This window comes from Bos indicus x Bos taurus, chromosome 23 (genome assembly GCF_003369695.1).
Source record: "Bos indicus x Bos taurus breed Angus x Brahman F1 hybrid chromosome 23, Bos_hybrid_MaternalHap_v2.0, whole genome shotgun sequence".
Lineage (NCBI taxonomy): Eukaryota > Metazoa > Chordata > Mammalia > Artiodactyla > Bovidae > Bos > Bos indicus x Bos taurus.
The window spans coordinates 18021602-18301805 of record NC_040098.1 but is presented as its reverse complement, the minus strand read 5'-3'; the positions used below and the strand labels follow the sequence as shown (position 1 = coordinate 18301805).

The 280204-nt window shown below is 48.4% G+C and overlaps 12 protein-coding genes across 37 annotated transcripts; 6 read left to right on the top strand and 6 right to left on the bottom strand.

Annotated features, from left to right (window-relative positions):
- The first annotated feature begins 53610 nt into the window (after nt 1-53610).
- On the top strand, nt 53611-72407 carry MRPS18A (mitochondrial ribosomal protein S18A). 3 transcript variants are annotated; one of them, XM_027523968.1, is made up of 6 exons: nt 53611-54106; nt 61815-61846; nt 64254-64361; nt 66719-66842; nt 67059-67128; nt 69893-72407. In XM_027523968.1, exons 1-6 carry the CDS (start codon nt 53995-53997, stop codon nt 70035-70037), a joined length of 591 nt encoding a protein of 196 aa, XP_027379769.1. In that variant the 5' UTR covers nt 53611-53994; the 3' UTR covers nt 70038-72407. The 3 variants fall into 3 exon arrangements, with proteins under 3 accessions (XP_027379769.1, XP_027379771.1, XP_027379770.1); XM_027523969.1 differs by lacking the exon at nt 53611-54106 and adding an exon at nt 57266-60369; XM_027523970.1 differs by lacking the exon at nt 67059-67128.
- RSPH9 (radial spoke head 9 homolog) lies at nt 70698-83851 on the bottom strand. The gene is made up of 5 exons (XM_027523967.1): nt 83575-83851; nt 80128-80293; nt 77987-78116; nt 77426-77572; nt 70698-70919 (listed from the first exon to the last, which is right to left on the bottom strand). The coding sequence occupies exons 1-5, from the start codon at nt 83799-83801 to the stop codon at nt 70759-70761; spliced, it is 831 nt and encodes a 276-aa protein (XP_027379768.1). The 5' UTR covers nt 83802-83851; the 3' UTR covers nt 70698-70758.
- A 1403-nt stretch (nt 83852-85254) lies between these two features.
- Nucleotides 85255-91342, bottom strand: MAD2L1BP (MAD2L1 binding protein). Of its 2 annotated transcripts, XR_003508146.1 has the most exons (4): nt 90389-91341; nt 89503-89768; nt 86710-87311; nt 85255-85520 (listed from the first exon to the last, which is right to left on the bottom strand). XR_003508146.1 is itself a non-coding variant. In XM_027524830.1 (3 exons), exons 1-3 carry the CDS (start codon nt 90456-90458, stop codon nt 86799-86801), a joined length of 849 nt encoding a protein of 282 aa, XP_027380631.1. In that variant the 5' UTR covers nt 90459-91342; the 3' UTR covers nt 85255-86798. The 2 variants fall into 2 exon arrangements, 1 of the variants encoding a protein (XP_027380631.1); XM_027524830.1 differs by having other exon boundaries at nt 85255-87311; nt 90389-91342.
- A 2096-nt stretch (nt 91343-93438) lies between these two features.
- Nucleotides 93439-104772, top strand: GTPBP2 (GTP binding protein 2). 3 transcript variants are annotated; one of them, XM_027525329.1, is made up of 12 exons: nt 93439-93863; nt 97194-97220; nt 97708-97892; nt 98187-98295; nt 98752-98949; nt 99251-99425; nt 99559-99778; nt 100200-100335; nt 100455-100513; nt 101055-101226; nt 101674-101838; nt 102068-104049. In XM_027525329.1, exons 1-12 carry the CDS (start codon nt 93822-93824, stop codon nt 102242-102244), a joined length of 1665 nt encoding a protein of 554 aa, XP_027381130.1. In that variant the 5' UTR covers nt 93439-93821; the 3' UTR covers nt 102245-104049. The 3 variants fall into 3 exon arrangements, with proteins under 3 accessions (XP_027381130.1, XP_027381128.1, XP_027381129.1); XM_027525327.1 differs by lacking the exon at nt 93439-93863 and adding an exon at nt 95165-95390; XM_027525328.1 differs by lacking the exons at nt 93439-93863; nt 102068-104049 and adding exons at nt 95179-95390; nt 104262-104772.
- Nucleotides 104773-105016: 244 nt separating this feature from the next.
- Nucleotides 105017-134222, bottom strand: POLH (DNA polymerase eta). 2 transcript variants are annotated; one of them, XM_027525325.1, is made up of 11 exons: nt 133916-134222; nt 129322-129462; nt 128701-128835; nt 127330-127547; nt 117326-117495; nt 115447-115550; nt 114164-114283; nt 113458-113581; nt 112643-112708; nt 108724-108893; nt 105017-107001 (listed from the first exon to the last, which is right to left on the bottom strand). In XM_027525325.1, the coding sequence occupies exons 2-11, from the start codon at nt 129456-129458 to the stop codon at nt 106110-106112; spliced, it is 2136 nt and encodes a 711-aa protein (XP_027381126.1). In that variant the 5' UTR covers nt 129459-129462; nt 133916-134222; the 3' UTR covers nt 105017-106109. The 2 variants fall into 2 exon arrangements, with proteins under 2 accessions (XP_027381126.1, XP_027381127.1); XM_027525326.1 differs by lacking the exons at nt 127330-127547; nt 133916-134222 and having other exon boundaries at nt 105019-107001; nt 129322-129412.
- A 96-nt stretch (nt 134223-134318) lies between these two features.
- Nucleotides 134319-179352, top strand: XPO5 (exportin 5). The gene is made up of 32 exons (XM_027525324.1): nt 134319-134606; nt 136003-136124; nt 137139-137211; nt 138264-138401; nt 138601-138783; nt 140984-141010; nt 141512-141697; nt 142330-142406; nt 146825-146924; nt 147996-148079; nt 148694-148819; nt 149813-149903; nt 151427-151555; nt 152939-153057; nt 154230-154385; nt 155733-155774; nt 156102-156191; nt 159246-159445; nt 160075-160174; nt 161298-161479; nt 169114-169214; nt 170945-171041; nt 171680-171816; nt 172317-172414; nt 173222-173268; nt 174013-174110; nt 174729-174791; nt 175656-175738; nt 176168-176275; nt 176408-176545; nt 176728-176892; nt 177037-179352. Exons 1-32 carry the CDS (start codon nt 134502-134504, stop codon nt 177169-177171), a joined length of 3600 nt encoding a protein of 1199 aa, XP_027381125.1. The 5' UTR covers nt 134319-134501; the 3' UTR covers nt 177172-179352.
- On the bottom strand, nt 179234-186204 carry POLR1C (RNA polymerase I and III subunit C). Its single transcript, XM_027525333.1, has 9 exons — nt 185981-186204; nt 185790-185861; nt 181218-181325; nt 180874-181006; nt 180470-180589; nt 180232-180384; nt 179936-180085; nt 179703-179819; nt 179234-179589 (listed from the first exon to the last, which is right to left on the bottom strand). Exons 1-9 carry the CDS (start codon nt 186047-186049, stop codon nt 179471-179473), a joined length of 1041 nt encoding a protein of 346 aa, XP_027381134.1. The 5' UTR covers nt 186050-186204; the 3' UTR covers nt 179234-179470.
- On the top strand, nt 186161-190535 carry YIPF3 (Yip1 domain family member 3). 3 transcript variants are annotated; one of them, XM_027525330.1, is made up of 9 exons: nt 186161-186442; nt 187071-187268; nt 187456-187562; nt 188807-188852; nt 188993-189085; nt 189240-189371; nt 189558-189671; nt 189837-189960; nt 190059-190535. In XM_027525330.1, exons 1-9 carry the CDS (start codon nt 186362-186364, stop codon nt 190205-190207), a joined length of 1044 nt encoding a protein of 347 aa, XP_027381131.1. In that variant the 5' UTR covers nt 186161-186361; the 3' UTR covers nt 190208-190535. The 3 variants fall into 3 exon arrangements, with proteins under 3 accessions (XP_027381131.1, XP_027381132.1, XP_027381133.1); XM_027525331.1 differs by having other exon boundaries at nt 186198-186442; nt 189808-189960; nt 190059-190530; XM_027525332.1 differs by lacking the exon at nt 189837-189960 and having other exon boundaries at nt 186198-186442; nt 190059-190530.
- Nucleotides 190536-192848: 2313 nt separating this feature from the next.
- Nucleotides 192849-195767, top strand: LRRC73 (leucine rich repeat containing 73). 2 transcript variants are annotated; one of them, XM_027524233.1, is made up of 7 exons: nt 192849-193204; nt 193825-193985; nt 194116-194181; nt 194337-194459; nt 194846-194946; nt 195094-195316; nt 195444-195767. In XM_027524233.1, the coding sequence occupies exons 1-7, from the start codon at nt 192933-192935 to the stop codon at nt 195512-195514; spliced, it is 1017 nt and encodes a 338-aa protein (XP_027380034.1). In that variant the 5' UTR covers nt 192849-192932; the 3' UTR covers nt 195515-195767. The 2 variants fall into 2 exon arrangements, with proteins under 2 accessions (XP_027380034.1, XP_027380035.1); XM_027524234.1 differs by lacking the exon at nt 194116-194181 and having other exon boundaries at nt 192851-193204.
- Nucleotides 195768-196214: 447 nt separating this feature from the next.
- On the bottom strand, nt 196215-220229 carry TJAP1 (tight junction associated protein 1). 15 transcript variants are annotated; one of them, XM_027524222.1, is made up of 14 exons: nt 220125-220229; nt 219541-219636; nt 210562-210674; nt 210343-210472; nt 209323-209393; nt 203355-203452; nt 202551-202676; nt 201007-201035; nt 200199-200360; nt 199923-199989; nt 199666-199695; nt 198795-198902; nt 198618-198701; nt 196219-197982 (listed from the first exon to the last, which is right to left on the bottom strand). In XM_027524222.1, exons 7-14 carry the CDS (start codon nt 202647-202649, stop codon nt 196885-196887), a joined length of 1677 nt encoding a protein of 558 aa, XP_027380023.1. In that variant the 5' UTR covers nt 202650-202676; nt 203355-203452; nt 209323-209393; nt 210343-210472; nt 210562-210674; nt 219541-219636; nt 220125-220229; the 3' UTR covers nt 196219-196884. The 15 variants fall into 15 exon arrangements, with proteins under 15 accessions (XP_027380030.1, XP_027380031.1, XP_027380032.1 ...); XM_027524219.1 differs by lacking the exon at nt 210562-210674 and adding an exon at nt 208291-208389; XM_027524218.1 differs by lacking the exon at nt 210562-210674.
- A 14187-nt stretch (nt 220230-234416) lies between these two features.
- Nucleotides 234417-239720, top strand: DLK2 (delta like non-canonical Notch ligand 2). The gene is made up of 6 exons (XM_027524378.1): nt 234417-234635; nt 235474-235604; nt 235888-235951; nt 237243-237373; nt 237975-238119; nt 238798-239720. Exons 2-6 carry the CDS (start codon nt 235529-235531, stop codon nt 239531-239533), a joined length of 1152 nt encoding a protein of 383 aa, XP_027380179.1. The 5' UTR covers nt 234417-234635; nt 235474-235528; the 3' UTR covers nt 239534-239720.
- ABCC10 (ATP binding cassette subfamily C member 10) lies at nt 239647-260110 on the bottom strand. Of its 3 annotated transcripts, XM_027524376.1 has the most exons (22): nt 259882-260110; nt 259465-259636; nt 255714-256932; nt 254238-254465; nt 253442-253598; nt 253105-253214; nt 251270-251349; nt 250354-250525; nt 248932-249030; nt 248322-248511; nt 247549-247626; nt 247187-247381; nt 246595-246748; nt 246226-246415; nt 243614-243957; nt 243128-243297; nt 242456-242616; nt 241953-242206; nt 240953-241098; nt 240761-240858; nt 240408-240520; nt 239647-240083 (listed from the first exon to the last, which is right to left on the bottom strand). In XM_027524376.1, the coding sequence occupies exons 2-22, from the start codon at nt 259623-259625 to the stop codon at nt 239930-239932; spliced, it is 4473 nt and encodes a 1490-aa protein (XP_027380177.1). In that variant the 5' UTR covers nt 259626-259636; nt 259882-260110; the 3' UTR covers nt 239647-239929. The 3 variants fall into 3 exon arrangements, 2 of the variants coding, with proteins under 2 accessions (XP_027380177.1, XP_027380178.1); XR_003508009.1 differs by lacking the exon at nt 259882-260110 and having other exon boundaries at nt 240761-240874; nt 259465-259828; XM_027524377.1 differs by lacking the exons at nt 239647-240083; nt 259882-260110 and adding an exon at nt 240090-240275 and having other exon boundaries at nt 259465-259824.
- Between the last annotated feature and the right edge of the window lie 20094 nt (nt 260111-280204).

The following is a 280204-nucleotide window of genomic DNA, read 5'->3' as shown; positions in this document are numbered from 1 at the left end:
GACCCAAATGTGACCGCTGCCTCAGCCACATGTGCAAAGGGAGACAGTGAAAGGGGAGCAAGTGGGATTCAGGGCAGACACTGAACACCTGGGTACCAAGACTGAAGCCCGGGGAACTGGGGCTGGGATCCCTGGGACCTGAATGCATCAAGACCCCATTTCTCAGGGACAGATTGCCCCACGCTCCAGGAATGGAGAAGGCAAGGCCCACTTACAGGGACTGGGCTCCCGGGAAAGAATCTCAAAGGCTCTTAGGGATGGGAGGAGCTTGGAGACCAATAAGATCAGCTTTTCTTACAGCCTGGGAGCCTCAGAACCAGAAAGAGCCAAAGGCTAGTCAACCTGGTGCCCAGTGCTCACACCCACCAGCCTAGTGCAACCAACCCACAGTAATACTGAGACCTAAAAAGGTATTAAATCACCTAATCCCTCTTATGAAGAAACTGAGACTCAGAGAAGCCAAATAAGTTGCTGAAAGTCACACCAGGAGCCTGTCTTTAGGTCACTGAATGGTTAACAAGGAACATCTCAGGGGATGCGGGGATGCAGGAACTGAGGTCTGACCCAAAAGGTGGGGGATCTCTACTTGGCTGGGGCATAGAGCTGGTCCCTGCCCTGTCCACAGAGGAGGACGCCAGGCAGGAAAGGAGACCAGGCAACCCCATGCCACCTGCTCACTGTCTAGTGGCAGCTCAGCCCTGCCCTCCCAGCACACGGTGGGGAGAGCTGCCCCTCTGTGGTCAGCTGAGCCTGGGCTCTGCTGGACTCCCACCCCTCACCCAATTCCAGCCCACCCTACAGTGATGCTGGGAGACACTGAGTAGCAAAAAGAAGGGGGGACTCTGCGAACATGAATATTAACCTAAGCACAGTGCCAGGTGCTATACGGGGCACATCTTTCACCAGAAATATCTCCAACCCCCTAGCATAGTGCTGGCTTTTGAAAATACTCAGTAACTGCTGTATGAAAGGCTGAGAAATTCAGAGATCAGAGAGGCATGGACCTGCCCTCCAAGAGGTGACAACCTGATGGAGGAATCAGTTATGCAGACTACTAATTATAACATGAGGCAAACAAAATACTGTAGAAACTCAATGGAGGGAGAGGTTAATTCCAACTGCAGGACTAGGGAAGACTTCATGGAGGAGGTGGCATTTGAGCTACATAATAAGAACAATAATAGTAATGATGATGATGGCTTAGATTTATTGGATTTGTTCAGCACTCTTGTTAGTGCTTGTTACACATTACTATATTTATTCTTCACACTACCATCAGATATAGATACTATTAATATACCCATTTCACAGATGATGAAACCGAGGCTCAGACAAAGTAACATGCCTTTAAGTCACACAGTTCTAATAAATGAGCAGAACCACAGTCTGAGCCCAATTCTGACTCAAAAGGATGTTTGGGTTTCTCTTTTCGATCATTTGACATTCATTCAACAATTATTTATTGAACTACTGCTCTGTACCAGACAGTCAGGCTAACTGACCACAAAACTGACTTCTACAGGTGATTCAGCAGGACTATAAATAAACAACATAAAACAGGAAGTGATTTGGTTCATAAAAGACGTAGAGAGGATGGAGAAAGTGCAAGGCAAGGGTAACAGAAGCTTCATGGGGGAGGGGGCCTGTGAGCTGGACTCTGAGGGATGGATAGAATTTGGACACCCAGAGATGGCAGGAGGCATTTTAGGCCAGAAGAATAGCTTAAGCAAAGGTGCTAAGGCAGGGGTGGGAGGGACTCATACGAACGGCAAACGGTGCAATTCGACCAAATAGATTGCAAACCGGCACCTGTGGGCCACAGCCGAGCCTCAGACATGTTCTGTCTGGCCCACCTGCACTGGCCTCCACGGCATCCTTGAAAAAGGTGCAGTCCATCGCCAGAGCCAGAAGGTAAACAATGAAATTGGGGGTGGAGGAAGGCGGGCTCTGTAGTCTTAAATTCCAGAAATGCAACAACCATTGAGAAGCTGAGTAGCGCACCTCCCCCCGAGTCCAGTCCACTTCCCTTGTCCCCAGTTACCTGTCTGGCCCCTGTAGGCACTTGAGTTTGAGGACCTGGATGAGAGCCCGGGGCACCGAAGAGAGCAGCAGTGGATAACCATGGAAAGATACCTTGAGGTCTAGACACAAAGGGCCTTGAACACCGGGCTGAAGAATATGGGCTTTATTTCGGCAATAGCTATGTAGTTACAGCCCCTCCGCCACCAGCAGTTGGGTGAGAAGAGCATGCACGCGCATGCACACACACACACACACACACACACACACACACACTGGGGGGCTGGGGACAGTCTAAACTGATGCTCACTGTACTTGGGAAGCCCCAAGAGAAATCTTTACACACATTGTCCTGGCCTCAGTCTTCGTTTTCACAGCCCTCCTGTCCCCATGCCCAGCTCCAAAGTTGTCCCAGCTGTGCCCTCAGCAAGCTTCTCTCTTCTTTATGCAGAAGGGAGTCCCAGAGGTGTCTCCTGACCCCAGAAGCTCCCCAACCCCCAGTGCGCAGTTGGCTGGCCAGAGTGAGAATTCCGGACAGGATTTAGAACTGGAATTTCCCTCTGGGTAGGCGGGGCTGATCAGGTGAGCTGTGTTACAGGGCTAGGGGCTGAGTGGAAAAATTTGGCCTGTCCCGGCCCCTTCCCCCAGTGACTCAGGCCCTGGGTGGTGGTGAGTCTGGGGAGGGGACGAGACAGGAACCCACAGAAAAAATTTCTCTTGTCTCTGGCTCTGCCATGGCTCAGTTCCCCTCCTCCATTCCACACACACACCCAGCCTTGCTGCTCACCACAGTCGCTGTCTGTACCTGTGGCCACAGACACAGAGCCAGCACGTCCCAGGGCTTCCCAGCCTGGCTGGGAGCAGGGTGACCAGTCCACCGGAACTTGAGCCAAGCCCACTTCCGGGCAGCCTGGGGGAGATGGGTGTCCCCATGGTGGTTGTGGGGGTAGGCTCGCAGGTTTAGCAAATAGAAAGACAGGATATTCACTGTCCCATGCAATATACTAAAAAATTATTTGTTATTTATTCTGTCTTCTTTATGCCAAAGGGAATCCTGGACCCAAGCACTCTGAAATTCAAATTTAACCGGGAATCCTGAATTTTACCTGGTGAAAGGCAGGGGTGAGGACAGAGAATACCCACAGCACCCCCACCACTCAGGCCCAAGATCTTCTCTGCCCCACCCCCCTCACCACGTGCCCCTGCTGAGACCCCTTAGTCCCCCCCTATAACTCGCTGCACACCTTTCAGCCACAAGTCCTCTCTCAGATCTTCTAAGTCCCCAGGCATCGGGCCTTTTTTTTTTCCCAGAGAGTCCCGGGACCTCAACCCTCATGCCAGACAGGGAGCTGGCAAGGATGTAGGGGGTAGTTTTCCAGCATGACTATGTCTGAGGACACTTCACCTCTGCAGCATTCAGCTTCAAGCTAGGAGGACTATGGGGAAAGGGGGTCAGCTACTCCAGGGGGCCTCTGTCTCCTCTGAGTATCTCCCCCACACTCAGGGTCTGGTTGAAACAGTGTTGCTCGTTCCCTCTCTTCTTCTGGACCCCACATGCCTCCCAAAACACACTTGCCCATGACCTTGTTATAGTCCCCACACTGCAGTATTCAGGCCCAGGCCAGGGGGCTTTGTCCAGGGAACAGAGCAATGGGGGAGGTGGGGTGGGGGGATAAGGGGGGTTGGATTTCACCAGACTCCCCGCCTGCCTGGAATAAGCACCTCCTATGTGCAGACACTGCGCTGGGCCTCAGGACAGCGGTGGCCAAGGGCCTCGAGCTGCTCCCAGCTTGTTGGCAGACAAAGGACATTCACCAGGTAGTGAGGGAGGGACAGAGAGAGAGGAGAGGACAGAGGATGCGGCTGCCTTTGGGGACATCAGGAAGGACTTATAGGTTACATAAGGCAGACAAGCCTGATCAGCCACTGCTTCTAGATTGTGGCTGTGAAGGGTCCTCCTCAGGTTTAAACTGGGCTCCTGTCTGCCCCGGCCTGTTCGGGCTGACTGGCTCTGACAGTAAGCTCCCCGAGGGCAGGGCCCCCAAGTTGTGTCAGATGTACTCTGTATGGAGTGTTTTGACTCAGGATGAGTTGACAATACAATTGCTCTCTCTCTTTTTTTTTTTTTTTGGCTGCAGCTGCCTCAGGCCATGGGGTGAGGGATAGGTAGCTGCTGAAGGACCATTTTGTCCCAAAGACACACCATCTTTTTCCTGGAGACTCCCACACCCACCTGCAGTAGAGAGAGGGCAGGGCCGGGACCCTTTGTCCACATGGAGAGGCCAAGTCCCAGTGACTCACCTAAAGTCATGCAGCCCACAGAAGACGGGTGGAGCCGGGAAAAGAGCCCGGGGGGTCCCAGAGCACACTGCAGGGCACCCACTACCTCCCTGCCTCCATCCACCCACAACTTCGCCTGGTGATGCTGGCCAAAAGGGAAGACAATGGCTGTCCTCCTAGTGAAGACCTCTCACTTGTTCAAGCAGAGCAAGCAGAAGTCAGAGGGAGAAGAGAAGCATTTCTCTGACCTGTGGGACCCCTGCACAGTCCAGCCAAGGTCCTGACCCTCAGAAGACCTGGATCCTCAGATGCCAGGTTCTGAACTGGCTCAGTCAGTCTTCCCCTCCCACCTCCTCTGGGATCCTGACTCCCAAACCCCAAGGGTCCTGCCCAGGTTGTTACCTCCATATTCATGCACACCCTCCCCACCTCTGGGGCCTGCCTTGGACAATCACATCTTGGGGGTGATCAGCCATCAGGCCTCTGTCAGTCCCCAGACTAGACAGAGCAATGGGCAGAACACAGAGCCATGAACCCAGCAGAACCAATCTGGCCACCTCCCAAACCAGACACTCCCCACACAATAGCCTCTGGTCTCATAGTCGGTAGAGAGGGTTTTGTCGAAAACAGAGGCTGAATCTTCAGGAAGGGCCCCCTTCCCTCATTCCACCCCAGCCACCTTCATCAGCAAACCTGGGGACCCTCAATAGGGAGAAACAAGGAGAGGAAGAGGAAAGACCCTGAGAGGCCCACAGTGTCTGAGTCAGGAGACCTCCAGGTGGTCCCTCGATACACAGAGAGGGAAACTGAGGCTGCAGGATAAGGGAGAGAAAAATGGGCTTCCAAAGCTCTGTGTTCTAAAGGACTACCCTGGCGGTCCTGTGGTTAACACTGTGCTTATACTGCAGGGGACATGGGTTCCATCCCTGGTCAGGGAACTAAGAGCCCACATGCCCTGCAGTGGGGCCAAAAAATTTTTTTTAAAGAAAAAACAAAACTCTGGGTTCCAGTACTGGCTTAGCCACTGTGTGACTCTGGGCTAGTGCCTTCCCCACTCTGTGCTCTGGGGTTCCCTCCACCTTTGCCGTTCCAGGGTTCTAGTTAAAGCATCTTGCCCAAGGAGTTCAGGTCTGACCACAGTCAGCCTCCTGAGGACGCCTCTCCTGTCTAGCCCTCTGGCCCCCTACCCCAGCTGGGTCCTGGAGACTTAGGGCAGATGGGGTGGAGGGAGGGGAGGAGGGGGGTATCACCCCAGGGAGGGGCAGTAGGGAAGGGAAACTGAGTATGTCCCTGGCTTGCCCCAGCCTGTCCCCCACATCCGGAGGAGGGTAAGAGTGACTGTCAGCTGGGGAAGGAGGGGGCGAGAGGGGCAGGCTGGGGAGGGACAGGGAACCCCCGTCCAGACTTGTTGGGGCGGCTGGGTGCCACTGTTTCCGGCTGATGAAAGGGCCCTGATTGATATGGCAGCAGTGACTGACTCTAACCCCCAAACCTGAGCCCTTCCCGTCCTCAACCTGGGCACACCCAGGGCCCCGCTTTAAGGATAGGCAAAAGCCAGGGATAAGGGCCGCCACCAGGGACAGTACTCCAAGGAACGTGAGAGGGAAGCTTGTCTAATCTTCCTGCCCCAGCCCAGGAGGACAGGCAAGGGAAGAGGGGCAAGGGGGTTCTCCCTCCTCTCCACATCCTGGGGTGAATACACGCACGTTTGATCATTCAAATATATACACACAGGAATAGATTTTATCTCTGTAGCCTGCAGGGATGGCAGGGAGGAGAGCAGAGATTGTTGCTGAACACTCGTTTTACAAACTATCTAGCCATCTTCCTTTTGCCAGGCCCACATAATAAGAGCTAATGTTTATTGAGCATGTCCTCCTGTGTGCAGGGCATCTTTTTAAGACCTTAAGGGCCGTGAGCTTGTTGACCTCCCCACCACAGCCCTATGAGGCAGATGCTATCATCACCCTTATAGATAAGGACTAGAACCCAGAGCGGTTAAGAACTAGCCAGTGGTCACACATTGGTCAGAGGCAGACTTATGTGAACTCAGTCTCCAGGGACTGAGGTCCTAAACACTGTGCTACTGCCTGCAGGGAATTCACGGTGGAGACCCTGCCAAACTGTAACCAATTTGTAAATAAATAATGACCTTATAAGTGGCATATAAAGGTGTACAAGGTACAATGAAGGGCACTGTGGGTGGGGGTAGAGGGGGAAGGGAGAACCATACAATAAACATATTAATTGAAATTTAAAGGGTTTTTCTACTTTAGGTTTTTTTTGGGGGGGGGGGTTAGTTGTTTCTTTTTTTGCCTTTTAGGTTTTTTTATTATGGTAAAATACACATAATATGAAATTTACCATTTTAACCATCTGAAGTGTACAGTTTTTTTTCCAGTGGAAATTTTTCACTTTGATGAAGTTCAATTTATCTCTTCTTTTAAAGAAATCATTGCCAAATTCAAAGTCTTGAAGATTTCTGCCTGTTTTCTTCTAAGAGTTTTAAGGTTTCGGCTCTTAAATTTAGATCACTAATCCATTTCGTGGTAACTTTTATATGTAGTGCAAGGTAGGGTAACATTATGAAATCTGCAAACAGATAGTTTTAGTTCTTCCATTCTCGTTGGATGACTTTTATTTCTTTTTCTTGCCTACTTGCTCTAGCTAGGATTTCCGTTACTGTGTGGAATCTTGTTTCTGATTGTAGGGGGAAAGCTGTCTTTCACCATTAAATATGATGTTGCTGCTGCTGCTGCTAAGTCGCTTCAGTGGTGTCCGACTCTATGCAACCCCATAGACAGCAGCCCACCAGGCTCCCCCGTCCCTGGGATTCTCCAGGCAAGAACACTGGAGTGGGTTGCCATTTCCTTCTCCAATGCATGAAAGTGAAAAGCTAAAGTGAAGTCATTCAGTCGTGTCCGACTCTTAGCGACTGCATGGACTGCAGCCTACCAGGATCCTCCATCCATGGGATTTTCCAGGCAAGAGTACTGGAGTGGGGTGCCATTGCCTTCTCCGAAATATGATGTTAGCTGTGTATTTTTCATATAGGACTTTGTCATGTTGAAGAAGGTCCCCTCTATGCCTAGCTTGAGAGTTTTTAATATGAAAGTTTTTGTATTTTGTCAAATGCTTTTTCCACACCAATTGGGATGTTATATGTCTTTTTTTCCTTTACTCTTTTAATGTGGTATATTACATTGACTAATTTTCATATATTGAACCATTCTCGCATTCAGAGGTAGGTCCCAGTTGGATCATGGTGTATAATTCTTTTTAAATACTGTTTTATTTGGTTTGCTAGTATTTTGTCAAGGATTTTGTGCACTTAGGCATTTAAGGGATATTAGCCTGTAATTTTCTTTTCTTGTAGTGTTTTTGTGTGGTTTTGATATCAGGGTAATGCTGGAGTCATAGAATGAGTTGGAAATGTTCCCTCCTTTTCAGTGTTCGGAAGGTTTTGAGGACTAGTATTAATTCTTTACATATCTGGTAGAATTCATCAGTGAAGCCATCAATCCCTGACTTTTCTGTCATGTTGAGAAAATTCCCTTCTGTAGGAGTTTCATTACTGATTCAACCTTTTCCATTGTTATAGATCTATTCAGATTTCCTATTTCTATTTAAGTCAGTTTTAGAATTTTGCATGTTTTTAAGAATTGATTCATTTTATGTAAGCCATCCAATTTGTTGGTATATTATTTGTTGTAGTATTCACATATAATCTTTTTTATTTCTGTAAGATTGGTAGTAATGTACCCTCTTTCATTTCGGATTTTAGTAACTTTACCTTTTTTAGTAGCTTTTTTTAAAATCTGATTTTAGTAGTTTTATCTTTTTTTTTCTTCAGTCAATCTAGCTAAAGATTGTCAATTTTGTGGATCTTCACAAAGAATTTTGGGTTTTGTTTATTTCCTTTATTGCTTCTCTATTCTCTACTTCATTTATCTATACTCATATTAATTAGCCTTGCCTTCTTCTGTTAGTGTTGAGGTTACTTTGCCCTTCTTTTTCTAGTTCTTTAAGGTATACACTTAGGTTATTGATTTGATAGCTCTCCTTTTTAATGTAGGAATTTACAGCTACAAATTTCTCTCTGAGCACTATTTTCTCTTCACCCCACAGGTTTTGGCATGTTGGGTTTTCATTTTCATTCATCTCAATGTATTTTTTAATTTTTCTCATGACTTCTTTGATTCAATTGTTAAGAGTATACTGTTTGATTTCTACATTTTGTGAATTTTTCCGTTTTCCTTATGTTATTGATTTCGAGTTTCATCTCACTGTGACCAGAGAAGACCCTTTGCATGATGTCAGTATTTTTTAATTTATTAAGACATTTTGTGGCTAAGATACAGTCTGTCCTAGAGAAAGGTCCCTGTGCACTTAAGAAGAAAGTGTAGCCTGCTATTATTAGATGGTGTGTTTTGTATATATCTGTTATGTCTAATCGGTTCACAGTGTTGTTCAGTCAGTCAGTTCAGTCGCTCATTTGTGTCCACCTCTTTGCGACCCCATGGACTGCAGCATGACAGGCCTCCTTGTCCATCACCAACTCCTGGAGCTTGCTCAAACTCATGTCCGTCTATCGGTGATGCCATTGTTCAGGTACCCTATTTATTTATTGATCTTTTGTCTCATTGTTTTATACATTTTTGAGGGTGGTTTTCTCCAATTGTTGGAACTATGGGAAGAGTAAACATTTTATTTTTTTTTTCTAGTGCATTCTATATTGTTTTAATTATTTATAGTGAGAATGCATCATTTTTATAACCAGGAAAAGCAATGATGCCTTTTTTGTTTTGAAGGGTAAAAAGAATAAGTAGGCATTCACTGTGGAGACAAAGTGGGGAAGGACTTTGGTCCTAGCAAGGCAGAGGAACAGCAAAGGAAAAGCAACCAGTCGTCACACCATCCTCTATTCCAGGAATTGCCAGCCATAAGGCATAGCTGTAGGGCATTGTAGGTGGCTGGAAAATGTGACCACCTTATCAAGGGCCTCTCACATCATTAAAAAAAGAATACAGCGTCAGTTCTTGCCTCGGGGGCAGGAGATAACAGGTTTTGACTTTACACGTTAAGCAAATTAGTTAATGCGGATGGTGAAGAGCCCAGAGGCTGGAAGGCCACTGGGGAAGGTGTTGCAGTAATTAAGGAAAAAGAAGGTGGGACTGAAAGTGAGTCATGGCTTGGAGGGTAGAGAATAAAAATGGAAATACAAGATAAGTGGAGGCCAAATCAGACAAGAATTACCCATGAATGGGAAGTGGATTTGTCTGTTTCACCAGGGTCTCCAGTGCTGTAGCCTAGCCTGGCATATTAATTAACGGCAAGAGGCCAGGTCCAGGGGTGATCATGATCACAGTCATAATCATTAACATAATCATAATGAAAATAATGCTGATTCACAAGGAGGAGGAGGAAAATTCCCATTAAGGGAGCGCTGTAGCCCCTTTACAGCTGGGAAAATCCGCTGACTTCCATCTCCTAACACATCGCAATGTTATTCCCATTCTACAGATGAATAAACTGAGGCCTGGAGACGTAATGCAACCAGATCAAGACCCACACTCCTTGGTGCTAACATTTATTCATTCATTCATTTATAGCCACATAGAGGGACACTCTGCTATCCCCCAGCAGAGCCTGAGCAATGACTGTGCTTTCACTTTCTACTTATACAAATTTTATATTTACTAGGCCTCAGTCTCCTGCTCTATAGAATGGGGGAAATAGTACACTTCCTCATATGGTTGCTGAAAGAACTCAATTACTTAAAGAACCTACAGCCTGGCACATAGTAAGTGCTCAGTAAATAGGTGCTCTGATTACTTTTTCTAATTATCACTAGTATCTACATAGTATCCCAGGCAGATCACCTAAAAAGAATGAAAGGAGGGGGAGAGGGAGTGGAGCCAGACTCCTAGCATCCACCAGGCCCTTTCCTTACTTCACAAACCCTGACTCCCATGAAAAAGACCCAGAGGTTGGAATCTGCCTCTGCGGTCTCTTTCACTAGGGCTCTGGGCCTCTTTGCAGCACCCACCATTTCTGTTCCTTTCCATGCTTCTTGGTGCTAACATTTATTTATTCATTCAACAAACATGCACCAAACTCTGGGCCCATACTGAGGGCTAGGGCTGCAAAGAAAATCACAGCCTGGGCCTGCCTTCTAGAAGTTCACCATGTAGTCGATTCAACTTACCCACTCCCTCACTCACCCACTGCCTCATTTATTCATCACATACTAGGAGCATCCTCTGGGCCACACACATACACTCTGTTTATATCTCCTCCTGTCTCTGGACACAAAGCAATTATTCCAGGAGTCTTTTCCCAGGGGTTGTTTGGTTTCCAGTCTTTTTCTCATACTTTTCTTCTGTGTACCCAGATTGTGCCCACACACAAAATCACAGAAAGAAACCAAAACAGAGATTCAGGAAGAATACACTCTTCTCCCATATTTCCTGTGGCTGAAGAGCTTCCACTAGTTCTTGGAGTCTGGAGTGGAGAGAAGCAACAACTGAATCCTTTGGACTTTCTTCCTTTCGTTCATTCGTCCATTCATTCATTTATTTATTTAGCAAACTGCTTACTGAGTACCATGTCTGAACCAGGCCCTATACTGGTCAGTACAGAAAACCAAAATGAATAACCAAAGAGTACACCCTCAAAGCATCTCCACTGCGTCGCTCAGAGGCTCCTTCTTTCCAGGAATATTTACTGAACATCTTCCATGCATCAAGCACCAGTTAAGACTTTGGGACTGTGGACCAGAAAGATGAAGTCCCTGCCCTCCTGGAACTTACCAACTAGACAGAGAGACAAACAATGGGCAACCAACACATAGATAGGCAATGACCCATGATCAAAGTTTAAAGAAAGTAGGACAGATTGATATGGTGGTGACTGAGGGTGAACAGCACAAGCTATTTGAATCTCAGCAGGGCACTTGCCTTCTCTGCAATTACACCTGCCTCTGCTGTCAGACACAACTGAGCGACTGAACTGAACTGAACTGCTGTGAGGAAAAAATGAATTAACATATGTGAGGCCCAGCACACAATAAGCACTGTAAGTTATCTATTTTAAACAAACAGATGCATAAATGGGTTATCAAAACACTGGCAGCCGGTGTAGGAGAGTGATATAGAGGTAAGGCATTCTGAGAGCACTGGGGAGGAGCCCCAGGGGGCCAGGTGTGACCCAGCCCGGGACAGAGGTGACACACTGAACCCAGAAGCTCTTCTTCCTCCTCCCCCACCCCCACCTGAGTCCTGCAGCCCTTGGGCCACCCCTAAAGATGCTGCTTCTCTAAGAGCTAGAGTGGGTGGGGTAGGACGGAAGAATCGCACATGCCTCCCCTCCCCCTCGGCCTAGAGAGGAGGCAGGGCTCACAGTTGTCCACTGAGACACAGGGCAGGGGGCATAGTGCCTGCTTTCAAGGACAGAGCCCTTCCAAGGCCCTTGGCTCTCCAAAGTGCCCATTGCTTCATCTGCTGATGGAGACGCAGGGGGCGAGGGTACCCGGATGCTCAATCCACGCAAGAGTGAATGAAAGGTCAATCTTCATCCCTGGAGTCCCTCCCTAGATCCTAGGCTCCCTTCCAGCATCCCATCTTTCAGATGAGCACACAAGGGCGGAGGGAGAATACAGATCATTCTTGGTCACTCAGTTCAGAAATGGCAGTGGCAGTTAAAACCTGGCCTGCCCAGCAAGCGGCTATTCTTTTTATCTTCCTCCATTCTGCTTCTCTTCAAACGGAGCGAGGAGCCTTTAGAAAAGACTATGAGGGGCAGGGGGTGGCCAGTAGAGCTGGGAGACTCAGGAGGGCCTAGGGAGTGAGACACGAACTGATCTGAGGGCTCCAGGATTGGCGGGGGGGGGGGGGGGGGGGGGGGGCGCGTAATTACAACCAGGAAGGGATGGAACCACAGGAGAAAGCCCCACCTGCCCCACCCCCACCACAATAGGCATCCTGGCAAACAGGATGAGGATGGAGCAAGGCCCTCCTCTCCGCACCACCCCCCACCCCCAACACCCATAGCATCAGCTGACCCGGCAGCCCCATTTCAAGCCTTGTGCCCACAGGGACCAGGATGTGGGCACCCCAGGGACGGACAAGCCCTGACGTAGACAAGTCTGCGACCCCCCATGCCCGGCCTCCGCAGCCGCAAGCCAAATACTCCTTGTGGTTTGGGCCGGGAGCCAAGCGCCCACACCCCGGCTCACGGGACCGCAACTTCCCTGTTGCATCAGGTTACCGAGCGCGCGCACAGCCCAGAGCCTGTTACACAACCGTGGTGCGCGCCCCCGGCACCCACACACCCCGGGTGGCCCGACAGCCCCGCAGAGGAAACCGCAGCCGTGCAGGGAGGAAGGGCACAGGCCCCTCTACAAGCTCTGGCGTGGAGAGCAGTTGGGGGAGCGGTGGGGAGGACACCCGGCCGGGAGCCAGGGCTCTGCGGGCGCCGCCACCGGCTCACGGCGAAACCCCTGTAAGCCACGTCCCCTCAGAGCCTGTCTCCCCACCTAGAAAAGAAGATCTCCTTCCACCCTCATGATCTTGAGACTCCCTCCCCTCGATGCCACTCAGCACCCTCTGAAACCCCACCACGAGTCTCCTTCCCCTCAGGAACGTCTCTGAGAAAGGGAGGCATGAATTATGCAGGGTGGAGACAGAGGGTTGGATGCGAGGACCGCTAAAAGGGCCCTTCTCCGCATAGGGCTTCCCCTCAATAGAAGTGGGTGTGCCCTGAGGGGAACCCCACGGTCACCTCCTCCCTGGGAAGAGGGAGGGCAGTGACCAGAGGTTTTTGAAGTGACTCTAAGGATCAGGAGATGAGGGAGGTAATTTTCTTCCTTCCACTTTTATTTTTCTTCCTTTCTCTATAACAAACATACGGTTGCATATTATTAATACTTTGCGATAGAACGGGGGATGGGCTTAACCTTCCCTGGGGCGTTTACCCTCGCCCAGGATGGTGCCTGAAACCAGTGTTTCCCTAAGCGTGCCATGCGGTGAAAGGGCTGGAGTCAGCATCGGAAACCTGGGCTGAACAAAATCTGACACGTTTTCCTGCCTGCAGGACCTCTCTGAGCCTCTAACGTGCTAGTATGGGTCGACACCTTCTGGGAGGAGGAGAGAGATGAGGAAACGCGTTTGGATGCAGAGCTCTCTATAGGGAAGCATCTCCAGAGCCACTTTCTAGGTACTGTGGGAACTCAGGGTCCAGCAGAGGCAGAAAGCCAGGCACACACCCAACCGTGAAGGGCTGCCATGGGAGGAGAGATGGCAGGCCCTGGAGGGCACGAGGGTGGACGCAACTACGTGAGTCAAACCCCAACCCCGCTGCCCAGAGCTGGCCACAGCACCGCATCCCGGCGATGATGGTTGTGAAGGCAGGTGTGAGAGGGCCCTTGGGTGGCCCGGCCACCTCCCTGAGGTTACTTAGATCTACAGTGACCCCTGCTGGTTCTGCCCAAAATCACCCCTCCCCTTATCCCTTGCCTTCCTGGTCCACCTCACCCTCCTCACCCACCTTCTCCTGCCCAGTCTCTGACCCTCCAGCATCTCCCCCAGTGCCTCCACCCAGCCCTGTCGGGGTGTACTCTGACTACAGCCTGCCACCAGGACTCCACTCGTCTCCCCATCCCTGGGGCTGGGATCTGGCTGGGTTGTGATAGAGTGCGTGAGTGAATTCCGAGCCCTGAACTGGGGAGACTCTGATGGCACAAGGAAGGGGGCTTCCAAGACTGCCTGCCTCCCTCTCGAGGGCATAGGACACCCCAAAGAACACTGTAATAATGGCAGACATTCACTGAGCACTCACCATCTTCCAGGAACACAGCTAAACCTTTATGTAGATTATTCCCTTCGAGTCGCATAAGAATCCTAAGAAATAGGCACTATTTCTACCTCTGACATTAACCCAGTTTCCAGAAATGAAACTGACAAGTAAAAAGGTAGCAAGCTGCAGAGCCTGGATTCAAATCCAAGTCTCTGACTTCACTTATCCATTAAGCTATTTTATTATTCTCACGTCTCCCCACCACCAGGACCATCTTCATGTTCCAGGTCTGCCCAGTACCCACTGCTTTAGGGAAATATGCCTCCAGGGGCCTTGGTCCCTGACCTCCAGGGATGGCCCAGGGAACCCAAATCTAACCAGTTCTTATACCGTTCCTCCTGGTAAATTGGGCTACAGATTTTGATTTCCCTGCCCAGGATCCACTCCTTCTTCTGATCATCGTGTCTAGATTTCTTCTGAGCCCTCGATAGAAATGACTTAGATGGAGATGACTCACCTCCGCCCCCATCTCCAGGGGGAGACATGTGATTTAGGCCTGGCCACTCAAGTGCCAACACGTCCTAATTGGTTCAGGAAGTCACATATGAACCAAACCAGGCCAATAGAGCCAATGCTGGGATTTTACTGAAGCCCCTGGGAAGGAGAATATTAATAGTTGTCTGCTCTGGAGTTGCTAACTGGATGCGCATCTGTCAGAAGCTGCCTGAGAAGGAAGCCGATGCAGGGGAGCAGAGACCAGTCCTGATGACATTATTTCTGCTGTGCCAAAGACAGGTCCAATAAGCCAATAAGTAACTTCTTTGTTGTTCTTGTCTTGAGCAAGTATGAGTTAGGTTCCTTCCTTTAAAACAGAGATCTATCTGAGCCTCCCACCTATGGTTAATCATTGTTAACAGCTGTGTCTCCTTCTTGCCTGCTCCTCCTATGCTTATTTAAACACACTGGACATTTTTTTAAATAAAAATTGACACCACTGGCTACTCCTTCCTTCAAGATATATATACTCTTTTGCTTATTTTTTATGAAACTCCACTCCCCTAGTTTTCCTCTGGCCTCTCTGAAGTCCCGTCCAGCTCATTTTCCTTTGCTGGCTCCTCTTTATTTGTGAGTAACAGAAACCAGCTCTGGCATTTATACGGTTCCCCGCCCCTCCTCCACCACCAATAGCATTTGTTAGCAAAAGATTGAGGAAGTAGCTCAGGGGTTGGACTGGAAGACTGGAAATGAGACATAAATTACTTGGCTGGATTCCAAAGGCCTCTTCCATGCTAGTGTTAGGACACTCAAGATACCCAGTCCCAAGGTAGAGTCTGGTCAGCTGAGCCCAGCTCACAAGGCCACGGCTAGGCTGTCCCACGCAGGTGCGAGGGAGGGTCTGACAGGACAGGCCTCTAGGAATCCTTCTAAAACTAGAATGAGAGGAGATTATCTGATATATCACCCTGCAAGATGGTAGAGAGACTATCCCCAAAGGGAAATAAGGACCAGGAGGCCACAAAATGAGGGTTCTCAGGGTTGTGCCTTCTTTGTTTTCTCTTCTCACTTTTAACTGCTCCCTGGGCCTTCTCATTCCCTCCCGTGATGACTGCAGTTGCCACTAACATGCCTGTGTGTGTGTGTGTGTGTGTGTGCTCACTCATGTCTGACTCTTTTTGCAGCCCCATGGACTGTGGCCCACCAGGTTCCTCTGTCTGTGGAATTTTCCAGACAAGAATATGGAATAGGTTGCCATTTCCTACTCTAGGGGATTTTCCCAACCCAGGGATCGAACCCATGTCTCTTGTGTCTCCTGCATCGTCGGACAGGTTCTTTACCACTAGTGCCACCTGGAAGCCCCCAGCTGACAAGCCTACAATTTCCAATATAGACCTCCAACCCAGGCCCGTCTCCTGAGGCCAGATCCATATCTCCAGGAGCCTTACTACGTAGATGGTTCATAGGCCCTTCAACTCAACTGGTCCAATACTGAACTTGTGCTGATCCCCACACCTGCTCCTTCGGACTTCCCTCAAGGTCCAGTGGTTAACAATCTGCCTTCCAGTGCAGGGGATGTGGGTTCTATCCCTGGTCAAGGAACTAAAATCCCACATGCCATGGGGTAGCTGGGCCCATGCGTCACAACTACTGAGCTCTGCAACAAGAGAAGCCACGGCAACGAGAAGCCTGCACGCTACAGCTAGAGAGTAGCCCTCTCTCCACAACTAGAAAAAGCCTGTGAGCAGCAGCCAAGACCCAGTGCAGCCATAAATAAATAAATGTTTTAAGGTAAATGTTTGGAAGGGAAAAAAAAACACCTGCTCCTTCTACTGGGTTCCTCAGCTCAGCAAATGCAGCCATCAGTCACGCAGCTGATCAGACCAGATGCTGGGAGTCATTGAGTCATTCTCAATTCCCTGTCCGCCTCAGGGCCTCCACACATGCCAGTCCCTCTCTCCAACACTCTTTTCAGTCTTCATTGCCCCCGTCTCTCACCCAGCTAAGACCTTGTGTCATAGACTTCTATCCATCTCTTCTTCTTTAGTATTAATAGTAGAACTGCTGATCTGTTGCTAAGGCCATGGCCATCTAGCATAAAGACAAGATTCCTCAGCCTCGCTAAGTTAGCCTCAATGGGTCTCAGAATTCCAGCTCAACACACAGGCTCATATATAGCTGAGAGTCTTCTCCAGCAAGGAGGAAGATGGCACTCACCAGCATCTTCCCATCAGGTATCAGCCCCAGGTAGCCATGAGAAAAAATGGGTCCACAGGCCAGGTGTGCCCCTCCAGGGTCTACTGTCTCCAGTTCTTAGTGCTTGCTCCAGTGCTCCAGATGTTCTCTGACCTCCAGACTCCAGAGAATCCCCCTCTCCACCTCTGTTCTCCACCTTCGTTGATCTCCCAAAGACATGAGGATGTGTCCAGGAGGTGAAGTGTGGAGGGTGAGGGATGGGGGACTGGTTTGGGATTAAACCCCACTAGGCTGTGACCTCCTTAGGGCAAGGATCAAGTTTTATCTGTCCCTTTCCTCCTACACCTGGAAGGGTATCTGGCAGGTGTAGAGTGACAGCTAAGGGTCTGCCCAGTCCCCACCACTGCCTTTGACGGGGAAGGGGACACAGTCAGGGGAGGCCAGGGGGAATCCAGGGTTGGTGGGAACTGGATCCCAGCAGACCCTCCTCACCCAGACACCCAGACAGGGTCTGTGAGTGAACAGGCACATTCGGCTATTTTCTCTGATCTGTGATGGCCCTGCTCCTCTTGCCAGAGCACAGTCAAAGGGGCACTGCCACAAGGCCACATAAGAGCCACACAGGGACCTTCCAGGCCAATGTCTTCTCTCCACCCCCAGCCACTGCCAGGGACCAGGCTGATCCGAGGGAGGCCCCCAGAAACAGGAAACGTTCCAAACAGGTAGCTTGACTCCAAATGTCACCTGGAAAAACCTTCGGGGAGCAGCAGGTTGAGTCGGATGCCTGCAGAGAGCAGATGAGGAAACTGAGGCCAGAGAGCAAAGGTTTGCCCTCAGTCACAGAGGATGCTATCTGTAAGATACAGATATAGCAGTGATTGTACTCATCTTACAGTGATGTGGGGGAACTCAATAAGGACACATATCAGGTGCTTGGAAAGGGCCTGATACGTAGCAGGCACTCAGTGAACATTGGCTATCGCTACTGAATCATCATCAAAAGGTCTCCTTGTCTTGCCAGAGTCTTTCCCAACCCAGCAAAAAGCCTTCTCCTGAGGAGTGATTTGCAGGAGCAAGCCAGGGTGTGGGGAGAGCCTGGGCCTTTCCCGAGGCTCTCACCCACCCCGCCCTCCACTCTTCGGTCTCTGGGATTCAGTGGCCCCTCAGCCTCTCCAGTCGCCAGCCTGTCTGCCCGGCTCTCACGCCTGATGCAGAGATAAACACATCCCGCGATAGTATTGTTTCCCACTTCCAGAAGCTCTCAAGTGTGATCCTAGACGGTGGGATTAGCCAGGCATTTGGGCAGTTTAGGGGCTTGGAAGGATTGAGAGGCTGTTCCCAGAACTGGCCAGCCCTGTCCTTAAAGGCAGTTGAGTTTGGCTGGGCACACAGACAAGAGGTGAGGGGAGCAGCAGTGACCTGAACTTCTGGAACATTCTGCCGTCCTCCCTGACTACCATACACATTTGGCCTAAGATGGCAGGCAGGGCTGCCCAGCTGAGTGGGCAGAAATGAGATAACTCTCTCCAATAGTCAGTTCTCTCTCTGCCCCCAGAACAGAGCCTTCTGGTCCCTCTATTTCCCCAGGTGACTGAACCACGTGACTAGCCAGGTGTCTCCTGGGGAAGAGAAACTCCGAGCCCATGGCGGAGAACACCCACAGCACCCAGAGCCACTAAGGGGCAGGCAGAGGGGAGGGGAGTCTGGAGGAATGAAGTGTCAAGACTGCGTACATCAGACTCCCCTGGTGGTCCAGGGGATAAAAGTCCACCTGCCAGTGCGGGGGACACAGGTTCAATCCTTGGTCTGGGAAGACTCCACATGCTGTGAGGCAACTAAGCCCATATGCCACAATACTGAGCCCGAGCTCTAGAGTCCATGAGCTGCAACCACTGAAGCCCTCGTGCCTAGAGCCTGGGCTCCACAAGTGAAGCCACCGTAATGAGAAGCCCACGCACTTCAGCTAGAGAGTAGTCCTCAGTCGCCACAACTAGAGAAAGCCGACCTGCAACACCGAAGAAACAGCACAGCCAGAAATCAAACAATAATTTAAAATAATTTTTTTTAATTTAAAAACTTTTTTAAATCTATGAGTAAAAAATTAGAAAAAGGGCTTACCTCATCATTTCTGGTAGGGTCAGCCTGAGGAGAGAGGCCTTTCTCTCCCAGCCAGGGCGGGCCCTCCTTCCCACCCCACCCCCCAGGACTCTGGGTACCGCCACTCTCATGACCTCACTATCACGGCCAGGCCAGGCAGGTGGCCGGGAGCCAGGGACCCGCCAAAATCCGCATCCCCTCGAGATGAGCACGAGCCAGGCAGGGCTGGGACGTGTCACTCAAATAACCTCCACCCGTTTGAACCCACGCCCATGGAGACAGCCTGTCCCACTCCGGATTTACAGCTGCCAGGCAGGCTCACCTCCCCTCCCTACAAGGTTGAATTTTGGGTGCCCTCCACTACCGATGCCATCTGTCAGCCAGATACATACCAAGTATACCCAAGTCCCCCCTGCTAGGTTCGGCTGAGCTGTCCCGGCACAGGAAGTCTCCCCTGAGTCCCCTTCCTGCCCCTGACCTCTCCGCTATGTTACATAGTGACAGTCATCGTGGTGACGATGGTGGAAGGGGTAGAGGGGAGGTGATGGAGGTGAGAACGTGGCCGTGGCTGTTGTGGTCATCCTAGCAGTCCCAGCGGTGGTGGTGGTGGCGGTGGAGCTGGTCTTGATGCTGGTCATGGTGACGGTGCTCGCGGAGATAGAGGTGATGGTGGTGGTGACGAGAGCTGGCGGTGACAGCAGAAGTGATGGCGTTGCTGGGCGGTGACGACAGCGGAGGTAGCAGTGGTGGCTGAAGCAGCGGGCAAGAGGTGAATAGGGGTGTCCCCCTACCCTTCCTAAAGCTAGGGATGCAACCAGACCCTCAGACGTGTCCCCGAGGACTCCAGGGACAGTGGTGAGTAAAGAGTATCCAGGACATTTAGTCACAGAGGGCCCCAGAGCAATGAGGTCATGACCCCTCGCCCAGTTCCCCGGTGAGGCATGGCGTGTTCCCCTCCCGGGCCCTGGGAGAACTTCCCTCTGACTTAAAGCATGTATCCTCTGGCCCAGAAACTGCTGCGCTTCCCTTGAGAGAAGGTGGGAAGAGGCCAGGCTTCGGAGAAGGAGGATCCGATACTGGAATCCCAACTTCATGGAACAAACTTAGGTCTGAATCTCTCTACAGAATGGGAATCAGTTCTTCCCGGCAGGGTCCTTGTGAGGAATGAGATAAGTATCTTTAAACGTGCCTGGCACAGGAGAGTAGTATGATGAATAACAGATCTTTTTCATTTTTCATTCCGCTTTACACGGCTTTCTTATCAACCCCTGGCCCCACCAACCCCTTTACCATATGCCTCCTTTTATATGTTTTCTAGAACTGCCATCACAAATTACTACAAACTTGGTGGCTTAACACAACAGATATGCATTACATCGCCATTCTGGAGGCCAGAAGTCTGGAGGCAAGGTGTCAGCAGGGTCAGGCTCCCTCCGAAGGCTCTAGCAAGGAGTCCTCCCTTGTCTCATCCCGGTTCCAGTGGCTTAAGGCGTTCCCTGGCTCCGGGCTCGCATCTCTGCTTCCCGCTTCACGTGCAGCCTCTCATGGCCTTCTTCTCCCTTCTCTCTCACATCTTCACGTACAAACCTCCCAGGGGTTTCTGTATGTTCATTTCTGCTTCTAAGAACACTCTTGTTGGATTTAGGTCCCAGCCTAATCCAGCATGATCTCATCTCAATCTTTACCTTAATGACATATGCAAAGACCGTATTTCCAAATAAGATCACACAGTGAGGTCTCAGGTAGATATAGATTTGGGGTGGGTGGGGGATATTAGACCACTGCACCCCCTCCCCAACCTCTGCCAAACCTAACTCCCCAACCCCACTCCCACTTGGCGGGATCATGGCCCCGGTCCCCCTCTACCTCCCAGGCCAGCACCCAGACACCCTGCCCCGCCCCCATCCCGTAGCCTGCCAGGCCCTCAGTCCCCGGCCGGCTCCCTGGTGCCATGCATGCATGCCTGTGTGCATGTGCACAGACTCTCCTTTTCACTTGGCGGTGAGAAAGGGGGATTCTAGGTTTGAGTTGAAGCCCACAGGGGCCTCTCTGCTCGGAAATGCTTCTTCCTCTCCCCCTGGCAGCTGTTTGGCTTGGCGGGGGCCCAGCTGGCAGGCTCAGCAGCCAAGGAGCCCTGGGGGGCAGGGGGAGGGAATAGCGAGGGGCAGGCAGCTCCCTCTTCGGGCCCAGGACCTGGGAGCCGGGCCAGTGGCGGGCCTCCTTGCCGGCCGGCTCCAGCCCCCTCGCTCTTGGTCCTCCTCCTCCTGTCCCCTCCATCCCACAAAGGGGAATTCTGGAGACCCTCCACCACCCCGCCCCGGCCGAAGAGAAGACGTGCAGAAGCGGAGCAGCCCTGGCAAAGCAAGAAACACACACACCAGGAGAAAGAGCGGCCAGCAGGCCCAGGGGCTTTGCTCAGGGGGCTGGGGGCACTCTGAGGGCACCTCGGGGCAACCTGGACTCCTTCCAACCTCTGGATCCCCTGCCCCAGCCTCCCAGCCCCCTCCCCACACTGCTCCTCCCACGTCCCTGAAATCTCCTGTTCTTAGTGCCCCTCTAGGGCCCTTGGCTTCTCCTCCCAGGGCCCCTCTGAACCCCCGAGCCGTTGCCCATTTTTCTGACACGGTCCTCTCTTTAGGTGAGCCGGATTGAAAATGATGCACCCCAGCCCCTAACAGGTCTTGGAACCTTTCACTACTAATTGAAAAATAGTAACAACAGTAACAAAAACCAGGGAGGGGCCCAGTATAATGAGCCTGGATTTTAGGGTCTAATAGATCTGGGTTCACGTTGACCCATGTGACCCTGGACAAGTCATTCAGCCTCAATTTCTGCTCATAAAAATGGGGGTACTCATAGTTAATTTCCAGGTTGCAAGGGTAAAATGTCACAGCTTCTGAAACAAGGTAGGTGTTTTCTGAATGGTAAAAATGTACTACATGCCAGGCACCACGTTAAGTGTTTTGCATAGATTAACTTATTCAACTCTAATAATAGCTTCACGAAACAGAAACCATTGCATGGCCAAGAGAGCCAAGCAGTGTGCCTTGGGCTCTCTAGCTGGTAAGTGGCTGAATTGGGATTCAATTCCAAGTGCTTGGAATTCAGCCCCTGATCTCTGCCTCCACCACTCGCAGTATAGCCAAGGTCGATAGCATCAGGATTAATATTATTAGAGAAAAAGTGTGCTTATGTAAATTTTGAAAGGGAAAGTGTATTAAGAGTATAGTTTTAATCTTATTTGGGCTTCATTTTAAAACTTTTTTTCAAGCCTCAGTTGTTTTATGAATTTGTTAGCTTTAGGGAAGAGATGCAAATTTGGGACCAGCCCTAGAGGCTCCATGTTTGCGTGACTGGCATTGGTCATCATCTCCAGAGTCTTGCTGGAGATGAACCATAGCTCTAGAGCCCCTGCTTCATCGTCAGTCTTGACCCAAAGATGTCACCATTCCTAGTACCTGTCACCACATAACCAGCATTGATTGGAAACTTTTCCCGAAATAGGATAGAACCGCTCATTTGTCTCTTCCAAGTCATTTAAGCTTAGTGATATAAATAAAGTAATAATCAGGGATTTCCCTGGTGGCTCAGTGGTTAAGACTCCAAGCTCACAGTGCAGGAGCCATGGGTTCGATCCCTGATCAGAGAACTAAGATCCTGCATGCCGCATGGTGCAGCCTAAAAACAAAATAAAGTAACAGTTGGATGTTAATTTAAAAAAATTTTTAAAGGCATAGGAAGCAGCTGGGCCACAGGGGTTTTCCCTGCAGGTGCAGCACAGAAGTCTTTCTTGCCCTGCTCACATGGATTTGCATGAAGCTCTTGAGTAGGGATCTGCCCAGCTGCCTTGGCAGTCCTGAAGTCTGGGACACAGAGGCCAGCTCTTCCCAGCCTCCCAGCCACGGCAGGAGACCACTGGGCCGGAGGCTCCTTCGGCTCTCTCGTGCCCTGGCACATCTGGAAGCTGTTAGCCTCCATCCCTTCTCCCACCTCCCTCTCCCTGCTCCAGCTGTTCTTGGTGGCTAATTCTGGGAAAGACCCCCTCAGCCATGGATGCCTGCAGAGGGGGCGGTGGGGGAGGGGGGCCTCCCCACCGTGTGGGTGGTGTGGGAGGGAGGTGGGCAGGCTGCAAAGGGTGCGTGTGCGTCACCCAGAAGAGCTGGTCTCCTCCTCCCTCAACCGTGCAGACAGTCTGCCTGCCCTCGGGGTTACTAGGGGTTGAGTAATGAGGAGGAAAGAGAGAGGGAGGAGGCAGGGGAGAGTGTGGAGGCAGACTGGGGACAGAGACGGAGAGAATGTTTCTGCTGGAAGAAATCTGCAAAAAGTCATCTGATATTGTCTATCCCCCTATTGCCTGGAGGTCATGATAGCAACCGCATCGTGTAGCGGACAGAGGGCAGCCTTTGTGGTTGAGCAGAGCTGGGTCACAATCCTGGCTCCATCACTGTTGGTCCGTGTGACTTTTGAGCAAGGTCCTTACCCTCACCAGTTCTAAGCAGTCCCAGCTGTGCAATGGGAGGATGGCACCGCCCTCGCCAGAGGGTTCCCTGGTTTGGTTTACACCCAAGATCTCTGCCTGCCCCCTCTCTAAGAACTGCAGGAAACCGCACAGGATGCCTTCCCCTCACTCCACACCCTGCCCCACTTTCTGGGGTCTCACTCACTAGTGCCTCCATCCAGTTCACCCACTCCCCCACCTTGCCTGGACCCAATATAAAAGCCATGCCCTGCCCAGATGGAGCCTGACCCTCCCTCCACTCTGCCCAGTTCTGCCCTCCTCACTTTCTAAACTTGCTGAAGACCTCCTGCCAAGGGAGACTGCCCACCAAATCTCCCTCTATCCCATAGTAAATGTGACCATGGGGAGGTTATTGAACATCTCTGAGACTCAGTTGTCCTAGGGGTTAAATATCACCACCGCTGCAAAGATAGGACATGTCATCATCACAGAAATTCTGGAAACTATGGTTTCTTCACCACCATTCTATAGATATGGAGAGAAGGACACATGCTGACATTCATTAAACCCTTGCCACACAAGCCATGTACTGTGCCTGGAAGAAAAGCCGAGGAAATTCTGGATTCTTCTCTTAAAAGATGTGGGCTTGAAAAAGCCAAGGACTGGTTAATATCTCTGTGGGTGCTACTGCATAAGGACAGTGTCCCTAGGCCACCGCACAGCCTGCCCTGCCTGTCGTCATCCTGGCTGGGACACTCAGAGCTGCTCAGTCCCAAGCCAAGAAACTGATCCGAGCACCTGCAGTTGGATGGCCCTACACCCACCCTTTCCTGCTGGTCGACAAGCTCCAGTCCCTCTGGAACAATGAAATCACATCCCCCCACCCCCACCCTGGGCTCTGACCTCATTCTTAGCCTTTCCTCTTCCCACCCCTTATTCCACACCCCCTTAACCCGTTTGAAGACTGGTCCCCAGAAGCCAGGGCTTTCTTGGTGGCTCAGATGGTAAACAGTCTGCCTGCAATGCAGGAGACCCAGGGTTTGATCCCTGGGTCCGGAAAATCTCCTGGAGAAGGGAATGGCTACCCGCTCCACTGTTTTTGCCTGGAGAATTCCATGGACAAAGGAGGCTGGTGGGCTACAGTCCATAGGGTCCCACTGAGTCAGAGGCGACTGAACAGCTAATGCTTTCACTTTTCTTTCCACAGGAGCCAATCCAGGCTGGCTCCTTGTTATTTTTTCACAACCATTCCAGTGCTTCTTTTGTGCCAGGCACTGTGTTAAGTGCTCCACGTCGGCTATCTCATTTGACCTCCCACAGCAACCCCCCAAACATGTATTATTTATACCAGTCTTGCAAATGAGGAAACTAAGCCTCAGAAACAAAGCCACCCCACACGCTGTGCAGACCTGGTCTATGGGACCAGCACCCTCTGTAGCTGGCAGCAGCCTTGCACAGGTAGTAAAGAACAGACTCCAGTCCAGCCAGAGCACAGGATTCTAGACCTGAGTAATCAACTGCCTATGCATCAGCGCCCCCTAGGTGCCCGCTAGGGGCTCAAACTCAACATGTCTGAACCAAACCCCTGATCTTTCCCTCCAAAGGCACTTCACTCATAACTTCCCCACCACAGCTAATAGCAACTCCTTCCTTCCAGCGAATGGCTCAGTGCCACCATCGACCCTTCCCTTCATCTCACCTTCAGTCATCAGGAAGTGCTGTTGGCTCTACCCTCAAAATATATCCAAGCCCTGTGACTCCCAGACACCAAGCTGCCTTCCCCTCTCTCCTGGTTTACTTCAGGGGCCTCTCACAGATCTCCCTCCTTCTGCTCTTGGACCCTACAGTCTACTCTCTACACAGTCACCAGAGCTAGAGTTGACCCTTTTCAAGCCAACCTCATCCATCCTCTGTTCAACACACACCAGTGCTACTTCCCACTTGGAGTAAAAGCCAGGGGCTCACAGTGGCTTCCAGCAGTCTGCTCCCTCCCTCCCCTCCTATCACCCTCCGCTTCCCTCTGCTCCAGCCACACTGGCCTCAAACACTCTTCTGCCTCAGGGCCTTTGCTTCTGCTGTTTTCTTTGCCTTGAATTCTTTGCCCCCAAATATCCTTACCTCCTTCACGTTTTGATCCTAAATCTCACCACTCAGTTAGCCTACTCTGACCCAACAATATACTTCTGTAACCAATCTTCTATCAACACTCTCAATCCTTTCCCCTTATGCTATTCAACTCTTAATTTCCAAAGTCCTTATCAGTCTCTAATATACCCTAAATTTTACTAATTTTTGTATTTTCTTCTTTGTCATCTCTCTCAACCACTAGAGTGCCAGTTCCATGTGGGCAGGTAAACATATCTGTTTGTTCACTGTCAAATCCCAAGTGCCTAGAACTGTGCTGGGCACACAGTAGGTGCTTAATTAGTATTTCTTGAATGAGGTGGCGGAGCTGGTACATATCCCAAAGACACCTATGGAACACATTGTGAGGGATTCAGGTGAGCAACAGGTAAATCTACTTTTTTGCTAAGCAGTTTTGGAGGTCTGCCATGTATCAAACCCTGTGCTGAGTCCAGGAAAGTGATCAGAGACAGACATGGTCCCTGCTTGGAAGACTTCTTACCCAGAGGAGGGCACAAGTACCATCTCCAGGAATGGGGTCAGGGCAGAGGTCACTGAAATTAATACAAACAGTTACCATTGAGCACATAGCGTATGTGAGGACTCTTGCTAGGATACCAGTTTTATTTTGCCCTTTAATGTAGATTTCACGATTGAAAACACCTTTCCATGCATATCTCCTGGGTTACCTACTGTCACTACCATGGTATCAACTCCCAAAGCCTCCCTCTTCCCTCCCTTCCTCTATCCCTCCCTCCCTTTATCCTCTCCTCCTTTCCTTTCTTCTAAAACCCTTACTGAGCACCTGTTCCATCATAATACGGCAAGGTGGGACTTCCTTGGTGGTCCAGTGGTTAAGACTCCGCACTTTCACTATAGGAGGTGTCGGTTCAATCCCTGGTTGGAGAAGGAAACTCCCTCATGCCATGTGGTACGTGAATGTGGTATGGTAAAAAAAAACAAATAAAAATTACTTTTTTAAAGTGCCAGCTGATCTTGTACCTGATGAGGTACTTTAAAATGATAATAATAATAATACAGCAAAGTGTGGGTTGCAGTATACCAATGTGGTTTCAGAGTCCCAGGAAATTTAAAACTACACTCACAACCATTTCAATAAGAACACCAAGCTGTTAGATAACAAACAAAGCAAGTCATAGCCCTCAAAAGCAGGTTCTTGTTGTTCAGTCACTCAGTCGTGTCTGACTCTGCAACCCCATGGACCACAGCATGCCAGGTTTCCCTGTCTGTCACTATCTTCTGGAGTTTGCTCAAACTCATGTCCATTGAGCTGGTGATGCCATCCAACCATCTCATCCTCTGTCAACCCCTTCTCCGAGGCTCAACCAAAAATATAGGGTGTTCCCAAGGAGAGAGTAGAGCTGAGCCAGATCTAAGAAGGGAAAAAGAAAAAAAAAAAGGATTATCAGATTTTCCAAGATAGAAAATAAGAAGGAAAAGGATGCCAGGTGGAAGGAAGAGCTTGAACTAAGGCTGGAAGAAGAGACAGTACTGGTCATCAATCTGATTGGTGCAGCAAGGTCATCAGAGGGGTGCTGGGAGGTACAGACACCCAGACCACATGATGACTAGGAAGGTCAGCAGTTGGACTGTGCAGCTGGCCTTGATGGCAGGCAGTAGAGCAGAGCACCCACTCTGGATTCACACGAACCTGGAACCAGATCCTGGCCAAACCCCTGGGGCAAGTCACTTTCCTTGTATTTCTCATGTCTAAAATAGAGATGATAATTCCCAGCTCACAAAATGTTTATGAGGATTAAATGAGATGATGTATATGAAAACTTCTGGCATAGTACCTCACAGATGCTTTTTAAAAAATGTTTATTGAATCTGAGAAAATGAAGGCAGTGGGTGTGAACCGCTCATTCAAGAAGCTTAGTCACGGAAAGAGGGAAACATATTGCACAATGGCCAGAGAGTGCAGAGCAGGGTCAAGGGAGGCTTTTTTTCTTTTAAGTTGAGGAAAACTGTGGGTGTTTGAAAGCTAAGGAAGATGGGTGCAGCCAAAAGATGGGTGGGCTAGTGATGGAAATGTTCTAAAACTGCTTGTGGGGATGGTTACACAACTCTGCGACTAGACTAAACCATCGAATTTTCACTTTAAGTGGGTGAATTGTGTGGTATGTGAATTACACCTCAAGAAGTGGCTTAAAAAAAAAAAAAAAAGCAGGCTGGATAGAAGGAAGGGGATACTCTGCTAGGGCCAGACTTAGAGAAGCTAGGCAGATACGGAGTTCCTCAAAACAGACTGGCAGGCTGGTGAACTCACTTCTTGGTGCCATGGGCTTTAATGAGTGGCTTCCCAGGTGGTTTGAGTGGTAAAGAACCTACCTGCCAATGCAGGAGATGTGGGTTCAATTCCTGGGGTTGGGAAGATCTCCTGGAGGAGGGCATGGCAACCCTTTACAGTAATCTTGTCTGGAAAATTCCATGGACAGGGAAACCTGGTGGCTACAGTCCATGGGGTCACAAAGAGTCGGACAATACTGAAGTGATTTAGCACTCACATAGCACACAGCTAGCGCCAGGCTCTATGTCAGAGGCTGGGAGGCTGAGATGCTCTCAAGGTGCTCACAGGGCCTGGGAGAGGCCAACAGGAGCGGAGCCATGGCAGGGCATGGTGGGGGCAGGGAAGACACTGCCCTGCCCGCAGTCTTCAGCTGGAGGGGAGTTGATCTCTCTCTCTGAGACAGACTCACCAGTGGGCGCAACACTGTAGCAGAGAGATGCCGGGGCTGTGACTGAGGGAGGGGAGAGGGGGTTCGAGGAACAGCAAGGTGGGGCACTCCCTAGCCTAAGTGGGACAGTTGTTGAAAGTGCCCCATTCTGAAAGAGGTCAGAGAGTCTTGATGCCATCACCCTTGATCCCCAAATCACTTTCATCAGACCTGGACAGGGAACCACCGAGAGCATTTATGGAGTCCTCACCATATACAGTTCTCACCTGCTTGCGGTTCCTTTGTTTCCTTGAGTAACTGCCCCCCACCAGACTTCCCTGGTGGTGCAGTGGGTAAGAATCTGCCTGCCAATGCAAGGGACAGGGTTCGATCCCTGGTCCGGGAGGATTTCACATGCTGCGGAGCAACTAAGCCTGCGTGCCACAACTAACGCACCCCTGTGCTGCCACTACTGAAAGCCCTCGCACCTAGATCCTGCGCTCTGCAACAAGAAAAGCCACCACAATGAGAGGCCTGTGCGCTGCAGCTAGAGAGTAGCCCTCGCTCTCCACAAGCAGAGAAAGCCCGGGTGCAGCAACGAAGAGTCAGCATGGCTGAAAATAAATAAATAATAGATAAATATAGCAGTGTGCACATGTCAAAATAAATTTTTTTAAATGTCCCCCACCCCCAAAATACGATGAATCCTGCTTATGTGGTAAAATGATGCTACTGATGACAGCTGGGGAGAAAAAGAGAGTTACCTGGTGGGCTTGAGGACAGGGCAAGGCGTTAGTCTGGGTCACAAAAAAGCCACCAAGTGGACAAACCACAGTTGAAAGGGCACTAAGAGTCATATATATCTCTTGAGTCCACAGCAGGGGTCTCTGGGGCACGGCCCAGGTCAGCCTGTAACGGCAGGTTGTTTAGCCCGTCTCCAGGCACCAGGCTGTCCCTACCACCACTGCCCAGAACAAACCGCCATCTCAGAACCACACGCCTGCTGACCCTTCCCCCACACCACCCCGCCCCACTTTGCGCTCCTCAGGCAAACTGAGGCAACGTGCTAGCGGAAGGGTCCTCAGTGCGGTCCTGGCTTCTAGCCCCCTAGGTTCTGCCATCAACCTGCAGTATGACTGCCTCTCTGGGCTCTGCCCCCTCACCTGTGAAGCCGGGGAACACGGGGAGGTTCAGAGCATAGACTTCAGATCAGAAGCTCCAGACTCCTAGGTTTTGATTCCCAGCTCATCCCCCGGCAGTTACGTGAGCCTGGTGGTAAGCTTAGTGGAGGAGGGCAGGGCCAAAGGCTCACTCTTCATCATTTATACCTTCATACACTTAAAATTTTGAAATATGCAAATATATTACCTACCAAGGAAAAATAAATTTTTTAAATCCAGATGACAGTTCATTGGAAGTTCCCTGGTAGGCTGGTGGTTAGGATTCTGTACTTTCACTTCTATGGCCCAGGTTTAATCCCCTGGTCGGGGAACTGAGATCCTGCAAGCTGCATGCCACAGCCAAAATTTAAAAAATAAAATAAAAAAGATGAGATTTCATTCGACCTAGAGATGTCTTTGCTGGTCCTCACCCACTGAACCTCTGCTGGGTTGCCTCTGCGAAGCCACTTTCCTCAACATCTGATAATATGCAAAACTTTCCCTCTTGACCTCATCTTCACCTATTCAAGGGCAGGCCTGTCTCACCCAAAGGTCCCATTGCTGTATTTTCCCCACAAAAGAACCACTTCCTCAAGATGAAACATAGTACATTCCTAGAAAGCAGAAAAAGTGGCTGTAGCTTCTATGTTCAATGGCCCTTTCATTTTTCAGCCAGGTCTGTTTCCACACCAGCCTCCCATCTGGACTGTGAGTTTCTTGGGGGCAGAAACCTGTCTTATTCATCCTCTGTCTCCAGCCTCATGTGTCCAGGGGATTCACAGCATCCTAAGGGCAGGAACTCCAACTTAACACATCTGTTCCTCTGTCAATGCCTGGCACAGGACGGCTCAGACCTCACACAGAGAGCACAGCAAGGAAATGTCTGTCAGATTGAATTGGTCTGGTGAGGTAAGTGTGTGGATGTGAACGACAAACAGGGAGGGTGCAATACGGGCCAGATCTGGAACAGGAAAGTGTTATTATTATTACACAGCGGCTGTGTAATAAGCACAGCTCATGGGAATTGAGCATTTTACTACACGCCAGGTGCTCCTCTAAAAGCTTTTCATGCATTAACTCACTTAAGCTCTACCACAACCTTACCAACTACCAACAACCCTGTGTTATCCCCATTGTACAGATAAGGAAACTGAGGCACAGAGCCATGAAGAAAGGTGCCCAACATCACAGCTAACAAGTGGCACAGTTGGGATTTGACCACCGTCTGAACCCAGAGCTGTTGCTGTTGCTGCTAAGTCACTTCAGTCGTGTCCGACTCTGTGCAACCCCATAGACAGCAGCCCACCAGGCTCCCCCATCCCTGGGATTCTCCAGGCAAGAACACTGGAGTGGGTTGCCATTTCCTTCTCCAATGCATGAAAGTGAAAAGTGAAAGTGAAGTCACTCAGTCGTATCCTAATCTTAGTGACCCCATGGACTGCAGCCCACCAGGCTCCTCTGTCCATGGGATTTTCCAGGCAAGAGTACTGGAGGGGGTTGCCATTGCCTTCTCCGGAACCCAGAGCATATGTCCCCAACTATTTAAATTGTCTCGAGGCTTCCCTCGTGGTCCAGTGGTTACAAATCTACGCTTCCACTACAGGAGACATGGGTTCAATCTCTGGTCAAGGAACAAAGATCCCAAATGCCTCACCGTGCAGCCAAACAACAACAAAAGCCAGAAAATCTGTGTATTCAGCACCTTATAAATATTCAATAAAAATTCGCTATAGTAGAAACGTGATAAGGGCTTTCCAGGTGGCTCAGCAGTAAAGAACCCGCCTACAACGCAGGAGACACAGGTTCGATCCCTGGGTCAAGAAGATCCCCTGAAGGAGGACATGACAATCCACTCTGGTATTCTTGCCTGGGAAATCCCATGGACAGAGGAGCCTGGCGGGCTGCAGTCCATGGGGTTGCAAAAGAGTCAGACGTGACTGAAGCAACTGAGCACATACACAGAGACATGATAAATGGTTATTAATGAATACAATTTTAAAAATCATCAGGATAAATAAATAACCACAGTTTTTATGCTCTCCAGAGAGAGGCTGGCCTGACCACCACACAAATGAGATGGAAAGGCTCAGCCCAGGAAGAGCGTGGAGTTGAGAGATGGAGAAAAGGCCTTATAGAATCTCCCTCTGCAGAAGTTTTTCCAGTGAAGGGAGGACCACTCTCAGTGTAGGCCTGCATGGAGGCCAGGGGCTGGATAATATCACCTTCCAAGGTGTTCAGCCTCTTCTGATCCACACCTGAGCTGAGAGCCCTAAGGGCAGAAGTCTGTGTCTGGAGGTCACTCAGTGGCTACTGCTTGGAGCAGCCACCCATGCCAGAGGTTAAAAGTGAGAGCGTCACAGCTCCTTCATACAAGGAGAGAGACAAATATCCATCTGACCCCAAATCCCTGCCTGGCAGACAGAGGCCCCGACAAGGCTTCCAGGAAGCGGGCAGCAGACAAGAAGCCTGGGCCTTCCAGCTCCCAGACTGCCAACCCCAGCCCAGAGTGGCCTGAGCCTTCCCGCCAACTACCCATGCTCCCAAATGCGTCCCAACCCATCAGCAGGGCCCACACCCTCCCGTGGTACAGCCGCTCTCAGCTTTGATGTGTACCAGTAATTACACACCCCAAGAAATCTGTTCATTCTCCTCCCACAAGTTTTCCCTGGACTTGCCACGCTGAAAGTCCCAAGTTAGGCACCAGGGATACTGGCCCGCAAAGAAGTCGTCCATCCAGGGACTTCCCAGGCAAGCCGGTGGTTAAGACTCCACCCTTCCACTGCAGGGGACGTGGGTTCCATCCCTGGTCGGGGAACTAAGATCCCACATGCTGCGTGGCCAAAATAAAATAAAGAACTTCTTCTTCAAAAAAAAGAAAAAGAAAAAGTTACCCATCTAGTGGGGGAAACCGGTGGCATTTATGTGCCTTGTTCAAAGGAAGCACACACCCTCATCAGTTAGACGCTGAGAAGGAAATACGTGAAGGATGCAGGAGTCAGTCAAGGCTACTTAAAGGAGTTAATGTTTGAGCTGAACCTTGAAAGAAAATAATAAATGAGGTCGGGGGAGCAGGGGAGGGGATGGGCTTTCCAGGCAGTGCTGAGGCCATCTCATTTGTGTGGCGGCCAGGCCAGACTCTCTCTGGAGAGCATATGCTTTATACTGTGGGAGCCTGCGGGCCAGCTGGGGAGGGTAGGTCGTCTGGGGTGACCGGCTTGTGGAGCCCAAGACTAACAGCTAGAGACAAGATAGAGAGGCGGGGGGAGCAGAGGGCTGGGAGCTACTTGGGCCCCTGCCGCGTCCTGGGCTTATGCTGCCAGAGACGGAGAACCGTGGAGGGACTATAAGCGAGGGCGTGACAGGGTCTTCTTTCTGGCTTAGAAAGATCATTCTGTCAGGGAAAGAAGAAAGGGATCCGAAGGGGGAACCCTTGATTGTCAACCTCATGATCTGCGGGCCCCTCCTGCCCTTCACACCAAGCAAGACTCCGTTGATGTGTGTTCGAACCACATTTTGCAGGCATGTGAAGGGTAGAGAAAGAAGACAGCCCCACACATGGCTGGTCTGGATGCTGTCCTCGGCCCCAAAGGTGGCAAATGCCAGGCCCAGCTGGTCCCCATTGCTATCAACCACATCTCCAGCAGCAGCTCAGAGGAGAGCAAAGAGAGCCTTTCATGGGGCAGGAGAGACTGGAAAATAAGGTGAGAGATTGAAGATGACAGCAAACACTTACTGAGTGCTTAGCATATACTGGGGACTGTCTCAAGGTTTTATATATGTCAGTCCTAGGAAGTAGGTTCTACGACTGTCATCATTTTACAGAATGAAGCAAGTCCCACAGTATCTACCAAGGGCATTCAAATGCAGAGTCAGGCTCCCTTTATTTATACTATAAATACGTACTGAGCACCTACTATGTGGATGGCACTGTCTGGACACTTAGTATGCAATGGCAGATAAATAACAAATTTACAAATAGTCCATGTAGTCAACAAGTACTCTGGGCTACCTCCCTGGGGTGGGATGAACAGAAGCGAAGGTCAGTCCTCCTGCCTGGAGAGGATGCTCAGTGCGCCCCAGGCATCATTGGCCCAGTTGCCAAGGAGAAAGAGCAGCCCCTCTGCCAAGAAGCTGGTGGCATCTGAGGCTCATGATCCCTTCTCTGATAGCCAGGCTACAGAACAGAGGACCCAGGGCTCAGGCCCTGCGGCACCCTCACCACTGGGCAGAGTGCCCCTCCCGTGGTCTCTCTGCTCTGTACCCAATCTCTTGGAAGCCACTGGGGAGGGCAAGAGGGTGAGAAGGGTGAAGGGCAGTCTGCCAGACAGACTTTACAGGAGAAACAGAGAGAGAATTTCTCCTTACCCAAGCCTGTTCCTGACCTTACAGTGCCAAGGGTATCTCTAAGGGTGGAAGTGAAGTGAAGTCACTCAGTCATGTCTGACTCTTTGCAACCCCATGGACTATAGCCTACCAGGCTCCTCCATCCATGGGATTTTCCAGCCAAGAGTACTGGAGTGGGTTGCCATTGCCTTCTCCAGCTGATCTTCCCAACCCAGGGATCTAACCTGGGTCTCCCGAATTGCAGGCAGACGCTTTACCATCTGAGCCACCAGGGAAGCCCCTAAGGCTGGAAGACCAGAGCCTATATAGGCTGGAGGAAATGGCAGAACCCTGGGGCAACTGGGCTGCTCTCCTGCCTGGGTGGTCAGTGGCTACCTCTGTGATAGTGACTCAGCAGCAGCCTCTAAAGCCAAGACAAGGGCTTTGGTGTTGCAATCTTGCACCAGCTGCTCCAGGCAGGCGGCTAAGGGCCAGTGATCTGGCCTCAAGGGTGTGGACTAGGGTAGTGGTGAGTATTGGAGGGATCTTTGGGGACTTTCTCAAATTTATAAGCCAAGGGCAAGACAGACATTGTCTGAGCTTATATTCCTGCTGCAGGCTCTATAGAGCTCCAGCCATGCCCTTCTTCCAACCTGTTCCTTTCTTCCTCCCCTCTCTCCAAGAAGCTCCCTGAAATGCTGCCTCCTCCAGGTAGCCTTCCTGAACTGTCAGGAGTTAATGCTTCTCCTCGCCTGCATAGATTGACTCAAGGTTTCTCCAGTGTTTTCCTCTAACTGTCATTCAAGTCAGGGAGTATGGCAGGCCAATGCCTCCTGACTTTGACAACTAATCTTTTAGCTCCAAACATATGTGAGCTTTGCATTCTACTCCAGGATATAGCTATACATATCTGTTAGTATATATGTTTAAATGTCTTAAGTTACTCACAAGGTGGATCATAATTTTTCTCCTAATATCTTCTAGGAAATTGATGCACCAAGAAGATATCCCATGTGTAACCTGTAACTTTGTAAACTGCCGGGGACTTCAGCACAAAAACATGAATTTCCTCCATTGCAGGGCCAATGAGGCAATAAACTTCAGCTGGAAAGACACAAGCACTTCTTGCTGACACAGAGGTCTGGAGTCATGCAGTCCTTAGGGACAGCCAGGCAGGTGGGCAGCTGGAGTCCCCTCTGGTCCAAGTGGTCACAAAGAGTCAGAAACACGACTGAACGATTAATACTTCACTTCACTCTATGGATATCATGATGGGACCATGGTCAGGAAGAAGTTATCTGGAACAGTGGTTCTCAAACTTGAGTGTAAATTAGAATCTTCCAAGAACCTTGTAAGAGGAGGCTGGTGGGCTACAGTCCACGGGGTCGCAAAGAGTCGGACACGACTGGAGGACTTCCTCCACGCGGTTGCAAAGAGTCAGATACGACTGAGCGACTAACACTGACTGGTGAAAGTGAAAGTGAAGCCTTTCAGTCGTGTCCGACTCTTTGCGACCCCGTGGACTGTAGCCCATCAGGCTCCTCCATCCATGGGATTCTCCAGGCAAGAATACTGGAGTGGGTTGCCATTTCCTTCTCCAAACACTGACTAAGGACCTTATAAAAGTCCCAGTGCTCAGGCCACAGCCCATACCAATTAGATCAGCAGCATCTCTGAGGATGAAATCCAGTTAAGGGTAGTTTTTAAGGCTCTCCCAAAGGATTCCAACCCGGAGTGCGTTTGAGAAGCAGGGATCTGGGCCAGCCCCTTTATAATGCAGATAGAGATGCTGAGATGTGACCGCCCAAGGTTATGAAGCTCAGCAGTGGCCAGACCCAGGTCTTTCAGTGCCCAAGGCGGATGTCCTTCTGCTGTGCCCCTGCCCCCATCTTCCACGTTGCTGTGGAAACCAAGCCAGCCAACTGCTACTCCCAGAGGGACCTTGGAGTTCTTGGCTCAAGGCTGGCTCAGAAGAAGAGATCCAGAACAGGCTGAAAGAGTCTGCTCACCGCAGTGTGCCCCCACCAAGCAGCCCCTGAGGCTGGACACCTTAGGGCAGAGCCCCACCCAGAAATCCTCTGGGCCAGACACCACCCTGGATTTAACAGGCGCTCAGGGAGATGGGGCAGTGGGTGGGGCTTGCATCAAGGAGTTGTGCTACAGCCTGGGGGTAGAGAAGATGATGTCCCTGGACCTGCCCTATGGGGCCCCAGTACACCCCACTCCCTCCACTCCCCACCCTGCTGCTGATGAACTGACCCCTGCCCTCCACTTCACTGTCTTCACCCCCAGGGAGGTGACAAACATGCCGCAGCCTGTGGACTGTCAGCAGCTGTTTTTATTCTGGAGTCTGGCTGGGCTTGATGGGTCCATCCCGGCCCCCGCAGGGCCTGTATCCAGGCCATCCTTTGCGGGAGGGACACTCGCTACACAGAACTTCTAGAGGCAGGGGAGGAGGCAGCCCCAGGTTCTGAGCCACTGGACTTGGGGCTTTTGTGGCCCTTGGCAGGGGGTGGGGACACTGGGGAAGACCGAGGGGCTGAAGTGGGTGGGAGTGTCTATCCTTCTTCCTCTCTCCTAACCCAGTGCTTCTCAACCCTGAGGGCACCGAGAAGCACTTGGGGAGGTTATTTCAAAGACTGATGCCTGGGTGTTTGAAAGTTGCTAAGACAGCAGATCTTAAAAGTCTTCATTAGAGGAAAAAAATGATCACTTTCTGTGGAGATGGATGTTAACTAGACATATTGTGGCTATCATTTCGCAATATATACAAATATCAAATCATCATGTTGTACACTCAAAACGAATATAGTGTTACATGTCAATTATACCTCAAAAAATATTAAAATTTTGAAAAGAGGACTGATGCATGGGGACTTCCCTGGCCATCCAGTGCTTAGGACTCTGCGCTTTCACTGCCATGGGCCCAGGTTCAATCCCTGGTCAGGGCACTAAGATCCTGCTAAGACACTGCAGGGACGGCCAGTAAAAAAAAAAAAAAAAAAAATACTGATGCCTAGGGGCCCATCTGCTTTAAATCCCCACAGCGGATGCTAAGGCGCAGCCCAGAGGGAGAAACGGGCCTGGCTGAATCCTGTGAACTGGAGGATGGATTCTCAAACTGGGCAGAGACTCAGGGAAAGCACCAGTCCTTTCTGGACGTGCAGGGTGAGTAACATACCCTGAGCCTCCTTCTTCAAGTCCATCATCAACACAGTGCAGTGAGGGGTCGTGGCTGGAGCACACACAGATGGTGGTCCTCACTCTCCCCTTTCCTCGCCTCGGGTAAAGTTACTTGGCTTTCCAGAGCCTTGTGGAGAGAATTGTTGCCACCTGGGAGGTACCTGTGACAATTAAGTCATTATGTCTATGTGGTCCCAAGCACACAGTAAGCAATCAATAATAGGTTCAGTTCAGTTCAGTCACTCAGTCGTGTCCAACTCTTTGCGACCCCATGAATCGCAGCACACCAGGCCTCCCTGTCCATCACCAACTCCCGGAGTTCACTCAGACTCACGTCCATCGAGTCAGTGATGCCATCCAGCCATCTCATCCTCTGTCGTGCCCTTCTCCTCCTGCCTCCAATCCCTCCCAGCATCAGAGTCTTTTCCAATGAGTCAACCCTTTGCATGAGGTGGCCAAAGTACTGGAGTTTCAGCTTTAGCATCATTCCTTCCAAAGAAATCCCAGGGTTGATCTCCTTCAGAATGGACTGGTTGGATCTCCTTGCAGTCCAAGGGACTCTCAAGAGTCTTCTCCAGCACCACAGTTCAAAAGCATCAATTCTTCGGTGCTCAGCCTTCTTCACAGTCCAACTCTCACATCCATACATGACCACAGGAAAAACCATAGCCTTGACTAGACGGACCTTTGTTGGCAAAGTAATGTCTCTGCTTTTCAATATGCTATCTAGGTTGGTCATAACTTTCCTTCCAAAGAGTAAGCGTCTTTTAATTTCATGGCTGCAGTCACCATCTGCAGTGATTTTGGAGCCCAGAAAAATAAAGTCTGACACTGCTTCCACTGTTTCCCCATCTATTTGCCATGAAGTGATGGGACCAGATGCCATGATCTTCGTTTTCTGAATGCTGAGTTTTAAGCCAACTTTTTCACTCTCCTCTTTCACTTTTATCAAGAGGCTTTTTAGTTCCTCTTCACTTTCTGCCATAAGGGTGGTGTCATCTGCATATCTGAGGTTATTGATATTTCTCCCGGCAATCTTGATTCCAGCTTGTGCTTCCTCCAGCCCAGCATTTCTCATGATGTACTCTGCATATAAGTTAAATAAGCAGGGTGACAATATACAGCCTTGACGTACTCCTTTTCCTATTTGGAACCAGCCTGTTATTATTTTTTTAAAAAGCTTATTTGTACACCCATGTTCAAAGCAGTCTTATTCACAACAGCTCAGACATGGAAGCAACCCAAGTGTCTGTCGAGAGAAGAATGGCTAAGCAAAATGTGGTGTATACATACAAAAGAATATCATTCAGCCTTAACAAGGAAGAAAATTCTGCAATATGCCACAAGGTGGACACACCTTGAGGATGTTACGCTAAGCGAAATAAGCCAGTCACGGAAAGACAAATGGTGTATGATGCTACTTATGTGAGATACTTGGAATAGTCAAATTCAGGGAGACAGAAAGAATTGGCTTGGCCAAAAAGTTGGTTCAAGTTAATGAATACATTGTTCAATACAGTTCTAAGTGAAAATGGAAAAGGTGTCTTTTATTTGTACTTAAAGTTGAATGAACTTTTTGGCCAACCCAACAGAATGATGGTTGCCAGGGGCTGGGGAGAGAGAGGAACAGGCAATCAGTGCTTCATGGGTACAGAATTTCATCCACAGATGAAGAGAGTTCTGGAGATGGACAGTGGCGACAGTGGTACATTACAAATGTTCGGTACACACCTGAGCTGTACACTTAAAAAAAACGGTTAGGATGATAAATTTTATATTATGCGTATTTGACCACAATTTTTAAATGTGGAAAAAGTAAAAGCGCATTTTTAAAGAATCAGTGATATGCCTGACCACAGGCCTGAGCAAGGCTGTTCCCAGGGAAGGGTGGACACACGGCCCTGCCTTCGGGCCTTTTCTTCTGAGACGGTTCAGGGAGACAGATGCACAATGAATGAACTCAGGATTTACACTGCTAATAAACAGGAAATAATAGATGGGTTTAAATATTTACACGGTATGCAGGCTTCAGGGTGAGGACCTTACTGGGGCAGGCCAAGAGGAAGAAGGGGAGGAGGGGCAGGAGACACCGGAGAATGTAAACCCTGGTAGAAAATGGAGGGGGGGTGAAGCCGCTCAACTACGTGTTTCAGGCGCACCCAGGAGGAGAGGGAACCCCTCTTCAGGCCCTGGGGAGTGTGCCAGAGCCTGGGCAGCGTGTCCCTTCCTTCCACGGGAGATTCTTGTTTACCCTGCGAGGCTGGAAGAGAACATAATCAAATTATGGCTCGTTATTCTAAATCACCGCCTCCAGCGGGGCAGGCAGGGAGCCTGGAAAGGGGAAACAAGTTGTTTTCCAGGACACAGTTTGTTTGCTCATTCTCCAGCTCCCTCTGTCCCCAAGCCCTTTCCTCCCTTTCGGCCTCCCCCTTCTGGCCTCTCGCTCCTTCCTTTCTGGATTCTGCTCTCTCCCCCTTACCAGCTCCTTGGGCAGATTGGAGGGGGTAGGGTGCACAGTAGGCACGTCTTAGCAGTAGGCACCGTGGGGAGGACCACAAGGAATATTCTACCACCCAGGACTACCTGGCCAGCCTAAAAGATTTTTTTCCAGCCCCTCCCACATCCCAACCAGAAAAAGCAAATACAACACCTCTTTTTCTAGATGTCAGGTCACTTGATTGACTCGGACTTTAGGACAAGTCACTAGACTGCTCTGGAACTGGGAGGTCCTTCCAGAAAGAGGAACTCCCTCTGCTTGCCCTTTCCTGCCTCCCAGGACTGCTGCCACCAGTCAGAGACCCTTGGCTCTGGGAGCCTGCAGGCCTGAGGCGGGGGGCAAGCACAGGTCTTCAGGGGCAAGGGCTTGTGGTATGGTCTCCATGGAGATCCCAGGACCAACTTGGCCTGGAAGGGCCCCTCTAAGAGCATCCCATGGGTTGCCCGGTCTCCACTCAAGCCCACGTGAAGCTTCTCAGAGAGGAAGGTCGCGGGGACATAGGTCAATGTGAAAAGTCAGATGGGCTAGAAAGGAGAAAGAGAAGACACCCGCCCCCACTCTGTGCCCGGGGTGCCTTCCAACACCCCCAGGACTGAGCAGAGAGCCTGGCTTCACTGCCTCCCCTGCGTTCTCACGTTCCAAGGCCTGGTGGCTTGTGGTGCTAAACAGAACCAAAAGTCTTCTCAGGGGTCAAAAGGAAATGGAGCCAAAGGAAAAGGTGGCCTTTTCCAAAGTTGACAGACATCTCCACCCTCCCAGCACGCACATACACAAGAGCACACAGCACGTGGTCACGAGCTCTGTGTCACTGATAAAATCTAGTTTACATTTTTTTATTAGTAATACCCTTGACTTTAATCAATTCACCCAGAAACTGTTGGACTCAAAGTTCATCCGGAGGCTGCCACCAGCCAGGAAGGACAGTGCAGAGGGGCTGTTGTGGCTGCCTGTTCCTGGCCCTGCAGTTTTCTCACTGCCTACAGCAGCTTCCAACCTCCACCCCACCCAGCTTCTACACAAGGGCAGGCTTCCTGAGGGGCCAGCAGTGGCTTCTGTAGGGACAGCAGGGCCAGCGTGAAGGGAAAGAGAAAGCTTAGCTCTCTGGCTCCCAGCCTCTCTCCCATCATAGCCCCAGGATGGAGGTGCAAACGATGCACTTCAGCTCATCAAGTCGGAGATGACCTCAGAGGCTCACACCCCACCTCTCGGTTTCCAATGAGGTCACTAGGGGGCTTCTCTGGTGGCTGAGTGGTAAAGAATCCACCTGCAGTGCGGGAGACACAGAGACATGAGTTCAATCCCCGGGTTAGGAAGATCCCCTGGAGGAGGGCATGGCAATTCACTCCAGTATTCTTGCCTGGAGAACTCTATGGACAGAGCAGCCTGCTGGGGCACAGTCCATGGGGGTCACAAAAAGTCGGACTGTAGAGACTGAACACACACACACGAGGTCCCTGGAGTCCAGAGCAGCCCAGAGACATGCCCCAGGTGCCACGGCCAGTGGTGGACCCAGTCCTGAGAGCCAGGTGACTTGCCTATAAGCCGTGAATCCCTGGATTTCTCAGTCATCTCCCTCCCCACCTCCCACTCCCACTATCCTACTCAGCATGGGCTGCTGTGACAAACCACCACAGACTGAACAGCTTCAAAACCAGACATTTCATTCTCATGGCTCTGAAGGCTGGGCAGGCCAAGATCCAGGTGCCAACCAACAGCTATAATTTTTGGTGAGGGTTCGCTTCCTGGTATGCAGACGGCCCTGTTCTCACAGTAGCCCCACAAGGCAGAGAGAAAGCTCGGATGTCTCCTCTTCTTATGAGGCCGCTAATCCCATCACTGGGGATTCACGTTCAGGATTCATCTAAGTCTAATCAACTCCTAAAGACTCCCTTCTCATACAGTCACATTGGGGGTTAAGGTTCCAACCTATAAATTTGGGGTGGAGGAACATGCAAACGTTCAGTCTCTGACAACCACTTTGTAGCTTTTGCCTACCTCCCATCAGACCATTCCACACGGTAGAGCTCCCCAGGAGCTCCTGCCAGTTGGTCCCTAAAGTTGCCCTCTTCTGACCTAGATGCCCATCCCTGGCCTAGGACCCAAGTGATCATGCCCTCTGATAATGTCCACAGCAACAAAGATAAGATCGGGGGTTTATGGGAGGACCTGGGGAGGGCCTCTGGATTCAAATCAAGCCTTTGAATAGAGCTACTCCTGTATCCAATCACTCTCCACCCACCTCACCTGGTGATTCCCCAGACATCAGTTTTTACAAGAGGAGAAACTGAGGCTCAGACAGATGAATGGACTGGCCCCAAACGACCCGCCTGATCAGTGGCAACTCTAAGCCCGAAGGCCTCCCACTCAGTGACGGACTCCATGAGGCGTTGTCCAGTCCCTACTTCAGGAATAAAGGGTGGATTTTTTCAGCTGCTGAGAGTGCTGCAGACAGAAATACCTGAGCTGCCAACCTCTGCGGAGATTACCCACCTCCAATGGTTGATTATCATGAGGATATAAAGATCAGGCCCTCCTGTCCCAGCTGGAGTTACCCTGAAGGATCACCCCAGCATTGGAACTCTTTGTGAGAGGCAGGGGCAGCTCACTGAGCCCCACCGCAGCCTGACCCCTCTCTCTGTCCAACCTCCCTTCCTTCCCTTTAGCAGAACGACCAAGTACTCCTAGAACACCCACTGCATACTAACCTCTGCCTCTGAGTCCACTGCTCAGGAACCCAATCTGTGAGGGTGTGGGTTTCCATTGCTCTGAGAGATCTTGCATTTTATCTAAGAAAATACACTTACCCAAAGGGAGACAAAAAAGACTGCTCCATGGGGGACATGGAGGGTGGAGAGGGCACAGCTTCTGACCTGGCAGAAGTCGGGGGGGAAAGCAGATCCACCAACTGACAGTTAAGATATTACATGAAGGCTTTGCAAGAGCAAGATGGCATAGATGCTTGGGAAGCCCCTCCTGCTTTGGGGTAAGTCTGCAGAGGAGCAGATTATGGAGTGAGGTGTCACACCAGGATGAGCATGAGGTTAGAGGACAACAAGCCCCTTGGGCCAGGCACATTCTGTCTCAATCTGGGGACCTTAACAGATGTAGGGTGTTGAAATGGGGGTACCAAGAGCTCAGTTATATCTTGTAACTGGTCACACAACATCTGGGACACTGGGTCCAGCTTAGAGCATCTCATTTTAAGGAGGTTACTGACAGCCCCAGCTGCACACCAGAACGCTGAGGTCTGGAACTTAGGGGAGAAAAATGGAACTTAAGGATGATCAGACCAAACAGACTTGGGTGCCAGGATTGTCTTTCAACCATTTAAATGCCATAGTGTAGAAAAGGGCACCCCATTAGTGGGAAATGCCCCCTCAAAGTCCCTGGTGGATTAGGGTCACAGCACATCCACTGTCCTCTGACATCCATTCTCTCCTTCCCTTTGTGTTTAACAGCACTCCTGACTCTTAGTTGTGCACATGGCTGCTCAGAATTAAGACATTTCCCAGAAGCCCATTCAGCTATAGCCATAGAACTTATTTCTGGCAATATAAGAGATGTAAGCTAAAGCATGTACAACTTCCAGAAGGCGATTTTCAAGGATGTCAGGAAGTTGGACTATCTTTTTTTAAAAAATATTTACTTATTTTTGGCCATACTGCACAGCTCATGGGATCTTAGTCCCCCCACCAGGGATTGAACCTAGGCTCTCAGCAGTAAGCTTGGAGTCTTAACCACTGGACCATCAAGGAATTCCCAAATCATTCTTTGTTTCTTTCTCCTTTCTGTTCCCTAGATCATACAGGCAGAAAGGCTGGAGCTCAAGCCATCATCCAGGACTGAGAGGTGGCAGAGCAACCAGCTGGAAGGAGCTTGGTTTCAGAGTCCTTGGCTATCTTATCATCTAATAGTCATTGCTGCTTGGGGTTTTCTGCCGTGTGTAGCTGACCTGACTTCTAACTAACACAGTGGTGACCATGTGTTGGTCTTTCTCTATAGTACTTTCCCTTTCTCTTTCCCTTCTTTGGGGAAACTCCTTTTTGCCTCTCCTGCAGTTTCTCCATACAGTTCCACTGGGGCCTGCCAATCTTAGTGACTCAATCCCCGCCTCAAGGCTGGGAACCACTGGCAGCCTCTCAAGGAGAGAACGATGAGAGAATTAAGGCAAAGTACAGAGAGAAACAGAGACAAGAGCAGGAGGGGAAGAGCCTGGTGGTGGCTGAGTCTCTGGCTCCAGGTGTCCCGAGGCCCCACTGAATCTTCTCCACCCAGGGTTGGTTCTAAGAGGTAGCAAATGGGGAATTCCCTAGTGGTCCAGTGGTTAGGACTCCAGGCTCCCACTGCTGAGGACCTCCATCCCTGGTCGGGGAGCTAAAATCCCACAAGCTGTGCAGCCAAAAAAAAATCTAAAAAGATAAAGATAAAAGGTAGGAAATGTCCTTCTTCAAACTGGATGACTGTCACTTACATTTCAGAGAGTCCTGTCTAATGTGGAATAGCATGTACCTAAGGAGTCAGAAGTCAGAGAAGGCAACAGCACCCCACTCCAGTACTCTTGCCTGGAAAATCCCATGGACGGAGGAGCCTGGTAGGCTGCAGTCCATGGGGTCACGAAGAGTTGGACACGACTGAGCAACTTCACTTTCACTTTTCACTTTCATGCATTGGAGAAGGAAATGGCAACCCACTCCAGTGTTCTTGCCTGGAGAATCCCAGGGACGGGGGAGCCTGGTGGGCTGCCATCTATGGGGTCGCACAGAGTCAGAAACGACTGAAGCGACTTAGCAGCAGCAGCAGCAAGGAGTCAGAGGTAGAAGTCAGACAAACACTGGAGCAGCAGGAAGGAAAGGGTGAGAGAGATGCAGAAAGATCAAATGGAGGAAGTCCTGACAAAGCAGGTGAGGGGTAGGCCAGGCTTTGAAGGAGGTGGGGATTCTGACTAGAAGGTGAGGGAGGGTATCCCCAAAGAGAAACATGATGGGGTGGACAAGGGAAGGAAATGAGCAGGGGTGGGTTTTTTAAAAAATATTAATTATTTAGTTGGCTGCACTGGATCTTAGTTGTGACATGAGGGATCTTTGGCCGGCTTCTGTCTGATTGTGGCCTAGGGCTTAGTTGCCCCACAGCAAATGGGATCCTAGCTCCCCAACCAGGGATGGAACCTGAGTCCCCTGCATTGGAAGGCAGATTTCCAACCTGGGACCACGGATGTCCCAGGATCTCTTCTTTAGTGTCAGCATGTGGGATCTAGTTCCCCAACCAGGGATTAAACGCCATGCCCCTTGCAGTGGACGTAAGGAGTCTAAGCCACTGGACCACCAGGGAAGCCCTGAGCAGAGGTAAGTTTTTCGAGTCTGTGTGGGAGGAGAGGGAGGAAGAGTGGGCAGAGGAGGGGAGGCATATCACAGAAGGCCCCTCATGTCGAGCCTCAGAGCTGGGATTCTATTTCCTTGCTATGCTAAGTCACTTCAGTTGTGTCCAACTCTGTGCGACCCCATAGACGGCAGCCCACCAGGCTCCCCCGTCCCTGGGATTCTCCAGGCAAGAATACTGGAGTGGGCTGCCATTTCCTTCTCCAATGCATGAAAGTGAAAAGTGAAAGTGAAGTCGCTCAGTTGTGTCCGACTCTTAGCAACCCCATGGATTGCAGCCTAACAGGCTCCTCCGTCCATGGGATTTTCCAGGCAAGAGTACTGGAGTGGGGTGCCATTGCCTTCTATTTCCTTGGTCAGCAGTTTTCAGACTTTCATCTTCCTTAAAAATGCAAATTCAGGTAGCAGCTGTGGGCGATGAAATACCATCAAGTAGGAAACTGATCGGGGTGTTTAGGAAAATCAGACAGAAATAGCAGAGTAGACAGGAGATGGGGAAACGGATGGGCAAATTGAGGTATTAGAAGATGGTGGAAATTTAAATGTTAAGGAAGAGGAGGAAATCATGAGACAACTTTGAAATTCATGAAAATTATGAAAACTTTGGAAATTGGATGAAGGCAGTCAATGGTGACTATCTGAGCCACAGGGAGACCAACAGCCCTGATGGCATTTATGAGAAAGGCTGTGATGGCCTTGGGCTTCCCAGGTGGCTCAAAGGTGAAGAATCTGCCTACCAATGCAGGAGATGCAGGAGATGCAGGTTCAACCCCTGAGTCAAGAAGATCCCTTGGAGAAGGAAATGGCAACCCACTCCAGTATTCTTGCCTAGAAAATCCCATAGACAGAGGAGCCTGGCAGGCTACAGTCCACAGGGTCACAAAGAGTCATACATGACTTAGCGACTGAGCATGACGTGGCCTTGCTTAGAGAGGGTGCCTATTTAAGCTCCTTCAGAAGAACTAAATAGAAATTTCTGCAGGCAGTTGGAGACAGAGGTTGGAGCTCAAAGGTGGGTTGCTGTGGTTAAGATTCCTCCCTTCTAATGCAGAGGACAACGGTTCAATCCCTGACATGGCCCAAAAGATTTTTAAAAAAGCATTGTTGTGGATTTTGGACTTATCAGCCTCAAGGTGAAAGCTGAGGGTGAAAGTGGCTGAGACTCTAAAAGAGCAGAGAGAGGGGTGAGGACTGAAGACTGAACTCTACCACTCTGGGTTACAAAGATAGAAGTGTTCACAGAACTAGAATCCTAGAACCAGACAAGACTCCTCACAGACGGAGAAGCTGAGGTCCAGAGAGCACGAGTACCGACTCGTGGTTGCCCGTTGGTTAGAGGAGAGCCTGTTTTTCAGCCTGAAGCTCCTTCCTTTTGCTTTTGTAGCCGTTCCCAGTGCACACAGGGGACAGCATCTCCTTAGGTGTTATTTTATACCCATCATCAAAAATGTGCCAATAATTCCAAAGTGTTCTAAACGGTTAAAAGCCTTCCCCTTATACAAGAACTGAATTGAAGCACCAGGAGAAAGAAATTTGATGAGTTTCTCAGCCAGACAGGGACATGAAGTCCTTTTCTGATAGAGCATCCAGCCCACTGCAGAAATGCCCAGTCACAGCCAGGGCTTGCTTGGTTTGGGTGGCAACTGAGTGGAGCGGGTCTCACTGGCCCCCACCACTGGCTAAAGATGGAGTGAGGTGAATGCCAGCCAAGCGCTGGGGATCCAGACTAGGATACACTCACTTGGCATGTCTCCTGGCCTCGGCCTGAAGACTGGACATAAAGGCCGCTGCAGGCCCACTCTCCCTCCTCTGGCAGTTCTATTTTGGGGTTGCCTTCCTCTGGTCTCACTTTCCGGAAAGGTTCTAGGGTGCTTAAAGCTGCTTCCCATCAATCCCACTTCTCTTGGATTTCTCCCCCTATCCATATCAGGGTGGCAGCATGCCCAAGTGATCTAGCATAGAAATAAACCAGTTTTGCTTTACAATTAATCTATTATACGGCGCAGTCAAGTTTTATGTACATTTTCTGAATGTGTGTTTTATTTTTATTTTTTTAAGAATTTTTGCAGGGAAGATGGGGGAAGGAAGAGAAAGCAAACAAGCCCAGGTCAACCATCCAGTTTATGACAACATATTTATCAGACAAGAACTTTTATCCTTGAAAAGTGTTCCCCTGAGGCATGTAATCATTTGTTCACAAAAGGTACATAGTAGTTGCTCAGCTGAGACTTGCTGGCAAAGCGAATCCAAGAAGGAATAAGGGGATAAGATGAATAACTTGGACACAGTAAAGTCCCAATGAGGAAATGAAACAACACTGGAAAATACTGAATGAGTGGGGACACACCCCGATAGTTCCCAGGGCCATTGCGTCAATCAGGGCACACCTGTAGGTAGAGAGGCCATCAGTGAGCAAGAGGTTCTTTGTCCAAGGTCTCCCCATCCACCCCCACCCATACCTGTTTGGAAGCAGCAGCCCAAACAAGCAGAGAAGTGCCCTTTTTTAAAGGTCATAGGAAACCGGGGTGAGCAGCCAGGTGAGCTGAAAGCCAGCAGTCCCTGGGTGTCACCCCCAGCCCCAACTAGGGTGCTGTCCCTTCCCTCATCTGCACAAAGCCAGTTGGGGAGGAGGGGCAGCGGCCACAGAGGAAACCAGACCCTCATGGGGAGGCCAGCAGCCTCAGCTCCTGGCCCGGGCAGGCCACGTGTTGTTATGGTTTGAGTTGACCAGCTGGAATCAGCGGGGGGATTTGTAAGGAAACCACATTAATTAGGGAAAAGCAAACAGGACCGTCCCTTGTCCCTCGCTCTGCCAGCCCTTTCTCCCAGTTGCTCAAGCGGCCCCCTCCCACCGTTGTCTCTACCCTATCAGCTCTCTCCACTTTCCTGAGCCTTTTTGCAGCTGCTGCCTCTTCACAGCGAACATCTGTGTGGCTCTTGGCTCTGACCCCCTCTTCCTGGGCGAGGTGGGAGGAAGGCTGAAAGAGCAAGCACACTCATCTACAGCTGGGACCAGGACTTCCTCAGCCCCGAAGCCATAGACAGGCTGACCCACCCAGGGCTTCCTAACGCTTGCTTTTGCTCTGACCTGAGCCGGCTGTCCCATTGGCCAGCAGCAAGTCACTGAGACCAAACAGATCATCTCTGCTGCAAGTTTTTCTTGGCAAAATGAACATTTTCCTGGGCTCGTCTGTTATGAATGTTTCCCTGAACGTCTTCATTAGGACAGTTTACTTGGGACTTGAGTTCTCTCCAGGTTTAAGATCTAGGGTCCAAGAAGAACCCCAGAGGAAAGAAGGAGGATTTCCTTGGAAAATGGGGTGAAAGCAAGGGGGCTGGGTTCCTGGGAAGAGGAGGTGGACAGAAGATTGTGTCAGGATAAGGAGTTGTTCATCGGCCTCCTTTCTCTCATACATGTGCACACAGTGAGGCGTCTTGGCGGCCTGTTCCAGGGTTGCTATTGCAGCTGGAAAGAGTTCCTTCCCGTGCATGAGAGTGAATCTGCCAACAGCCCTCTGACTCTTGAAAGGACCTCCCCATTGGGTGGCAGCTACCATTTTGCAGCCCCCCAGAGAAGGGCCCTCACTCCATTATATCCCACAGTACAGTTGTACTTGAAAAAACAATAATGACAAAAGCCACAACCTACTCAACTGGGAACAACTGGGAACTCAACTCACTAATGAAAAAAAAGATGCTATTTTTGGAGTAGGGGGATAGGTCTTCAAAAATATGTCTGAATTAAATACAACCTAGTGGTTCAGTGGTTAAGACTCCTCGCTCCCAATGCAGGGGGCCTGGGTTCCATCTCTGGCCAGGGAACTAGACCCGCTATGTTGCAACTGAGAGCCAGCTTGCAGCAACAAAGTCCTGTGTGCCACAACTAGGACCCAGCACCAGGCAGGGAAAAAAGCAACTTAAATGCCTAGTAATTGGGGACTGACTAAGCAAGTAATGGCACTTCCAGACAATGAAAACCAGAAAAAGAGACAAACAGAGATTCCAGAAACAGATCTATATCAGATAAAATGCAGTGGGGGAAATTATAATATATTTAATAAATGATGCTAGGTCAGGGAAATATCGCCAAGGGGAAAAAAATGAATCTTAATCCCAATCTTAGACCACATAATAAAAGAATTCCAGATGAGTTTAAGACCCAATGTAAAAGTGGAAGACAACATAGAAAAACATCTTCATGACCTTGATGAGGAAAAAATGTGAATAAAAACCAAACAAGCCAACAACAAAGGAAAGAAACCTGATAAATTATATGATGTTAAAATTAAAAACACTGCTTATCAAAAAATATACAGTTGGTATATATATATATATATATATATATATATATATATATACACACACACTCACACACACAGTTGGGACTTCCCTGGTGGCTCAGTGGTAAAGAAGCCACCTGCCAATGCAGGAGACACGGGTTCAATCCCTGGTCCAGGAAGATCCCATATATGGAGCAACTAAGCCCATGCACCACAACTATTAAGCCTGGGTTCTAGAGCCTGGGAGCCACAGCTATTGAGCCATGTGCCGCAGGTACTGAAGCCTGCATGCCCTTGAGGTCATGCTCCACGGCAAGAAAAGCCACTACAATGAGAAGCCTGAGCATGGCAACTGGGCTTCCTTGATAGCTCAGTTGGTAAAGAATCTGCCTGGAATGCAGGAGACCCCAGTTCGATTCCTGGGTCAGGAAGATCCCCTGGAGAAGGGATAGGCTACCCACTCCAGTATTCTTGGGCTTCCCTTGTGGCTCAGCTGGTAAAGAATCCACCTGCAATTAGAGAGTAGCCTGCACTGGCTTCAACTGGAGAGTCGACACAGAGTATCAAAGACCCAGCACAGCCATAAATAAATATAATTATTATTTTTTAAATATAGTTGACCCTTAACAACATGGGTTTGAATTGCATAGGTCCATTCACTTGCAGATTTTTTTCAATAATAAATACTATAGTACCACTCAATCCTTGGTTGGTTGGTTCCATGGATATGGAACAGTGATTATGAACAAACCTCCTATAGAAGGAAGCCTGTATACAGAGGTCCAACTACAAGTTATACTCGGATTTTAAACTGCATGGAGATTGGTGCCTAACCCGTACATTGTTCAAGGGTCAACTGCAATGTAAAAGAATGAAAAGGCAACCAAAGAGAGGGAGATGACATTTGCTATACATACATCCAACAAAGGACAAGTATCCAGAGTATATAAAGAACTTCTGCAAATCAATAAGAAAGACAACTCAATATAAAATAGGCCAAAGACTTGAACAGACACTTTACAAAAGAGGACGTCTAGATGGCTTGTAAATATATGAAAAGTGACTCATCCTCATTTAGGCATCAGAGAAATGTAAATTAAATACACAATGAGAACCGACTCTGTACTCACCAGAATGGCCAAGATGAAAAGTACAAAAAAAAAAATCAAATCTTGATAAGGATGTGGAAAAACCATAATCAGTAAAACTACTATGGAAAACTGTGTGGACTTCCCTGGTGATGCAGTGGATAAGAATCCGCCTGTCAGTGCAGGAGACATGGGTTTAATCCCTGGCCAGGGAAGATTCCACATGCCACAGAAAAACAGCCCATGGGCCACAACTATTGAGCCCTTGAGCCTCAGCTACTGAGTCTATGTGCCACAACTACTGAAGCCCATGTGCCTAGAGCCTGTGCTCTGCAACAAGAGGAGCCACCCCAATGAAAAGCCTGCGCACCTCAACAAAGAGTTCCCCTGCTCGCCACCAACTAGAGAAACCCCTTGCAAAGCAACAAAGAACCAACACAGCCAAAAACTTAAAAATTTAATTTAATTTAAAAAACTGAATCTTTTTGACAGAATCTACTTAAGCTGAGTATACACATATCCTATAAGCCAACAGTTCCACTCCTAGATATATTCCGAAGAGAAGTTTGCCCTTGTATTCACCAAAACTCATATAGAAGAATGTGTATCACATCACTATTTGTAACAGTCCCAACTGGAAATTATCTAAACCTTATCAACAAAAGAAAGGATAAGTAAATTGTAGCATAATCACAATGGAACATTATATGCAATAAGAATGGATGATGATGACAATATATAATAAAAATGTGGGTGAATCTCACAAACCTGACATTGGTGAGCAGATTAAAGTAGATGCAAAAGAGTACATGCTACATGAGATTCAATTTCTATAAAGTTCAAATGCAGGGGGAAAAATATTTATGGTGTTAAAAGTCAGGATAATGATTACCTTGGTGAGGGGTAGGGAGTAGCGTCTGTAAGGGGACACTAGGAGAATGCTAGTAATGTTCTACTTGTTGGTGTGAGTAATGTGTTCCCTGTGTGGAAATTCATCAATTGTAGATAACTTGTATACTTTCTTCAATAACAACTTTTTTTAGGTAAAGCCTAGTCTCTTAGCAAAATCTGGTCTCACAAAATTCTTTTTTCACATAGAGACTAATTACAAATGGATTCACAAAAAATAAGGGACTTCCCTGGTGGTTCAGTACTTAAGACTTTGTGCTCCCAATGCAGGAGGCCCGGGTTCAATCCCTGGTCAGGGAACTAGAGTCCACATACTGCAACTAAGACCCAGCACAGTGAAATAAATAAATATGGACTTCCATGGTAGTGCAGTGGATAACAATCTGCCTGCCAATGTAGGGGACCCAGATTTGATTTCTACTCTGGGAAGATTCCATATGCCAAGGAGCAATTAAGTCCATGTGCCAAACTGCTGAGCTTGTGTGCTTAGAGCCTGTGCTTTGCAACAAGAGAAGCACCACAAAGAGAAGCCCTCATAACACAATAAAGATTAGACCCCACTCACTGAAACTAGATAACAGCCCCCTCAAAAAGAAACAGAGACCCAGCGCAGCCAGAGATTAATCAAAAAAAGAAGACATTACAAGACAAAGGAAACACACAGTATTATTTCATTTTGCTAAATGCAAATAATGCTTATGTCTGGATTATGGCTATTTATTTTCTCTTCATTGTTTCATTTTTTACAATGACCACATGCTACTTATTGTAGAAAATACAAGTTTATTTTTTTAATAAACTTTGATTAAATTAGGATATGATAACAAAGAGAGGGTTAATATTCAAATCTTTTGAATCACTGTGTCCAAAACAAACCCTGGATGGGGCTCTGTTACTGCCTTGGTCCCAGTTGATCCCCAGAAGTTGGGGACTCGTAAAGAAACACGGGGTGTGGTACAAGCAGGAATGGTTCAAGGTCATCTGTACAGAAGGAAAGTAGAAGCTACCAGGACAGCTGAGGACTTCCTGCCCTGGCTAGAACACCTAGACATATACACCACCAAACTCTGTCAGTTCAGTTCAGTCGCTCAGTCGTGTCCAACTCTTTGCGACCCCATGAATCACAGCACGCCAGGCCTCCCTGTCTATCACCAACTCCCGGAGTTCACTCAGACTCATGTCCATCGAGTCAGTGATGCCATCCAGCCATCTCATCCTCTGTCGTGCCCTTCTCTTCCTGCCCCCAATCCCTCCCAGCATCAGAGTCTTTTCCAATGAGTCAACTCTTTGCATGAGGTGGCCAAAATACTGGAGTTTCAGCTTTAGCATCATTCCTTCCAAAGAACACCCAGGGCTGATCTCCTTTAGAATGGACTGGTTGGATCTCCTTGCAGTCCAAGGGACTCTCAAGAGTCTTCTCCAACACCACAGTTCAAAAGCATCAACTCTTTAGCACTCAGTTTTCTTCACAGTCCAACTCTCACATCCATACATGACCACTGGAAAAACCATAGCCTTGACTAGACAGACCTTTGTTGGCAAAGTAATGTCTCTGCTTTTCAATATGCTATCTAGATTGGTCATAACTTTCCTTCCAAGGAGTAAGCGTCTCTTAATTTCATGGCTGCAGTCACCATCTGCAGTGATTTTGGAGCCCAGAAAAATAAAGTCAGCCACTGTTTCCACTGTTTCCCCATCTATTTGCCATGAAGTGATGGGACCGGATGCCATGATTTTAGTTTTCTGAATGTTGAGCTTTAGGCCAACTTTTTCACTCTCCTCTTTCACTTTCATCAAGAGGCTCTCTAGTTCTTCTTCACTTTCTGCCCTAAGGGTGGTGTCATCTGCATATCTGAGGTTATTGATATTTCTCCCGGCAATCTTGATTCCAGCTTGTGCTTCTTCCAGCCCAGCATTTCTCATGATGTACTCTGCATATAAGTTAAATAAGCAGGGTGACAATATACAGCCTTGACGTACTCCTTTTCCTATTTGGAACCAGTCTGTTGTTCCATGTCCAGTTTGAACTGTTGCTTCCTGACCTGTGTACAGGTTTCTCAAGAGGCAGGTCAGGTGGTCTGGTATTCCCATCTCCTTCAGAATTTTCCAGTTTATTGTGATCCACACAGTTAAAGGCTTTGGCATAGTCAATAAAGCAGAAATAGATGTTTTTCTGGAACTCTCTTGCTTTTTTGATGATCCAGTGGGTGTTGGCAATTTGATCTCTGGTTCCTCTGCCTTTTCTAAAACCAGCTTGAACATCTGGAAGTTCATGGTTCACGTACTGCTGAAGCGTGGCTTGGAGAATTTCAAGCATTACGTTACTTGCGTGTGAGATGACTGCAATTGTGCGGTAGTTTGAGCATTCTTTGGCATTGCCTTTCTTTGGGATTGGAATGAAAACTTACCTTTTCCAGTCCTGTGGCCACTGCTGAGTTTTCCAAATTTGCTGGCATATTGAGTGCAGCACTTTCACAGCATCATCTTTCAGGATTTGGGGCAAAAGGTCAGCGTCAAGTTACCAGAATGAAAGACCTCTTGGTGAGGGGAGCGCAGCTTGGGGACCCTGGGGCGGGGGTAGGGTGCGGTTGGGGCGCGAGTATTCTATCCTAGATCTGTGGGATACCTGATGTTCCAGAATCATTGTCCTAACCATTTCAACTTCTATGGTACAGACTTAGGCGCAGCCTCAAGAAGCTGAAAATCCACATCTCACTTGTAAAGAAAAAGTTTTAAAGAAATAAAGATAGTGCATGTAATTTTACAGAAGTCCGCCAGGGAACGAAAGCGACCCTGGAGACTTCGAGGACTGGCAGACAGGAGCTAAAAACCTCCCCAGCCTCTCAAAATGAAGCACAGGCTTCACACATTAACTCTGCTTTGCTCAGAGCTGGAGAGGTGAGGAAATCGAAGTAACTGACAAGAGTGACGGAGCTAGACGCTCACAAGACTGACTCTTCCTGCCCACTACTGCGGCTGCGCGCGCGCCCCATTCCGGAAGCGGAAGTGCACAAGAGGTCAGCGATAGTTTTCAAGATGGCGGCCCTCAATGTGCTGGTGTCCGGCTGTGGACGGTTTCTCAGAGGGCTGTTGACAGGCCCGACCGTGACCAGCTGGGCTAGGCCACCAGCCCGCGGGTTCAGGGAAGGTGAGTGCTGGGTCCTGGTGACCTCCTAGGGTTGAAGAGAAGAAACGAAGGCTGCTTCTTTCTGCCCCCATGCGTCCCTCCCTCCCTTTCCTTAGCGCGATTCTGAAACGTCGGAGATGTTTGAGCTCCGGGAATGCTAGCAGTTTTCTTCGGAACCCTGATGCTATTTCCTTGATCTCTCACCCATCGTGAGTGTCCTCATGGGTGGTGGCGGGGAGTGGGGCGAGGGGGGTGAAGATCGGAGAGAAAGCCTTGCTTATTTAGAAGCAGAATAGAAACTTGTTCTAGGGTTCAGAAAAGTTTTTTGTTAAGGGCCTGGCAATGCAAGAGACATAAGAGACATGGGTTCGATCCCTGCATCGGGAAGATCCCCTGGAAGCAGGTATGACAATTCAGTACTCTTGCCTGGAGAATCCTATGGCCAGAGGAGCCTGGCAGGCTACAGTCCATAGGGTCACAAAGAGTCGGACACGACTGAAGCGACTTAGCGCCTACGCACACAGGCACTGGATGTTAATTCTCTATTCCATATTCTTCGAACCGCCGCCTCCTTCACTAAAGAATTATTGCGCTATCAAGGAAGGTCAGCTGGATACCCTCCTCTGGGCCTCCTTTTCCAGTTTCTCATCTGAAATGCTGTAATCTGATGGCAGCTTTCACTGCCCTAACCCTTAGTCTAAGAGGTGGAAGGCAATGTAGAAAAGCCATTGAACAGCTGAAACAGGCATATCCTGGATGGTGGTTTTGCTTTTCATTTAGTCTGGAAAGGCAGCCTGACATTGAACTGAGAGCTTACTGAAGGCGAAGTGCTATACTTCAAACTGTCAAGGGGTTCCTGAGAAGTTAGGTTCTAATGAGATGATTCAATACTCTCCAATGAATACAATTTAGGTATTAGGTATTTGGGGCTTCCTCGATGGCTCAGCGGGTAAAGAATCCTGAAATGCAGGAGACACGGGTTTGATCCCCGGGTCTGGGAAGATTCCCTGGAGAAGGAAATAGCAACCCGCTCCAGTATTCTTGCTTGGAAAATCCTATGCACAGAGGAGCCTGGTGGGTACAGTCCACGGGATCCTAAAAGAGATGGACATGACTTAGCGACTAAGCATATGTTCAGAGAGATTTGGTTACTGGAAACAGCAAACTGAATTGGAAGTTTTCCTGAAGGGGGTGTGTCTTTAATAGGCTCATAAAAGGACGGAATCTGGCGGAAAATGGAAAGTTCTTTTCAGTACATAACCTTCCTTTGTGCACTGCTGGAAGCAGGAAAGGATAAGTGATGTGCAAAGAAGTGGTTTTGTGTGTGTGTGTGTGTGTGTGTGTGTGTGTGTGTGTGTGTTTAAGATCTGGAGTAGCATATCCTTTAACTAAAGCTGAGATATATCCAGGGAAAAATGGTGATTATTTTACCAGGGGAAGAATAAAAGTCCAAAAAAAAAAAAAAGCCTAAGAAGGGGAGCATTGGATTTGTCTCAGAAAAAGTCTTTTGTAAGTTTTCAGTAGAATGGCAGATAAGGAACCCAGTTTGGGAAAATTAAAGAGATAATTAATGAAGAAATAGAAATAGGTGTTTGAAGAATTTAGCTATGAAGGGAAGATGGAACATTTGCTAGAAAGAAAAACAAAATCCAGGTACTGCCTCCTTATCGTTAGATGAACTAATGCATTGATAAAGAAAGACGCCAAAGAGATCACGCTGACGGTAAAAAGGACTTGGAAAGTTGTTTCATGTGTTCCTATGCTGTAAAATAGGCATATGCACATAGCTTTTTTTTTTTTTTTTTGGCCACTCCACTTGGCTTGTGGGATCTTAGTTCCCCAACCAGGGATCAAACTTGGATTCTTTGCAGTGAAAGCACAGAGGCCTAAACACTGGGCCACCAGGGAATTCCATGCCTGTAACATTTTTGATGACATCTACCAAGTGTCAAACATTAACAACTACAATGCACATATCCATTTCTAAATTAAAAGTTGAAAACAGTTCTTTGCCATGTTCCCAGAGGATAAGCAAAAGGAATAGTTTTGTCTTTTTAACAAAGGAATATTTGAGATTTGAATTTTTCAGTTGGAGAGATGGCTATATGATGAGATGAATATTTCAAGTCTTCCTCACCATGAATACCTGGTAGCTTCTCTGTGTTACTGTCAGACCTAAAAGCCAAATAATTGAATTGATGTGATCTTACTTGAAGGCATTAGCTTAGCTTATACTTTTCTTGAGAACCACCTATCTCCAAAGCCTTTAAATTAAAAACAACACCAACAACTTTCTCTTGATATTCTATCCATTATGTGTAAAGCTAAAAGAATTACACATATAGCTAATTTTGACTGGTCCTGGCTGGTATATTTTAGGAATAATATTGTATACATTTGGAAAAGACCCTGATGCTGGGAGGGATTGGGGGCAGGAGGAGAAGGGGACGACAGAGGATGAGATGGCTGGATGGCATCACCAACTCGATGGACATGAGTTTGGGTAAACTCCGGGAGTTGGTGATGGGCAGGGAGGCCTGGAGTGCTGCAATTCATGGGGTCGCAAAGAGTTGGACACTACTGAGCGACTGAACTGAACTGATTGTATACATAGAATTTAAAGTCACAGAGAGGGAGCTGGCGTCTTGCTGAAGACATTCAAGCATTTCTACTTTTCTGATACGATAGTACTCTAATTTTAGTCAGAGTTCTTGGGCACTCAGCACTACTGCTCCTGCCTGTAGAAGCTCTCTGCATGAAGCAGTGATTCTCAGTCAAGGGCAGTTTGTTCTCTCAGGAACACTTGGCAATGTCCAGAGACATTTTTGGTCGTCACAGCTGGTGCTCCTGATGTGTGGTGGTAGAAGCCAGGGGTGCTGCTAAGCATCTTCCTGTGCACAGGACAGCCCCCCACAACAAAGAACCGCCTGGCCTGAAATACCAGTCCTGCTGCTGTTGAGAAAGCCTGGTCTGATCTTTGACCAGAAGGACATACAGAACCAAAAAAGATGATTATGGAAGAAGCAAGACTTAAGGGAAGGCAAAAAATGGAAATAGTGGTTTACTAAGTGCTTGCTGCAAGCACTCTGCTAGGTTTTCCACATACACTTTTCAGTCTTCTCAACAACCTTTAAAGCTGGATATTTCTGGCATTTTTACAAATGAAGAAATCTGGTCCAGAGGTGTTCAGTAGCTGTGCCCAGCATCACACAGCTAGTAAGTGCTGGAGTCAGAGTAGGGCCAGCAATCTTCCCTCTCCACCAGTGACACCACCTTGGGACTCCACGGCAGGGCTTCCCGGCGGCTCCCTCCTTCCCTAAAAGTTATCAGTTAACTTGCTGGAGTTGATTTCATGATTGACACCGTGAGACCTAGCAGAGATAAGACCTTGTTCCTGCCTTGTCACTCTTAGAGCCCTTGTGAAGGAAAGCGTTTAAAACAAGAGTAATAAACACATATGACTTTCTAAATGAACAATAATGATCTGGCAGATCCTCAGAGCAGAGTGTGTTGAAAGAAGTAAAAGCTGAAGGGAATGTTTTTCTTCTTTTCCAGTTAGCTAAGGGAGCTTTCTGGAGGACCTAGCATTTCAGAAAAGGATGTGCCTTGCAGGATGGACAGCCCTGTAACTAAAAGCTTTGAGATAGAAGTGAGCAAGTTGGGGGCTTTAAAGAATTCAAAAGACGTGGTCCAGAGTAACCTGCTAGTGGAAAGAGATTTTTGTGTAGCAGTGAGACTCCTCGTTTGAAGGATAGTGCAGAGGGAAGTTCCCTCAGGTCCAAGGGAAAAGGAAAGGGTAGGTGGTGAGAGAATCAGAAAACTTTTGTGGGGAGTTAGAGATGAGCAGAAGGGAGCAGTACTTGAGGGAGGAAGGGGTTTGAGAAAAGCAGTGAATGGCCACACTTGCCAAGCATGCTATGTAAGATTGTTGGTGCTGCCCTGTAGCCACCTTGCCATTCAGTTACTCCATCCCTTTGTGCTCTGCTTGGGACTCGCTTTCCATGGAGCCTTTCCAAGAAGGACGTCGGTCCTCTGGGCACTTCCTGCAGCAGTTCCCTCCAGCCCTTGTCATTCATCTCCCCTCATTTCCTTCTTTACTAAACAGGTGGGCCTTTATCCCGCCACAGTTCTCTCTGTCTGTCTGTGTGGCCATCAAGGTCTTTTTGCCTCACTGCAATCTCACCGTGATGCTGTTTGCTCTAGACTTACAATTCAGTTATCTTGGACTCCATCCTAGGCGAGTATTTACTAAAGTACTCAAAGGACCTCTTTATGAGGCATGGACTTTATTAGAGTGAAGTTCCCATGCTTGGTTTAGTTCTCTTTTCTCCTCTAGGGCAAAGCCTGTGTCTCCTCTTAGGGGGGAGCTCTCCACAGTGGGTGGAGCCCAGTCGTACACTCCACGGTTGCTCAGCAAATGCCTTGCCTCCTGTGGCACAGATTATTTGATGTGTAAGATCTTGGCCCTTAATCTTGGTTTAGAAAACTGCTTCTTTAGTTTACTTAATCCAGCCAGATCTCAGAACACAAGGGCAATTCCATCTTTTTCTAAACAAGTTTTCAGTCAGTGACTAATGGTCTCCTGTTAGTCCAGCTTTTCTTAACCACCCCCACTTCTCTTGAATGGAGAGGAGGCCAGGGACAAAATGGATCTCAGGTTTTGTTTGGTTTTGACATGTTTTTGTATGCATGCTGAAAAGCAATACTGTTTTGATTCCTATCTCTGTTTTGAGAAGCCTGAAATCTACTAGGGCTTCAGGCTCCAGTGGGCCCTCAGCCCCTGCACTGAGATACTGCCCTGATCAGTCTCAGTTCCATATGAGTTCTCAAGTCATTCCTCCTTGTTTGACAAATCGTCTCTATGAGATAAGCATCTGCCTATTGTTTTACCCGCTAACTTATAGTGAGATGATTCACTGGCTCAGAGTTGCTGTGTGGGGAGCTTATGAATAGTGGAGCTTGCCATGGACTTTGATCTCTCTTCCAGGGGCCAGTGGGATGACTTCAGGGTTTGGTTCTTTGCCAGGAGTGATGTGTGTTTTGCTCGACTTGTTTACCTCATGGTTAGGACCCAAGTGCCTCCACGGAGAGGGGAAGCACATGTTGGTCCGCTTCACTTCAGGGCACTGATGTCACGCCGACTCAAGTGATTCCGGAGTAGGTCTCCTTTTGTTTCCTATTGGGATTCATAAAAACCTGTGCTGCCCCCCTCACCTGCCGTTGCTCAGACTGGGTCACCCTCCGTCCCTCTTCCAGCTTGGTTTTTGCAGATTTGCAAAGTTTCCTGGGTGCCCAGCTGGGCTAGGGCTCGGCCCTCCTGCCCCGATGCTCTTGTAAGCTGACGCAGCGCAGTGACCATCCCCCTGCAGACATGCTGGCCTCCAGACTGAGTACCAGGTTGAGTCTCACCCACATCCCGTTTAGGCTGGCTTCTTGAGAACAAGTAGATCCGTGCATGGGGTGACGCATTTTCTCTTAGGGAGAGCTTAGTTTGTCTTTGAGTTGATTAGTAACTGTAGTGTTCTCTGGAGAAAGCCTCGGGGCCTTTCTGGCCAGTTGTCACTCCCTTGTGTGTGTGGAGTCGCAGTTGAAGGGCTCTCAGGTTGGTTGTTTGGAGTAATGGGTCTTTATGAATGGCCATGCCCAGAAAACGAATGGGGGATAGTTCCAGGCAGTCTGGGTCCAATTTGGTGTCAGTCACAGAGCTCAGTGATCACAGATGCTGCCGTGGGCCTCCGGGTGGGTTCGAATTGCCTCACTTTTTTTCCCTTAGCCTCTCTGTTTTTACTGCATATTTTTTATTGCAAAAGAAGTACATGTTTATTTTAGAAACTTTAGAAAATCACCTCCTGCCACCACTGAGGGAAAACCAGTCTTACCATTTAGGTACATAGCTGCAGGGGTCTGCGAGCTTCCTGTAATCCATGTCTAATTGTGTATACACCGAGGGACGTGTTTCTAGGGCGAGGTCCGTAACTTTCATTAGATTCACAAAGTTAACCTTAGGTTCTTTCTAATCTGTACTGCTTCTTTCCTTGACCAGAGCTGAGTAGAACTAATTGTGGTAGCCAAGCTGCTGTTAAAATATGGTTTTAGCATTTGGGGAGACAATTTTCAGCCTAGCTATAGCTGTGTGCACTCACATTTTCTATTACAGTAATTAGCAGTTAGAAGGGCATCACGACCAGCATTTTGCTCCCTAGCATTTATGGAGCATCTGCAGTGTGCCAGTTCCTGTGCTGAAAGCCACGGCTTCTCTGTTTCTGAAGAAGCTGGGCGACCATGTGAGAATCTCCAAGAACCTTCTGTTTGATTTTATTTGCCAAATGTGGGTTATGAGCTTGGTTCTCCCTTAGGATATTGTTGAAGTTGTCTTTCTGCATCCTGGTTAAATAAGAGGACATAAGTACAGCCTGACATGCATGCAATGAAATTGTTTTGCCCTTGAGTTCTTTTCTGACTGCCTCACTCCTAAATAGGCGAAGAGCTGAGGGAGTCCTTCTCAGGATCACTCTGCAGTCCTCTTTTTGAAATTCTGCCCTGACCCCAACCCCGTACCTGCAGGCCCATCGTTCCTGTCACTCTTCCCTCTCCAGTGTGGATAACAAAATGCATCCCTGCAGGGAGGAGAGATAGCTGCCTTTGTACAGGTTTTTAACACAAGGCTCTCAAGATGTTCTCAGAGTGAATTGATCTCATTATTACCCATTGTGGGGCCCCTGGGTGCTGCATCTTAGATTCAGACTGGTCAAGGTCAGGAACCACATTTGTCTGGTTTCTCTTCATGAGAGAACACATACAATGGGTACTTTTGAAGGTCTTTTTATGGCCTCTGTCCACCCCCAACCCCTCAGCTCTTAAGCCATGATTGCTAGCCACAGTAGGGCAAGATCTTGCCAAGTACCTTGGATGGAACCAAGATAAATCTTGGCTTAGAAAGGCAGAAACAGTGGGAAGACCCTTAATCTCAGAGAGGTGATATGATATGGGTATCTGGATTTGCCCCTCACCCAGCCTGCAGGAGAAGTGAGAGTGCAAGTCACTCAGTCGTGTCTGACTCTTTGTGACCCCGTGGACTATACAGTCCATAGAATTCTCCAGGTCAGAATGCTAGAGTGGGTAGGTAGCCTTTCCCTTCTCCAGGGGGATCTTCCCAACCCAGGGATCGAACCCAGGTCTCCCACATTGCAGGCGGATTCTTTACCAGCTGAGCCACCAGGGAAGCCCAAGAATACTGGAGTGGGTAGCCTATCCCTTCTCCAGCAGATCTTCCCAACCCAGGAATCAAATTGGGGTCTCCTGCTTTGCAGAAGCCCCTACGTTATGGGCTTCCCCAGTGGCTCAGCAGTAAAGAATCTGCGTGCAGTGCAGGAGCCACAGGAGACATGGGTTCAGTCCCTGCTTTGGGAAGGTCCCCTGGAGGAGAAATGGCAACCCACTCCAGTATTCTTGCTTGGAGAATCCCCATGGACAGAGGAGCCTGGTGGGCAACAGTCCATGGGGCTGCAAAGAGTCGGACATGACTGAAGCGACTTAGCACTGCTGTGCACAGCCTGCAGGGCACAGAGCCTGGCCCTGGGCAGCAAATCCTGCACACTTCCGAGTGGGGGCCGTGGCAGGTGCAGACAGAGCGCTTCATCTTCTTTCGTGTGTAAGGTTTGAGCTATTATTTAAAACTCCCTGCTCCTTATTAAATGGCTGACCTAATTTTTCCCCTTTATCTCTGTAGTGGTGGAGATCCAAGAAGGGAAGACGACTATAGTAAGTATTGTCGAGCTGGCCACTTCTAATCTCTGTACCACTTGGAGCTGCCTGGCTGCTCCTCTGAGAGAGGGTAGGAGCCCCAACTGGACTGACCTCAGGATCTGCTCCCTCTGTGACCATAAATCCCACATCCCCTATTTTTAACCCGTGTGCGGGAGTGTGGTTAATCAGGAACAGTCGCTGTGTTGGACTGAAGCGTCTGTTACTTGATTAGAGTGGCCTTTTGTATGACACGGGCTCAGAAGTATTTGCTGCTGTGTTTTTTGGTGGCGATGAGTCAGTTTTCCAGAGGGGAAACTAAGGCAATGGCAAGGCTAGAGAGAGTAAGTTGACCCGGGGCCAGGAGCCTGGATCTGTCTCTTTCCTTTCTGCCTAGAATGACTAAGCTACGCCTTCAGTGAGGCAGGGCGAAGGGGACACTTTCTGGGCCCTGGGCTCATAACTGGCGCCCCAGCTCATCTGGTGGTGAGAAAGCTAGACGGCTTTTCACTCCCTCTACTCCTCCCCCAACCCCCACCCACACTGGGCCCATCTCACCTCCCTTCCTCAGGGAGTCATGGGGCCTAGATTATCCTATAATCCCTAAAAGACAACGTTGTTTTCACATGGCCTTCTGTGCCTCCCAAGAAATCCTCAACCACTCCACAGAGTTCCCAGAAGCCTCTGTGGCTTCCATGTCAACCAGGGATTTAACCCTCTGGCAGCTAGCCACGCACGGCCCTCCCCAAGGCCTTCTTATCCCCAGGACAAGCCCTTAGGGTTCCCTCTTTGGGTCTTCCCCAGAAGGCTCCCCCTCAATCTTTGTACTTGAGGTTAAGACCTCAAGGCAGTTCTTTCAAGGGACTCCCATCCCTTTAAGAATAGTTCGCTTATCCCAGACTGAAACAAGTGTTCACCCTGTAAACTCCATGCTGGTGGAGAGAAACTCATTGGATTTCTGTGTGTGCAGAGTGTTTTTCCTGCGGGGCATGAATTTGCTATTTGTGGAACGAACTCAGAGGCATGTCGTCCCATGAGAGCCCTTGGGGAGGGAGCCTAGCCATGCCTGAAGAGGCAGTGCCATGGCTGACTTTGGGTATTACTCATTGTCCAGAGTCTCACTTCTTCATCAGTAAAATAAGATCATGAATCTGCCCTCACTAGGCTGTGGAGTTAGATGATCCATGTGGACCATTACCAGCATAGAGCCAGGCCTGTAGTGGGGAGTGTGTAAATGTTAGCTCTCCCTGCCCAGGCCCACTTTGACCCCCTCCCAAGACCTTCCATACATCTGCCCATTTTCCCGAGCTCTTGGCTCCATTTCTGGCATCGCTGGGGTGGCATTGCCGGAAAGGCAGTAGTAACAGCACCCTGCGCAGCCAGCTCCTTTGCCTTTTGCCACTTCTCCCCTGGGAGAGTTGCTTCCCTCCCAAAGCCTCTCAGACCTGGCCCAGCCTCACTCTCATAATCCGTGGCCTCAATCAGCAAGGCTGTCTAACCTCCCCCTCCTGCAATTGGAGCTGACGCCCAGGTCACTGGTTTATTGCGCTTAGTCTCTCCAAGGCTGTGTCACAGGACACAGCAGCCATGGCGGAGGTCACTTCACACGTGGCCCAAGTGGGGTGTGAAAGGTGGCATCCAGAGTGCTGAGAGGAGGCAGCCAGGGGACTGTGTCCCCTGCTCTGTGTTTTTAGAGGGAGGAGGGGCATGCACACAGTTGTCTGCTCGTGTAGGCCTAGACCAGGTTTTTTAGCCCAGCACTGCTGGTGTTTTAGCCGGGCTGGTTCTCTGCTGTGGGGGCCTGTCCTGTCTGTCATAGGATGCTTATTAGCAGCTTCCCTGCTAGGGGCTAGGGACCCATCCCCACCCCACCCCACCCCACCCCACCCCCGTGGCGACCATCAGAATTGTTTCCTTGTCTGGTGTCCCCTGGGAGGCCAAATCGTGCCTGGTTGAGAACCACTGGTGTAGACTTACCTCTGTTAGAGCTGGAAACTGCAGTTTCTGCTAAGAACGATATGCGGGATAAGGGGTGAGACTTCCTCTGGACTCCACATCCCTGTGCAGTTTGAAACTTTTTACCATGTGCATGGATTACTTTTTCCCAAAGCAGGGAGAAGGAAGCATAAAGTTCTGGAGCTTTTGTCTTTTTGAGGATGGAAAGCTAGCATTCAGCAGATACAACACACCTCTTCTCTTGCCACCAGCATTAAGTTCAGTTTCTGTTACCCTCACAGGTCACCAAGCCCAGCTCTGTGGCCACCTGAGACCCAGTGTCCAGCAGCTGTGTTCAGGCAGAGAGGCCCATTAGCTGCTCCCCTGAGACCCCTAGAGAGGAAGCTTCACCAGCTTTTGGGGGTTCCTCAAGGATCAGGGTCTCCACACAACTCTCCCCCCTCATCAGCTCTCTTTCTCTGCCTCCTAGATTGAAGGCCGAATCACAGGGACTCCCAAGGAAAGTCCAAATCCCCCCAACCCCTCCGGCCAGTGCCCCATCTGCCGCTGGAACCTGAAGCATAAGTATAGCTATGAGGTGAGTCTGCGCATCTCAGAGCTTCTGTTCCCCGTGGGCTTAACAGGCATCTCATGGAGCCACCAAGACAGAAGCATTGTGTCCAGCGGCTCTCAATGCTGGCCATACATGAGTCCCAGGGGAGCTTTAAAAATGCTCAGACCCCACGCCTAGATGATTCTGCTGGCCTGGGATGGAGCCCAGCCATCATTATTTTTTAAAGCTCCCCAGGTGATTCTAATGTGCTGCCAGGGTGGAGAGTCCCTGACTCAGTTCCTGGTCTGGTTGCAGGCAGCTCAGACCACCAGGGCCCTAGAGCCCAGTCTTGTAGGGCTGTGTTCCCAAGGGATAGAATCAGAGTCTGGGTTTGGTTTTCCTCCTTGTGTAATGAGGGCGTGTCTTGAGAGTCCTCGCTGTGATCTGGGGACACTTCACTCTCTTCCCACACTGGAGCTACAGGAACCCCTGTTTGCTGTAGCTCTTCTAGAGCTGTCGTTTCACGGAGAGATGATGAGGGCAAACAACAGTAGGGGCATAATTCACTTTGTTTCCACAATATCCCGGTGAAGTAGGTACTGCTTTCATCCTTGTTTTACAGAGGAGGCAATTTGAGGCATGGCAAAGTTAATGCACCTGCCTCAGATCACACAGCTAGAAAGTAGCAGAGCTGGGATGCACTCTGGGGTATGAAACCCAGGCAGAGCCGCCAGTCCCAGCTGCTGTTCTGCATCATGTCTGGAGATGGGGCAGGCCTGGGGGATGGACACAGCCCTGGAGAAATACATATTTGTCCTTCAGAGTTCTGGTGACATTAAGCACCCTATTTTTAGGTTTCAGGTGATGCAGGCTTTGGGCCAGTTTGACCTGCACGTTGTCCCTGTACCCCTCTGTGGAATGGGATGACTAAGGGCAGAGATCCCGGTCAGGTGGTGAGAGCAGGAAAGGCCACATGCCCATGGGATCTGAACAGAACAACTCAACTAATCTCCTGGGCTGGGAGCCTTGGCCTCACGCCACCCCAGGGTCGGGGGTGGAGGTGTTCTTTCACTCTGTCCCCGCCCTTTTGCTGATGGCCACTTGGAGTAACAGGGAACTTGCAGGCCACAGGCAGTGCTCTCAGCTTCTTTGACATGGAAGTTTGTAGGGTCCTGGCCATACCTAGAATCCCAGCTGTGGATGGGGAGGGGAACCCACACCTGCGTGACCACTGCGGGGTACTCTTCCTACCAGCCGTTTCCAGGAAATGGACTTGGCTCTGTTTATGAAGCAGAAGAAATCCAATCCCCTCCAAGGTAAAGGCCGGAGAAGTTGTTTTCCTTTTCACCCCTTTCTGCTCAGGACAGCGCCACTCTAAGCTGCAGAGAGCTGTCAGCCTCCTTGGCAGCCTGCAGTGGGGGCAGTGCTGGGGCTGTGAGCCCCGTGTATTATCCCCAGATAATCCAGTCCAAGTTCTTTTCATCAGATTCTGAGGATTACAGGGGTGGGAATTGGGGGCCTGGGTCCCCCAGGAGCTGACCAGTGATTAAAGCAAATCTACAGTTATACAGCGAGGCGCCTGCCAGGGCAGCGAATCCGTGTGAGGACCAGGACTGTGGAGACAGGCATATCAGGCCCCTGGGGGTGGTGTGGGAGACTTTTTCTTTAACCCCTGCCATCCTGTGAGAGTTGGGAGTGGACTTGGTCTTTCTGGATGCTGGCTTTGTTTATCATTATTTCCTTGACTCATCCAAAGCAGTCTGATGGTTCAAAGGAAGCCCAGGAATCCATTCACATCTGGGGACAGGGGGCGTAGAAGATGTGGGATTTAACTTTACAACTTGACCTCATCCTCCTCAGCTTATTGCTGCCTGGCGCTTCGTTCAGAGGGCATGGCAGAAGGTGGAGGGGCTCTCTGCATGTCTTCTGGGCTGTGGTGTGTAGCCTGTTATATGTAGACTTTGGGGGCGGAAATGGTACAGGTCTTCCCTCCTGTGTGTAAATATATAACATACCCCCTACGTCACCCAAAGAGGATAACACACTTTCATCACCAGGAGAGATACTGTGGGTGCATGATAGCTTGTTAACCTTCTTGAAAAGTTCCCCTTCTCTCACCAGGTCTGTCGGAAGACTGTCTCATAGAGGAGCTGAGAACTCTTGGGGTTGGTAACGGGGCCAGGAAATCTTGCTAAGTTGGGATTGAACTTGTTGCAGTGGAGGCAGCGAGCCTGAGTGCAGAGCTCTGTGTGGAGGGAATGGTCTCAGGTCGCTTCTCAGGGTGGTGTCAGCCCCTTACAATGCCAGCCACAACAGCCTACCCTGCAGGCCACTTGGCCCTGGCTCCCTGGCAGCCGGCACCCATCCACACGATCCTCCTCTCCTGTTTCCGTTTCCACTAGGATGTTCTGTTGCTCAGTCAGTTCATCCGGCCACATGGGGGCATGCTGCCCCGGAGCATCACTGGGCTGTGCCAGGAAGAGCACCGCAAGATAGAGGAGTGTGTGAAGATGGCCCACCGAGCAGGTAAAGGGCCCTCGGGCAGAGGGGGCAGGGGGCTGTGGGCACCATTACACCTTCCACACCTCCAAGCCCCTCCTAAAAGGGCAGTGTGTGTCCAGAGACTGCATTATACTCACCCCCCAGTGCCAGCCTCCTACCCCCTTGGGCTTTCTGTTCAGTCCCCAGAGCTGCAGAGGGAGTGCAGAGACCATCCTCTTAAATGCTTTTCCCTCCATTCAGGTCTGCTCCCAAATCACAGGCCCAAGCTTCCTGAAGGATTTGTTCCAAAGACCAAACCCCGACTCAACAGGTACACAGACCTGGGCTAGGGAGGCCAGCTCCTGGAGCTCATCCTGCAGCTCAGGAAAGCTGGAGCGCTCCGTCCCTTCCAGCCTGAACGCCACCCCACCACCCCATCAGTCCCACCGCTGTGCACGCCTCTGTTACTCTCCCTCTGCCAGCCTCAGCGTCCTTCCTTGTCCCTCCCCAGCAGGGCACTTAGCCCATGGGTAACAAGGGTAAGAAGATCTGCTGGTTGGGCATTAGAATGTGCTAATCCTCTGTTTATGACATCATACTGGGTTGCTATGGGAATGTCAGAGCAGTTCTACAAACTTTCAGTAATAGCACTGGGGTTATTAAAGGGCAAAATGAGACTTTAGAAATAGAAATGGGAGGGCTCTCTGGGGTAGGGCCACCGTATAGAGCTATCAGATCATATACTGTAAAACTTGAAGGCAGCATCCATGTAGACTAGATTGTGAATGTTCTCCCTAGAGTTGTACAGTTAACAACCTGCTCAGCTGCGTATGGCATCCCATGAGATCCTGAGGTTTTATGGAACAGGAGAGAAAGGCCTTTAGATCCTAGAATCAATCAATCTGCCTTTCAGCCTGAGCAGGGTGGCCCCCTCTGGTGTAGGAACAGGTTCCTGTCTAACACTCAAACAGCCGTCTCTGACATTACCACACTACATACTCATAGATCTACAGTACTCTCTTATTGAGAGTAGATCCAGGTCTGTAAAATTGATGTTGGTGTTCCTTGTTCTCTCCCATCAATGGCCCCTCCTTCAGCCTGTCCTAATGTCACTAGAACTGCACTCTTTGGGTAGAGCAAAGCAAGATCCCCCACCCCCAGCAAACCTCCTAGGCTGATCCCCAACAGAACCCAGGAATGGAGGATGGAAGGCCAGGCAGATACCAGCTCTAGATTGCTGGGCCGGGGGTGCAGGGCCAGAGCTGGGTCTTCACTGACTCCTTGCCAGCACCCTGGCCCCTTGCCCATCTCCACCTGCACCTCCTGCGCTGCCAGCTGGGCCATCTGCCAGCAGTCCTGGGGGAACAGGACATATTAACTTCCTCTTGTCTTTCTATGCTGTGGACCGTTTGGGAGTTGAGCACACCCCCACTCCAGCGTGTTAAGAAACAGCAGCAGGCCTGAGGACACAATCCATCCTGCCCTCAGCCTCTGAAGCAAAGCCAGGCTCCCTCCTGTATATGCGGTGTCCATCAGTGTGATGCAGGATTGATGGCGTGTGGGGGCTCGTGGGGTTGCAAAAGGCCCTCCTGGGGAGGAGAGGGAGTCCTGGCTACAACTAGGGACTTGACGATCGTCAAGCCGTGCCATCTCCTTCCCTGCCCCTTCCAGAGAGGTAGGCGGAAGGAGCTCGATTAGCAGGGAGCCTTGGTTCCCAGAGCTGGAGTGGTCCCAGAGAGCTGACCGGAGGCCCCAGCCCCTCCACAGCAGCTGCCTGCTCCTTGTGGCACAGGCATCAGGCCCAGGGCCAGCCGAAGCCCAGCTTCCCAGGGTCTCTCCAGGGTGGGAGGGACAGGGTGGGCGGAGGAGTGCAATAGGGCAGCAACTCTGGAGAGCCTGGTGTGCCTCAGGATCTTCAATCCCAAGGAGCCTGCTTCCACATCCCACCTCTTCACTCACCCCCTCTGAAGCCAGGGAGACACCAGCACAGGGCCCTGCTAGGTCCCAGCACCACCAGCCACACAGAGGTGGCTCCGGGGCCAGTTCACTGCACAGAGACCTCCCTGCTGGGGGCTGACAGCCACCCAGTGGTCGTCGGAAGCCCTTGCCTGCCCACCTCGCACGTGGCGTGCAGCCCTACAGCTTTCCTTTCCTCAGAACTCAGGAGATAGAGGTCCAGGGGAGCTCAGTTGAAATGTATACATTAGCAGTCACTTTTTCACTCTTTTTTTTTTTTTTTTTAACTTTTTCACTCTTATCTAAAAATTTTCAGCCATCGTTATTCATTTTTTTAATTAAAACTTCTCAGAGGAGGGTCTCTAGAGGCACAGGGTTGAGCCCTAACCTAGTGTGGAAGCAGGGGAGGATCCTGGTCCTTGCGGAGGCTGAGCTTTCAGGACGAAGGGTGGGCCTCTGGATAGGATCCAAATTTCATTCTGAACAGAGTAAACCCCAGTCTTAGCCGGCATGAGCCACTCTTCCTGGAACTGTCAGGGCCCTGCCATCCCCAAAGGAGGCCAAAGGACTATGGGCGGCAGCCATCTTTCCCCATCCCCGCTTGTATTACATGAACCTTCCTGGGCTACGTCTGCACCCATGGGCCCTCACCCTTGGCTCCCATCATGGCCTGCTTGAGGGTCAGGGGTCAGGGGTCCTCCGCCAGTTGTGGCTGCCCAGGCTTGTTCCCGGAGGGTTGGGGTGGCGGAGTGAGCCAAGTGGGGGAGAGGGAGGGATTCCTCCAAGTCCTTACATCAGCCTCTCCTTTCCCGACTGGGCCAGAGAGGGCCGATCTGCTCTCTGAGGAGCCTCTTTCTCTGCCTCCTCCCCCAGCAGATATACACGCACACACACTGGCAACTCATAAAGACAAGCGAGCACGTGGCCACACACACAGGCGGCCGCCAGAGCCCAGCCCATCTGTGTACAGCACACTGGGCAGTTGCTCCCAGGAAGAGCCCCTTCTCCTCAAGAAAGGAAAGCTGGTGAAAGTGTTTGGTTGACCAAGTGCAGCTTCAGCCCAAGGGGCCCGTGCCCGTGGTCTCTGCCGCATCCTGGGCTGCCAGCCCTCATGGCTGCCTCCCATCCTCCCCCCACAGGTACCTGACCCGCTGGTCTCCCCGCTCCGTCAAGCCCATCTACAACAAAGGCCACCGCTGGAACAAGGTTCGCATGGCTGTGGGGTCCCCCCTCCTGAAGGACAACGTCTCCTACACGGGCAGGCCTTTGGTGCTGTATCACTGACTGAGAGCAGAGCCTCCTGAGAGCCTGAGCTCGTCCTGCACTCCCACCCCATCCCACCAGGGCGGCCCGGCTCCTCCAGTGCAGATGGCACAGGGGGTGGCAGGTCTCCTCCAGTGCCCGGGACCTGCACCACCACGGTGCTGGGAGCTGGGGGCAGATGGGGCAGGCGACCCTGCGCAGCTGCAGTGGTCTCACGACTGGCCTGGGCTCAGGGCTGGGGCACTGGCCCTTTGTCCAGAGGAATATTATAAACCAGGCTTGTGCTCCCCCGCTGGGTGTGTGCTCACTGCTTGGGGAGCGCGGGGGGCTCAGCCCGTTTCTGGCCAGTCACTGCGCATTGAGTCACTGGGCTCTGGTGGTGGGCCACGTGGGCGCACCGAGCGGAGCTCACGGCCACACAGGTTCCCTTCCTCCTTGTTGACAGCCGTTGGCTTTTCGTTAGGCTGCCCGGCCTACGTGCAGCTCTCTTCTGAGTCCAAAAAGCTGCCCTCCTCAGAGGCCTCCTGGCTGTCACCTCCCCCATGCCGTTTCCTCCCACCATTCTCTCTTGTTAGCACATTCCAGCCCTCTGCCACTTGCTCTATTTAGAGCTGGGCCTCTCCTCAGCCTGGACACCAGATGGAGGTGGAGGTGGGAGGGAAGCAGCACAGAACAGACCGACCAGATTCACCGCCTTTATGAAAATACTGCTTAGACTCTGCACACCCCACGGGCGGCCCGCCTACAGCATGAAGGGCAGGTCTAGGTTCTTCTCGCCGGTGCCCACGTAGATGTAGCCATAGTTTTTGGTGCGAGGAGCGTGGTAGAAGGTGAGGCCGGGCCAGAGCAGGCTGCGCAGCACCACCAGGGCGTTGCCCCTCTCCATCTGGACACTCCAAGACCCTGGGGGGTGGGGAAGAGGCAGCAGAGGACAAGGCCTGGGCATCGTCGGGGCAGAGCCCCACCGGGGGTGCGGAAACCCCAGCTCCAGGCAGCTAGGCCTGAGCGTGAAGGTTCCACTGGGAAAGGGGAAGACAATTTAATTATCCCGGCGCTTTACTCCTCCTGATTGCCTTTGAGCCATTTCACTGCTCATTAAAGCCACTTCCAGAGGGAGGGCGAAGGAAATGAAAAGAGGTGGAACTCAAAGCAGTCCGTTTTGTTCCTGTCAGCAAGTCCAGTGACAGGTTGCATGGGGGAGGAAGCTGGGTCACCCATGCACAGGCGGAGTGGGGTTGGGGCTAGGCCGGGGAGACGCCAGGCTCCTCTCTTTCCTGCACTCGGGCTCGCTGGTGGCCTGCTGTCCTGGTGTGCTTCACCTCTCTTGCAAAATTTTGCTCCAGGCCCAGCAGCTTAACTCTGAGATGGATGAGACTTGCCCAGGCTCACATAAAAGTGTGGCCTTTTCAGGCCTCCAGCTCAATAGCCCTTTTCTGGCAGCTGGTAGACTGAGAGCCGTCCTTAGTGGGAGGGGACTTGGGCCGCAGCTAATAAGCCTTTGTCTGTCCCGGGTTCTGCCCTGGTTTTTGCTCCCCAGACGGGAGCAGCCCAGCCTGGGGCTGAGTCGTGCAGCCACGAGGACTTGGCGGGAAGGGCCTGATACAGCTCCAGAACCAAGGGAGGGAGCCGCTGTGTGGGAGGAAGGAGCCTGGGAAAATCGCCCCTGGATGCAGATCTGGAGCTTCTATTCCCCTGCGCCGAGGCCTCTCCCAGCCCAGCCGCAGCTCTGCCCCAGCCCCTGCCAGAAAGGCAAATGCTTTGAAGGTTTTGGTGCTGGACCAGCCAGTGATGCACTGAGAACTGCGCCGAGGCCTTCATCAGCTGCCAGCCCAGCCCGGCTGCCTGGCTCCCGCTGCGCCGCTGCCCCCAGGCCGCCTCCAACCGTGGCCTACCCCGGTCACTCCACACCCAGCAGCCTTGGAGCTCAGGCCCCACCCACCAGAGGCCACCCTGATTACAGGAGACCTGACCACCAGGCACCCTTTGCCCTGATGGCAGCTTAGCCCGTCTCAGGGCTCCAGCACCTGCCTAGGTCAAAGCTAGAGCTTTTGGGGTATATGTAGTCTGGTGGCCTTAACCTGCTTGGGGGGTGCCCACGCAGGGGCCACCTCGGCACTCTGCGGTGGCCTGCACCAAGCACCACCAGCCAAGGGTGAGGTGATGACGCAGAAGCCACAGTGTAGGCTTGACCCCACCCCCCAGGCCCCCTCAGTGCCAGCCAGATAGCATTGAGAAAGAAGAGTGTCCCTGGGTTCCCAGAGCTCTGACTGGGCACTGCCTGGGAGGGTGGGGGTGGTCAGAGAAGTGGGGAGTATCTCCCTCAGCTCCTGCAGCATGCCTCTCTGGATCCCTGAGATGGTCCACCTCATAGACCTGCCTGCAGTTTCTGGAGCCTTAGCCTGTTGCTCTGCTAGTCATTCATTCCAAAAAACAGATGGCCTAGGGGTAACAGGAGAAGGGGTGTGACAGGACAAAGTGTTCCCAGTACACCGTATGCAGCTTCTGTCCAGAACACAGACCCCCGGAAGGTAAGCCCTGTCGGCTCCCTGTGCCAGTCCCCGCAGCAGCATCTGGGGAGTCCCTTTCTGCTCCAGGAGTCCACAGCCACAGCCCCCTGGAACTGAAAAAGGTCAGGCTCTGACCACCCGAAGAAGGCAGCTTACAGCCCCGCCGCCCCCTCACCCTGGGCCAAATGCTGCCCTGGAGAAAGAACTGGAGTCCCCCATCCAGACACACTCAGCAGTTCCCTGTCACCAGTGCTTTGGCATACCCTGAGCAAGGATGGTCCTGGCTTTCCCGGTACCAGCCTGCCCACCTAGGGCTTGGCCACCTCTTGCTTCTAGTGGGTGGGGGAGGGGCCAGGCCCATCAGGGGCTCCCCCTACACTGGCCAAGCAAGAGCAAGGAGAAACAGGGTTCCCCCACCAGGGTTGGGGATCTGTGCCATGCAGGCCCAGGGCGCTGGCAGAGTACAGAAGTGGTGTGTGCAGGGCTGGCCAGCCAGTGACACTACTTCCTCCCTCCCTTGCATTCCTGTCACACTTCTGTCCTTTGCTTGTCCCTGGCTCAGCTTGTCGCCCAGGAAACATACTCTCAACGTGCCAGGAGTCACGTAGCATCTACCTGGGAAGCCAGGCTCTTGCTTCACCTTCACCCACTTTTATTACTGCAGCTGCTGGCGAGGCTGGGCCCAGCCAGCCGCCACCACTGGGACTCTAGGGGAAGCAGCCCATGCTGTCTCCTGTCTCCCCAGACCTTCCCTCCAGCCCCCTGGCAGCCAGTCTTCTCCACAAGCTCTCTTTTCTGAGGATGTGGTGGGATACAAGCTGGTAAACCAGGAATGGGGCCTCCTGCATGAGCAGGAATCTTCCTGGGCCTTGGGGTCTCACTCACCTTGCCAGTGTGGGAAGCTCAGGCTGGGAGATGCTCATCATAGTTACATTCCCCTGCCCTCCAGAAAGAAAGGCAGCCAAGTTCTGAGATTAAGTTGGAGGAGGAGACTGGACCAGGCTGGAGTTCAGGGCTGTCCAGGGGCGGTAAATGGCTTAAATCCACTCAGACCAGCACCGCACAACTTGTCTCACACACACAAAAATGGCCCCAGGCCCCTTCTCAGAGCAACCACTCCCCGACACCAGGGCCACAGCACATGGGAGGGGGTGGGGGCGGGGACACGCCAAAGAGTTCCCAGTCTTACTGATAGGCAAGGCCAAGCCCCTTGGTGCAGAAGGCCGAGCACCTGTCACCTGAACCTCCACTGGGCTGGAAGGGAGGTGCCACCTGCATACCCCTCTGAGAGGGCTGATCCCAGACCCCGCGTTGCCCACCCTCTCCAGTGCTGTCTCCCCTGTCCCCCACCTCTTCCCAGCCATCACTTACTAAAAGCTGCTTTCCAGGCAGTCAGGCCCCTTGCTGCCCTCTGCTGCCTACTCTGGGCACTGTGCTGGAGCCCTCGCTGCTTTGTAGCTGGCAGTCCCTGAGATCTCTGCTACAGCCCAGAGAGAGGCGCTCTGCCCTCCACCCACGTGCTCTGCTTCCCAGGACACCTATGCGGCACCTGCTGTTCTACCTTGCCACTTCCCATCCTCTGTTTCGTTTGATTTTCCCAAACGCCTGTGAGGCACAGATGGTGCCTTGTTCTCGGCAGCATCCCCTGTCCCTGGGACGTACTAGCTGCTCAGTGACTATTTGCTGACAGCGTAGACAGTTAAGGAGCGTTGAACAGCAGAGTACTGCCCAGAAATCTGGCATCCTGACTTAGTGTTCCGTGTCTCACCTACCAGCAGCCCAAGCTCAGTGAACTCTTGGCTTTTGCCCTGTGTCTGCCAGAAGGATGCTTCTGCTGCCAAAGCCCTACTCCCACAGAACTCCACAGACCCCATGGCACAGTGGGACAGCTCGGGAGGTCACAAGTGGCTCCAGGCAACATTCTTACATCCTCTCTCCAGCCGAGGGTGGTCCAGGGACCAGCTGCTGAGTGCCTGGCCAATCCATGTGGCCACAGAGAGCAGGAGTCCCAGGGACTGCCTGACCCATTCCTGCTCACAGGTGATATAGGGTTCCCCTCAACAGTTGCCTCAGACCCAGAAAGGAAGCTGATCCTATCTGGGCAAATCCCATCCTTCCCGCCAGTACTGGTGCCCCAGGGAACTCATCGTTAGGACTTTGCTTCACTTAGCAACCCAGCCATTCTGGCTACTGTCTGCCTGGTGGGGCAGCCTCCCAGCAGCTCCTTCTGCTCTTTCAGGGGCAGATATTGCAAGGAGTCTGGGAGCAGAGTCAGAGTGTCTGCTCTCCCCAGCCAGCCATATTTCCATCGCCATACCATGGGCCCCACCAAACCATCCTAAGTAAAACCCGGCCAGACTTCCTGCAGGCTTTCTGGTGGTGGCTGTGGGAGGAGAGGAGCTGGAGGCCCAGAACTGTGGAGTTTCCCAAAGTCAGGCCAGGAGCATCTCTCCCCTCCAGCCCTCCGACACAGGAGACTCTGGGAGTCCCTCACTCCTAAGGCTCCAGCACTAAGGACAGGCAGCGTTCGGGGAGGAACTGGCGTGTCAAATCATCAGTTGATCTCTCAGCCCTGAGGCCCACTGTACGTACAAGAAGTCTAGGTTCTGGGGGGGGGGGGTAGGGAGGAGGCCCCCTTGTTCCACCCCTCACCCTCCACAGTCACCCAGCACTCTGAAGGGAGAGCCTCATCCACTGGCCCTGGGCTCCCTGCTGCCGTGGCTGAGAAGTCCGCACTGGGCAGAGCTTTCCAGCCATGCTCCGAATCGGGGAGGGACTGCTGCCCCCAGATTAGGGGTGCTAAGAGGACTTTTCTCAGTCAGCCGCGCAGGCCCTGGCACTGGGTCCCACCACCACAGTGTTCCTAACTCCCTTTACCAGCCAAGGATGTGCAGTCCCCTCCAGCCCCTAGTCAGGTGGGGAGCACAGAGTTGGAGGAGGTACTGGGAATCTGGAAAGTGTGATGGTTAAGAAATTCTCACCCTCTATAACCATCTCCCTGCCAGGTCTGGGACCCCAGTCTATGTTCAGGGAGGCTTGACTCTGGTGCCCCCGTGTGGTGGAGGCCAGCGTAGCCACTCTTTGCTGGCAGCCCTTAGCCACCTGTGACCCATGGCCCGGCCCCCCGGGGCACTGCAGTAGCCCCAAAACAGCCTCCAGAGCCCTGGCTTGCCCCTCTGCATCTGCTCATCGCCACTGCCTTGTTATCGAAGATCTGCAGCTCCTCCTGCCTTGGTCTACTCCTAGGGCTTCCCAGGTGGCTCAGTGGTAAAGAATCTCCCTGCAATGCAGGAGTTGTGAGTTTGATCCCTGGGTCAGGAAGATCCCCTGGAGCAGGAAATGGTGACCCACTCCAGTATCCTTGCCTGGGAAATCCCATGGACAGAGGAGCCTGGTGGGCCACAGTCCATAGGGTCACAAAGAGTCGGACACAGCTGAGCAACTAAACCATCCTACCCTTTGGCCCTCTGGACCCTCCCTAGCCTGCCCAACTCCCCTCTAAGGCTTTTTGCTACTGAAAACAGTATCAGTAATACTTATTGATTTTTACTTGAGTCCTTAATGTCTTAAGCACTATCATAAATGTTTTGTATATGTGTTGTTATTTCATTTAATTTCCATAACAACCCAATGAGGTAGAAAATATCAATTTTTCCCTTTTAAAAATTGAGGCACAAGGAAATTGAGGGAGTTGTCTGAGGTGACCAGGTAGTACACAGCAGATTCAGGGTTCCAACACAGGCTTTCTGGTTCCAGAGCCCTTGTGTTTAACGACTACTGCGGTCCCACCTCTACCCTGAGTTCCAGCCCAATTGGGTTGCTCATTGCTCCTCAGAAATGTTTCCCCCTAGTGATGGGGGTGACTACTGTCCTGCGATTCCCATCATCCACTGAAAACACCATCTGCTTGACACCACAGTTAAGGCCAGAGCCTTGGAGTCTAATGCTTTAACACATACTGTGTCCTTGGATTTAACTCTGAGCCTCCGTTTTTTTCATCTGTAAAATGGGGATAATGATATAATAGTATCTAACTCACAGATCAGCTGTGAAGATTAAAATGAACTAAGAAAAAAAAATGAGGCATGGGAAAGACTGGGTACAGTGCCTGCCATGCAGTAAGCAGTGTCGTTGCCTTTATGAGTAGTTCCTAGTATCATTGTCTTTGCCATCATCAACAACAGATCCCTCCAGCTCTCAGAACACCAAGCATGGGGAGGGAAAAAAGCAGGGGTACTGAGACAGTGCCTAAGGTGTGGCCCCTGAATGCCCAGAGCCTGGCACCTGTCCTGGGATGCAGAGCCCAGCAAGAGCATCTTCCAAGGATGTGCTCATCTCTACTGGTGGAGCCCAGGGAGGAACCGGGGTCTCTGACCCCCACCAGCTGCCGGCTGTGTGCCTGGGCCAGGTGGGCCCTGAAGCACGAGAAGGCCTCTGAAGTTGTATGTTTTATGATTTAAAAGCACACTTAGCAGGAGCAGACGTACAGAACTCATTTCCTTAGCAGGTGGTCCTCTGCAGGCCAGTTGGCACCTACTCCCCGAGCACCAGCTATGTGCCAAGCACTGGATCTAACCCCAAAACCAACCGTGAAGATGTATATACGGCTAGTGTTTTCAGGGATGTTTTGATGGGGGGAAATTCCCAACTTGCCTTCATTCAAGATTGATATAAAAATCAAGAGAGACTTCCTGTCTGTGGAAGCACCTGGAAGACAATCCTTTTGTCTGCAAACATTTGGAGCTGAGCCCTGTATTGGGCCCTGGAGGAGCCTCCTACTCAAGGCCCCATATTGAACTCCCAGTTCCCACCCAGGCCGTGGGTCCCACTCTTAAGAGGGAATGGCAGGTGGTATGGCCTGGGGGTATATCCAATGTCCTCCAAGTAACCAAAGGCTGTTACCTTTGGGGATGTCGTGCTCCAAAGAGTCCATGAAGTCTAGGGACGGGTCGAGCTCAGCCTTCTCCAGCAAGGTCTTGTTCTTCAGCTCAACAGGCTCCCTGAAGTGGAAGTAAGAACTCAGCTTCTTGGCTTCAGACAAGGACAGTCCTACAAAGGGGCAGCAGGTAGGAAGGGATGGTCATCCCCAAGCTCCACAGTCCCTTCCCTCTCTGACTGGAGACCACAAGGAGGGGCTTGCACAGGGTTCAGTCAGCTACTGATGGGGAACTGAAGGGCGGAAAGGGACCAGCATTCTCTCAGCCAGAACTCGGCTCGGCCCCTGCGATGAGAACAGACTACGGGGGAGGAGCGTGGGGAAATGTGGGTAGCCCAGCCCCGCACACACTCCCAAACCCAGGTGGCCAGACACTCAACTCAGGCATAAAAGAGTCAGGGTCCAGTAACAACATTCGGCAGTTCCTCCCAAGTGATGTGGCAACAGTTATTCCTTCTCTGAGAAAACAGGTAGGTTCCCCTGGACTCCCAGACATGTGTCTGACTGTGCTCAGGAAGAGAACTTACCTTCAAAGGTCCGATTGACATTGATAGGTCCAAAAGGGGTCTTAAAGAGGGCACCTCGGGGGATGACAGCCACAGCCTTGTCGATCTGGTCAATAACGGACACCAAGCGCGTCTCTTCCTTGATCTGGACCTGAGGAGACAGGAGACAAGTTATCCCGCTGGGGTGCTGTGCCCAGTCAGTCACGCCTCGTGCAAGGGCCCTCTGCATGTCCATCTGACCTGGGTCATCACACAGAGATGCCAGGTGCATGGAAATTCACCATGAGTGAAGCCCTTGCCTGCCTTCCCTCCCTCCCGTCCTTTCTTAAATTGGTAATACGTACTGCTGGTGAGTACGATATTTAAAACTTTTTTTAAAAAATAATAAAAAGCAGTGTCTCATCTCATTCCTGGTCCCCCAGTTGCTCTCACTGGGAGCAGACACCATTAACAGTGTTTTATATACCGGTCCAGAAACAAACCATTCTGTCATCATGTTGCCTATTTTGCCTTTTTAAAATATAAAAGCTATCATGCTGACTGTAGAACATCTGGGTGATATAGAAGTATTTTATAATATACCTAAGAAAATTAAAGCCATTCCTAATCCCACCTGCTGAAGGTAATCGCTGATAACACATTGGTATAATCCCTTCTATTCTTTTTTCCTATGCCTATATTCAAAGGAAAGTTAGAATTACAGTTTATATAGTTTCTTGTCCTGCTCTTTGACTTAACATCATTTCTCAAACATCACCCCATACTGTAACATGTTTACACAGATGAAATTTGGTTAGAATCAGTATCAAGGGCAACCCCAACCCAAACAAAAGGACTTCATAGAGATGTTTGGGAGAAAATAGCACTTGACAGGGAAAAGGTCACTGGGAGACCCCAGAGTCATTCAGCCACGTATTTCCCCTGGGCTGCTGATTGGAATTGTTTACAAAGGAGGAGATGGGAACTAATAAGTGTCTAGGCTGGGTGCTTTAAATACATCACCTTGGGAATTCCCTGGCAGTCTAGTGGTTAAGAGTCTGTGCTTCCAATGCAGAGGACGTGGGTTCAATCCCTGGTTAGGGAACTAAGATCCCGCAACCCTCATGGCAAGGCCAAAAAAAAAAAAATGGCACCTCATTTAACCTGTACAAGTCTCAATTCTACAGAAGAGAAAACAGAGGCTGTAGAGTTTGTCCAGCAGGCAGGGTGTTGCAGCTGAAGCATCACAGACCTAGACCCAGGCATCTGGCCTCACCCACGTTCAAGGGCAAAGGTTGGATTTTGAATCACAGGTTTGTCACTTTTAGAAATTGGGTTATTTTCCAACCATGCAATCCCATATTTTAATGTTGCTTATTTTGCTGTTTTAAAATATAAAACCTGTCATGCTTACTGTATAATATCTGGGTAATATGGAGATATTTTATAATATACCTAAGAAAATTAAAACCACTCATAATCCTATCTCCTAAAAGTAATCGCTAACAGTTTCAAGTGAATGTATTATCTTCATGTGTGTGTGTGTGTGTGTGCTAAGTCTCTTCAGTCGTGTCGACTCTTTGCAACCCTATCAACTGTAGCCCGCCAGGCTCCTCTGTCCATGGGGTTTCCAAGGCAGGAATTGTGGAGTGGGTTACCATGCCCTTCTCCAGAGGATCTTCCCAACCCAGGGATTGGACCTGCATCTCTTATGTCTCCTGCATTGGCAGGCATGTTCTTTACCACTAGTGCCACCTGGGCAGCTTGAATGTGTTATCTAGTAAAATACAAATCTATACAAAAATATAAGCACCTGTGCACATCCCCTGATCCCAGAGCAATGCACAGCCCGCTTCTTCCTAGCCCCGGCCCCATAACCCAGCTGTCCCGAGACTTGGCTGCCCATCCCCTTGCCACCTTGTCATCATTCAGGAGTGATGTGACCCTGGGCAGGTGACTTAACAGAGGTTTCCTCCTCTCCACCCCCAGGAGGCAATGCACCAGCGTCCCAGGGCCACAAGGATGGAGCGAGGGGGCCGGCACGGAGGCCCAGGGCCGAGCACACCCAGCGCCCCAGGCCCGGTGGCCCCAGTGGCTGTGGTGATGACCGTGCTTGCCGCCACCACAGTGTCCACCAGCCCAGCCCCTTGTGTTCAGGCCCTCCTCCTCTCATCTTCACTCACCACTACTTCTTCTTCAAAGACCTTCTCCCCCTCGTTCACCTTCTGCAGCTCAGTGTGTTCGTACTCATGGGAGGGGTCCCCCATGAAGCGACCCTTCACCACAGACGTCTGTGTCTCCATCTCCTTTGTGGCGGGAGGCAGGAGGCTCCACTCCATGCAGTTCAGGCTGCCAACAACATCCACATGACCCCAATTCTAACTCCTCTCCTTCCAGCATCCTGCCCCTGCCCCTTCTCCCGAAGGGCTGAGGCCCAAGAAAGGCTGTTGGGAGTCACATCTTTCCCCCTTAGAAGCTGCAAGAGCCTGTGGTGTACCCCACGCCATATGTGATGACATACAACTTAATTTCTTAAAAGCTTCAGTCTGCCAAGATTCCAAGAGCATCTTCCTACATAGCTGGATTGTGAGACCACAGATGAGTTTCTGGAAGCTGAATTGCCTTAATTTCAGATCCCTCTGCTCCAGAGGGCCCACAGCCATGCTCAGCCTACCTGCTGAGCTGACACACAGCCATCTCCCCCACGCTTCTCCCGGCCCAGGCTCTGGGAGCTCTCCTCCTCTGAGAGCTTCAGGGGCATCGCCAGCCCCGTCACTTCTTTCTCACACCCTCCCTCATCCACCCAGTGCCTACATCCCCATCCTGCTCTGTTTCCCCGCTTCACTCTCCACTGGCTCCTTCACAACATGAAGATGCCCCAGCTTTATAAAATTAACAGTCCTCAAATCCATGCCCCTCTGGGAAATGCCCCTTTCCTGCCCCTCCCTCCTCTTCCCCAACTCTGGACCATAATCAAGAACATTTTGCCCTGCCAGAGCCCTTCCTCCCCACCCCGCTTTCACTCTGACCACTGCACCAGGATTCCACCCCTGGCACCCCAAGAAACTGCTCTGAAGGCCAGCCATGGGACCTACAAGCCAACACGTGCATTTCCATGTCTGCTTCCTTTGACACCTCCCCTTCCTCCTCTCCAGTGCCTTAAGTGTTTCCAAGGATCTATTCTTACCCCTCTTTTGTCTCCACAGTCTCACCTACCTGACTCCCAGAACCCCAGCTACTCCCTAGTGGACACCCCGAATCCAGTCACCTCTCACCACCTCCACTGCTTCCACCCTCATCCAAGCCACCACCTACTCTCGCCCAGTATCACAGCAGCTTCCTAACTGGTCTCCCCATATTCGTACCTGCTCCCGCTTTGGTCTGGTCCCCACCCAACTGGGAAAACCTAAGCCAGACCGTGACTCTGTGCAGACTCTCCCAGTGACTTCCCACTGAGCCAAGCACTCACAGGGCCCTGCACGACTATCTCGGCCTCTCTGACCTCATGCTGTGCAGTGGTCCCCCTCACTCACTCCTCTCTAGACACACTAGCCTCTACAGAATCCCACAAGTACACTAAGCACACACCTGCCTCCGGACCTTTGCACTTGCCTGGAATGCTTTTCCCTCAGATAAACACATAGCTCACTCAGTTGCCTCAGGTCTCCTCTCAAATGTTACCTCCTGAGAGAGGCCATCCCAGATCTCCCTTTTTATAATAGTGCCCCACCCTGTATTCCGTGTCTCCCTTAGCACTTAGCACCAATGCTGAGCGTATGCAGTATATGTGTGTGTGTTTATTGTCTGCCTTCCCTCCCCTCTGCACACACACTAAAATGTAAACTCCATGAAGACAAGGACTTTAGCACTGCATTCCCCATGTGTCTAGATCAATGCCTAGCACATACTAGGTGCTGGAGAAATAAAAACTTATTGGAATACAGTGAGGTTCAAATCTCTGTCTTCAGTCCAAATTTTTCTTTTGGACTCCAGCTCTGTACTTTAACATGCTTCCTTACCACTCTGCCCCACGGCACCTGACACCAAACTCGCTGGGCCTCCCCTAGTACCTCCTGAATTCTTCCCAGTGCATGGCATCAGCCCTCACCCAGCTGCCTGAGATGGAAGGAAAGGTCAACCTTGATCTCCTCTTCACCTTTCCCCATGTATTCGCAAGTCCTGCCACTTCTACCACTGAAATCTTTCCAACCCCACCCCTCCATTCCTTCCTCCTTTCAGTCTGCAACAGACATCCAAATGCTCGCCCACTTCCAGACCCTTCTGCCCACTCAGGTCCGAGCAGGCTCTTCTTGATTGAAGGCCCTCAGTGGCTCTGCATAGCCTATGGACAACCAACACCCTAGGCTGCCACTGTCCTGGTTGCCTACCCTCTGTTCTCCCAAACACCCCAAGTGAGCTCCAGCCAGCAAGTTTGCAGTTTTTCCCTCTGACTGGCATGCCTTTCCCCAGCTCCTTCCTGGAGAACTCCAGGTCAGATCTCAGATCTCAGTAATCTTATTTAAAATTGCTCTCCGAATAGCATTGAAACATGCATACTACCATATGTGAAACAGATCGCCAGTCCAGGTTCGATGCCTGAGGGTGCTCAGGGCTGGTGCACTGGGACAACCCAGAGGGATGGAATGGGGAGGGAGGTGGGAGGGGGGGTTCAGGATGGGAGATACATGTACACCCATGGCTGATTCATGTGAATGTATGGCAAAAAACACTACAACATTGTAAAGTAATAAGCCTCCAATTAAAATAATTTACCAAAAAATGCAAAAGGAATAAATAAGATCTTAAAGCTGAGATCTTGAAGGCAAAAAAAAAAAAAGATGCTCTCCAGGAGAATGTCACACCCTGCCTCCCCTTCGTGTACACCTCTGTCTTAGTTTTCAGATGCTTTGCTGTAATTGCTGGGTGTGAATAAATTGGAGATAGGGAGAGTCTTAGCCATCTTTTTAACCCCAGGTCTAGCACGGAAAAATTCAGTCAATGTTGGATTGCTGCATGGATAGATAAATGAAGTCTCCAACTTTCTTCAGCCTGAACAGAACGCTTGTAAGATGGGGAGCTCCCCATCAACGGGGTAGTCAAAAGGAGGGTGGATGGTCCTAAATGGGGTGTCCAGGAAAATCTCCTCAGTTCTAAATCCCTTCCCTTCCATTCCACATTTATTCACTACTTCCTGGAGTGCCTCCTATGAGCCAACACCTCCACCCGAAATGCTTCAGGACCCATTTCCAAAGAGCTCCCCGCTACCCCTCAAGGCTTCTGACCCTTCTCCAAACTAAAGCCAAACTTTAGTTTGGACCCTTCTCCAAATTTTCTCTTCGGAAACCTAGGTCCACCACAGGGCTTCTACTCTGGGTTTTCATTCTCCGGAAGCTTTCATCTTGCCCCTCCTCCGTTCTTGCCCTGCTTCCATTATTAAGCCATCATCAGCCTCTAAGTTTCTCTGGCGCCTCTCCCCAGGTGTCCTCCCGGGGCTGCTCTCTCAGATCTCACCCGCTCCCTTTCTGGAACCCGTCCCTTTAGGTCCTACCTCCCACTCGCCCCTTCCCGGCCCGGTAGCCCTCCCCTCAGTATCCCCCTGCGGCCTTGGCCAGTCGGGGCGCCCTCTCCACCTGTACAGGGTCTTGCGCGGTGCGAGCTGGTCCTCGCTCACCCCCTGAGCGATGTAGTAATCGGCGACGAGGCCGAGGATGCGGCCCCAGAAGAGGACCCTATCGAAGCGGTAGTCACGTTTAACCAGCATGAGAGAAGTGAGTAGCGAGGCCCGACGGTCCGGGCTAAGGCCCTGCCCACTGCCAGACGCCAACTCCAGGGCCAGCAAGAGGCTTTCTGCGTCCATCGCGCCGGCAGCTCTGCTCAACGCCCGCCAGGTTGCTAGGAGAAGCCGTGTCCATGGAGACCCAAAGCTCCGCCCCCCCCCCACCCTACCGGAAGCAGGATTTCACCCACCTGACCTTCGGCAGGCTAGCCTTCTGGGGCCGCCCACCGGCCAGCCCTTCTTGCCACGGAGCGCTTCCGAAAAGCCTGGGCGTACACTCACTCCCTCCTGCTTCCTTTCCCCACTGGGTGATGGGAGGTGTTCAGTTGTCATGGCAACGGCATGGTTTTACCCCAGAATAAGCAGGATACAGTGGTAGGTTGGAGGTCCCAATTTAGCCCAATTCCAGGGCTATTTTGTTTCCTCTAAAACCCCTCCACACAGTCGACATTTATTGAGTCCTCATTGTATAACATACGCAATGGGGGCTTGGGAAGAAAAACAACAGTCTAAGACTAGCTATATTATTTCACTCCATTCGTGTCCTTTCTTGGCCTCAGAATTCCCTAAGAAAAGAATTTAAGATCTTCCTGGCTCTAAATTCCCAAGACAATCAATCCCCCCAGAACCAGGTCTTACAGAATGGGATCCATCTATTCCACTGTCTTCAGTCTTCACAGATGGCTCTTGATTTTTCCCTTTCATAGGATTGTTTCAGCTAAGTGGCAAAGACCTAGAAGGGGGAGTGGGGATTCCCCAGAGGTCCAATGGTTAGGACTCCAGTGTGTGGGGGTAGGGAGGGGCTGGCTAGGCAATGGGGGACCATATAGGGCCACACCCTGGGAAAGGAGGGTGCAAAAAAGGTTACAAAATGTGAGTTTATGGACTACACTTCCCGATCAACATTTTCATATACAACATCAACAGCTACACGTTCCCTACCACCTACAATTACCTACCTCAGGTCCCACGCCTATTGCTTTTAGGTTCAAATGGTAGCAACAGATGAAAGGCCTGACCCACTGAAGCTGGGGCTCTTCACTCCCTGGGCTAGACAGGATTTCTTCACATGCATCTCTGGAGTGCCCAGCCAAGGTTAAAAGAGATAAACAGGTGCCTCAGGAGGCTTGTTGTCAGGGAAGATGATATTTGTTGACAAACTGATCTTTTAATTTCTGGATTCCTTTGGAGCAGATTAATGAAATCAGAATGACCTGTGCCCCAATGCCAAGCCAAGAAGTGTCTAAATTACCTGGATAATTAACTTTGACTGTCTAGACATTGTTTGTGAAGGTTTTTTAAAGTAGGACTTGAGGGATCAGACTTGCCTTAATGTCTTCCACCTCAAAAGTTTATAACTCCCTTCTTTAAAATTCTCCCTCCCTTTAAGTCGACCCCTCAGCCTGTCCCTTTCCGAGTGGGAGACATGGCCCTGTTCCTCTTCTGTAAGGTACTATCAGACACAAAAACAGTGGCGAGTCCAAGCTGGCGGAGTATGCTTCAAGTGGACACAGCACAGAAAAGAACTCAAACCTTTTGTTTGCATTGATTCTGTATTTACTTAGCACCAGTAAGTGGCAGGTTCCACATCAGGAAACACAATCTGAAGCCAGAGATGAAGTCCCACAGCTTTCCAATGCTTCCAAATTCAGCAGGGCAAACCCTGTTTAATCATCTCAGAGTAAAATCACACAGAATGCACAGCACAGTGTAAAGCACTCAGCCTCTGGAGTCAGCTGGACTGGGTCTGAATCCAGGTTTCAACACTTATGCAAGTTATTCAGTCTCCCCAAGCCTCATCTATAAGACACAGACAATATTATGAAATCTGTAAGGTTATTAGATTAGATTATGTAAAGTGCTTAAAACCTACTATAAAATATAAACTATTTCCCATGTTTTCTTAAAGTATAAAAAATAGTATATATTGTACACACACACACACACACATACACCACACACCTATCCCCACCACCAGCAGGGTGAGGATTCTGCCTTCAACTTGCTTCCAAAAAATAAGTAGATGTTCTCAGGGACAAAGACCATCAGTGCTCAGTGGTCAGGACAGCACCAAGCTGGAGAGGATAACAGTAAGGATCAGGATGGCCAAGCCACAGATGCAGCTGAGGAGGAATGGCCACAGGCAGGAGGGCAGGGATGGCACAAGGACAATACTGCCAACAGTCACTGCCAGCAGCCACCATGCAACTGCAGTGGAGAGAGCAGGGCGAATTCCAGAAGGGATATTTGGCCTCACGGAAGCAACTCTACAGGGCAGACCCGGTGTCTTAGCCTATGGTTCAATCACGCTTTACAAAGACTCTCTTGGTTTTCTTTTCTCAGGTCCCTCCCGCTGTGTGACCTCTGCTTTGGGTACACATACTCTTAAGGGTCACAGAACCCAACATGGGGCAAGCAAAGAACATCGGGCTAGGAGTTAGCTGATGAGGATTCTTGGTCCCAACTCTGCTATCAAACTGTTAAAGAACCTTGGCCAAGTCATTTAACTTCCCATATTGGCCCAGGAATAATGAAGAGAAAGAACTATTACAAAAAAAGAAATCATGGAAGGCTGAAGCCTAAGAGACCAAAGGAGATTACTCTAGCCTTAAGCCTCTTTAAGCCAAAAATGTTTCAGGAAAATTTAATATGAATCCATTCATTTTATAATATATTTAAGTCCATGAGTCACATCCACATTATGTCCCTGTTAAAAATTCTAAAAAGCCACAGCAAAAAGCTAAAAAGGGTCACCTCCCCACCCCACCCCATGGGTGGGGTGGGGAGGGGAGGGGAGGGAGCCTGTCTGTGGGCCCATGTTTGCTTTCCAGCCCCCAAAAGAAACACCTGACCCAGCACCCTCTGGGAAAATCAGCCTGTGATTCAAAGAGATGCTTGTTCAATGATGATTACAACTCCAGCCATACCATCAGTCCACCAGAAAGTCTAAGGGGGGCAGGCAGCCAGAAGGACAGAACCTTTCTCTCACCAGGAATTAACTAGCTCCAAGCAGATGGGTGACATGGCGCCACCAGGGGAAGATAATTTAGCCATTGTGTGCACGATGAGCATTCCCATTCATTCGTGGAAGCCTTTCAGTGTCACTGGGGCCTGGAACCAAATGTAATCCTCCCAGGTTGTAGCTGGGATGGCGGGTCGGCCACAGGACAAGGTCACAGTCAGCTTGTGGCCCCGGCTGGGCACTCTGTAGTTGAGCTTGGGTCGAAACCAATCTTCTCCACAGTCGCGGTGACCCTGTGCCATGACGATGGTGCCCATGAGTGGAGGGACCTGCAGCTCACTGAAGGCATCAGCCAGGAAAATGGCTCGGAAGAGGCGGCGCAAACAAGCTGCCGTGCTCAGGCTCGGGTCCATGCTGTTGGGGGCTAATCGGGACAAGTCAAGCTCATAGAACTCCTTGGGGCTGAGGGCATTGCCCCCAAGGAGGATCAGCACTCGAGGGACTAGTGTCCGGGCAAAGAGTCCCTCCAGGTGGCTGAGGACACTCTCCAGTTCTGCCAGGGTTTGCTGGCATTTCCTGCTGCTCACCTCAGCAGTGGCCCGAGGTTTCTTCTTCACCACGTCCTCTGCCTGTGAGGACAAAGAATGGTGACAGAGAAGGTCTGCAAGATAGACGAAAGCTAATGCCCTTTGAAGAACCATGCTGGGACAGAGCAGACTCACAGGACTGGAACTCCAGTTCAGTGAACCGCCACACTCAAGACCCTGGGTTTTATCACAGGGAAATGTATCAAAAGGAAAACAGATTCTTTGTACAAAATTATAATTCTTCCGCACTCAGAACAGCAAAGACAGTGTACTGAAGCATCCAGAAGTTAGCAACTAAAATCCTAAAATACTCATGTGGTGGCATGGCAGGTAGTAAGCTTTTGCTGTGCTGAAAATAATGACAAGACTGAGGACTGGGGACTTCCCTAGTGGTCCAGTAGTTAGAATCCACATTCTAACGCACAGGAGGAGAGCTTGATTCCTGCTTAGGAAACTAAGATTCCCATATGCCACAGGGCAACTAGAGAGCCTGTGCTTGGCAATTATTCAGCAAAAAAAAAAAACAAAAAACCCACCAAGGATTATTTGGTCTAATAAATTCTGGAGTTCATCCTCCAGTTAAACATGGCATTCATGTTGAGGTTTGACAGAAAATAGCAAAATTCTGTAAAACAATTATCCTTCAATAAAAAATAAATTAAAAAAAAAAAACATGGCAAGCTGATGGAAGGGAGGAAGGAAATGAAAGAGTGGGTGGGAGGGAGGAAGAAAGAGGGGAGGGAAGCAGGAAGGGAGAGGAGAGAAAGAGGACTCCCAGTGGCAAAAATAACTAAAAAATAGATGGCAGTGGCTAAAGACAACAACAAATTTTTGGAAGAGAGAAAGCAGGAAGCACTCAAGAGAGCTGAATACCAAGTGCTGTCAGAGGGGACTCCCCTGAGAAGCAAAACCACACTGAAGAAGTCCATAAAAGGCCTAGGAGTTGTTCACTTAAGCACCACAGAACACAAAAATGAACACATGGGGACTGAGTGAACACCTGTGCAAGGACCCTAGGCGTGCATGCGTGCTAAGTCACTTCAGTCATGTCCAGCTCTTTGTGACCCTATGGACTGTGGCCTGCCAGGCTCCTCTGTCCATGGGATGCTCCAGGCAAGAATACTAGAGTGGGCTGCCATTCCACTCCAGGGGATCTTCCCAACTCAGGGATCAAAACTGCATCTCTCATGTCTCCTGCATTGGCAGGCAGACTCTTTACCACTAGTGCCACCTGGGAAGCCCAGGACCCTTAGATGGCCTGCCCACCCAAACACAATGTTTTGGAAGTGTTCTTTCTCTCTTTCCTTCCTTCCTTTTTCCTCTCATGAGTAGTGTATCAGGTGGAAGCACAAATAAACGTGTTCAGTTTACCATGTATAACTGAAAGATAACTCCAAAATCACCTTTATTAGAGCAAATAATCATCTTTCCCTTTATCATTACCACTTCGTTCCCACCCAGTGTCCTTTAAGTCTATCAGCTAGCTCACAGGGCCAGCCACGCACACAGAACTTTCAATGACTTATTCTTAAATATTCAGACACCAAATAAAAGCCTCAACTGTGAAAGAGACCAAAACAAATAAATAGGAAAGGAATCTGGAAGACACAGAGACAGTGCAAGGGACAGAGGAAAACTTCAAAAACACAGTAATTAACACTCACAAGTAAGAGAAGTTCATACAGACAGGAAACAGGATATAATTAAAAAGGAACATGTGGGACTTCCCTGGTGGTCCAGTGGGTAAGACTGTGAGCTCCCAATGCAGGGGTCCGGGTTCCATCCCTGTTCAGGGATGCTTGCAGGTTGCAACTAAGGCCCAGCACAGTCAAAATAAATTTAAAAAATAAAAATTTTAAGACAAAGTTCTTAAGACTGTGACTGCCAAAAAATTACTTTAAGTGTAAGAATATAAACTCAAGGAAGAAAAGTATAACAGAAACTAAGAAAAGAGGATTTGGAGAGAAAAATACACTAAAATGAGAGGATCATTTCATGAAGTTCAAATGTAACACACAATAGGAGTTTCAGAAAAAGAAAACAAGAGGAAAAAGCAGGAAAGCTTTGACTACCCAGACTAGAGTGGGAAAGGACTGAAGCCATAGGGCTGAAACATCCTTTACAGCTGCTTATGCTGACATGCGTGAAGGTTCCTTTAACCACCCTTTTTACCTGCCACCATCTAATAGCCACAAAGTTCACTCACCAATTTTCTCCCAAAGCTTTAGCCTACCTGGGGAAAAGGTTTTCGGTAGAAGTGCTTAAGCTGTTCGTAGGGCAGAGGTAGTTGCTGGCGTTGGTACATGATATGTTTTAGAAGCTCACAAGTAAAGCGACAGCAGCCTTCCTGGCTCACAGGCCCAGGAAACACCACTGGCACCATGCAGTCTCTGGGACGAAAGGGCTCCAAAGGGTTGGGAGGTTCCTGGGTGGAGGTGGTCTCAAGTAGTTCTATCTGGGGGTCCTGAGTTTCCTCCGACTTCTCACACCACTCCAAATCTAGTAGGTGCACAGAGGGACAAGAGAGAAAAACGAAAAACTTAAAAGGTCTATGGACATAGCACCCTGAAGCCCGATCTCCTCTGTTCTCCAAAGCTAAACAGGGTCCGGCCTGATTAGAGCTTAGATGAGAAAAAGTTAAGAGGCCAAAATCAGTCTTCCCATCCCTTGTGGCGACATCAGCCACCACAGCTGAGGCCACACGCCTACACACGCGGATTCCCTCCGCAAACTCCCCTCTGGGAGGCTGCTCGCAGGTTCCAGATCCCAGTTGTCCAAGTAAGAGACTGCAGGATTTGGAGGGACCGGGTGGCGGGAATTTCGGAGACAGCGACTGGAGATCTGCTCAGAAAGCAGAGGCCCTGATATGGGAAAATGAGTTGAGAGAAAGCGGTGTCAAGCAGGGCCCAGAACACGTCGCGAACAAAGAGGAGAATGAACCAATGGAATCCAGGGCCGCGGGGGCGATGGAGTCAAAGGGGCCGAGTCAGAGCTGGGAGGGACGACGGGAAATGGGGACAAGGAACACGGGCTAGTGAAACGACTACGTGCTAAATGACTGGAGGGAGCCGTGGCAGGGAGGAAAACAAACTCCTCGAGCTCCGGACTCTATACCTTACCAGGGACTGTAGCCGGGGGCTGCACTTCCGGCTCCGGGGCCGCCATCACGACCTCCTTCCCGTTCTCCATTCGGTTTGAATAGGCGCCCCGCGGTGCTTCATGGGAAGCCCGCGCCTCCACTTCCTGTTCTGCTGGCCCGGAAGTGGGAGGGGCGCCGCGACTGTGCGGCAGAGGCTTCTCTGGGTGGGAAATTGAGCCCTGTTAAGGAGCGGAGCGGAGCCCTCCTAACACCCTTCGGCGAGTCCGTCGAGCCCTCCTCCCACAGAGAAACCGCGGGTTCTCAACCACTTGGCGCTGCCTTCCGAGGACACCCACTCACCCGCATCCATTCTTTCCTGCGTCCTCTACTCGCTACGCACCTAGTTCGTGTCAGGCCCTGTCCTAGGTGCTGGAGTCTCTGCGGCGAAGAAGCCAGCGACTGGAGGGGTCCTCAAGGGGTTCAGTGCCTATAGATTCAATGCAGTGTGATGAATTATACAGTAAGGTGTACAAGGGCAGTGGACGCGGAGAACAGGAGCGCCTAACCTAGAGGAGGTGGGAGTGAGGAATGGTCCAAGAGGAAATTGATCTTTAAGATGAGTAAAGGTAAAGAGGAGGGTCTGGTGGTCCTGGAGACTGTTAAAAACAAACAAGGCCCAAATGGATTCACTTCTGCTAAATCTCACCAAGACTCATTTCCTAATCTAGTAGGAGTTTCAGCTTCTCCTGGAGTGGAATTTTAAACTAACCAGTCTGGCATTTCAGCGCTAGTGAGGTAATCTGCAAGATAAGTCCCCCAACATTCCCCCTAAATGGAATTCCCCTTTCTTTTGCTAATAACATCATTATCCTGCCTCCATTTCTATAAAAGTCTTGCATTATGTACAGCCCCTCAGAGTGCCTTTTATTTACTGGATGAGATACTTCCTGATTCATGAATTGTTAAATAAAGCCAATTAGATCTTCAAATCTTCAGTTGAATTTTGTTTTTTTTAACAAGACCTTGAGATACAAGAGCATCCTCAATTCAAGAAATAAAAAGAGTTCGGCTTAAGAAGTATTAAAGCTGTGGTAGACAAACAGAAGCCAAATCATAGTAAGGAAGGCTTTCTAAGCCATATTAAAAAGTTTGAACTTGTTCCTGTAAGGGGATGGAGGAACGTTTGAAAGGTTTAAGTAGGAGAGTGACATGGTTATATTTACATTTTATACTGAAAAATTTAACCTCTACACTGGCTGCAGTGTGGAGATTAGATTACAGAGAGGACAAAGGAGGAGGCACAGATACCAGTCAGAGCTAGCAATTGGAATACCCAAGTACATGGTGAGAGAGGCCTGAACTAGGGTAGTCACAGTGCGGTGGAGAGAACTGGGTGAACCCTATAGATATTTAGGAGGTCCAGTGAGTAAGGTGGTTGATCCCAGGAAGAGGAGGGAGAGTGAGAGACTGTCCAGAAGATAAGCAAAAAAAAAAAAAAAAGCAGACTTTTTACTTCAGCAACTCTATGGCCAGTTGTGCCATTCAATGAGGGAGGGAACACCAGAGGAAGGCCAGTTTTATTGGGTATGGGTAAGGAGAAAAGATGAGTTCCATTTTTGATAGGTTGAGTTTGTTGTTCCATTGGACAGTGAAGAGATAATTTAGGGACACCATGAGGAGCAGAAATATGTATGTGAAAGTCATCAGCAGGGAGGTTGTATACAATGAAAATGAGCAAGGATCCTGAAGACACTAATGTTTGGGGATGAGCAGAAACAAAAAGGGTCTATGGAGGAGACTGAGGAGTAGCCAGTTCAGTTCAGTTCAGTTGCTCAGTCGTGTCCGACTCTTTGTGACCCCATGAATCACAGCAAGCCTGTCCATCACCAACACCCGGGGTTCACTCAAACCCACTTCCATCGAGTTGGTGATGCCATCCAGCCATCTCATCCTCTGTCGTCCCCTTCTCCTCCTGCCCCCAATCCCTCCCAGCATCAGAGTCTTTTCCAATGAGTCAACTCTTTGCATGAGGTGGCCAAAGTACTGGAGCTTCAGCTTTAGCATCGTTCCTTCCAAAGAACATCCAGGGCTGATCTCCTTGTAGTCCAAGGGACTCTCAGGAGTCTTCTCCAACACCATGGTTCTAAAGCATCAATTCTTCGGTGCTCAGCTTTCTTCACAGTCCAACTCTCACATCCATACATGACCACTGGGAAAACCATAGCCCTAACTAGACAGACCTTTGCTGGCAAAGTAATATCTGCTTTTCAATATCCAGGGAAGTAGTAATAAAAATAGATAAGTGTTAGGTGATAGAGACCAAGAGAACAAGTGTGTTTCAGGAAACAGGAACCAGCGATCAAAACACTCCATAAAAAGCATAATGATTAAAATACTGTGGTATTGGCTTAGGAATAAACAAAACGGAAGAGAGTCAAGAAACAGATTAATGTATCAGTATGTATATAGGTCTCAGCAATGATGAGGCTGACTCTTCGAAGCAAATAATTTCAAACAACTCCCTATGCATTTAGGAGGGGGAAAAATTAGTTCCCATTATACATTCTACATAAAGATACATTCCAAATCAATTAAACATATAAACATAGAAATAAACCTCAAAACTCTTAGAAAAAAATACTGGAGAATTATTCATAATTTAGGAGTGGGGTTGGCCTAGACATGACACAAAACCAAGAAGATATAAAGAATTGCTAAATCTGATTTTAAAATGTATGTAAAGATACTATACATAAAGAATGAATGACTAATTATGTACCAGGAAAAAAGTCTGCGTGTGTACATCCATTATTTACCCCACAGGCAACCACCTCATAAGCACCTCATAAGCAACCCTTCCAGGAAACTAAACACACATATCACCTTCCATCTCCCAGGACCCTGATCTCCTCCTGGGCAGAATTCCCTGCTCCTCCTACTCCTCTGCCAGCCTTCACTCCTGTCTGCGGTAAGCCAGGTGGTATAAGATCGGATATCAGAATGGGCTATCCCACTCCATCTCTTAAAAGAAGGGAATTGGAAAGAATGAAGTGAAACTGTGTGGGGGATAGCTGAAAGATCTGTGATGATGAGAGTACAAGTGTTATCAGGTGACTGCAGCAGACCCTGGTTATCAAGAGAGCCCAGTGGTGGTGGTGGTGGTGGTGATAATGTTGGAGGAATAGTCTTAGCTCTCGCTTCCAATCCTCATCTTTCTTCAGCTGTCTCACTCAGCCCCTAAGTAGCAGTTTTCCTGGTGGGGTTGTGTCCCTGGCTGTCTGCAACATAACCTTCCTTTAGCTGAACAGGATACAGAAGTCACAGCTTGAAGGACCCATAATTGGTTGGGTCTGCTAAGCCCTTTTGCAGATTTTGGTCCTTCTGCTTTCACCGGTTTGGGGAGTTATGCCACGTGGACAGCATCTACCTGATCAGTAACCTGCCTTCCTCCTTGTGGTCCTGGGGAGAAAGCCATGGACTTCAGCAGGTCTGAACCTCTGCAAGGATCACCAGAGGTAAGCCACTGGTGCTAATTTTCCAAGGAAAACTGAGGTCTGCAGGGAAGGGTTTATTTCTAGGCTGCGTTTGAGGATCTCGCTGTTTGTGAAGAGAGGGGAAGTGGACATACAATGGGTGAGTGGTGAGTCACGAGACAGCCACGGGGCTGGGAACTGAACTCTGGCGTCCTGACTCCCAGCTCAGCAACACCAACTGCTTCTCCACTCTGCCTTTCTAGTGTGTTGTACACTGGTTTATGTCACTGAATGTGTTTACTCTTTGCTGACTGCAAGAGCCCTAAAGAGCAAGAGAGTTGACAGCTTGGCAAGAAAGTCAAAAGTCAGCAGTCCCCTGGGCCCTTTGCCAAGTTTCTATTCCAGGCAACTTCCCCCGCCCTCGCAGCGGTTGACGTAACCCGAGCCCCAGCCCCGCCCAAGTAGGGGCCAGGCCCCTCCTACACCCCCTGGTTGTTTTAAAACCAAACTCGGTTCTCCCGGATTGGTTCTGCTTCAAAATAAAGGGGAGGGGTAATACTCGCTGCGGGCACTCGCTGCAGGGCAGGGCTGGTTTATAGATTCAGGCCTCGTGTCGGGGCTACCGCGGTGTCTCGGGCTGCTAAAACCAGCCCCCGGAGGGTGCCAGCCCGGTAATAAAGCAGTGACCACTGTGTAAAGGTGGCATAATCATCGTAACAATAAAAGCCATAATTAGGCTAACCACCATCCGCCTCCGCCCTGGCATTGGTCCTGACTCACCCAGAAGGCACGCATGCCATTGAGGGAGAAACTGAGGCATGGGCGGAACCAGTAGGCTGGAGGGACAAGTCGCCCTGAATTCTTCAGCTCTCCAGGTCCAAAACATCTTGTCTGCGATCGCGTTAAGGGGCCAAATCCAGAAGCGCCTACAAGGCTAGATTCTATGTAAGCTCCCCCGACTCCAGTGACTGCCCCACCTCCAGGCCCCTGGAAAAGACCCGCTCAGCTCTCGGAGACTGGAACCAGACTACAGCTCCCTTAGGCCTTTGCGCGCAAAGCCGCGCTCCTTGCCTACGCCTAGAAGCCACCCGCGGCCCCTTGCGCCGCGATGCCTCCTGGGAGTTGTAGGGCTGCGGCGAACTCTTTCCAGGGAGCTCCTAGGCCTAAGGACTCTATATCCCATGGTGCTCCGCGGTTGTTTCTGACGCGACCCGGAGGCCAGGGGATGCGGGGGCGTGGCCTGCCCAGGGCCCCACCCCGCTCTCCTCTGGCTGGCCCGACTCGGCCGTGGCAGTAGGCGCGGCGGCGGCGGCGGAGTCCGCGGCGGCGGCGGCGGTGGCGGCGGGGGGGAGGGGCCGGGCGGGGGGCTGGCGGCAGCGGCGGATGGACTCGCGGGTATCGGAGCTGTTCGGCGGCTGCTGCCGGCCCGGAGGGGGCCCGGCCGTGGGCGGAACCCTCAAGGCTAGGGGCGCCGGCGGCGGCAGCAGCTGCGGTGGCCCGAAGGGGAAGAAAAAGAACGGAAGGAACAGAGGGAGCAAAGCAAACAACCCCCCGTACCTGCCCCCCGAGGTGAGCACCTGATAAGTGGCGGGGTCAGAGGTAACCACTCCTTCCGGTACCGGGACTCCAGGAAGGCGGGACAGAGAGAAATAGTACCCCCTTCCGGTGTCATAGACCCCTGAGAAGAGGAGAACCGTTTTTTCCGGTCCAAGGACCCCAGGGAGAAGGGACAGAAAGACTGGGCCTCCATTCCTGTGTTAGGACCCTGGGGAGGAAGAGTTGGGAGGGCGGCGGGAATCTCCCCACTCTGATCTAAGGAACTCCAGGTGAAGTGGGGAAAGGCGGTCCCATCCGCATCCCTTAGGAAGAGCAGAGTAGAATGCCCAAGCCCTTTTCCTGTGCAACTGAAGGAAAGGAGACTGCATCCTGGGAAGTGAGCAGTTAGAGTTTTCTAAACTTGTTCCAGGGAGGAGAGGAGTACCGGGAAAAGAGCAATATGTTCCCTCCCTCTCCACACACACAAACACAAGCAGAGAACACTCAGGCTAAGTCCTCCCGCCCTTTGCCTGTCCTACGAGGAAGTGTGCACAGCCTCCACCTTCCTGCTCCAGCTGTTCCCTAAGGCAGACAATAATTGCTACTTTGTCCCTCTATAGAAAAGGAGGACACAGGAGAAGAGCCTCATCCAGTGGTTGTCAAACTTGAGCACGTTAGAGAATCACCTGCTGCACCCCTAAAATTTCTGATTCAGTAGGTCAAAGGTGTCCCTGATAATCTGTATTTCTTACAAGTTCCCAGGTGATGCGAATGCTGCTGGTCCTGGGACCACACTTTGAGAAACTTTAGCCTAGACCATCATCCTTGTATCAGTATTCTGAAGCCACTCATTCTAATTTTTCATGTCCAGCAAAATGAAAAAAAGGAAGGTCTCTGTTGATGGGGAAAGGTCTCCTTTACACTCCCATGGGATTATCAGTGAAGACCTATAAGAGCCTGAGAGTCAAAGAGCCTTGAAGGGATGGAATGATGACAGGAAGGGGAGAAGGAAAATGAAATGGCCAGGGAGGAGGAGTGCAGAAATACAGGACTGGCAGGACAGGCAAATCTCATATCCTTTTGCACCTGAGAGGGGAAGGCTCGGGCAATAGGATACTTCTGTGTTGGGTCATCTGATATAGGGAAGGGGAGGGGGTGGTGTGATGGACTCAAGATTTCACCTCAGCTGGGGCGCGAGGGCTAGGGGGCAGAAGGGGAAAGGCCACAGTGGTCTGGTTTGTGGTGTCTGCCTCCTTCATTATCTTTTCTGAGTTTCTTCATCTCAACCGCAACTTTGGAGACTTGACTCTTCCTTCACCTGGCTCCTCTCTCACTGGGTTTGTAGTGACCAGTGCTGAGCTCACCCTCTGGCACTGCTCCAAAACCTCTTGCAACCTCTTACTCTTGGTGTCATCAGCTGAAGGGCGGGCAGGAAGGAAATGGTGTCTCAGACCAGTGGCAAAGAACGGCCTCCACAGCCTGGACATGGAGAAGACACAGACGTGGGAACAGCAATTTGAGGCCCTAGAAGGAAGGAAAGAGGGTGATCTTACATCTAAGAAGAGCATGCTGCCAGTGATCCAAAAAAGAGGGACTCAGGGTTCCGTTCCTGGCTTAGATAGATGACTGACTGTGTTCTTGGAGGCCTTTCCTTCAGAGAGGTCACCCTGGAACTGAGTACAGGGCTAGTCTGCCATGACCTTTGACAGACACCTAAACAAAGTGCAGCTCAAGCTTCCTGCTCTCATAAGTTAGCTGCCTGAACCCCACTGGGAATCGGGGAAGTAAGGGTTAGGCCTGGACAGTGTGTGGTAACAGCTCCCTGTTTCTTTTCAGGCTGAAGATGGAAACATCGAATATAAAGTGAGTCTTAGGCTGGGGAGGGGCAGGTTGTCCTTGGTGTGGGATGATTTTCTATGATCCTTCTAACTTTATGCTCTATACTGCTGCAGTCCATTGGGTCGCTAAGAGTCAGACACAACTGAGGGACTTCACTTTCACTTTTCACTTTCATGCTTTGGAGAAGGAAATGGCAACCCACTCCAGTGTTCTTGCCTGGAGAATCCCAGGGACGGGGGAGCCTGGTGGGCTGCCGTCTATGGGGTCGTACAGAGTCGGACACGACTGAAAAGCAACTTAGCAGCAGCAGTCATTTAAAGATGTGGTTCAGAGTAAGGGCTCTGTACCTCATTCTGTTGGAAGAGGACGCGCTGTCCGAAGAGGTCAGGGATGAGGGTGGTTAAGAGGGAAGGGAAGGCCCTGGTCCTTGCAGCAGGACAGATGGGGAACCTGTGGGGTCAGGAGGAACATCTCTGACTTTTTCTTCTCATGATACTTCACCTGCCCTAAGCTGAAGCTGGTGAATCCATCCCAGTATCGTTTTGAGCACCTGGTGACCCAGATGAAGTGGCGGCTCCAGGAGGGCCGTGGTGAGGCCGTCTACCAGATTGGGGTAGAGGACAATGGGCTGCTGGTGGGGCTGGCTGAGGAGGAGATGCGGGCTTCCCTCAAGACCCTGCACCGGATGGCAGAGAAGTATGCTTCCCTTTGGTCCTCCTTTCCCTAAATCCCCAGGACCTGCCTTCTCTGGACAAAGGGCTGAAGTGGGGAGGGTTAGTTTTCTGGGGTCCTCTGCCCTGGACCCAGGCTTTTTGCCCCTTGACTTAAGGTTCATTTGTGTCAAGGGAGCTGTGGATGCAGGATAGATTGGAGGCAGGTAGGAAGTGGAGTAAGGTGTTCGGAGCTCTGGGGGAAGTATGAGAAGGCCATGGGTCCAGGGGGGATGGGGAGTACAGGTGAGATGTGGCAGCTGTGGCCTTGCTGTGACAGAGTCGGGGCAGACATCACTGTTCTCCGGGAGCGAGAAGTGGACTATGATAGCGACACACCCCGGAAGATCACCGAGGTGCTAGTACGAAAGGTTCCTGACAACCAACAGGTGGGTCCCCACCCCTTCCTGTTTCTCACACCCCTGCTCCCTGGGAAGGTCCTATGGTGGCAGACTCTTCCCTGGCCTGGGACTCTGAGATTTGGTCCCCAGAGACTGCCTATGCCTTTTTTTTCTGGTTGGACTGGGTCTTTGTTGGTGTGCACCGGCTTTCTCTAGTTGGTGAGCAGGGGCTACTCTCCATTGTGGTGCATGGGCTTCTCATCCTGGTGGCTTCTCGTTGCGGAGCACCGGCTCTAGGTGCACAGGCTACAGTAGTTGTGGCTCCTGGGCTTTGTTGCTCCCCTGCACGTGCAGTCATTCTGGACCAGGGATCAACCATGTCTCCTGCATTGGCAGGCAGATTCTTACCCACCACACCGCCGGGGAGGTCCCTGCCGCTGCTTTTGACCTTTCAGTGGACAGAGGTGAGGGGTTGGAACCTGACCTCTGACAATTCATCTGCAGTTCCTGGACCTCCGTGTGGCTGTCCTGGGGAATGTGGACTCAGGGAAGTCAACTCTGCTTGGAGTCCTGACCCAGGGAGAGCTGGACAATGGGCGGGGCCGGGCTCGGCTCAACCTTTTCCGCCACCTGCATGAGATTCAATCCGGCCGGACCTCCAGCATCAGCTTTGAGATCCTGGGCTTTAACAGCAAGGGAGAGGTGCATGCAATCACCGGGACCCAGTGGGACCAGACTCTGAGGATGGGATGGTAGTGGTGAAGGACAGAGTGAGGGCAGAGTGTGGAGACTTTGTGGAGTAGTGTAGATGAAGGAAGGCCCGAGGACACTGAACCCGCTGTGACCTCCTTAGAAAACAAACAGGGAATCAACTGAACTAAATCCTCAGTGGGGGCTCAGGGTTAAGAGGCAGGGTTACCCAGGGACTGGTTTAGGTCCTGGCAGATCTTGCAGGGTTGGGGAGGCTGGCCAGGGGCACTGAGAGCCCGGGGCTCTGGGCCAGGTGGTGAATTACAGTGACTCACGGACGGCAGAAGAGATCTGTGAGAGCAGCTCCAAGATGATCACCTTCATCGACCTGGCAGGCCACCACAAGTACCTGCACACCACCATCTTCGGCCTCACCTCCTACTGCCCCGACTGCGCCCTGCTCCTCGTCAGTGCAAACACTGGGATCGGTAAGAGGCGTCGGTGCAGGGGCGGGGTCACTCTTCTCCCCGGGCCCCTACACATCTGGGAGCCAGACCACCTCTCCTCTTGCTCTCTCCCCATTCCCGCATCCTGACTCTCCCGCCCGCCTTCTCTGAGCAGCTGGCACCACACGGGAACACCTGGGGCTGGCACTGGCCCTGAAAGTGCCCTTCTTCATCGTGGTCAGCAAGGTGGACCTGTGTGCCAAGACCACCGTGGAGAGGACAGTACGCCAGCTAGAGCGGGTCCTCAAGCAGCCTGGCTGCCACAAGGTTCCCATGCTGGTCACTTCCGAGGACGATGCCGTTACTGCTGCACAGCAGTTTGCCCAGTCCCCCAAGTAAGGCTTTCCCACTCCAGAATCCTCAGGGAAGGCCGCCACAGGGCCCTGGAGCACGGGGTACCCCTCGCCTTCCCTACAGACCAGACCAGTTCCGGCTCAGTTCTGTGGTTTTCCAGGTTGGGATTGTGGGAGGGAGTCTTTGCTGAAGGCTGGATCCTTCCCCCAACCAGCTTTGCTGACCCCTGGAAGCCTAGAGGCAAAGTGCTGTGCCAGACGTTTGTCATCTCCCTGGGCTCTGGGATGGGTCTCACGTGCCAAACTCATAGAGAGAGGCCCCAAGCTCCTGAAATGGTTACCAGATAGGAGAGGGCAGCCCCTGTCCACTCTGAGAGAGGCTTGCCTTTCCATGTAGGGGCTCCAGCCACTGCCTCCTATTTGGAACTTTCCTCATCTGCCCATTTTCTGCCTCCCTCTACAGCATCACCCCTATCTTCACACTGTCCAGTGTGTCTGGAGAAAGCCTGGACCTGCTCAAAGTCTTTCTGAATATTTTGCCTCCACTCACCAATAGCAAAGAGCAGGAGGAGCTCATGCAGCAGCTGACAGAGTTCCAGGTAATTGGCCATCTGGACAGGCAGTCAGCCAGGGAACTAGGAGGGACTAATCCTGAGCCCAGAGTCTGTTTTGAGGTTTTAGAGCTGCCAGCCCTTGATAGAATCTTCTTTGGCTTCAGGTGGATGAAATCTACACGGTACCAGAAGTGGGCACAGTTGTTGGAGGGACGCTTTCCAGGTGAATTGCCTTTCTTGTTATCTACCCCACTCAGCCCTTACACACCCAAGGACCTGAAAACATCATAGCTCACAGGCCACCCTGGCGGTGAACAGATGTGCTTGTTTGTAGATGAGGCTTTCACCATCAGAGATGGAGAAAGCCCATAAATTGGCTTATAAGGGAAGAAACTTGCCACTTCTTAGGATCCTTCAGGCCTCTGCAGGGGGAAGTCTGAGTCTTGACCCCACGAAGACACCTAGAGTGCATTCAGCTGACTTCATTGCCACCAGGGAAACAAGGTCCCCTGAAACTCTGCCCAAGGGCATGATTGCTCTTTCAGGAATCAGGTGGTCAGTGTTAAGCCAGGAGGTCCCTGTCTGCCAGGCTCTGCTGGTGTGAGCCTTCAGTCTGGACTGGGGCAAGGCAGTCATCTCCTTAGCTTTGAGTCACAATTTGGAGTCTTTCTCCCCAACCTGAGGGACTCAGAAGGGAATGACCTAGTAGAGAAGTACGTGTGGGGCTTAGGCTGACGCTGTGCCTCCTGCCCTCTGGGCTGCAGTGGGATTTGCCGTGAGGGGGACCAGCTGGTGGTGGGCCCCACGGATGACGGCTGCTTCCTGGAGCTCAGAGTTTGCAGCATCCAACGCAACCGCTCTGCCTGTCGTGTGCTGCGAGCTGGTCAGGCCGCTACACTGGCCCTCGGAGACTTTGACAGATCTCTCCTTCGCAAGGTGAGGTGGAAGGGTGGGTTGGAGAGAAAACACAAAGAAAAGTGCCTGGGAGGCTGGCTGCTTGAAGGAGAAGCATCAAAGGTGCTTCAGGGGAACTCAGAGGGAACATGGTCTCTAACCCAAGAGGGCTGTCCGGGTATGGACAGACACTGTCTGGGTATGGAGAAGGCTTAGGATACTCACAAAGCACAGATCGCTAAATGTGAATCATTGTGTCACAACCCTAGTGTCTAGGACTCTGAAAATACCAAGCATTAGAAGGGTTAGAGGACACAGGTGGGTAAGGGAGGGCTCCTTAAAGAGAAGGGTTTTCAGTCGGGTTTTCAGTCTTCTGAGGTCTTTGTGTTTGAAGTCCTAGAGGAAGCTGTAAAGGGTGTGAGGGCGGCCAGGGAGGAGACACTAATGTGAGGTCTGCCCTTCCTGAGTGTGAGGGCTCTGCCTCCCCAGGGCATGGTGATGGTGAGCCCAGAGATGAATCCCACCATCTGCTCAGTGTTCGAGGCAGAGATAGTCCTGCTGTTCCATGCCACCACCTTCCGGCGAGGCTTCCAGGTGACAGTTCATGTGGGCAACGTACGCCAGACAGCAGTGGTGGAGAAGATCCATGCCAAGGTGAGGGGACCCAGCCATGCCCCCGTTTTCCCAGGGAACAGTCAGAATTCTCCTGCATCCAGAAAGGAGGGAAGCCTGTCCCCAGACTCAGAGACCTCCCTTATCCCTCCAAGGGGACAAAGCCCCACTTGGGGTGGGTAGATGCCTGCTCAACCCTCGAGGGTGGAGGGCCAAGACTAGTAGAGACAAGAGGCATGGTCCAGGGCCAGTGACCGTGTATCTGCTGCAGGACAAGCTGCGGACAGGGGAGAAGGCAGTGGTACGTTTCCGCTTCCTGAAACACCCAGAGTACCTGAAGGTGGGCGCCAAGCTGCTGTTCCGGGAGGGTGTCACCAAGGGCATCGGCCATGTCACCGATGTGCAAGCCATTGCAGCAGGAGAGGCCCAGGCCAACATGGGCTTCTGAACTCCAAGCGGGCACAGCTCTTCTGCTGTCCCTACAATACAAAAGGTGACTTCCGGCCATGCTGCCCCCCACGTTGGCGGCTGTGTGTTAGTAGGCTAGAGAGAGGGGGCGCTCTCCACTGCCTGCTCCCTGCCACCTTTTCTGGAGACATGCCAATCTAGGTATGACCAGGGAGGGGCAGTCAGTCGTGAGGGAGAAGACAGGAGAATTCAGGGCAGTGCTCAGTAGCCTAGTGTTCACCTGGTTGGCTCATCAAGCTTGGCAACCCTGCGGCCTGTCTACCGGAGGGAGCTGACCACTGCCACACCGGCCCCACTGTCAGGACTGGGCATGATCCACTGGTGTGGTTCTTGCACGTCAGGAATTGTCACAACTGCTGGGGGTGGTCCTCGAAAGCTCTCCTTTTTCTATACCTCTTCTCAAGGCCATGTAAGTTGCCCACCTCTACTTGACTGTGGACAAAAGACCTCTGCTCCGGGCCATCAGGTGGCCCAGGGTCTGAAGAAAAGGCACAGGGACAGTGAAGGCAGAGCTCCCACCCTGTGCCAAGACACAAGGCCAGCTCCTCAGCTTTCTCCCCCTTCCCTTCTTCATTCAAGGGCCACGTCCCCCGTTTCTCCTCTCAAAGGCCCCACAGGTGCTATTTGTTGTGCTGGCCCAGGTGTGGGGCCGCCAAGCTAAGACTTGGCCAACCGAGGGTCAGCTGCATGTCAGTCAGTCTTGTCCCTGCCTCCGCAGTGATCTGTTGATTTTAACGCTGGATCAACCAGTATGTTTTACTTTCCCCGACCACAGCTCCCCGTCCCACACCCTCACCTCCCCTCTGGCCCCATGTAAGTCCTCTCTTGTTTTAGTAGTTTGCAGTGAGCATCCCTTTCCCTCTGTTGCAGGGAACCTGGAGGAAAGGGAAAGATGTTGCCATATTTCCTACTCCTTAGGGCATGGATTCCCTCCTTTCCCTTTGTTAGTGTCCTGGGTTCCCATGGACTCAGGGATTTGGTTGAGGTTTCTCTGCGTGTATGTATATATATATATATACACATACATACATATATATATTTAAATACACATATATATATTGTACAGAATAAAAATGTTTTATTGAACACACCGTGCTTATGTTTAAGCCCCAGGCTCATCTTCCAGAGCTGAATTCCTCTCGAGGATCAGAGAAAAGCAAAACCCTTATGCTGCTAAGCCCTAATGGGGGGAAAGAACCCATCCGGCCTCGTGTTCACCCTGCGTCCTTTCCTCTCCCCCACTTGCGGTCAGTGTCCCAGTGCTGTGACTTAAGTATGCTGGCTTGGTTTGCATAGTTCTTTGAGCAGAATAGAAAGTCAAACTGTCACCTTTCCAGCTAAGACAGGTACCCATCCTGTACTTGAGGGGCTGGCCACTTGCTCATGGTCACAGGGTTACATAAGGAGGCTGATGACTGCCCCATCAGAGATTTAGAGATAAGCATGCCAGCTATGTAGTGATGGGTAGAACTTAAGAGACATGGCAATCTGATCCTCACTCTTTTCCTAGCAATGCAAAGTGTAGTGAGGTTCATATTATAGTCTAAACTGACTTTTTGGAGCTGAAGGCTACCCACTGAAACCTGTCTTCTTCCTGTTTGTGTTCAGAGTACCTGACTACCACATTCTATGGGTGGAGAAATATGGCTCAAGGTTAAAGTCCAATGCAAAAAACAGGGACTACATTTGCAGTACTGATCCTTGCAAAAGAAATTTAATAATAAATGTGGCCTATGGTCCCAGGGGTATTCTGCCTTCAGAGTATTAAAGTGAGCCTCCCTACCATTCAGGCTTCGCTGCCCTTTTTGGCCACACTGCACAGCATGAAGCATCTGTTCCCTGACACCAGGGATCAAATCTGCACCCCCTGCAGGGGAAGCACAGTCCCTTGGCTGCTTTTTAAATATCGCTGGTTTAACTGGCTACTAAGAAGCCTGTGGTTGAAGAACTTCCTACTGGTGTTGGGAACTAAAAACCCTTTACTTCCTTCCGTACAGCTGCTCATAAACTGCTATGAGGGAAGGCTGCAGTCACCATGAAGGTACTACAGGTCTTGCCCAACACTGGCCCTTGCACATCTGTCTGCATCCCCAAGAAACCAAGGTGTGCCTCCGGTGTGGCCTCGTTGGTTCTTCACTAGTGCTCCCTCTCCCCTCCCCCGAGGACCGCTCCTGGCCTCTAGAAGGCCACTGGAACCAAAGTTTCTACCACAGTGCTTTTCTGTATGACTTCTTCCTGTCTACTGAAGTGTTAACAATTTGTTCAACTTGATCTGTACAGCACCCAAAGGAGATTTCTTTTCAAACTTCTCCCTAGATTAAGAAAGGAAGTTTTAGAAAATGATACTGAGACATCTCCACAAACTAGTGAGGCACTCTGCATTGATACAGCACTGAGAAGGATGAAAAAGTGTATAGTAGTCTGTACATTTTTAGTGTTAGTTCCCCTAATCCTAAAATTTTCACTCTGTATTCATCCAGTGAATATCAAGGACCTATTGTGTGCAAAGCACTGTGAAGAATTCTTTTTTTTTTCTTCCCATTTTAAATATTTATTTGGTTGCACTGGGTCTTCATTGCTGCCTGTGGGATCTTTAGCTGCAGCATGTGGGATCTAGTTCCCTGACCAGGGATTGAACCCTGGGCCCCCTGCATTGGGAGCACGGGAGTCTTAGCCACTGGACCACCAGGGAAGTCTCTGTGAAGAAGTCTTGCCTTGAAGAAATCTACAGATCTGGTAAGGAAGAGCCATGTACATGGTAAGTACTGTCTTTTATTAGATACTTAACACAAAAGTGGAAAGTATTTTTGGAGGAAGAACTAATTTGCTAGACACAGTGGTTTTCAAATATTCCCCCTTCAAACTGTAGGTCCCCAATTTATAAATAAGCTAAAATAAGCCTAAAAGTACTGGTTTGAGTACATGTACCTTATGCCCCCATCACTCAGTTGACCTTTGGTTGGCTTCTCTGTGTAATCAACATGTCCCACATCAGAAAAGCCACAGCTGACAGCCACACACATAAGCAACGTAAGTATACAGTAATATAAACAGACAAGTGCAAAAAGCTACAATAATTCATTTAAAACCTTAAGCTAAATAAATATTCACACTTCAATAGGAAAGAGCTGAACAGGGCAGTGACCCTGAAGGCTCAAGCACTTCCCTCTTAAATGTGTATTTAGGGTCTAAGGAAATGACATTGCCCAGAGGACAGTTATTATTTTCTCGATCAAATTCATTTCTCAAGTTCATTAATACACAGATTCAGCAGGGGTGGGGATGAGGCTGGAGAACACATTCCTTTGTGTTGCTGCTGGTCCTCAAAATCGCACTGGGAGTAACAAGGTCCTGGACAAGGTGACTTGCTTGAGGACATATTCTAAGAGGCAAAGCCAGGTTTGGAACCAGATCTCTTAGGCTCCAAGGCTCAGGCATTCTAAACTGACACTGCTTCCCTGCTGCTGCTGCTGAGTCGCTTCAGTGGTGTCCGACTCTGTGAGACCCCATAGACGGCAGCCCATCAGGCTCCCCCGTTCCTGGGATTCTCCAGGCAGGAACACTGGAGCGGGTTGCCATTTCCTTCTCCAATGCATGAAAGTGAAAAGTGAAAGACTAACAATTAAAAAAACAGTTATGATCTGAAAAATGAGTTTTTACATCCTTATCAGCAATAGGATTTGAATCCATGCCTACAAAGAGATGGGAGTCTTAACTCAAGATCTGGATTATTTTTCTTATTAAAAATTTCATGCAGTTATAAGTCTCCTTGAGAAGTGAACTTATTCCCACCTCCCAGGTTACAGATAAAATATTACCACCCTGCTGCAAGCCTGAGGGCAGCACTAGTGTGTTAATGGCTTAAAAAATGATTCCAGTGTCTGCATGCCCTCAGGCCTGGGCCGTTTATTATTTGAGGCCAGAGGGCTCTTGGGATTTCTTTTGCTTTGAGGAGAACTGGCAGGAACAACCTGCGGGTTTGAGGAGTGGGGCTGCAAAAAGGAGTTCTGTAACTCCAATGCAAAGTGATAGTCTGAGTGTTCTGGCATGTCCCACACAGGTACCAGAGAGCCACACTTCTCGCAGGGCACTTGGTCCTCAGCAGCCAGAAAACTGGAGGTCATAGTTGCTTTCTGAGCCACCTCCAGAGCAGATGTGGAAGTTAAAGAAGCAAGGCTGCTGAGGCTGTTCTGGGCCAAATCCATCTCTGTGGGAGTTGTTTTGGGGGATCCTAGCTTCAACATCTTTTCACAGTCAGGGGCACAATCTGGATTCTCTGTTGGAAAACAGTTTGGTAACTCTTTAGGACTGGACTGTGGCTTCTGTGAAGGGAAGAAAACTGAAGGATTAGTGAGCTGCTTCTGCTTTAGAAGCAGACTTTTCTGCTTAAAGAAGGGCTCGGTTCCCATAGTATGACTGCTTTGGAAAGGTAATGAGGGCTTGGATGATGGGCTCATGGGGGCCTGTGTAGTGGCAGTAGGAGAAGAAAGTGAAGCTTCTTTGACTTTCTGCTTTTCTGCAGCTTTCTGGAAGAACGATTCCAGAGAAGTCGTTGCCTTCTTAGGGGTTGTCACTGCTGGGCCACTTCCCTGGGTCTTGGCTTCTGAACTGGTGATTGGCACTTTCGGCAGAGAACTTGGGTCACTGCTCAAGAAGGTGGTGATGTCTGGGCCAGGTGAAGGGGTAGAGGAACAGAATTTGGTAGCACAGAGGAAAAGCATTATAAGGGGAGGGGCCCTGTATAGAACGTGAAAAAATAGATTAGCCGCAGGTGACACATTAAGTTTCTAAATGACTGGGACTCTGGTTCTGCCACAAAAGGAAATTATCACTATCTCAAACTTTGGGGTATATTGGGTTAATACAGATTCAGCGGACCTGGGATGGGTACAGAATCTGCCATTCTAACAAGTTCTCAGGTGATGCTGATGTGGCGGTCTAGGACCACACCCTGAGAACCACTGGCTTTGGTGAATACCCAGCAAGCAGGATGTGTAAGTTGGCTCCCCTGACAAGTGGGTTTACTGTTTTCATGATACTGCTGCACAGCTGCTGAAATTCACGGGTGAGGCAAGACACTATCTAGAGCTACAAAAAAGTTTAAAAATATTTAGACTGGAAAGACTTGAAAAAAAATGCTCTATGCAGTTTTTAAACAGAACCTGAACTCTTGATTTTCAACTCTGGAATTTATCTAGAGAATGAAATTTCACAACTGCTTTTGATTACCTAGCCTAGTCTCAGAAATACTAGAAATTTCTAGAAATACTTCAAGAAATTTCTGTCATAAAGTTCCTCATTATATCTCATTATCCAAATAAATTTTCACATAAGTTGAATTTCAGAAGATGAAAATGTGCTTTTATATACAGATTTAGTCCCTCAATGAGGTAAAGGGTAAATGCTATTTTAAGATTATTATGACAGTATCTCACTATTCTCTTTCATGCTTTGAGACAGTCTTATAATCAGATACTATTATGCTTCCCTGCCAATATAATATTTTATACTCTTGGTGAAATGTTATAATCTGTCAGTTGATAAGGTTTAATGTGAACATAGTATCACAATTATCATTTGGTTCAGTAAAATCACTCAATATTTGAAAATAAATACAGTCTTCATTCTTTACTTAGAATAATTTACTTGTTAGTCTTTGTAAATAACAAGTATACCAAGAAGTAAGTATTCTTCAAGTAAGTCTTCTAAGTATTACAAAGACTCTTAACTTTAGAGAGTAATATATTCAGATAAGCAATAACTTAAGATGGCTAACTAAACTTTTCTTTTTATAATCTCTAATGTAGATCTATATTAAACAACCAGTTTATCTTTCTCACATATTATTAATATATTTACCTTGTGAATTTGGAATACTTTTACAATTTAAGAGGCTATGTTAAATAGGATTCCAATACTGAAAAAATCATTACTATCTGAACAGTAAATGAACACACTCCTATATAGAGCTGATTATTTTTAATGGCCAGCTGAAGTGAAATTTATTATTATGACATTTGGTATTACACCAGTGGTGCTTGTAACTGAGTTGGGACGTGAGATAGAGATTATTGGTGAATACAGGTCATTTTCATTATCAAGAAGGATGATTTTAAAATACAATAATCAGACAGTTAAGACAGAAGTTCTCTGAAATTTGTTCTGCATTCCCAAGTAGAACTGGTCATTCCCTGACTATAATTAGTATCAGAAAGGGTAGTATTGGTTCAGTCTGCCTCTCAAACCTATCCCTGGGCACTGGAAGGCACCAAATGTAGACAAAGAGGCTGAACCATGTTTCTGGCATTTCTAATGTGTTCTCTCCCTTAATGCATGACCACCCCTCTCTATAACAGGTCCTGCTACAAAGAACCTACCCTAACTGGAAAGCTTATATACTAATTTTAAATAAAGACAGGGTATGAGTCTCAAACGAAGATGAGCTAGAAGTAAACTCACCATTCAGTCTGGGTTCCTGAAGTGTTACAGTTCCTGATGGTAGCAAATGCATCATGGCTCATCTTGTGAGCATCATAGTGGGTGAGGGCACAACAGCGTCGCAAGCTGCTCAGACGCCTGTCTCCTTGTATGCGCATGCTCACTACCAGCTGAGTGGCCACCCTGTCGTTCTGTGGGTGTAAGAGGATTGAAACAGAACTAAAGTTACCTTGAGCAGCTGGATTCTAATACTGAACTGTGTGAGAGAAAAGAAGCAGGGTGGCATAATGGTTTGGAAATAGGGTTTAATTTTTAAAATATTTGTGCTGTTATATATAATATATATATATATATATATATATAATGAGTATAAGTAACTGGAGAAGACATAATTTGGGTGACAGAGTATTAGAATATCTAGGATATTTGACAGAATAAATGAAAATGGTTTCTCCTAAATGTTCTTTTGTAGTATCCATGCAGGAAGATTACACAAAGGTCTATAGTACTATATTCTGTGACTGAAGGAAGAGTTCATGTAAGTCATTGAAAGGGGGTCAGGATTGAGTAGTGGATCTCTTCTTAACCCCTCTGATGCTCTCATGCTCAAGAAGAGAAGTTTCTACTATCACCTCCTTACAGCCCATCTATAGAAGATACACAGGTAGTGAGCTTGCCTCTAGAAAGCAAGATCACTGACTCACTTTTCAGTGAAATCTAAGTATATGAATCCTGTTGATGCAGAGCAAACTAAGAAAGTAAGGCCAAGAGGCAATAAGGTGACAAGTATACAGAGGGACCCCTCAAAATCAAGATTCCAGTGAGAAGAAATATACTTAAGACAAATAAACCTTTAGGTAAAAATAACATTTTGTATTTTTGTGCATTTTGTAAATACAGCTTATTCAGGTTTGTATGTATCTCGAGAGAATATAAATTCGCAACTACAAAAAAGTCCTTGTTGACTAAAACCAGTTAACTATAACTGTATCAGGCACTATCGAGAGATAAAGGAGAGAACAAAATAAAGTCCAGGCTCTGGAGGATCTTATCTTGTAGTAGGAGCTACATATAACAAACAAGTAGGCTTGTAATAGAAATGACTACAAAGTGAAGCAGAGTAAGGCAGAGAGTGATGGAGGCTGCTGATATGATAGAGGAACTGGGGAGGAAGTGAAGGTGAAATTTACTTGGTGTGTTAAATAAACAGGGAAGAGGCCAGCAGAGTGGAGGCTGTTAGTGGAGTACGTGAGGGGGAAATGACAGGACATGAGGTCAGACTATCAGAGGATAGAGAGATGAGAACGGAGCGACACCTAGTGGGCAACATCAAATAAGCCCATAGCACAACCTCTTTATGTTACCTACTGAAGAACAAAGACCAAATTGCCAACCTTTGTTAGATCACAGAAAAAGCAAGGGAATTCCAGAAAAAAACATCTACTTCTGCTTCACTGACTACGCTAAAGCTTAGACTGTGTAGATCAAAACAAACTAGAAAATTCTTCCAGAGATGGGAGTACCAGACCACCTTACCTGCCTCCCGTGAAATCTGTATGCAGGTCAAGAAACAACAGTTAAAACCAGACATGGAACAATGGACTGGTTCCAAATTGGGAAAGGAGTACATCAAGGCTGTATATTGTCACCCTTCTTCTATGCAAAGTACATCATGCGAAATGCCAGGCTGGATGAAGCACAAGCTGGAATCAAGATTGCCGGGAGAAATATCAACAACATATGCAGATGATACCACTCTAATGGCAGAAAGTGAAGAGGAACTAAAGAGCCTCTTGATGAGGGTGAAAGAAGAGAGTGCAAAAAGTTGGCTTAAAACTCAACATTCAAAAAACTAAAATCATGGCATCCGGTCCCATCACTTCATGGGAAATAGATGAGTAAAAAGTGGAAGCAGTGATAGATTTTATTTTCTTGGGCTCCAAAATCACCGCAGATGGTGACTGCTGCCATGAAATTCAAAGATGCTTGCTTCCTGGAAGGAAAGCTATGACCAACGTAGACAGCATATTAAAAAGCAGAGACATGACTTTGCTAACAAAAGATCTGTATAGTCAAGACTATGGTTTTTCCAGTAGTCATGTAGAGATGTGAGAGTTGGACCATAAAGAAGGCTAAGCAATGAAGAATTGATACTTTTGAATTGTGGTGCTGAAGAAGACTCTTGAGAGTTCCTTGGACAGCAAGAGAGATCAAACCAGTCAATCCTAAAGGAAATCAATCCTGAATATTCATTGGAAGTACTGATGCTAAAGCTGAAGCTCCAATACTTTGGCCACCTAATGCAAAGAGTTGACTCATTGGAAAAGACCCTGATGCTGGGAAAGCTTGAAGGCAAAAGCAGAGGAGGGTGGCAGAGGATGAGATGGTTAAGATAGCATCACTGACTCAATGGAGATGAATTTGAGCAAACTCGGGGAGGTAGTGGAGGACAGAGGAGCCTGGCATGCTACTGTCCATGTGTTGCAAAGTTGGACATGACTTAGTGACTAAACCAAAACAACCAAAGAACATTTACCACCAATTCCACTAAAAAGGGGCAGACAGTTAATTACAGATGATTCCTGACAGTATACAGTTGATGTTTCAACAGGAGAGGACACATCAAGCAATACCATCAGGAAAATGAAAAGAAAATCCACAGAATGGGAGAAAATATTTATATATTATATATTTGACAAGGGATTTGTATCCAGAACACACACAGAAGTTTTAAAACTCAATATAAAGAGACAGCTCATTTCAAAAATGGCAAAGGATCTCAACGGGTATTTCTCCAAATAAAATCAGAAAATAGTCAATATGCACCTGAAAACCACTTTATACCTAGCGACTAAAGAATAAAGATATAGAGAAATCACAAGCCTCTTACATTGCTGGGAGTATAAAATAGTGCAGCAACAGCCTCATGTGCTAACAGAGTTACCATGTGACTCAGTATTCTACTCCTAGGTATATATACGAGGGAAGGGAAAACATGTCTACAGAGAAATCTGTACATGAATGTTCACAGCAACATTACTTATAATAGCCAAAAAGTGGAAACAACTCAAATATCCATTCACTGATGAATTGATAAAATGTGGTATATCCATTCAGTAGAATATTATTGTCATAAAAAGGAATAAAGGACTGATAGATGCTACAATATGAATAAACCTTGGAAACATGTTAAAGATTTCAAGCCAGTCACAAACGGCCACATATAAGATTATTGCACAGATATGAAATGTCCAGAATAGTAAATCTATACAGACAGAAAGCAGACTAGAATTGCCTAGGGCTTGCAGAATAACTATTAGTATCCACTAATACAGGATTAGTACCCACTAATACAGGTACAGGATTTCTTTTGGGGTTATGGAAATGTCCTTAAATTGATTATGGAATAGTTGAACTCTGAAATATATGAAAACTGCTGAACTTTATACTGTAAATGGGTGAATTTTATGGTATATAAATATATATATGTATCAATAGTTTTTTTAAAGAGAGAAGATAAACTAATCATATGTTTAATCTTTGCCTTAAGACTCTGTCTCTAGAACTGAATACTTCTTTGTCACATGGACTGTGTTAAAGCTGAATAATTTACAGTCCAATCCCTAAATGTCCTGCTTAACAGTTCTGTACTCTGATGAAGATCCACTGTGTATTCAGAGTTGGAGTGGGATTTAGATAATATACAAAAATGTAAAAGCAAATGGTAATGAGGGAGACAGGAGTAGTCAGGTCTTCACAGATCTAGTCAGCAGTTCACAGATCGAGGTTTTTGAAAATCATATTGAGTTTTACGGCAGTTTTATGGGAAAAGATAAAAGATTTCTTAACATTTTCTAGCTGGTATCTTTTTGTATCTTCTTTCTACTCCATACTGATATTTATATCCCAAAGCTCACCAAAGCAATAAAGAAAATCTTACAGCATTTCGGTCCTTGATGAGTCTCTCCTCTAGTTCCTGGGCTAATTGCAAAAGCCACCATTGCACCTAAAAAAAGTATTGAGATTTTAAACTTTCATTTAAAGACTCTAGGTTTATTATAGAACTCTCAGGTAGCGCTAGTGGTAAAGAACCCGCCTGCCAGTGCAGGAGACCTAAGAGACATGGGTTTGATCCCTGGGTTGGGAAGATACTGGAGGCATGGCAACCCTCTCCAGTATTATTGCCTGGAGAATCCCTTGGACAAAGGAGCCTGGCCGGCTATACTCCATAGGGTCGCAAAGACTCAGACATGACTTAAGCAACTCTGCATGCAAAAATGGTCGTTTTGTTCAGTTCTCCCCAAAATGGAAGTGTGCAACAAAGTCTCCCCCATAAGGATCACCAGATGATAGAAATCTTCAGAACTCTGACCTGCCCTAATCTAAGAGTTTTCACTTTCTTTTCTTGCTGGCATGCTATCAGGTAAACTTAAGGCATGTTCCAGCTCTGAGAAAAAAGACACAAACCAGAGGCACAATATCCTGGCTTCCTAAGTTTTCATCTACCAAAAAATGAGTAATTCCATTTCAAACTTAAGTTAGTTCCATTCTAGTTCTTTTTAGATGAAGAAAGGAAGAAAGGAAAAGAAATAATAAAAATCCCAAGTGAAACTCATCAATTTTCAACACAAAACCCCTTCTGTTTCCTGCATATTTTACAGCATAAAGGTTCCATCTAAGTTTTCACAGCTACCAAAACCTACCCACCAGTTCCCTTAAAAGAGACAATGTTCTGTCAGGAATGTGTCTGCCCACCTGATCCCGAGTAGACAGAGCTGTTTTTCCTGGGAAGTTCTTGCTGCAGCCAAGGGTTTTGGTTATTGGCCTGGGTTTAACTGGATCATGTTCAATCCCCCGGCACATGGCATATAGCCAAGATCTAATAAAACCAACACAAAAGTTTAAGGTGAAAGCAAATGACTATTTTTGTTAAAACAAAATACCTATATTATACTAAACCTTTTATCCCTTTCATGAAAAAGGAAAAATCTATTCAAAATTAAGTACATCACAGAATCTTGCCCTTCCCCATGAATTCCAGTACGATAAACTACTCAGGAGAAGAATACTAACTATGCTTTCTAAGGTCAAGTCATCATTTATATTTTTGGAAAAGTACCAACCAAGCTACAGGATTTTACATCCCCAAGCTTTTTTGGTACTTACTAAGCCTAAATACAAGGATCTTAAAGGAATAACAGCATCTTTGTACACGTATGTAACCAAGCTTCAAAGTAAGACTTCCTTTCTACCAACCTAATTAGTTAGGTACATGGGGGGAAAAAAAAACTGGACTGATAGGCTATAGTGATCTAATATTTTAAAGCAAAAGGATCAGTGCAGTTACCTCAAGGAGTGAATGTTAACCTAACAGGTCTAGATTTTACCTGATGCTTTTGTCTACATTTCAATTTAACATATCCATAAAAGTTATGACCGAACAGTATCAGGAATCACTTACCCATTCCTCTCCCCAAAATGACTCTGGAGCTGGGGTTCAGAGAACTGGGTCAGCTCTCCCATGTATTCTACCCCCAGGATTTCAATGACAGAGGCCCCTAGTTTTCCTCCAAGATTACGGCTAACAACAAAAGACAATAAATTTGTAAGTAACATCATCAATATCTGGTTAGCAGTAGATATAAAATATTTTGTCTGTGTAAGCAGCTCTCCAAGATTCAGGGAAAATGATAACACACAGTGGTTCTGTAAATTGTTGATTTTCTAGAATAAGACTAGATGACTGGGAATTCAATACTCTGGGAGTTAGGGCCTAGGAATAGGAGTAACCGGAGCATAAACACAAGGGCCAATTCATTAAGTGGTTATCAAATCAACTATATAAACTTTTCAATTGTACAGGGTCTACTGTCCCATTTATGGATTCAAATTCCACCTCCCAAAACAAACCCCTTCAATACCTAAAACCTTTTGTATTTAAGAATATAGTAATTCTTCAACCTAGCCTTTGAGATGTCTAATAATCTGTCCTTAACCTATCTGTTCAGTCCTTTTTCCATTACTTATTTTCCTCAATATGGTCCTAGGTCATGTCCCGTTCACTGAAAATACCTTATACTTTCTCCTTTTTTGTGTTCAAAACATTCTCCAAATTGGTATTTCTCTTATATTCTCATCTGACTCCAAATTGTGCCAAATCTGAAAACAAAATCCCATGCCCTTTTTATAAGTCCTTCTCAGATGACTTTTATGAACTTTGGTGACTCCCTGTACAATTCATTTAGCAGTTCCATACACTCTTGATTACGGAACTTTCATTATTGCTTTGAACAGTTATATCTTGTCCCTTCAATAATATTATAAGCCCTTGGTCAAGGACACACAATTGGTATGCACAGCCTAGTTATTAATTTTATTTGGGAACAATTCAGTAGCCCTAAATGGCTTGCTACGATATTAGAAAAAAGGAAAGAATTAAAATTCCTATTTATTATTTAGTAATAGGTTTTAATAAAAAACCTAGAAGGAAGTTAAACATATGGCTAAAAATCAGTTCATTTTTTAAAATTCAGGATTAATTATTTTCCACAGATAATCTGGAATTGAAGGTTCATTAAGAAAAGAAATCTCAGTGTGTTTGCAAAATTTTCTGTTATCTCCCTCCTGTCTCCATGGTACCTGTTTTCCTTGGCTCCAATTCTTAAGGAACAGAAGAAACTACAACTAGAGAGGGCCTTCACATAGATAGAGGAGTGGAATCTGAGGTGCTCCCTGAATACTTACATTTTGCTAATAGGCACTTGGTTGAAGAGTTGTGGGACTGACCCGTGTGAGACCAGGGTCTGCCGGTTGGGCTTGTTTAATCCACAGGCCAGTTTTGCCAGAACCTGGAGCATGGGAAGCATAAAAACCTCATTACTGTCAATACCCACACACGGTGAATATTAATATACACACATACCCACATTCACACACAAGGCACAGCTTAAGGGCTGTAACTAGTGGTTTCCACATTAAAAACAAAAACAGAACCAGAAACTCAAGACATCTCCAAACCTGGGTGTCCAACAACATCCACAGTGGAAAACATGACCCACTATCATTATCCTCATTGTTCTTCCCACATCTTCCATTCTGTTTTTCTTTAGTAGTTTTTCCCACCCATCTGTTCCTTAAGGTTCTCCTACTTCAAGAGGGTAAAGAACAAAGAAGCTACAGAAGAGACTTAAGAGGCATTTCTTAGTGTGTCCATATGAAAATGCTGAAACAAACTCATTTTGCCCTACCCCACTTAGAGACAGACATTTCTTGATTAATGGTCAGTCCATTTTCAGTCCCAGTTTAATACAGATTACCATCATTTAGTATCTGTGACAAAGACTGGGCTCAAAATCATCATCCAATAGCAAACATCTCATACTAAATAAGACTTCAAAATGAAAAACACCCATGAGAAGTCTTTTCAAAGAATAAGGTACTTCAGTGGTATCATTTCACAAATTATAATTGGTAGGAAAAAATATAAAATCACTTCACATTCATGGGAGAAATTCTCTGAAACTTCTACTAGGTCATATTTAGTTTAAATTACTACATTGAGATTTTTGTTTCCTCTCCCTCCACCTCCCAAAACTCTACTGGGTAATTTGGCAACTTTCCTCTCCTTGGAAATTCCCTGGTGGTCCAGTGGTTAAGACTCAGTGCTTTCACTGCTGAGGGCCTGGGTTCAATTCCTGGTCAGGGAACTAAGATCCTGCAAGCTGCACAGTGCTGAACTTTCCACTTCTTGAGGAAGGGAGAGAAGGTAGTAACCAGGGAAAATCAGCTACCATCCTATGACTAAACCTAGATCAAAGATGATGAAGATCCCAAGGCCAAACTGTACTTTAATTAGAAAGAATAGAAAAAAGCAGAGAATACCTAGGTCACACCACAGAAGAAGTGAGATAATACTAGAATATTCAGCAAGTGAAAAGATAAGGAATAAGTTCATATATAAAATAAAAAGACTAGTCTCTTTTTTTGGCTACACTGCCTGGCTTGTAGGATCTTAGTTCCCCCAACCAGGGATTGAACCCAGGCCCTGGGCAGTGAAAGTTCCCCAGCTGAGTTCTAACCACTGGATCACCAAGGAATTCCCGCTTCCTCCTTTCTTTGGATAGTTCAATCATTAAGGAAATATTGTGGCTACAACTATGTAAATAACCATTTCCAGCAAAATTTTCAGCCTGTTTCTTAGGAAAGTACATGTGCAATGTCAATTCTCACGTTGAAGAATTACTTAGGTTTTTGTCTTCAATGTGAAGTTTAAAGAGGAACCCATTTCAAAGATGTGTAATGGTTTAAATGCCCCATGCAGGGACTTCCTTCCCTTAGAGGTCCAGTGGTTAAGACTTCTTCCAACACAGGGAATGTGGGTTTGATCCCTGGTCAGGGAGTTAAGATCCTACATACCTCAAAGTCAAAAAGAGAAAAACATAAAACAGAAACACTATTAAGACTATTAAATAGTCCACATAAAAAAAATCTTAAATGCCCCACTCATATCTATCCCGTCTATGTTTTATTGTTGTTGTTTTTTTAAGTTTGTGTTTGTTTCTATCCCTGTGTTTAACTGCAGATATATCTATGTTTCTCTTTGAAATCTACTATTAGCCTTCACCTTATTGTGTGAAATCCCAGCAGAACACTGAAAACCGGTCTGCCTCTCGATGGCTGCTCGCATTTCTTCCACAATCACTGCTCCCATAGTGAGCTGTAGGTCTGGAGAGCTGGTGCTTTCAGTCTGAAGAGAATCAAGCCATTGCAATAAGCCTTGTTTTCGCCTTTCCTCTGAAAAAGTTGAGAGGTCACAGGTAGACATTTTTTTAAAATCAGGGTTTTATTTGTGTTATCTAATGCAGAAATGCTTAGATTTCAGGTACTTTAGATATGTTTTTAGAAGACTACTCAGTATCACAACAGAGATCAATTTCTCATACCAAGTCCAGCAGCCTTAATTTCCAGCCTAGGCTGAACCTTATAAGCTCCAATAACCAACAAATATTTTGTATTATCTTTTATGAGCAATGATTTAAAAGTACTTCTGTTTTCTCTCTCCAGTTTTGAACTTTCTTCCTCCAACTTCCCTTGCATGCCACCAAGAATTCTATTAAGTTACTCAATTAGAAATTATTCAGAATTATCTCACGCTTCAGTATAAACTTAAGTTAGCACTTCTGTATTTTTAGAGGCTGGTTCCAGTTGAATAGCTTAAATCTAATCAGCACCACTAGATTTATTCTCTTGACAAAGTATTTAAATTAGATGTAGCTTTGTACTTACGGCCTTGAAAATATCTTATTATCCAATTTAGGACTAGTCGGTTTTGGAAAAGCATTTTAAAAGCATTATGTAACAAGAAAGTTAAGAAATATACACGCTGGTTTAAAGAGGCTGAAGTGAGGGCTTCCCTGATGGCTCAATGTTAAAGAATCTGCCTGCAGTGCAGGAGACACAGGTGATGTGGGAAATATGGGTTTGGTCCCTGAGTTAGAAAGATCCTCTGGAGCAGAAAATGGCAACTCACTCCAATATTCTTGCCTGAAAAATCCCATGGACAGAGAAGCCTGGCAGGCTGCAGTCCAAAGGGTTGCAAAGAGTCGGACACGACTGAGCACACACACACAAATGAGCTATGAACAAGGCAAGAAAATACAGAGTGTCTCGAAGAGGTAGAATAAAGGCTCATATATATGAGGAGGAGGAAGAGGAGCACATAGAAGGATTTTCCAACTGCTGTTTCTCTGCTTTGCTAACCCGTCTTCCTCCTCTAACGCCCTAACTGTGGATACTGAGCAACATTCTTCTCCGTAGATACCTTTTCTCTTGGTGAACTGGTACTGGCTTACGTTTCAATTTGCTTATGCTGAGTACACGCAAATCTTAAGCTCCTTCCCCAAATTCTTAAACTTTAATCCCTTATTTCTACCTCCCTACAGAAAATTTTTCATTAAATTTTTGAATTTTTCATTAAAGTATCAAACAAAATGCTACTAAAGTCAATCTTTATATCTTCCTCCTCAAAGGTTCTCTTTCCCAAACAACTTCCTGTTTCTCTTAAAGGTTTAAAATCTAATATTGACTTCTTTTCTTTTACTCCCCTTTATTGTAGTTATCTATGGAGAAGGAAATGCCAACCCACTCCAGTATTCTTGCCTGGAGAATCCCATGAACAGAGGAGCCTGGTGGACTGCAGTCCACAGGGTCGCAAAGACTCGGACAAGACTGAGCAACTAACACAATTGCAGTTATCTAGTTACCAAGGCCACTTCACCATATTCTGCATATCCACTGCAACTCACTCTATTTTATTCGTATTTCTTCCATTCTTGCCTGTGCCACCTTAACTTTTGTTTTGTTTTTGGCCATACCAGGGATCAAACCCGTATCCCCTGCTGTGGAAGCACAAAGTCTTAACCACTGGATCACTAGGAAGTACCCATAAATTTAGAGTTAGCTCTTAAAATCAGGTAGTGTTAAGTTTTACAAATTAGTTTTTTCTAAAATTGAGTATTCCTCATCCTTTGTGTTTCCATATAAATTTTGGAATCAATTTGTCAATTTCTATAAAATCCTGCTGGGATTTTGGTGAAAATGCAATGAATCTGTAGATCAGCTTGGGGCTTGACCTGCATCTATCTTGAACTGTTTTTTCCACATATATTGTTAGATGTATTTCTAATAATTTCATGGTTTTAATGCTATTGCAAAAATGCCATTGCTTTTTAAATTTCAACTTCCCATTTTAATATATAGAAGTATTACAAATTCTTGCACATTGACTTTGTCCCCTGCAACCCTACTAAACTCAATTATTCTAGGTTCTTTTAGTGGGAGTGGGGGGAGGGTAGATTCCTTAGGATTTTCTATAAACATGGCCATGTCTCCTATTTCACTCTTCTTTCACAGCTTTTATTTCTTTTCCTGTACTGACTGCATCATCTTGAACCTCTAATACAATGGTGACTAGAACTGTCATAAGAGTGAGCACTGGTAATTTGTGCCAAAACTTCAGGATTAAACTGATAAACTCTAGCTATGGTCCACAACTCTAGGATCCATAACTATTAATACAAAAGAGAAGTCCTTATACTAATAACTGGTGTACCTTCTTCTGTGCCATGAGCTTAGTACCTTCCAAGCTCTGGTGGCTAAGATGGTATAGAATCTGCCTGCAATGCAGGAGACCAGTTTGATCCCTGGGTCGGAAAGATGTCCTGGAGAAGGGAATGGCTACTTATTCTGGCCTGGAGAATTCCATGGACAGAGGAGCCTGGAGGGCTACAGTTCATGGAGTCGCAAAGAGTTGGACGCGACTGAGCAACTAATACTTTAACTTTCAAGCTCCCTCTGGTTGTTCACAGAATTTATCATCTTGTGGCTGTAGGACTGAGGTCCTCCTTTCTTGCTTGCTGTCAGCAGAGGGTAGCTCTCAAAGCACAGACATGGGGGCTTCTCCAAAGGCCCTCTTGCAATATGGCAGCTTCCTTCTTCAAAGCCTGCAAGGAGTCTATCCCAACTCCTATAGCTCTCAACTTTGGCAGCTGATTTTTTTTTTTAATTTTTAAATATTAATTTATTTTTATCTTCTTTTTGTTTCTTTTTGGCTGAGCTGGGCAGCACATGGGCCAGGGGATAGAACCCATAGCCCCTGCAATGTAAGCATGGAGTCTTAACCACGGACTGCCAGGGAAGTCCCTGACAGTTGATTTATAATTTTTTTATATTAATACAGCTACACAACTGTTTCTTGTTATACACATTCACATGTTCAGTATTTGCTTAGAAAGAAATGAATTAAGAGGAAGCAAAGGAGAAAACAAAGGAGTTCTTTAGCTAACACAAACCAGTTACAAAGAGGCCCCAAAGGGAAAGTTTTCACTCTGGGAATTTCTGAGTATTATTTTTAAGTAATCATACTACTTAAACTTCACACACACACAACTATTTCAGAAACAGAAAACCCAAAGTTGCAAATGGGTAAATAGGACCCATTAAGAGGCAGGATGGTAAAGCTGAATGGGAACTTTAGTACCAAAACATCAGACACCTGGATTCTTTTCCTAGCTTTGAAATATATGTCATATTCATGAAAAATAATTTCTGGGAGATTATATACACTTAGATCAGCTAATTTCTGTTATCAGATTTTTTCTGGCTACACACATCATGTGAAGACTCAGGAGTATGATATGAAATATCGCCGTAAATCATTTCCTAGACATTGCATTATTCTGAACACTCTAAATAATAAGATGTTATCACTGCATCTGGAAGCTTAAAATTTAAACTGGACACAATAAAGCAACTTGTTCCTTCATAATACAAATACCTTTTATTTCCTCATACAGAAGTAAGACTTCTTTAAAACACCGGCATTTTATAGAAAAACGTAGTAAAGATAGGTATAGAACAACCATTTGAGTTGAAGTAACATTTGACCACCAACAAAGGTATGCACCATCATCTTCACCAGAGAGCTCTTCAACAATGAGTTGCCTCCCACAAAACCAATGTAATATGTAATAAATAGTTCTTATTCTGAACTATGTAGGTTTTGAGAGGGTCTGCAAATCTCCTGAAAACTGCATGCAAAATTGTCTTATATGTAGGTATCTATTTTTCTGAGACAAGGGTCCATAGCTTTCAACAGGTCTAAAAGGGCATACAGTCTTAAAAAAAACTTAAACAACAAATTATTTTAAGTATTATAAAAACAAAACACAACCATACAAAATCTGAGATACAGCAAAAGGAGTCTCAAGAAGGAAGTTCATAGCAATACAGGCCTTCCTCAAAAAAAGAAGAAGTCTTGAGACTTCCCTGGCAGTCCAGTGGTTAAGGTTCTGGACTTTCACTACAGGGGGCACAGATTCAATCCCTGGGCAGGTAACTAAGATCCTGCATGTCACTTGGCATGGCCAAAAAATTTTTAAAAAGAGAAAAGCCACAAACCATAAGATGCTGCAGTATATATATTTGATAATGATTCATATCCAGAATACATAAAGAAGTCCTATAGATGAATGAGATAAGACAACCAAGAAAAATGGGCAAGTATTTAAACCGACACTTCATGAAAGAATGGTCATCACTTACAAAAAGGTGCTCAATTTCATTAACATCAGGAACATGCAAACTAAAACCATAATATGACATCACCATATACAATATCACGATTATCAAAATGGTTAAAACACAAAAGAGAAAAAAGCAAAGGTTAACAAAGATGTGGCACAACTAGAACTCTCATATACTGCTAGTAGAATTATAAATCAGTACAACCATTCTGGAAAACTTTTGGGGGTATCTACTAACACTGAGTACAGACAAACTAAAGGTGAATACAGGCAAACCCCACAACTGAGCACGTCAGTCACATGCTCAACAGAATGTATACATTTGTTCACCAAAAGATATTTACAAAAATATTCATAGCAACTCTGTTATTAGTGGTCCAAAACTGGAAAAAAAAACCCACAAAATATCCATGGGTAAATTGTGGTATATTCATACAATGTAATACTACACAAACCCAACTATATACAACAGAATGGATGACTCTCACAAAGACAATATTGAATGAATGAAGCCAGACTCAAGTATGTACTGCATAATTTCAATTTTAGAAACTTCAAAAATAAGTTAAATAGAAATCAGGACAGTTGTTATATAGGAGAGAGGGGAGAGGGACAGAGAATGACTGGGAGCGCAAGCAAATGCGGCTTCTAGAGTTCTGATGTTTTTTGATCTGGGTTCTGTTTATACAAGTGGGTTTACTTTGTGAAAATCAGTCAAGTATACACTTAATTTACACACTTTATGTATATCAAGGTTTAGATGAGAAAGAAAAAGGGAAACCTACTGGATTCCAGATTTCAGAAGAAGCAGAAATAATCATAATTATATGATAAAAATCGTAATTTAAAAATTACTAAAAGGTATGTGGAGTCTAAAGTAGGACACAAATGAACTGTCTATAAAACAGAAACAGACTTACAAAACAGAGAACAGACCTGTGGTTGCCAAGGGCGGCAGGGAGGGATGCACTGGGAGTTTGCAATTAGCAGATACAAACTATTACAATACATAGAATGGATAAACAACACAGTCCTTTTGTAAAGCACAGAGAACTATATCAATATCCTGTGATAAACTATGATGGAAAAAATATGAAAAAGAATTATATATATATGTGTGTGTGTGTGTGTGTGTGTGTGTGTGTGTCTTAAAGAATCACTTTGCTGTATGGCAGAAATTAACACACTGTAAATCAACTATACTTCAACAGGGCTTCCCTGGTAGCTTAGTGAACAATCCGCCTGGCAATGTGGGAGACACAAGTTCAATCCCTGGTTGGTCAGAAGCAGCTAGGACCATGTGCCACAACTACTGAGCCTGTGCTCTAGAGTCTAGGAACCACAACTACCTGTTGTGCTCTGTAACAAGAGAAGCTACCACAAGAAGAAGCCTGTGTTCCGCAACTGTAGAGTAGCCCCAACTGGCCACAACTAAAGAGCCCACACAGTAACAAACCCAGCCCAGTCAAAAATTTTAAAAAACTACATTTCAACAAAATGCATTTTAAAAAATAAATAAAAATCACTAAAAGGTACATAAGTGAAGACCTAAAAAAATGGTGAAATGTTTATAGATGGGATAATTTAACATTAAGATACTATCCTTTCTAAAAATGTGAATTCAGGGGCTTCCCAGGTAGTCCAGTGGCTAAGACTCTGAGCTCCCAATTCAGGGGACCCAGGTTTGATCCCTGGTCAGGGAACTAGATCCTACATGTTGCAACTAAGACCCAGTGCACCTAACTAAATAAATATGTTTAAAAAATAAATAAAAATGTGAATTCAATGTAACTTCCAGAATTTCTTGAGGAATTCAACTAATGCATTCTAAAACATATACCAAACAATAAAAGTCCATAAATAGCCAAGACAATTTTGAAAAACAAAAGTAGAGGGGAGTCCTTATCAAATATTATAACATACCACAAACTAATAAAAACAATGTGTTTCTGAAGCAAAAGGAGACCCTAATGGGCTATTCTACAAACAACTGATATATGAGAAGTTGAGAAAAATGGATTATTAATAAATAACTGTTGGGAAAACTGACTCACTAAAAGATTAATAATTAAGGTGGCTTCCTACTTTAAATCAAATAAAATGGTAAACCCCATATAGTTGAAATACCTAAAAATAAGCTATAAGGCAAATTGAAGAAAATGTAGAAAAATGTCTTCAGGAACATCTGGGAGAAATGAATGTCTAAAATGAGATTTAAAATGCACAAACCATAAGGTGAAAAATGGAAGGACTAAAAGAATTTGTTAAACAAAGTACAGTATAAATAAAGTTAATGGATGACAGACCTGGGAAAAGATGTTTGAAGTGTCAAAAACAGACAAGGAACCAACAATTAGGATACAGAAGGAGACTTCTCCCCTGACAAAAAGGGCAGGAAATCCAATGGAAAATTGGGTGATTATAAATAAGCAAACTCATAAAAGTAGAAACTCAACTGGCTAACAAGTATATGAAAAAAAGCTCAACTTCAATTAGTAAATTGAGAAATATAAGTTAAAACAAGCCCCAATATAAAGTACACTTTTGTAGCCATTACATTTTAAAATATCAGGTAATACCAATTTCTGGTGAGGATAGGGAGGAAATGGGAACTCTTATGTACTGTCAGGGGTCAGGCAAATTGTTACAGCAATTCTGGAAACCAATTTGGCAATATTTAGTGAAACTAAGTATATGTGTATACCCTATGATCTAGCAGTCCACTCCTGAAAATACTCAAGAGAAACCCTTGCATAGGTCCAAAAGAGGACTAATAAGGACATTCATCATATAAACAGAAGGGTCTGTAAACACAGTAGATCCATACCATACATTGTGCTGCAATTAAAAGCAATCAACTGGGCTTCCCTGGTGGCTCAGTGGTAAAGAATCTGCCTGCCAATGCAGGGGACATGGGTTTGATCCCTGGCCCAGGAAGATCCCACATGCTGCAGAGCAACTAAGCCCATGCACCACAACTACTGAGCCTGTGGTCTAGAGCCAGGAAGCCGCAACCACTGAGCCCACATGCCCCAACTACTGAGGCCTGTGCACCCTAGAGCCCACTCTCCACAACAGAAGCCTCTTCACTGAGAAGCTCATGCACCACAACTAGAGAGCAGCCCCTACCCGCTGCAACTAGAGAAAAGCCCGCACAGCAATGAAGACCCAGCGCCCCCCCAAAAATAAATGATTTTTTAAAAAGCAATCAATTACAGATAAATACAGCTACATGGATAGATCTGTAAAACCACCAATGAAAGAAAATTAAAAAGAATGAGATCTATAGTACCATAACATGATCTTGTAATTAAGAAGCACAAGTTTTTCTTTTAACATTGTTTCATGGCAAATTAATGCAGTTTATACTCAACTGCATCTTTTTAAAAAAATTTATTGGAGTATAGGTGATGTACAAAGTTATATTAGTTTCAGGTATACAGCAAAGTGAATCAGTTACACATGTATCAATGCCTATATCCACTCTCTTTTTTTGATTTTTCTTCCATATAGGCCATAACAGAGTACTAAGTAGAGTTCCCTGTGCTACACAGCACATTCTTGTCATCTATTTTATATATGCTAATGCTAAGTCACTTCAGTCGTGTCCGACTCTGTGTGACCCCATAGACGGCAGCCCACTAGGCTCCTCTGTCCCTGGATTCTCCAGGCAAGAATACTGGGGTGGGTTGCCATTTCCTTCTCCAATGCATGAAAGTGAAAAGTGAAAGGGAAGTCGCTCAGTTGTGCCTGACTCTTAGCGACCCCATGGACTGCAGCCCACCAGGCCCCTCCATCCATGGGATTTTCCAGGCAAGAGTACTGGAGTGGGGTGCCACTGCCTTCTCCAATTTTATATATAGTAGTGTATATATGTCAGTTACAATCTCCCAACTTATTCCTCCCTTCCTTATCCCCTGGTAACCACAAGTTTGTTTTCTACATCGACTCTACTTCTGTTTTGTAGATAAGTTCATTTGTACCTCTTTTTTTTTTTATTTCACACACAAAAAAATCAATTTTTAAAAAATTTCACATATCATGTATTTGTCTGTCTTACTTCACTCAGTATGACAATCTCTAGGTCCATCCATGCTGCTACAAATGGCATTATTTTCTTCTTTTTTATGGCTGAGTAATACTCCATTGCATATATGTACCACATCTTCTCTATCCATTCCTTTACTGATGGGCATTTAAGTTGCTTCCATGTCCTGGCTATTGTAAATAGTGCTGCAATGAACACTAGGGTGCATGTATCTTTTTGAATTATGGTTTTCTCTGGGTATATACTCCAGAAGTGGGATTGATGGGTTATATGGTAGTTCTATTTCTGGTTTTTTAAGGAACCTCCAAAACTGTTTTCCATAGTGGCTGTACCAATTTACATTCCCACCAACAGTGTACAAGGATTCCCTTTTCTCCACATCCTCTCCAGCATTTTTATTTGGAGATTGTTTGGATGATGGCCCTTCTGACTGGTATGAGGGATACCTCATTGTATTTCTGATTTGCATTTCTCTACTAATTATTGATGTTGAACATCTTTTCACTTATATAATGTGTGCTTTTAAAACTCTAGCACAAGTTTTAAAAGGACACATTATATAAAAGCACAAGTTTTAATAGCACACATTGAGTCAAAGAAAGACAAATACTGTATGTTATCACTTATATGTGGAATCTAAAATATAAACAAATGAATACAACAAAACTGTAACAGACTCAGATATAGAGAACAAACTAGTTGTTACCGTGAGGAAAGGGAAGGAGAAGGGGCAAGTTAGAGGCAGGGGTTTCAGAGTTACGAACTATTGTGTATAAAATAAATGGATACAGCACAGGGAAATATAGTCATTATTTTATAATAACTTTAAATGGAATATAATCTATAAAAATATTGAATCACTATGTTGTACACCTGAAACTAATAGTAAATTGACTACACTTCAAAAAAATAAATGAAAAAATGATAATTATCAAATAAAATAACTAAATAAACAATTAAAACAAAGCAACACTACTGTACAATTTGTAAAGACATATACATGTTTAAGAAGATCTATGTAAGTGAATGCCAGAGGGTTTGTGGGGTAGGAAGGGAGTGAGGGGAATCACTATGAAGGGAAAAGGAGTAAAATAAGTCAAATAAAATGAGAGGCCTTGAGCAGCTCACTGATGACATCATCCTGTGAGTAGCTCAACTCCGTTTTTGAGGTCCCCTTTAAAAAGCTCACCCTTCTTATGAACCAAGTTATACATTAACCTACAAATAATGGAAGTGCTCAGTCACCCTTCTACTGATAACTTTAACCTGCCCTAGTTATGCTTAAGGAGAAACTTGATTTTACAGATTTCACAGCTTCTCAATATCCATATACCTGGAAAGATAAGAGAATTTGTATATCCTTCCATGTGAGTCCTTGAGATTCATTCCCGTTGTAGGTTAAGTTTCCTTTCATTGAATCCAAGGAGGAGCAGTGTGACCAAGCAAAGCAGGTTCCAAAGGCAGGAAGCAGAAGCAATACTGATGCTATGGAAGTACCTTTCTCAACAGTCCCTTCTGTTGTTGTAGGCCCTTGGGGAAACCCTTCAATGCAGGTGGTTGGCAACAAGTCTGCTGAGATAGGCTGATTTTGGAGCTTTTGTAGTCTCTCTTGCACAGCACTGGTCAGGTCTAGATAAGCCTCATCAATGCTGCCACGTTCCATTACAGCAAAACGAGACATTACCTCCATCACTTCCATACTGGCATCCCGGTACCTAAGAGCATGACAGCATAATATACTCACATACATACAGACCAAGGAAAGGATGCTCTTTTGCAGTAGCTGGTGTTCCTTCACAGACTTGAATAAATTACTCCAAGGTATTTTTACAAATACTTGAAAAACTTAGTGTGTATATATACATATATATATGTTTCTGCAAATCATATTTTTATTTTTATAATGTGGCATCTCAAGTTAACTATTAAAATAATTTTAAATTATCCAGGTCTTAATAACTTTCTGGTCTATAAACATATTCTTAAATTTTTTAAAACTGCCTTTGTTCGTTACTTGATGAAGATTTTAAGGGTAAAATAAATGATCCAGTATAAAGTTGGTGGCATGTGGCTTTTCAAAATCACACTGTGAAGTCAACTATATTTCTGGGACATGACACTGTCTTTCCCAGCCAGCATAAAATTCTATTCAATGCAATGTAACATATGTCCATTAGCTAAATTAATTCTACTTTAGAGTAATAGTATTAATCTTCAGTTAAATCTGTCTTCTTTTCTGGCAGTAATTCCAATGCGAGGTTGGCTATGACACTCACTTTTAGACTTCTGATAGGTGAATTCAGGAATATCTCAAGTCCCAAGTCAAAGCATGATCCCTACACACACCACCACACACAGTATAGTGTACTGTGAGAACGTCGGGATCTGAAAAAAAGTTGAATCCTGTCTTCTACTTCTTAGCTGTGTGAAATTAAATTATTTAACCTCTCTAAACTTGCCCCTCATCTGTGTGTGTGTGTAGGAATGAGTGGGGAGGGGTGGGGTGGATAATACTAGAATTTACTTTATAACGATGTGAAATTTAAGAGACACTGCCAATGAAAAATTTCACAGTTTTGGCCTGAGAACATGGGAACTGGTATTAAGTTTTAATTACAATAACCAATTTTTAAACATTTAAGGAACTGAAAAGGTATTAAGGGTAGATATCATTATAGGTAATAATGATTCTCAACTGTCCTAAAATATAATATTAAAATCTGTTTTCATTTCACACTGAAAAGTTGGCTGACTGAAGGGAACCTTTTCAGATGTGATTTACACAAAACAAATTAGAAAACATCAGTTCCTAGCCTCATGAAATGATTCCAACTCCTCCACTCCCCTTAAACCATCTTCTCTTCTTACTTGGTGAGGTTAGCTTTTCCATGGAGCTCACGAATTTGTGCCAGTAGAAGATCTGGACATAACTTCTTAGCATCATCTGCCCACATGTTTCTAGTGACCCCAAATGCACGAGCTTCATAACTTACTGCAACTATTCTAAGGTTAGGAAAAAAGGGGGAGCAAAAACATGACATGATCATAAGCAAAAGTAATTAAAATTCAGCATGATGAATAGGTTAAAACATAATAGAAACTTTTTGATCACAGATGCTACTATTTTTTGGCCATGGAGCAAAAATATTACATGATCATAACAATTTCACATGATCATAAAATTTCATGACAACTAGGTTATAAACATAATGGTAGAAACTTTTTGGCCACTGATGCTACTATTATTTTTTTTAAACTTTTTGGCCACACAACAGCATATGGGATCTTAGTTCCCTGACCAGGGATGGAACCCATACCCTCTGGAGTGCAGTCTTAACCTCTGGACTGCCAGGGAAGTCCCACTGATACTACTATTCATTCTCAAACACAGCAGTTCAGAACTCTCAAAAACAGGACCTAGCATAGTGCCATGTATTCTCAGAAATTAAAACCGTAGTTTAGAGTTATAAGAATAACTATGATACATACCCACCACCCTTCCATGATGTGTACTGTACAACTGCACAAGGTTTATTCCTCAAATGAGGATTTTGCCGCTGTTCCACTTGAACGAAAAAACAGTCCATGTCCACTAGAGCAACTACCCGGTCTCTTCCATCAGTCATTTTCCTGTAAGACAATATATTATGAACAGTTAGAAAGGATATTGAATCTAAATCACCAAAGAAAGCTGTATTTCCATTCTTTCATTGTCGAATTACCATAAGCATGGGAGCATGGAAACTAACAAGAATGAAACAGGCATTTTCATATACTGCTGGCAGGAGAATAACAAATTGATACAAGTTTAGAAGGATAATAACATTAAAAGCTTTAAAAAATACCCATTTCCCCCCCCAAAGAACTGAACACTTTACAGAAGATATTCAGATAGTCAACAGGCACATGAAAATGGGCTCAATGTCATTCAGATCAGTCGCTCAGTCGTGTCCGACTCTTTGCAACCCCACGAATTGCAGCACGCCAGGCCTCCCTGTCCATCACCAACTCCCAGAGTTCACTCAGACTCAGTCCATCGAGTCAGTGTATCACTGTGTATCCAGCCATCTCATCCTCTGTCGTCCCCTTCTCCTCTTGCCCCCAATCCCTCCCAGCATCAGAGTCTTTTCCAATGAGTCAACCCTTCGCATGAGGTGGCCAAAGTACGGGAGTTTCAGCTTTAGCATCAGTCCTTCCAAAGAAATCCCAGGGCTGATCTCCTTCAGAATGGACTGGTTGGATCTCCTTGCAGTCCAAGGGACTCTCAAGAGTCTTCTCCAACACCACAGTTCAAAAGCATCAATTCTTTGGCGCTCAGCCTTCTTCACAGTCCAACTCTCACATCCATACATGACCACAGGAAAAACCATAGCCTTGACTAGACGAACCTTTGTTGGCAAAGTAATGTCTCTGCTTTTGAATATGCCATCTAGGTTGGTCATAACCTTCCCTCCAAGGAGTAAGCGTCTTTTAATTTCATGGCTGCAGTCACCATCTGCAGTGATTTTGGAGCCCAAAAAATAAAGTCTGACACTGTTTCCACTGTCCCCATCTATTTCCCATCAAGTGATGGGACAGGATGCCATGATCTTTGTTTTCTCAATGTTGAGCTTTAAGCCAACTTTTTCACTCTCCACTTTCACTTTCATCAACAGGCTGTTTAGTTCCTCTTCACTTTCTGCCATAAGGGTGGTGTCATCTGCATATCTGAGGTTACTGATATTTCTCCCGGCAATCTTGATTCCAGTTTGTGTTTCTTCCAGTCCAGCGTTTCTCATGATGTACTCTGCACATAAGTTAAATAAACAGGGTGACGATATACAGCCTTGACGTACTCCTTTTCCTATTTGGAACCAGTCTGTTGTTCCATGTCCAGTTCTAACTGTTGCTTCCTGACCTGCATACAAATTTCTCAAGAGGCAGATCAGGTGGTCTGGTATTCCCATCTCTTTCAGAATTTTCCACAGTTGATTGTGATCCACACAGTCAAAGGCTTTGGCATAGTCAATAAAGCAGAAATTGATGTTTTTCTGGAACTCTCTTGCTTTTTCCATTGCCAGCAGATGTTGGCAATTTGATCTCTGGTTCCTCTGCCTTTTCAATGTCATTAGGCATAGGGAAATGCAAATTACATGTACATCAATGCAAACTGCATGTACAAATGCAAATTACAGTGTACATCAGTGGTGGGATAAAGCCAACAGTTAATCTAATGGACAGACAAATTTCAAATGTAAGTTCAGGGTAAAGAGAAGCACAAAATAATATATAGTATCAAAGCATTCATGTGCATTTTAAAACTCTTTATTTTGGAAAACTTTTATACTTACAGAAAAGTCACAAACATAGTAGGGTTCTCCCATACCCAGTTTCCCCTAATGCTACATTTTACACAGCACAATTATCGAAACTAAAAAATGAACATTAGTATAATATTCACACTACAAACTTTACTTGAATTTTACTAGTTACTCCCATTAATGTCTATTTTTGGCTCCAGAATCCAGCTTAAGATCCAGTCTTAGTCATCACATCTCCTTAGTCTTCTCCAATCAGTGCCATTTCATGTTTCTCATGACCTTGACAGTTTCAAAGGGAACTACTCAGTTGCTTTGAGAACATCTCTCAATTTAGGTTTGTCTGATGTTGTCCCCCCTTTTTTTAAATAAATTCTTTAAAAAAAATTGTATTTATTTTGGCTGTGCCGGGTCTTCACTGTTGCTTGTGCTCTTCTCTAGTTGTTGTGAGTGGGGGCTACTGTCTAGTTGCAATGCACAGGCTTCGCACTGCAGTGCTTCTCTTGTTGCGTAGAACAGCCTCTAGGTGTGTGGACTTTAGAAGCAGCAACTCCTGGGCTCTAGAGCACCAGCCTAATTGCTCTGAGGCATGTGGGATCTTCCTGGGTCAGGGATCAAACCTGTGTCTCCTGCATTGGCAGGTAGCTTCATTACAACGGAGCCATCAGGGAAGCCCTGATGTTTTCTCTTGATAAGATTGAGGTTATGCATTCCAGGCAAGAACATTGTGTAAGTGTTCTGCTTTTCTCAAGTCATGTATCATGTTTGGAGGCACATGATGTCACTATGTCTTAATACTAGTGATGGTAAACGTATCATTGAATATTGACAGTGTTTGCTAGGTTTCTCACTGTAAAGTTACTATTTTTTCCTTTCTTAGAAGAGATACTTTGAGACTATGCACATACCCTGTTTCTCTTCAAATTTTGAACTTCTGAGCACCCATCAGTGGATCTGGCCTGTAACAATTACTTTGTAGTGTTCTGATACTGATTTTCTATCTATTCATGTTCAACTTTTGAAGACAAAAAGAAGACAAAAAAAAAAAAGAAAATACTACACACTATTTGTAGACAGACATACGTAAAGGTATGGATGCTAGATTGAAAGAACCTTATAAACTGTTGACAGAGGCTAATGTTTTCATTTAACATTGTTAGAAATCTGAAAGAAGGCTTTAGTAAACGAAAGCAGTGGCTCTCAAACTTTACTACAGATTGGAATAACCTAGGAACCTTTAAACACTATTGATTTCTGGCTTCTACTACCAGACATCTAACGTAATCAGTATGGGTGTGACATGGGCATAGCAATTTTTAAAAGTCTTCTCTAATGCGCAGCAGAGATTGGAAACCACTGACCTAACGTAAACAAGATATTTGTGGAGATACCAGTAATTCATGATTTAAATATGAAAGAACACAGGTTTTACAGTTGAGTAAGCACTCAACTGTATTTTTTTTTTAAGTGTCAAAAATTAACATTCACCTTGAAAAAAGTGTCATGCTACTACAAAGCTGAAAGATTAGGGGTAAAAATGATGACTTCAAAAAATCAGAGTAGTCAAGGCATTGCTGTTGTTGCTGTTAAGTCCCTTCAGTCGTGTCCAGACTCTGTGCAACCCCATAGACGGCAGCCCACCAGGCTCCCCATCCCTGGGATTCTCCAGGCAAGAACACTGGAGTGGGTTGCCATTTCCTTCTCCAATGCATGAAAGTGAAAAGTGAAACTGAAGTTGCTCAGTCGTGTCCGACTCTTAACGACCCCATGGACTGCAGCCTACCAGGCTCCTCCGTCCATGGGATTCTCCAGGCAAGAGTACTGGAGTGGGGTGCCATTGCTTTCCCCGAGTCAAGGTATTAATTCCTTACAAATTCCACTCACTGAAAACAGGCAGAATGTAATACTTTAAACCATACCATACCAGAAATCACTTTGCCCTGAAGTGGCTTTTGTGTAGTCTTTGAATAGATTAATATTGATTAAAAAATAGCAAATGCATTGTCTCATACACACAGATTTACATTGGATTAAAAATAGTAAATGCATTGTCTCACACACACACACACAGACTTACATCGGATTAAAAACAGTAAATGCAATGCCTCTCTCTCACACACACACACATATACACACACAGACTTACATTGGATTAAAAATAGTAAATGCATTGTCTCACACACACACCCCTAGGTACCATATTAGATACAAATACTAGAAGTGGAGTAGGAACAGGGAGCAGTGATTTAAGTACAGTAAACATTTCCTAAATATTCAAACACCAAAAACGGATATTTAGATTTTAACTGTTTTAGTTTTCAGTTTACGTATTTTGCTGGAGACAGCAACAGCTTTTTAAAGATAAAAAGTGAAACACACTCTATGTTAAAACTTTCCTTTGGGAATAAGGATTAGGCTACACCTCAAATAACCAAACACCTCAAATGACCAAAACTGTACAAACCTTCGGTATTTGCAATTCCTCATCTTTAACGATCTCGATTTACCAAGATCTGTACATAACACATTTAGTGCCTATCAGGTGATAACACAGCCAAGGAAAACAAGTACAAGTGAAGAGGGAAGTTTAAGAGCTACCATTTTTCCCCACAAGAAAAATTCTCTTAAAAGGCAATACGAGGGTCTTTTCTGTAAGCAACGCTTTCTACTTCATTGCAATTTCGGTCCAATGTTGTCCTCAATCACTGCTATATTATACAACCAATAGCCAAGGCAACATGAAAAGTCTAAAAACAGAGATACCGAACGGTTCTAAATTCTCTTACCAATGTGACGACACTTGGCAAAACCGCCACCCGCGGACGCCGTCGAGACTGGGCTAGGTGTCCACTGGAAGGACGTTAAAGCGGTCTTGAATATTTGTCCGCTTTCTGGGAACGGATCAGTCGGTTTCGAGGCAGATTTGTTCCCCGGGACGACGGAGAAAAGAACCGAGAGTCGCAGACGGCTCTCGCCTAGGCAGCTGCCAGCACAGACGGGCGGCTCCAGCCTTGGCTAGCGCGACCGGCACACCGCCTTCCTGACAATCGCACAGCGCGCGCGCCGCCGGGGACCGTTGACGCGCCTGCGTACCGCGGCCCCAAAGTCTCTCGCTCCGCCCACCAAGGAGCAACCGTCATAAGGGAGCCGCCACTTCCGCGGGCGCATGCGCACTGGCACGTCGGGCGCGTGCGCAGCGCCGGCTCTTTCCCGGCTGGATCTTCGGTGGCTCACGCTCCTCCTCCTGCTCTTCACCGCCCCGCCTCGGCCCGCCGCGGCCCGGTACCAGCGTGTGGTCCCGCCAACGGAGCCGTCCGTGCCTCGTGCTCCCAGGACTGCGGTGCTGCGCGCTCGTGGTGCGTGGCACTACTCATGGCGATGGATCGAGTGAACGCGCTGTGCGAGCAGCTGGTGAAAGCGGTGACGATCATGATGGACCCCAGCTCCACCCAGCGTTACCGGCTAGAAGCCCTCAAGGTACTTGAGTTCTGGCGACCCGGGCTTGCCCCGAGACCCTCCCCCAGCCTCAGCAGTCCCGGCGCAGCCCACGACGCTGGCCGTCTCCCGCCCACGCGGCCCCTGGACCTCGGTCCCAACCCCGGGGGGCCCTCCCCCTTGCAGCTCTCCGCGCCTCTTCCCACTCCCCGCCTTCTTTGCTCGCCGCGCCTACCCTTTTCCCGGGACCCTCTGGTCCCTGCCTCTAGCCGTCTCTTCTCACCGACACTCCCCACTGCCCTCTCCTCCCCCTCTCCCCGCTTCTGTTTACTCTTTTCCGCACCACGATCCCCTCCACAGCTGGCTGAACCCAGTTTATTCCCCTAACCCCCACATTCCTGCATCCCATCTCCTTCCCGTGGAGCACGTGTCCAACCCGTCCCCAACATCGGCCACATTCTTTATAGTCTCCCTCACTAAACGTTTTCCTGCTGACACACTCTCCTGACTCGCCCTAACCGAGCTCCAGCCTCTCTAGTGCCCTTTTACTTACATCCCTACACTTCTCCCTAACCCACTTCTGTGTCTTGGATATTTCTGGCTTAATTCTCAACCCCCCACCCCCATGTTTTACTGTGTGATATTCTTAGACTATTTTGCGCAAAGCTGAACTTCTACCACTTATTTTGCATTTTAGCAAGGGGTGGTTTCCTGAAAGTAGTTTTCTTGACTGCCAGATTCTCTACTACTGAGACTGCTTCTTGTGTAAATTAGGAAAGCTAACACAAAACAAATGGGGATGCTAATACGATTTGAGTTTATTCCCCCATCAAACAATGTATGTGGGCAATGAGAAATGACCACTGGAACAGTACTGTGTGTGTTTTAAGAGATGTAACTTCATGAAGCAGAGTGAGCATCACTTGGAGGAAGTTTTACAATGTATAGATGTATGCCATAGGATTTGCAATCAGAAGTATTTGGGTTCTGTTTGTTGTTTTACTATGAAATAGCATAAGTAGAATGCTATAATGATCTTGTGTATACCTATCACCTAAACTCATATGAAATAACATAAGTAGAATGCTGTAATGATCTTGTGTATACCTATCACCTAAACTCAGCAGTTGTAAAGACTTCCACATTTGCTTTATTCCTCCCCCAACCAAAGGTTTTTAACCCTAGTAATTGTCATTTCACCCCCATGTGCTTCACGGGTTTATCTCTAACAGTTTTTTACTCATATAGGTCATGTTATTTATTTTTTCCAACACTAATTGGCCATTGCACTGGAACTATCAAAGTGAAAATAATCCTTTATATAATATTTATCTAAATTTTGCCACTTAAAACAATAGCTCAGGTTGGAGTTCTGTTTTTTTCCTAGTCCCACTTTCTCTTGGCTCCTAAGGGAAACACTAACTTTTCTTTTTTTCAGTTTTGTGAGGAGTTTAAAGAAAAGTGCCCTGTCTGTGTCCCCTGTGGTTTGCGGTTGGCTGAGAAAACACAAATTGCCATCGTCAGACATTTTGGCCTTCAGATCCTGGAACACGTTGTCAAGTATGTGAGAGAGCAAATCTTTATTTCTTATATAACTCTTAGAGATAGTCTTTAGGTGAGTAGAAAAGAGCAATCCCCAGGCAGAAAGGAATGCTTCCTAGAGGTCATCACAGCCTATTGGGAGCTCTCATACAGAACTTAACCTTTCCCTAGTTTCTTCATCTGTGTAAAGTGCATGGTACATACTAAGCACTCTGCAAAAATATTAGCTCACATCACTTAGCATTTATTGAGCTCCTAATATATGCCCACCAATCTCAGAGTCTTTTTATAATAATGTGGTGTACAGGTAAATAAATACCTGATTAGACACTAGAAAGACACTGCCTTTAATTTATTTTTCCTTAAGTTTTGAGTGTGCATGGCAGGATTCTAACCAGGATTATATGAGAATAACTAAAAACCTGTTCTAACTTGAGTCTCCTACTCCTACTGTGTATCTGAAGAATCCATCAGCTTTTAAGATTTAGTCACAGTTTTTCTGGAATTGTGTTGTTATTACCTTCTAAGCCTAAAATAGTTAGATAGCATCACTGACTCAGTGGGCGTGAATTTGAGCAAACTGCGGGAGATGAAGGACAGGGAAACCTGGTGTGCTGCAGTCCATGGAGTTGCAAAGAGTCAGACACAACTTAGTGACTGAACAAAGCAAGTCTAGAAAGGGAGTCAGTACTATCAGATTCTAGTTTCTGAAAACCAACTACATTGTTGTAGTTGTCCCAGAGATGTATTTGCTTATGGTCTGTCAATAAAATCAAGGGGGAAAGCTCATCTGTGCACAGATCCTACCTGAATTCTAATTAATGGGTCACTGTCTATATTTAACTCTTTTTGCTTTTAGCATTTTGATTAAATGTGGACTGTTTCTGTCCATTTTTTGAAGGATACAAAATCCACAGTAGAATTTCTGAGTAAAATCACCAGCATAATTTTAACATAGGAATCAAAGCTAGTCTCTCCTGAAGAGAAGGCTTCTAATGTTGCTCTGTTGACTTTATACATTTTGGTGGCCAGGTTTCGATGGAACAACATGTCTCGATTGGAGAAGGTCTATCTGAAGAACAGTGTCATGGAGCTGATCGCAAATGTAAGGAATGGTTGATTGGAAGACTTGGGTTTACGAGGTAGTTTAGACAAAGTGTGACTTTTCCAGTGTAGCATTTGTGTAACAATTCACGGGTTCTACATAATATTAAATATTTATATAATATTAAATGTTACCTTCAAATTAAAAAGAACCAGCATCACTGGAAATCACAGTTCATCCCATTTACTTGGTTTAATTAATCCTTTATGTGTTGACTTCTGTTTTTTAAATTATGAAGACAGGGTAGAGATAAGTAAACATTTTTAACAAATGAATAAAAGTCTTAGATTAATCAGTTATAGATTAGATTGCACTTTGCTGTTTCCTTTTATTTTAAACTGAATTATTTTATGTTACTAGCAATAAAAAAATAGGCTAAATGAGTTTATTTTGGGAGTTCGACTATAACTGTACAAACACATTTAGAATCCACAGCCTTTATGTTCTTTTTAACAAAGGACATGAAAAGGGGAATTCATGTCCTTTTCATCCCCAGAGTCTAGTGTCTTTGATAGAAAAAAAAAAACTCCCTTCAAAATTATTAACTGAGCTACCTAGAATTTATATTTTGTTAGTTCTGGGGAGATGTGATAGAAATCTTAATCCATTAAACTTGATACCAGACTTGAGAAGAGAGTCCCAATAATGGTCTTCCTGTGTCTTCTCAACCTAGAACTGTTAGGAAAATATTCAGTTGCTCCTGAATCTCTCACTTTATCAGCCTTTCAATGTATTCCTTATTTCCATACTCTTCTACTCTGGCCCTCATACAAAATGAAACAATAAGAAAGTCTCTTCAGTTTGTAAAGAACAGTGATGTCTTCCTTGCTCCATGTGACAGCCATTTTATTAGCTGATGCAACCCTCTGTTAAGCTTTAAGAGGGAAGAATGATCAGTGAGAATGCAGGACAGGTGACTCAGACATGGAGAACAGGTTGGTTGGTTTAGTTTGAAAGTAGGCCTGCTCCTAAGTTTTCTACACTCTTACAGCCCAGTTTTTTCCTTTGAATTCAGTCTTGCAAACCTCTTGATGTCACTTATTCTTTTGCAGGGAACACTGAACATTTTGGAAGAGGAGAACCATATTAAAGATGTTCTGTCTCGAATTGTAGTAGAAATGATCAAGCGGGAGTGGCCACAGCACTGGCCTGACATGCTAGTAGAATTGGACACTCTTTCCAAACAAGGGGTATGCAGTACAGCTGTATCAATTCAGGGTTTTGTTTTTGTTTGCTCTTCTGAGTTTTTCTGGTTTGTCTGTCCTGTCAGCAGAAAAGAGCCTTGGGTCATATTTATGATGCAAAACGTTTTCACAATATTGTAAATCAACTATACATACCCCAATTTTAAAAAAAGCATATTTAACTACCTTCTTTCTGTTGGTGTAGGAAACGCAGACTGAATTAGTGATGTTCATTCTTTTGCGGCTGGCAGAGGATGTAGTGACCTTTCAGACACTACCCCCTCAAAGACGAAGGGATATCCAGCAAACATTAACCCAGAACATGGAAAGAATCTTCAGTTTTCTCCTTAACACACTTCAAGAAAATGTAAACAAGTACCAACAAGTGGTAAGGGATACCGGTTATATCCCCCACCTTTCATCAAGTTCTGTTTTCTGATATGAGTGGGTTTGTGTGTGTTTTGAAGTTAATCCTGCAGCAAGGAATTAGGGTGTTCAGGTCAGTAAAAGAAAAGGCTATTTCATAAGCAAAACAGAAAGATGACAGGAAAAACTGGAATTAATTTTCTAGGAGGTTCAAGTCAGTGAGTTCCGAACATACTAGAAAAAATAATTCCCTTTTTAGTAAGAAAATTCCTGAGATAGTGTAAAAATGAAGCTAAATTTTTTAAAGTTTAGTACAGTGGTTCTCAGTGGGAGGGCAGTTTTGCCATCCAGGTTGTCACACCTAGGGGCTGCTGCTGACATCTAGTGGGTAGAGGCCAGGCATGCTGCTGAAGATCCTGTAGTGCCCAGAACAGTTTTCCATAATAAAGAATTATCTGACCCAAAATGTCAATAGGATTGAGGTTTCAGAACCCTAATCTAGACTCCTCATACATGTTTATTTCACACAAATAGCATTCATTAAGATTCATTATTTTTTCTGCCTTCAGCAGCTTCCTAAAGTTTATTTTGAGAGCTCTGGAATACTAACACAAATGATAAGACAAAGTATTGTTAGCTGTCAGGGTAGGGAGACACAATGAGTATCTAATATTATGCTGTATACTTTTTCATGCTTTACATGTTACTTAATCCTCAAAAACAACCCCGAGTCGAAAACTATTGTCTCCATATTATGGATAAAGAAACCAATTTTCAGAGAGTAATTATTGAAGATCCCCTGATTAATGATTGTGGGGAATTCAAGCCCCATCCTTTTTACTAGAATGGACTCTTTCCCCCAAAATACCTCCCCAGGATTTTTCAAAAGAAAATATCAAAAGTATTTTAATTGAAAAAACCTATGTGTATTGAGGGTGAAAGAGGTATTATTTTTATTTCCCCTAGGAGATTTAATCCCTAAGAGAAATGAACAAATTATGAATGCTTTGATGCCCTAGACATCTAGCCAGTATGCTAGAGCAGGGTGACACAAGTTAGAAAAACATCCACTGGTGTTTTTCGTTAGCCTCAGTTTCTGTTTTGTCCATCTGTTAAACCAGGCTCCCAGGACCAGAGCATACCCAGGGACGTTTCTCATACCTGCAGCTTCTTATTGGCTCGTAGTTCCTTCTCTGCTTCCATCCTTTCCCCTGCCCTGGGCAGTAGGCTGAATGGTGAACTAGGATGGGATGTAGGCTCACTCTCCCTGTCTGTCCCCTGGCCCTGCACTCGTTCCAGGGGCAGAATAGGATCCGAATGGGAATGCAGGCTTGTGGGAGTAGAGGGTCAAGGCTGGCCTGGGCTGTTGCTGCCTGGATCCCTTTTCCTTCTTGGGCAGCATCAGTAGATACTGGTGAAAGGTACTACTGGTACTACTGGTGAAATTGTACTACTCATCTCTGTCCCATTAACACCCGTCCTTGATCACCGCTGGTGAAGGCTTAATACTTGTTCTTTGTTAGAAAAAATACCTTTTGAAAGTTGAAAAAAAGAATTATAAAACAAATCTTTTCTGATGCTGATGGTGGTAAGTTTTCAAGTACTTCAGGAGTTGCTACTCCTGCTTATAAAATTATAAATTGTTTAATTTACTGAACAGACATTATTTTGGTCTATTTAGCATTTAATATTCTTTGTATATGTGGTTTTCCTACAGTTATGTCCATATATACATGGTCATAAATTGTACTACTCATTTTAATTTTGCTTCTTGCTTTTTTCCACTAACATTATATCATTTCAGTATACCTTTGCCAGTTATAATTTGTGTCTATTTTAGTATGGAAAAATTGCTAATACTTAAATTTTAACTGTTTCTTTTCATCAGTAGCAATGAAGCCTGCTTCCATTGTTCATTTGTTAGTTGTATTTCTTTGTAAACTGCGCTTTGAAACTGTCTTTTTGGATCTTAATGTTCTAATAAATTTATGTAAGCTCTTTAAATATTAACCTTCTGTCTTATTACTAAAACTAAAATAACCTGTCCTCCTCTGGAGAATATCAGTTATGTGTTCTTAGTAAAGTTGTCTTCTGTTCCAAAATTAAAAGTTGAGTCTATTTGAAAATCGTTGTTTGAGGGCCTAGATTATGGGGGTGGGAAGTTATTACACAGCCTTTTGTTCATTAAAAACATTGCGATCCTTATACTTCTTTTCTTTCAGAAGACAGATAATTCTCAGGAGTCAAAGGTAAGAGCTCTCTGTGGAGCACACGGGGATGCATACACCTGGTGGAGGGTGACCTCAGCCTTGTTTTGTTTTGTTTTTGGCCATGCTGTGCGGCTTGTAGGAGCTTCAGCTCCCCTACCAGGGATCAAGCCCATGCCCTCAGCATCGAACTCCAGAGTTCTAACCACTGGACCACCAGGGAATTCCTTCAGCCTTGGTTTGTTTGATCACTTAGCTCTGGTGAAAGGGGGTTAAAATTACAATCTCTGAGATTCTTGAAGGACATAAAAGGACCACACGTGCCAGTGCGGTCTTACTGACGGACACTGAGGCGCCATTGTCTGAGAAATGATTGTGTATCAGAAAAAACCTTTGAGTTGCCTATCAATAACTGTTGTGTGAGCAATTTTTTTCCATTGTTTTCTTTTTAGAATTAGAAAACAGAAGGAGGTTGGGTATAACCACAGCTTTCTTGCCTGTTAGTGAGGACTTAACGGTTAAGAGTTACTTCTTTTCATGCAGGCCCAAGCAAACTGTCGAGTAGGAGTCGCGGCGCTGAACACTCTGGCAGGCTACATTGACTGGGTGCCCATGAGTCACGTTACTGCTGAGAACTGCAAACTCCTGGAGGTGCTGTGCCTGCTCCTGAACGAACAGGAGCTTCAGCTGGGGGCAGCTGAGTGTCTTCTCATCGCGGTCAGCAGGAAAGTAAGTTGCCACTTCAGGCTGACTTGGATCGTCAGCCTCCGAGGGATGCCTGTGTGTGCTGCACTCCATGCTGTGGTGAAAGGCGTTTAAAGGGTTAGGTGTTTTGTTTCTTTTACTTGACTCAAGCCTTTTGCACAACAGTTTGCCGGTATTCTAGGAATCCACTGGCAGGATATACAGAGATGTATAGGGCTACATGGGTCTTGAAACATTTGTGGGTTTTGGTGCTTCACATTTGAAAAACTGTATAAATGTCATGTTAAAACTCACATAGTGTTATGTCAAAGAATTGTAGAAGGTGAGTTAACTGACTTTATAGCTGATTTAGCTAACAAATGAGATCATGACTTTTCTCCATGAAGAATGTTATGTTTAGATGTAATTTGTTTTCATATCATCATTATTACCCAGCATATTTAATTTTTATTCATCTATTTAATTGGAGCACCAACACATTTTAAAATATGTCTTATCCAGATTTCAATTTAAAGAGTTGACCTTTTTCCAGTGTTCAGTTAGCCCCAGGGCTATGTGAAAATTAGGAAGTCAGTATAGCCGTAGAAGTTGTTAGTACTTAGAAGTCTTTAGTAACATAGTTTGTATTACCTGTGTTTCCCTAAAATTGGGTCTAGGGCAAGTTGGAAGACCGGAAGCCCTTGATGGTCTTATTTGGAGATGTTGCCATGCATTATATACTCTCCGCTGCACAGTGAGTGTCTACTTTTCTATGTGATTTCTAATTTCTCTGTCATTTTTGTATCTTATTTGGATATATCCAAAGTTCCTATCTGACTGTTAGCAGTCAATCAACTGTTTTTTTGGGTTTTAAGTTTGAGCTTTATTCTAAGGACAGTGTGAAGTTCTTATGGTTTATTTTGCCGTGTCTGTGTCTGTGTGTGTGTGTGTGTGTGTTGGCTATGCTGCATCTTCATTGCAGCGTGCAGGCTTCTCTGGCTGCAATGTATGTGGGCTCTCTAGTCCAGGTATGCAGGCTTAGTTGGCATGTGGGATCTTAGTTCTCCAACCAGGAATGGAACCCATGTCCCCTGCGTTGGAAGGCAGATTCTTAATCACAGGACCACCAGGAATTCCCTGTTTTTAGAAGAAAAATCAGGCACCCTTAAGGGACTGTTTCGCCTTTTTGAAGACCTTCTGCTGGAAATAAATTGTGGCTGTTGATTTAGCACCCACTCATATTCCACCAACCTGTAAACACATTCTAGGTCCTGAAATAATGGCTTGTGCTTATTTTCTTCTAATTGCTCTGGAAAATATTAAAGCATTTCCTGATATGTGTTTCTTACCCAAGAGTCAGATAGAACTGTGTACTATAAGTAGTTCAAACTGTCACAACACCCAGTTTTCTTCCATACTCTTCACTTTTGGTGCCAAGGACAAATGAAAAGATGTGAGACACATATATATTAGTTGAACTCTCTCACTGTCCATTCTAACACAGATTTTATGATGGCTTTCTTTCCTGTGGATACTACAGGTCTGTTTTTAAGGAGGCTTGTTAATTAAATGAATAATGTGTCTTTTGGGTAGCCACTTTAGTTACTGTTTCCAAGTCCCATTTCTTAGTTCCCTAAAGATTATGACATTCCCACTGAGGTATCCCATCTCCATTAGTGCCACTGGTACTGGTTAGTAAAGCTGTAATTCAAACCAGGTGGTCAGACTGCAGAGCCAGCACCAGAAGCCAGGTGCCACACTGCCTTTCAGCATCACTAGCACCTACCTAGGTCTTTCTTACCCCGAGGCCCATGCTTTTTGCATTATAGTGTACTGCCTCCATGGCTGCTGTCCACACCAGTCCTGATTAATTCTTGTGAGTGTGAATTGTGCCACATCATTTTAGGTCAGGTTTTGCCACTAAATAAAAATTCTCTTTTTAATTTAAAGAGCTATTTGCACTCTAAAATAGCACCTAAGTGATTATTCATCTGAACTAAATGACTTGGAGAAATGAGACACCAAGTTAATGTTTTTAATACAGTCTTTTAAAAAAAGACTTTATGTTTTTTGAGCAGTTTAAGGTTCACAGAAAAATTCAGGGGAAGGTACAGAGATTTCCCATATGCTCCCTGCCCCCACACATGCACAGCCTCTCCATTATAGACCTCCCCCCACAGCAGTGATACATTTGTTAGAGTTGATGAATTTCAGTTGAGTTCAGTCTTTCAGTCGTGTCCAACTCTTTGTGACCCCATGGACTGCAGCACGCCAGGCCTCCCTGTCCATCACCAACTCCTGGAGCTTGCTCAGACTCATGTCCATTGAGTCATGATGCCGTCCAACCATCTCATCCTCTGTCTTCCCTTTCTCCTCCTGCCCTCAATCTTTCCCAGCATCAGGGTCTTTCAGATGAGTCTGTTCTTCACATCAGGTGGCCAGAGTATTGGAGTTTCAGCTTCAGCATCAGTCCTTCTAATGAATATTCAGGACTGATTTCCCATAGGATTGACTGGTTGGATCTCCTTGCAGTCCAAGGGACTCTCAAGAGTCTTCTCCAACACCACAGTTCAAAAGCATCAATTCTTCGGTGCTCAGCTTATACACAACTACTGGAAAAACCATAGCTTGAACTACATGGACATTTGTCGGCAAAGTAATGTCCTGCTTTTTAATATGCTGTCTAGGTTTGTCAAAGCTTTTCTTCTGAGGAGCAAGCATCTTTTAATTTCATGGCTGCAGTCACCATCTGCAGGGATTTTGGAGCCCAAGAAAATAAAGTCTCTCACTGTTTCCATTGTTTCCCCATCTATCTACCATGAAGTGATGGGACCAGATACCATGATCTTCATTTTTTGAATGTTGAGTTTTAAGCCAGCTTTTTCACTCCTCTTTCACCTTCATCAAGAGGCTCTTTAGTGTCTCTTTGCTTTCTGCCAGAAGGGTGATGTCATCTGCATTTCTGAGGTTATTGATATTTTTCCCGTCAGTCTTGACTCCAGCTTGTGCTTCATCCAGCCCAACATTTCACTTGATGTACTCTGCATATGAGTTAAATAAGCAGGGTGACAATATACAGCCTTGACATACTCCTTTCTCAATTTGGAACCAGTCTGTTTGTTCCATGTCCGGTTCTAACTGTTGCTTCTTGACCTACGTACAGGTTTCTCAGGAGGCAGGTAAGGTGGTATTCCCATCTCTTTCAGATTTTTCCACAGTTTGTTGTGATCCACACAGTCAAAGTCTCTGGCGTAGTCAATAAAGCAGGAGTAGGTGTTTTCTGGAACTCTTATTTTTTCTATGATCTGACAGATGTTACAACGGATGAGGAACTTACAATGACACACAGTGTGTTCTACAGCATGTTACACATATTGTGTTCTACCTTTTATGGGTACATGCTGTGGGCTTCAGCGTTATCATTATAGTGCCCTTAAAATCTTCTATGCTCTGCCCGTTCTTTCCTCTCCCACCCCAATCCCTGGCAACCACTGACCTTTTTACTTTCTCCATAATTTTGCCTTTTCTAGGATGTTGTATTGTTGTTCAGTCACCGAGTCATATCCAACTCTTTGCAACCCCATAGACTGCAGCACACCAGGCTTCCCTGTCCTTCACCAACTCCTAGATCTTTCTCAAACTCATATCCATCGAGTTGGTGATGCCATCCAACCATCTCACCCTCTGTCATCCCCTTTTCCTCCTGCCTTCAGTCTTTCCCAGCATCAGGATCTTTTCTCATGAGTTGGCTCTTTGCATCAGGTGGCCAAAGTATTGGAGTTTCAGCTTCAGCATCAGGCCGTCCAATGAATATTCGGGGTTGATTTCCTTGTGTGCTGCCTTTGCAAGTTGTTTTTTTCACTCAGGATCATGTATTTAGAGTTCCTCCATGTCTTTGATGACTTGTCAGCTCATTCCTTTTTACCACTGAATAATATTCTATTGTGTGGATGTACCAAAGTTTATCCATTCTCCTACTAAAGAGCATCTTGGTTGCTTCCAAGTTTTTGCAATCAGGAATAAGGCTTCTGTGAATATCTATATGTAGATTTTTGTGTAGAGATGTTTTCAACTCCTTTGGGTAGTTACCAAGGAGTGTGATTACTGAATCATATGGTAAGAGTATGTTTAGTTTTATAAGAAACTGTCAAACTGTCTTCCAAAGTGCCTGAACTATTTTGCATTCCCACCAGCAATGAATAAGAGTTCCTGTTGCTCTTTATCCTCCCCAGCATTTGGTGTTCTCAGAGTTACAAATTTTGGCCATTCTGATAGCTGTGTAGTGCTATCTCATTTTTGAATTTGCAATTCCCTGATAGCAGTTTGATGGGGAGCTTCTTTTCATATGTTTATTTCTAATCTGAGTATCTTCTTTGATCAGGTGTCTGTTGGCCCATTTTTTAATCAGAGTTTTTTTATTGGGTTTTAAGAGTTCTTGTGTATATTGTATAATAGTCTTTATCGAATGTGTCTTTAGTAAATATTTTCGCCCAGCCTATCACTAATCTTTTCATTCTGTCTCTGTAATAATTATTTATTGTGTATTTGTCCTTGGCCGTACTTGGACCTTCATTGCTGTGTGTGGGCTTTCTCTGGTTGTGGCAAGCAGGGGCTACTCTTCATCGCAACACACAGGCTTCTCATCTCAGTGGTTCTCTTGTTGCTTTGTACCGTATGGAATCTTCCAGACCAGGGATTGAACCTTTGTCCCCCGCCTTGGCAGGTGGATTCCCATCTACTGTAGCACCAGGGAAGTCCCTCATTCTCTTGAGTATAGTCCTTTTGATTTTGTCAGTGGTTTAAGAAGTTACTACATGCTTCCCTAGGGATCTGAGTCCTTCCTAGGTATTGCTGTCTTTTCATGCAGTTTCTTATATGCATTGTTTTGTGGAGTCATGCTTAGAGTTTACATTACTATTCCAAAATACCCCAGTACCATATAATACCCCAAATTAGGGTGCCTCTTAAAGGATGAGATTGCATTGAACCCTCTTCCTCATCGATCTTTCAGCATTTGGTTGGAGGTCTGGGGGTTGATTTTTTGTTTTTTTTCAACAGTAACAATCACCTGAAATTTGAATACTGGAGCACAGACCATATACAGTCCATTCCAGGGGAATATCTGTGGTGCTCTTGATGTGCTGCTGATCTCACTGTCCTCTCATCTCACAGGACCGCTGATGGAGGAGGCTTAGTCGAAAAACACTATGTCTTCCTGAAGAGACTCTGTCAGGTGCTGCGTGCCCTGGGCAATCAGCTGTGTGCATTGTTGGTGAGTACTTTCTGGAGCGTTTCAAGGCCATCTGAGGACAGGATTTAGAAAGTTGTATTTGTGTAAGGGGTAACACGTGTCCTTGACTTTAGCCTGAGGGAACATTGTCCTACAGATTATTTCTTATAATTCTGTAGATTAAATTATCTTAGTTGAATTTGAATGATAGAGATTTATTTAATGTCAGTTATTAATATCTATAGTAAATGTTCACATCTGTTATTCCATAAAATCAGTGTTGCTTCTCTTCATTTTGGTACTTGTAAAATTTGAGTCTACCTGTTGCCTTACCCTTTAAAAAGTCCTATTAGATCATGAAACATGGATTCAAATAAAGAACCCTTTTCCCAAATTAAAGGATATATTATTGAATCATTTTAAAAAAATCTTTAGTCTGATTGACCTGAAAATAACTCCCTTACATGTTCAAAGATCGAATGTTGGTACAGACTTTTGTACTTGATATCAGTGCCTTTTTTGGTGGCTTGAATGGCTTGAGGGGATAGAAGTTTCAGGCATAAGATGTGTACCATCAAGGGATTATTTAATAGGTTGAGTCACAGATATGTGACTAGACCAGGTCTGAAGAAATAAGTGATTTCTGAAATGAATATTCTTTTTTTTTTTTTTTTAATTTTTATTCATTTACTTGTGGCTGTGCTGGGTCTTCATTGCTGTGCAAGGGTCTTCTCTAGTAGTGGTGAGCGGGCTACTCTTCATTGCGGTGGTTTCTCTTGTTGCAGAGCACAGGCTCTAGGCGAGTGGGCTCAGTAGTTGTGGTGCACGGGTTTAGTTGCCCTGAGGCATATAGAATCTTCTTGGACCAGGGATCGAACCTGTGTCCCCTGCACTGGCAGGTGGATTCTTAACCACTGAACCAATAGACTTTAATGATGATTGAGCAGCTTTTCTGGGGTTTTGCCCTTGAAATGATGTCTTCCTTAGGCCACAAGGAAGTATAATAAAGTCCTTTCAAAACTGAAAGTTTTGAGGATATAAGTTGTCTTACTCCACTCTCCACCTTGACCTCCCCATCAGCATTATTAATATAGCGGCCTTTTTGTCCTACAGGGTGTGGATTCTGATGTAGAAATACCAGCAAACTTTGGAAAATACCTGGAATCTTTTCTTGCTTTCACAACTCATCCAAGTCAGGTAAACTTTATGGCAATAACTAATCAAAATTTTAGTCAATTAAAATCAAGTGCTATGACCTGAAATAATTAGCAGCTCACATATAAAATGTGACTCTTAAGATCCTGGGGAATTACTTTAGTGGGATTTCATTAAGAGAATTCCTGCATCTTCTTCCCAAGTTAGCTTTTGCAGTCTAGATCAGCAATTACCCCTTCAGGTAATACCATTCTGATAATGCTCAATCAGATGTGAGGTGTTTCTCAGGTAATTTGCTATTAAGCATACTTTAAATAAAAAAGTTTGATTAACTGTGTTATTACAAAATTAATTTCATCCAATCCAAGATTTTCCTTGTAGTATCATCCTGAGGTGTCTGCTTTCTTGCATAAAAGTGGTAGAGTTCAGCTCATTCTCTGGGTATTGCGCGTGACCCACAGCCTGTCTTACTTTTACTGTATGGTCCGTAGTGACCAGTCATTGCTGACGTACTCCGGTATGGACAGTTTCTGTCAAAGTATTACAGAACTTAATTTCCATGGAAAAATACAGTGGATAATTGCTGAGCTAAGTAATAGTCTTGGTTATATAAAACTTAAATCCTTAAACCGACTGTTTTTCTTTTTTTCCTTTAGTTTTTGCGCTCTTCAACTCAGATGACTTGGGGAGCCCTCTTTCGACATGAGATCCTATCCCGAGACCCTTTACTATTAGCAATAATACCAAAATATCTGCGTGCTTCTATGACTAACTTGGTCAAGGTATGCAGTGGGACCCTAAAGTGGAATGTAGGTGAATACACATCTTAAGACTTAGATGGCACCACTGACAGCCCTGTGTTGGTCACTGAGATCCTTTCCTTAGGCATATTAGTCTTTGATTCCTTAAAAAGAAAACTCGTTACTATGTCTACTCACTACTGTGTCTACTCTTTGATATTTGCGAGCACTTAGGTGCCAAGTGTTGAGCCGAGTGCTGGGAAAAAGAAGTGGTAGGATGAGAGCAGTGACGGTGACCATAAAATGTGGTCACTGCTTTTCAGAAGCTAAAAGCAGAATGGAGGGTGGAGTCAGGGCGATGTCCAAAGGAAGTGAATATCTGACTCTCTGAAGGCCAAATGAGAGTCAGGAACGTGAATGAGAAGAAAGGGAGAGTGGAAGCAGATTGCTCACTTCCTCAGTCGAGAGTTGCTTATGAACACGCGGAGGTCTCCTCGAGGCTCTTGGCAACTGACAGATACTTATTCTTGATTTATAACATCAGAGAATGGGACCCCTTCAAGGAGTCTCTTATTTCCTCAAGGGATTCAGGTAGTGCACTGTGTTCCAGATCTCTGCCGTCGTGGTCTTTGGTACTTTTTGAATGAAACACAGAGTCCCATGCTTATTCCCAGGGTTCAACATCTAAGAAGACAAATAGTCTCAATTCTACTTATTGTTTGCTGTATTCGCACTTTATTTTGAGACGTTTTTATACTCTAAGACCTTAAACTGATTTCAGAATTTAATTTTCCATAAGAAACTTGAAAGAGAGTATCAAATAAAAATGTTCTCTTTCTGCAACTCCCAGGACTATTCCAACTGGGAACAAATTGTGGACTTGGTGTAGACCAGAAGCAGTTATTTATCATAAAACCCTGAACTCATGTAAACCCTTAGCTCTTCTTAAATGAAAGATCTCTGAGCTCCTAAAATTGAAAACTCTTTCAGTGGGTCCATTTTCATTCCCTCCCCCAATTATCTTTCTGTTTCCAGATGGGCTTTCCTTCTAAAACTGACAGCCCTAGCTGTGAATACTCTCGATTTGATTTTGATAGCGATGAGGACTTCAATGCTTTCTTCAACTGTGAGTGAACTGTCCTGAAATTTTTCCCAGCAGTCTCAGCATGGCATCTAGCATTGAGTCATGGTGCATGAGCCGGGGTTCTATGTTATAGAGCCCCAAGTCTGGATGTTGTTGTCATTGTTGTTTAGTCACCAGGTCGTGTGTCTGACTCTTTTGCGACCACGTGGACTATAGCCCGCCAGGCTCCTCTGTCCATGGGATTCCCAGGCAAGAATACTGGAGTGGGTTGCCATTTCCTTCTCCAGGGCATCTTCCCAACCCAGGGATCGAACCCATGTCTCCTGCTTGGCAGGTGGATTCTTTACCACTTAGCCACCTGGGAAGTGCCCCCTCCCCAAGTGTGGACAGCAGTCTGTTTAATCTCCAGTTACACATTGGCAGAGGGCGCTGGGATTGCACTCATTCCAGGCTTGGTGTTCTCTCTTAAAATACGCACATGCACACTTTCTTTGGACATTGATGTTTAGAGATGGTAACCATATGTAAGGCACTTTGATTTTTTAAATATATTAGAATTAAATACCATGTTACTTTGTAGGTCTTTTTTTCTAAAAGAGAGAAGGAAAGCTCACAATTCCTAATTCTGTTCTAGGTTTTCTATAGGTTGGTTCCACACTTCCTCTCCCCATCTTTTTTCAGTAACAACTTTTCTGAGATCATTCATTAATCATACAGTTCACCCATTTATAGTATACAATGCAGTGGAGGTTTTTTTGTGTATTTTCAGTTTTACAGCCACAGTCCATATTAAGATGTTTTTTGATCTCACGAAACCCTGTAACCATTAGCAGTCATCTCCCGACCCTTGTATCCATCTGGAAAACCACCCATTTATTTTTCTTTATTTAACCTATTCTGAGCATCTGATATAAATGGAATCATACAGTGTATTGTCTTGATAACTGCTGTCTTTCTCTTAGTGTAATATATTAACAGTTAATCTATACTGTAATGTTTATCAGTACTTTGATCATGTAATGTTTATCATTTCTTTTATTGCCAATAATATTTCATTATATGAATATACCACATTTTATTGATCCGTTGATAGGCTGATAGATACTTGAGTTGTTTTCACTTCTTGGCTTTAAGAATCATGTTGTAACAATTGTGTACAAGTTTTTAAGTTAACGTATATTTTTGGTTTTCTAGGGTATATACCTAGGAAGGGAATTACCAGATCATATGGTAATTCCATGTTTAATGTTTTGGAGAATTGCCAGACCATTTTCTTCAGCAGTCATACCATTTTACATTTGTACCAACTTGATGTTTTAATTCCAACAGAAAGGGGAGTTTCTGTTTGGTTTGCCGCTTAGAGGATTTAGCTGGTGTGACAGCTTCTTAGAATTTATTTTGGAAAATTTCTAGATTTGTTAACAAAGCTTTAGTGAACATTTGTTAGATTCTTTCTTCAAAACAGAATCTTTTTGATTATTTTTCTCTTGGGGTGCATGAATGAATAAACGTTACCTAAGTATCTATGACACTCTGATCCTTGCTTCATGTCTTTCTCTTGGCAGCCTCTCGGGCCCAACAAGGAGAGGTAATAAGGTTAGCATGCCGTTTGGATCCCAAGACTAGCTTCCAGATGGCTGGGGAGTGGCTGAAGTATCAGCTCTCAACTTCTATTGACCCTGGCTCCATGAACTGTAAGACTTTTTTTGTTTTCTCCCCCCAAACATTAGTGAAGTATTTTATCAAAACTGCGTAGAAATAAACCTCTGAGCCCCATCTATATCAATACATTATGATAGTAGTGTTCAGAAATAGCTTTGCTCACTGCCCATTCCCATCCTAGAGAGTGAGCCTTTTCATTGGAAAACACAGAGAAGACAGATGTAATGCAGATTGTAATTCTGTTTTAATTAGGGTAAAACCATGACCCTGTCAGTTTTGCCTTCATTTTTCCTTTCTAACAGAGTCAACCAGTTGTTTATTGTTCATTTTACTACTTCACCTCAGGCACCGTCTTAACAACATGTCTCAACCTAACTTTTTAAAGCTATTCAACAAAGTTTTTGCATAGCATTTCTCTTAAACTAGAAAAGAATGGCTTGTTATGTTCAGCAGGAGCAGTGCAGGGGTTTCCCATATTGCTCAACTCCCCTCCAAGTCTTTGGGAAATGTCACTTTATGTAAAATCAAAATAAGCCCCCCCTACCCAAAAGCGTAGGGCAGGTAACTTTTCTGTATCTGCTGTCTGTCATCTTATGAATGCATGCGGGGGGCGAGAGGGTTTTAAGGGAAGGGTTTAAGTCACTGCTTTGGAAAAGCTCCATGCTATGATCAGTGAGCAAGTACACTAGGTACTTGACGTTCATGGGACATTCAGTTTTGTGTATTCGCAATTTATTCTGAAGGTCCCTGGTATCTATTAGTAGCTTCAGTATTCACGGAGGCCTGAACAGGTTGTGTAGCAAGATGAAGCTAGTAAATGTGAGCACTGTGCAGCAGCAGGAAAAGTAATTTGGGATTCCTTTGGCCTGTGCCGTGCTGTTTGAGTGATGTGCTTCGATGATACTTGTGAATTTGGAGGGGGCACCATTATCTGCACACAGCCCTTGTAGTTGTCATGAGACTGCTGGATGTGAAGCAGAGTTTTGTATCTTAATTATCAGTTCCTTGTTGGAGGGATTCCTTATGGTTTAGATATCTTTATTTAGATTCCCATGGACAGATTATAAAGGGGAAGGAAGGGGAAATTAATATTTCTCAATTGTCTAATTGGCCAGGCACTGGTTTTGATGATTATGTGTATATTCTCATTCAGTAGTCAAACTGGTTTTGCAGACAAGGCTCACAGAGGTAAATCTAGATAGCTTATTTTTAGAGGTGGAAGCAGGATAAGGACCCCTTTCTGCTTTTCATCGTTTTCTTTTCCCTGGCTGAGCAGGGTTAGATTATCCTGTTCCTTCAACTGTGAAATTACCTAGTGGTTTCTGAGGCCCCACTGGCTCGATGTCTTCTGTGATCCTATAGTGCTTGTGTGTGTGTATGTGTGTATGTGTCTTTAAAATCCTCTTCTCCCACAGCTGGAACTGGAGAAAGCAGCCTCTGCTCCATATTCTCACCATCATTTGTGCAGTGGGAAGCCATGACCTTTTTTTTGGAAAGTGTGATCAACCAGATGTTTCGAACGCTAGACAAAGAAGTAAGTGCTTGTTTCCCACGCTGGTTGCATAATAATTTTGATCTTTTTAAAGCTGGTAGGGAGATAGGAAAATATGTGAATGTGCATCTCACAGAAGAGGAAACTGAGATTCAGAGAAGGTGAATAACGTATTCAAGGTCAAATAGTTAAGAAATAGCAGAGTTGGGACCAGGTAGGTCTCTCTGACTCTTAAGCCCTGCAGGGTTTAGTGTTCATTTTTACATAATAAGATAAGCCTGACAGTACAGTAAACCACAAGCAGGATAACAATTACAGGGAGGCCTTGAATAGATAGAAGCCTTGAATCGGAAAATCTGGAGAGATAATTATCATTAGGATTTATGGTAATTACCTTTTCAGTTTATGGCAGATCCGCCAGAAATTCATGATGGCTGAGCTGCGTCCCTGTTTGCTAAGTAATCTGATTAAGTAGATCTTGCTTTTCTATACTTGATGTCACCTATCACCCATCTCTTATAGTGTTAAAGGGAATTATAGAATTATCTGGATAACAGCATATACTGTATTAACTACATTAATTAGATTAAAGTAATTGGATCACTTGTTTGAGGGGTAATCATTTTAACCTGCTTCCCTGGTGGCTCAGAGATTAAAGCGTCTACCTGCAATGCGGGAGACCTGGGTTCAATCCCTGGGTCTGGAAGATCCCCTGGAGAAGGAAATGGCAACCCACTCCAGTATTCTCGCCTGGAGAATCCCATGGACGGAGGAGCCTGGTAGGCTACAGTCCACGGGATCACAAAGAGTTGGACACGACTGAGCGACTTCACTTCATCTTAACCTAGTGTGTTCTAGGTTAGTTGTCGAATCTGAGTCCCTTAACGATAAGTGAGATTTATTGCTTTTTCACATAAATGGCATATTAACAAATTAGATGTTAGGATCATTGACTTCATCTGCTTTTACATCACTTCAATTAGAAATGATGGCTTTCTGAGTTTGTTCGGTTTCCAGTAGTAGGTGATGCTGCAGCCCTAATAATGGCAGCATCATTTATGAAAATTTTAATAACATGGTGTAATGCTTAGATTGTTTTAAGGGTTAAGAAGCAGTATATAAAACCATATTTGGCGGCCGTAATTATAGAGTGTGAAGGAAATTTAACAGAAGCGGTTTCAGTTCTTGCAACCTCATTTAATGTCTGTATCCAGGAAATTCCTGTTACTGATGGAGTAGAGCTATTGCAGATGGTTCTGAACTTTGACACCAAGGACCCCCTCATCCTGTCCTGTGTCCTCACTAACGTCTCAGCACTGTTTCCATTTGTCACCTACAGACCAGAGTTCCTGCCCCAGGTCTTCTCTAAGGTAAACTCCCCCTCCTTTGTAAACTTTATTTTGCCATTTCTAAGCTAATTATTTTTGTAATTGTTTGTATAAATATATGAGATAAGCTAAAAAACAGTTGTTTATTCAATTATCAAATATTTACTCTGTACTTACGGTGGAGCAGGAACCGTGCTAGAAGGAAAGCCTTGTCCATAAGCACCTCTCTGTTTGGAGAGAAAACGCACACAGACAGGTGTGGTACCTCCGTGGCATTGCAGTTAGTAGACGTGTGCACTGGGAAATGGAGGAGTACCTGAAGGAGGAGGTGTCAGCGTGTGCTGGCAGGTTGGGAGGAGATGTGTAAGAGGAAAGTTTCTGGGGTCCAGTTTAGGTGATTAGTGAGAGTTGGAGTCCCACCTGAGTGAGAGTATTGGACCAGGAGGAGGGTAGGAGTAAGGAAAAGAAGGGGTGAGCTCTGTTTTGCAAGACTAGGTTTGAAGTATACATACAGTTTCTAGGTGGAGATGTGTCACACCAAATTGGCTATTTGAGATTAAGTCTAGACTCAGAGAATTAACGAGATAAAATTAAGGCATAGCCGTGATAGAAATGCCAACAGTATAGACAGTCTGTGTGCTTAGTGACTCAGTCGTGTCTGACTCTTCGCGACCCCATGGACTGCGGCCCACCAGGCTCCTCTGTCCATGGGGATTCTCCAAGCAAGAATATTGGAGTGGGTTGCCATGCCCTCCTCCACAGTGGAGATGAAACCTTAGCAAAGGAAATGTATGTGGAGTTGGACATGGCCTTAAGCAGAGAATCCTGGTGATCACCATTGAGGGAGGAGCCCTCAAAGAAGAAGAAAGGGATGACCAGAGAGAAAATGTGTTACCAAGTCCAGAAGAACTTCAGACTTCTAAACAGACTCATTTGTTGCTGCGGAAATTCTCTTAAGAATTGGAAAATGTCCATTGAGTTCCTCGATCAGACCTTTGTTAGAGTACTCCATCACAGTGACTAGGGCAGCAGTTCCACCACACTGGATTCAGTGGGAAGTTGTGAAATGGAATCAGGGAGAGTAGACCACTCAACTTTTAATAAAAAGTGGAGCGATGTTACCCTGGCCGAGTGTTTGGGTGATGGCCTGGATTGTTCAGGGGTTCTGTGAACTTTTTATTTGTAAAATATTTGATGGCAAAATTACGACTATCAAGCTCTTCCAGTTATCTGAGGAAGGGAACACCTGAAACTTTGTAAAGCCAGTTGAAAACCCTTTTGCTACCATATTACTCGCACTTTGGGGATTTTGTTGAAATTTTTATAACTATTATTTTTAAATACTTTATGCATTTGGTACTGATGAATGACCTTTTTTCTTTCCCTTAGCTGTTTTCATCTGTCACTTTTGAAATTGTTGAAGAAAGTAAGGTAAGACCATTCATTCAACCTACAAATGATAACTTCTTAACAAAAATGTAAATAGCCAGCACTTAATCTAGCTTTTTTCTATAAGCAAAAAGGGTTAATAAAGGCAGGAGACAGATAGTCATATAATGTGGTATTGGGCACTAGAGACACTCCAGGGCAGGCAGTAAACGTGTGGGTTCATTCATGCTAAGTATGAATGTCATTTCATTATGTTCCTGTAGCTACAAAAGTTGTGTTTGCCTCTGAAGGAGATACTTACACGATTCTCTGCAGCATCTGTAAATTATATTTAAAGTGGCTCGAAGTTGATCGAGTATCTCTTCCCAGGCTCCCAGGACCCGGGCGGTGAGGAATGTAAGGAGACACGCGTGTTCCTCCATCATCAAGATGTGTCGTGACTACCCCCAGCTCGTGCTGGTAAGCCCTGACTGTGGTCAAGGAGCCACTGACACATGCCCAGTTTGCGTACATTTCCCTGTAAATCCGCCGCCCCTAATTATACCTCACATAAGGGGAAAACTAGGAACTTTAGCTTTGCTAAGAAAAAGTATTAGTATATGTTTTCTGGACTTAGTGTCTTCTTCCTCTCATGCTTGTGGCGGTGGTGGTGATGTTTAGTCACTGAGTTGTATCCAGCGCTTTGTGACTGCATGGACTATAGCCCACCAGGCTCCTCTGTCCGTGGGGTTTCCCAAGCAGGAATACTGGAGTGGGTTGCCATCTCCTTCTCCAGGGCATCTTCCCGACCCAGGGATTGACCTGTGTCTACTGCATGGTAGGCAGATTCTTTCCCACTGCACCACCTGGTAGGCCCCTCCTCCTTCTCAGTGGAGTTAAATATGCAAACGTATTGTCTCAAAACGAATGGTTCTCTTCTGTGTGGGAGTGTCCCTGTCATTGTACACCTCTTTACCATACTATGTGATGTTCTTAACCACCATGCCAAGTAGTATGCAAGTCTTGAGAGAAGCCAGGTGCAAACCCTAACCTTTTTTGGAGGGTTTCTCTAAGAAGTTTAGCACTGCTTCAGATAACAATTAACCAAAAATTTCTTCTCTGAATACACAGTAGTTATGTCTGTCTGTCACTTTTCTTTCCCTCTCCCCCCACCTTTTTATTTGCTTTATGTAGTTATATGAAGAAGTGAAGTGAAGGGAAGTCGCTCAGTCGTGTCCGACCCTTTGCGATCCCATGGACAGTGGACTGTAGCCTGCCAGGCTCCTCTGTCCATGGGATTTTCCAGGCAAGAATACTGGAGTGGGTTGCCATTTCCTTCTCCAGTGGATCTTCCCAACCCAGGTATCGAACCCGGGTCTCCCGCATTGTAGGCAGATGCTATATAAAACAAACTGATCTTTGTCCATAGTTCAGTCGCTCAGTCGTGTCCTACTCCTTGCAACCCCATGAACCGCAGCATGCCAGGTCTCCCTGTCCATCACCAACTCCCGGAGTTCACTCAAACTCATGTCCATTGAGTCAGTGATGCCATCCAGCCATCTCATCCTCTGTCGTCCCCTTCTCCTCCTGCCCTCAGTCTTTCCCAGCATCAGGGTCTTTCCAGTGAGTCAGCTCTTCACATCAGGTGGCCAAAGTATTGGAGTTTCAGCTTCAATATCAGTCCTTCTGATGAACACCTGGGACTGATCTCCTTTAGGATGGACTGGTTGGATCTCCTTGCAGTCCAAGGGACCCTCAAGAGTCTTCTCCAACACCACAGTTCAAAAGCATCGATTTCTTTGGTGCTCAGCTTTCTTTATAGTCCAACTCTCACATCCATACATGACCACTGGAAAAACCATAGCCTTGACTAGACAGACCTTTGTTGACAAAGTAATGTCTCTGCTTTTGAATATGCTATCTAGGTTGGTCATAACTTTCCTTCCAAGGAGTAAGCGTCTTTTAATTTCATGGCTGCAATCACCATCTGCAGTGATTTTGGAACCCAAAAATATAAAGTCTCTCACTGTTTCCCCATCTATTTGCCATGAAGTGATGGGACTGGATGCCATGATCTTAGTTTTCTGAATGTTGAGCTTTAAGCCAACTTTTTCACTCTCCACTTTGACTTTCATCAAGAGGCTGTTTAGTTCCTCTTCACTTTCTGCCATAAGGGTGGTGTCATCTACATATCTGAGGTTATTGATATTTGTCTCGGCAATCTTGATTCCAGCTTGTGCTTCTTCCAGCCCAGCATTTCTCATGATGTAGTCTGCGTATAAGTTAAATAAGCGGGGTGACAATATACAGCCTTGACGTACTCCTTTTCCTATTTGGAACCAGTCTGTTGTTCCATGTCCAGTTCTAACTGTTGCTTCCTGACCTGCATACAGGTTTCTCAAGAGGTAGGTCAGGTAGTCTGGTATTCCCATCTCTTTCAGAATTTTACACAGTTTATTGTGATCCACACAGTCATAGGCTTTGGCATAGTCAATAAAGCAGAAATAGATGTTTTTCTGGAACTCTCTTGCGTTTTCAGTGATCCAGTGGATGTTGGCAATTTGGTCTCTGGTTCCTCTGCCTTTTCTAAAACCAGCTTGAACATCTGGAAGTTCACGGTTCATGTATTGCTGAAGCCTGGCTTGGAGAATTTTGAGCATTACTTTACTAGCGTGTGAGATGAGTGCAATTGTGCAGTAGTTTGAGCATTCTTTGGCATTGCCTTTCTTTGGGATTGGTATGAAAACTGGCCTTTCCAGTCCTGTGGCCACTCCTGAGTTTTCCAATTTTGCTGACGTATTGAGTGCAGCACTTTCACAGCATCATCTTTTCAGGATTTGAAATAGCTCAACTGGAATTCCATCACCTCCACTAGCTTCATTCGTAGCGATGCTTCCTAAGGCCCACTTGACTTCGCATTCCAGGATGTCTGGCTCTAGATGAGTGATCACACCATTGTGATTATCTGGGTCGTGAAGATCTTTTTTGTACAGTTCTTCTGTGTATTCTTGCCACCTCTTCTTGATATCTTCTGCTTCTGTTAGGTCCATACCATTTCTGTCCTTTATCAAGCCCGTCTTTACATGAAGTGTTCCCTAGGTATGTCTGCTTTTCTTGAAGAGATCTCTAGTGTTTCCCATTTTATTGTTTTCCTCTACTTCTTTGCATTACTCGCTGAGGAAGTCTTTCTTATCTCTTCTTGCTATTCTTTGGAACTCTGCCTTCAAATGGATATACTTTCCTTTTCTTTGTCCATAAAGATACTATAAAAGTTAATATGGAAAAAAAAAAAGAGAGACAGATGGTTTTCCTGGTTATAGACGAGGAAAGCACAGTTCCCCAAATACTGAAGCCTACGTTGCCTTGCCTGTTCAGGCAAAAGAAGAGTGTTGTAATTAAGTTATCAAATGACAGTCTCACTGGCCTGACTATTCTGGGGATGTCTTCGTCCTCATTTTACCTTCCTTGAGTGACCCACACTCACTGAGAATCAGACCTTCACTGCCTCTGGCTTTTTCTCTCTGTGATATACAGCCCAGTTTCGACATGCTGTACAACCACGTGAAGCAGCTCCTCTCCAACGAGCTGCTCCTGACACAGATGGAGAAGTGTGCCCTCATGGAAGCCCTGGTTCTCATCAGCAACCAGTTCAAGAGCTACGAGCGTCAGAAGGTGTTTCTTGAGGAGCTGATGGCACCTGTAGCCAGCATCTGGCTTTCTGAAAACATGCACAGGTAGAGGAGAGCCTTTGCTCGTGACCTTCACTGCATTTGAGCACCCGCGCTCTTACCAAGAGCTGAGCCTGGGGTTGGGCATAGGATATGGAGGTGTCAAACAGCAGTACGCTGCGATGTGCGTCATGGCTTGTTTATTCTCATTGCTCCCGGTGATGCGTGAGGGTATCTAAAGGCAGTCTTGGAGTGAAGTGCTGAAAATACCACCTTGCTCTGCAGAGGTAGTGGAACAGAGAGGAAATGAATAAAGATGGATGGGGCGGGGGGGGCAGGAGGCCCCAGAGGGAGGTCTGCTGTGGTGTCAGGCTGCAGCCCCAGCACATGTAAAGGAGTGGGAACAGCTGGTGGGGGCCTTGCAAGTAGGAGCTGCACGGATGCCCTCTGTGCCCACACAGCATCTTCAAGTTTGCATCCTCTGTGATTCCTCAAGTGTCACTGGTCACATTTAGAAGGCGGAAGAGAAGTTTAATAAATCCTCACATGACAGCTGACAATGAATATGATTAGACTCCTCTCACTGTAACAACTGCTCTTTGGGGTTCAAGTAATACAGCTTATTATCTCTTGAGGAAGTAACTGTCCTTGGTTAGAATCACGGTGTGACTTGTCTTTCCCCTGCCGACCTGTAGAGTGCTCTCAGATGTCGATGCTTTTATTGCCTACGTGGGCGCCGATCGGAAAAACTGTGACCCGGGCCTGGAGGATCCCTGTGGCTTAAACCGAGCACGAGTAAGTAAGCTTCTCCTGGGAGTGGGAAGGTGTGTTAGCCTTGGATAGAAGTAGGGTATTGTCATTCATCCAGGTTTGTGGAGATTTTTTGTATACGACTGAAAAATCTGGGAGCCTCCGCTTTCCTGAATGTCTCCTTTCTTTTCTTTGGTCTTGAATTCTTGAGTTAGTTCTCACAACAGAGCTGGTGGTCTTTTTATGAAGCCGTTATTTTGATTTTAAGGATATCTAAGTAGCTCAGAGGACTAAAGGTGTAATGAGGAAGCAGGTCAGAACTTGGTCAGCAGGGTGGGTTCTCCGTGCCTTTGCTCTCTGGCATGTAAACTCCTGGGCTTCCCAGGTGATACAGTGCTACAGAATCCGCCTGCCAATGCAGGAGACACAAGTTCGGTCTTTGGGTCGGGAAGATCCCCTGGAAAAGGAAATGGAAACCCATTCCAGTATTCTTGCCCGAAAAGTTCTGTGGACAGAGAAGCCTGGCAGGCTATAGTCTGTGGGGTTGCAAAGAATTGGACATGACTGGGCACAAAAACACAACACAGCGTAAAGTCCTAAATGGTGGCCTGACTTGCAAACCTGAGATTTTCCAGTTCTTTGCTTTTCAAATGAGCATTGTGCCTGGCTCCATTATGGCAAAAAGTCTTATTAGTTAACCTGGCAAGTTGTCAGTTGCTAGAAAGTACTATGAGTGAGGATTAAGGCAAACCTATGAAGGCCTAAACTCGAGGGTGCAAGACCCACTCAAAACCAGTATGAAATGTTGTTAGGGTAAACACAGTTTTGAAGCATGTCCAGCCTACCGCCATTCCACCCCGAATGTGCCCAATCTCATCTGAAGCATGTCCAGGCCACCTTTGGGTCCTCAGGAGAGTCACCACAGCCTCTAGGACATCCTCGTGAAAGGGATGCTTCTGGAACCTACCACTGGTCTTGAAGACGGCATTGAATGGGTCCCTTTTGGACTTGACCTTAAAGAAAGAAACAAGAATGGTGGGGGGTGGGGAGTATCTTTCCTTCTCTCCAACTTTTGTATCACTTTCCCCATAATCTTGCAAAGATCTAATAGCACTGTGGTCTTTTCTTCCCCTTTTATGTTTACTTCTCATCTTCTGTTTTTCTGTAGATGAGCTTTTGTGTTTATAGCATCCTGGGTGTTATGAAACGAACTTGCTGGCCCACTGACCTAGAAGAGGCCAAAGCTGGGGGATTTGTGGTGGCTTATACACCCACTGGGAACCCAATATTCCGTAACCCCTGCACAGAACAGATCCTGAAACTTCTTGACAATTTGCTTGCCCTTATAAGGTGAGTCAGACTAAGGGTTTTTCTCTGTTGTATTTAAGACTCTTTACCTGACAAATCTCCAAAGCTTAATTTGTTTATATTTCTTCAGACCATTTGGTGGTAAATGAGAGATTAAGTCTTGGTTCTTTCTGGAAGGGCTTTTCTTTTTTAAAAATAACATTGGCTCTCCCTTGTCTAAGTCCTGCGTTCCAAGTGAACACATCCATGGGTTCTAATCTCAAAATGGCTTTTCTCATTTTGAGCGCCCCCTGAGTTCTTTTACTTCTTTGAACTTCATTCCCTACCAAGTTTTCTTTAGTCTAAAATGTTGCCGCTAAGGGAATTGTTCATTGGGAGCGGGGCAGTTGCTTTCCGTGGTGGTGCTTTTCTGGGTTAGATGTTCACATGAGCTCATCTGGATTTATTAGTAGTGACTATGCTCTCAACTGGACCAGTCATGCCAAAGGCAGGCATGGCACCTCTTCCACGGCAGGGTCCTCAGTTTTTATTTCTCAAAGCTGAGTCCTCAGACCAGCAGCATCAGCAGTCACCTGAGAGCTTGGTTAAAATGTAGAATTAGGGTTTCACCCCAGACACACAAAATCTAGACTTACTGATTACTTGATATATGTTTGATGATCCAAGAATAGTCTCTTCAGCGCAAGAGAGCTTCTGGAGAGAAGCAGTTCTTACTGACCAAAGCAAAATGTGATTGCTTTTTTACATGTTAGAGTGTTTCTGAGTTCAGGTGAGAGCTCTGTTCCGCTGCGTTTTGGCCTCTTACCCTGTGGTGTAAGACCACAGTCGCAATTGGGCAGACCAAATTACTCATGTCTTAGGGATGCTCTGCTGGCAACAGAATCCAAGGTTTTAAGTTAATGTTGACCAAATTGGAGGGCTGGAGTGTCTGAACAAGTTGTCATTATGGACATGTCTGTGGAAATAGATAATATTTTGTTCTGATTTCAAAAGGAGAAAAGAGATTTCAAAGAAGTATGGCTTGCAAGTTGAGAGGGTAGTAGAATATTTAGTCAAGGAAAGGTTTGTTACCATATATATGTTTCTAAGACCAGAAGCATCTTCTATAGCTTAGAGAAATAAGAAGGTGATGAAGTCAGGCGGCAGGAGACTCACTGACTTCTCAGGCCTGTGGCCAGAGTCCCTGTGGTAGGAACCTAGACTTGAAAACAGGGTGCACCCCTGGTCGGGCAAGGAAACAAGACAGTTGTCAGAGAGTTCAGTGCTTTTGGAAAATCCCGAAGTCAATCAAAAGGTATTTGAAAAATGTTGACTGTAGTTACAAAGTAGCGAGATTGCTTGAGAAGTGTGCCTCTGGAGCTGTTAAAAGTTTCGCCTTATTTTTGTAATAAATTTGATCTTGAAGTATAATGTTAATGGTACAGATACACATAAGAAAAGGACACGAATTGTGAGTGCAGGCAGATGAATTTTGACAAAGTGGACACCTCCATGTAATCAGCACCTACATCAATAAACAGCCTTACCCAGTGCCTCTCAGTCCTTCTCTGCCCCTCAAGGGTGACCGCTGTTCTGACTTCTAACTAACACTTTATCTGGTTTTGGGAGCTTTAATAAATGGAGTCAGAAGCACGCAGTCTTTGTGTCTTGGCTTCTCTTGCTCAGTGTCAACATTCGTGGGGGCATCCGTGTTATCATGTGTAGTTGCGGCTTGTCCGTTTCCATGGCTGGTGTGGTGTTCCATTGTGTGAGTATGCTCTAACTCATTGATCCACTTAGTGCTGGTGGACTTTTGGGTAGTTACCAGCATTTTTTTTTATTACAAAGAATGTAATAAATCCTTTTTTTATTACAAAGAACATTTATGACTATTAATGTTCTTACAAATATCTTTTTGTGTTGGGTAGGAATAGAATCCTACATAAAGGAATGGAGTTCCTGGTTTATAAGGTGTTCGTATTTTCAGCTTTCATAGAGTGAATCAAATAGTTTTCAAAAGTTGTACTAATTTACATTTCTGCCAGTTTCTGTATTAACTCCTTGTTGGAAAATCCTGTTTTAATTCCTTATCAACTGATAATCAAAGGTGTTAGAGCTGCACTGTCCAGTGTGGTAGCCATTAGCCACACAGCTGGCAGCTGAGCACTTAAAATATGGCTTGTCTGAATTGAGATAAACTGTAGGTATGAAGATACACACCACATTTCAGAAATTTAGTACAAAAAGAATTTAAATACCTCATTAATTTTTATATTGCTAACACTGAAATGATGATCTTTTTATGTGTCAGGTTAAATAACAATATAATTAATTTAAGCTATTTCTTTTCACTTTTCAAGTTTGGCTGGCTAGAAAATTTTAAATGGCTTACGTGGCTTACATTTTATTTCCACCGGACAGTGTTGTTCTTAGTGGATTGGATGGAAGATAGATGTGGGGGATAGAATTTTCTGGTTCTCAAAAGGTTCATTATCATTCGCTATCTGTTAGAATAACAAGTTTTCTGATAAACTTGAAGTTTGTTACATTGTTTCCATATATCTGCAATGTTTTATTGAAATCTTTGTATGTGGGAAGCCCTGGTTAGCCTAGTGATTATACTTTTTTGTTTGTTTGATATATGTATACCTTTTGAAATGTTACCACAGTAGATTTAGTTACCTTCATCACCTCACCACGTTTTTTCCCCCTCTGTGATCTCTTTTGTAAGATCTCTCTTTCAAACACATAACACAGCATTGTTAGCTGTGGTCGCTGTGTGTATATATCGCCTCTGCAGAGCATGCTCATCTTTTTAACCGAAGTTTGTGCCTCCGACCACCTTCACCCATTTTCCCCACCCCCGTCTCCATCTGGCACCCATCAAACTGGCTCTGTTTCTATGTGTTTGGGTTTTTTGATTCCATATGTAATATCATACTCTATTTGTCTTTTAGTGTCTGGTGTATTTCATGTACATAATGCCCTCAAGGTCCATCATGTTCCAGAGAGCAAGATTTTCTCCTCTATTGTGGCTGAATAATATATACCTGTGGTATGATGGCTACATCCTTAGCTGATGATAATAAGAATATTTCAGATAGGTACAGATCATGCACAACTTAAGATTTTTATTGCTTGTCTTTTTCTTTGCCAAACAATGATTAGTTCTTCTTAATAGTGGAAGCATAGTGCTCTAACTTGCATGTGTGTCAGGAAAGGCGATATTTTAGGAATCTGACTATTACTAGGGCTTGTTGGACACCCTGCTTATGAACACATGATCTGGAGTCAGAGATACCAGAGCAGTATGTACTGAGTCCTTCTTCCACTGCATGTGAGTTAGAAGTGCAGTACCATGGTGCCACCTCCTTAGTGAGAAGTCGTTCAACTTAAGAAAATATATCAGCATAGTATACCATATTAATAGAAAAAGGGGGCGAGCCAGTTGATCATCTTAGTTGACATAGAAAAGGCATTTGACAAAATCCGACACCCTCTCATGATAAATCCAACACCCTGTCAACAGTGTTGTTTTGCAACAGCAAACTAGGACTAGAAGGAAACTTTCTCAACATGAAAATGATTTTTACGAAAAATCCATAGCTTACGTTAATACTCAGTGGTGAAAGATGTAAAGGTTTTCTCTGTCATCAGGAACATGAGAAGGATGTCCACTCTCACCGCTGTTGTTTAACATTGTGTACCAGAAGCAGTTAGATAAGAAAGAGAAATAACGGCGTCCAGATGGGAAAAGAAGCAAAACTATCTCTATGCACAAATGATGAGCCTCCCATTTCATGGAAGATCCCAAAAAAACACCAAAAAACCCCAAAACAAAACAAAAACTACTATTGCCAATAAATAAATTCAGCCAAGTTATAGAATACAAGATCAACATACAAAAATCAGTTGTGTTTTTATACACCAGCAATGAATGATCCCCAAAGGAAATTAAGAACTTAATTACATTTGTAATAGCATTCAGAAGAATAAAGTATCTAGGAATAAATTTAACCAAGGGATATGAAAGACATATTCTGTAAACTAAAAACCATTCCTGGAATTAAAGACGACCTAAAGGGAAAGGCACCCTGTATTCATGGATTGGAAGACTCAAGTTCATTAAGATGGAATATTACCCAAAGCCATCTGAATGTTGAATGCAGTCCCTATTGAAATTCCAAAAGTGGGAATTCCCTGGCAGTCCAGTGGTCAGGACTGCATCTCCTCTACTGCAGGGGACACAGGTTTGATCTCTGGTCAGGGAAATAAGGTCCCCCAGGCTGAACGGCAAACAAACAAATTTCCAGCAGTGTTTTGTTTTGCAGAAAGCTGATCCTCAGATTCATATGGAATTGCAAGGAGCCCCTAAAAGCCAAAACAGTTTTGAAAAAGAAGCACCAAATTGGGAGACTCAGATGTCTCAATTTCAAAACTTATTGCAGAGCTAGAGAAGTCAAAATAGTTTGTAACTGAGAAAGGATAGTGATGGTGTTTTAGTCACTAAGTTGTATCCGACTGACTCTGCGATGCTATGGACTGTAGCCCACCATGCTCCCCTGTCCATGGGATTTTCCAGGCAAGAATACTGGAGTGGGTTGCCATTTCCTCCTCCAGGGGATCTTCCCAACACAGAGATTTAACCTGCATCTCCTGCTTGGCAGGCCTATTCTTTACCATTGAGCCACCTGAGAAGCCCACTGAGAAGGGTAGACATATAGAAACAGATAATCTCATGAAAATGCTCAAAAGGCTTGACTAGACATGTCTCTGCTGCTGCTGCTGCTAAGTCGTTTCAGTCGTGTCTGACTGCGCGACCCCATAGACAGCAGCCCACCACGCTCCCCTGTCCCTGGGATTCTCCAGGCAAGAACACTGGAGTGGGTTGCCATTTAGACATGTCTCTAAAGAAGATATACAAACGGCCAATATGGCCATGAAAAGATGCTGAACATCTTTAGTCATTCCGTTCAGTTCAGTCGCTCAGTTGTGTCCGACTCTTTGCGACCCCATGAATTGCAGCACGCCAGGCCTCCCTGTCCATCACCAACTCCCAGAGTTCACTCAAACTCATATCCATCGAGTCGGTGATGCCATCCAGCCATCTCATCCTCCGTCGTCCCCTTCTCTTCCTGCCCCCAATCCCTCCCAGCATCAGAGTCTTTTCCAATGAGTCAACTCTTGGCATGAGGTGGCCAAAGTACTGGAGTTTCAGCTTTAGCTTCAGTCCTTCCAAAGAACACCCAGGACTGATCTCCTTTAGAATGGACTGGTTGGATCTCCTTGCAGTCCAAGGGACTCTCAAGACTCTTCTCCAACACCACAGTTCAAAAGCATCAATTCTTCGGCACTCAGCCTTCTTCAAGTCCAACTCTCACATCCATACATGACCACAGGAAAAACCATAGCCTTGACTAGACAGACCTTTGTTGGCAAAGTAATGTCTCTGCTTTTGAATATGCTATCTAGGTTGGTCATAACTTTCCTTCCGAGGAGTAAGCGTCTTTTAATTTCATGGCTGCAGTCACCATCTGCAGTGATTTTTGGAGCCCAAAAAAATAAAATCTGACAGTTTCCACTGTTTCCCCGTCTATTTCCCATGAAGTGATGGGACCGGATGCCATGATCTTCGTTTTCTAAATGTTGAGCTTTAAGCCAACTTTTTCACTCTCCATTTTCACTTTTATCAAGAGGCTTTTTAGTTGCTCTTCACTTTCTGCCATAAGGGTGGTGTCATCTGCATGTCTGAGGCTATTGATATTTCTCCCGGCAGCCTTGATTCCAGCGTGTGCTTCTTCCAGCCCAGTGTTTCTCATGATGTACTCTGCATATAAGTTAAATAAGCAGGGTGACAATATACAGCTTTGACGTACTCCTTTTCCTATTTGGAACCAGTCTATTGTTCCATGTCCAGTTCTAACTATTGCTTCCTGACCTGCATGTAGGTTTCTCAAGAGGCAGATCAGGTGGTCTGGTATTTCCATCTCTTTCAGAATTTTCCACAGTTTATTGTGATCCACACAGTCAAAGGCTTTAGTCATTAGGGAAATGCAAATCAAAACTAAAATAAAGAAACCTCACACCCATTAGGATGGCAGCTATCCAAAAATCAGAAAATAAGTGTTAGGAAGGATGTGGGGAAATTGGGACTCTTTTACACTGTTGGTAGGAATGTAAAATAGTACAGCTGCTGTGGAAAACAGCTTGGCAGTTCCTCAAAAATTAAAAATAGTGGGAGTCCCTGGTAGTCCGCTGGTTAGGACTCTGCTTCCACTGCAGGGGGGCCAGTTTCAATCCCTGATCAGAGAACTAAGATCCTGCAGTGCAGCACCCCCCACCAAAAAAATGTAATTAAACAATTAAAAATTGGAAAAAGAATTACCATATTAAGCAGCAATTCCAGCTCAAGGTATATAGTCAAAAGAATTAAAAATGGGTCATAAAGAACTATTTATACACCCATGTTCATAGCAGCATTACTCCCAATAGCTACATAAAACGTGGAAGCAACCAGAGTGTTCCATCAGTGGATGAGTAGGTAAGCAAAATATGATCTTTACAATGGAATATCATTGAGCCTTAAAAAGGAGGGAGTTTTTGCAACATGCTACAATATGGGTAAACCTTGACTTTATGCTAAGTGGAATAAGCCAGTCACAAAAAAGCAGTTTAAAGGGGTGTAGTGACGAATGCATGTGGTTAGGTTTTTTAAAAATTATTGAAGGTTTTCAAAGAATAAGTGTGGTTTAAAATAATCGTGTCCATCTTTTTAAAAGTTACCTATTTGTTTATCTATGTGGGTGTGTTAGGTCCTAGTCGCAGCGTGTAGAATCTCGGTTGTGGCACACAGACTCTAGTTATGCTCAGGCTTAGTTGCTCCATCACATACGGGATGGAGCACATCACATCCGAACCTGGGTCCCCTGCAATGAACAATGGCTTCCTAACCACTGGACCACCAGGGAAGTCCCTCAGTGTTCCTCTTAAATATTTAATCTGCCTGGTCCGTTTTATATTCTAGAATTTTCTGTACATTTGAAATTTTTATAATTAACCTTTGAAAGAAAAATAGGTAGCTTTGCTCTCTGGCTATCGTGTTCAGGGGTGCCATTGCTGTGGAAGACAGATCAGGTCCGTACTCTAACAAAGTATAACTATTCAGGTGAGTCATTTTTGGTGAGGAAGAAATGCTCACGTTAGGAATTGCGATGCGCCTCTAGGAGGCTAAACAGCTGTCAGAACATTGTTGGGTCCACCCTGCTGGATGAGAGATAAAAAATCCTAAAGATGGGGGTATATTACTACCTGCTGTCTGTTCCCGCCTGTGGTCCTGCACCACAAGGCCTCTGACATTTCATCCTTAGTCACTGGCAGTCTGAAAACAGAGCGCCCAGGCACTGTCTCAGATTTGAACGAATTTTGTTTTCCAGCTTTAGACTGAGATGTTGTCCAGCTCTCTCAGAATTCGATTCTTGTGGTCGATTGCTGTTAGGTGTTGTATACCATACAGATAAACTTAATAGCTTCAAGTCTAACCCCTTCTCCAGGGAAACATTTAAATTCTTCTACCAAGAATAGTGCTGACAGGAAGATGTCTGTGTGGAAATGCAACATCATTGAATTATAAGGTAAAATCCACTCTTTCCTTCTGTAGCAGGCTAAGAAAGTTCACACAGCATTCTTATTTTTTTCAGAACTCACAATACGTTATACGCACCAGAAATGCTAGCCAAAATGGCAGAACCTTTCACAAGGGCTCTGGATATGCTTGAAGTGGAAAAATCTGCTATTTTAGGTAAGAAATCGAACCTTTTTTTTTCTTGAAGTTCAGCTTATCCCTAATGCAGCTTCAGTGTGCCTTGTGTCCCTTTCTCCTCACCTGGCAGTACCTGGACCACTAGTTTGTTCAGAAATGCACATATGGAATTCCTCCAGGCTCTCTGGAAACAAACGCATTCACTTCATTATCTTAACATGCAGAGGTCTCCAGAAGCATACACAACCCACATTAACCCCTCCTCCGCTTTAGCTACCAGCTGGTGGTACATGTTAGAGCGTTTAGATTGTAAATAAACCATGGTTTTTTTGACCTGAAGGATATTAGCTTACTTTCCTGTCTTTTGTATGGAGGGCAGGGGAAAGGGGAAAAGTAATCAAACAATTAAGCTTAAATAGCTTCAATCAGTAAAATATTATATTTATTATTAAAATTTTAAAGGAATCGTTTCTAAGTCAGGTTTCGCCTTTATCAGAATGTTGCTTTAACTCGTATTTCCCATTAGGAAATGACTTTACAATCATAATTATGATACGTGCTGTGTAGGAAAGTGACTGGGAGAGAGGGTTTATTGGAAAACCCAACCCAGTCGTGGAGAGGAGTCACAAGATTGCTTCTGAGTGGAGACTTAGGATGCACAGGAACCAACCAGACTGGGGGCAAAAGGAGATGCTGAGCATTCTAAGCAGACAAGAGTGGCAGATCCCAATCCCCAGGCATTAGGCAGAGAGCTCAATACATCCAGGGAAGAGGAGGCGACTCGTGTGGCTGGAGCACAGAGCAGGGTGATCAGTTAGAAGTTGGAACTGCAGACAACAGAGTTGTCTAAACTGTGTGCTGATCTCTGAAAGTTCGGGCTGGCTCTCCATCACAGCCCCCCAGTGTTTCTTGCCCCGGCTGTCACCTCTGCCTGGGCCTGGCCATGATTAAGCAATCTAATGCGCATGCCTCAGCCGTGACTTAATGACAAGAAGACTGTTGGTTTCCCTTTCCAGGGCCCATCTGTTTTGACCTAAATGATCCTGGGCCATTTCCTTTGGCCCCACTATTTAAGCTCCCTGTTTCAGATACCGGTGAAGATAGAACATCCAAGAAATGTCTTACTATTAGTACAAAAAGTAGGTTTTGCTTCACCGCCTATTCCTCTTCCATCCCACTTCCGTTATTCAAAGTAAGCCAAGAACTGGTGCTGTAGAAATGTACGACTGACCAAAACATAGTAGAATGGGTAAACAATTCCCTCTGGCAGCTGCCAGGCAGAAGCAAGGCTGGAAACAAAATTGCCTCTGATTAGAAGTACAGATCTTCCACGGCAGCTCTTTGAGATAAATGGGCTTCTTTTTGATCTGCTATACATCTTGACCCTTTGCATAAATTTTTGCTTGAAAAAGAGATTCTGTGACTTAAAAGGGAAGGGGTACATTCCAGGTGCTTTATGGAGAGATCATTTGAGGCTGTCATTGTGTGCTTCGGTACAAGTTCCATGTGGAGAAACCCAGGCGAAAGTTGGAGTCTTCACACCTGGACATTTAAATGGCTTTCACCTTTGCCTGCAAAGGCAATGTAACAGTCCCTTCAGGGAAGCTGTTAGCGTCTCCTGCTGGTAGAAGACTTGGTTAGCTGCTTTGCATTTATAGCACCCCACCCCGCCCCCCACTCCCCAAACCACCTCTGCCTGCGGAGGGTGCTGGTAGGCTGAGAGCCCTCGGCAGTGGAGCAGCAGGTTCCTGACCCATCTTTGTCTGTAGGATTACCTCAGCCTCTCCTGGAACTGAATGACTCTCCTGTCTATAAAACGGTCTTGGAAAGAATGCAGCGTTTCTTCTGCACCCTCTATGAAAACTGGTAAGGAACCCATGCTGCCTTTTCATGTTCTTCTCCTAGACATGCCATGTGTAGGAATGGCCTTGGGTTTTACATCTGATCCAGCGTTCTAGTGTACAGGTAATATGACGACAAAATTTGACTGATGATTCTAGTGTCAAATCAAAATGAACAGGCTGATTTCCTCCTTTTTCTTTTTTTTTAATTGTCACATGTGCCTTTAATCCTAGCCATGACTTGATATTTTAATGCCCACCTTGTCTATTTCCAGTGCATATGATGATGAGATCAGAGTAGAAGATGGGGGTGCATGTTCTCAGACCTCACTACTCATAGCCCACTTTCCGTGGGACACTAGAAGGTGGCGGCCATGTTTGGTGGCCTGGGGTCCTGGTTGTGGCATCAGGGGTGGGGGGTAACTGGCTCTGCTGTCAACAAGTTTCCTTAAAAGTGGTGGGGGCTGGTATTTTCACTTCTGATAGAAGATTAAGTCCACATCTTCAAAGGATGGTGATTAAACTGAAGTTCTCTTAAGAAGGAAATACAGTCAATTGCTTTTCTAGCTGAGAAGTCTTCTCGTAGACAAGAGATTCCCAGGGCAGTCAGGGATGGTGGTGACAGATCATGGATTTGATTTTGCCCATGATTTTCCCTTGCAGTTTCCATATCCTCGGGAAGGCAGGCCCTTCCATGCAGCAGGACTTCTACACTGTGGAGCACCTGGCCACCCAGCTCCTCAGCTCCGCCTTCGTCAACTTGAACAATATTCCTGACTACCGACTCAGACCCATGCTTCATATCCTTTCGAAAGTCCCTGGAAAACCCCCAAAGGGCTAGAAGGTTAAGACAGGAACTGTTCACAGGCACTAGAGGAGGCAGAGCTGAGCTGCGTGAAACAGATGGAGTCATTTCTATTCAGTATACAGTAACCACATTAAAAAGACAAGAAGATTGAAGTAAACAGCAGGGAAAACCTGAAAGCAGTCAGGGGGTCTTGAAAGCTCTTTCTCCTTAGAGATATCTTTACCTTCCCACTGCTTAGAAAGATGGAAGATGAAGCTCTTATCCCTTTTCTGTACTTTGTCGGGTGCCTCTCTTTGAAGACACTCTTATACTGCATTCTCATTCGGATTCTCTGTTTTCATTTGTTTTGGGGAGTGTCTTTCTTTCCTGAAGTGACAATATAAGGAGAGTGGTGAAGGAGAGCTATTGTAGTTCCAGCCTCACAGGGGAGCCGTGCTTCAGAACAACAGGGTATGCGCTCGTATGCTAAGGCTCCTTAACCTGCCTCGGCATGGGTCTTTGTGAAGCCTCTGGTGCTCTTCTGTCCCCCGGAGCACTATGAAGCCCTGGTGTCTCCCATCCTTGGACCTCTTTTCACCTACCTCCACGTGGTAAGAGATCAGTCAGGAAAGGGTAGCACAAAGACCTCTTAGAGTGGGTGGCCTCTTGTGAGTCTCACAAGCTAAGAGCTCCCAGAAGTGTCGTCTGCTCACCCTGCCAGGACAGCTGCACATCTGCCCCACCCTGCCCCCCACCCCCACCCTGCACTGGATAGAGCAGCTCACCCAAGAACTAAACTGGTCCCATTGCCCACCGAGCACATGCAGACTCAGGTTCTGCTCCTGTCCTCCTGTTAACTGAGGAGAGGTGGTCAGCAGAGTGCTCCTCTGGAATTGTGTTTCCCCAACTCGAATTAAGCAAGGAGACCAGCTGGGCAGAGAATTTGGTGCATCCAGAAGAGACTCAGGATTTCTAAAATGCTCTTGATCCTTGCCAAGCAAAGAAATGTTTGATATGCTGCCCTTCACTCGGGTTTGGGAGAGGATGTTGTTCCGTTGCTGAGTCATGTCTAACACTCTTCAACCCCATGGACTGTAGCCCGCCAGGCTCCTCTGTCCGTGGGATTTTCCAGGCAAGAACACTGGAATGGGCTGCCATTTCCTTCTTCAGGGGATCTTCCCAGACCAGGGATCAAATCCATGTTTCCTGCATTGTCAGGTGGATTCTTTACCACTGAGCCACCTTGGGAGAGGTTACAGAAACCATATCTGGTTTTTTAACCTTATGAGATTTCCTAAGGCTCTGCAATTGTTACCTGGACTCATCCTCAGCTAATTCTCACCACTGAGTGGGCCTTAGATATTTTCTTTTCCAGCCTTGCCCCCAGTGTAGTGCTTATTTCTGTTTTGTTTTCCCAGAGGCTTTCCCAAAAATGGCAAGTCATCAACCAGAGGAGCCTGCTTTGGTAAGGGAGTATCTCTTCTCCTTGATGGATGAGCTGGCAGCCAGGTTTGGGGTGAGAGAAGGCAGCCATAGGGTAGGAAGGATTCTACCATCCCAGGTCTAGAAGAGTACTGGGTTATAGTTAGTCATGCTCAGCCTAAATGGTAGAAGGAAGGGTTCTACCATCCCAGGGCTAAAATAGTGGGTTATAGTTACGCTCAGCCGAAACAGTAGATGGCCTTTCTCTCACAGGCAGACTCAGCTCAAGCTTTCGTTGGGGATACCTTCAGCTGCCTTAGGTGAATGCTGAGACATTCTTACCACTTAGGATTTTGATCGAGTCCCCTCGAGCCAACTGGATAGTCACAAGCATTATAATAATGCCCCTCAGTGATCACTGCTGCTGCATACAGGCTTTCTGCAGCTGTGGAGAGCAGGGGTCACCCTTTGTTACGGTGCCTGGGCTTCTCATTGCAGTGGCTTCTCTTGTGGAGCCTGGGCTCTAGGGTGTGTAGGCTCAGTAGTTGTGACACATGGGCTTAGTTGCCCTGTGGCATGTGGGCTCTTCCCAGACCAGGGAGCGAACCCGTGTCCCCTGGGTTGGCAGGTGGATTCTTAACCACTGGAAGTCCACTGCTGCCCATTCCTAACGTCCGAGTGGAATGTCGACCAGGGAAGTCAGGAGAAGGAAGTGGGCACAGAGGGCCTGGCTAGGGTCACTGCTGCTTTTGCATTCCCATGAGCCTTGGTCCCTGATTTTGTACAGTGGAGAAGATGAGACGACAGATGAAAACCCAGAGTCGCAAGAGATGCTGGAGGAACAACTGGTGAGGATGTTAACCCGAGAAGTCATGGACCTGATCAGTAAGTGGCGTGGGAACCAGGGGTCGAAGACGGGCCTTTTTCTGGAAAAACAGCTGGTCACTCACCTACATGTTTGCAGCAACACGGACAGACTGATAAGAAATAATGAACTAAATAGAGACTAGGTAGCCTTTAAGTCAACTTAAAGACATGTTGTGAATTGTGAACTGAATCGTAGTTGTTCATACTAAGGCCAGTACATGAACAAATGGTTCAGATAGCAGGAGGGATTTGGATTAACGGTAGGAGTAACTTCCTAGCTTTGTCAAACGGGGAAACTTTTAATTCTTGGACATGCAGGTGGTTATATTTTTTACTTTTTGGTTAGTTCATTTGTTTGACATCCATAGTACACCAGTTATACCTATGAGACCTCCACTCCCAGTCAGTTACTCTTAGGTCATTCTGTAATTTCCCTCCAGTTGATTGAACTTGAAGAGGGACCAGAACACGGTCTGGTCAGATGCTTTGGTTTCTATTGGTGAAGCCGACTTTGTGCCTGGACGGTCCTCTACCTTCCCCCGTCCTCGCCTGCCCAGAGACAGTTTGGGATCCACTGGCCTGAGATGGCTGTTGTCTGGTGGTGATCAGCCCAGTAACCCTGCTTTCTTGCTTTAGCTGTGTGCTGTGTTTCAAAGAAAGGTGCTGACCACACTGCTGCTCCCCCTGCAGATGGAGATGGTAAGTGAGGCTGTTGCAGCCCTTGGAGGTCAGCCTTTAAGCTCCTTCTCCTCAATACTGTTACTTTTGTAACCAGGTCAGTTCCCATAGAAAACATGTCCCTAGCAGACTGGTGTGGAGGAGACTTTGTACACATACATGTAGCTTTCCCCCGTACTGGCCCCCTTGCTGTGTTCTCCCAGCACCATCCCCCCACAGAGCCTCTGCACTTGTGATCCCTCTATCCAGATTCTGGATCAATCCATCCAGAATGATTGTTCTCCTAACTATATGCTGGACCATCCCAGTATATTGTTGCTTTTATTCAGGTCTCTGCTCAGATGTCACCTCTGAGGGGTGTCTTTTATGACTATCTTATCAAAAACAGCAACGCCAGCCTCTGGTCTCCTCCTCTGCTCTGTCTTACCAGCACTGATCACTACCTGACATCATGTTTTACTTATATTTTATCAATTACTTCTCTCCCTCACTAGAACTTAACTCTCAACAAGGAAGGGATTTTGTCCTATTATATCCCCAGTAAGTAGGGATTTTGTCCTATTTCTGTTATATCCCCAGTACGTAAATCAGTGTCTGCTACAGTGGGTGCTCAAATATTGGTTCAATGATAAAAGAGCCTCAGCATTTGTGGCTTTTTAAGTAACTGTCCAGAAAAAATTGTTTTGCAAGTATACAGTTAGGTGTATCCCTAGATCTGCCATGGGCCAGGCTTCTACACCCTCTCATGAGCCTAAGGGGATGTCCCAGTACCTAGAACCACTAGTCAGCCCAGGATCCTCACTCTGCTTTACTCCAGGCTTCTGTCAGAAAGGACAGCCTCTGTTCTGAAAGGATGAACCTTAACATTCTGCTCTCTGCTTACAGATGAAGAGATGATGGCCACAGAGGTAGCCCCTTCGGCCATGGCGGAGCTTACAGACCTGGGGAAATGCCTGATGAAGCATGAGGTGGGTGGAGGGGCAGTTGAGGTTCTCTCCTTGCCCTGCTGGGCAGCCTGCATCCACTTTACTCACTTTCTGGTACCACCAGGAGGGTATCTTGGTAATATTTCTTCATATGGGAAAGGCACAAGGCCCCGGTGTTACCGTGCTGGCGTGGGTCAAGGCTCAGATAAACACCCAGGCACAGCGCCACCAGGCCACGGTGTTCAGCTTCCCCGAGCCTGGGTTCTGTCTCCTTCCTGCACAGGTTTTCTTTTCTATACTGATCGGTTCCTGTTTTTGATGGCCTGATAGACATAGCAGAAATAAACTCACATCTCTTCAGTAGCTGCTTTTGTCATTTTCCTGCTTACCTAGTGAAACGCTAACCCCTGATGCATAACAGAGAACACTGTGCTTGAGTTCTCATTGTATTCCTTCATCCTTTTCCCTTAGGATGTTTGTACAGCGCTATTGATTACGGCCTTCAACTCCCTGGCCTGGAAGGACACTCTGTCCTGCCAGAGGACGACCACACAGCTCTGCTGGCCTCTCCTCAAACAAGTATGGTTCCTCATCCCTCCTTCTCACCCCTTATGAAACGTTGGGGTCATGGGGATTGACTCAGTTGGGCGAACTGGGGTGCTGGGGCCTTCAGAGAGTCCCCCTTCACCCTGAGCACAGCTGTCTCCCCAGGTGCTGTCAGGGACACTGCTCGCAGATGCTGTTACATGGCTGTTCACCAGCGTGCTGAAGGGCTTACAGACACATGGGCAGCACGACGGCTGCATGGCTTCCCTGGTCCACCTGGCCTTCCAGATATATGAGGCGCTGGTGAGTGGAGAAAGCCTTCAGGCAGGATGGCTGCAGCTTGATTCCTCACAGGCCGCTTCCAGTCACTTGGGCCTTAATAAACTCAACACAGGCAGTTGTCAAGTTGCTAGTGCTGCCCCTGAGACGTGGGTGTGGCAGGGCCCAGACCCATGCCATTGAGTGGGTTTATCCCTACTTCTCAGCGGCCCAGGTACCTGGAGATAAGAGCTGTGATGGAGCAGATTCCAGAAATTCAGAAGGACTGTCTGGACCAGTTTGACTGCAAGTTGTTGAACCCCTCTCTGCAGAAAGTGGCTGACAAGCGCCGGAAGGACCAATTCAAGCGCCTCATTGCTGGGTGCATTGGGGTAGGTCTCACATTTTCCTTAGTGCTCCCAACCACCTTTGCAGTCGCCTCAGAAGCCAGCTGTGGTCCTGCCCATTATGGTAAGATAAGCCCTAAAGTAACCCACTACTCGAGCCCCAGCATTAGTTCTTTCTGTCTTCCACAGAAACCCCTGGGCGAGCAATTCCGGAAAGAAGTTCACATTAAGAATCTTCCCTCACTTTTCAAAAAACCAAAGCCAATGCCGGAGACAGATGCGCTGGACGAGGAGGGCGGCCTGGCCACCATCTTTGAACCCTAAATCAAGCTGTTGCGCATCCTTCCTCAACCTTTATTGTCATCTCTTCTTCCCCTGTGTAGCTGATCTCTAGGCCCCTCTCCACTGCCACCTCACTTTCCACCGTCGTCAGCCTGGAGAGAGATCCAGGGCTGGAGCTGGAGAGAGCGGGCCCTGTTTAGGGCCGGAAGTCATTGTGCTCAAGTATCAAGAGAGGGAGTCAGGGCTTACACCATTCTGTCTAGATTTCCCAGGTATCTCCCATCCTCTTTGGAGTTTTGCCTTTTCCCAGAAAGAGAAGCTAGAGCAGAGCGGCCCTTCTCCCCACGCCCTCCCGCGCCCAGGCAGCCATACACCTGTGCAGAGTGGTAACTAGGGGCGCTGCACCCAATGCTGCGGCCAGCCAGGCTTGCGGCAAGGGCTCAGCCCCGAACTACTTGTGCCAGAGTTTTTCCTGGGTTGTTGCGAGTTCCACTGAGCCCCCTTGCTGCTGGGCTGACAAGAACCTTCCCCATTCTCCAGGGGCGTATCTGGGTCAGGTGCTGAACTGAATTTGGCCAGTTGCCACTTTGTTTTGAGCAAGAATCTGGTCACCTGAGGGGTTCCGTGGTCTGAGCCACTGCTAAGCTCTGGGTACAGTATCAAACATCCATCCCTTCAGGGGCCAGGGCTGGGCCAGGGTCTGTAGTGCTCTAACATCCCTTAGAGCCCACACGTTTTGTCCCGCCACGAATCCTCAGTGTTGTTTCCCCAGCCCCCAGGGTCCACTCAGACACAAGAGCCACAGTACCCTATCTAGTGTCATGTGATGTCACTGGCATTCAAGGATAAATCCAGACCAACTAGGCTATATCTGTGACAAGCAGCTAGCCACTGGTCTCCTCTCCTAGGACTAGCTGAGTCCAGGTGCCTTCAAAAATCTCATGGTCTTTTTCGGGTCCTGGTCACTTCCCTCATGGGCCATTTCCAGAAGAAAAAAACATGCCTTCCCATCAGAGCCTATATTGTGAGTCTCCAGTCTGTTCTAGACATCACTGGATGGCCCTATAAGCAGAGGGGACAGGGGTGTGGGAATCAAGTTAATCTACACAGTGTTCACGAGCTCCCCACAGGCCTGGCATCAGCCCAATCCACTGACCAGGCTTTTCAGTGAGAGCATGGACTGAAGCTGCAGCTCTTAGCTGATGTGGCCCCAGGTCAGGCGGGGGCAGAAAGAGGTGAAGCTGGAAAAGACTTGGCGTCCACATAGCACCCTCTGTGGCACAGGCTGGGTCCGTCCCCTCTTCCTGGGTGGTGCTTTGGGCTTCCTGTCCACTGTGAAGGCCATCTCCGCATGTTTCCCTCCAGATTTACCAGCTGCCCACTCTTCTCTGTGGTGGGGCTGTGGAGGGTATAGTTGTATTTATTGTGTTGTAATATTTTTAACATCCAGTGACTTCATGCTAGAAGTTTTCTATTGTTTATATAACTTTTTTGTAGAAACATTTAACTGAAGCACATCTGCATGTCAGTAAAAATCTCAGTTTCATACAGAAAGGGCCCCAATCTGCCTTTTTCAAACCAGTGACACACTCCAGGGTCGCTGTTCCTCACGAGCATCTTGCCAAGGGGGTTGGACAGGAGGAACTGACTAGGAGACCTCTCCACCAGGCCCGCCCTCTGAACTAAGAATAGCACGCCAGCCGGAGGATTTCTCTCCATGACATGTAGACCAGGTAGTCCTTGCACCCTCAAGTGTCGCCACTGGTGGCCGCTGGACCTAACCCAGAGGGGCTGTCCAAAGAGGACTGCTCTTCCTGCCTGTGTCTCGATGGCTCTCTGACTTGACTGCCATGGAACAGCCTCTTCTCTCAGGAACGTCCTCACCTCTTCCTATCCAGGAAACAGGTGAGCAGCACGTACTGTTTTTCTGTGGTCTGCTTGTGCCCCCATTTGGCATTCTCCTGGGGCTTCAGAGGTACTTGGCCCTGACCTGCAGTCATGTCTGAGGCCAAAATTCCTAACTGCTAAATAATGCCAAATCTCTTCTGAGGTGGGGCCCCATGTTTCTGGATGGAAACTGAAGAAGCTGTCTCCAAGAAAAGGATTTTTGTCTGGATGTGAATTTATTTACACCAAGGCCTTACAAAGGCATAAAAGTCACATTTTGTGGCACATTTAACAAAATGTATTGACTGAAATAAAGCTGGAATTGTCCCAAGAAAACCCAGGCCCCCTAGTCTCTCTGGGCTCTCAGCAGCAGTCCTGCAGGGGCAGGGCAGAACCTGAAGTGTCCAGCTTGCCTCAGGAATATCCAATCCCGGCCATACCATCCAGCGTGGCCTTAGTCCATCTGAACCGCATCCAGTTCGTCCAGGAACCGCTGACACTTCCCCATCAGCACCTTGATGGCTTCACTCACCAGCACGTCTGGTGGCAACACCCCTGTGGACTCAACAGAAACTGGGGACCAGAGAGAAACACGCCTTACACACACTGCTAGATTCCACATCTGACCTCCAGCAGACTGCAGCACCAAAGAACCACTGCCGCCCCACCCTCAACTTGAAACTCACAGATAAAATGGTCTCGAACACGCGCAAGCCGTACAACCTTCTTTAGCTTCTCATTCCGGAAGACTTCCCTGCTGAACGTATCTAGCCGGGGATTGGCAACTCTGGCCACCTTTTTACCTAATGAAAACAAACCGTATTATAAATACATGAGCCCACAACTTGAATTTCTCTCTGCTACCTTCAAAGGAAATATGCTTTAGGGCCGGGCTCACACAGCATCCCAAATCCCGTACCTTGGATCTCCTGCACCTCAATAACACCAGGTGAGAAGCAGCGGCTCAGCTCTTGCGCCGCCTCCCCTTCCACAGGCTCCAGCAGGGCGATGTCTGGCAGGAGCCTGTAACTGGCTGTTGCCACAGGTGAAAACTTGGCATGATCTTTGCCTGGAGGAAAGAGGGCACTCAGAGCCTGGGAGGAGACCCTTCTTCATATTCCCTAAGCTACTGAGCGAAGGCCCAGCGGCTTTCTGCCTGTTGGGAACACCTCAGCAGAGTTGATCATGGCTCACAGTGTAGTCAAAAGGTCTCACCAATGCCCTTGACACAGTGCATGAGCAGGTCAATCTCCTGGCCAGGCCGCAGCTGTGCAATGAGGATGTCGTCGTGCACCGGGCGGATGGCGCCCTCCGGGAAGAGGTCGGCCTGGTTCCCCAGAGGCACCCACGTCATGTGTCTGGTATACACTGCAGGGAGCACATCACACCCGAGCCCTTGAAACGCGCCCACCAGGGAGCAAGCCCCCCTCCCCCCGCAGCCCCCGGCGCGCACCTCTGTGGTTGACATAGAGCTCATTGGGGTCAGAGGAGTCTTTAGCAGCGTGGGGGTTCCGCGTGCACCTGACCTGCAGCCGGAACTGCAGGGTGTCGATCTCTGTGCCACCTTCGTCTCCTGCACAAAGAGGGAAGGTGGGGGGCTCACAGCGCTGACGGAAACATCAGCACCAGGCACTACGCCGACTGCCTGGCACATTTCTCTCATTCTCTTGGCAAACACAGGAAGGGCAAGGGTAAGTGTTCCCACAGAAGAGCACAGATGCACCCCAAGATTGGTAATGGACCCAGGGTCCCAAGGTAGATAATAGAGGATTCAAACACTGGCAGTCTGATTCCAGAATCTCTTTCAGAGGAGCACAGCCCCCCTTTTCCCCAAATGTCATTTTCTCAAACCCTCACCTTGGTTCCTATATTCAAAAAGACGGGGGTCGGCATGAATGGGGATGAGGCCCAGGCGGTGGGCGAGGATCTCATCCTGGACGATGGACGTGTTGTTGTACACCAGGACCTTCTCCACAGCCATGGTCGGCACCTGCCCAAGGAAAGAAACCCTGCAGTCCCCCCATCAACTCCCCCGTCTCCAGATACAGGGAGACAGAGACCTCATCCTAGGATACTTGATGAAAAGTTTACAAAGAATGAGCAGGAGGAATGCTCAGCAACACTGCAAGAACACCGCTTGAGACAATTCCTCAAGTGAGGCCCCCCGACAACCCCACCTTTGCCACCGTGTCCACCGATACCTCAGCTAACAGAATGCGCCGAAACGCATTGGCGATGGCTGCGTCGATTCCCACCATGTCAAACTCCAATGAGTTTTCATCCATGTGTACCACATCCACACGGAAATTCTAAAGGGATAGGAGAAACACTAAATGAAGCCTGTTTCTGTACACGCAATACCTCCCCCCACCTGACATTCCCCTCAAAAACCTCCCTTTGCCCAGATGTCCCTCATTAGACCTTACTTTCTCCCCCAATCCTTCATTTGATTTTGGAAAAGCCTTCATTTTTATCTTCCGTTCATTTAAAACCCTCCACAGGGACTTCCCTGGTGGTCCAGTTGTTAATGCAAAGGGGACACGGGTTTGATCCCTGGTCCAGGAAGATCCCACGCACCATGGAGCAACTAAGCCCGTGAACCACAACTACGGAGCCAGCACTCTAGAGCCCATGCTCCACAGGAAGAGAGGCCCCTGCAATAAGAAGCCCTCCCACTGCAGCTAGAGAGCTGCCCCCACTCACTGCAACCAGAGAAAGCCCAGGCATATGAATCAAAGACCAAGCACAACCAGAAATAAAACTTTTTTACAAATTCCTTAAAAAAATAAAACCTTCTGCAATATGGCTTCCAGCCACATTCACAGAGGCTATGTTACTAAGAACAGGCTCACACAGTGCCCACCCAGTTGACACTACTCAATTTTTATCTTACTATACACCTCTGCTACACCTGGCATTGTTGAGAGAAGCCTGTTTCCAAACTCAGCTGCCTTGATTTCAGAGCATCAATCTTCTCCATCTCATTGACCAATCCTTCTAAATTCACAGTCTTCTACCTACTATATAAATGTTACTGTTTCCCAAGTTTTTGTCTCTCTCCAGTGTGACCTCATGAGAAGGCAATGGCAAGCCACTCCAGTATTCTTGCCTAGAAAATCCCATGGACAAGGAGGAGCCTGGTAGGCTGCAGTCCATGGGGTCGCTAAGAGTCTGACACGACTGAGCGACTTCACTTTCACTTTTCACTTTCACACACTGGAGAAGGAAATGGCAACCCACTCCAGTGTTCTTGCCTGGAGAATCCCAGGGATGGGGGAGCCTGGTGGGCTGCAGTCTATGGGGTCACACAGACTCGGACATGAGAAGTGACTTAGCAGCAGCAGCAGGGTGACCTCAACCCTGCTCATGGTTTCAGCAATTATCTGTATGAACAACTCTTTATATATATATATATATATATATAATCAGTTTGCTGGACTTCACTCACAGGAAACTGTATGCCTCAACATTCCCCTTCCCTAGACTGATTTCTCATCGCTAAATGACCACCACGCATCAGAGCAGTAATTTTACACTCCCCCACTAACAGCCCATATCCAAGCAATCACCAAATTTACCTTTCATCTCCCCTGTGCTCTATTTCATCATCACAATCTGCATTTCTGCCTTCAGCTTCAACTTCCCTATGCAACTGTCACAAATTGTGCACACCCCACAGGACAAGCCTCAAATCCTCTATCTCTAAACTTGCAGATATGATCCTACTTGCTTAAGAACTCTTCCAGAGCTCCCTATCACCTCTGGTGCCTAAAATACACTTCAATCTTGCCTACCACTGAGCTGCTTGGACACTCCTCAGCCTCTGCTCCTTGTTCAAGGCTGAACTTAGATGTCATCTCCTTCAGGAAATCTTCCATACCTCTGCTCCCCATTCCCATTCTGGATTAAGTGTCTGTGTGGGATACCACCCCCAAAAAAATCTGGACCTCCACCCCACCCCCATCATCCTTTCTTGCTTCCAGCTGCCTTTGCTGCATTACACTGGAGTCATTTGTTTATGTTGGCCTCATCATACACAGACATTGGGCAAAAGGCAAAGCCACCTCTCCTTGTTTTGCACTGAATGAGATGATGAAGCATGGAGGAATGGGATCAGGAATAGGAATTAAGCCTTGATTAAACTTTGTGACACCTGTATAGTAAACCCTGACTAGAAACCCAACAGAGCTTGGCCAAGCATGCGCAATAAAGAGGCACAGGCTTCTGTACAACCTTCCACACCTGGTGCTTCACTCTAAGGGAAAATTAAGGGGGAAAAAGGCTCTTAGTGTGGTGGCTTTAGGAGACAGACGCACAAGAGAAGCTGTTATAAAGTGCAATCAAGAAACCACCCATCCTCCCAATAATAAATAGACTGTCCCTAATCAAAGAAGTCAAGTGGGCCTTAGGAAGCATTACTATGAACAAGGTTAGTGGAGGTGATGGAACTCCAGTTGAACTATTTAAAGTCCTAAAAGATGATGCTGTTAAAGTGCAGCACTCAATATGCCAGCAAATTTGGAAAACTAAGCAGTGACCACAAGACTTGAAAAGGTCAGTTTTCATTCCAATCCCAAAGAAGAGGAATGCCAAAGAATGTCCAAACTACTGCACAACTGAGCTCGTTTCACATGCCAGCAAGACTATGCTCAAAATTCCCCAAGCTAGGCTTCAACAGTAGTGAACCAAGAACTTCCAGATGTTCAAGCTGGATTTAGAAAAGGTAGAGGAACAAGAGATCAAATTGCCAACATCCTCTGGATCATAGAAAAAGCAAGAGAAGTCCAGAAAAACATTTACTTCTGCTTCAATGACTAAAGCCTTTGACTGTGTGGATCACAACTGTGGAAAATTAGAGAAATGAGAACACCAGACAACATTACCTGCCTCCTGAAAAACCTGTATGCAGATCAGGAAGCAACAGTTAGAATTGGAGATGGAACAATGGACTGGTTCAAAATTGGGGAAGGAGTACATCAAGGCTGTGTATTGTCACCCTGCTTATTTAACTTATATAACTTACATGCAGAGTACTGGCTGAAGCACAAGCTGCAGTCAAGATTGCCAGGAGAAATATCAATAACCTCAGATATGTAGGTGACACCATCCTGACGGCAGAAACTGAAGAGGAACTAAAGAGCCTCTTGATGAAGGTGAAAGAAGAGAGTGAAAAAGCGGGCTTAAAACTCAACATTCAAAAAACTAAGATCATGGCATCTGATCCTATCATTTCATAACAAACAAATGGGGAAAAAAATGGAAACAGTGACAGACTTCATTTTCTTGGGCTCCAAAGTCACTGTGGACAGTGACTACAGCCTTGAAAGACACTTGCTCCTTGGAAGAAAAGCTATGACAAAGCTAGACAGCACATTAAAAAGCAGAGACATCACTTTGCTGACAAAGGTCCATATAGTCACAGCTATGGTTTTTCCAGTAGTCATGCATGGATGTGAGAGATGGTTGAGTGCCAAAGAATTGATACCTTCGAATTGTGGTTCTGGAGAAGACTCTTGAGAGTCCCTTAGACAACAAGGAGATCAAACTATCAAACCAGTCAATCCTAAAAGAAATCAACCCTGAATATTCACTGAAGGACTGAGGCTGAAGCTGAAGCTCCAATACTTTGGCCACGTAATGCCGAGAGCTGACTCATTGCAAACGAGTGATGCTGGGAAAGACTGAGGGCAAGAGGAGAAGGGGGCGACAGAGGATAGGATGGTTGGATGGTATCACTGACTCAATGGACATGAGTTTGAGCAAACTCCAGGAGATACAGAACGACAGGGAAGCTTGGCGTGCTACAGTCCCTGGGGTCACAAAGAGTCAGACACAACTGAACAACAACAAAGAAACCTGCACCCATTCAAGGAATTAAAGGAAGGGGGCTAGAAAGACCCTCGGGTGGGCTCCTCACTCGTGTGGACACCCGTATTCTTCTGTGAGTGCCTACTTTCCCTTCTCCTTATAAATTGCTTCTTTGTTCTCTCTACACCTCAGTTTCTCTGTGTGACTTTTTTTTTGTACTCCCTGTCCAAACTCCTTTGGACAAGTAGAATAAGAACCTGGACCTTTAATTTAGCCTGTCCCACATCACAAGTATGGTAGGAGACAGACGGACTCCCATTGAGGTATTTACTCTCAGCCTCCTGTTTGCCCTCCAGAAACAGAAGAAACAACAGAAACAGAATAAACAGTCTTTGTCTCTTGTAAACATCTTGAAGAAATAATCATAGCAAGAACAAAGCAATGCAAAATCCCTCCTCTGAGTAAGGATTAAGGGATCTCCGCTTCCCTCTTTTTAGGATAAGGAAGATACATCACAAGTGCAGAAAAGCTACTTGAGGTCAAAAGTCAGAGGATAATTCAGGCCATAATGAGTCTTGCTCTTTCCAGAAGCCTTCACTTCCAGATTCATCTTGGCTGAGAGATGAGTGTGTACCCCATGGGAGGATCCTGCCCGTGTGCCTTTCTACATGTACTTTTCTTTTCAATAAACTTCGTACTTTACTCTGTACCTTCTACCTTCTCGCCTGAATTCGTTCTTGACTAGGCAGACAAGGTACTAGAGACTCTAGCCCTAACTGCTGGCTCCTGTGGTCGTGGTTAGGACTACCGGTGGGGAAAACTAAGACCCTGCTTCCAGCTACCGCTCTCTGCAGCTTGCTGCAAGCTGCCCTTTGCTGCTGCGCCTTGGAAATTACAAGAACAGCTTCTAAGGTACAGGTTGCTCATATCACAAAGTCCGATCCCACAGTTCCAGCTCCACCTACCTTCTCAAAGCGGTCCTGGTCCCAGGCATCATCGTAGCCTGAATAGTTACCGGGAAAGTCAGTGGTATGAACCTAGAGCAAAGAGAGACGAGAATGTCCGCGAAGGGGCAGCGAGGCCAAGCCCGTCCCCACCCTGACCCCAACTCATCCCTGATTCACTCTGCTCCCGAGCTGAAGGCCACAAGACTTACATTGCGAACCCCGAACTCCCCTAGAACCACGCGGGTCCTCATTTCCTCCACAGCCTGGGCCGCCGCCATCTTCAACTCCTCCACGCGACCAGAGTACCTAACTGATGCGTGCGCACTAGTCGTCCGCCTCTGTTTCTGTAGCAACGCACCACCTCCTAGAATCTTAAATATCGCGAGACTGTGCCTTGCCTCCGTCCACGTCCCCAGCTACCGGAAGTCAGTTTGAGCCAAACATCCGGGTTTCTCTTTTTTTGCGTTCCGACCCATCGTACCTTTCTTTCTTGTCCCTAGACCTGTCCCTTTCTCAGGCCCACGTCTCTCCCACTCCTCCTCCGCGCGCGGGACAAGCGCGGGCTTCAGCGACGGGAGCCCTCGAGGGACATGGCAACTCCAGCCGCGCCGACTGGCGGCGCCCGAAACGGGGCCGGCCCGGAATGGGGAGGGTTCGAAGAAAACATCCAGGTAATGGCCCCACGGCTCCGGCTGCCCGCAGCCCCAGGGCCGGCAGCCGTCCTGAAGTCATGTGGGGACTCTCCCTCAGAGCCTGGAAGTCTGGTCCATTTGCAACACTTTTTCTCTTTTTTGAGTCTTCGTGCACAAGAAAGGCAGTGGGACTAGTGCTGGCTGATCTTAAAGGTCCAGACTGGTACTCCAGCCAGGGGCCTTAGGTATCTGGGCCCAATTGCTCTTGCTTTCTACAAGTTAAAGAAACTCAGTCGGAGTCAGGCATGGCGGGAGGCGGGAGTGGACTTGGGGGTGGATGGGATTCACTAGCCAAAACCACACTTGGTGCGCATAGCCTTGATTTGGGGTTGGGAGAGGTGAAGGAAATGGGCACTTTGCAGCCTTTTGGAGCCTTGGTAGGGAAGGTAGGAAAAAGCCGTGTATAAAAGACAGGGACTAGGTTCACCAGACTAGAACAGAGAACCAAACAAGCAGGGGTTCTGAGACCAAATGAGGGGAGGAGAGTGGCATCATCTGTGGTGATTTCAAGTCCTGTCCCCTAGCCCCAAACCTTGTGGTGAACAAAGAAGGACTTAACTGGATGAAGCAGAAAGGTCCTGCACTCTAGGATCTGTTGTCTTCACAGGGTGGGGGCTCAGCAGTGATTGACATGGAGAATATGGATGATACCTCGGGCTCCAGCTTCGAGGATATGGGTGAGCTGCATCAGCGCCTGCGTGAGGAAGAAGTGGATGCTGATGCAGCTGCCGCTGAAGAAGAGGATGGGGAGTTCCTGGGGATGAAGGGCTTTAAGGGACAGCTGAGCCGGCAGGTGGCTGATCAGGTAAGCACAGTTGGCTCCCTGACAGGTGGAAAAGTATACCCAGGAGACCTCTGGTTCTAAAGTTGGCAAAGTTCACCCCAGGTTGTCCAGTTCAAACCATGTTGAAATCAGATAAAAAATAAGTAACAGAGCATAGAGCCAAGAGTTTGACAGAACCCTTCCACTCCACCCATCTTCCTTGCTATAGATGTGGCAGGCAGGGAAGAGACAAGCTTCCAGAGCCTTCAGCTTGTATGCCAACATCGACATCCTGAGACCCTACTTTGATGTGGAGCCGGCCCAGGTGCGAAGCAGGTGAGGCTCCTCCTCCTGACAGAAACTGCCCTCCTAACATCCAAACTACAACCGGACATCAAACCCTTAGACTCCCCTCGTCATGACCCAGCCACACCATACCTCTTGTCATAGAACAGGGCGTGGTGACAACACACTGCCTTCCTCCTCTTCTCCATTTAATAAACTATTCCTCTTCCCTCAAAGCTTGGCTCAAATGTCACTTCCTTTGCTCCCCATTCCCAGTGTGTCCTGTCCTGGTGCTCCAGTAGGGCTCTGCACTGCCAACAGGTAACATTTCAGCAGTGCTATACTTCCCTATTCCTGGCTCTTTCCAAAGACTTCCTCAGAAGCAGGCTCTGTTTTGTTTACTTTTTAATTCTCAGGACCAGAACAGCCTCTGAATCTGAATATCAGTACATAGTTGTTGAATGACTTCAAGAACTGGATTTAATCTTGGCTTGGTTCTTTGTTCATCCTTTAATTCAACTAGTGCTTATCAAATACCCACTACCACTTAGCAAGTATTTACTAAGCTTTGGCTGTGCATCAGGCGCTGTAGTAGTTGTGTCTGGGAGCCTTAGACACAAGATGGGATGCGTAACTCAAGGGCAGCCCTCAAGCACTCATTTGCCATGAAGGGACACACCCAGGAGGGACCCCTGACCCAGGGTTGGCTGGAGGGTTGGACAGGGCAGCTTCCTCACAAGTAAAATCCAGTCAAGATCTAAGGTACTACTAGTGAGTCACTTAAGAAGTCGGGAAGGTTTTGGTACTTCTGTTTGTCTTGCCTGGAATTTTAATACCACTTCAAATATATTTCTCAAGAAAATGCTCAGTGGTATCTGGAGGGATGATAAGTAGGAAGAGGCAGGGGGCACCCTGGTTCTCACAAGTGACAACTTTCCTTCTAAACATTTCCCAGGGGTTTATCTTTACATCTCTGCTGAGGTTTGCATGTCTTTTAAAGGGGAACAGGTCACATAGGTAAATGGTCAAGCCCTCCCAAAGGCCCAGGGGGCCCTAAGGATTCTCCATGTTGCTGCTGCATCAGTCGGCACAGTGTCAGGGCTGTTCTTCCTGGAAGCATTTTCAGGGCAGGGTAGTGATTTCCTCGTTCATCTGTCTTTACTACCCTCTTCTTCCTTACCATCCAGCGTGTTCTCTTCAGGTAGCGAGATGAGTAAGAATCAGGCTTTCCAGAACCTCATGGCCTAGTGCTGCCTCTGCTCTCATCTGCTCTCCTCTTTCCTCTCCCCTCCCAGGCTCCTGGAATCCATGATCCCTATCAAGATGGTCAGCTTCCCCCAGGTGAGTAGGGGGGTGTAGCATGTCTGAAAGAGCCGGGGGAGGAACTGGGGCAGAGGGTGGGGCCACCAGGCAAAGCCCGGGAAGACATCAACAGAAGAGCCATTGTACCCCCCAGCCTGAATGAGTTGGTATATTGACAGAAAATCGCAGGTGAGCTCTACGGACCTCTCATGCTTGTCTTCACGCTGGTGGCCATCCTCCTCCACGGGATGAAGACATCTGACACCATTATCGTAAGCAGGACAGAGGACTTTGTGGGGGTGACTGAAATGAGTTGAAAGCTGCCCACAGAGACACGGTGGATAGAAGCAGGCCCTGAGGGAGGAGGCCCTGGGCGAGACTGAGACCAGAGGCCTCACAGAACTAATTAGAGCCTTCACCCCACAGCGGGAGGGCACCCTGATGGGCACAGCCATTGGCACCTGCTTCGGCTACTGGCTAGGCGTCTCGTCCTTCATTTACTTCCTCGCCTACCTGTGCAATGCGCAGATCACCATGCTCCAGATGCTGGCACTGCTGGTAAGGAGTCTAGCACAGTGGTGGGCAAGTGTGATCTAAAAGAGTAACCAGGCTCTGGTCTGCAGCTGTCCTAGGGCCCCAGGGTCTGGAATGGGGTGAGTTGGCCAGTGGACCATTTATTTTTCAAGGTCCCCACGAGGCCAGCTCAGTCTGAGCGACTTTCCTCTCCACCATCCTCCTTCCTAGGGCTACGGCCTCTTCGGACACTGCATTGTCCTGTTCATCACCTATAACATCCACCTCCATGCCCTCTTCTACCTCTTCTGGCTGCTGGTGGGTGGGTTGTCCACCCTGCGCATGGTAAGCTGGGCAGGAGGTTTCTAGGGGTGGGCTGCCCTACCAGGGAGTTGGGAAAACAGCTCAAAGCTCAAGTCCAATCCCACAAAGTTTCTGCTCTGGGTAAGAGTGGCTTCCTCACATCACTTGCTTGGAGCAGGCCTCTGAGCTCTATTCCTGTTGCCCAAGGTGGCAGTGTTGGTGTCACGGACTGTGGGCCCCACACAACGGCTGCTCCTCTGTGGCACCCTGGCTACCCTGCACATGCTCTTCCTACTCTATCTGCATTTTGCCTACCACAAGGTGGTAGAGGGTGAGTGACAGGAGGGCCTGGCTGCAGGGAGGGGAAGGATAGCTGCCTAGGGCAGGACCCTGCCAACCCTCACTCACTTTGCATCCTCCTCCTTTCAGGGATCCTGGACACGCTGGAGGGCCCCAACATCCCGCCCATACAGAGGGTCCCCAGAGACATCCCTGCCGCACTCCCTGCTGCCAGGCTTCCCACCACCGTGCTCAACGCCACAGCCAGGGCTGTCGCCGTGACCCTGCAGTCACACTGACCCCACCTGAAATCCCCGGCCGGCCCCTTTCCCCCAGCGGTGAAGCGGAGGAAGATTAAAGGACAGTACTGATGACGTGTGTCTCTTTGATGGGGTCTGCAGCTGCCACAGAGCTGTAGCCACTTAAGTATCTCCTCGATGCCTGTCGGGCTTCTGGGGGCACAAGGCCAGGAACTCCTGGCCAGGACTGCAGGGCTCTGCAGCCAGTGCAGAAAGTGGGTCAGCTCCTCAGAGGCCCTCTCACCACCTACCCCTTCCTTCCTCTTTCTCTCTCCCAAGTTGTCTTGCTAAATATAGACTTGGTAATTAAAATATTGATTGAAGTCTGGGCCTGCAGCTACCCCTTCCAGTGGTCCTCCCTGCCACCCTCCTTCCTGTGTACTTCCCTGTTCTGTCAGTGGTGGTCATGTCACATGTTCCTCCCTTAAGTATAGCCTCTGCAGCAGAATGAAAGTCAGACAGCCCAGGGACTTCCCCTGGCAGACCAGTGGTTAAGACTCTGCACTTCCACTGCAGGGGGCATGGGTTCAGTCCCTGGTCAGGGAACTAAGATCCCACAGGCCACATGGCGTAGCCAAAAATATTAATCAAGTGGGACAGTCCAGACTGCATCGACTACATTGAAGACTGCCTGTCCCTGAGGCAGAGGGAATGAGAATCCATGCAGCATCACGGAGGCCTTAGCTCAAGAACCATGAATCTGATGGAACAGTGCACCCAACTTGACTCTGGGCTCTGTGTTACTCTTGGGATGCTTATGGAGCAGTGACAATTGGACACAAATTTCCAGATGCATCCCCATGTCATGACAAGGTCCTTTGGCACCTGGGTCATTGTGTAAGGATAATCTTCCTGTGGGAGCTCACATCTGAAGTCAGAGTTGGCTTTGCCCTGGTTATATGGGGCCAGAGCAATAAAGCTTTCTTCAGTTCTCGTAGTCTTTCCTCTTAAAAGCAACAACCACCCCAAACACAGCACATCCACCCCCACTAGCTGTTTCATCTGTTCCACCTCAGGAGTTACTTAGGGTGGTTAATGGAAGGAACAGGATCATTGGCCTCCCTTCACTACTTTGTATGATTCTTTTTTTTTTTTTTTTTTGCTGATTTTTTTTTTTAACTTTACATAATTGTATTAGTTTTGCCAAATATCAAAATGAATCTGCTACAGGTATACATGTGTTCCCCATCCTGAACCCTCCTCCCTCCCCATACCATCCCTCTGGGTCATCCCAGTGCCCTAGCCCCAAGCATTCAGTATCGTGCATCGTGTATGATTCATTTTTTAAAAATTCATTACCCTAGTAAATCTGGGTCAGCATTTCTCCTTTCTAATAAGGGAACTAAGAAACATGCCTAGGGTTTGCCCTATGTGACCATACGGGATACACTGTTACCAGTGGACCAAGTTGTAAGTGCACTGCCTGTGTTAAGCAGTGTGCCCTTACTGAAAGCTCCAGCCACCCTCCACGGCCACAAAGCCATTCCAGGCGGCCATCCTGGCACCCCTTTCATTTTGGCCACTCCAGTCTCCAAGGGTACTGAGAATGTCAGCACCAGCAGCGCCCTGATCACCTGGGAAAGAAGCCGCACCAGCACCTTGCATCTACCTGCGGCTCACCTGCTCCAAGGACCTTTTGAGGGTTCCACTGGGCCTGTCAACTCAGGCCGTCTCAGCCAGGACGGGACCCCGGGGGCCGCAGCTGCGCCGCAGCCATCATGGCAAGGGGCACGCGGCTGGAATCCCCACGCACGCGGCGCCTCTCGTCGCGCGGGCGGGGCGAGGCGCAGATTAAAGGGCCCTAGGGACCTCGAAACTGGATGGCGGAGCCGGTAGGCGGCGGGGAGAGAGGCGTGCCTTGGATCCCGGCGAAGGCACGACAGAAAAATGAGCAAAAGGACCCAGTACACTAATAGTCCAAACGCCATCTCCACGTGACGTGCCTCTATTCTCCTCTCCCCATCCCCTGCCCGACCCAGGCTTCCACCCAGCTACCTACTCTCCACCTGTCGTCTGGCCCCACACCCAGGGGACGGGCGTCCCCACCTGAACGCCGGGTGTGCGCAAACCTCGCGGGCCCGCGTGGCCTAGGCCGGGCAGGGGGCGGGGCGAGCGGTGGTGACGCGGCCGTTGCCATGGGAACCCGCCGCCCGCTCCGGCTCAGCAGCTTCAGCCGAAGCTGCAGCCCGCCGCCCGCTGCCAGCCTGCCGGCCCGCCGGCCTGCCCGCCTCGGGCTCTCCCTACGAGGCGGTAGGGGGAGCGGGGCTGGAGGAAGGGAGAGAGCAGATGCGGCCTCCGAGCGGAGACTGGTCCCGCGCGTCCTAAGCTGAGGTCCCTGAGCCGCCGCCACAACCGCGAGGGACGAGGACCAGCGCGGAGCAGCGCCCGCCCGACCCCGGAACGCGCCCCCCGGCCCGTCGCCCAGACACGGACCACAAGATCCGTCCCAGCTCCAGCGCCGCGCGGTCTCAGCCCGGCCGGCGACCTCGGCGGCTTCGCAATCCCGGCCGGCCCCGGCCCCGGCGCTCCTCTCCGCCGCCGCCGCCGCCGCCGCCCCCGCCACCCCCACCGCCGCCGCCGCCTCCTGCGCCTCTGCCGCCCCCGCTACCCCCTCTGCGTCCGCGACCCCAGCCCGGGCCCCGACCCCAGCCCCGACCCCTCCCGCGGCCCCGCCAACCTCGGCCGCGGCCCGGGCCCCGGCCCCGGCCGCCCAGCCGTGGGTACGATGCTGCCCAGCTCCATCCAGATTTCGGGGGAGCCTCTGTCAGGCGCCGAGGTGCGGGACATCTGCCGCGGCCTGCGCGACAACGCCGTGCGCCTGCTCTCACTGCGCGGCTGCCGTCTCTGCGACCGCGACTTCGGCCGAATCTGCCGGGCCCTGGCCGGGGCCACGTCCCTGGCGCAGCTCAACCTTAACCTGGGCGTCGTGTCCAGCCCCAGCCGCATCAAGCAGCTGGCGGAGGCGCTGCGGACCAACCGCTCCATCCAGTCCCTCTTGTGAGTGTGCTCTCTCGAAAGGGGGTCCTGGGCACCACACCCCTTCCTCGCACTCCTCTTGCCACCTCCTGTTCCTTCCTTCCCACACCTTGTACCTGTCTTTGCACTTGACCTACCTTCTCACCCCTTATTCAGGCACCTCTTCTCTCTGACCATACCGCTACCACACCCTCCAAGCTCCTGCTTCATCTCCAGACTGACACGAGCCCCACCCCAAGTGAGACAGGATACCCACCCTCTTCCTGGCAGGGTCCATGTACCTCCCAACCGGATCACCCCAGTGGCTTCTCCAGGGCAGCTGCTCTGTCCCCAGAGAAGAAATCCTCCCCTGAGGACTAGATCCCTGCCCATACATTCTGTCCAAAATACCATCCCCACATGCCCCTTCTCTGTGTTCTGATCTGGAGCCTAGTCCCTGCCCACAAAAAGAAGCCACATTCCTCTTCTAACTGCATTCTTTCAGAATCTAGAACTTTCTTCCTTCCCAGGGCCTCTCCCATGTGCTGTGACCGAATGTCCTTCTCACCTCTAGGGCTCACCATCAGGGAGGGTGCCCCTTCCCCCTTACAGACAGGGCTGACGTTGGCAGTAACCTTTGCTCTCTGCTCTTACCCTCCAAGCCTGCATGGGAGCCCTCTGACAGACGCAGGTCTGGCCTTGTTGAATCCAGCCCTGGCCCTCCACCCTGCCCTCGTGGCACTGGACCTGGGGGACTGCATGCTGGGTGATGAAGCCATCAACCTCATCTGTGGCCTCCTCCCGCCTGACGGGGCCAAGTCTGGTGAGCAGGGGCCCTGCTGAGGGCAAGGGCTGATGTGGCCTTGATGAAAAGCGAAAAAACTAAGTGCAGAGGGGAAGGGGCCTGGCCCGGAGAAGAGGGCTCTAACTGTGTGGGTGAGAATGTTTTTCAGATCCTCTCAAGGAGGGAGGGTTGGAGCTGAGCAGGAATGGAGACCCAGGAATCCAGGCTACAGCAGGCAGGAAGGGCATGGGGCTCTAATGTCCCTGAAGCTCTGTGGAGGGGGTGGCGTGGCTCTCAGTCACTAGGGACACCCCAAAGATCCCCAGGTGGGGGAGGGGTTGGGGAAGGGCCTGACCTTCCCCATCCTGGCTTCTCACTGTGACTGCCCAGGCCTGAAGGAGCTGACACTGAGCGCTAACCCCGGCATCACCCCTAAGGGCTGGAGCCGCCTCGCCATTGCCGTGGCCCACAGCTCCCAGGTCCGCGTCCTCAATCTGGACTACAACCCCCTGGGTGAGGCTCACAAAAGTCCCTTTTGATTCTCAGCACGCCCCTCACCCCACCTCCAAGAACCTGGGATCATCAGTTGCCATGGTAACCACTACACTGGAGAAGCAAAGGAAAAAGGGGGTTGTGGGTGGAAGTACAGGAGCCACCGGTGTGCAGGACCAGCTGACCAACAGTTAGATCAGAGCATCCATCACCACCCCCGGGGCCTGGCTGGCTTCATCCATTTACTAGCCAGTCACAATGCTCCCCTCCTGGCCATCTACCAATTGCCAGCCTTTCCTGGCTTGGGGTGGGATCTCAGGTGTTTAGGGTGATGGGGAGGCTGTGGCAAAGAGTTAGCAGGCCCACAAATGACTGCAGGTGAGTGTGTGTGTGTGCTGTCTCCCCAGGTGACCACGTGGCAGGGATGCTGGCTGTAGCTGTGGCCTCCAGCCGCACCTTAGAGGTCCTAGACTTGGAGGGCACAGGGCTCACCAACCAGTCAGCTCAGGTGAGAAGTCTTCATGTTGGGGGATGGACCAGAGGTTGAGGTTAGCCTCAACATACATCCTGTGGACATACCAAAGGGGTGGCAGCTTGGAGCCTGAGGAGCCACGTTAACTGCATTCATCCTTTTCCATATTCTTCCCCACCACAGACCCTGCTGGACATGGTAGAAAATTACCCTACAGCTCTGCGGAGTCTGGTGTTGGCCGAGAACAGCATTAGCCCAGAGCTGCAGCAGCAGATCTGTGACCTCCTCTCTGAGGGGGAGGAGGAGGAGGAGGTGGCAGGAGGGCCTGGTGACACCCAGGAACGAGAGCGAGCCCGGGAGCCTGCTGCCCACCAGAGGAGCAGCAGCTCCTGGACGGGCCCCAGTGGTAAGATCCCCCAGGGCTTGATCGGAGGCTTGAGACCAGGGAGACGGGGTGGGGAACTTAGGCCACTTGTTTGTGGTCCCCAGAGGAGGGATGCACGGCGGTCTGAACACCCCTCCGCTTTCCACAGATCCCAGCTCTCAGATGGTGCTAATGACATCAGGACTAGGGGACAGTCTGTTGGCTGAGACTGAGATGTGACTCTCTGTTTCTGCGCATCATTACATCTGTGTCTCCAGCACTTTGCCCCAGATGTCAGGGTCAGACCCTGGGGCTTGGGGATGGGGGGTGGTGCCTGGGGCTCTGGCAGCTCCTGGCGGTGTGGTGGGAGGCTCTGGAGGCTGTGACTCAACAAAATCCTCGGGGGCACTGGAACCCAAGGCAATGCTTCTGGACTTGTTGGCAGCTCTGGCTGCAGCCCGCTGGCTCGGAAGAGATTTTATGAACTCTATAACCTGGTGTGTGGCTCTGGTCACTGGGGGATGGCAGTAGGGCAGGAATTGCAAATACCTCTAGACATCACTAGGTGGCAGTGCTACCCCATGGCCCAAGTTCTAGGCAGTATCCACTGGCCCCAAATGTCTCACTGGCTCAGGTCTCTGACTTCTAGGACTTGGGTTTTTGGGGTGACACCTTACACAGGCCCTGTAAGGACCATACGTGAAGTAAAGTGCCCCCAAAACTTGGCTGAACCCTACCCCAAGGAGACTCAAGAGCCCTGCCAAGGTTAATTGAGGGACACTCTCTCCCTGCCTGATGCTCTGTGGCCAAGGAAGCCCCAGGCAGAGGGAGGCAGGGGGAGTCAGGAGGAGTCAGGAGCAAAGACTAGGACATGACTAGGACTGGGGATACCCAAGAATGGGGAGAAGACTGGAAAAGGAAGGTCAGTGATACAAATGAGGCCATTCCAGTAAAATAGTTTTATTTAATTTTAAAATAGTTACCGATGTGAAAATTTCCCAGTGCTGGGAGTAACAGTCTAGAGCCAAGGTTGGGAGCGGGGCTAGGCTTCACCGAGAGCCCAGTTTAAGGCCCCTGAATCCCACCCTCTACTCCCTTCCAGAGGGAGGAGGAACATCTGAGGAGCCCTGAGTCAGTCCTCTCCCGCACCCCCGAGGGCCTGCTGTGCTAGGCCCCTTGAAGGCAACAGCTCGTGCAGAGGATTGAAGGAGAGGGAAACAGGTCAAAAACTAGAACTTAGAGGTTAATAATCCCAATGACCCCCTACACTCTGGGGGGAAAAAAAAAACTGGTGGCTATGAAAAGAGGATGGAGGATGAACACTGATGTAATAAACGCCCCAGCTCCCCAGAACAGACCGATTTGGGCTGACTGGAAGGTCATGAGCCCCAGCTGCACGTTACCATTGGAAAATAAATATTCCAGGAGGGAAAAACCACGAGGCCAGCTGGTGCCAGTTACAGTCAATGCAGCTGAAAGGCCTGGTGTGGCCTGACCCTGTTCACGCAAGGAGCAGAGGCCAAAGGCCTGGGCTGGGCGGAGACCCTGAGCTGCAAGGGCAGGGGCGCCCTGCAGTCCCAGTGCAGCAGCGGCGGAAGGCGAGCCAGGCGCTAGTGGAGCAGGGTGCCCTGCTCCTGGGCCTGCGTCAGGCTGTCCTTGCGGTGCAGGTGGTGCACCCCCATCCTCTTGGGGCTGCGCTGGGGGCGGCTGGGGCTGGGCAGTGCCCACACCCTGCCCTCAGCGCGAGGCGCGCTGGGCCCCTCCTCAGTGCCAGCATCGCTGGGCAGCAGGCTCTGGCGCTCCTCCTCTGGGCTGACAGGCAGATTCAGCTCTTCCTCGTCCTCTTCCCTGGGAAAGCCAGGGTCAGCTTCGGGCAGCAGCAGAAGCCCGCTTTCACCAGGTGGGGATGATGGTGCCTGCACCTCATCTCCACCAGCGGGCCCAAGGGCGAAGTGGCGCTGCAGCTCAGGGAGTGCATCCCGGCCGAAGGCCGTGCGCTGGGCCACAGCGGCCGGGGGCGGAGCGCGGTCCACAAACACCCGCTGCCAGCTGGCCAGCAGGTCCTCCTCGGAGCTGGCAGAGCTGGCCGGGGCACTGAGCGCCGGCGGGGCAGGCCGGGGCTGGTGCTGGGGGGAGGCCTGGGCTGAGGCAGGGCTGCTAGGCACCGGGCTGGGGCGGGCCCGCTCACTGCCCTCCTCCACCAGGCTCAGGGAGATGGCCTGGCGAGTGGCATATGTGCAGTTGGGCAGGGGGCTGTTGCGGGGGATCCGCACCTTATCCTCAGAAAACTCAATCACCCTGCGGCCAGGATACAGTGGATGTGGCGGAGATGGGGTTGGGTAGGGGCTCAGCTTCTCAAAGGCCGGCAGGGGCAGCTCCTCCTCTGGGGAGCCCCCGGCAGTGCCCAGGGAATGGCACTCCCCGTTGGGTTGGGGGCTGGGGCTGCTCGGGGCTGGGGGGCTAGCTGAGTCACCCGGGTCACCCCCACTCATATCCACATGCACGAAGACATCCTCAGCCAAGGGGTGCCCGGTGCTGCCTGACTGGGCCGAATTGAGCAGGAGAGACTCCGGCTTCTCCAGCACGCGGGCAATGACCGAGGTGGGCACCACAGCCCCAGGGGCCAGGCTGGGGGCAGGCCCGGGGCTGGTGGCCTCCTGACCACTGTGCAGGTGTTTCCGAACCATATCCTGTAGCTCACAGGGCAGCTGGGGTACAGGAACGAGAAAAGGAAAGAGACATGAAGGATCCCAGCCTAAGACAGCTTGCTTCAGGGCAAAAATAAAGGCTGCCATGTGCAAGGCTCCCTCCTCACAGTGTGCTGGGCACTTTGCTATCACCTGTTCTCACAGCACACCGAGGTATGTCCTCATTTTGCAGTGAAATGACTTAAAGCTTTTGATCAACACAGCCAGGATGTGACCCCAGAACTGGTGCTAAGGCCCACTCCTGTCGACCCTGTCAGCCCTAGGCTGGAGCTCTGGGGTCTAGAGCTTCCCCTTGGAGCAAGGGGCTCTCTCAATTATCTTATGGCCCATACTTCTGGCATCCCCCTCCTTCCTGCATCAGATCTGGAAACTGAGACCCTCTCCCCATCTCTGTTCCAGAAATACCCATAGGGCCAGTCCTCACCCTGCCCCTAGTGATGGCCCTTGAGAGCATGCAGGACACCAACCAGAGGCTGAGCTGCCTGGCTTGAGGGGAAACAGGAAGGCGAGGGGAAGGCAAAGCAGAAAGGCGGGGAGCCAGAGGTGCAAGGACAGGACAGAGAGGCGTAGAAACTGGAGCTGGAAGGGTCCTAGAAAGGGTGGACGGATACTGGCTGGGAGGACCCGCTACTCACATCGGCAAACTTGTGGTTACGGAAGTGGGACTTGTTGCACTTGAGCAGCTGCACGGCCAGGTTGCAGTCCAGCCGGTACCGCTCCTGCAGACACAGATGCAGCTCAGCGCCCAGCCCCGCCCGGGGAGTGGGGTGGGGACACAGTGGCACAGGCAGGGAGGCCCCAAGATGCCGTACGTTGAGCTCCTCCAGCTTGTTGATGGTGTTCCTGGCATCCAGCAGCTTGTTGGTCAGCTCCACAATCTCCCAGTCCAGCGTCTTCCTGTCCATCTCAGCCTTCTTGATCTGAGGCACAAGACTCACAGTGAACCCAGCCCGGGCCCCAGCCAGCTCTTCCTCCCCTCCTCCCAGCCCAGAGACACAGGAAGCCACAGGTGCTAGGGCAGCCAAGGCACATGAAGTAGAGACAGATGATGGACAGACAGAAGGAGACTGGACACTTCTCCTGCAATGCAGGCGGGCTGTGGGGCAGGGGCTTTCTGAGCATGACCAACAGTTGCCCAGGCCCAGAGCAATCTAAGAGCTGCCCAGCCTTGGAGGGTGCACAAGGGGCTCTACACACCAGGGGAGGGAGCTTCTACCCTGAGAGACAAGAACTGCAAACCCAGGGGCTCAGGCCTATGCTGCATGTAGCTGTTTCCAGGATCAGGCCATTGGGTGAGGGGGAGGAGGCTGGGCACAGAACGGGGCTGGGTGGCAGCTGGGGGCGCCTGGGAGATTATCTAGTCAAGCAGGGAGGGAGCTACAGTCTTCTGATCTTCAGCTCAGGGACTGGATCCACAGGCCCCCTTCCTCCAAGCGGCGGGGCTGGCTGCCACTGCAGCTGAGAGGCCATGAGTGTTCAGTGGTGACATCAATCAGTACCTCTGCCCAAGCCAAGAGCAGGCTCCCCACCTGCCCCCAGGAGCGAGGCACTGACTGCTGACCAGGCCTCCCATGAGGACAGGAAAGGAATGGGCAGAGGGCAAGGGGCAGACCCCAGCCATCCCAGATCTCAGCTGAGGAGGAGGCAAGGGCAAGGGAGAAAACACACAAACTCAGACGCAACTGCAAAAATCCAGCTGTGGCTAAGAGAGGCCTGAGAGAAGAGTACAGCAGCAACGGTGGCAGCATGAGGGGAAGACGAGAGAAGAGAAACAGTGTGAGCGTTAAGACGACCCTGACTCGCACAGCACGTGGCAGGCCCCTCCCCACCACAGCCGCCCCCTCCCGAGCCCAGGGCAGGACGGGGCCCCCTGGCAAGTCCTAGCCCCGTGCTGTGCTGTGAGTGCAGCGCTAGCCAAGCTGCCCTCCTGGACAGATTACCAGCGTGTGCAGCTTGTCCTCCAGCTCCTGGTTGGTCCTCTGGGAAGCCGTGTAGCTGTTCTGCAGCCTGTAGAGAACACAAGGCAGACCTCCGGGTCAAGATGCCGCTCTTCAGACCCTGCTCAGTCCCTTCTTGATGTGGATCTTGGGCAGGTGCCCCTCCCAGAACTTCAGTTTTCGCATCAGAATTGGATCACCTCTGAGGCCACACCTGGCTAACAACCCCCTGTGAACGGGGAGATGCATGCATGCGTGTCCCAGCCCCCGGTCCCACACCTGCGGAACTTGTCCTTAAACTTGTCCAGCTCCTCCCGGCTCTGGCCCAACTCCAACTCCAGGCAGTCCTGCCCGATCTCCAGCTCGCGCTCCAGAGCCTCAGTGCGCCTGGTGGCTGAGGCCAGGCGCCGGCGAAGCTCCTCGTTTTCCTGCTGCAAAAGCCTGGGAAGGTGAGGGTTCAAGGGCAGAGGGGCATCAGAGGTGCTAGGGCCACCCTGGAGTCCCAGGCTGGATTCAGAAGGAAGTAGGGGTGACAGGAGTCCAGGGAAGCGTATCCCACAGGCCTGTTGGCCCTGAGAACACGGCTGGGCCTGGAGGGTGGGGGAGGCAGAGGGGATGGAGGGGGACAGTCGGCCCCCCTCACTGGAGAAGACAGAACTGCAGGGGCCACAGTTGCCATTTGTCTCTAGTTACAACCCAAGCCAGCCGGCCCCCAGCTCCAGTTTCTCCACTGCACAGTCAAGCTGCTCCATTATTCAACTTGTGGAAACCCAGCCCAGGAGGGCCCTGCTCTGCAGAGGCCTCACGGGGCTGACGGAAAAGGCTGTAAGAGACAGCTGGCACGGGAGGCGGGAGCTGGGACTCGCCCGAGCAGCCCCTCAGAGGCACTCGCCTCCCCAATGCCAGGTTCTCATCAAACAGATGTTTTTCCAGGACTAATATCCAAACGTCAAGCTGCCTTCCAGAGTCCCTAAAATCCCCCAACTTGTACCTCTACCTAATCCAAGGAAAAGCCCAATGGTACCAACAGCCTGGGGCTGAGGGGACCAAGCTGAGGCAGGGAGGCTCTTGGGCAGCAAGTACTCACTTCATCCTCTCCGCGTCAGTCAGCGGCTCCTGTGCACAAAAAAACAGAAGCCTGAGGCTCGGCTCCGGACCACTTGCCTCCCGCTCACTCCCACCTCCTCCAAACAGCTCCAAACAGCCCCAGAGAGGGTCATGTCTGCAGCATACGTGTCTGGCACGAGTGGGCTGCAGGGCCCCCCAGAGATGGGGCCGTCTAGTAACTTCTGGACCAGCCGAGACTACCCTCGCCCATGCCGCCAGACTCCAACCCTGCCGTTCCCCACACCAGCTCCAAGCCCTCTGAGTCCTAGAGGCCATGCCACCTCTCCCTGGGCTAAAGAGCCTCTCAGCTCTTCACTGGGCTCCTAGCGGGCCCTGTAGGCAAGGTTGAAGACTTTCCAGGGAAGTGACAAAGCCAGGTGGGATGGAGTAGAGTCCAGAGCTCTGATGAAGCCCTGCGGGCCCCCTGGGAGGCATGAGTGCAGGACAGCCTCTGGGGTAACCCAGACGGAGGGGAGTGAAGCGTCTCGTCCTGCTTTCTCCCTCCTGCAGCATCTTCCTCAAGCCCCCACATGGGTCACGAGCCCAAGGGCCAGAACTCAGCCAACCAAAAGGCAGAGCGAGCCTGCGCAATGGCAGTAGGGAAATGTCGAGTGGCATTTGATTGGCCTCACAGCTTCAGGACGCTCATCGAAGGCAGGACAATGAGGTGCATGGCCCAGACTATGGACCTGGGAGCCACTGACACCTGGATTGGTTTCATTAATCTTGTTGAACCCTAGAGACCACATCTACAAAACTGGGGGGAGTGCCCAGAGGGCGGCACCTCGCACAGTATCTGGCCTTTTAATGTTTCCTAAATTCAAAATGGGCAAGTCGTGGATGGCACTTCTGCCCTGGGCCTTGGCACACGCTGGCCATCTCTCAAGTTCTCCAAATGTGCTCCATGAACTTCAACAGGGTAGAGACACAGTATCAAGGAGAATAAACTCTCCTCTTCCTGCAAGAGCTTAACGAGAGAGGAACACCGATCTGGACAATGTTTGGCGGTTGCCTGAAGAAGGCCTCCTAAGTATCTAATGTGGTCCCTAGCAGGGAGCACATATTTGATAAATGTCAGCCAGACAAAACAAAGCTGGACGAAGGTCAGCCTTTCAGGGACAGTGGAGAACAGCTAGGCTGAGGGCAAGCAGCTGGAGCTCCCTAAAGGTGCCCAGAGGGGCCGCAGGTTGCACAGCTCTGCTCCACCAGTGGAGGGCCAGAGTCCCCGGCTCCGGGCAGGTCAGACACCTTTGTCTGATGGGCGGCCTCCCACACCAAGAATAACACTGCACAGATCATTTAGGCTGCGCTACAGACTCTGGGGCTCCTGGATGTGTGAACGTGTCACAGCCATCCCCCATTGGTCTGCACCACGAGCATGGTGGCAGCTGAGAGCCCAAGCGGGTACCAGCAACGCCACACTCGCACCCCAACTGGGGGAACCAGATGCCCCCTCAGGACAGCCAGGCCCCGCCTCAGAGGTCTGCAGCTGCCAGCTGGGGCAGGGGAACCACTCTTGCTGACCTCCTGCTCGGGCCGGGAGCCAGGACTTTCCAGCCGCAGCTCACGATGCTCGGGTGGTGCCTTACGATAGGGCTTCTTAGCAGGGGCTGCACTGGTCATTCTGGGAGATGAGAGCTGTTCAACCTGCTGAGGGAAATAAGGAGGGAGGAGGCTCAGAGACGTGGCAAGAGGCCTCTGAATTGAGGGAAAAAGGGGACAGGTAGGAGCCACCAGGCAGGCAGACAGGCCTGGGCCACTCCCAGGGTTATCTGAAGTGCTCAGCTCTGGTGTGCCACTGCCTGTGGGTCAATGGTGAACAGGAGAGGCGTCCAGGGCCAGTGGGAATACATGAGGGGAAAGGCAGGGCCCAGGGCCTGGGCGCAGGGCACACGGGTTGGGCCGGAGGAGTGACCCACCCCTGGTCCCTGCGGGCGTGGGAGGGCCGCCGCAGAGGGAAGAGCGACTCTCCAAAAACCAGTTTCCTCAATTCCAAACTGGGTTAAGTTTCACTTCAACAACCAATTTCATAGGGTTGTTGTAATGATTATGGAAAGCACTAACAACAGAAGCTGGCACTCAGATGCTCGACTAATGTTAGCTTTAAAGCAAACTGTGAGCAGAAAGTAAGGGCTTGAGATGTATGCCCAGCCTGGACCCCTCAGGGCGGGGTGTCACCAGGTTTGGGGGCCCTGAAAGTCAAGCCTCTCTGGCCTCCAGTGCTCTCTTCACCAGCCCCCACCAAAAGGGGCCACCTGCTGCCCCCTCACCTGCCAGCCTCCCCAGGAGAGGGCCCAGTGGGGGGCGCAGGCCTCACTGCGAACATACCGTCTGTCCGTCGGCAGCACTCTCTGTTCCGCTGTCCGGGAGTCAGCCTGTGGCTCTCTGCATCCCACGGCCCAGCCACTTCCTCTGGCCAACAGCTCCTGAAACCGGAGATGGGAAGAAAACAGAAACCAGGTGTCAAGGCCTGTCTGTCAGTGCCCCCAAGAGAGCTACGCAGGAGAGCCATGGAGGCGGGACCGGAGTGGAAGCACTGGGCTCTGCATGAACGGCATCCCGGGCCCAGGGAGACACAGGTGTGTCTGTGTGGCCATGCTCTTGGCTTACCACACGCCTGATTCCAGAAGAGGCCTGGTGCTGTCTTGTCCCTATCCTACCCTGTATCTGTCCTGTTCATCTCCAGGGCCTCTCAGAGTCTAGAAACAACAACTCAGAGATTTGGGGGACATGGGTTGCAGAAGAAAACACCAGGAAAAAGCCTAGGAGAGGCCCAAGAAGATGCTGGGGGAAAAAAAAAAAGCTCCTAGCAATGATTCCAGAGGAGCCCAAACAGACTGCAAGAGGAGGGGAAGGTCCAGGAGAGAGAACTGGAAAAGGCAGCATTTTAGAGCAATGACGGTTCTCAACCAGGGTGATTTGGGTCTTCCCCGGCCTCCTCCTTTCCCCACCCCTGGTATCTGGCAAATATCTGAAGGCATTTTTGCTTGTCACACCAGGGGTGGGCGGTACTGGCATCTAATGTGTAGAGGCCAGGCCTGCTGCTAACATACTATGAAGCACAGTGCAGCCTCCCACGACAAGGCATTATCGGCACAGTGTTGATTTGCCCAGGCTGGGAAAGCCTGTGTAGGAAGCCCCAGTCTGGGGAGCTGAGACACCTGGCTTCCGGGCTCAGTGCTGCTTCTGACACACGATGTGGCCCTGGGTAAGTCCCTGCCTCACTGGATAAGCTTGTCTCTCATCTGCAGAGAGGTGGCTGGAATGAGTGGCCTGTGAGGTCCCCTCCAAGTCCTTGGGGTTCCGACCTCTCCCCGACCTGTAATGAGCTGGGCTGCAGCATGGGGGCAGCAGCTACCACAGGGACCAGTGGAGGCAGCAACCTCAGGTGGCCTTCCGGACATCAGCAGTCCTGCCTCCGCCATCCACCTAACCAGAGCTGGGGGCTGAGGGAAGCCTTGCGGGCTGAAGCGTGTGTTCCCGCTGTTGGGACATGCCCTGGCCACAACTCCTGTCACATTCCAACAGGGCCTGAGGCAGGAGGCATGGTGAGGGGGTGGGGAGGGCGGGAAGAGGAGTGGCCTCCCCTCTCTGTCTGGGCAGCCTGGCCTCTGGCGTGGGGTTCTGGGGTGTGGCAGCAGGCACGAGCCGCCAACCTCCAGCCCTTTGATGGCGAGGCAGAGCGTGTCCCCACAGGGCACACACAGCGGGCTGTGTCGGGCTGACTCCCTGTTCAGGAATCTGGGCAGGCCTGAAGGGACAGCACATTCCTGAGGTGTGGGGGAACAAACAAGTCACCCCCACAGTTCCCTGGGGCTACCCCTTCAGTGGGGCCCTGGGTGGAAGCTCTTCTGGCCTGGGGAACAGGCCCAGAAAGTGCCAAGCCAGCACGGGTACCTGGATTCTGATACTCAGAGGGTCTAAGTTGGGGGGGTGGTATATATGTTAGAAAAGGAAGAGTAAGACCACAGGAGTGAGAGATACTGGTAGCCAGGAGTGCCCATGAAGTCCAGAGCCGGCCTCTGCCTTCCCCCACCTTCCCTATTCCTGCCAGCGCCCACACTGCCCTCCAAGCCCTGGGACACTGGTGTGGGCGGTGGGCGGAGGACACTACCGTGCCCGGGTATCTAGTCATCCTACCCGTGAGGAGACGCAGCGGCCTCCCTCCATGCCCCGCTGCCCCAGCTCGAGCTGTCACATGTCCTACGAGCTCATCCTGCCCTGTCTCAACCTCACGGCCCCACAGCACATATTCCTGGGGCTTTCATGCACAGACAATCTGGCCTGCTGAGGGGACAGGTAGCATGCATGTGGCTAGCAGTGAGACGGGTCAAAGTGCAGACTAGGACTCTCAGATGAACGACAGTGGTTTTGGAGGTTCTTTTCCCCAGCCAGAGTCCGCTCTTTTCATACATATCGGAGTCACAGGGAGGGACATGGCTCCTGACTGGGGAGGCAGAAGGCCACACCCTGCTAGGGAGGACAGTCCACCAGGGAGCCTCAGCGATCCCAACACAAGTCCAGGAGGGAGACTCCATGCCACTCCCTGCCCCACATCCCTAAATTCCAGTGCATGTTGGGGCTCTGGTCCCAACTCCTGAGGTCTGCTAAGGGCCTCAGATCCAGCCTGGAGGGGACCACAGTTCCAGCACTGAACAGGCACACACAGGCCTGGCAGGACGCTGGCACTGCAGGGAAGGTCAGCCCCAGGGGTGAGCGCAACGCCAGGCCTACTGGAGAACACAGGGAGCAGCAGCCGGGCAACAGGGTCACAGGAGGAGAGGAGGGGCTGGCTACAAAGCAGCGGAGCGGCCCCTCCAGGAAGACCCAGCTCCTAGAGGCTGCCTCCCTGGCACATGGCCTTCACCCAAAGATCTCCAAGCTGCTTTGGAGTGTTTCAACCCGAGGTCGACTCCTAATCCCACAGCAAGAAAAAGAGTCCCCCAGGGAAGGCTGGATAAGTCCAAATGGGCCACAGGCCACGAGGAGCGGGCAGACAGCCCAGTCTCTTAGCCTCTGGATGCTGCGCTGGCTCCAGGGCACCTCCACGAGAAGGCTCTTCTAGAAAGTCTAGAAACTGACAAGGAAGAATCCCACTCCCACCCCTCACCACAAACTACCTGAGCTTCAAGGAACTGGAAGCAGAAGACTCAGGATGTGGGCTACCACATCTCAGGCTGGGTTTGTGCGACAACAGCCGTGCTCTGGGAGAAAAGTGAAAGTGAAAGTGGCTCGGTGGTGTCCGACTCTTTGCGACCCCCATGGACTATACAGTCCACGGCATTCTCTAGACCAGAATACTGGAGTGGGTAGCCTATCCCTTCTCCGGGGGATCTTCCCAACCCAGGAATCAAACCGGGGTCTCCTGCATTGCAGGTAGATTCTCTACCAGCTGAGCTATGAGGGAAGCCCTTCTGGGAGAAAGGCTGAGACTTGAGTCAATCCCCCCGGCTGACCTGGTCTGGGGCTCTCGGGGCTGCACCTGCAGGCACTGTCGAGACACCCCCGCAGCGTCACGGAGACGAGGTGAAAGGAAAGCAGCTCTCCTCACCGCCCCCACCCCCCCTAACCCCGCCTCCTCCTCCCTCTCCTGCAGAGTATTCATTCTTCACTCACTCAGGAGCAGCTCAGAGGACTCCACCGTATCTGAGGGGTGGAGTGAGAGGGTGATAGCCTTGTAATTGCCATGTTGCAATCTGCCAGTCCGCGCAGGCCCCTGTTGCCGCCTGCCCTGTATTAAATACCTTCTCCCTGATTACAGCCCACGGGCATGATTAGCTGCCTCCAGAGAACAAAGTCTACTTTCATTAGAAATGGGACTCGGCACGCACAGTGAACCTGTGCTCTGAACCCACTGAACAGCTGAGCAAAGCGTGTATCAGAGGCAGATATAAGGAGCAATATATGCCAGGAGCTGGCGGCTCCTCTCTCGAACCAGGGGACAGCTCTCCGACTCGCTCCCCTGTGTGGACAATGAACGTGTGTGGATATGACCAGGGGTCCCCCCGAAGTCAGTCCTGATGCTGCTGGAGACGGAGCAGGATGAGGAGGAGCCCTCTTCAGAATCTGATTCTCTCCAAACCACTATCCTTTCTCCTCCTCCCTGCAAACACCCGCAGAGGCAACAGTGAAAGGTTCGATTCCAAGAGCCAAGGACACCCCCTTACTTCCCTCTGCCGTCCCATCTGTGCATCTGCCCAAGGCCCAGGGCAAAGCCAAAGGTGCAGGAGAGGAAGGGAGCTCCCAGCATCCAGCTTTCTCTCTGCTCAGGGCTCAGAGGTTACCCGCTCGACACTGGCCGAGCAGAGGGAGACAACTGAATCCAAAACAGGTGTGGCTCAAACTCTGCCCTCCCCTGCACCCCAGGTCTCTTCTAGCCCCCAAGTTCTGCACCACACCCCTGCCCCTACACAGTTCAGCTGCCTACCCAAAGAAACCGCCTGCCTCCACAACTTCCATCACCCACATTCTCTTTAAGAAATGATGACCCCAGCAGTTTATCTGGGCTCAGCATTTCTGTACTTACTGATGTCTCTGTCCCCAGCTGTCACTGAAATCAAGCAAGTGAAGGACGCTGAGGGGCCAATGAACCCAATCTTCTGAATCAGGGAAGGCATACACATCACAAAAATCATTAACTAATGCTCTTCTTTCATAATTCACCCAAAGAAAGTCAAATGGAAGGTAGCAATCATTGCTGCTTTTAAAATGAAAGGAAAACTGCCCCTTTTCAGAATACCCCAGCTGTGTTGTATGCTGCCTTACCCCAGCAGGATATAAATTAATAATAAACCCAAATATGGGCCCTTCCTAAAGCCCCCGGTGAACCACTAAACAGGAGCATGTGGTCACAGGGACGAGCGCCTCCCCTGTGGGAATGGTCCTCAGCTGTGAAGTGGTCTCTGAACCCTGCAGGCCTGGAGGAAGCTGTGCCTCGCGGGGTTGGGGTGGGGGGCAAGACACACTCCACAGTGCAGGTCCAACTGCTTCTCAGGCCTCTGAAATCCGGGCTCTGGCTCCAACTAAGGACCAAGAAACACAAACCTCCACCGTGCAAGGGCCAGCCCCCTAACCAGGGGGGCCAGCAGGGGGTCCGGAGACTGCCCATAAGGACCCCTCCCACGCCCACCCCTAATCAGGATGGCTCCTCTCCCCCTTGACTGTCAGTGAACAGCCGCACAGAGAGCTGATCCTACTGAGGCAGCCTGGGTTCAGTCCTCCCAGCCCTGGCCCCCAGTTTCCGGCGCAGCTGTTCCCGAGATACCTGAGCAAAGCCCTGAGCGATCCTGGGCGCGTGGCAGGCAAGCAGCCAGCAGAACACGGGTGGGGCCCGGGCAGGCTCTCCTCTGGGCCGATGACAAGGCTGGAAGATGCCAGTCTGTGCCCAGACCAGCCCCATTGCCCCTCCCCCAGGCAGGCCTGCCACCCCTCTGGGAAAGCACAACGTCACCCTTTTGGGACATGCTGCCTGCGGCCCTAACCTGGCCCCCTGCCCACTCTAAGCGGAATAGACTACAGGTATTTAAAAAACCAGAATGGGTGGGAATATTCCTCCCCAGAGTCATCCTGAGGTCTCAGAACTAGTGCTGGTGGCCTGTGAGAGCTTACCTGGCTCCCACCAGAGCAAATACCTCAAGTCTATCCACCGGGCCTCTCGTTCAAGCCAACATTTGACAGGAGGAAAGGGGCTGAAGATTCCTGATGATGAGCCAAGCAAACCAACCCCCAACCAAACGGAGCACTCAGAAGTCCCCAGATCAGAAGCAGCACTTGACCTTCGTCCCATGCTCGCCCCTCGGGAAGAAGCAACCTGCCACTCCTCGCCCCTTCTGCTCTCCTCGTCAGAGCCAAGCCACAGGCCCCTCCAGGGTGCTGCTGCTCAGTAGCTCAGTCATGTCCGACTCTTTGTGACCCCATGGACTGCAGCACGCCAGGCTTCCCTGTCTGTCACCATCTCCCAGAGTTTGCTCAAACTCATGTCCATTGAGTTGGTGACGCTATCCAACCATCTCATCCTCTGTCGTCCCCTTCTCCTCCCGCCCTCAACCTTTCCCTCCAGCTTGCTAACTCTCTATTCAGGGTCCACACCATCCGCGGAGCCCCTACACCGTCTCTTGTTTACACACTCCCACTCTGTGGGCACTGGCAGCTTCCTGCCCTCTGCCTCCTGGCTCAGGGGAAACAGAGGCGGCTTAGAGGGCCTCCAGGTCTCAGGTCCCCCTATCTAGCCCACCACACTCCGCCCCCCTCCCCGGGCACTGCCCCCAGAGGCGGCAGACAGGGTCTGTCTAGTTACCTGTGCAGACCACCAGGGCGCCCCGCGCAGTCAGCCTTCCTGCAACCTCTGGACGCCCCTTCTTTCCCAGCCTGGAGGGAGGAGGGAGCCTGTTGGGAACTTCTCCATGGCAAGCTGAGGCCAATGCCTCCCTCAGGCCCACTGTGGAGTCCAGAGCCAGGTCCTGCCCCCTCTGACTAAGGCGCCCTTCCCAGCTCTTTTTGGTTAAAGTCCACCTGAAGCTCCAGAGGTGGAAGGCGGTGGGGGAACCAACTCCTCCCACTCCACCTCCCAGAGCAATGGTCACCAACGGAGCTACATCTCAGATGGGTATCCGGTTCTGGGCTCCAACTTTCAGACAGAGCTTCACTCCTCTGTCCAGGCCATTTCTCACAGGCAGGTCAAGGTTTTCCTCAACCTCCCAGTCCCCAAGAAGAACCTGCAGTTTCAAATCTTATCCTGGGATGGGAATAATGGGGATATCATCTTCTCCTTTTTCCTTCTGGCTATGTCCATGAGGGATCTTAGTTCTCTGACCAGGGATTGAACCTGGGCCCTCGGCAGTGACAGCACTGAGCCCTAACCACTGGACTGCCACAGGAATTTCCATCATCTTCCCCTCTTGATAAAGGGAGGAAACTATCCAGTCTAGCAGAAAATTCCCTTCCTACTCTCCTTCCATCTGTCTCTGAGGCATGAAACCAGCAGCACGGTAGCTGAGGGATGCTCTCAAACTCCATGGTGCTAAAAGCAGATTAAAGAGACATGCTGTTCTAAGGGAGAACTGAGAGGCACATACTGACTGAGGGGAGGAATGGGGGCAGAGCCCAGCAGCCGGCTGGTAGGTGGACAGGCACCTGTGCACAGCCCCACCTACGGCAAGGAGACCGGGCAAACGGAGGGAACCCAGTGGTAAGGACAAGCGCGCAGAGGAGATGGCTCGGTGTAAGCAGAGGGGAGGAGGCCAGGGGCAGGAAGGGAGACGAGAGGCGTGGCTGGAGGCACCTTCAGGGTGGGTTAGCTGGCCCGGGTCAGACTCACAGGGTTAGTGTCTTCTCCCCAACCAGCCAGCTCTCCTGGTTAGCACGGTTAGCACCAGACTCGTGGCAGACGCCCTCCAGGCACTCCATACAAACAGACAGCTTGGTCTGTGAGCAGCCCAACTCCGGAGCTGCAAAGAGAGCAGAAGGAATGCCAGGCTGCAGGATGCCCGAGGGTACACACTGCCCTCTCCCGACAGGGACGCTCCTCCGGACTTACCGCCAGACCCTGCAGGGCCTCTCCCCTCTGGAAGGCAGGCCACATGCAAGCACAACACCCACCCTGCCAAGCAGTGAGCCTGGCTGGTGACCCCAGGGAGCAAGGCTCTCCAGCTGTCAACAGAAAGAGAGCATTGCCGTGGTGGAAGGGGGCACTGCTACCAGGGGGCAGCTCTCCTGTCTCACCTATTCCCGGAACACTGCTGCCAGGCTGGACCACAGCCCTGAGAGCTGCTTCTAAGAACAAAGCCACCCACAGCTGCAGCTGCCACCTCGCCCAAGCCCGTGCCAGCAGAGTCCACCACACCCCCTCCCACGGGCTCTGAGGAAAGGCGCTGGGAGAGAACTGGCCCAGGGACCGGAGGTTGCAACAAGAGCTGCGTGGAAAGCACAGCACAATGGGGCAGTGTGTGCCCGGCCCGGAGCCATGCCAGCCCAGGCAACGGGTGACACACTGCCACCTTTCAGCTGCAGAAAGGGCCAGGGGTGGTGTTTCCCAGGGAGCTGGCCCCAAAGGGACCCATGGGGCAAGGGTAAGGGCAGGGCCCCAGTCAGACTCCCCAGACCCTGAGGGCCCCCACCCTCAGAATGGCAAAGCCCAGAAAGGCTAAGGTTCTCACACAGCTAGCCCAGGGAACACTCTTCCCTGAAGCCTCCAGAATCACCCAGGCAAAGTGACACACCCTGGCTTAGAGATCTCCAGGCAAATGTGCCACAGCAGCGGAGTCCCAGAGACCCCCTGCCCTGGCCAAGATGCGACCCCTGGGGAGGCAGGACAGGAAAGTTACAGCACAGACATCAGCAAATACTGGCTGTGACTGATGGAGAAGGGCTGGCAGGGAAAAAGCAGGAGAACGACCCCCACGCAGTCTGATGATGAGATGACTCGGGGTAGGAAGGGGAAAACAGAGACCACCCAGGCCCCACACATAGGCCTGGCTTCTCCCAAGCCCAGGCCAACGCTGAACACAAGCAAGAGAAGCCTCCAACAGGCTTCCCAGCTGCCCCCTTGCTGGGCTCCCGGCCTTGCTCTGATAGCCCTGGAGGTCAAAAGGCCGAAGCCTGACCAGGAAGAGTAAGCTAGCCATCTAGCAGAGAAGACGCCAACTCTTCCTGTGGGCTCTGATCTCTTCCCTGGACTAGCAAGGAAGCGTGGCCATGGGCGACTACTTTCTGAATCCTCGACACAGACATACTAATAAATAAACAAACACGCACCAGTTGGGTCTGGTTTGTTTTCCAAACGGGGAGCAGCAAGTGACCTGGTTAATCCAAGGTTTCAGACAGCAGGGGTTGAGAAATCAGGTAAGTCTCCGCCCTTCCCAGCCAGAGATGAAAGAAGAGTGAGAGAGAGAGACACATGCGAGCCAGGGGTGCTGGTGCCCACATCACGCCCACACCCATCCTGATTCCCACTCCAGGGCTCTCCTACCAGAAAACTTCATCCCAGCATAAAAGACAATCCCTCAGAGATAAGCAGGGTGTCTGCTGTGGCAAGAACCTCTGGGAAAGCTGCTCCAACCCTCCCAAGGAGCCAGCCAGCCCCCCAGGAACACACCAAGCTGGACTGGAGGCTGCAGCCGGGCTCCTCAAAGGCTCCAGCAGGGACTAATTCCCCCCTCCCTGCCCCACCCAGGGTTAATTGTTAGGAGGGCAGAACAAGCTGAAGAACAATATGTATTACTATTAAGTTGTGTTTATTTTACAGGCAATACATGATAGGGAATGTCTGGAAGTATTAATACATTAGAATGATCAGAAGGATACAGGATAAATGGTTAACAGTATTCCCTGTCTTTGGGAAAGGGCTTAGACAGGAGCAGTGGGGGAAGAAAGGGAAGGTCTTTTTGCTTTAAATTTTGTAGATTTTTCTGTACGGTTGGTATTTTCAACGAGGTACCACACCACGTTTATGATGACAACGCACTGTTCCCTGACAAACGGGCAAAATCACTCCATCCGCACTGTGCTGTACCCTCCCAGAAGTGCTTTCCCTTCAGCTGTATTTCCTTCAATCCTTGTAGCTTAGTGAGGCCCACAGCACAGGTGGCGTTCTCCCATTCTGAAGTGACACAGAGGACAAGAGCCCTGCCCAAGGCCACAGACACAGGGGACAGAACCCTCCATTTCCAATTCCAGTTCAAAGCCTGGAAAGCTGTCTTCTCCCGGGAGCCAAGGAAAACGATGACAATTCTGCCCGGATGTAAAGACCCTCAAAGACATCTGAGACCGAATTCCCCATCTGGCTCACCTGGAAAGGGGCAAAGAGGCCACTGCTCAGCACCCAAGGGGATAAGTGCAGAGTTCTATCCCGCTGGTTAGCTTAATGGAAGCCCAGGGCTTTCGGGTCTAGGCTGACTCTCCGCAAGGCAGTCCCCCCATCTGGGAGTTCTCTGCCAGTTTATTATGAGAACATAAAAGTGCTTCACAAATAGGGGGCCGTGTCCTTGATAGATCCCAAACGTCACCAAGTAGACAGTTGGCACTTACAAGATAGACCGAACAAAGAAAGTCTCACTCTTCTACTCCCGGACCCTCACCAGACGCAGTCCCTCTGAGACCTAAAAGCACACAACACAATCCAGTCCAGCTGGCTCATCTGATCTCCTCTCAAACCTGCTTAACGTACAACGCAGCTTATCACTCCTGCCAAGATGCCATCATGAAGACGGGCCACATTGCAGTGCGCACCCCACACCAAGGGATGAGGGGCAGAGCCCAGGGAAAACTCCTTCAATCCACCTCTAACTACTGGTTTCATCCCTGTGGTTCTTCTAGGCGTGAACAAGGCTGTACCAAGATGTCTTGGCTGTGAGCGTGGAGCACACCAAGGGAGGACCAGCGATACCACAGAAAAGCCAGCAGGTGACTGCAGGCACTAAAAGGAGCTCGATGAATAACAAAGAGGGTGCCGGCAGCCAAAGCCTTTTTAAGATGCTAATTAAGCAAGAAAATACACCTGTGTGTACTCCAGTGCCTCTCTTAACTCCTTCTGGCTGGCTTAGGAATGTGCGGTTAGAATATAAGGCTGAAGAGGGAGACAGCTGAAGCCAAGCACCTAGATCATTCAACCACATTAACTCAACTCTGGAAAATAATTAGTAATGTGACTGTTAATACATTCACCTTTTGTTTATGCAGGACCTTCCTTCCTGAGAGTTCAAAGAGTTTCACCAGATAGATTTTATCTGCTTTAGTCTAAGAAAGGACTAGACTGGGAATAGGACTGCTCAGCACCTCCTATGTTGTGCTAACTAAACGCTCAGCCTTCAATAAATGACCTTGCCCCTAAGAAAGACCCCTGGGTGGGGAGAGACAGGTTAACAGCCCCCCTGCATCACAGTGTGGTGAGTGCTCTGAGAGCAAACAGGAGAGGCATCTGGCTGGGGCAGGGAGTTAAACACCAGACAGAAAGGTTGCCCTCCCAAGAATCCAGACGAATCTTCCTGTGATTGCAAACTCCCATTGGAGTGCGGCCCAGCATTATACAATTAAGAGGTCTAGACTTCTGGAAACAAACTTCTCTGGCGCTTGTTCAGAACTGGTGCTGAAGAATTATTCCCATCAGCTATACTGAAAACAAAAAGTCAAAGAATGGACAGCGACCCTCAGCCTTCCACCCCATTTCTGGGGAGCACCTGAGTTCATAAGCCTGTTCTGTGACCCCCCCCCAAAAAAAAAAAAAACTGAGACAAGAAGTCTGGCTTTCTCAAAGCCTAGACCACCAGCTTCACCCAACATTTTTTCAGTCCACAAAATACCAGGGAACACGGAACCTCAAACACCCCATCCAATACATGCACATGTACGGCTGAGTCCCTTTGCTGTCCACATGAAACTATCGTAACATTTTAACTGGCCATACTTCAATACAAAATAAAAGTTTAATAGAAGAACAACAGCAGCAAAAACCCACCCCATTTAGTCATCTCCGGCCTTAACTACATAACAAATCCGCCACCTACTCACTCCCACCTGTATCTACCAAGTCATTGTTAATTTCACATGCTTGTCACAATCCATCAAAGGAGTCATTTCAACGTAAAAGATGGGAAGAAGCCTCAACAAACTTCCTTTGCACACTGACACTGTTCCCCAATCTCACCTTTTTTTGTTGCTCAGTGAAAGAGATAGACAGGTAAACAGGTAGACAAGTGTCCGGACCAAGAGGAAGAAAGGAAAACAGAGAAGTCTTCTCAACCAGGGTGGAAGAGAAGCTGGGTCTCAAGAGGTCAGCAGAGTTTGAGAGACAAAGGTGAGCACGATGCAGAGACTGAAATGCACAAGTAAGAAGAAAAAAGTAAACAAATGTTCAGAAAAGGTTCCGGAGCAGTAGGAAACTCAGGAGCAAGGAAACACAGGACAGATGAAACAGAGCGGCAGTAACTCAGGCTAGAGAGTCGAGTTTGAGCCTTCTGGTACACAAGGCTGAAGACTGTGGACTCTATCCCAAACAAGAGAGAAACCACGGCCTAAAGAGAAGAGGCAGTATGTGTTTTATAGGAAAGTAAATTTTTACAGCAGCATGGAAGATAGAGTAGGGAGAGACTGCCCGTCACATTTCTTTCATTGTATATGCACCACAGCATTATAAAGCACCTCTTACGCACCCTGCTGCTGCTAAGTCACTTCAGTCGTGTCCGACTCTGTGTGACCCCATAGACGGCAGCCCACCAGGCTCCCTCTTCTCTGGGATTCTCCAGGCAAGAACACTGGAGTGGGTTGCCATTTCCTTCTCCAATGCATGAAAGTGAAAAGTGAAAGTGAAGTCGCTCAGTCACGTCCGACCCTCAGCGGCCCCATGGACTGCAGCCTTCCAGGTTCCTCCATCCATGGGATTTTTACCCTGCACTATCCCAAATGCCAGAATACAACAGTGAGTAAGACAGTGTCTGTTCTCAGGGCACTTACAGTCTTGTGAGAGTCAGACAAATAAACAGGCAATTACAATACAGCCCAAGTGTTAAAACAGAAGTAAGCACAGGACAGTAAAGAGCAGTGGGATCCCAAAGGAAGTGACATTTAAAATGAGACCACAGGAGCAATAAAGAAGGAAAAGGGAGTCTGGAATGCAGCACAACCAACGTGTACAAAGACCCAGAAGCTAGAGAACAAGGTAAGTTTAAAGAGCTGTTAAGGGATTTCCCTGGTGGTACAGTGGATAAGAATCTGCCTGCCAATGCAGAGGACATGGGTTCAATCCCTGATCTGAGAAGATTCCACATGCCACAGTGCAACTAAGCCCGTGTCCCACAACAACAGAAGACACCGCAATGAGAAGCCCATGCACCAAAACGAAAAGTAGCCCCCGCTCCCCGCAACTAGAGAAAGCCCTTGCAAAGCAACAAAGACCCAGTGCAACCAAAACTAATAATAAATTTTAAAAATAATTTTTTTTTTAAAGAGCTGTTAAGAGGCTGAATCCTACTGGAGAAATGAAGACCCAGTTTACTCATAGGACTTGGCACTCAAAATATGATAGTGAAAAGGAGGTGAAGGAATTTAATTCAAAGATAACAAATGAATACTGGGTGTTATGAGAACAAACTGATTTAGACAACAAAAAGAGAATGGTAACAGGGGAGAACTGGCTTAAAACCCATCAGCCTTCACCCTGAAGTTCAATCATTTGCTAAAATGTGACCCGAATCTAGGAAGTCAGAGAACTACCAAAACACAAACATGTACTGTACGGAGATAACACGTTTCAGCATGCTGACTGCAGCCCAAATCAAGATAAAGCACACCATCCTGAGGCCTGTGGCTCCTCTGTTGATGGAGGAGGGGAGCAGAGACTGACAGATGCTCTTAAAAGCACATGTGCTATGCTACAACAGACAGAAAGTTTCATCATGGGGCAAGTCCTAGGTCCGGAGCCCCCGACACCATGAGCCCAGGCGTGTGCCTGCCCTGATGGCAGAGTGAAGAGTCATTTACTAAAGAAAAAGATGGGCCCTGAGGGCATGTGTTAAATAGACAGGGCATGACTCAGAAGGAGGGAAAGGGTGAGTCTTAAATACTGGGCAAAGGAAAGCTAGTCATCAGTCAGTCCTTACACACACTCTGCCTCCTGCCTGGCTTAAAGGAAAGAGACCTGGGCGTGGCACCAGGGCCTTCCTCTACAACACAAGCTTCAGCAGAAGCACATTTATTTTCCAACTTCCTCTCACGTTAATAACACAGTTTTCCCCTTTTGTAGTTTGCTATTTTTTAAAGAAAGATGCAAGCAGACTGTCTATGAGTTTAACACTATGGTTCCTTCAACGGTTCGTGTCAGTAACACAAACACCGACACAGTCAATGCATGCTAAGAATGGATCTCGATGTCATTCTGTCTGCTCACCCCAGCCAGCTCAAAGTTTTCCAAAGAGCAGTCACCAAGTTGGATCATGATGACAGAGTTTAGATTGGGCGAACATGGCACAGGGCACTCCCACACCAGTCCGTGTGTGTGTGCTAAGTCACTTGAGTCGTGTCTGACTTTTTTCAACCCTATGGACTGCAGCCCACCAGGCTCCTCTGCCCATGGGATTCTCCAGACAAGAATACTGGAGTGGGTTGCCATGCCCTCCTCCAGGGTTCTTCCTGACCCAGGGATCAAACCCAGGTCTCTTCCGTCACAGGCAGATTTTTTACCATTGAGCCACCAGGGAAATCCCACCAGTGCCTGCAAGGGTTATTAACTCTGAGAGGAAGAGGAGAGCTGAGATAAGAGCTCAACTCCTAAAACATTTTTTAAACAATCAGAAAAATGTTTACTACAATATGGGTTCACATCTAACCATCATGACAAGCAAACAAGAGACAGAAATTGCCAGTAGGCATATTTAAAAGTTAACTTCATACCAAATGCAAAAAAAAAAAAAAAAGCTCAACTGCTTAAGCCTGATTGCCTAGCTTCAAATCCCAGCTCTGCCACTTACTATCTGGGTGATGCTGAGCAAATCACTTAACAATGCTGCACCTCTATTTACTCTTCTGTAAGATGGGGATACTAACAGTATTAAACTACTAATCCACTTACAAAAGTGCCAAGCATACAGAACGTGCTCAGTAAGCACTATTATTATCTTCATCACTCGATGGTAAATTGATCATTCTACAGCCTCACAGTTTCAAATGTGTTCTGCCAAGGAAATGACTGGTATTTTAATATCACTTTAAATAGCTTAATGAGGATATTCTCACTATACGTAAAATCTATACTATCCTCTTCTCACATCAGGAGAGCAGCTCAAACCAGTACAGGTCTGCCACAGAGAGACATCAAGTTCAATCATGAAGCAGAAATTAGGGCTGAGATCTGGCCAGCATAATAACAACAAATATATATACTGAATGTCAGGCACTGTTCTAAATACACTAATGTACTAACTTATTTGACCTTCGAACAACTCTATTAGATAGGTACTCCAACCATCTCCATTTGATTGATGAGAAAGCTGAGGCAGAGAGCTGTGCAATATCTAAAGGTCACAGAGTCACAAATGGCAAGGTCTAGATTTGGACAGGCAATCTAGCTCCAGAGTCAGTGCTCTTAATCTCTGTGCTGGCTCACCACACTGTCCTTGCTGGTTACAATCTTCTAGAGGCATCCACAAATTGTTCTCAGAAAGAGAAGTTTTTCAACCTTCTAGAAATGAAGTCACAGTTCAATAACAACACCAGTTCTTCAGATACCTGAAGGTACTGAAGTTAGTCTAGTGACAGTGACTTAGGCTGGTCTGCCTGGAGTAAGACTTTTGGGGGCATGGATGGGTTGAGAGTAGGGAGCAGAAGATGGTTAGTAAGGAGTCCTAGATCAAATCAGACTTGCTGATCCAAGCATGGAACCTTCTTACTGGAGCAGGTTCCAGTAAGAAGCATGCTCCTAATTCTGGCTTAGGCATAACCAAAGGGCATCAAAGAAGTGGGAACCATACTCACTGCGCTCTGTGCCTCCAAACCTGTTCTCTTTCCTCAAACCCAAATCCACTATCTCTCAAGCCATGGTTAGTTTTGCTAATAAAACTGATTTTGTTTTTTTTGCCACACCACATAGCCTGTGGGTCCTAAGTTCCCCAACCAGGGATCAAACCCATGACCCCTGCATTGGAAGCATGGAATTTTAACCACTGCATCACCAGGGAAGTCCCCAAAACTTAAAAAAAATATATATATATATATATATTTTAACGTCGTTTGATAGGAAGATATAAAGAAAGAAGAAAAAAACTACCAGAAGAGAAAAAGGCAAGTTCTACAAGCCTTTCCTTGCATCACACTGCTCCAGGTTGTAAAGCAACTCTCAAATATCAGGGGTCTCAGGAACAGAATGATGTGAAAAACATGTGCAGAGCTTTGTACCAGTCAGCCTGACCTCTTACTATAAACTGATCTGGGTTTCTCCTCCCTAATCCCAACCTACCTGCCTCACTCCTCTGACCCAACCTAGGCACCAAATCCACATCCCCAAATAACACGGGCCCAAATAAATGAGCCCTTCTTACCAAAAGAAAAGATCAAAAGAGGCAGACATGTGGCAAGAATGAATTCAGGAATCGGTGACAGCAGGTGCCTAAATGGTTAATGGACACCAACCAGAAGTTTGTTTTCTTATGGCTGCCCACCATCTGTCACCCACAAATCTCCACTTTGGGCAGGAGACCAAACTGAAGATGTGATGGGGAGATCAAAGAAAATACAGTGACCGTGAAGGAAACTGCTTGTGACAGGGATGTGTTAAAATATTTTCAGTCTGATCTCTAGGCTCTTGCCCACGTTCGCCTGCACAGGTGAAGGCATACAAGGCTCAGTACTACACCCAACTCTCAACAAATCAGCGTGAGATCTAAGCAGAAGACTAACTTAGGGACCACAGGCAAAAGGCAGCCTCTAGAGAAGAGCGCCCTTCTCAAAATAAATGATTTTCAGCATCACTCGGAGCCCATGCATCCTGCTTCCAGGGAGCATGCCAGCCTGTCAACGGAGGCCACCTTACCCGCTCTGGGGTTGAGCTGGGGCAAGTCGCTACCTCTTCTTCTTTCCAAGCAGGCACTGTGATTTCTTCCAATCCCTGGGGCCCCTGAGTCTTCAGCTGAAATTGGGGCAGATGCTGCTATAAGAACTGTGGAAAGGCTGATCTAAGTCTAGAAGAGGGCCATTCGTTTGGCTTTAGTTCCCTCTTTGCTTCAGGTCTCTCTTCCTCGGTTCCCTACTATTCTCCTCCACGGAAAAGACCCCTTTTCCTCTCCCACCAGCCTGCGCTAGGGCCTCCACTCCACGCTCCGGGCTTTTTACTCTTGGCTAAGAAGTTCGGCTCCAACTCGTGACTCTGCTTCTCCCTCCCTGCACACCTACTTCTGGCTCCCCGCCTGGAATCCCCTCCCCCAAGGCTACCACTGGAATCTAGGCCCCCTCCCCTCCATCCCTATCTCATTTTTTTCTCTGCCTCCAACCTTCCACCACTCCACTTCCTCTTCTCAACCCCAGAGCTACTCCCTCCGCCCCAACTCCCCGTTGGCATCCTCACGACCCCCTACAAGTATAGACTCCCAGCCCGACTAATCCAATCCCACAACAAACTTTCTGCCGCTGCCCACTGCCTTCAGACCGCCATCTTGCCGCGGGGCAGGCCGGGTAGTGGCCACGGCCGCGGGAATCCCCACGCACCAGGCGCCGCGCGTCATCGGGGGCGTGGCCATGGGGGTGTGGCCTCCGACTGGGGCACTGGGGCGCGGGACCCGGAGGAAAGCCGCGGATCCTGTAAAAGCAGGATTTTGTGGGCTGGCTGCACAAGGAAGGCGGTGTCTTGTCAGGAGTAGGGAGATAGCGAGAAGGGTGGGGAAAGACTCTGGTATTCAAAAAGAAAAACAAAAAAACAATGGGAGGAAAACAGCACAAAAATGTAGTGAGAGTTGTAGCAATGGTTCCCCATCACTCAAAGGGTAAAAGGCAGCTTCTCAGCTTGTCACGTGGAAATAGGCAAGACCTAGCTTCTTCGCCCCTTCACCAGCCTCATCTTCCACCTCTGCCTGGGACTTCCTGTTCGCCATTGCAAGTCCTCTCCTCCCCTTGCACTGTGAATTCCTGCTCTTCCTTCAGCCCTCAAATCAGATTATCACCTCCTCCAGGAAGCCTTCCCCAATTTCCTAGATTGGATTTGGTGCTCTTTTGCTGGTTATCTCTAACCACTAGAAGGAAATGGCAACCCATTCCAGTACTCTTGCCTGGAAAATCCTATGGACGGAAGAGCCTGGTAGTCTACAGTCCATGGGGTCGCAAAGAGTCGGACACGACTGAGCGACTTCACTTCTTGTAGCCACTTACACTTCATTGTAGCTACCCTATGCTGTAATTATTTATTTGCACTTTGTGTCCCTTGCTAAACTTGCTGCTCCTTCAGGGCAAAGCCTGAATCTGATTATATCTTCATACCCTGGCAGGTGTGTGGCTCACAATAAATGTGTAACAAATAAATAACATAACATCCCATGTGCTAAGCATATATCTGCCTCAGGACTTTTCGGTTTACTGTTCCCTGTGCCTGTGATGGGCTACTTCCAGACAGTCCCACCCATTTGTGTCTCTGCTCAAATGTTACCACCTCAGAGAAGCCTTCCCTGGCCACTCTGTCTAAGACAATATCCCCAATCACTCCCTGCTTGGGGCTTCCCTGTAGCTCAGATGGTAAAGAATATGCCTGCAATGCAAGAGACTGGGGTTCAATCCTTGGGTTGGGAAGATCCCCTGGAGAAGGGCATGGCAACCCACTCCAATATTCTTGCCTGGAGAATCCTGTGGACAGAGGAGCCTGGTGAGCTACAGTCCATGGGGTTGCAAAGAATCAGACATAATTGAGTGACTAACACTACACCAATTCATGGGGTCGCAAAGAGTCGGACACGACTGAGCGACTGAACTGAACACTACAACACACTACTACACCACACTACTACTACTACTGCTCCCTTACCCTGCCTACTATTATCTGACATATTTTTCTTTGTTGATCATTTCCCACTATACTGCAAACTCCAGAGCTCAAGAACTTTCTCTCATTCATTACTGTATCCCCAGGATCTAAAATAATGCCTGGCATAGTAGATACTCAATACATGTCTATTTTATTTATTTTATTTGGCTGCACTGCATGGCATGCAGCATTTTAGTTCTCTGACCAGGGATCGAACCTGTGCCCCCTACATTGGAACCATGGAGCCCTAACCACTGGACCACCAGGAAACTCCTCACAATAAATGTTTGTGGAATGCATAAATGGCATGGAAAGAAGTGATGGAGGAATTTTGGAATGTAGTGATGGGGAGAAGAGGTTGAAAATACTATAAAATAGAGAATGCATAAATGGAAGGTACAGGTCCCCAAGGCCAGACTTGGCCACATCCGGTATGGGAGTGAAGACAGAATCCAGACTCAGGAAGGAAGGGAGGGAGCAGGATGAGAGCCAGGTAGAACTCCGGAGCAAGGTCCTCAGGGAATAGAGCTCTCCTGGGAAAGCTCCAGTTTAGGTTGAGGAAATAGGATGGGCCGGAGGCTGAGGAGTTTACTCAGATCTAAAGATAATATCCACCCCAAGCCCAGGCCTCTTTTGGCCAGATGGTGCTAGAGGAGCCTAGGCATCTGTTCCTCTGTAAATTATCCGTGCTGCCTCCTGCCTGTCTTCTCTGGTGACAGCCGGAACAATTGTCCAGGAATTCCATCTGCTCCCCTGTCCTTCTCCCCTCCACAGCTCATCAACATTTCAGAGTGGAGAGGTGTCCCCTTTCCCTGGGCTCGAGGGTTGGGAGTCGGATTTGTCCCTTGGTGGAACTGGCCTCAAGCACTCACTCCTTGAACAACACAACAAATAAAACCTCAGCAGAGATTCCCAGGCCCCTGGAAGGAGAGGTCAGCCATCCTTATTTCTCATCCTGTCTATGTTTTTCAATCCCATCCAACTTTGTATTGTTATTAATTTAATAAACTTATACTAAATGAATCAATTATATTGGTTCTTGCAGAGCTTTTCAAATAAGGGTTCCCAATCATTGTACATTTCTTTTTTTATTATTTAATTGGAGGCTAATTACTTTACAATATTGTGGTGGTTTTTGCCATACATCATTGTACATTCCTGCATGTGTGTGTGCTCAGTCACCCAGTCGTGTCTGACTCTGTGAGACCCTATGGACCATAGCTCTCCGGGCTCCTCTGTCCATGGGATTTTCCCGGCAAGAATACTGGAGTGGGTTGCCATTTCCTTCTCCAGGGGATCTTCCTGACCCAGGGTTCGAACCCGCGTCTCCTGAATTGCAGGTAGATTCTTTACCACTAAGCCACCTGGGAAGCCACATTTCTGCATGTTTCCCTTTAAATTGCCCATACAGGGACTTCCTTGTGGTTCAGTGGCTAAGGCTCCTTCCTCCCAATGCCGGGGGCCTGGGTTTGATCCCTGATCAAGGACCTAAATCTCACTTGCCACAACTAAGAGTTTGCATGGCATAGGAAAGATGGAAGATCCCACAGGCTGCAACTGAGACCCAGCACAGCCAAATAAATAAATATTTCTTTAAAAATAATTTTAAAATTACCCATACAGTACTTTCAAAATGTGACATTTGTTGTGATATAAGACCACAACAGATTATTTTGAAATGATTTTTACTGTTTTCTGAAAGGAATCTGCCTGAAGGAAGAAAGAGAAAAGAAAGATCGTCTCTCTACCTTTCCCGAAATTGTCTTGGGATCCATAGGGAGAGGAAAGTCCGTGAACTGTCAGGTAAACAAATTTAGTGTAAATAAACCTGAAAAACTATTTAAGTTTATATTTTGTAAGCAGGGAAAGTGGCAGTAAACATAAACATGTCTTTGAAAAGAAAAGAAGTCACAGTCCTCCAGAGTTTTTAACTTTTAGCATAAGCAAGATAAAGTTATTTTTACTATGAAGGAACTGGTTGACATCATCACTCCTCTCTTTGTGGGTGTGCAAATGAACGAGTGTGTGTGGCTTTTTAAAAAATGTTTATTTATTTGGCTGCACCGAGTCTTAGTTGGCAGCATGCAAGATCTTCCATCTTCGCTGTGGCATGCAAACTCTTAGTTGGGGTATGTGGGATCTGGTCCCCTGACCAAGGTTCAAACCCAGGCCCCCTACATTGGGAGCATGGGGTCTTAGCCACTGGGCCACCATCATGGGAAGTCCCTGTTATGTTAGCTTGCAGGGCCTTAAACCATATTCAGTCATTTGAGTTGCAACTGACTTTATCTACTAATAGTTTAGGAGGCTGTCGTCTTGTTTGTGACCTGATTAGACATGCTGAACTCCATTTACATGTTTTTTCTGACAATGCTTTCAAAACCTCAAGAGGTCATAACTTAGTCTGCTTCCCTAGATTTAAGTTATACACATTTCATAATTCTTCTATCTATTAACAGAATACCACAGCTGCCACCCTGGTGGATACGCTTTTATTACATTTAAATGTCTTTTTTCCTATCTCTGGATGTTGAATTTGATGTAAGTCTAAGAAATGTAATTTTAAAGACCTTGAAACTGGATAGGATCTTGCGTTCTTTAATATTCTTAAAGCCTCTTAACTGTTAAAGATAAGGCAGGAACTCAAACAAGTATTTCTATACTGATATATAGAATGATGCTATGCATGGCAGGATTATGACAACAGCCAAAAGGTGGAAGCAACCCAATTGTAAAGGACAAATGGATTAACAAAATGTGGCATATACATACAATGGAGTACTTTTTAGCCATTAAAAGGAAATTCTGACACATGCTACAACACAGATGCACCTTGAAGACACTGCAATATGTACAATAAATCAGTCACAAAAGGACGAACACTCCATGATTCCACTCTTAGGAGAGGCCTAGCGTATTCAGGTTCTTAGAGACTGAAAATAGAACGGTGGTTGCCAGGTGCTGGGGAATGGGGGAGTTAGTGTTTAATGGGTACCGAGTTTCAGTTTGGGAAGATGAAAAATTCTGGACCTGGATAGTGGTGATTGTACAACAAGGTGAATGTTGGCGATCAGTGTTAATGCCACTGAACTGTATGCTTAAAATTAGCTAAAGGGACCTCCCTGGTGGTCCAGTGGCTAAGCCTCTGAGCTCCCAATGCAAGGGGCCCGGGTTCAATGCCTGGTCAGGGAACTAGATCCCACATGCCATAACTAGGAGCTCATATGCACAACTAAAGGTCCTGTGTGTTGCAACTAAGATCTGGCACAGCCAAATAAATATATATATATTTTTTTTAATAAAAAAATTTCTGTGCTCTGTTTATTCATCTCCCCCACTCCCACTTCTACCAGCAACCAACCACTAATCTTTAAAAAAAAAGTTGGCTAAAATGGAAAATGTCATAAATATTTTACCACAATAAAAACATTTCCAGTAAAAAGTTATTTTTAAATACACAACCCATACATCTTTATATGATACTGAGTTTTGTGTTCTGGCTTCTGGTGGAGTCCCACCATAGTCAGCTCTAAGGCTGGGACTCCTTAAGGGCAGGGCTTATTTCCCACATTCAGACTTCAGGCAAATGCTTCCCTTCTCAGACTTCGGTTTTGAGTCCTGGGCAAGCTCAAAAAGGTGCGGAAGCAATAGCTTATCTCCATTTCTGGACCACACTGGGGCCCATTCATTAGGCCTTACTTCATTCTGACCCATCAGCTGGGTAGTTCTGCCACCCCCTGTCTCTTTGCCAAATCACAAGGGCTTCCATCCATCCCAGGTGTGCATTGACACTCGGCCTCAAACGTGTATGCTGTCCTACAGATCAAGTGATTGGGGCTTCTACATGAAATGTGAAAAGAGGGGCCCAGCTCCCAGAGCCTTCAAGGAAAACTCTGGGGATGGCTCCTTTAGCAGCTGCTGGAGGGGCTAGAGCAGGACCTGCCTGGGCTATCGCCTCCCCCACCCATCATGGGCACTGGGTGCTGTGTGAACACTTGGTGCCACTGAGCTTTACACTCATAGTTCTAGATGTGGGTGAGCCTCTTGTCCTTCCAGACTTGTGCACAGGAACTGCACACTCTCATGGCTCCAAATAGAGGCATCCCCTCTCTTGACATGTGGACATGAGCCCTGTGACTGCACTTAGCTCATCAGCAGGCAAAGCATCCCTCTCTGCCACTTCTCAACTAACCCCGAAACCCACAGTCAGCATCAACCGTAGTTCAGCTTCCTCCCTTTCCCTGAGCAGGTATCCCAGATACCCCAAGCATGGCATCTGGGGCCTGAGTCTTGGCACTCCAGCCCCTGAGGCACATAATAAGCCCTCCCCTCCCCCTCCCCCACAGTCAAACAAAGCCAAAAGGAGGGGCACAATAGCTGGTTTAGTTTTCAGGCCTTGAGCAGCTGCCTCCACTCCTGCTCTGAGGGAGAGGTAGGGGTGGAGGACAGGAAGCAGCCAGAGGGGGAGGGCATTTGTGCAGGGCCCTGGGCTGGCAGAAAGCCCCAGCGAAGGGTGGGACTACACAAACACGCCTGACTCCCTACCTGCACCAACCCAGCTTCCCTCTGCAGCCCCCGCTTGGTGGACTGGCCAGAACTGGCTTGGGGAAGCCGTGACAGGATGGAACAAGCAGGCAGATGATTGTCCCTTAGCTGGTGAGGACAAGGGTCAGGCCTGCATGCCCCTGGGTCTCCACGAGGTCTTAACCGTACAGGTGCACCTGGACCCCTGTTTACATGGAGTGGGTGTGCCTGCCCTACTAGACTGTCAGCTACTTGAGATCAAGGCCCAGTATCTGTTTTCATTCGTATTAATTCATGCACACATTTGACTGATGCTTACTGAGTGTGTGGGGTCCTTTCCCAGCTCCTGACCACATGCTAGGCTCTGCCAGGGAGAAAGAGAAATATCTGTGGGTGGGTCCATGAATGTGCAAATAAATGAGGCTTTCCTCTTGTTCCACATTCTCTTGTCTCTGCATCTTCATTTGGTGTTGGTAATATACAAAACTTTTGGTTTGAAAGGAAGTTAGGGAGAGAGGAAGGGGACTTGGGGACCTGCCCCCAAGGTGATAGGTGGGAAGGCCAAGAAAGATGAATCCACATGGTTGGGGGCCCTGGAGGAGAGGTTGACTGTCTGGTACTCAGAAAGGAAATGCTCCGGAAAGTGGGGAATCCAGAAGGTTGGAAGATTGGGTATTCTAAAGCAATAGTTACTGGTGGGGTCTGGGATCAAAGCCAGAAATGAACCTCAGATGTCTACTAGCACCCTTCTAAAACAGGCCACTCACTAATCAGGCAGGCTTAGGAGAACCCCAAAGTCATCACGTTTTTTAGCCTAAGTGTTCCCAAAGTCTTCCAAAGAGTAGCCACTAAGTTGTACTGTGAAGCAGAAATCAAAGCCAAGGGTTGATTAGCACCAGATAGCCCATACCAATCAGTTTTCACAATGATAAGAGCAGGGCTGTGATGGACTTCCCTGGTGGTCCAATGGGTAGGACTCCATGCTTCCACTGCAGGGAGCACAGGTTCAATCCCTGGTCGGGGAACTAAGATTCTGCATGTCACAAGGTGCAGCCAAAAAAGAAAAAAGAAAATCAAAGTCCTTGCCCTCACAGAGTTTATAATCTAATGGAAGGAGCCAGCCAATATATAAACATGCTAATAGATATATAGGCCAGGTGGGGATAAGAATTATGGAGAAAAATTAAGTAGGGGAATGGAAATATGCCTGGGGTAGAAACGGGGTTATTCTATAGTGTAACTGGGGAGGGCCTCTTTGCCAAAATGAAATTTGAACAGAGGACTGAATGAAATGAGGGAGTGAACTATGAAAATATCTGAGTAAGAGCATTCCAGGCAGAAGGATCAGCTAGTGCAAAGGTCCTGAGGCAGAGAACATGCTTGATGTGTTCAAAGATCAACACAGAGGCCAATTTAGCTGGAGCAGAGCAAGGATGGGGAATGTAGGGGACAAGGTCAGATGAGATCCATTGGAAGGGTTTGAGCAGAGATGTGACAATCTGACCTCTACCTTTTAAATAAACTTTTTAAGGACTTCCCTGGCAGTCCAGTGGTTAAGACTCCACACTTCCAATGCAGGGGATGTGGGTTCAATATCTGGTTGGGGAACTAAGATCCCACATGCTTCAGGACATGACCAAAAAAACCCAAACTTTTTATTTTGAGTAATTTGCAATTTACAGGACAATTGTAAAGTGAGTTCCCATATAGCATTCACCCAGTTTATCCTAGTATTAACATTATACAGTATTGTGGTACATTTGTCAAAACTATGAAGTCAGGGCTTCCCCAGTGGCTCAGTGGTAAAGAATCCCCCTGCCAGTGCAGGAGACACAGGTTTGATCCCTGGTCCAGGAAGATCCCACAAGCTGCAGGGCAACTAAGCCTGTACACCACAGCTGTTGAGCCGGTGCTCTAGAGCCCGAGAGCCACAACTACTGAGCCCATATGCCCCAGCTGCTGAAGCCTACAACCTCTGCAGCCTGTGCTCTGAAACAAAAGAAGCCACAACAATGAGAAGCCTGCTCACCACAGCTAGAGAATAGTCCCCACTGGCTGCAACAAGAGAAAAGCCTGTGCAGCAATGAAGACCCAGGACAGCCTAAAATAAATAAATAAAATTATTGTTTAAAAATTATGAAGCCAGCACTGGTACTTTGTGCAAACTAAACTCCAGACTTTATCCAGACTTCACCAGTTTTTCCACTAATGATTTGTTTTTCTGTTTCAAGATTCAATTTAGAAACCACATGGCATTTAGCCGGCTTCCACTTTATCAGGATCACCATGGCTGCTACACGATAATAGAAGACCCATTAGGAAGCTGTCGCAGTCATCCAGGAGGTAAATAGTGGTGCTTGACCCAAGTGTTAGAGGTCAGATTGTGGAAAGCGAACAAATTCTCAGTTGAAGGCAGAGTCAACAGGATTTGCAGGACATGGGATGTGAGAGAATGAAGAGAGTTAAGTATGATGCCAAGGATTTTAGCCTAAAACACTTGGCCATTCACTGATACAGGTGAGACCGACATAGGAAGCCATCTGGGGCTGAAATCAGGACTCTGTCTTTGGAAATGCCAACTCTGAGTCACCTATTGGAGAATCCCAGCTGGAGATGTCAATCGAGCAGGCAGTTGGATACATGAGTCTGGATTTTAAGGATACATCTTAAGTTGGAAATATAAACTTGGGAGTGACTAGCTTACAGCTAGTATTTAAAGTCATTAGGCTGGATGAGATCATGAAAGGAGTAGCTGCAGCTGGAAAAGAGAAGAGGTCTGAGGATGGAGCCCTGGGGCTGCGGAAGAAATTAGAGAGATGAAGCAAAGGAGACTGAGGAGGGGCAACCATTGCGGTAGGTAGAAAATCTTGTGAGATCAACCCTAGAGGCCTGGGGAACCACCATGTCCAATGCAGCTCACAGAGCCACCAAGATGAGGACCAAGAAATAACCATTGGGTTTGGCAATGGCGATAGAATCAGTGACCTTGACAAGGGGAATTCTGGTGGAGTGGAGGGCGAGCATGGGTCCAAGAGAAAATGGGGGGAAATGAGGTGAAGACTGTAGGTGTTGACAAATGTTTTTGAAGAGTTGTCAGTAAAGAGGAGCCAAACTGCAAGAGAATATGGAATGGAGGGAGGTTGCTAACTCCTTGGGAAAAAGACCCTGATGCTGGGAGAGATAGAAAACAGGAGAAGAGGGCAACAGAGGATGAGATGGCTGGATGGCATCACCGATTCAATGGACGTGAACTTGGCCAAACTTCGGGAGATGGTGAGGGATGGGGAAACCTGCAGTGCTGCAGTCCATGGGGTCAAAAAGAGTAGGACTTGACTTGGTCACTGAACAACAACATTTATTTTAAGATGGGAGACAGGATGATGAAAATGAGCTCACAGAGAGCAGACTGATTATGCAGAGGGGATGAGGAGAACTGCTGGGGCCCCTGAGGGACACAGGTAAGAAGGGATGGGGAACTAGTGCCCAGGTGGAGGGAGGGGTTCACCTGTGTAAGAGAACTGGCATCGTATCAATGGTAACAGATGTGAGTATACGGAGACAGATGCAGGTAGGCGGAGGAAGCATGTGGAAATTCTCTTCAGGCTGCTTCTATTTTCTTCGTGAAGTTGGAAGCGAGACCACCAGCAGGGGGAGGAGGAACCGAGGGGTTGGCAGTTGGAGGAGAAAGGAGAAAGTAAAAATAACCATCGAGGAGGCTGAGAGTGCACAGCACTGGGGAAAAGCAGAAGCATGAGTGTTCAACACAAAGAGTGCTTGAGGATACGAAATTAAGTGACACCAGACAGCCTAGATATGTGTTATTTTCAGCCACATTCAGCTGCTTGGGTGTTGGCTGTAGAACATACCATGGTGGGGTTTTACCAGATGAATACGATGGGAGAGAGGGGCCAGAGAGTTGGTATAGACAAGGTGCTGATTATCATGATAGATCGTGGAATCAAAGCTGGGGAAGGAGGGAAGGGCGGCTGTGATGGGGGTAGGGGCTGCTGAAAAGAAGGTGAGATCAATGGATGAGAGACAGGGCCAGCTTATCCACAGGAGCTGCTGCTGCTGCTAAGTGGCTTGGGTCGTATCCACAGGAGGCACAGTGCCAAAGGCCTGCAATACTTTCAGGGGCCCACAAAATATTTTAATTTAATTTTTCTTCTGTAAAATCAGAAGAAAAAAGTGAGTATAATAAAAATGAATATATAATAATGAATCCAGCCTGGATTAAATTTATCTTGATACCAAGGCAATCATAAAATATAACGTTTAATATTCTTTCATGGAGGAAGAGGCTCATGCAGGCGAAGTGTTTAGGGCCCACTAAAGTTGTAATGTAGCCCTTATGAGTGATCCCAAATCAACAGATCCAAATTCAATATTTGTTGAATGCATGTATTTTTAAAATATTAATTTATTTATTTGGGGCTGCACTGGGTCTTCGTTGCTACGAGTGGGCTTTCTCTAGTTGCAGTGAGTGGGGGCTACTCTTCATTTCGGTGCTCGAACTTCTCATAGCAGTGGCTTCTCTTATTGCAGAGCACAGGCTCTAGAGCACAAAGGCTTCTGTAGTTGTGGCACATGGGCTTAGTTGCCCTGCTGGCATGTGGAATCTTCCTAGACCAGGGACTGAACCCATGTTCCCTGCACTGGTAGGTGGATTCTTAACCATTGGACCACCAGGGAAGTCCCTGTTGAATGCATTTATAATGGCAAAAAAAGTAAACACAACCTAAGGATCAAAAGTGCTTGTTTGAGTCCAGGTACTATGGGCTGAAAAGAGAGGATCTGGTTATAGGAAAGTGTAATACTTAAAATTACGGACTGTGTGAAACAATTGGTAGTAACAAGGTTTGGGTGGGAACATCCTTCTTATTGGTGGAGAGGAAGAAATCAAGGAAATGGGAAGCTGGTTTTATCAGTTTGGCCACCTTTGTGAAGAGTAGACTCCTTGGAAAAGACTCTGCTGCTGGGAAAGATTGAAGGCAGGAGGAGAAGGGGACGATAGAGGATGAGGTGGTTGGATGGTATCACCGACTCAATGGACATGAGTTTGAACAAGCTCTGGGAAATGGTGAAAGACAGGGAAGCCTGGCGTGCTGCAGTCTATGGGGTTACAAAGAGTTGGACATGACTGAGCAACTGAACAACAGCATTTCTATAGTAACAACATCCCAAAACAGAGTGGCTTAAAACACCCACCATTTAATTGCTCATCCACTGTTTATCTGGTAATATGGCTGGACTCTGCTGAGCAGTTCTTGTTAGTCTTGCCAGGGCTCATTCATGAGCTAGAGTCATCTGGAAGCTTGACTGAAGCAGTTAACAGGACCTCCTATATTGTGGATATTGACCAGGGCATCTCAGGTCTCCTTCATGGGGCTTCTTGTCTTCCAGCATGCCAGACTGAACTTCTTTACATGACATTGGAAGTTTTCTAAGGGAGCAAACAGAAGCTGCAACAGTTTTTGGGACCCAGATTCTGGGGACTCACATAACGTCACTTCCACCATATTCTATTAGTCAAAACAAGTCCTAAGACCAGTTCAGATTCAAGAGCCTGAGAAATAGGCTTCTATCTTTTGCTGGGAGGAGCAGCAAAATCATTGCTAAAGGTCATGTGGGACAGGAGGAAGTGTAGTGGCCATCTTTGCAAATAGACTATCACACTTATTGGAAAATTTGTCTATGTGGTACTGAATCAAGAATCACCAAGAGGGACTGCCCTAGTGGTCCAGTGGCTAAGACTTCATCTTCCAATGCAAGGAGTACAGCCTCGATCCCTGGTTGGGGAGATAAGATCCAACATGCCTCAAGGCCAAAAAACCAAAACATAAAACAGAAGCAGTAGTGTAACAAATTCAATAAAGACTTTAAATATGATCCACATAAAAAAAAGTCTTTAAAAAAAATCACCAAGAGTTTGGCAGAAGGAAGGGTGAAGAGAGTGACATGCCAGGTGCTAAAATCTTCAAACATGTAGTAAGTGATACAATCTGATGCCATCAACTTCCAAAGCTTCAGATATCTTTATTGTTTCATCAGTGATTGCCAGTGAATTTCATTCATGGAAAGCAACTCTTTATTTTTCACAAATTCTTTGACTCAGTCACTCATCAATTCAGACTCCATCTTAAGGAAGGAATCTAAAAGATGGAAAAAAACTATATGAAAATTTGTAGCACTGCTTTTTATCTTGGAGCTGTAGCTCAGTGTCTAGGATGATGTCTGGCATGGAGTAGTAGCACATACGTGCTGCATGAGTGCTGTGTGCTAAGTCGCTTCAGTTGTGTCTGACTCTTTGCGACCTTATGGACTGTAGCCTGCCAGGATCCTCTGTCCATGGGATTCTCTACTAGCAGATAGGTGCTCAGTAAATATTTGTTGAATGAATCTATAATGGTGAAAAGTAAATACAACCTAAGTATCTAGTAATGAAGGCTAGGTTAAATAAATTGTGTGTGCTCAGTCACTCAGTTGAGTCTGACTCTTTGCGACCTCATGGACTGTAGCCCGCCAGGCTCCTCTGTCCATGGAATTTTTCAGGCTGGAGCAGGTTGCCATTTCCTACTCCAGGGGATCTTCCTGACCCAGGGATTGAACCTGTGTCTCTTGTGTCTCCTGCATTGGCAGGCAGATTCCTTACCACTGTGCCACCTGGGAATACCAGATTAAATAAATTAGTGTGTATCTATTTTACAGGCTATCATGGAGCCATAAAAATTATGCTTTTAATTAATTTATTTAACAAATTTTCATTGGCGTATCGTTGCCTTAAAATGTTGTGTTTGTTTCTGTTGTACATCAAAGTGAATCAGCTACACACATATTCCCTCTTTTTTGGATTTCCTTTCCAATTAGTCACCAGAGAGCACTGAGTAGAGTTCCCTGTGCTGTAAAGTAGGTTCTCATTAGTTGTATTTTTATACATTGTATCCATAGTGTAGCTTTTGAAAACTATTGATATATGATGCGTCAAAAAAAAAAAAAAAAAACAGGATATAACATTACAGGTTCTGGGTAAAAACAGCTGGATAGGAAAAGGAGTCAAACAACAACAGTGGTTTTATCAAGCAAATAAGATCATGGGTGACTTTTAAATTTTTATTTTATTCATTTATTTCTTGGCTGCACAGAAAAGCTTGGCTGCACAGGCTGAGGATCTTAGTTCCTCAACCAGGGATTGAACTGGGGACAGGACAGTGAAAGTGCCGAATCCTAACCACTGGACCGCCAGGAAATTCCCCAAATTTTTACTTTATTCTAAAAGTTCTTTAATGTTATTGAATTTCATTTACAATAAGAAAAAGTTAAACATGCTCATTGTGGGAAAAAGAGAAATGTTGAAAAGCATCAGTAAGAAAAAATTACCTGTAATTCCATCATCTGGGGGAAAAAAATCACTGCCAACATTGAGACACATTCTGTTTCTTGCTTTTTTCCCTCCACCTAATCTATTCTTAGATTTTAAAAGTCTTTAGACTTCCCAAAGGTGACTTTCAATAGTCACATAGTGTGTTGGTATACCATAATTTGTTTACAATCATTTTGGACAGTATAGGTTGTTTGCAATTTTTCAGTTAAAAAAAAATAGTAAAACATATGGTCAGAGCTATGGCATTGTTCAACTCAAATTTAGAAAGCTCTAGAGGAAAGAAAGAGGTGATCAGCGTTTCGGGGAAGATGGCTAGGCAGATGGGGTGGGTGTGGCTACGTTCAATGAAGAATGCAAGAAAAATTAGTTCAGGGGCTCCGACCTGTGGGGGTTGTCTGTAGAAAGCTGCTCTGCACGGGTTAGGGACTACTTCTTACCACGAATTTAAGGATGGTGAAATCAAATCTTGATTTGAAGGACTAGAGGTGGGGACAGGTGGTCCTGATCTCTGCTCTCTTGCCTTGGGCAAACAAGAAACGGTTTCCCATCCTTTCCCGGGACAGAGGTCTCTGAGCCATTAGCCTGGAGACACAGAGCTTCCTCACTCCCTCTACAAAACACTCAGTCTAGCTCTGGGTTTGGGCAGTCGACGATCAGCCTGAGGTCAAGAATGGAGGTGGTCCGGGGTACAGCGGAGGGAACTTGGGGCGCACACAGAGCCGGGGGCGTTCCCAGTGCACGGAACCTTCCCAGTAGTGGTAGCGGAACGCAAAGAGATAGCAAAGACAGACCTGGCGGGAGGAGGGATGGAGGGGGGGGGTGAGTGGGCCACGCTAATACCTAGGCAGGGAGCGACCCTGGAAGGCTGTTGATGGCCACGAGGGGAGAAAGAAGCGGACGGCGGGGAGGAGGAGAGTAGCAGACAGATTAAGCAGGTGATGTAGGATTTACAAATGGAGGAGGCGTGGGCTGGTGACAGGAGGAGGGCCGGGAGCGTCGTGTGCCCTGAGCGTGCGCGAGATTTATCTGAGAGGCGTGATGGGCGGCGGACTGGGGAGAGCAGAGGTGGGGCGCGGGGTGAGCTGCTCGGGTCGCGAAGGCGGAGATGCGAGATGGAGAATAACGGCTGCGCACACTTGGCCGACCCTTTACAGTCGGCTCCCATTTAGCCTCCCGTAATTTCCTCCTTTCAGCGGAGAGGGCGAGGTTCGGAGAGGTCGGGTGACTGCGGTGGGCGGGGGCCCAGGGGAGCGCGAGGCCCCGAGGAAGGGGTGACCGCTGGGGGTGGGGGCGCCGGGCGCGGGCGGGTGGGGGGCGGGCCGGCGGCGGCAGCCTGGGAGCGGAGCGGGGAGGCGGGCTCCGCCGGCACACGCCGCCCCTGGCAGGCGGCCTGAGCGCGTGCGAGGAGCCGCCGCAGCCGCTCCGGGTCGCCTCGAGGCCCAGATTCCCCAGCGCTCGGCTCGCATGGCAGCCGCCTGGGCGCCCGGCCACGCAACCCGCTAGGGGCGGCCCCGCGCCCCGGTCTGGCCCTTCGGCGGAGTCCGTCGGATCCCGCCTAGCTCTGCGCCCCGAGGCGCGCAGTCTCCCAGCCCGAGGTGAGGACCGCGGGACGAGCCGGGCTGAGGGCGCGCTGGGTATCCGAGGCCCCGCGCCGCGGCCGAGCCCAGCGCGGCGGAGACAGGAGGGGGACGTGGGGAGTCAGAAGCGGGAGCAGAGACTGCGCGCCGCCGGGTCCCCGTGTCGCCTCTCGGTGGTACCCCAGTACCCCTCCGTCCCGATTGCGTTCCCAGCCCCGGCCCTTCCCGCGTCCTGACCTCGCTCGCGCTGTCCATCCTTCACCTCCTTCCCACGTAGCCGGCTCCGCGTTTCTGTCTCCAATCCCCTCGCCTGCTCACACCTTCTTCGCCCCCGCCCTTTCGCTGCACTACTCCCCCCACCCTTTTTCTCCCGTCTGGACGCCCCTCTCCCCCTCGGCTCCTGTCACTCGGAACCAAACCGAAATCCTTGCCGCTATCTCCACGTCCGGCCGTCTCTCAACCCATGCCATCCCACAGGTGTCCGCACGTCCGGCGATCCATCCGTCTGTCCGTCCCAGGGCCGGCGCTGACCATGCCCGGCGGCTGCCGCTGCCTACATCTCGTTTGCCTGTTGTGCATCCTGGGGGCACCCGTAAAGCCTGCCAGAGGTGAGCGCTCCCCCGAGGGGATGTGGTCGCGGCCCTGTCCGGCCGTCCCTCGCTCGCACGTTGACCTCTGCCGGCCAGAGATGGCACTGCAAGCCGCTCCGACCGCGGGCTTGGCGACACCCAGGACTTACTTCCCTTTGGAATGCGATTAGTCTCTATTCTACCTTGCCCCAGAGCTGGGCCCCTCCAGTTACCGGGACCCTGCGTCCTTTCCCTGGCCCGGCATCTCAGGCAGCCGAACCCTGACCCCCGGGCTCACCCCTCCCACATCAATCTCTTGCAGGCAATGACTGCAGCTCCCTCTGTGACCTGGCTCACGGCTGCTGCGCGCCTGACGGCTCTTGCAGGTACCTCTCCTTGGAGCACGGTGGTCCCAAACCTCTTGCTCCCCATTTCCCAGGCCTCCATACTCACAACCGAGTCAAGCCCCAAGCTTGACCCAGAACGTCTAAGGCCCTCCCCATCCCTTCAAAGCCGTGGCACACAGGGCATATGGGCAGCCCGGCACCGTGCCCAACCCTTCCCTCTTCCTCTTTGCCTTGCCTCTCCTTTGCGTCTTCTAACTACGGCTCCCCACTTTACTCTCCCAAGTCTGATCCAGGAACTCTAAAACTTTCCTCTTCAAGATACCAGGAGAAAGATCTGAAGCTTAAGGGAGAGTGGAGAGTGGGAGCCATGAGGCAAGAGGGAGGAGATAAAGATAAGACAGACGGAGAATTGGCTCAGCCTGGAAAAGAAAGGCTTTGCCAGGGTTGCTGGGGAGATGGACTTGTTCAAGGGGGTCTTTCTTTGATGAATTTAAGTAACTGACACACTGGGGTAGGGGTCGGGTAAATCCTGCAGCAGGAGGAAAGTGTCTGGATGTAAAAACATGAGCTGACAGGCAAGCTGCTGGAGGGACTGGGGGTGTTGGGGACTCTCTGAAGCAGGCCTTGCCCTGGAATCAGCGTAGGAAGATGGTCCTGGTGACTTTTCAAGGTCACTCTTCTTTCGAAAATGTTTCTAAGCACCTCAGATATACCAGAAACGGTGCTAGGGGCACTTAACAGACATCATCTTAATGTCTTTTCTTTTTTAAAATGATTATTTTTGTTGTTGGCTGTGCAGAGTCTTCAGGCTGCACATGGACTTTCTCTAGTTGCCTCAAGTAGGGGCTACTCTTCATCGCAGTCCTCAGGCTTCTCACTGAGATGTCTTCTCTTGCTGGGGAGCACGGGCTCTAGGGTGCGTGGGCTCAGTTTGCGGCATATGGGCTTAGTTGCTCCTCATCATGTGGGATCTTCCTGGGCCAGGGATTGAACCTGTGTCCCCTTCATTGGCAGGTGGATTAACCAATGGACCACCAGGGAAGTCCCTCATCTTCATTTCTTCCTCAACCCACCCCTGCCAGGTGTCACCCCAGGTTACAGATGAGAAAACTGAGGCTTGGAAAGGTTAGACAGACTGCACAACCAGAACGGCAACACTGGTGCCTGGTGGCCTGGTGACCCGGTGCAGCTCTCTATCCACCCAGGATAGGCCTGCTTTCCCTTAGGGGCTGTCCTGTTTGTCTCCTGTTTCCTGGAAGCTCTGAGCTTGCCTCCCCCTGTCTTCACCTCCTTCTACCCAGAGCCCTGACCCTGTGCTTCCCCCCGTCAGGTGTGACCCAGGCTGGGAGGGGCTGCACTGTGAACGCTGTGTGAGAATGCCTGGCTGCCAGCACGGTACCTGCCACCAGCCCTGGCAGTGCATCTGTCACACTGGCTGGGCAGGCAAGTTCTGTGACAAAGGTAGGGGAGTAGAGAGGGCAGCTGTTGGACTGGGGGCCCCACGTGTCTTGGGAGGAACATCCATCCTTATTTATTGAGTGCCTTTTGTGTCTGGCTCAAACCCTCAAATATGTAGTATTTTATATACAGTCCATGGAAATCTCCAGGCCAGAATACTGGAGTGGGTAGCCTTTCCCTTCTCCACGGGATCTTCCCAACCCAGGAATCGAACCCGGGTCTCCCACATTGCAGGCGGATTCTTTACCAGCTGAGCCACAAGGGAAGCCTGTAGTATTTTATAGTTGTAGACTTTATACCTATCTGTTATCTGAACTGGTTCTCAACACAACCCTCTGTGGTAGGTAAGACACCTGCAGGAAACTGTCCTCATATCACAGATGAGGCAACTGAGATCCACAAATGAGATACAACTCACCCAAAGGCAAGTTGAGACACTGACAGGGCTAGGACCAGGCGCCTCCTGACTCCAAATGCAGTGTTGTTTTCCGCCCAGGTTGGGACTGTGTACGAGCCACCCCCACAGAGCTCTGGGTGGGGCCTGGGCAGGTCTGGGTGCCACGTGCGAGGGGCTGTCCCAGAGCCCTCCCGGTCTCCTCTGCAGATGAACACATCTGTACCACGCAGTCCCCCTGCCGGAACGGAGGCCAGTGCGTGTATGACGGGGGCGGTGAATACCACTGTGTGTGCCCACCAGGCTTCCACGGGCGTGATTGTGAGCGCAAGGCCGGACCCTGTGAGCAGGCAGGGTGAGTGCTGGCCCCCTGGTTAGGTGAGAATCTGGCGACAGAGGAGAAAGGACTGTGGAGGGGGGTGGCGGGGCAGTGTTAGGACTGAGGGTCTAAAGTCCCACATGGGGACACTCGAGGATAAAACCCCAGTCTGCCAGAGTATCCCAAGGGCTTCTCAGCTTTTTTGACACCATCTGAACCATTTCTCCAACGACAAAAATTGACAGGGGCTGGAGGTGTAACACATCACTGCGTGACTTCCCTGGTTGGGGAGGCTGTGGGCCTAGGACCCCCCTCATCCTCCCAGGAAAGCTGGCGTGCAGCCCCTGAAGTTGTCCCACACGGCAGACTAGGCCTCATGGTGAATGAGGAGACAGCCTGTGGGGCTGGATTTGTCCTCATTCCCGCCTCGGGTCTAAGGGTCTAAGAGGACACAAACAGTACACTCGCCTTGGTCTTGACTCTGGGTCAGGCCCTCTGCTACCTGCTTGACCTCGATCATCTCATTTAACCCTCACAACCTGGGAAGCCAGGTACTGCTCTGACCCCATTTTTAAAGGAGGCATTTGAGGCTCAGAGAGAGTGGCTCGAGGGGACAGAGCTAGAGAGGGGTGGTGGGAGCAGGGATCCGGATGTCGACCTGGTCTACCCTGCAGGTGGCAGTTGATAAAACACCCTCCCTGCCTCCCCCACCAGCTCCCCGTGCCGGAACGGTGGGCAGTGCCAGGACGACCAGGGCTTTGCCCTCAACTTCACCTGCCGCTGCCTGGCGGGCTTCATGGGTGCCCGCTGCGAGGTGAATGTGGATGACTGTCTGATGCGGCCCTGTGCTAACGGCGCCACGTGCCTGGACGGCATCAACCGCTTCTCCTGCCTCTGCCCCGAGGGCTTCACCGGGCGCTTCTGCACCATCAACCTGGATGACTGTGCCAGCCGCCCCTGCCAGAGAGGGGCCCGCTGTCGGGACCGGGTCCACGACTTTGACTGTCTCTGCCCCAGCGGCTATGGTGGCAAGACTTGTGAGCTAGTCTTACCGGTCCCGGGTCCTGCCGCCACAGCGGACAGCCCCCCAGGGCCCACCTTGGCTGTGCTTGTACCTGCCACGGGGCCCATCCCTCACAGCGCGGGCGCCGGGCTGCTGCGCATCTCCGTGAAGGAAGTGGTGCGGCGACAGGAAGCCGGGCTGGGCGAGCCCAGCCTGGTGGCCGTGGTGGTGTTTGGGGCCGTCACTGCCGCCCTGGTCCTGTCCACGGTGTTGCTGACCCTGAGGGCCTGGCGCCGGGGCTTCTGTCCCCCTGGACCCTGCTGCTACCCTGCCCCACACTACGCCCCAGCACGCCAGGACCAGGAGTGTCAGGTTAGCATGCTGCCCGCGGGGCTCCCTCTGCCGCCTGACCTGCCCCCCGAGCCTGGGAAGACCACCGCTCTGTGACAGAAGTGGGAGCTTTCTGGGCCCCTCCTTCACCTCCTAGGGCGCTTGGACTGGAGTGGCCCTTTCTCGCCACTCCTCAGCTGGGGTACACACACTGAGGGACCTCAGCCTCATGCCACAAATATTATTTTTTTAATACACAGAATGTAAAAATGGGAATTTTATCAAATAAAACAATGGACGTGTATGTGGGCTCCTTTGCCAGAAAAAGTCTGCCTGGAGTCCCAGATGCCAGAGCGCCAGAGCAGAGGCCTGCCTCTGGGGAAGCCACGGGACTCTGCCCGCACAAGGAGTGGCTTGTGAAGAGGAGCCCAGGGCGCCCTTTCCTCTCTGTGGAGGAGGGGGAGAGGTAGAGACATGGAGGAGTGTAAACCATCGGCAGTGGGGGCCGGGCCCTCACGGGGAGGAGCGCACTCCCCGCGGGCTGCTCTGCAACAGCTGCTGGAACAGCGAGTGGGGCTGAGTGCACAGGGCGGCAGGGGAGCCCAGCTCCGCCACCCTCCCTGCATGCAGCACCAGCACCCGGTCGGAGTTCAGGATCGTGTTGAGCCTGCACGGGAGGGAGTGGTCAATGCGGGGATGGAAGACAGCACCCTACAGAAGGCTGACCTCCTTTTCCTCCTCTTCCCCCCTGCACAGCGCCCCCCTGCCCCACAGGCTTCAGCCCCCGGGGCGGGCTCTGTGCTAGGGGAGGGGCTGCATGTTCCCTGAGACCGAGCACTCCAAGGAGCTTGGTGGAAGCCTAGAGAATGAGGAACTGAGAGTCACAGGGGTTGGAATTTCCGGAGCCCTGACTCCCGGGGTCCCTGAAAGGAAGCTGGGCTCTGGGTCCATGACACCCCTGATTTAGATTCTCACTCTGGATGCCACACACCTGTGGGCGATGGTCAGCACTGTCTTGTTGGCAAACCGTTTGCTGATGGTTTGCTGGAGTAGCTGGTCTGTCTTCTGGTCCACGCTTGCTGTGGCCTCGTCAATGCACAAGATCTGGAGTGTGTGGGGAGGGTTAGGGAGGAGAGTGGAGAAGAGGGTTAGCCGAGGCTGCTACCCAAGCCTCCAGCCCCCACCTCCTGGTCTGGCCCAGGCCAGCCCACGGCTCCCCACCTCCAGCTCTAAAAGGAAAATGAATTTGGTCCTTTGAGACCTCTCCTTAGTCTACTTCCTCAGCCCTCACCTGTCCCCTGCCTTCTTCCTGGCCCTCTCAAATGACCCTCCTTCTTGTCTTACCTTAGCATCTGTGAGGAGAGCCCTGGCCAGACACAGCAGCTGCCTCTGCCCCAGAGATAAGCGCCGGCCCCCCTCGCCCAGCTCACCATCCAGACCACCTGTGAAGCACAGCATCTTTACCCCAGGGTTCCAAGCCTCCTCCAGCCCCTCTCTGCTCACTCCTCCCACCACCACGAAGGACAGGACACTCACCCATAGACTCGATCGCCTCACTCAGGTGGCACTGCTCCAGTGCCTGCCATAGGGCCCCATCCTCATACAGACCCCGGGGGTCCAGGTTTTCCCGCACGGTCCCGCTGAACAAAAAGGGCTCCTGCGGGATGATCGCCAGCTGGGATCTGGAGGGACAGGGGTTGAGACTCGAGATGTGACCACTTCTGCTCCCAGCACAGGTCTCAGTTATAGGTCCAGCCCTTCAGGAGAGCGTGGGGTAAGACTTGATTAAAACCCCCATCCTGCTCCCTGCTTGGTCAGGCATGAACCTAGGATTGTGCTGGTGCTACGAGGAACACCAAGGAAACCAAAGGCCTGAGGGGCAAAAACAGAACAAGCATAAGCCAAACTGTGTGGCACTGATGCCAGTGTCGTGGGACAGGAGTGGATGGCAAGGAACGGCCAGAGAGTGTGACTGGGTAGGGCACGCGTCCAGCTTGAAAGCAGGCCTCAAATCGGGTCCTGAGGAGCTCTCTGGTCAAGCCATAAGGGGAGGCCGGCACAGGTTAGGAGAGAAGGGCCAGGGCCTGGGGTCAGTAATTGCTTGAGGATAGTGCTTCCCCCTACCTTTTCCCATGTCATGGAACTAAGAGAAAATGATAAGAGTAATGTGGTCGGGGGGATGTTTGGCTCCAGATGAGGCCACTTGTGGCCAGGGGCTACTGGCCCAGGTCACCAGCTGTCCCAAGCCCCAGGGCACGGCACCTGGGAGGCTCTGATTCAGGAGATAGTGACCAGTGGTCTAAAGTGGAAGGCATCGTGTGCTGGAAGTCCAAGCTGAAGCTGGGAAGGTGAAAGCCTTAAGGCCGCAGCTTTGAATCCAGGCCTGAGTGCAGGGAGCTCACTATTCTAGCCTGCTTGTCCCACCCTCTGTCTCACCACCTGATCCACCCTGGCTGCTGTATTTATATAAAGCCTTCCTGGCTGGGCCTTCCTCTCCCTGCCAGTGGCCGTGTCCCCTCTTCTCACTCCCCCACACCTGAGCTCGGCCAGCTCCAGCTGGCTGGTGTCCATGCCGTCCAGAAGCACTCGCCCAGAACTGGGCTCTAGCAGCCGGAAAAGCACCAACAACAGGGAAGACTTGCCGGAGCCCGTGCGGCCTACGATGCCCAGCTTCTCTCCAGGCTGCACGCGGAAGGTCACCCCATCCAGGGCGTTGGGCAGCCCTGGCCGGTACACCAGCACCACATTCTGGAACTCCACGCTCCCCTGGCTCAGCCAGCTGATGCCCAGCTGGTAGGGTCCGTGCATGGGAGAAGGCGGGAGACGGGTGAGACAGGGGGAAAGGGTGGAGGGACAGGTTGGAGAGTGGAAGGGAGGGACGGATGGTGTGAGAGGAGAGGTGGGGAGTTAGGAGGGATGGGGGATGGGCATGTAGAATGGGGAGATCACAAGGGACACTGCAGTGGAGAAAAGTTGGTGAGGGGCACAAGGAGAGGAACTGGGGGGCCTTCAGGGTGCCAGCACCCAGGCTGGGGCTACCTGTGGCCGCTGGCCCCGGGGCTCCTGGGGCAGGTCACAGGAGTACTCCTCCAGCCGCTCGACACTCACCAGCATGGCTTCTGTCTGTGTGAAGCTGCTCACTAACCCTGAGAGTAGGCCCGTCAGGGACAGGGCATAGGACAGCGACAGGCCCACCAGTCCTGGGGGAGGGGACAGAGGACAGAGCGCTAGGGGAGGCCTGGACACTGGGGTGCATGTAGGGAGGGGGTGGGCAGAATGGGCGAACCCTGAGCTGTGGACCGTGGGCATGTGAAGGAAGCTAGCACTGAAGCAAGAAGATGCAGGAGCCAGGCCAGGCCCACGGGAGGCTGGATGCAAGGCAGTGGGTGGGCCTGGAGAGGCTGCGCAGGGGGACGGGAGAAGGCAGGTGGACTGGGGTGGGGTACTAGGCGCTGAGGATGGGGCGAGCAGGCACGGGTGGTGATCAGAAGACCTGTTTAGCCCCAGATCCACCACCACCCGGCAAGGGACTCCTCGAGACTCAGCGTCCCCAACTCTGAAATGGGGGTCTTGAGAATGACAACATATCCTCACAGGGAACCCTGGTCAAGAGGTGAAAATCCTTGGCAGTAAAGGGAGATGTCATGGTAGTCAAGGGGGATGAGGAATAACAGGCTTCTGAGGTGAGACCGCAGGGCCCTGGGGTGGCACCTGGGTTGGCGAGGCCCTGCTGGTGCTGCACCAGAGCGATGCCCGCGATGGCGCTGACTACTGCGGCCCCCATGAGCTGTAGCCGGATGTCCAACCACTGCATCGTGGCACTGGCAGCAAACTGGCACCTCTGGTTGAGCTCCAGGAGTCTCTGGTTCTCCTCCTCAAACCTGGAGGAGGCCATGCTGTGGCTGCATTGGCCTGCCCAGACTTCCTCCCTGCAGGACACCCCCTCCTTGGCGCTGACCCGCACGCCCACAGGCCTTGCCTCAGGGCTATGGAGGAACCAGTGCACTCTTTCACGGGGGCCTTCTTGGCCTCACTAACCTGTTTTTTCCGTTTCCTTCCTCTCTCCCCTAGTGCCATCACCCACCTTTCTCTTCTCAGGAGACCTGAGATCCACCACCACCCCACCCCAACTTCACCCCCTCTGACCATCCCAGCATCTCACGCCTGTGGCTCTGGCTGGAAGAGGCACTCACACACCTGTAGGTGGCCCCGGCGGCCCGGAGCACAGGGAGGCCGGCCAAGGTGTCGGCCAGGTGGGTGTAGAGGGGAGACAGGCTGAGGCTGCCCAGGCGCCGCAGCTCCCGCGAGGAGGCCCTGTAGTGGCTCTGCACGCGATAGTAGATGATGCTCAGAGGCGGCAGCAGCAGCAGCAGCCAGGGCAGGCTGAAGCCCAGCACAGCCAGGAGCCCCAGCAGGCCTGCCGCGTTGGCCAGCAGGATGTTGAGGATGAAGGGCAGGCTGTCATCTGCACAGGCCACGTCAGAGGAGAAGCGGTTGAGGACCCGGCCCATGGGCGTGGAGTCGAAGAAAGTCACTGGAGCCTGGGAGAAGAGATGTGATTGGGCCAGGGTAGGACAAGGCAGAAAAGCCTCGGAGGCCACGCCCAGGGAAGGTGGGCTGGGGGGAGAGGCCCAAGGTAGAGAACAGGAAAGCAGTCAAGTGTTCCCAGAGTTCAGGGCACTGAGGAGGGGCTGGAAAAGCTTAGAACAATACCCCAGGGTGGGCATGATAGAGGCTGTCTGTCCCTCTGGCTGGTGGGGACCCTGAGGCTGTCTGTCCCTCTGGCTGGTGTCCCAGGCTGGCCACCCCCTACCTCTGTGCTGCTGCTGCTAAGTCGCTTCAGTTGTGTCCGACTCTGTGCAACCCCACAGACAGCCTCTTACCAGGCTCCTCTGTCCCTGGGATTCTCCAGGCAAGAATATTAGAGTGGGTTACCATTTCCTTCTCCAATGCATGAAAGTGAAAAGTGAAACTGAAGTCACTCAGTCGTGTCCAATTCTTAGCAACCTCATGGACTGCAGCCTACCAGGCTCCTTCGTCCATGGGATTTTCCAGGCAAGAGGACTGGAGTTGGGTGTCATTGCCTTCTCCACCTCTGTGCTACACATGCCTACTCCGCTTTCGAGGGCAGGGAGCTAATCCCATTCCAGAAGATGGAGACTTCAGGCCATGAGTACGATTTCGAGGTCAGGAAGAACACCCTGACTGCCCATGGCTGGACAGAGTGGTGAGGACAGCGGTCAAGTCAATGCTGTCTCATGGCAAGGGCTCAGGCTTTGGAGTCAGACTGCTCCTTGATTCCAGCCCTGCTGCTTACCAGATGTGAGACCCCGCCAAGGGGGTTTCCTCTCCTCAAGGCCCCCATCCCTCATCTCCAAAAGGGGGACGGTAATGGAACCACACATCCTGGAGCTGACTGCACAGGCAGTCAGAGGCTCAGGGGAGTCTGCCTTTCATGGAGCAGGGGCTCAGGAGCTATTTAGACTACTCATTACTGGGAGGTGCCGTCTCAAAGACAATCCTTTTCCTTTCCCTGCCTTCCCTGTCTCCCAACTCTCTGCCTTGACTGGGAGAACAGTCCTATCTTAAGGCAAGGAACTAGGTCAAAGGGACTTGCGAATGTCACCCCTAATGTCAGCTTATGATAAAATCAATTCCTTCACAGCCTGAAGATGTGGGCAGACAGTGGGCAGCTGCTCCCTGAGAAGCAAGGGAAAGACCCACACAGTCCTGGGTTCATGGCCACAGGACTCGCTTGCCCACGTCACAGGACTAGCTTGCCCAGGTCACATACACCCTCAGAGCCTGTTTCCTCATCTGTAGAAAGGGGATAACAGTATTCATTTCACAGGGTTATAAGGAGGCCCTAATAAGATACCAGACAAAAAAGAGCTTTGCAATAATAACAACATGGTTAATAATAATAATTGCTAATTGAGCACTCAGTATATGCCAGGCACTATGCTAAGTACTTTCCATGTACTGATGAATCCTCATAATGTACTATAGAGCAAGCAACAGACAATATACACACACAGCAACAGGCATGGATCTTAAAATGAGCTCTAAATAAAAACTGTAAGAAAAGAATGTCATTTATAAAACTGTTGCTGCTGCTGCTAAGTCGCTTCAGTCGTGTCCGACTCTGTGCAACCCCATAGATGGCAGCCCACCAGGCTCCTCTGTCCCTGGGATTCCCCAGGCAAGAACACTGGAGTGGGTTGCCATTCCTTCTCCAATGAATGAAAGTGAAAAGTGAAAGTGAAGCCTCCCAGTCGTGTCTGACTCTTCGCGACCCCATGGACTGCAGCCCTCCAGGCTCCTCTGCCCATGGGATTTTCCAGGCATTTATAAAACTACCTGGGCACAAAATATAGCCATTTTGTAAAAAGGCAAACAAAAAGATACATACTAAACATACCTCACAAGGTTGTTTATCAAGGAAAGGAGGGGAAATGGAAACAAGGTTTGCAGATAAAAAGAGATAGATCAATAAATAAAATGCAAAAGGGACCTCACGTGAACTAAGGGTGGTTAACTCAGTCCTCTGAGCTTGAAGTTCAACTGGAAGTGACTCAGGAAGAGTCTCTTCTCCTCATGTTACAGAGGAGAAAGCCATAGGCTTAAGTAACTGGGTTTGAACCCAGCAGCTGCTCTGCTCTCGTCTCTTCAGGTCTCAAGGTGTCAAGTGCTGCACCCATCTGAGAGGAGCTGATTTCTCCTGAGGACTGGGGGATGGGATGGGCCCCCTGATGGAGCCAGGTACTGGGAGGCCCCCTGAGGCCACCTCCACCCTCCTATCACCTCACCATGAGGACTCGACCCAGGAGGCGGCGATGCAGGGTGGCGGCCGCTTGGAGGGTGCCTGCCGCGAAGAGCACGGCCCGGAGAAGGGTGCAGAGGGAGTTGACACCAGCGATGGTCGCGTACACAGTGAGGTAGAAACGGAGGTCTGAGGAGCCGTTGGGGGCAGCTTTGGGCAGTGGGAACACTGAGGTGCTGGGTGGTGGGGAGGGGGCTGTGGGTAACCAAAAGTGGGGCCACTCAGGGTTCCCTTCCCTGCCCCCACGCCACCTCTCCCCACCTTCCAGAAGACACAGGCCCTGTAACGCCAGCCCCCAGCTCACTCCCTGCCCAGGAACCAATGAGAGCCCCAGGCCTGGGGCCCAGCCACTCACCAGAGGCTCCCGGGGGAGAAGAGGAGCAGCTGGGCGGACAGCGGCCCCATGGAGCCCAGCCTGGTGGGGGCCAGCGCCTCCTGGGAGCTATTCTTGGCTGCCTTCAGCTCAGAGATCCAGTGGGAGAGCCACCAGTCGGCTGCGTTCCTGGTGGCTGGGGGATGGGAGAGAGAAAGCTGCCGGACAGACTCACCTTCCTCGTTCCATTCAGACACCCTGTTCTGCCCTCGACTCTGGTTTCTACCCTCCTTGGCCCCCAGCCCTCCCGACCTTGCCACCACCGTGTCCTCACTAGTGCACGCGTCTTTCCTGGGCCCATCACCCTTCGGCTCTGGGGAGAGCGTGATCTTGAATCTGCAGAATGGGAAGTCAGCCTTGCGGGCAGGTCAGAAGATGGCTACGGAGCCCACCCTCCCTGCCCCTCGCCAATCACCGGGACTCTCAGAATTAGGGATGTGCCTCTGGTCCCAGCTGCTGCCCACGCCTGGTGAGCCTCTGGGCTTTGTCACGATTAGCACAAGGTGAGGGGAGTGACAGGGACCTAGGCAACAGGGCTGGTAGGGGAATGAAGGCCTGCAGAGATGACTCCTACCTTGCATGAGGAGCAGAGAGAAGAGGATGGCAAGAGCCATGCCCCAGCCCACGGCCCTCCAGTACGCGCGGTACACATGGAAGGCCACGGCGCCCTCCTTCTTGCTTTCCTCCTGTCGCAGCTGGCCAGACGCGCTCTCCTCCACCTCCAGCCCCTCCTTTGTCTTCTTTGGGTTCTCCATGGATGAGGCTGTGGCTGCGAGGATCGGAGAGGTGGCAGGTTGTGTGGGGGTGGGAAATTCAGCTTATAGGATGATAGCCGAAAACCTCAGTGTTTTCAAGGGCAGGCAAGCTTCCTAGAAACCTGTCTCCACAAGCGTGGTGGGGAAGAGCAGACTCTTTCCTCTCACCCCCAGACCATACCTCGGTCAGACTCTTGTCCATCCTCAGCCCAGGCTCTGGGGGCAGCTTGTACCAATGGCAGGATCTCAGAGGGAGGCCCTGGAAGGCAGCAGGAGAGATTAGGAGGGGTCTACGTGTTTCTAAACCTGTCAGCCAGTCTACCTTCCATGCTCTTTGGAACCCCTACCTGACCTCCCCTAGCAGGCCTCTGCCCTGGACCCCCAGACCCTGAGCAGAACCATCAAGTTCGGCCCTCCCTCTGTGTCTGGATCAGCAGAGACAGAAAAGGTCCACCCCTGGGAAGACAGTTATGGCCACCTGTGAGCACCCAGTCCTCTCACTACCGCTGGGCTTTCTCCTCATACTTCCTGCAACTCCTAACACTGCCGGAGCTTCATTTCCTCCTGCTTCTATCTAGTGAACCTGCAGATGGTCACGTCCCTCTGGATAATAACCCATCAGAGTTTCCGTGTATCTGTTTTTAAATAAAATGACTATTCTAAACCTGACTCTCTCTTCTCTGAGGACATCAGACTGCCCTCAGAGATCCTGGGCCTCTAGGTTTCCCCAAGCCCCCAGTCCCAGATCCATGGCCCCTTTCCCTCCTCTCTCTGTCCTTCACACCAGTTCTGTGATGGCAGGAGAGGGCCTCCCGTCAGACAGAAGGATGAGGGGGACCCAGGACACACATGGGGCGGGTGGCTGAGTCTCCCCTTGGTGATCCATCTGTCGCACCCTGGCAGGTGGCTCCCTCACTCAGCCCGGCTCCCGCCCGGCCTGGTGGCCCACGTTACCGGCCCGGACAAGGCGCCCGGCCTCCAGCAGCAGCACCATGTCAGCCCGCTCCAGGTACTCGGTGCGGTGGGTGCACAGCAGCCGCGTGGTGTGGCTCAGCGCTCCCAGGATGCACCTGTGCAGCAGGTGGGTGGCCACGTCTGCATCCACGGCAGCCAGAGGGTCGTCGAGGAGATATAGCTCCTTTTCCTGGGGAGGGGGGTGGGGACACCTTGGGCACCAGGTCCTCTGGCCAGAACCCAGACCTCTCCAAGCATGTGATCTTGAGGCCGTCAGGCAGGAGGGTTGAGGGGAACTCTGGGGGCTACCCCTAAAGCAGTAAAGAAGGAAGTGAGACCAGAGGGTGGATTTGCCTCCAGTAAAGTGAGGCCAAATGCTCAACTGTGCTGGGTTCTAGTGCCTCAGGCCACATAATGCTTTCCAAAGGGTCTTTAATGCTGCCTTGAATCAGCAAAAGGAGGATGGGATGGCCAAAGGACCAATACCTTAGCAGCATGGAGGAGGGAGGGAAGAAACCGGATGCTGATGGAAATATCTCCACACCACCCCCCAAACCCCCAGCCAAGCTTCAGAGTCCTGAGGCTCCAGACACCTCTGTCTTCAACTTACCTGGTAGACAGCACGAGCCAGGGCAATGCGGGCCCGCTGTCCCCCGCTGAGGGTCACGCCTTTCTCCCCCACCTCCGTCTGGTCCCCAGCAGGCAGGATCTGACAGGACAGGCCTCCCAGTGTTGGTCAGTGAGCTCCCAGTACCTTCTGCCCCATTTCCCATCCCTCCATTGGGAAGAAATGGCGGGGGTGAGAGAGCCAGGGAGTTTGAGGAGACTGAACTTAACTTTGGGGTGTCGGAGCCAGAGGGGGCAAACCTCAACTCCAGCAACACCAAGCATTTGTTGGACACTTTCTATTTTTCTATTTTGGCCATCCCTTGTGGCATGAGAGATCTTAGTTCCCCAACCAGGGATCGAACCTGTGTCTCCTGCAGTAGAAGCACAGAGCCTTGAACACTGGACGGCCAGGGAACCCCCTGTTGAACACGTTCTATGTGCTGAGCAGTTTACATGCATCCTCTCACCCAACCCCACAGCAACCTTATGATGTTGATACTATCTCATTTCACAGGTAAGACCAAAGCTCAGGGTACATACGCTGTCCAAGGTCATTCCATAGCAAGTAAAGGGCAGGACACGAATGCAGATTCTTAACCACACGCACTACCCTGACTACAGGTAGTCACACTCACTACCCTGCCTTTTTCACAGGCAAGGATGAAGATGGGCAAATTCAAAGTGAAACTTCCCTAGGCTTTTAGAGGAGGAAGGTACCTGAACCTCCCTGTGGCCTGGGGAGTGGTCTCCTTTGCTAAGGGGTCCTCATGCCAGAGGAAACACTTGTGGTCCACCAGACAGTGGCTTCCCTGAGGGAAAAGCTTTGTGATTCACCTCTTAGCACTCAGAGCAGTTCCCTGCACCCAGGAGACATGCGAGAAATGTCTCCAAGGTAGAAGCAAATGAGAAGTGGACAGAGGATGTCCCACGGTCAGTCAAAGGTCTTCCTTTCCAGGGATGTTCCACATCTACCTGGACAGGGTGGTGCTGACTACAGTCCTGCCGGGGAAAAGTCAGGGGACAAAGCTGGACTCTCATTCCCCCTAAATTCAGCATTCTGGATGTAGGGATTCTAGTGCCTTGCCAGACTTCTCTAGAATGACCTTGACTCTTCCAGGAGGAGGTGGGGGAAGGCCTCTTGAATCAGAACCATTAGCCAGATCTACAGAGAGCTAAACCTCATGGGAAACCCGCCCATAGTCTCAGAGACCCTCAGAGTTCCCCCGGCTGCTGTGTGGAGCACCTGGTCACCAGCCCCCACCCTTGCCAGGTGCTGCGCAGACGTGGGACACTCTGCGAGGACCATAGCCTGGCGGCCAGTCCTGGGTAAATGACGCCTGAGCACAAGCAACCCCTTCCCAGAGAAGCAAGTCTCTGACCTGCGGTGTCAGGGACATGGGGAAGCGGGTGGCCAGGCACTCACACTGAGGTCCTCATCGAGGGCGCAGGCCTCTAGCACTTCCTTGTACAGCTGGGCGTCAAACGTCTTCCCAAAGAGAATGTTGTCTCGGATGGTGGCAAACTGGATCCAGGGTTCCTGGGTGGCCAGGCCGAAGCCTTTGGACAGCCCCCACACTGCCACCTGCCCTCGGAGCCTGCAGAGACCAAGGCCAGCAGTGTGGGGGGCCGGCTCCCTGCTGGTCCCCTCCCGGCCCAGCCCCTGCCTCTCAGAAGCCTCTCCTGATGGCTGTCTTTTGCACGGGGGCCCCCTTCACGTCACATGACTCTCTAGATTGGCAGCCACTGAGATCAAGGGGTCCTGAGGAGGCTGGAGGCCCCCTGTGGACCGGTAGGGCAGAAATTGCTCTTTGACTGCAGTCAAAGAGCTGTCAAGGTCAAGGTGCTCAGAAAAGAGTGTGGCCAGCGCCCCGCACGCGTTCACTCTCACAGTGAAACAAGTAGGCCCTCGCTCACTCCTGTTCCTCTCTGGACCCCTTCCTACACACTCTCTGAGAGCAGCTGATGTAAGGTGTTTCCATTTATTCCTTCACTCACTGTTACAGTACTTCTAACACTCTGCAGTGATGGTTATGCTGCTGCTGCTGCTAAGTCACTTCAGTCATGTCTGACTGTGCGACCCCATAGACAGCAGCCCACCAGGCTTCTCCGTGCCTGGGATTCTCCAGGAAAGAACACTGGAGTGGGTTGCCATTGCCTTCTCCAGTGATGGTTATGAGAACCTACTCTCGACTGCCTTTCCCTTTCCAGACTGGAAACTCTCCCAAGAAAGGGACCAGGTCTTGCTCATCTGGGCATCTCTGGCCCCTAAAACGTAGCAGGGGCCAGGGAGGCGCTGGCAAAGGGCAGAACTAAGGACGGGGGTGCCAGCACTTGCTTACCTGTGCAGCTCTCCGGTGATGGCAGCCAGCAGCGAGCTTTTCCCGCAGCCCACCTTCCCCACGATGCCCACCAGCATTCCCTGCGAGGAAGCCACATGCATGAGTGTCAGGCCTCTGTCCAGAGGTCCTGGGCTGCCAGTCACCGCATGGAGGCTTCTCTCTAGGCCCCAGTTAAGCCTGAGGGGAAAGATTTCCCCGGCCCACAGACTGAGGTGTGCCTCAGTGATTGATGCGATGCTGGCCCCAGGGGAGCAGGGTGTTTTATTCTCCACTCAGAGAAGCATCAGTTTCACTGTGTGAAGAGCCTCTGGAGAGGAACAGTGTGCCAGAGAGATGGGAGGAAAATTGCCCTTGAACTTTCCAGGAAAGCACTGAGACAGGCAACTCAGGATGGGTACAGGGGAAGGAAGGACTGCAGGCTTTGGGGCCTGCATAATGGGCTTGCTAAGCCCACCTGCAGCCAGACTTCTAAAGGCTCAGGGCAAAAAGCAATGTTTACACAGATGCCCATTTCTGTGACCTGCAGTTTAAATTTTTCTGTGCTCCCTTCCTTGCTTGGCTGTAACATACATTCGTGGAGCTATCCGTGTGTATGTCTGTATGTTCAGTCATCTCCCCCTCTTTGGGATCCCATGGACTGTAGCCTGCCAGGCTTCTTTGTCAGTGGGATTTCCCAGGCAAGAATACTGGAGTGGGTTCACAAAGGAAAAAATTCCTTCTCTAGAAAAAAGGCGGGATCCTAGCAGCTGTCTGTGGTGCCCCACCCTGGCAGCCAGGGTGAGCCTGTCTTTGAGTGGCTACCAGACCAATCTGAGACCTATCCCTGGGAACCCCCCTCCTTCTGTCCAGGGCCTGTAAGTGGAAGGGCTCTCTGCAGGTCTACTTCTGTTTGGGGGAGAGCAGATCCACAGAGAGGGAAGGAGGCAGATCTAGAAGGAGCAAACAGAAGGACCAGCTTGGCAAGTCGAGGCCTGGCTCCGAGCTGCTGCCGAGATCTGTCCAGGCGCTTGACTGTGGATTTTGCAATTCATCTCTATATCCATCTTACTAATTCTTGTTGGCTTAAGCTAGCTCCAGCGGGTTTCTATGACTTAAGTCCAAAAAAGCCCCAACTGACACGTTAGTAAAATTCCTTTGAAAAATTCCAGCCTTGTCTTGCCTGAACTAAGACGAAAAACAAAACATGTAGCCCAAGCCAGAAATGTGAGCCAAATGTGGTTGAGGCGGTTCAGGAACCGCTGGAGAACACCGGGTTGAGCTGTGGGGCAAAGGGTTGGACACAGGTCAGGGGAGAGTGAAAACTTAGGACTTGGTGAGCAGGAGTTGCCGTCTTGCCAGGAACGTTCTTACAAGTGCTCCTTTGACGATGTGTGCCCCGGTGTGAGTCACAGGGTGTGATGCCTTTTCACCAGCCTAAACAGAGGATTATCTAAACCATTTGCAACATCCTTCTGAGAAGGGGCTGCTGGGGCTCCCCAGCCTGGGGAAGATGCTGGACAAGTTATGGGGTCTGTTCTGAACTCGACAGCCCCTGCAGGACAGAGAGAGATAAATGCAATTGCTGGTCTGGACTAGGTGGACATGAGCGGTCTGGTGCCCAGGGATGGATGTGACAGCTCTGAAGCAGCTAAGTGTTAGAAAAATGACATCCTGAGATAAAATCTCATCACCTCTCCAATTCAAGCCTGCCCACCAAAACCTCTCTGGTCTTCCCCTTGGTAATAAGAGCCACAGGGACTGGCTGCTATGACTGGCTCTGTCCTTGTCTATCCGTCACTGAGCTTCCCTGTCTTTCTTTAGTCTGGAGACTCTCCTAGGGCGTTTGACCAACGAACCTTTTTCACTTCGAGGTGACTGATGAAGGTCTCCTGGCTGGTTCCAACTGGGTCCCAGGAGAACAGAGCTTCGTGTAGCTCCAGGGCTGTAGATGGCTCTGTTGGGGGATCTGTACAAGGAAGAAGCCACTTACCTTGGGCTTCTAGTCCACAACCTACCTGCCCAGGGATAGTTTGGCCTCAGTCTTGGTCTGAGGATTCACCCCGGGGAAATGACCACCTGCCCCACCTAGACTCTTCTCCTCTGGCTTCTCTTGGCAGCATCTGTGTACCACAACTGAGGGGCTACAGATCTCTGCTCCCCTGTGCCAGGTTCTGTCCACTAGCTTCCCATTACCTGGGCTGTAGTAGGCCTGGGGGTCATGGTTGGGAAGGTCGAGGAAACACTGGATCCGGTCCAGGGACACTTTGGCCTCAAGGAGGCCATTGATCACCCAAGGGAAGTTGTTGAGGGGAAGAATGAGCATGCGCACCAATGCCAGGGCGGTGAACACCTAAGTGGGGTCAGAGGTTGGGGGGGGAGGGGTTGAAGCATCACCTAAAGCTTAGGAATTATCTGAAGGCCTGCTCTATAGGTGGCCCTGCAAACAGGTCTGTGGAGGGGAGAACAGGCAGCAACAGAACTGAGGGCTTAGCTGGCTGATATTTGGGTTATAGATGGTAGAGGTGGCCACTCCAAGAATATCAGAAATCCCAGATATCCTCCAGGGACCCAGGTCACTCCCTGATAAACACACATGCCCAACTCACGCTCATGAGACCTTCTCAGAATTTCTAAGGGGCAACATCTCCTGGCTAGACCCAGCATTCGATCCATCCTGCACAGGATCATGAGTTTTCCCCCCAGGGCCATCAGAATGAGGCTAAGGGGACCTAACCAGAAGTTGGGGAGGAAGAGGTGGGGAAAAGAAGTAATTCCTTCGCAGAGGGAAGGGTCATATATCCGAGGCCCCAGATGAAAGGTCCCTTCAGAGAACTTTCCTTCAGTAGGGGAAGAAGGCAGACAGGGACCCTCCACTCCTCCTTCCCAGCAGCACGAGGGCCCTGGCCCACCCCCTACTGCATTGCAGTCTCTCTGCTGCTGCTTCCGTCTCACATCTCCCTGCAGCCATCCCCCCATTTCTGGCCCTCACCTTGGTGGCAGTGAGCTGGTGCCCCATGAGGACATAGGTGATAAAGATGACAATGGAGATGACGACCGGCAGGGCAGCCCAGAGGTACACACAGGCTGCATCCAGGTACTTGATGACCCGGAGTCGCCCCAGCTCTCGAGCTCGGCAGGCCTCCACGCGGGTCCCCAGCGCCTGCTCCCACCCGAAGAACTTGATGACACGCATGCCACTCAGCAGCTCTGTCACGAGCTAGGGACAGGGACAAGAGAGCAGTGAGAAGTGGAGATGCTGCTCACGTGCGTTCTCCTCTGCCCAGCCTCCCCCAGGCTCCTGGCACGGGATGTCAAGGACTTGGAGCTCCCCTATGCCCCAGCTGGGGGCAGGCTGGAGCTGGAATCCCCCACCTTCTTAGAAGATGAAGTGGTGGAAAGTACAGGGGCAGTGGGGGGAGGTCACCACACTGGGGTAAAAGCACTCCATCCATTAGATGAGGGACAAAGAACCATTCCCAAAGCCAGAAGATGTGGGTTTCAGGGGCTGATCAACAGCTTGGGTATAGGAACCATTTCTGTAGAAGTACACACCACAGCCCAGGGTTGGGCAGGCTGATAGACCCAAGTAAGATAGGCTAGGGCCAGAGAAGCTCCTTGGATCCTAACATTCAAACATCTCCAGACTGCAAGCCAGGGAGGCACTGGGAGCCTTCCAAGGAGGCCCTAGAGACTGGTCAGTAGCTGTCATGGGTAGGGAAAAGACCATGCCATACCAGCTATCAGGGACACCCCCTCACCATTAGCACTTGGAGCTATGCCAGTGAGAGATGGACAACTATGCTATATGGACCCAAAGCCCATCATCCCCTCTGAAAAGGTACCACAATCACTGTACATTCCAGAACTGACTCAGCCAGACCCTCACACCTAGAGTTGGCCCAGGCAGGGGAGACAGCTGCTCCTTTCCCCATAGCCCATCCCGAAGAGGCAGCTGGGGTTCTCCTAGGCCTCCACATGCGGCTATGGGGCACTCCATACCTGAGATGAGGAGGAGGCTGGAGACTTGGATCCTGGCTCTAACACTAAAATCCCATTTGGGCCCAGACAGCTCAGTTCCCACCTCTCTCAGGGTTGCAATTAGGGCTGCAGAAGCTAATACTATATTACTAACAGGCCACATTAACTTAGTGTTTACTTTGTAACTGGCACTGTGATGAGCAGCATCTTGCACGATCCTCCCAACTGTGCTATGAGGCAAGCTATGATTACCCTCATTTCACAGATGAGGAAACGGGAGTCTCAATGAGGTGAAGTGACTTGTCTGATGTGATTGAACTAGTAAGTGGTAGAATCAGGATGTGAACCCCATCTGTCTTTCTCTAGTCTGAGCTCCTAACTTTTAGAGCACACACTCACTCTCTCAGGTACTGTGCATGGGAGACCTGGGCACCAGAAGGCTGGGTGGGGTCTCTGGATGGCTGAGGGACCCCAGGCAGCCCCTCACCTTAACTCGTGCGTCTTTGTGCTGTAGCATCTCCTGGTTGCTGGCCATGATGCGGGTGGCAATCACTTTGTTGACGGGTACCAGCAGCAGTGCCAGGATCAGACCACCCACGAAGGCCACACCCACCTGCTGGTGCAGCAGATAGAGGGTGATGGCCAGTTGCAGGGGCAGGCCCCAGGCCTCATGAAAGCTCCCAGCAAAGTTGAGCAGCCGCTCAGAGTCAGTGCCTAGTAAGTTCAGGACCTCCCCGGCAGGAGGGCGTCTGGGCCCCAGTTGTAAAGCCTTTCGGTACAGGATGTTCAGCACAGCACCCCGTGCCTGAAGAGCCACCTTCCGAACCTCATACCCATACTGATTCTGCAGCACAGCTCCCAGAACAGCTCCTCCGGTAAGCCCCAGGGCATATAGCAGGCCGTGGCTTAGTGGCTCTCGCCCCTCCTCCAGGAAGCCCACCAGGAGGGACAGCAACAAGGGCCCTGAGAACCCCAGCATGGTCCCCACCAACTTGAGCAGCCCAAGAGCCAGGTAGCAGTGCCCAAAGGCCCCATGCAGGGTCCTCCACAGCCGGGCCCCCTCCTGCCATTGCGCCTGGAAGACACGGGCTAGGTAGGTTGGGTGCAGCCTGTGGGGGAGGCGGCAAGTGTCCTGGGGCTGCCGGAGCTCTCCCCGGGCCCCGCGGGCCAGCAACGGTGCCAGCCAGGCGTAGGAAAAGCGGGACAGCCAGCTCTCCCCATCTTCAGCCACCTCGGGCTCCTGGCCCTCAGAGAGGAGGGGCTCATGGGCCCAGGGTTCCCGTGGCTGCCCAGGGACTGCCCAGCCCAGTCCATAGGCCAAGAGAGCAGCCAGCTGCAGGATGAGGAGACACAGGCGGGAGAGGGGCCCTGCGAGAAGTGGAGGCAGGAGTGTGCCTCGCTGGCAGTGCCACAGCAGGGTCAGCACCAGGGCCGGGGCTGGCAGGAAGGCAGCCAGAGCCAAGGCCAGGGGCCCCCGGGAGTGGCCATATGGGGTATGAGCCAACACCCACAGGGCCAGGCTGTGGCTGATCCAGGCCATAGCCGCCACGCCCCCTGCCAGCACCTCGAGCCCTGTGGGCCCTGGGCCTGCCCCTGGTGGCAAAATGACTGGAAGCAGGTCGAGCAGTGGAAAGACGGCGAGCAGGACAGAGGCTGTGAGTCGGAGGCGCCAGCCGGGACTGCAGCGTGGAGTGTAATCTGGATACCTGGGGACAAAGGGGGGAAAGAGAAAAGAAGGCACATCACAGCTGACTTAGGGCCCAGAGAGACCTCCAGCAACTCACTCACGGAGGGAATCAATTCCCTTTCCTGCCTTGTATACCTTATTTTCATCCCATTTTATCCTGGAACTCATGGTCTTTTCTCCCAGGAAATCTTCCTGGATTAACCTAATCCATTTTCTCATTTCTCTACCATTTCTGATCATTCTTTCACCACAGAAATAAAAACAGTTCTGAGTTAAGGTTGTACTGAACATGAAGACCCTAATTATAAAACAAACAAATAAAACACACACACACACCTCACCTCAACCTAAATTTCCTACAGATAACCTCTAAGGGGTGAGTTTTCACTTTTACAAAATTATCTACTCAAAAGAGCCCTTTTGCAGCCATGAAATTAAAAGACGCTTGCTCCTTGGAAGAAAAACTATGACAAACCTAGACAACGTATAAAAAAGCAGAGATATCACTTTGCCCACAAAGGTCTGTCTAGTCAAAGCTATGGTTTTTCCAGTAGTCATGTATGGATGTGAGAGTTGGACTGTAAAGAAAGCTGAGTGCCGAAGAATTGATGCTTTTGAACTGCGGTGTTGGAAAAGACTCTTGAGAGTCCCTTGGACAAGAAGGGGATCAAACCAGTCCATCCTAAGGAAATCAGTCCTGAATATTCATTGGAAGGACTGATGCTGATGCTGAAGCTCTAATACTTTGGCCACCTGATGCGAAGAGCCGACTCACTGGAAAAGACCCTGATGCTGGGAAAGACTGAAGGCAGGAGGAGAAGGGGATGACAGAGGATGAGATGGTTGGATGGCATCACCGACTTGATGGACGTGAGTTTGAGCAAGCTCCAGGAGTTGGTGATGGACAGGGAAGCCTGGCATGCTGCAGTCCATGGGTCGCAAAGAGTCAGACATGACTGAGCAACTCAACTTAACTGAAAAAGAGCCCTTAAATTCACCTGAAGCACTATTAGATGAATAAAAATTTGACTTACACACAGCCTCTATACTCTATTAGTATAGCTTAAACTTGCTGAAGCCTCAGGATATTCCACTCTCTGTCTCTCTAATGGTTGTAGAAAATGGTGTGGATCATTTTTACAGCTCCATTAGCTGAAGAAAAACATCTTTTGAGTTTTGTCTGTATCTTCTTGGTTTGCAAAAAATGTTTTTAATAAACAAAAGAGTGAACTATTTGCATTAAAAAAACACTCCCTTTGTTGTTGGCAGGGCTGGGTGACTGAAAGTTTTAATTGTAGAGTGAAATGTTTGGAGTTTCCTTTAAAAAGTCCAGTGATCACAGTTATACAAAAGGGTTTATATTTGAGTTAAAGTCAATCTTTCATAATTCTATTTCTTAAGATGCGGGACAGAATAAGAAACATTGTGAGCCCTTGGAGGCTGGTACACTGGCTCCAAGCCTGGTCATTAACCAGGTTTATGAACATGGGCAAGCCGCTTCTCTGCATCTCATTTTTCTCATCAGCACAGTGAGCAGTAAGGAGTCTGGACCCAAAGCCCTCTGAGATTCTTTTCTGTCTGAGATTCTGGATCTCTCTTACCCATTTGAGCAACTTGCAAAGAGTCTGTTAGGTGAAGTGAGATAAACATAATTTCTATGGATTACATATTGGTCTTTCTTGCCTTTTCCTTACACCGTGAGTTCTGAAGGGACTATGCCCATTTTAAAAAGATACTTGTCTCAGCACAGTCGGTCTCCCTCTGTGCCATCTCCAGACTTTTGTCTCTGCATAAGGGACAAATCAGGATTCCTCCAAGACCAAACAGATCTGAAGCTACCCAAGGAAGGGATTCGCCATCCCTGTAACTCATCTTAAGTAAGGACGCATTTGTCCGTTGGACTAGACAAGTTAGACTTTCCTCCTGCCTTAATCAGTAGCCAGAGTGAGATTAATTTTACCATATCCAGCTATACAGGAACTAAGCACAAAATCAAGGTGAGTTCAGCACCTGCATCTTATAGCCCCAAATGGAGGAAGGATTAAGGTTCTAATTTTGCTCTTCTCTTCTACCTACCACTTCCTCTCCAGATGAGTACCTATGCTTTTCTTGGCCTAGAAACACTGAAGTTTCCTAGATGGCAGGGGTGAGAAACTGGTCTAACAACTTCAGCACACATTAACCTTTTTGGCTTAAAAACACTGTTCACCCACTTTCGTCTCCAATTCGTGACAACTGTGGTTGGGCATCTGAAAATCTACAAAAGTGATAATTGCTACCATGCATTGGGCCTTTAAAAATGTGCCAGACTCTGCACTATATACTTAAATGCATTATCTAATTTAAGTTTCTTAACAGTGCTATGAGGCGCAGGGAAAACAGGTTAACTTGCCCTCAAACAGACACAATGCTGCAAAGTGGTAATGCCCACATTTTATTCTCCTTTTTCCCTAGAGATCTCACTATTTCGGTTACACTTCCGCGGAGACGTGGGTTTCGAGTGAAGTCTGCAGGCACATACGGACAGATGTCTGCACCTGTCTCTACTCACCTCGGGTGGCCCCAGTGGCAAGCACTGAGCACGGCCAGGAGCGCGTGGGGCAGGGCGCTGAGCACCAGCTGTGTGAAGCAGTGGCCGGTGGTGTCCCCCTCCCACACCGGGAGCGGCTGCAACGCGCTGGTGCCGCACAACCGGGCCAGGAACCTCTCCATCGAGGCCTCACCTGCGGGGAGAGCAGAGGGTGGAAGGGAGGGAAGGTCCCTTCCAGAAGGAGGGAAATCCGCGTTCCCAAGGACCCAGGCTGGGAACCTGCACCCGAGGGGGCGGGACGCCGACCAGGAAGCGGGGTGGAGCCAGAGTGACAGCGCGACCCCTGACGGACCTCGCCGCCTCCAACCCCGCCCACGAACCCCCGGGACCTTCCCTTGCTTCAGTCTGGAATCTGGACTCCGGCAGTTCTTGCGTTACCTCAGCGGTAGAAAGCGAGTTGCTTTGGCTCCCAGAAGCTGGCGGCTTTCTGTACTGGTCCGCTAGCGGGGTTCCGCTTTTCACCACTCCTTGTGTCCCCATCCCCAGAGATCCGGAACGTTTAACTTGAGAAAGCTGTTTTCCACCGGATCCTGAAATCCCGAACACTGGTGGAAGCGAAAGAGCCTGCGGCCGACGTGGGACCCTGTCCAGGCTCGCTTGGCACCCCCTAGAGGCGGGATGACCTTCGAAAGTGCGCACCGACCTTCCCATTCTCAGGGCTTCTGTGCGCGTGCGCCCCACTTTCTGTGGTGTTCTCTGTAACGAGGCGCAATGATGCAGGTCTCACGGTTATACTGCTGTTTACGTGCGCTTCTGCTGCCTCACTTGCAAATGGACTGATCTCAGCTCTAGTGCAGCGTCAGCCATACTCTCTCACTTGGAGTACTCGCTCCCATCTGTTTACTGTTTACTAGCAGGCACATGCATTTCATAGTAATTCTGAAAGCTTCCAGCCATGCGAAGCTAGACGGGCGAGCTACGTGCCACTTTTTGTTGTTGTTTAGTCCCTAAGTCGTGTGCGACTCTTCGCGACACTATGAACTGTAGCCTTCCAGGCCCCTCAGTCCGTGGGATTTCCCAGGCAAGAATACTGGAGTGGGTTGCCATTTCCTTCCCCAGGGGATTTTCCAGACACAGGGATGGAACCCGCGCCACTTAGGGACACTTAAACCATTTCCTTCCTTACACCAAGGCTGATGGCCTTAGGGAAGTTACCTAACCTCTGTGAACCTCAGCTTCTTTATCATTAAAAGGGGGCAATAATATCACTACCAAAGTAATGTTGACAGAGTTGAATAATTTAGAGTGCTGCTGGGCAAGTGTCTAGCTTAGAGTAGTAACACAAGAAATGAATCTTTTAAGGAAGCAGTGGAAAAACATTAAGTTTGATAGTTCAACGAAACTGAGCTTGAATCCTGAGCCCACCAACATTTAGAAGCGTGATCCTGGGCAGGTTACTTCTGTATCTTAGTTTTATTATTTGTTTAAGGGGCATTCCCTGGTGGCTCAGCTGGTAAAGAAGCCACCTGCAATGTGGGAGACCTGGGTTTGATCCTTGGGTTGGGAAGATCCCCTGGAGAAGGGAACGGCTACCCACTCCAGAATTCTGGCCTAGAGAATTCCATGGACTGTATAGTCCATCCGATGGCAGAGCCGGACAGGACTCAGCGACTTTCACTTAAGGGGCATGGTATTGGTAAATACCTCAAACAAGTATGTGCGGCACCCAAAGAAAAGTAGCTCAACAGATAACTAAGATTATCCCTTTTAATCTCAATGAGAAGCCTAGAATCTCTAATGTCAGAAATTAATGCTCCTAACACAACACTGTAAGTCAACTATAAATTAATAAAAAATTTTAAGTGAAATTAATGGTCCTATTTTTACAAATTAAGATGTGAAGGTGTGCATTTCACACCCCCTAATAATTTATGTATCATTTAGGCATTGATCATCAATGGCTGCTAACTCACAAAAGGAGAGATACCCAGAAGTTGTGTGCCTCCTTATCAAAAATAAAATACTTTTGCCAAAAAAATCTTAACTTGAATTGAAGACATGGACTATAATTATGTAGTTACAAGAAATACAGGACACAGCAAAACAATACTACAGAGCTACAGGCAAGTTTACATTAGTCACTGTAAACAAATATGTCATCCTAGACAAAGGTAAGTGTTTTTCATTGCATGGGCATGAGCAGGCTTGTGTGAAGTTAACTGTGGAGAATCTAAGAATCAGAGGACAGGAGGGCTGTTTAGAGAGGCCACTTCTGAATAGAGGGGCAGTTAACATTAGAGGAATTTCTGTTAAAGATGACTCCTCCTCCTTTACCACCTTCCACTGCCAGCCATGGCCAGCTTGGTGCTCAAGAACATCTGAAAGGCTCTAGTTCCCACTGACCATCCAGAGAAGGTAGTGCAGAGTGTAGTCCCCTCATTTTCATAACCCTCCAGGGTCCTAATTTTCAGTAAGAATTTTGGCCAAGGAGTCATACAACCAATAGGATCCTTTCTGACTGCCACAAACAAGCAATTTACATTTTCCCAGATAGAGGAGGAATGAAGAAGGCGATGGCACCCGCTCCAGTACTCTTGCCTGGAAAATCCCATGGATGGAGGAGCCTGGTAGGCTGCAGCGCATGGGGTTGCTACCAGTAGGACACGACTGAGTGACTTCACTTTCACTTTCCACTTTCATGCATTGGAGAAGGAAATGGCAACCCACTCCAGTGTTCTTGCGTGGAGAATCCCAGGGACAGCGGAGCCTGGTGGGTTGTCTATGGGGTCGCACAGAGTCGGACACGACTGAAGTGACTTAGCAGCAGCAGCAGATAGAGAAGGAAAGATAATTTGAAACCAATAATTCCTCCAATTAATATCGTTTGGCAGACTTCCCTGTGGTTAAGAATCTGCCACAACTATTGAGCCCGTGCACCCTAGAGCCCATGCTCCACAACAAGAGAAGTCACCGCAATGAGAAGCTGGCACATCGCGACTTGAGAGTAGTCTCTGCTTGCTGCAACTAGAGAAAGCCCACACACAGCAACGAAGACCTAGCACAGCCAAAAGAAATTATATATATATATATATATAAATAAATTCAGCCTCTTAGTTCCACCCAGTTTTCTGGAGAAATTTTACACCATGGTTTCTAAAAATGAGGCCAAAGGTACAATTTTGTCCCCTTCCCTCCACTTTGGGGAACTATTGGAGTAACAGCTAGGTAACAAGAGGAGAGCTGAAGAGGGAGAGGAGGAAATCATTGGTCACTAGATTTGCAGTCCACAGAGTGGAAGGATGACCAACTTTTCTGAGACCTGAATGGCCAAAGAAAGACTCTACAACTTTGAAAACTGACTTCAGTTTTGCGACTGATGTAAGCTGAGCACACCAGACCCTCCTGGAGCTGGTGGGAGTGGCGGTGGGCAAAGGCAGCTGAGTGCCCGGGAGAGGGGCAGGGAAAGGAGGGCAGTGGAGGAGCTCTGAGGAGTGAAGAAGAGTTCTCCTAGGTGTTTATTTTCCAAGGCAGTAGGTTTTGTTGTGGGGGCTTCGCTGGTGGCTCAGTCGGTAAAGAATGCGCCTGCAATACAGGAGGCCTGGGTTCAATCCCTGTTGGGAAGATCCCCTGGAGACGGAAATGTCAGTCTGCTCCAGTATTCTGGCCTGGGAAATCCCATGGACAGAGGAGCCTGGTGGGCTCCAGTCCGTGGAGTCACAAGAGTCAGACATGACTTAGTGACTAAACCACCACCACCACCAAGCTCTGTCTTGCTAGTCCCCTCTTGGCTCACTTTCTCTTTTCTGCCTGCACTTTGCAAGCAAGATAATTTGCTGGAGGGCAAGGGGGCAAGTGTGGTTAAGACTGAACCTGGGCAAGGCCCCGGACACACCCAGGCTTTGTTCTGCCCACGTCATCTCACTGCCAGGTCACCGTGTGAGTGGTCCCCTGGAGCGGTTCTAGTCTTAAGGCTGGGAAGGGAACAGGAACTAGGCCTACCCACACCACCTGTCGTCTGCTTTTCTTTCTCCAAAACAACCTGTCGTCTGCTTTTCTTTCCCCAAAACCACCTTTCATACAAATGGCGTCATACAACAAGTGGCCTTTTCTGTCTGACTTCTTTCACCTAGCACAATGTTTTTTTGTTTTGTTTCATTTTTAATTTATTTATTTGGCTGCCATGGGCCTTGGTTGTGGCACTTGGAATCTTCAAACTTCTTTAAGGCATGTGGGATCTTTAGCTGTAGCACGTGGAATCTAATTCCCTGACCAGGGATCAAACCCAGGCCCCCTGCATTGGGAGCCCAGAGTCTTAGCCACTGGGCCACCACAGAAGTCCCTAGAACAATGTTTTTGAGATTCACCAATGTTGTAGCATATATCAATAGTTTGTTTCTCTTTTTTTAAAAAATAGCTCTCAGTTCAGTTCAGTTCAGTCGCTCAGTCGTGTCTGACTCTTTGTGACCCCATGAATCGCAGCACGCCAGGCCTCCCTGTCCATCACCAACTCCCAGAGTTCACTCAGACTCACGTCCATTGAGTCGGTGATGCCATCCAGCCATCTCATCCTCTGTTATCCCCTTCTCCTCCTGCCCCCAATCCCTCCCAGCATCAGAGTCTTTTCCAGTGAGTCAACTCTTCACATGAGGTGGCCAAAGTACTGGAGTTTCAGCTTTAGCATCAGTCCTTCCAAAGAAATCCCAGGGCTGATCTCCTTCAGAATGGACTGGTTGGATCTCCTTGCAGTCCAAGGGACTCTCAGGAGTCTTCTCCAACACCACAGTTCAAAAGCATCAATTCTTCGGCACTCAGCCTTCTTCACAGTCCAACTCTCACATCCATACATGACTGCAGGAAAAACCATAGCCTTGACTAGACGGACCTTTGTTGGCAAAGTAATGACTCTGCTTTTCAATATTGTATCTAGGTTGGTCATAACTTTCCTTCCAAAGAGTAAGCATCTTTTAATTTCATGGCTGCAGACACCATCTGCCGAGATTTTGGAGCCCAAAAAAATAAAGTCTGACACTGTTCCCACTGTTTCCCCATCTATTTCCCATGAAGTGATGGGACCAGATGCCATGATCTTAGTTCTTTATGGCAGAAAGTGAAGAGGAACTGAAAAGCCTCTTGATGAAAGTGAAAGTGGAAAGTGAAAAAGTTGGCTTAAAAACAGCTCTAGTGAGAGATAATCCACCCACTTCAATGGTATTTAGTGTGTATTCATAGATATGTTCAACCATTATCACAGTCAATTTTAAAATATTTTCATCACCTCAAACAGAAACCTTGTAGGAGTTCCCTGCTGGTCCCGTGGCACTTTCACTCGGGTGGTGGCCCCAGGTTCAATCCCTGGTCGGGGAACTAATATCCTGCAAGCTGTCCAGCACAGTTAAAAGAAAGAAACCTTGTACCTTAGCTATCGGGCTTCCCAAGTGGCGCTAGTAGTAAAGAACCTGCCTGCCAGTACAGGAAATGTAAGAGCCTCAGGTTGGATCCCTGGGTGGAGAAGACCCCTTGGAGGAGGGCATGGCAACCCATTCCAGTATTCTTGTCTGGAGAATCTCATGGACAGAGGAGTCTGGAGGGACAGTCCATAGGGTAGCACAGCGCAGGACACAACTGAAGTGACTTAGCATGTATGCCCCTTAGCTATCAGTCTTTTATTTCCCCTCACCCCCCTCATTTCTAGTCCTAGCCTGTCTCTATAGATTTCCTTATTTTAGCCTTCCATGTAAATGTGTGTGTGTTAGTCACTCAGCTGTGTCCGACTCTTTGCAACTCCATGGACTGTGTCCTGCCAGGCTCCTCTGTCCATGGAATTCTCCAGGCAAGAATACTGGAGTGGGTTGCCATGCCCTTCTCCAGGGCATCTTCCAGGTCTCCTGCATTGCAGGCAGATTCTTTAACATCTGAGTCACCAGGGAATTTTCATGTGAATGCAGTCATATAATATGTGGACTTTGCGGGTTTTTTGGCTATGCAGCTCGTGGGATCTTGGTTCCGTGTCCAGGGATTGAGCCTGGGGCCACAGTGGTGAAAACACCAAGTCCTAACCACTGCACCACCAGGGAACTTCCTCTGTGGACTTCTGTGATTGGTTTCTTTCGCTTAGCATAATGTTTACAAATTGTTGTAGCGTGTGTCTGTACTTCATTCGTTTTTTCTTTTTATTGTGATAAAATAAACACAACATAAAAGTTATGTTAACACATTTTAAATGTGTTAAGTGTATAGTTCAGGAGTATTAAATACATTCCCTTACATAATCATTAACCAGTGACAGTACATTTTCCATCTTCTCAAACTGAAACTCTAGACCCATTAAATATTAACTCTTCATTCTACCCCTCTCTCCAAACCCTGGCAACCACCATTCTTTTTGTTTCAACGAATTTAACTAGTCTAGGTATTTCATGTAAGTGGAATCATACAATATTTGTCTTTTTGAGACTGGCCTATTTTACTTTTTCATAGATATTTACTTTCATCTGGATTGTTCTGTACAGGAGTATAAAAATAAAATTGATTTTTTATAGTGATCTTGTGTCCTGTAACCTTGCTGAACTTTTTATTAGTTATAATAATTTCTAGTGGATTTCTTATATACAAGATGATGTCATCTGTAAATAGAAATAGTGTTGCTTATTTCTTTTCCAATGTGGATGCCTTTTTTTCTTTTAAAAATATCTTCCTGGCTTTATTCCACAATTCATGAATCAGGCAGCATCCAACCTAGCAGACAGAAACACACTCCGAGGGGCTGTACAAAATGAGACTTTTATTGGCCAAATGAAGCGGGATCAAGGAAGTTATGATATACCAAAAAGCAGGTTTGTTATTGTAAGGTCGCTTTCCTTTAGAGGATGGCGGAGGTCTATTAGGCAAAATGATGTCAAAATCTTTGCTCGCTGTGTTCCGATGCCAAACAGAAATATGGAGACAGAGTTATGGAGGAGAAAGAAACAGTCGTTCCATTTCCTTGTCAGGCAAAGGGGGAGTACAGCAGACTAGAGCCTCAAGAACTATGCCTCCCACCTTTTATTTCTTTTTCTTGCCTAAATCAGCCTGGGTAGAGCCTCCATTACCATGTTAACTAGAAGTGGTGAGATTAGATATCTTGTCTTCTTCCTGATCTTAGGAGGAAAGCATTCAGTCTTTCACCACTAAGTATGATGTTAGCTGTTTATTTTTCATAGATGTCCCTTATCAGGCTGAAGAAGTTTCTATTCCTAATTTGTTGAGTTTTTTATGACGAAAGGGTGTTGGGTTTTGTAAAATACATCTTTTGTCTATTGAGATGATCATGTAAATTTTGTTTTTTATTCAATTGGTAGAATGTATTACATTAGTTGCTTTTCAGATATTGAACCAATCTTGCACCCCAGTTCTTTCCTTTTGATTCCTGAATAGTATTACATTGAATGAATAGATCACATTTTGTACATCTGTTCATCTGCTGGAAGAAATCTGGGCTGTTTCCAGTTTTGGCTATTATGAATAACACTAATATAAATATTCCTGTAAAAGTGTTTGTGTGAACATTGGTTTTCATTTCTCTAGTCTGCATGCGTGCTAAGTCACTTAAGTTGTGTCTGACTCTTTATGACCGTATGAACGGTAGCCTGCCAGGCTCCTCTGTCCATGGGATTCTCCAGGCAAGAATACTGGAGTGGGTTGCCATGCCCTCCTCCAGGCGATCTTCCTGACCCAGGGATCCAACCCTGGTCTCTTATGTCTCCTGCACTGGCAGGAGGGTGTTTTTGCCACTACTGCCACCTGGGAAGCCCCTTCATTTCTCTAGGGTAAATACCTAATTATGACATCGCTAAGTCTTATGGTAAATCTATGTTTATCTTTTTAAAAAACTGATAAATTGTTTTCCAAAGTTGCTGTACCATTTTACATTCCTAGTGTCTAAAATTTCCCATTTCCTCACATCCTGGCCAACATTTGTTATTTTCTCTCTTTTTTTATTTTTGCCATACTAATGGGTGTGAGATGGTATCTCATTTCGGTTTTAATTGGCATTTCCCTGATGGATAATAGGGGGCTTCCCTGGTGGCTCTAATGTTGAACAGGAGGGAGGGCCAAGCATATCCATGGCCCTTATAGGGACTTGCACAGGAAAGGCAAGGAAGAGCAAGAGAAACAGTTTAAGATTGGCAAGTTTGAACAATTTTGGTGTGCTGTAAGCTGTAAATTAGTCTCCAGTTAGCTGGCCTTTAGACCTGACATGATTTAGGGTAGGGGAAATATTGCTTTGGTGTGTGAGAGTTAGATAAGAAGGTAACTGGGGATATAGACCCTGGATTAGTTGGTTTGCAATGAAAGGCGTGCTGGTAAGCAAATTACTTGTTGTTGTTTCGTTGCCAAGTCACGTCTGACTCTTTTGCAATCCCAGGGACTGTGGCCTCCCAGGTTCCTCTGCTATGGGATTTTCCAAGGCAAGAATACTGGAGTGGGTTGCCATTTCCTTCTCCAGCAGATCTTCCTGACCCAGGGATCGAACCTGGGTTTCCTGAGTTGAAGGTGAATTCGTGACCACTGAGCCACCAGGGAAGCCCAGGCAAGTTGTTATCTTGCTGGGGTGGTTTCTCCCAGCAAGATAGTCTTTTTTTTTTAAGATGTAAAATCATCATAATATACTGAACAATTTAAATATTTACATTACAATGTGTTTATCTTTATATATATATATATATATGTATATTTATCTTTATATATGGGTCCTTGGCAGTGAATGCATGAAGTCCTAACCACTGGACTGCTGGGGAATTCCCTGACACATTTGAAACATACATTTTTTTGGTTCCAGATCTTGTAGTGTACTTTTAAACTCATTCAATACACTGGCAAAGTCAGTTCCCTTTGTCAAATACTTCACCTTCCAATTAAAATCAGCAAGTTAATTGGGCTTCGCTGGTGGTCCAGTGGGTAAAAATCCACCTGTCAATGCAGGGACACAGGCTGGGTCCCTGGTCCGGGAAGATTCCACATGCCGAAAGGGCAACTAAGCCTGTGCACCACAACTACTGCGCCCTCACTCTCTAGAGCCCATGAGCCGCCACTAGTGAAGCCTCGGCACCTAGAGCTCACGCTCCACAGCACGAGAAGCCACCACGTTGAGAAGTCCGCACGCTGCAGCTAGAGAGGAGCCCCAGCTTGCCCCAACTAGAGAAAGCCCAAGCACAGCAATGAAGATCCTGCACAGCCAAAAATAGAATAAATAAAAATCAATGCATCTTAAACAAATAAACAGATTAGTAATGGCCCTGTGATGACAACACCCTCACTCCAAAGTTTCAGTTCAGTCGCTCAGTCATGTCCGACTCTTTTCGACCCCATGAATCGCAGCACACCAGCCCTCCCTGTCCATCATCAACTCCCGGAGTTCACTCAGACTCACGTCCATTGAGTCGGTGATGCCATCCAGCCATCTCATCCTCTGTCATCCCCTTTTCTTCCTGCCCCCAATCCCTCCCAGCATCAGAGTCTTTTCCAATGAGTCAACTCTTCACATGAGGTGGCCAAAGTACTGGAGTTTCAGCTTTAGCATCAGTCCTTCCAAAGAAATCCCAGGGCTGATCTCCTTCAGAATGGACTGGTTGGATGTCCTTGCAGTCCAAGGGACTCTCAAGAGTCTTCTCCAACACCACAGTTCAAAAGCATCAATTCTTTGGCACTCAGCTTTCTTCACAGTCCAACTCTCACATCCATACATGACAACTGGAAAAACCATAGCCTTGACTAGACGGACCTTTGTAGGCAAAGTAATGAGTCTGCTTTTCAATATGCTATCTAGGTTGGTCGTAACTTTCCTTCCAAGGAGTAAGTGTCTTTTAATTTCATGGCTGCAGTCACCATCTGCAGTGATTTTGGAGCCCCAAAAAATAAAGTCTGCCACTGTTTCCACTGTTTCCCCATCTATTTCCCATGAAGTGATGGGACCGGATGCTATGATCTTAGTTTTCTGAATGTTGAGCTTTAAGCCAACTTTTTCACTCTCCTCTTTCACTTTCATCAAGAGGCTTTTTAGTTCCTCTTCACTTTCTGCCATAAGGGTGGTGTCATCTGCATATCTGAGGTTATTGATATTTCTCCCAGCAATCTTGATTCCAGCTTGTGCTTCTTCCAGCCCAGCGTTTCTCATGATGTACTCTGCATAGATGTTAAATAAGCAGGGTGACAATATACAGCCTTGATGGACTCCAAAGTCTAATGCTAAATAAATTGAGAATATATGCCCTCTTGCCATGAATTTACTCTTGAATGAAATAAGGTGACGTCATCTGCTGTGTTTCTTACCTACGTTCTCTTTGTTCTGTTCTCACAGGACCTCCACTCTGGAGGGTCTCTGATGGTAGTCAGGGAGCAGAAGAGGGGAGATGGGTGGGTAAAAATTACCATCTGTGCAACCACACTCCACAACATATCTGAATTTAGAACACCTCATCATGGGCCAAAATATCCTGTTTGTAATCATGCTTGCCCACGACAGAAACATATACAATCATCCCTGTCATCTGCAGGGCATTGGTTCCAGGATCTCCATGGATTCTAAAACCCAAGGAGGCCCAAGTCCCTGGTATAAAATGGCATTGTGCCCTCAGCCATCTGTATCTGGGGTTTGGCATATGTGGATACATAGCGCCTGCTGTATAAGTCAGAAAGAGGCAGCAAGTCCAACCTAGAACCCTGAGTAAACAGGATGCTTTTGTTCTTGTTCCACAAAGTTTTACACACTAGGGAATTAAATCACGTTTTTCTGTTGGATTTTTTTCAATTTTTTATTTTGAAATAATTATAGATTCACAAGACGTTGCAAAGGATGTACAGAGAAATCCCCTGTATCCTTCATTCAGTTCTCCCACCCCCATGGCTACATTTTACATAACTATGGTACAATATCAAAACCAGGAAACAGATTGGTACTATATGCATGTAAAGTTTCATATCATTTTATCAAGTGTAGATTTGCGTAACCAGCTTTGCAACCAAGATACAAAACTACTTACTTACCAAAAAGATCTCTCTCCTGATACTCTTTATAGTCACTGCACCCCCAATTGCTGTCCTTAATTTCTGGTAATTAACTTTCTACCTCTGTAATTTTGTCATTTTGAGAATGTTATACAAATGAAATCATGTGACATTTGGAGATGGTCTTCTTTTTCATTCAGTATAATGCCCTTGAGATCCACCCAAGCTGTTTTATGTATCATTTGTTCCTTTTTAATGTTGAGTAGTACTCCATGATATGGATATACCATAGCTTGTTTTACCATTCGCCTACAGGGGGACATCTGAGTTGTTTTCAGTTTTTGGCTACTGCAAATGAAGCTGCTATGAACGTTCATGCCTCAGTTTTACGTGGGTAGAAATTGCTATTTGGGAGGGATAAACATATAGGAGTGTGATTGCTGTGTTGTATGATGTGTGTGTGTGTGTATACATGTGTGTTCAGTCGCTAGTCGTATCCCACTCTGCGACCCCATGGACTGCAGCCTGCCAGACTCCTCTGTCCATGGAGTTTTCCAAGCAAGAATACTTCAGTGGGTTGCCATTGCCTACTCCAGGGGATCTTCCTGACCCAGGGATCAAACCCTTGTCTCCTGTGTCTGCAGCTTTGGCAGGTGAATTCTTTACCACTGCCCTACCTGGGAAGCCTCTGTTGTATGGTAAATACATGCTTTGTTTTTCTGAATAACTGCCAAACTATTTTCCAGAGTGACCATACCATTTTATTTTCTCATTAACAATGTATGAGGCATTTGGAAATACAGTTTCTCTGCATCATCAAGGCGTTGGGAATCATCATTTAAAAAAATTATCTGTTTTAATAGGCCCAATTTTTTTTTTTTTTTGGTCACATTGTGTGGCTTGGAGGATCTTAGTTCCCTAAACAAGGAACCCTTGACCCCTGCAGTGGAAGGGTGGAGTCCCAACCACTGAACCACCAGGGAGTTCCCTCTCCTCTCATTATAGTCTTAATTTGCATTTCCTTGTTGGCTAGTGATGTTGAACATTTTTTCTGATATACTATTTGTCACCTGTATTTCCTCTTTGGTGAAATAGTTCGTCATGCTTTCTGCCCACTTTCTAGTGGGTTATTTGTTTTTTACTGTACAGTTCAGTTCAGTCACTCACTCATGTCCGACTCTTTCTGACCCCATGGACTGCAGCGTGCCAGGCCTCCCTGTCCATCAGCAACTCCCGGAGTTTACTCAAACCATGTCCATTGAGTCAGTGATGCCATCCAACCATCTCATCCTCTGTCGTCCCCTTCTCCTCCCGCCTTCAATCTTTTCCAGCATCAGGGTCTTTTCAAATGAGTCAGCTAGTTATATATTTTAGATAGTAGTATTTTTATAAGATATGTGGTTTGCAAACCACAGCTTGTTTTCTCATTTTCTTGACGGCTTTTCACAGAGCAAAAGTTTTTAAATTGATGAATTCCAATTTATCGATCTTTTTTCTTTGTGGAGCACGTTTTTGGTATCAAGTTTAACAACTCTTCTCCAGGCCCTAGGACCCAAAGATTTTCTCCTTTCTTCTAGAAGTTTATTAATTTCATGTTCTACTTTTAAATCTGTGATACATTTTGAGTCAATTTTGGTTTAAGGTGTGAGATTTAGATTGAGATTCAATTTTTACTTTTTTGCCTATGTATATCCAGTTGCTCCAGCATCGTTTGTTGAAAGACTGTCCTTCTGGACTTCCCTGGTGGTCCAGTGGTTAAGACTCTGTGATTCCACTACAGGACGATGTGGGCTCAGTCCCTGGTTAGGGAACTGAAGTCCTGCATGCTGCTTGGCAAGGCCAAAATATATACATATATATATATGCATGTATGTATATGTGCGTGTGTGTGCGCATGCGCTTGTGCTCAGTCATGTCTAATTCTTTGCAAGCCCATGAACTGTAGCCCGCCAGGCTCCAGTGTCCATGGAATTCTCCAGGCAAGAATACTGGAGCGGGTTGCCATTTTCTTCTCCTATATATAAATATATAGTAAAAGAAAGCCTTTAGAAAAAGACTGTCCTGTTGATACCACACATTCTTGATAACTGTGGCTATATAATAAGTCTTGAAGTAGAGTGATTCCTTCCACTTATTCTTCTTTTTCAAAATTATTTTAACTATTCTAATTCCTTTGCCTTTCCATATGAGTTTTAAAATACTCTTGTATACATTAAAAAATATTTGCTTTTTGGTGAGAATTATGTTAAACTTGTATACCAGTTTGGGAAGAATTGACATCTGTACTATGTTAAGTCTTCCAACCCATGAAAACAGTACATCTCTCCATTCATTTAGATCTTCTTTGATCTCTGTCGTCAGTGTTTTAGAGTATTTAGCATACAAGTCCTGTACATGTTATGTTAGACTTACACCTATTTAATTTTTTTGAGTGATTGCAAATTGTGTTGTATTTAAAATTTTGTTTCTATATGTTCATTGCTAGATTATAGAAGTGCAACAGAATTTTGTGCAATTACCTTATATCTTAAAACTCAGATATGCAGATGACACCACCCTTATGGCAGAAAGTGAAGAGGAACTAAAAAGCCTCTTGATGAAAGTGAAAGTGAAGAGTGAAAAAGTTGGCTTAAAGCTCAACATTCAGAAAATGAAGATCATGGCATCCGGTCCCATCACTTCGTGGGAAATAGATGGGGAAACAGTGGAAACAGTGTCAGACTTTATTTTTTGGGCTCCAAAATCACTGCAGATGGTGACTGCAGCCATGAAATTAAAAGACGCTTACTCCTTGGAAGGAAAGTTACGACCAACCTAGATAGCATATTCAAAAACAGAGACATTACTTTGCCAACAAAGGTCCGTCTAGTCAAGGCTATGGTTTTTCCTGTGGTCATGTATGGATGTGAGAGTTGGACTGTGAAGAAGGCTGAGTGCCGAAGAATTGATGCTTTTGAACTGTGGTGTTGGAGAAGACTCCTGAGAGTCCCTTGGACTGCAAGGAAATCCAACCAGTCCATTCTGAAGGAGATCAGCCCTGGGATTTCTTTGGAAGGACTGATGCTAAAGCTGAAACTCCAGTACTTTGGCCACCTCATGCCAAGAGTTGTCTCATTGGAAAAGACTCTGATGCTGGGAGGGATTGGGGGCAGGAGGAGAAGGGGACAACAGAGGTTGAGATGGCTGGATGGCATCACTGACTCGATGGACATGAGTCTGAGTGAACTCCGGGAGTTGGTGCTGGACAGGGAGGCCTGGTGTGCTGCGATTCATGGGGTCGCAAAGAGTCGGACACAACTGAGCGACTGATCTGATCTGATCTGATCTGAGGGGTTTTTGTAGATTCCCTGAGATCTTCTATGTAGATATTGTGTCATCTGCAAATAGAAAGAGTTTTATTTCTTCCTTTCCTGTTTGTATACCTTTTACTTCCTTTTCTTGCCTTATTGAACTATGTAGATCTTCCAGTATTAGTACTGTGTTGAACAGACTATATATATTTTAACTTAAGAAATCTGTACATTTTACATTTTTGTTTTAAGCACTTTACAAATATTAACTCATTTAACACTCATAACAATCCTGAATCAGGTTCTGTTGTGTTATCATTCTTATTTTACACATGAGGAAACTGAGGCTAGGTCGAGTAATATGCCCTACGGTTATCTGTGATAAGTTGCTCAGTTATCTCCGACTCTTTGCGACCCCATGGACTGTAGCCCGCCAGGCTCTTCTGTCCATGGGATTCTCCAGGCAAGAATACTCAAATGGGTTGCCATTTCCTTCTCCAGCAGTTACCTACAGCTGTGTAAAAATTAGTCCTTGCGGTTGAGTGGTTAAACTAAATGCCAGTTCCCTCCCCAGGTGTGCCAAAACAACTACAACAACCCCCTCCCCACAAAAAATCCAGAAAGAGGGAAAAAATTACCCTCAAATGTAGTGACTTAAAACAACAAGAAATATTTATTATCTTTCACAGTTTCTGTGAGCCAGGAGTTCAACAATGGCTTGACTGGGAGATTCTGCCTAGGGAGTTGTTTATTCAATTTCAGGCAGATATTATCTGGGGTTCTTGTAGCTAAATGCTCTATTGGAATGAGGGAATCTGTTTGCAGGATGGTTCTGTTTGCAGGGCAGTTCACTCACATCGTGGGTGAGTGGGTGCTGCCTGTTAGCCAGAGGTCTCAGTTTCTCTCCACATGGACCTCTCCTATGGCTGCTTGAGTGTCCTCATGATTGCCTCATTTGGAGAAGGCAGTGACACCCCACTCCAATACTCTTGCCTGGAAAATCCCATGGACGGAGGAGCCTGGTAGCCTGCAGTCCATGGGGTCGCTAAGAGTCAGACACGACTGAGCGACTTCACTTTCACTTTCATGCATTGGAGAAGGAAATGGCAACCCACTCCAGTGTTCTTGCCTGGAGAATCCCAGGGACAGGGGAGCCTGGTGGGCTGCCGTCTATGGGGTTGCACAGAGTCGGACATGACTGAAGTGACTTAGCAGCAGCAGCAGCAGCATGATTGCCTCATTGGCTTTACCAAGAGCAAGCCATTCAAAAGAACAAGGTAGAAAATGCAATGCCCTTTTATGACCTAGCCTCCATAGTCATACATTAACCACATGGACCAGACCTGATTCAGTGAGGTACAGCACAACTCAAGGGTAGGAATATCAGGAATCAAGCTGTCTTGGAGACTGGCTACGACAGTTGATAAATAGCAGATCTGAGATTGAACTCAAGGAAATCTGAGTTGGAAGTCATAATCACTGTGTCACACTGCCTAACTTTGGGGAGATTTGGGCCAGTGAGAAATATGAGTTCTGTAAAATGGGTGAAGGGCAGTTGAGGAAGGGCAGAAAGAAAGTGAAGTCACTTAGTTGTGTCTGACTCTGCGACCCCATGGACTGTAGCCTACCAGGATCCTCCATCCATGGGGTTTTCCAGGCAAAAATACTGGAGTGGGTTGCTATTTCTTTCTCCAAGAGACCTTCCTGACCCAGAGATTGAACACAGGTCTTCCACTTATAGACAGACGCTTTACCATCTGAGCCACCAGGCAAGCCCATTGGCAGGTTGGTATAAACCCCTGACAGGGTTTCTGCCATAAGCTGTATGAGGTCACCGTGGAACTGCAAAGCAGGGCTCCTTCACTTGCTTCTCACAGGGCGTGTCATACATTCACACAAGCACACTGTAGAGTTAGTAAAGTACAGCAGAAAACATGTTCGCTAGGAGAACAAAGAACTAGAGTTTCAAGCATCCTTACCTTGTTCTGAAGAATCCTGGCTGCTGCTGCTGCTAAGTCACTTCAGTCGTGTCCGACTCTGTGCGGCAGGCAAGAACACTGGAGTGGGTTGCCATTTCCTTCTCCAATGCATGAAAGTGAAAAGGGAAAGTGAAGTCGCTCAGTCGTATCTGACTCTCAGCGATCCCATGGACCGCAGCCTACCAGGCTCCTCCGTCCATGGGAGTTTCCAGGCAAGAGTACTGGAGTGGAAGAATCCTGGACAAGCCCCCAAAATGAAAGGTTGCTGCTGAACCACAAAAGATGCCGGAATTCTTGGCCTCCAGAGGAGAATTTAATCTGGGGCCAGTGACGAGGCTTGATCATTCAGAGCTTTTGTGTAATAAAGTTTTATTAAAGTATAAAAGAGATAGAGAAAGCTTCTGACACAGACATCAGAAGGGGCAGAAAGAAGGGCAGGTGGCATCTTATTGTTGTTGTTAAGTCGCTAAGTTGTGTCTGACTGTTTGCAACCCCATGGACTGCAGCATGCCAGGCTTCTCTGTCCTTCACTATCTCCCAGAGTTTGCTCAGACTCAAGTCCATTGAGTCAGTGATGCCATCCAATCGTCTCATCCTCTGTTGCCCCCTTCTTCTTCTGCCCTCAGTCTTTCTCAGCATCAAGGTTAAGAAAACAGATCAATTTTAGGAAGAGAACATTTGTAAATTGAGCATCTGGAAACTGAGTCTCTTAAAATTATCCATACTGTGAACCTCTTGAGAGGTTGCTTTATTCCCCAGACTGCAATCCTGAACGACAGTCCTGTGACTTCTCCAACCTCCTACACTTTCTCCCCTTCTCATTCTCCGCTGATGACACTGCTTCCTAATCTACAGAGAAAATGAAGGCAACCACCAACCATCTACCCACTGACAGCATCTATACCCATACACTCTGCTTGCCCTCCTCCTCTGCTCCCAAGGCCAACTCCTTGACTTGAGCTATTGTTGTTTAGTTGCTAAGTCATGTCCAACTCTTCTGCGACCCCATGGACTGTAGCCCACCAGGCTCCTTTGTCTGTGGGATTTCCCAGGGAAAAATACTGGAGTAGGTTGCTATTTCCTTCTCCAGAGGATCTTCCCGATCCAGGTACCAAACCCTTGACTTGAGTACTAGATCTCATTTTGGGAATTCCCTGGTGGTCCTGTGGTTGGTATTGCTGAGGGCCCTGGTTCAATCGCTGGTTGGGGAACTAAGATCCCACAGAAAAATGGTGTGGTCCAAAAAATAAAAAAAAGAAAGATCTCTTTTCCTTTCAACTACTCAAGAACATTGGGCCTGTCAGCCATTCACCACTCTATCTTTAGTTTGTCCCATTCCCATCAGCAAATACGTAAGGCTATAGTATTATTCACCTTTAATTGTTCTCATGGTTCATGATGTGGTTGGAGAGACTTAATTTAAAGGCTCAACAAGGTTTATAAATATACATAAACAACATATGAAAATGAAAATTTTAAGTACAGCAAATTTTAATGTGCTAAATTGCACAGATTCTTTAATAATGCAATAGAAACTCAGAAAATATAGAGAAAACTGTGGGTTTAGGTGGGGTAGAAAAAGAGAACCGAGGACAGCTTTCTACAAAGCTATATTTGTCAGAGTTCTCTGTTGCAAGCAATGGAAATAGACTCTGATTTTAAGTTAAGCTAAAATAGCTCATGGAATCACTGGGAAAGCTGGAAAACCAGGCTCAGAGCCTAAACAGCTATCACCACAGCCAAAACCACTCCATAAATGGTGTCTGGTGAGGACACCACTGTCCACTAGATGTCACACCTCACACTGTTGACACCATCAGGCTGAGCTTGGCGCTGTTGCCACCGCTGCCATAGAAACGGGAAGCTGCTGCTGCCAGGAACACTGTTCCATTGACTCTGCCGCTTTCCACCAATAACTCCAGAGTCAAAGTCTGAAATAGCTGTGTCTGTTCGACCCAGCCTAGGTCAAGGCCAGCACTCAGCTTCCAGAGGGGGCTGGGAGAGCAAGTATCTGGCATTTTCAGCTTCTGTAGTGAAACGTAGGGTCTGCTTCATAGAAGATTTATTAGATTGGACATTCTCAGATGCTGAGCAGCCTTCACCCACCCACCTGCCCTGATAGAAGTGTCCACTTACAGTTGGCTGAAGCTAGAGGGCAGAAAAAGGAAGGGGCTGATTAGTTAAGAGGTGAAGAAGTGGCCCAGGGCAGCAGGCATGACACTTGAAGAAGCCTGGGAGGAGCGCTTGAGGAAGGAAAGGCTAGAGGCCAAGAGCTGTGGCAAGTTCTAGGGAGAGTAATAGTGTATAGTATTCGGATAGAGAGAGACGTCTTGAGACCAAGGGCATTTCCAGTCAAGTGTAGAGGTAGAAGCCAATTATAGGGAATTGTGGAGAAAATGAGTATAAAGACAGGAAGGAATCTGGTACTGAAAATGCGTGTTTCTTTTAATGATCACAAAACCACAATCCAATGTGTGTTGATGATCATCTTTTAGTGGTTTTACTCATTTTGGGGGCAATTATATTGCTCTTTTGTGAACTGCCCATTCATATATTTTGCTTATTTTTCTACTGAGGTCTTTATTTTTCTCCCAACAAATTGTAGGTGTTTTTTATAGATTAAAGGGCTAAGACTGAGGGTATAAATTTTGAGGAAAGGAACTTTTTTCCTGCTTAGCAGTAAGAGTTTAAACAGGCAGTTTCCCTTACAATCTCCTGTGAAAAAGGGCAGATTGACTTTATTTTTCAAAATAACAACTTTATCAAAATATAATTCACATACCGTAAAATTCACCTATTTTAAAGTTTACAATTCAATGGTTTTAGTATATCCACAGAGTTGTGCAAACATCAGCACTAATTCCAGAGACTTTCATCCCCCTAAAAAGAAGCCATAAACCTAATAGTAGTCACTCCCTGTTTCTCCTTCTCCTCAGTCTCTGATGATCAGTAATCTTGATGTTGCTATTGATCAGCCTACTCTGGACATTTAAAGTAAATGGAATCATATAATATGTGTCCTTTTGTGTCTGCGTTATTTCATAAAATAATATTTTTAAAGTTTATCCATGCTGTGGCATATATCAAAACTTCATTCCTTTTTATTGCCAAATAACATTCTATTGTATGTGTATACTACATTTTGTTTAATCATTCATGAGTTAATGGAGATAATGATAGTAACAGATTATCGTTCATGGACTAGAATAGGAAACCACAAGTCTATAGTGATGTAAATGAATTGAATGTACAATGAGGAATAGGATATTTACAATTTCAAATACCTCTCCACAAAATACTAATTACTAAAAAAAAAAAAATAACTTCACAGTGGAGATTCCTGGTAGACACTACCTTAATCAAGCAACAGAAGCAGACATTATCAGTACTGGAAGGGAATGTTTGAAATCTTGCCCCACCTGAGAGGATGCAATGAGAGAAATGCTTCGTCTCTTTTACACCATTCCAACCAAAGATGCATAATCTGAACCCAATCACGAGGAAACTTCAGCAAAGCCAAACTGATGGATATGAAATAACAGACTTGTAATCTTTTAAAATGTCAGGGTTAGGAATGTCAAGCAAAGAGTGAAGAACTGTTCTTGATGGATAAGACTAAAGAGATAGGACAACAAAATATGGTGTATAATTTAGATCTGGATCTTTGGGGGATAACTAGAGACTCTGGAAAGGAGCCTGAGAATTAAATGGTATTTATGTATCAATGCTAATTTGTTTTGAATTGGAGTTATGTAAGAGAATGTCCTTATTTTGGAAAACATCTGCTAAAGTATTCAGGAGCGGTGGGTAACAGCAATTTACTCTCAAATTGCTCACAAACAGGAAAAGCTCTACAATTTGTACAATTTTCACTTTTTTCCAAAATAAAAATGTGTAAGAAATACAAAACAAGAAAAAAAACCAACAACAAGAAGAAAAGCAATAAAAATTGAAATGAGGATTAATTAGGAAACATGGCTAGCCTCAGGGAATTGTTGTTTAGTCACTAAGTCGTGTCCAACCCTCTTGCGACCCCATGGACTGTAGCCCACAAGGCTCCTCTGTCCGTGGGGTTTCCCAGGCAAGAATACTGGAGTGGGCTGCTGTTTCCTTCTCCAGGGGATTTTCCTGACCCAGGGATGGAACCTGTGTCTCCTGCATCAGCAAGCAGTTTCCATTACTGCTGGGCCACGAAGGAAGCCTCAGGGAATACCTATCTGTTACTAGGCTAAATAGCTAGTCTATTATTGGGATAGATACCAAGTGTGCTAAAAATAAGCTAGATTAACTCAGGTTTACAGTCTTAAATCAAGATTTATTTAAATGACAGAATAACACTTTAAATTGGAATTTCTATAGGAAAACTCTTTGTTATTGCAAGGGTAAGATCCTTCAGTCATTTACCCCTGTGCATACAATTAGTTTAATGTTGTTATTCTTAACACATCATGGTTTCTGAGATGTTACAGAAAAGACAGTTAGGTCTAGAGAATGTTTGTGTATGTGTGT

Coding starts and splice junctions, on each gene's coding strand:
- LRRC73 (XM_027524233.1), top strand. CDS start 192,933: ATGCTGCCCAGCTCCATCCAGATTTCGGGGGAGCCTCTGTCAGGCGCC. Junction 194,182..194,336: donor AGGAATCCAGGCTACAGCAG/GCAGGAAGGGCA, acceptor GTGACTGCCCAG/GCCTGAAGGAGCTGACACTG. Junction 195,317..195,443: donor CTCCTGGACGGGCCCCAGTG/GTAAGATCCCCC, acceptor CGCTTTCCACAG/ATCCCAGCTCTCAGATGGTG.
- TJAP1 (XM_027524222.1), bottom strand. CDS start 202,649: ATGACCAGTGCAGCCCCTGCTAAGAAGCCCTATCGTAAGGCACCACCC. Junction 201,036..202,550: donor GCTCCCGGCCCGAGCAGGAG/GTCAGCAAGAGT, acceptor TTTTGTGCACAG/GAGCCGCTGACTGACGCGGA. Junction 197,983..198,617: donor GTAACCACAAGTTTGCCGAT/GTGAGTAGCGGG, acceptor CCTGTACCCCAG/CTGCCCTGTGAGCTACAGGA.
- DLK2 (XM_027524378.1), top strand. CDS start 235,529: ATGCCCGGCGGCTGCCGCTGCCTACATCTCGTTTGCCTGTTGTGCATC. Junction 235,952..237,242: donor GCGCCTGACGGCTCTTGCAG/GTACCTCTCCTT, acceptor TCCCCCCGTCAG/GTGTGACCCAGGCTGGGAGG. Junction 238,120..238,797: donor GGACCCTGTGAGCAGGCAGG/GTGAGTGCTGGC, acceptor CTCCCCCACCAG/CTCCCCGTGCCGGAACGGTG.
- MRPS18A (XM_027523968.1), top strand. CDS start 53,995: ATGGCGGCCCTCAATGTGCTGGTGTCCGGCTGTGGACGGTTTCTCAGA. Junction 61,847..64,253: donor AAGAAGGGAAGACGACTATA/GTAAGTATTGTC, acceptor TCTGCCTCCTAG/ATTGAAGGCCGAATCACAGG. Junction 66,843..67,058: donor GAAGATGGCCCACCGAGCAG/GTAAAGGGCCCT, acceptor CCCTCCATTCAG/GTCTGCTCCCAAATCACAGG.
- POLH (XM_027525325.1), bottom strand. CDS start 129,458: ATGACTGATGGAAGAGACCGGGTAGTTGCTCTAGTGGACATGGACTGT. Junction 108,894..112,642: donor TCATCAAGGACCGAAATGCT/GTAAGATTTTCT, acceptor TTACACCCACAG/AACGACAGGGTGGCCACTCA. Junction 107,002..108,723: donor TCAGGAACCCAGACTGAATG/GTGAGTTTACTT, acceptor CGTTCTATACAG/GGCCCCTCCCCTTATAATGC.
- YIPF3 (XM_027525330.1), top strand. CDS start 186,362: ATGGCAACTCCAGCCGCGCCGACTGGCGGCGCCCGAAACGGGGCCGGC. Junction 187,269..187,455: donor GCCGGCAGGTGGCTGATCAG/GTAAGCACAGTT, acceptor TCCTTGCTATAG/ATGTGGCAGGCAGGGAAGAG. Junction 187,563..188,806: donor CCGGCCCAGGTGCGAAGCAG/GTGAGGCTCCTC, acceptor CTCCCCTCCCAG/GCTCCTGGAATCCATGATCC.
- POLR1C (XM_027525333.1), bottom strand. CDS start 186,049: ATGGCGGCGGCCCAGGCTGTGGAGGAAATGAGGACCCGCGTGGTTCTA. Junction 180,385..180,469: donor GCTCTATGTCAACCACAGAG/GTGCGCGCCGGG, acceptor TGCTCCCTGCAG/TGTATACCAGACACATGACG. Junction 179,590..179,702: donor TGTTCGAGACCATTTTATCT/GTGAGTTTCAAG, acceptor TCTGGTCCCCAG/TTTCTGTTGAGTCCACAGGG.
- MAD2L1BP (XM_027524830.1), bottom strand. CDS start 90,458: ATGGAGAACGGGAAGGAGGTCGTGATGGCGGCCCCGGAGCCGGAAGTG. Junction 89,769..90,388: donor GCCCCCGGCTACAGTCCCTG/GTAAGGTATAGA, acceptor TGCACCTACTAG/ATTTGGAGTGGTGTGAGAAG. Junction 87,312..89,502: donor ACCGAAAACCTTTTCCCCAG/GTAGGCTAAAGC, acceptor TTGTCCTCACAG/GCAGAGGACGTGGTGAAGAA.
- ABCC10 (XM_027524376.1), bottom strand. CDS start 259,625: ATGGAGAGGTTCCTGGCCCGGTTGTGCGGCACCAGCGCGTTGCAGCCG. Junction 254,466..255,713: donor ACAAAGACGCACGAGTTAAG/GTGAGGGGCTGC, acceptor CCCTGTCCCTAG/CTCGTGACAGAGCTGCTGAG. Junction 249,031..250,353: donor CCCTCGATGAGGACCTCAGT/GTGAGTGCCTGG, acceptor CTGTCCTGTCAG/ATCCTGCCTGCTGGGGACCA.
- RSPH9 (XM_027523967.1), bottom strand. CDS start 83,801: ATGGACGCAGAAAGCCTCTTGCTGGCCCTGGAGTTGGCGTCTGGCAGT. Junction 78,117..80,127: donor TCTTTGAAGAAGAAGTAGTG/GTGAGTGAAGAT, acceptor CTGTCTCCTCAG/GTCCAGATCAAGGAAGAGAC. Junction 77,573..77,986: donor TGTCAATCGGACCTTTGAAG/GTAAGTTCTCTT, acceptor GCCCCTTTGTAG/GACTGTCCTTGTCTGAAGCC.
- GTPBP2 (XM_027525327.1), top strand. CDS start 95,205: ATGGACTCGCGGGTATCGGAGCTGTTCGGCGGCTGCTGCCGGCCCGGA. Junction 97,221..97,707: donor ATGGAAACATCGAATATAAA/GTGAGTCTTAGG, acceptor ACCTGCCCTAAG/CTGAAGCTGGTGAATCCATC. Junction 101,227..101,673: donor ACAGATCTCTCCTTCGCAAG/GTGAGGTGGAAG, acceptor CTGCCTCCCCAG/GGCATGGTGATGGTGAGCCC.
- XPO5 (XM_027525324.1), top strand. CDS start 134,502: ATGGCGATGGATCGAGTGAACGCGCTGTGCGAGCAGCTGGTGAAAGCG. Junction 153,058..154,229: donor TTCGAACGCTAGACAAAGAA/GTAAGTGCTTGT, acceptor GTCTGTATCCAG/GAAATTCCTGTTACTGATGG. Junction 171,042..171,679: donor TGCACCCTCTATGAAAACTG/GTAAGGAACCCA, acceptor TTTCCCTTGCAG/TTTCCATATCCTCGGGAAGG.